Raw genomic sequence first — 288,358 nt, 5'->3', positions numbered from 1 at the left:
CAGCATCAACATCTCTTTGCTTTACATGAAATTATTTTAGCACTTTCTTTCCAGATGTTAGTATCTGGGCGTATTTCATGAGGGTGCATGTATATGTGCTTACTTCTGCCAGGTGTACATGTGTGCATGTATGTGTAGAGGCCAGAGGACAACTTTAGGAGTCATCCTCTAGGATGCCATCCATCTGCTGGAAAACAGAGACTCTCACTGGCCTGGACTGCACCAATTCAATGAGACAGTCTGGCAAGCAAGTCCCTGGGCTTCTGAGCGCTCTTCACGTCACCCAGTAACTTCGTGTGGGTTTTCGGGAATCCAGCTTTGGTCACCATGGTAGTGAAGCATCACAGTCTGAGCCATCATCCCAGCCCTATGTCTTTGTATATGTACAAAGAAACCTGTCTCCTTCTAAATGGAAAGTAACTTTTTCTCCCACCAGTTCACAAGGCTACATTTTGCCCAGGTCAGCATCTCTCTGTGTGGGTTTGCTCGTAAGGTCTGTATCCTACCAGCCCTCTATAACAGTCCTCTTCCCATATGGTTGCTCTATCTCTATGCACCTCCATCTCTAGGTGGGCACGTGTCTCTCCCCTCCTCTTTTTCAAAATCACCTAACTGTTTGGGACTCTGAGTCTTCTAAGACAAATTACCTAGTTCTAAACAGAGTCAAAAATGCCAACAGTGTTAAGGCTTTAATTAAGATTTTAGATTATTCAAGGGATAATTGATCTCTTTAAGAAATACAGTATTCTTGCATGTGAAAGAAATCCATTTCTGTAAGTCTTTACTGTGTCCTTTCAAACAGGCATACCCTAGACTCTATCAGGTCATCTGCTCTTATGTCTATTAGTAGGCATCTCCATACTGCCTCAGAGGCTTTTAAAGATTATATTTTCTTCTGAATCTCGGCTTGTGTTCAGAGACCTAATCCCACGAGATACTGATATATAGGCTTGTATATATAAAATTTCCAGTGAATTATTTGATATTCTAAACCAAATTTCTGGTTATCTGTAACTGTGGCATTATTCTTGTAAGGGGAGATCACATTTCTTTCTCTTGTACATCACACTGTGTAGATCCCAGTCACAGGGATAAGGGATATGACCAGGCTCTTTGCTTTTGGAAAATACTTTTGACCTTGCAACATTAAATATAATCTTCAAGGTGTTTGCAAATACCAAATGAAAGACATTCCTTTTTGTTTCCAAAGAGCTCGATGGACTGCAGGCACCTAAAGTAGGGGTTACACAGACCATTCTAGGCGATGATTCTTCTGGTCCTTAAAATGGGATGTAGGGGTGGCAGAAGGTAGGATTTTCAATAAAAACAGCATCACTGGATTTGGAATGATCTCTCTTGAGCAGTACTGCCAGCCTTTAGCCTTACTTCCCAAGAGTGATGGGATTTCTTCTCTTATTTCACAAAAGAAAAAAAAAATCATTCTTCACAGAAGTTCTTATAAAAAGTATCAAGCTAGAAGACTTAAACTAAATTCAGGTTTTGAATCTCCTATTCTAACAGGATTTCAGAAATCGTGTGCTGGTTAAAATGACCTGTCAGGATGACATCCACATTTCTAGAAAATCTACTGGAAATTACTATATTTTTCAGTGAGTTTGTTGATAGGTACAAGCAGTATTTTCTAGACTTTATTTTGTTTGAGCTTTATTCTGATCCCACTGACTTTCCTAAACAAAGAAATGTAATTTTCAAAAATTAAATGTAACTGCTCTAGAAAAAAAATGTTACATAATAACAGTTAAGGGCTTTTCATAAATGCAATATAAACTAAGTGAAGGAGTTCAGAAGAGAGAGAGGTTGGTTAGAGACTAGATAATTCACCTGCTCAGCTGTCTCTTGGAGAAATGAGGTACTAACAGTTAGGGATGGTGTTCTTCTCTCTGACCCAACACTCCCATGTTTGATGCATCTCTCCTGTTTCTCATATTTGCTTCCCTCTCTTAGCCTTCCCATAGAAATGGAGAATCAGATCCCCTATAATTCAAAAGGCTTTGCAGGTTCATTAAGGCCCTAGAAAGATGCACAGGGCCCAAACAATACTAATGGTGTTAACGAGTTATCACAATGGAAAGGATGAAATCAGCAGAACAATGCTGTGCACAGGTGGTGAGGGGGGCCCAGCTACACATTTCTAATGGAATAATGTGGGTCTAGGGATCTCCAACCACCTAATTACTGTCGTCTATTTCTTCAGGGGCACATGGAAGCTCATGAGCCCTTCTTCCTCCACAATGGGATGCTAAGCAACGCAATCTTGTACCAGAAGTCCTAGTGCCTATGCAATCAAAAAGGTAACAGCGATGCTCAGAGGACAACGTTTTAGCTCACTCCAGCCCTTCCTAGACCTTTACATTCTTTCTGTCTCATCTTCCCTAAGGCTCATCCCCATATCACTGGCCACTCCAGAATCCTCTATTTCTCCGAGCAGTTGTAAGTCACAGCCACTACTGGCTATGCACGACGAAGCTTCTCTGTGCATAGCTGGCAGTGGCATTCATCTGTGGCCATAAACATAGTAATTAAGAAGGCAATTTGAGGAACACATTGTGTCCATTTAGACATCTGTGGACTCTCCATGAAGGACTAGGACCTCCCCAGCTACAGGCTTTTGACCAGGTTTACAGTATCTGACATGGCTTCTCTCCTCTGGAATGAGGCTCAAATCAGATTTTGTACCACATTTCTTCATCCAGTCATCAGGTAATAGATACTTAGGTTATCTCCACTTTTGGCTATTGTCAAAGGTGCTGTAACATACATAGGACAATTTTTTTAATGCATTTCCACTTTGACTGTAACCCAGGCTACGTTTTATTAAGATGCTCAACAGACAAAGTTTATTTGCAAAATTAATTTGGTATTATTACTGACGTAGAATGGGCTAATAGCTTAGGCTCACTTCAAACCTGTAGTCACTTCAGACTCCTAAAGGCCAGAGTTACAAACATGTGGCATCATGACTAGCTCAGGGGCATACTTTAGACCCAACATTGTAAACAGGATATATAAGTAAGAAAGATTCACATAAAAACAGCAACTAAAAGAATTAGTATATCTCCATCTATACCAATACCAAAGGAAGTACATTTCCTAAACTGATACAGGAGTGTGGAGAGCTGGCTCAACGGGTAAAGTGTGTGCTGTGCAAGTGTGGGGACTCAGGTTAAGATCCTAAATGCCAAATACTATGTAGGCAAGGAGGCCTTGTAATTCCAGCACACATGAAACAGACAGGGGATCCCAAAAGCAACCCAGATAGCTAGTCTAGCTAAACTGGCCGACTCTGAGTTCAAAAGTTGATGTCTTCCATACCCACATGCGTTCATAGACTTGCACACCTATGTTCACATATATCCCAAGCATTCACACATGTGTAAACAGCACACACACTTTTAAAAATGTTATATTAGAGATTCTTCAATGAGAGGAGGCAATTTGCTTCATGATCCATATATATATATATGGATTATAAATAAGTACCCAAAGGAGAGATCCAACTTATACGAATGAACTGACATAATCTAAGAAAAAGATGAACAACTCAAATAACAGAGACTTCTATGTCCGGCTTTTAACAATAGACTAATTAGAAGATTAATAAGGATATAGAGACTTGAGCAATATCATATGCCATTCTAGTCTTAACAGACATTGATAAAGCATTCCATCCAGCTAAGGCATGGCACACCTTCTCAAGTTCGCAGCAACACTCTCTAGGTAGGTCATATGCTAAGGCACAAAATGAGTCAGGCTATTTTGAAACTTTTTATTTTATAGCTGAATATTTTTACTTGAGATTTGATGATCAGTAGGGAAAACTGGCACTTCAGTTTAATTGTCATAACTCCAAAACGCTAGGGGACAACAGGAAATTATTAGAAACTGGGTTTGCTAAAAAAAAAAAAAAAAACAAGAAAGATGTCTGATAATTAAAATGTTATTTAATAGTCATTTAAACTACTACTCTATGTTTCCCTTTGAACATATTTATAAGAAATAAATATTAGTGTGAAAAACACTAGATACTGAAAGTTGACTTACACTTAAAGGAAATATGACTTTAAAGCATGTTCTTAAACCCCATGCTCTGTACAAAAAAGTGGTCCTAGGTCTTTAAAGTGATTGTCAAGTGAAACTGTTTTAAAGCTTATTGAAATTTGGTTTGTGGTTTGTTTTGTTTGCTTGCTTGTCTGTCTTTATTTCTGATTTGAAAAAACTGTCACAGATTTAATAGGACCTCATAAGAGACAAATATACACCTAAAGTGGAAATGTCTGATTTCTTTGAAGACTCGGGTTATAATGATGTTTTGCTGGGGCACACAGGTGAAAGGTTGTTTTGCTAAAGCAGACATGTGAAACAATGTTTCCCTGAAGCAGACACTGGTGACAGGATGTTTTGCTATAATGGACAGGGGAAAGGATGTTTAGAAAGAATGTAACTATGACCCCACAAACAATGAGAGCTAGAGCATCAGATCTGCTCTGCCTCACTAGTCTTCATTGAGGACACCCATGGATTGGTTCGCCTTACATTGCGTTGCTGAGCTTCACGTGTGGTGACTTTATAGAGAGAAACTCACCAAAGAACTTTTTGTGACACTCCTGTAGCTTCTTGCCACTTTCTCGGACTCCATCAACTGGCAAACTTTAATTAGGGTTTTTTTTCTGGATTGAACTGCCCTTGCTGATTTGTGTGTGGTGTCTTCCAAGTGGACTAGACTGTTGCTGTCGATTCATGTTTGGTGTTTGCTAGTGGACTGGACTGAGAACAATGAAGATTGGAATTGCCTCAATGAACTTTTTCTAACCAGGTCCACTTCCCCTGTATCTTAATGACCTTTATTTTCTACCTCTGGTGGGTGGTAGGCTAGAGAGGAGGTTGGACCCTTATTAAAGTAGGTTGTGGAAAATACCTGCCTTTATAGCACCTGTGACTTTTTAGCAGAGTTTCATTTGGAAATTGCATGCTACATGAATATTAGTAGATGAAGAACACTTCTATTGTGCTGATGGCCTTGACACTACAAACAAAGTGATCATAGAAGTACATTATTAAGCCTCAAACAGATCTAACTTCTGAACATAAAAGATGCATGTCAAATTACAGTGATGGGTGATTGTAGAGAGATTGAATTCAAGTCTGTCCTAGAGTTGCCTGAGAAGGGATTCTCAGTTTGAGGGGTCGTCCATATCAGATTGCCCTGTGGCCATGTCTGTGTGGCATTGTCTTAACTGTTGACTGATCTAGGAAGCCCCAGATTATTATGAAAACATGCACAATACATGAGGCAGGTAGCACAGTTTGCATAAGCTAGCTATGCAGGAGTGTGTGATCGAACTCATCATGATACTGTGAACCAACCAGCAAACAGCATTGCTGTACAGTTTTTATTTCAAGTTCTGGTTTGAATTCCTGCATTGACTCTTCTCAATGGAGGACTGGGGCTTGAAAGCTGAAATTAACCCTTTCCTCCCTTAAGTTGCTTTTGGTCTGGGGGTTTCATCCCAGGGACAGTAAGGAGCCAGAACAAAGTCTTGTGCTAAAACTTTATCTGTCGTTCAACAGCATGTCAGGTATTCACAAGAAGCTGAAATCAGCTTCCTGAACCATGGCTCCTCTGAGCCACTCCTTGGTTCTGGTTCAGCAGCACTCACCCTCATGAATGCTCAAGTCAAGTGAGCTCCCTGGGCCCCAAGATCTCTGCTTTCCCTAGATTCCCTGCGGTTTCCTGCCCCTAGGCTTCTGGAGACTGGTGCTCTATGAGGAAGATTTACAAGAGGAAAAAAAAAAGAGCATTCTAGTATCTGTGATGGTTAATCTTGGTTGTCAACTTGGCAGAACTGAAAGACAGACTGGGAACTGCCAAAACACTCCCCTGTGTGTATCTGGGAAGGTGTTTCCAGAGTTGACTGGCATGTGGTCAGCAAACTCTGAATGTAACTGGCATCGTCCCACAGGCTGGCTGAGGAGGGGGTGCGGATGCCTACACACAGTGCTCAACTCTTCTTCTTGGTCATGCCTTTTACTGACGTCCTCACCAGGGGATATGGGGCTCCAGGTTCTTAAATTCAACACCAGTGACTCTCTGAGAAGACCTTCAGCCTTAGACTGGAGCTACCTCACAGGTCCCTCTTCTTTAGAGGCTTCCGTCTTCTTCTGTTTTCTGGGAGCTACTGTTTTCCCTGACCCTCTAGCCTATAATCATGGTCTCCATGGGACAACTTAGACTCTTATTTTGTTAGCCGACCTTAGAAATCCCTTTTTTAAATTATGGATGCATTCTATTGATTCTGTCCCTCTGAGGAATCCTGACTAGTAGAGCATCTAATTGTCCCTAATGGTGTTGACAAATCTTACCTTTTTACTCCATCCTTATTCTCCCAGAACTCAGATCTACCCTCTGGGTCTAACTGGCCTGAATGCTGAACCTCACCTCATGTACAGCAGGCTACAGAGAGTGGCCACAGTCAGAAATAAATATGGTATGTGGCCACTGTCAAACTTAGGACTTATTAATAATAAAGACATTTCTGGCAGTACAAAAACTATCCAGTTATTTCTTCATGAAGTTTTATGTTTGTTTTTCTTGGTCCCTTAAATTCAATTGTTCTTATTTATCTTGAAGTAAGACTAAATATTTTAAAATTTAGAATGACAGAGCTAATATGGCCCAAATTCTTTAGCCTCTCCAAGTTCCAGTTTTTACAAAGATATATTTTTGCAAATTTATTTTGGAAAGGCCTGTTGCCTCGGGAAATAATTCTCAAGCAAAGTGAGCTTGTAAAAAAGCTGGTATTATTTTTAGGCTATCTAATTCTTTTTCCAGTTCCCTGACAGTTGCATGTATTTTAAAACCCAGAAAAAAAATGCTTACAGATGCAGCTCGAGAACACAACCTTAGACCCCCTCCCCTTCCACCTGACCTTGCACCTTCAAAGGCTAAAGGTCTTCAGAAGGCAACTGACTGAAAAATGGTGAGAAGGAGCTGCTGTGGTCTTTGTGGGTCTTTGCCTACAGGATATACATTCGAGAACAGGACAACCTTGTTAGCTTACTCCCAACAGTTAGAATAAGGGCTTCACTTTTCCAGACATGAACATGAAACACTGTGTCTCGAGGCCAAAACTGATTCGATGTTAACAAAGTGGACATGGTTCAGCCATAGAATATTGAGCATTCTCTTAAATTGTTCTATGAAGAATTACAGGTTCTGGAATTTTGAAAAAGAGCTGTGAAGCCTATAATGTATGTTCTAGCTGATTAAAGTTTACTATTCTCTGTAGAGGCATTTCATTTCACCCCCGATTTAAATCAGATTATATTTACCAGTGTGTGTGTGTGTGTGTGTGTGTGTGTGTGTGTGTGTGTGCATGCGTGTGCATGTTCATGTGTTTGAAGGTATAGGGAGTACATCAACTTGTTTGCATGTACATACAGAGGCCAGAGGCCAACTTCAATGGTCCAGCTTTCATTTGTCAATGTTTTGTGAAAAGGGGTTTCTCACTGGCCTGTAGCTCACCAAGAAGGTTAGACTTTTGGCCAGCAAGCTCAGGGGATCTTCCCATCCCTTACAAGGCTACACTACCATGCCTAGGTGCTTGTTGTTTTAACATGGGCTCTGGGGGACTGAACTCAGATCTTCCTGTATACAAGACCAACACTTTACTGACTGAGCCATCAGTCCAGGCCGTATATTTCCTGCCTAGGATCAGTCTTTCTCACATACCCACTACATTCAACAGTGGTGCATTTCTGTCCCAGACAAAGAAAGGTGCCATCACTTGGGAGTGCCCTAACTTAAGTATCCATGTCATGAACTTTGCCAGGCTTGTATTCTTCTCGGGCTTTGTGGCGGGAGACATGTTCAGGAGAAATCTCTTCCCTCTGTTCAGTCTTGTAAACAAGTGAGGGAATTATCAGCTTCACCGCTAAACACCAGTTTGCAGTTTAAGCTCCCAGACACCACCTGCTCCCTAAATACACGTTTGTTGAAAGGATGGAAGCCACCAGTGAATATCAAAATCTGTTGTTTCCAAAACATCTTTGGAATGTAGTATGATTTTAGTTCAGTAGTAATCAAGCAGAGTCCTAGACTCAATACCCTGTTTTAAGAAATATTCAAGCCATGATAACAGGTATCCAAGACCGACAGCAGAGTCTCCTGCCCTGATATGTTTGCTTTGATGTACCTATGTGAAGAACCATTTAGTCAGGAAATCAGCTCAATAAAATGGGAGAGGCTGTCCGTAAACTGCCTCCCTGCCTGTCCAGGTTGGCAAAGTCTTGTAGTCTTCTCAATTCAAGATAAAATGAACTTTTTTTTTGCTAAGATCTAAGATTTGTATCAGAAAAAAAAAATCTGCACACTTAGCCAAACATAGTAGTACCCTGCAGTAATGCCAGTGCTTGGGAAGTAGAGGCAAGAGGGTCAGGAGTCCAAAGATAAAGCTAGGTTCAAGAACAGCTTGAGATAACATCAGACCAGGATTTAGTAAAGAAAAATCAAAACCACACCAAAATAGTACCTTTACGATATAGCCAAGGCTACAAGATGGGCATCTACTCCCATCTTCTCCGGGGCCAAGACAAAAAGACACCAAGCTGAGAATTCAGACACGGCCTTCAGTTTCAACAGCTGCTTCTTTACTTGACCAGACATAAGGGTTTTGACAGCAGGCCCCCAGCTATGATGATAGAATTCTTTTTCAAAGTGCTGCCCTTGATGGCCGGAGCCGGCAGAGCTGGGTCCTCACAGCCCTTCGGAACACCCATGAAGAGCTAAGGTCAATTCTCACACTCTAGAAAGTTTAAGAAACTCTGGAGCTTCCTCAACTAAGCCACACAACGAACCTAAGAGAAGCAGCGGTTATTCTACAACAAGAGGGATGCCACACAACGAACCTAAGAGAAGCAGCGGTTATTCTACAACAAGAGGGATCGGAGAGTCTCAGAGGCCAGTAACTTAAGGTGCCTTTGATTTACAAAATAAATCAGGAAGATGCTCAGCTGAAGGAGTGCTCTGAAGAGTCACGGGAGAGCAATGCCCTGTCTGTGTCTGACGAGGCCTCACTGGCAGGTGCTCCTGTGTAGGTGCCAAGGTAACAGTGTCAACAACCATTCAACCTGCAAGTCTGTGTGGCTCGAGCCACTCCCTTCAAAGGAATCTGTGTGCTTGGCTGAAGTCAAGGGCTCCAGGCTCTCCAGCAACAGAAATAAAAAGTAAAAGAAAGGTTGTTGGGGAAGAGACACAGGGAGGGGAAGTAGCTGTATAATATTTTATTCAGGCACATTTGCCTGTCTGTGGCTTTATGACGCCAGTCCTCTCCGAACTTAATAAGACATCAGGACTCTGTTGCAAAGTAAGGATCTTTGGCATGAAGTTGTTGAAAATCAGCTTCGTGCCCTTGTAAAGGTGAATGCACAGCTAAGTGACCACGTGATGTAGATATATAATGGCATATTGTTCAACCACTAAGGAAAACAGAACTGTATCATTTCAGGAAAATGGAGAGAACTGAAGATCATCATGTTAAACAAATTGAAAGACAGATTTAGAAAGAAAGGTGTTTCTTCTTAGGTGGAATTCATTTTTTTTTCCAGACACAAAACTAAAAGACGATTTGAGGGACATTAGTAAAATGGGTAAGATAGACAAGGGAGGGCGAAGGAGCATGAATATGATAGACATACATTGTATTGTATGCATGAAAATGTCACAATTAACCTGTCGTTGTGTACAATAATATTCAGTGATGTAGAAAGAAGAAAAGAGTTGCTCTTTTCCTATTTAGGATATAATCCAACCTATGCCTCCCTCGTCAAACTGGTCCCTAGAGAAGCTTGCAGTCTCCAGATGGGAGATGATCTGAGGCATGGGACCCATGAACTAGGTATTTGTGAATTGCTTTTTAACTATGGTATCGACAAATGTGGCCGCTTAAAACCAGCCAATGTTCTTGGCACAAAAGAGATCTTAGTATTGATTGCCAGCACGACAGACTCAGCAGAGAGACCTGTTCTGTTGCTATGGCATTCCCCTGGGATAGGCATGCCGCCATATTGCCAAGAAACCAGTAGGTGCATCACACTGGCACTTTACTGATAGCTGGTGTGGTATCCCAGAATTCCAGCTGAGAAGTGTAGAGCATACATAGTTTTAAGTCTGAAAAATAAAGCCTGCTTTGACACTTCTCTGCTTATTATTTTTCTAGGATTTTTTCACAAATAGGAAATCTCTCTCTCTCGAGCACACACACACACACATACTTATTACAGGGACTTGAAAAAAATAATGGATACATCAAACTTGAGTGTTTGAATTTAAAATTTCCAAATATTTTCCTTATTGAATAAAATTGCCCATTTTTAGGATTAACTTTTAATTTTTAGTATGTTTGTATATGCCTGTTTTGGGGATAGAGCGGCTTACATGTGCATGGCGCTGGGAGAGGGGACTGGGTTCTCTGGAGCTTGAGTTACGAGTTGTGGTTAACTGCATGATGTGAGTGCCGGTAACCAAACATGCACTTGACTGCTGAGCCATCTCTTCAGAAACCTAGAACCCTCAAAAAAAAATATTCAGAGCACCGGTATAAGACAAAGAGCTGCAAAGGCTTGGTGAGCCATGCTTCGTAGGTGTGTATCCGTCATCTCTCTCACTCCAGGTCCAGGTAAATGTCTGTAAAAGGATCCAGAAGACACCGATCCTTGCCAAAGCAAGACTTTCCTTCCTAGGCTCATTTCTGTTCCTATGCACTGAAGATATAGATGGGGAAGTTTCTCAGGTCTGCATAAACAATTGGTCCTTGAAGCTGGCTTAAGTCTTCCAGAGAAGTAGAGGAGAAAGAGGAAAAACCTGTGACTCCTGTTTCCCAGATCACTGTTGGGTTTGGGTGGATCTCAGTGATAGATTGTGTGTTTAAGTCTCAGTGAGTATTTTAGTGAACTCTTGGGGAGCATAGCTGAAGCCCGGAGAATCATTGTTGAGCTGATACCGTTTGTGTCGTTAGCCTCTCTTAATCTAGGACTTTATAGGGCAATGACACAAAGAGCCTGGTGACCTGTTTGGTAACTAGCCAAACTCTGGGCTCTTCTCCAGATCCTGAGTAAAAAATAGAATTCAGAGAGTGTTCACAGAGCCCAAGGGTTACAACCAGCTTGGGCATATCTTGATATCATAGAAATGTGAATATATAAATTAGTATGTATAATACAGATGCATTTATACACCTCACATTTTTCAGATGCGGTTTTTCATATTTAAAAATTACAAACACTCTATCGATTGAAGACAACATTTCCACATCCAACTCTAGACCAGGCCACGGTCACTCTTCAATGTACAGAAAAATTTGCCTGAGACAGTTATATTCATTACCGTTGTGAGGATTAAACAAAAGTAATTTCAACATATCCCTGGCAGGTGACAAGATGGCACTGAAAATAAAGAACTGCTTACCACTGAGTCTGAGATCCACATGGTGGAAAGGAAGAATCAACTTTAGCAAGTTGCCCTCTGACCTCTACATGTGTACAGTGGCATGAAGTGCCTCATCCCTAAATAAATGTAAATATAAAAATTGTAAATGAAAATGTTTGTATTCCTGACAGTTATAAGTGACAGTCACTAGTATCACTCACTGACTTTAGTGACCAGCATCTTCCTAAAAGACTCTTGAAGTCAGTTAAGTAGTGGTGGCTCACACCTTTAATCCCAGCCTTTAGAAGGCAGAGGCAGGTGGGTCTCTGTGAGTTTGATTCCAGCCCGATCTACAGAGAGAGTTCCTATACAATCAAAGCTATCTTGAAAAAAAAAGAAAAAGAAAAAGGAAGACAGAGAAAGAGGAAAAGGGAAAGAAAGAGAGAAAAAGAAGAAAAAGAAAAGGAGTCTCTTGCCCTGCAGTCCTGCATTCCAAAAGTGGTCTGGGTTTATGGGACAGAATGCTTTTTGAACTTCAGACATGGAATTGAGCTTTAGAAAGGGAAGGGTACGCCCCTGTGAGAGATGAAGGCAAGGACTTTGGCCACTGCCAAATCTTTCACTAGCTCAGCCAGCCTAGGTAGAATGGACTTGCTAAGAAATAAACTCAGGACTTACTACAACAGAGACATGCCAGAAATTGCAATGGACTAGAAAGGCCCAGTACTGTCAATGATGAGACTAAATAATGTTGAAACCAAATTCAACTCAGTAAGCTGCTTCTGCTAATATGTGTGTGTGTGTGTGTGTGTGTGTGTGTGTATCTTATGGGGTTAGGGAAGATGGGTCAGTGGTAAGAGCGTTTGCTACACATGCATTAGGATATAAAAACACTGTGCATTGGGTCGGAGAGATGGCTCATTAAATAAAGGTGACTGCCACTAAGCCTGACATCCTGAGTTCGAGCCCAGGTACCTACATGGTGGAAGGAGAGAACTGACTTTCTAAAGCTACACACACACACACACACACACACACACACACACACGTATTCACATTCACATACCACATACACATATCACACACAAAATCTATAAAGAATGGTGTTCTCATTGCTACGAAGGACACACAGAAAAGCCAAGAGCACAATGGAATGTCACCCAACCTACATGTCTGCAACATAATTTTGGGGTGTAAGCAAGGAGGAGATAAAAAGATAAGTCTGAACATATAGCTATTAAAATTTGTCCACATGTTGCTCTTTTCTAAAATCCCCCACATCAGGCAGTCACTTACAAATTAAATACAGACAGACCAATACTCAGACATTGATATTGTCTATGTATACATAAATATATACAATAGTAAGTATAAAAGTCTTAAAAGCAGTAAAAACATAAAACTAGAAGCCATTTCCTGTGGACCTGCAGTGTTTATTCCTAAGATACTTCAATGGAGTAGTGCTGATTGGAGACCAGATACAAAGTGGATTTTCTTGATATGTATTTTTTTTTCAGTCAGTGGCAAATTTCCTTAAAGAACCTACTGGACAGCTGGAGCGGAAGGAAAGGGAAGGGAGTGGTTATACCTAGCTGCAGGGAAGGAGTGGTGTGGTACTGACAGACACAGTGACAAAGAAGTAGGGAAGAGTTCTCAGGATCCTGTGATGTAAATTCAAACTGAATTCAACTTTGCCTCTCTTCCCCATTTCCCTTGTAGTCGAGGTAGGAAGCCTGCTGATCCATATACTAACCACCATGACCAGGGCTTGCTCTGCTGTCACTTCTCTCCTTGTCCTAAAGCACATGGGCCAGCCGAGGCCTCATATGTGTTCCAGGTGATGAAACCCACCTGTTTTCAGTTAAAGTCAAAGAGCCCAAGGCAAAGACGTCTGCATCAAGGAAACAAGCCACCAGGCCCTGAGCCATCCTCATTCTTCCTGCCTTAAATGAGATGAGAGAGGGGGACAGACACACCCTCAATCAGCCTGCTGGGTTGTTGTTTTCTGCTGACACTCTGAAGGACTTCTCATTGTTCAAAAAGAAGGGTGTTTGTTTGTTTGGTGTTTGCTTGTTTTGTTTTTTGTTTCAGTGAAAAATGCATCTGGGAAAACCAAATTCTAATTCTGAGGAAGCACGACAAAATGTTACTGTTTAAAAGAGATACAGGGACCTTTTTTTTTTTTCCTCTCCAGGTGATTCTAAGATGTGTGAAGTTGATAGGTCCGTCTTACTGGGACATTCTCTATCACCTACATACCTAAGTGTCACACCTAAGACACGAAAGTCTTTCTTTCCTACGTCTTCCATCTCTAAATCTCTGGTCTCTTGTCTCTTATCTCAGCAGCTTCTTCTTCTTGAGTTTTCTTTACACTGGTATAGTCAACATTTCCGTTTCTTTATCTCTAATCCACAGACACTATTACCTCTAATCATTTGATAGCTTTCAAAGGCTAATCAAGAATGTATTCTCAACCAGACATTTCCATGATGGTGTGGGTGATCTGTGATTCTTGCTATCAATGTTAGTAACTCTCATTTGAGTGATTGTGTCTATTAGGTTGATTTGTAGACAGGTTTGTGAGAAATTTCTTGATTGTTTTAACTGATGAAGAGGGGCTCTGCCCACTAAGGGCAGCACCATCCCTAGGCAGAGCTCTATAAGTCAAGTCTTGCTAAGCATAAGAGAGTGAGTCAGAGAAGGAGTTAGCAAGAAGCTTTACCCTGTGGTTTCTGCTTCAAGGTCCTGCCTTAGGTTCCTGCCTTGATTTACCCTAAATGGTGGGTTGTATGGGGAGTTGTAAGATGAAATACACCTTTTCTCCAAGTTGCTTTTGGTCTTGGTACTTGTCACAGCAACCATATGAAAATATAACAAGAAAGACATGAAGATACAGCTTAAGAGCTTGAAGAAAACATGTAAAGAACTGGAAGAAACTTACAATGGTGTACAAGTGTCACTCCTTAATGTTACAAATGCTGTGTCCTTCTTCCTTCTGTCGTCATGGGAGACCTTTGCTCAGCCATCAGGGCAGCATCACTCAACTCAAGCACTGTCTGTATTGGTGATCTTAAGAGTAGGTAAATGAGCTCTCCAGAAAAATCCAAATAGAACTGCTATCATTTTTGATGCTATGTCTTCTTTATGACTGACTATCTTGACTACGTTATGCATATATTTGAGTACAGTTGAATATATGTAACACTATGACTGTATTTCCATTAATGGGACTACATGTGACTATAGGGCTGTTTTGGTTTGGTTGTTTTTCTTTTCTTACTGACAGGATTTGGGGTCTAAGTTTCAGGCATGACTGGCATGTAACTACATGTAACTACATATAATAGCATGTAACTACATATTCCACCCAGTATTTAGGTTATATTCTTATTTGTGGGGATCGATTGAGTTCCTATACCTGGTTGAGAACTCATTCAGGGTGGAGCTCCTGTTCATTCATGCTTTGCCACCAAACCACTGTGGCTTACTGAGTCTGGAAAATAAGTCCAGCAAGGCAGAGAGGGAATGCCAGAACCTCTGTCATCTTGTCTCAAAACAAACAGGAAAGCCATGGTCCTTGAAATGCTACCCTGTTCCAGGAGGCTCTGGATGAAGTCATGTAATGCAAGCCTTTTAAACTGAAGTTAACTATGAGCAAGACCCAAATGAGCTAAAAATTCTTTCTAGCTATGAAGGGTTCATCAAGTGCCATGGTCATCTTGACTGGTGTGTGTGTGTGTGTGTGTGTGTGTGTGTGTGTGTGTGTGTAAGACAGAGAGAGAGAGAGAGCATTGTCAATATGTGTATGTTCTCTTCCATATATAACCTATAAGTGCATGTACCTGTATGTGTGTTATTGTGCATATTATGGATGAAGAGAGATAACCTTCGTTGTACATGTTCATGCACAAAAGTCAAATGACTGAAAATTCTAGACAAGACAATACACACATTTAAAAGTGAACAGGAAAGAACTGTATGATATCACCATAGCTGTCATGAAAGCCATCTATGAAAGTCCTTTGATCCGCCTGCATCTGCACTCCAGGTGTTGATTAGTTACTTACCACAATGCAAATATAAATTAAACAATGGGTTTTATAGTGGCCATTTTACAATTGTAGAAATGGTGTTGGTTTTTTTTTTCACACACACACCCATGATTACTTAATGTTATCTGCATAAAAGTGTTTAATTACATCCTAATAACTATAATTGTTGTCTATGTTAAGCTAATAAAATATATGACCCTAGAAAATAGTCTATCTACTAAAATATGAATTTTTGCCTGCCAACAAATGACTCCAGGGACATTTTTAACAGTTAAAACCTTGGTGGCTTTCAGTTTTGTTTTGTTTGTTTTTTCTGATTAAGGAAACACATGTAAGGAATCTGGACGACTTTGCTTCCTCTCCTTGTTCTGTTTATCTCTGGAAGGCTTTTACCTATTTTACTATTCTTGTCATTTTAAGTATGCTCCTCCTGGATGGAAAAGGCTAATGGCAAGAAGCAGCAGAGTTGGTTCTCTGTGCTGATATCTGTGGGAAAAAAGATTCACATGTGTCTTCCTCATATCGTTGCCAACAACCAAATCACAGCTACTTATGGTTGTGTCTTCTGGCTCGTTAACTAAATGGCAACAAGAAGGCTACTATAGTTCCAGTACGTGCACCCACATCTATAAAATCAAGATGACCAGAGATTGAGTGCTAAGGTATGTGGCAATTTTTGGATGCTGCTCCGAGATGCAGCTTGCACTAAAGTCTCCATAAATACTTCAGCCAAGAAAGGCCTCCTCTTTTTTATGTGACTAAAATTGAGAATTTAGTAGCCTTGGATGAAATGGGTAGCTCACTTAGGTACACTTGAGACTTTATGGCGATGCCAATATCGAAGCTTTATAATTTCATTTTATCTGAAATTGTCAGACAGTGGCACGGACTGTTACACAATTGTTTACCTTCTGCCTGAGCATCAGGAACTAATACAGAGAGCCTGCTGAAATTCACAATAATTCTATACTGCATTTGAAGGTTTGAACTGGGGGTGGAGGCGGTGGAAGAGTTAAGGCTGGTCAATGAGATCAGTGTTTCAAAACTAAAAGAGGAGGGAAGGAGGGAGGGAGAGAGGGAAGGACGAGGGAAAGAGAGAGAGAGAGAGAGAGAGAGAGAGAGAGAGAGAGAGAGAGAGTCCAATTAGAAGTATCCTGGGGTTATTAGTGATAACAGTGCTCATAGCCAATTAAGATGAAAACCATTTACCCGCTTAATGTGCCACCTCTGGCTGTAAGGGTTTATTAGTTTTATCAGACTTGAGGACTGAAAGTTGAAGTGATATGGATGGATGCTGGGTAGCAAAGAGAGAATGGGAAGACTGAGAGATAATTGGTATGAGATGAGATGCCTCGAAAGTTGTTGATTAAGAAGCATTGCGGATTGTGCAACAGCGAAGAAATTGCTCGTTCTAGGCAGTATTTGTTTTTTTTTTTTTTTTTTTTTTTACATTATTAAAACATTTTTTTTTATTAACTTGAGTATTTCTTATATACATTTCAAGTGTTATTCCCTTTCCCGGTTTCCAGGCAAAATCCCCCTCCCCCCTCCCCTTCCTTATGGGTGTTCCACTCCCAACCCTCCCCCCATTGCCGCCCTCCCCCCATAGTCTAGTTCACTGGGGGTTCAGTCTTAGCAGGACCCAGGGCTTCCCCTTCCACTGGTTCTAGGCAGTATTTGTAAAGAAAAGAATCACTGAGTTTTGCAGTGACATTCTGAAGACAAACAGCTTCTGCACCTATCCTTGATATCCAAAATGTGGTTCTATGATGTGTAGGCATAGGACAAGATAACCTGCTAAGGCCCTGATTAAATATCTCTACACAACCCAAGTTGACACAGTTGTTTATGATAAACTTCAGGCTTTCTTTTTTGCTTTCCCTTCCAGACTAAAAATACTGCGAGTAACAACTGGTATTAATAATTAATAGAAAATCTCCTCTGTTATTCCTAAAGTTTACAAAGTAGACTCCATAACCAGTAAACTTATTTTTGTTGTTTTAAAAATATGTTATATAATAATTTGAGCTTTTCAAAAGTAAATGTATTATTAATTTCTAGGGCCCATGAGTAATTAAAAAAAAATGCATATGTAAGTTTCCCGATTGGGCAGCACTTTTCTGTAGATATCTTCTAGAAAGTTCTTGTCATTAACCTCTGAAGTGGCCAAGGAAAGCTTTTACTCTCCAGGAATGGTCTTCTGGAAGTTTGTCCTAGGTTAAATAGTACATGGGGAGGAACATGTCAGGTATTCTGATAAGAGGGATTCTCCCAGGAGTCTTAATGAACTTTTCCTGCTGAAGAATCTGAGCTCCCATATGTAGGCCCTGTCTCTCAGGACTAAGTAATACATCAAGTGGCTTAGAAAAGAGATATTTGTTCTGGGGGTGAGAGCACAGCATGGTCCAGTTTGGCTACATTATAGAATAAATAACTCGGCCTGTGTCTCAGAGGGTAGACACAAAGTGAGACTTGTGTGGGCAGATGCTTTATGGTTCCATTTCTGACTACATCTGCTTCATGTGAGTCTTCACGTCTTGTTACCATGTTGGCAAATAAACTAACAAATCATCTTAAAGACAAAGTCGAACTTGGCATGGGTCACATGAAATTCTTCTGAAAAACAAAGAATAAGGACTGACCAAAAAAGACAAGAAGCTACTCAGGAGAATATGTGTGTTCCATGGACTCCTTTGAACAATGGATTATCAAGTCCAAAGCGACACCTTGCTGACTGGTAGTTTTTAGAGGATACTCAAATGTGGTTTGTCGGATAGTGCGTGCTGCCATGGTAGTCATTCATGCCTGGTTAATTCATTTCAAAGAAAAATGTGCCTTTAGACTTGCCCTAGAAGCATACTTAAAATGTTGTTTCCGGGAAAATCCCGAGTTAGCTACAGGTTCAACTCTAGTTGAATTTTAAAAGAACACATTTATGGTTTTTTCCATGGAAAAAGGAAGGTATCATACAGAAGGCTATGCTTATTGCCTGTATAGGCTTAGTTCGTGACTGGACCATTTAAGCTGGAGTAACTTAAGCCTTCTGCAAATGAAAATAGACTCTGAGGTAATCTGAGACCTTGCACCTAAGGCCTGGGTGAGGGCTGTACTCTGGTCTGCTCCCCTGCTCCACAGTATGAAAGCTGTCAAAATGTAGAAGAGAAGCATTGGCATCCTGAAGAAACAAGTCACTCAATGGCCCTTGAAAGCAGATGAATGGGACCTGAAGATGTATTTCTCTGCACCTTAAGTCTTCTGAGAAACCGTATTCTTTGTCACTAGCTGCGAAGGCAAGGTGAGTATGTTTCAAAAGTCTCGAGAACTCTTTCCATGCAAGTGTGTTTCACATGCTGAATCCCAGGCCTGCCAAATAGTGAGACACTATTTTAACATAACCGCACAAAAACAAAAGCCTTGACAATTTCATCCAGAGATGTAGTCATTGCAGAAGATACGTAAACCAGATCTAATTTTTTTCTCACTTGATTTTTTTCATGGAAAGACGCAAATAGCATTTTAAAGAGTATTCCTATATAAGATATTCTGTATTTAAGAGTAATCATCTATATACATATTACAAATTTGAAATAAGTATAATTTTATTAACTAATTATTTTGACCATATTTCTGAGATTCAATAATATGTAAAATACATTCAGCAATACAAAATGTTGCCTTATTCTCTTGAGTGGCTTTGCTGTGTTCTCACTAGATAGGACTACCAGCACTATTACTCAGTTATTCTTCCCACTGTTAGAGGGATAAGCAACAGTTGTTGAAAAGAAAATTCTCATACGTTAATTAGATTAGTTCCTTAGGATGAACTCTGTCTTGTTAGCTAGATCTTGTGCAGGTAACCATAGCTCCTATAAGTTCATATGTGCAAGAACCTTGTCATGTCCAGGAAGCAGCATTTCAATGTGGTCCTGTAAGTGTTCCAGGTCTTAAAATTTTTCTATACGTCCTTGTGTTTCCCAAGCATTGAGAGAGATATAGATGTTCCATTTAGGGCTGAGCATATGGTGCTCACCTACTCTCTCTGTTACTGGTCACTTTCTGACCAGTAATGATTCTCTACATTAACTGCTGAACACTGCAGAGAGAAGCTTCTCTAAACAAAGTTGAGGGCTGAGCTAAATGATGTGTATAAATAGATATTTGGAAGGCAGCTCGACAAAATATACAATTAGCAAGAAGGCAGTAATACAGCCCCATCCTCACCTAAGGACCTATGGTCTCTAAGCCATGGATCTATGACCAGGTTTACAGTACCAGTCATAAATATCTTCCTGTGGAGTGGGCCTCAAATCCGATCTAAAAATCATTGGTTACCCTCATATAACCTTTGTGCCACTATCACTACACTGACCTATCTTCACTGGCATGTTGACACTGTATTATGCAGGCTTCTGTGCTGAGTAATGAATAATATTGACGGCTTTTCTTCTCCAATGACCTGGATAAGATTTTAAAACCTAGCAAAAAAGTGCCTGCTTGATTTCTCGATGTCTTTAAGCAATGTGTATTATGTCTACAGCACTAAGGGCTTGCCATCTTCTTCTGATGGTTAACCAAGAGTAATGGCAATATCCTTCTTTGATTGGAAGCAGAGGGCTCTAGGACCCACATGACCAATAGCTCATAGCAAAATATTCTATGCCTGACCATGAGAATTTCATTTAAAAACCCAGGTCTCCTGGGAGAAGCATCTTCCACCTTTGCAGGATGCCCTTTTTTTTAAGCTCCTTCTTTTTCTTATTAATTATCTTTTAAACTAGCATACAACCTAGTGGGTTTCCATAAAGATTATCAAAGAACATTTTTTAAAACAGTTATCTGGTTCGTGTACTTCAAAAATTGTTAAAAAGCACTCAACTCTTCTTGATGTTAAAAAATTATTAAGCCATCCTTGCCACTTTTATTATTTAGAGTTGCATGTGTTTAAAAGATCCCAGTCAGTAGACAGGCCTGTATCAACTCTCAAGCCAAATATATGAGTTATATTCACTTTTTATAAAATAAGAATCAGCTTCATAATACAGTGATTGTTGTGTTTCCGTTCTACGTTCGAATAGCAATATAGATGGAGTGATGGTACTTATGGCATATAATTAGTGATTTGGGGGAAATAACCCTAACATCCATTTTGAGGGCATTTAAACTGTATACACCTAATATTCCTGTAAGGAAGAGGACTGATGATGGAAAGAAAGCAAGTGGCAGGGGTATGTGTGCTTACGGATATCAGTAACTGGTTTTCACTATCTACATCGTGTTTCCCTTCTTTGTCCACGATTTCACTTCTCTCCATCCTTATTGGCCTCATTACTGCAAGTTGTCCTTGAATGGGGAGAGTCAGTAGATTGCTGGTCCAACTCAAGATTCTCATGGTGATGAAGATGTAAGATGAATAAATGGCTTCCAGGTCTTACCCAGAAACCAGTCAAGTAAAATGGAACTTGGTAATACAGGAAGGACAGCTTTGCTCCATTTTCTTAAGAGAAAAGTATTTATGCCTAGGAAAGGTTTAAAATAGTGAAGCAGCAGGGAGTATGGACTGGGAGGGGCCAATAATAAATCTGCATATCATTATTGATTAAGCTGTAACCCAAGAAAATCTTGTGACCCATAGTTTTCTTTTCTAATTTTATCCAATGCAAGTAATCTATAACAGTGAAAAAATACTCATCCTTAGTCTTTGACCTGTGTGTCAGAAAACATGGGGTCCTAAACCAAGGCACTCTTGTGCACACACACACACACACACACACACACACACACACACACACACTATGTAGAGATCTGAGGCTTTTTAAAAAAGCCTTAGATGGTCAGTCAACTAGGAAAAGTAGCTCTCAACTCTAACTGCAAAGCCAGTGGGGCAGAACAATAGTTAGGAGCCAAGAGGCTCCATTCATAAAGTGGCCAGAAGAGCCTAGGTAGCCCTGCTCTGGAGCAATTCCTGGAGCCATCTGGTTCTGGAAGAATCCAGGGCAGAAACACCTCATGCTGCCGGACCCCCAGAGAAGGAGCCTGGAGGTTCAAATTCTGGCTTTGCCCATCTCCCCACCAGCTCCATATCCTTGGGCATATTTTTAAATCTCTCTTCATCTATTAGGATAAAAGCTGGTAATAATATTTTACACAAATTTCGGGAGGATTAAGTGAGGCAACAATAAACAGAAAGCAAATTGTATATAAACCCGGCTTTGTGCTCATGATAAATGCCGCTCAGCAAACATAACACTGAATGAATGGAATCCAAAGCAGAGGCAAGTTTTATCCCCGAGTTACCAGAAGGCCTCTCTTTGAAGTTCCTTAAATTTTCCCAGAGTGAAAATAAAGAGTCTGGATTCTTCCTAAACCCGGAGGAATGAGGGAAAGAGTAAACTACCAGACATCTCCCTTCCCTAAAGCCCCGCTGGGGAGTGGATCGGGCCTCCCAAATGCTAGGCAGGTGTTCTCCAGCTGGGCTCCTTTCCAGGCCCTTCTCAGGCGACAGGACTCAAACTTCAAGAACAAGTACTTGTATTAGTTCACAGTGCTTCACTCTTGCCAACCGCATAAAAGTAAAACAGATGAAATAAAGACACTAGGTCCCTGCGAAGTAATCACTTATTATTTCTCTTAAGCAAAATCCACACATGAATTACCGACACAATGAACTGCTCTCCTCGGACAGAAACCAAATCTTTTATAACAATCTCATACCATTGATCTATGGCTTCCCTTTAAAAGAATTAAGCAGGGCTGGAGAGAAGGCTCAGGCATGTGCGAGAGTGAGGAGCAAGGTTCGGGTCCCACAAACTACAAGTCGGTGGGGTGGTTCACTGCAACTGTGGCTTTGGAAAACGAAGCCCCGAAGAAAGCCCAGAGCAAGCTGGCCTGTGAGATTAATCATATTGGCAAACTTTTGGTTTGATCGACTTTGCCTGGGTGAGTCATACAAGTAAACAAACAGAAACCAAGCCACATCCTGGGTAAGGACCAAATATCTGACTTCAAAGTTCTCTCCCCTTCCATGGGTGTTCCGTGGAAATGAGATGTTAATAAACCCATGCTTAAACTTCAGACTTTAAGGCCTCTTCGTATAATCCTAGGCCTTTGACCAGGTTCCAGGGACTTGGGTGTATGGTACTGACTCTTTGACTCTTTCAAATTATTTGTCATACCAATGTCCAGATGGATCTTTCAGTCCCTCCCCACCAAATTACATGAGTCTATGCCTCTTTCTCTTCTAAACAATCCGGCTCGTTTTGACAGTTTGCTATTACCGTAACACGTGACCAAGGAACCCCTACAGTCACCCAAGACTACCCATAGCTACAACTATTTGAAAGCTGAAGTCAAAGATCAGAATTTTGAATTCATAGGAAAGGGATGGAGAGCATGTAAGAGAAATACTGGGTCAGGGAGGCCGAGCTGGTTTCTCTCCAAAGAGAGTCCTCAAAGCAAATGTTTCTGCCTTGATTCAATGCCAATGAAGGTAAAGTTGCTTTAAAACAAAAAAAAAGTGTGCTTCTGTGTAGGGTGTGGGGGCTCGGAGATGCTGGTCATGACAGACATGGAAAGGCCCAAGGATAATCTTATGGAATCATTTCTCTCCTTCCACCTTTCAGTGGGTTCTTGGGATCAAACTCGGGTTGTCAGGCCCACACAGAAAGCTGCTTTATCTGCTGAGCTTGCTTAAGGGCTGAGTCTCTTAAAAATAAACATGGCTTTTCAAAGAAAAATGTATTTACACTTTTTATTTCAAAATGTACTCCTGGCTGGGCGTGATGTCATAGCTTCTGATCCTAGCACTAAAAGGGCAGAAGCCAGCGGAGCTGTGTAAATTAAGAGGATAGCCTGGTCTATGGAGTGAGTCCCAAGCTAGGAGGCTACATTCATAGTGAAACCCTGTCTCAAAAAACAAAACAAAGAAAACAACAACAACAAATAAAAAAATAGTCTCAACATTTGTCATCCAATTTATGTAACATATGGATATATATTGAAGGTGCATATATATGCATATATGTATATATCTTATAAACAAATATATATCACTTATAAACATATTTTGCAAGAGTAAAGTCTTTCAAATGGTGATTTGTCTGATGAATACAATTGTTCTAGAGCAAGATTTCAAAAGACATAATATTTTAAAATCAGATGTTTTAGATTAACTTGATTACCATCAGTGGCCTGGTCACTCATGGGAAGTGGTTAAAAATCTGAGAAATAAAACCTGACCATAAGCATAACATGTCCACCTTCGTACACAGCGCTTGCTAAAAGTTCCTGACGGGTTTCGTTTTCATTGAACTTACGATGGGGAAAGAATAATTCAGTATTCTTTAATCAAAAGTTCCCTTTCCTATGAAATCAAAAAGTGATTCCACACCATCCTGTAACTAGTGAGTGATAGAATCCGTCCTCTTTCTTTTTCTTTTCTTTTAATCGAAAAGATTAGTCAGCTAGAAAAATTACCTAATAAGGAATTTTGTAAATATGGAAGAATTTCTCCCTTCCCTCTGAGTCTGTGGCCTCTTCAGCTGGAGTCATAGCAGTTTCTGTTTCTAACCTGGGAAGAATGTGGTGGGGACTGAAAAGCCCCTGCCTCATTGTCCCACTCCCCGGCACTGATCCTTGCTTTTAACATCATAATGAAGGATGCTCTTTAGTGGATTATCTTGAGAAGGGATTAACTCCTTCAAGTCTTCTTAGGGGGAAAGGTGTTTTGAGCCTTAAATACACACCAATTGCCTGCTTAACTTTTCATCTTATTTTGAAAACTGCCCAGCTGGAATTCAAATTCTTTTCCATAGAGCTGAATTTTATTAGTAGCAAAGTTGGAGTTAGGCGCAGCAGATGCTAAATATAAGCGCTGTTCTTTTAATCTTGTGGGGCCAAATGTTTCAGATATTTCACCGAGACGGGGGCCGTCAGGATAAGACTCAATCTAAACTCTGCAAGTGCTGAAATCTTCACCCATCTCCCAGGCACAGAATTTAAGCCTGCTGGAAGACCACGCTTTTTCACCCCAGCTCCGCCTTTAAACTCCGATTGTCTCCATGGCCCCTGTGCTGGGGCTTTTAACATTATCAGCATTGTTTTAAGTCACACTCAAAGTAGATTCCGATGTCCAATAAACACACACACTCACTTGAAGAGGTGAACAGTTGGTCTATAATTTATAATCAAGTGGTTTCCTCCACCTCTGCTTCTTTATCTTAATAACAATTTATTTCTGTCTGCCTGCCGCACTAATACCGAAATCTTGCCTTTGTTCCAGATTCACTGTACCCTTCCTCCAACCTGATTTCTATTCACTACAATGTTGTATTGTGTAATGCTTACCAGGAAACTAGATAGTTCTCCCCTTGTACAGCTTCCACCTTTTCTTTTAACTTGAACTTCTTCTCTTAGTAGATTATAACTTTTCTTTTGTTCAACAAAAAACTTTTTTTTGCTAGAGAAAACATTCAATTTTTTTTAAAAAAATGCTTGTTTAATGCAGAAAACTTCATCCTCCTTACACACACACACACACACACACACACACTCACACACACACACACACACACACTCACATACTCAGAGAGAGAGAGAGAGAGAGAGAGAGAGAGAGAGAGAGAAAGCGAGCTTTCTTAGACCTCTTTCAGGATCGTGCGTTTTTACCAAAGGACAGCACACATCATCTGCAGTTTTTCAATAATAATAGTAATTAAAGTTATATGCTTATCTTAAAACCTAGATCCAAGGAAACTTCAATTACAAAAAAAAAGTCAAGACAATGAACTGGTGATTCTTTTGCACACTGAAAGTTCGCAGGTGCACTTTTCTTCTGAGCACCATGAACTAAAGGCTGGCTCTTTTGATATCTATACATCCCTGCACACACTAACTATCCTAGAGTCTCCGCTTTAGTGGTAATAACCCTCCCCATTCTTTCAGGGTAAACTCTTTAAGGAGTCATGAATTTTATTTATACTCTCTCTCTCTTTGAGAGTCTTTTGTTTATTTGCTGTTTCTTTCTTTGTGAAATAACACTCCCAGAGGAAAATCCCCCTCTCTGCTTAAGGAATTAGGCCAGAGACAAAAGCAGTGAATTCTTTAAGCCTTGTTTTGTGCTAAGAGAAATGTTTGACATTTCTGTGGAGAGGTGTTTAGTTTGGACTCATTAGGTCTTAGGGACACTCTTTTCTCTTCCTTGGCCTTTCAGTTTCTGCCACTGTTCCCCCCACCCCACCCCACCCTATGTTTGGAAGACTGAAGGGAATGTACCAGAGTGTAGAGTGTAATTAGGTTTCCTACGTGCCAAATGCAAAAATCCAGTTGTTTTAAATGAGGTAGACCATGAATCTCCCTTGCGCAGCCGGGCCAGAGCTGAGTCCCACTTCCTGATACCCATCTGGGCTGGAGAAGCAGAGGCTGAAGCACAGAAGGCAGTGTTCTCTGATGGAGATACATACTGTCCATGAAAGTCTTTTAAACAAAGTTGCTTGCCCAGTGCTCTCAGGAATTCACTGTCTAGCCAACACTTTCAGTTCCCCTATGCTTCCTCTAGGAACCAAATAAAGTCAGGTTTTACATGAATTTTATCACAAAGAAAGAATTTTAATTATTTTTTTGTTTTAGATGTATTGTCTAGTCACAGTTTCTTCTCACAATCGTTGTTTAAAAGATATTTATGGCCTTGCCTGAGTCTCACAACTGGAATGTTTACTTCCACTAGTCATGGAGATGTCGTACAGGTTTGTTAGTTTTCCTGCCTGGATTTGGACAAGCAAATCTTTTGTAACTTCCCATGATCTCATTGGATGGGGTTAAATAAAAAAAAAAATCAGAAGGAGGTGAGGTAGGGAACAGGAGTCCTACGTGGTATACACCACACCTCACAGAGTGAGGAAGTTAATAACATTGGCATGAGAGAGGCATGGACCAGAGCGTTCACGAATGACATCCTTACTGGGATGTAGGCAGGCAACACATCTCTGTCTGGTTTGCAAGCCTTTCACAGATCTGGCTCTGACAGGAGCTAGGGAGTATGAGAAGGAGTAGAAAGGAAAAGGAGAGAAGAAAGAAAACAAATAGGAAGAAGGAAAACAGAAGACGAAACAGAGGGAAAAAAGGAGAGGATGGGGAAGGAGAAGGAAGAGAAGACAGAAATACTGAAGAGAGGCTTAGTGTCTGGGATTAGACAGGGAATGCACAGAAATAGATCCTTCAACTCCTGGGCTGTGCCATGGTAAAGGATGCCTCCCTAGCCTGCCTTCATTGTTCCAAAGTACTCACTGGTCTTTGCAGAGAAGCCACAGCCTTGTCCACTTGGCCCTGTCTCCAAAGATGAGGGTAGAGGTCTAGCTTTCTGGAGCCTGCAGACTTTAGGAGACATTTTTTTGTCGTATATCCACAGGGAGCTTCCTTCAGTCAGTGTCACAGTGCAATCTGCCAAGCAGCCAACTGGATGTTTCCTAAAGTTCCTTCTAAATCCAGCAAACCTCAGCAAAGAAAAGTTAAGCTACCGTTTTTCCATCATTCATTCATTCACTCACTCATTCACTCACTCACTTATTTATTTGATACAGGGTCTTTCTAGGCAGCGCTAGCGTAGTATCTTATCTGGAACTCATTATGAAGACCAGGGTGGCCTTGAACTCATAGAGATCTGACTGCCTCCTGAGTGCTGGGATTAAAGGCATGTGCCACCATTCCGAGCTTCCTCCTCTTTCTAAAACCCTTAAGAGTAAATTATATTTGGGGTTCCATGAGAAGATGGAGGTGCACATCACCAATCCCTCTTTGGCTCCACGTTATTTAGAAGCCTTTGGGAGAAAACATAAGAATAAGGGAAAAGAAAAAAAATCTGCTTGAAACGGCTGGTTTCTTAAGAACAATAAAAGATAAATCCACCTGACTTTTGCATTGTAAATAAGAAAGGAGAGTTCGAAAACCTCTGTGGAAATGAATGAATACTAAAACATGTAAGTAGTTATTTAAGGCACAAGAAGCATCGCTAATCTAATAATAATTTAATTACCCCTAGGGCTGAATTATTAGCTTTTAAAATATTATTGAGAATTCCATACATGAATACTATGTTTACATCTTTTCCTTTTTAATTTCAAAGTTATATTTTACTTAATTATTTACTTATGTGTATAAGTGGTTTCCCTACATATGCCTATGTGTGTTGTGTGTATGCAGTTCTTGCACAAAACGAAAGAGGGCGTCGAACTAGAGTTCCAGTTGCTATTGGCCACCACATGGGTGCAGAGAACCAAACATGTGTCCTGTGGAAGACAACAGGCACTCTTAACTGCTGAGTCATCTCTCCCGCCATACATCCTTCTCTTAAAAGAGAAAAAAAAAAGTCTCTAGTGAACAGAGAGACAGAAGGAAAGGGAGAAATGTCATGAACTAGGTGTCAAGGTCAGCCAAATGAGTCAACTGAACTGAGTTGCGACCAGCTTACCAGTCCTGAGTTCCCGTGCAGGAGACCAAGGCCCTGAAGTAAGGGTGGTGTATCACTACCTTAAATCAGTTACAGAAACTCAGCCAGGAGCCTGTGTTTCTGTCTCTACTCCCTGCACTGTTCCTAAAGGATTCCAAAAGGACTATTAAAGGGTTTTTCACCTTCTCTGCCAGGGAAGGGTTACTGGAAGACAGAACCCCTGTCCCTACAGAAATGCTACTTTGGGCAAGCATACGGTTCTGATGAAGAAACTTGTGAGAAATCAATTTAGGATTTCATTATACAGAATAAGTTTGGGTGAATTACAAAGTTTTTAAAATCTCTCTTTTTAAAATATTTCTCTTTCAAAATAAAACTCAACCATAACACAAAGAAACTCTTCTTAAAGACTCCCTCCCCCCCCCAAAGAACATAGTTTACTTAAAATATGATTTGACATGTTAATCGGGTAGACTGGGCTGTTTGTCACCGGAATGCCGTTAAACAGAAGACCAATGATAAGGACATAGCCATGATGGAGCTGGCTTTGCAACTATGCATCTATTCATACCATATAAAATCAATTACTGTAAGTCCCACAGGGCTGTTTGCTGTCAATCTACCAGGCAGAATGAGTCCTAATGTGTGTAGACTGCCACAGAGAATGCTTTGCCTCTTAAGCTTGCAACCCTTGACCCCACTCCTCAGTGTGAAGATTCGGGTCTTCATAAATTGCAATTATTAGAACCAAGTGTGTTTCTGTATTTTAAATCTTTGTGTAAACACACTTCTCATATTCTAAACAACAACAACAAAAAGCTCCCTCCCCTACATAACATTCCTACGACTTGCTCATTACTATGCAGATTATAAGTTTAAATAAACATGATCCTTAAACTTCTTAATAAAGACAAATTGCCTTCTTTGCTCATTATGGAGACATATTTCGAGATTACACCAAGAGGGCACGCCGCAGTTCTGAGACGTTGCGAGAGTTACTCCTTTCCTTCCATCAGTGGTTTCTGTGCATCACAGCTTCCCTCACCTCCTTGCAGAAGGACTAGAAGCCTTAAGGATGTGATTCGGCCCCGTAGTCTCAGAAGATGCTCCTCTTGTGCTCTTGGGTGAGGTCTCAGAAGCTCGGGTATGTATTAGAAGATAATGTGGTTGATTTCCAAAGGGAATGGTTGAGCAAAAGGAGATCAGTGAATCTGTAGAGCCTTTGCTGGAAATAAGCAAACATCCTCCGAAAATTGCTTGGAGGACATTATTGTTCTTTGTTGACTGAATTTCTTTTAGACCCCTCAGCATCTTGTGCCGTAGTTTAACGGGATTAGCATGAAGCTAACACTGGCTTTCTAACAACTGCAGATGAGAAGGTGCTTTGTCCATAAAATTTCGAAAAGGTTTAAAAACATTTTCTCCCAGATTTCAGCAAAAATATTTTAAAATGAATGCTTCTTTCTAGGCACTAACAGGAGGTTTTGGTGCAATATTAACGAAGCGGAACCTAATTCCAGACAATTTTCCATACATGATGTGGCTATTAAGAATTCCAGAGCAGATATCATTTCAAATGTGATGATCGTGCTTCCCCTTTTTATTTTTGCTTTTTTAAAATTCATTGCTATGAAATAAAGAGTTTTCCAATAGATTGCCTGTCACTTTCGAAACAAGAAGTATGATGAACTTTAGCATGCTTGTCTCAATGTGCTTCCTGAAGCTTGTTACAGATGATGCGGGATTTGAACTTTGTAGAAGGTAAAAGAAAATGCATGGCCCCCTCCTTATCTCCTCTGTGTAACTTTCAATTACTTGTTGCACAGACTGACCACCAGTTAAGGAAGAATTCCTGTGTGCAAAATGTAAGGCTTTTCTCTAGAGCAGCCCTAGACTTCGGTTGTCAGTTCTCAAAGCCTGCCATCTCCACACACTCAGCTCTGAATGCTTCTGCCTTCCACTGCTAAACTATCCAGATAACCTTATGTGTCTATCCTCACAGAGCTATGACAGGAACAGTTAGTTTTAATTTTCCATTGAGATAGAATTATAATAAAAGCTCCCAATGAGAAAAAACCCAGTTTCGTAAAATCGAGTTCTCATTCATACGTTTAAAGACATCTTACATTGTCGTAGAGCTGTGATACCTTGGAGCCTTGCTTTTTAAAGAAAAACCTTAAAGTTTGAAGCTAATTTATGCTAAATAAGTTCTAATTTAGTCTTAAAAAATGTAAAGATGCAGAGCCAAAGGGAGTGTGTGATTGTTATACTCCAAAGGACAGCAAATGAAAAGTGTCACCTAAATTTCATTTTTGTTAATAAATATCTCGTTTCAGGCACTTGCAACTGATGAGGATACACAGCAATAGAATAGGAAAGCACTCATATTTAAAAGACAACCAGATTTCAAAATTAGGGGCAATTTTACCGCATTAACATGATTCCTAAAAGCACTTTCTAGGTGACCAGTGAGTGAATCTGTACTTGTCTCGATGCTTCCTTAAGTGATGCCTGCACTCTTGCCCCTGGGATCTATTCACACACTGGAAAATACTGTGTAGAGAATAGTGTGTGTGTGTGTGTGTGTGTGTGTGTGTGTGTGTGTGTGTGTCTGTGCACACACTCAAATTGATATTGTGCCCATGTATGTGTAGAGTGATGTTTTCCGTATTTTATCACAGATCTGTTCCACTCCTGCTACACGCCATCCAATGCTATTGTAATCCAAGGTAAAATATGTTAGCTTAAGAGGTCGGACACTAGCAGGTATGAGAGAGCACATTTTCAGATGCTCTTGGCTACCTAAGGACTTCATTGATTATCATCATCTTACCATCATCATCATCCCCATGCCCATCATCATCACCATCATCACTGCTTGCGTTTCTCGTTGTTATTCTTTTTGTTCTGTTTGCTTGCTCGTTTTTTTGTATTTGGGTTTTGTTTTGCTTTGCAAACCTTTGTAGGCCTTTGACTCAAAGACCAGAATGGTATAAAAATAACAGTAATGTTCCCCATTGTAAAACAGATTTCAACATCGATTACGGACACAGCATATTGTCCATATAAAATAACTTTTTATGACTTGCCAGATGATTATTACAGGAAGGTTTTCTAAAACCGAAGATGTATTAAACAACCATGCGATTTGGAGGGAAATGTGGCCTACAGCATTCTGTTCGGTTCTGACAAGCAAAGAGATCCCACTCCAGAAGGGAAGGTACCACGTTTTACCCTAGAGCAGACGAGAGGCTCTTTTTGGGGGCTCCGGCCACCATTCACCCACATCCTAGGCAGATGGCCGCTGGGTCTTGGCTCCACTTCCGGATGCTAAGGGCAACATTGAACCTCACATTTGATATTCCTGAAAAGGAAGGGTGAAAACACAGCAGGGACATCTCTCCTTTCTAGTGCGGATTACTGAAAAGAAGGACTGTATATTGACCTCTGTGGGGATTGAGGCACAGCTGGCATTTTCTCTCTTGAATACAGGCATAGCCAACAATGCTGGAGCTAAATCAACCATCCAAAGATACCAGCTGCAGACGGAAGCCACGGTGCCTCCAGTCACATTTGTGGACTAGCTGCCCTGAGTATACAAAAGCTGGATTACCCCGGAAGTGTGCTAGGCCCAGTGTATCTCACAGCACAGGGGGAAAGATGAAAGATGCACCACCTGTGCGAGTCCCCGTGGCTTCTTAGGTTTTAAGACGCAATTGTTGAATAAAAGAACAAAGGGGCCAAGAGAAAGGATGCCAGACAACTATTTAGAATTAGAAGCCAGAGAAGGGGTCACAAACGGGGGAGATCGCTCCAGATCAAAGCCAAGTCCCTGGAAAGCAGGCGCATGCGCCCATCTAGCCTCTCTTGCCACTTCACCTACGCACACACTAAGTCAACCCTTTCACACAGACTTCTTTACCTTGCATCTAGATTACAAAAGTATAACGTAATGCTCGTATGCTCAGCGATGCTTTCAAAATAAAAAGACAAGCATGGAGGAGCCTTTACCCCGACCAATCAGTACTAGAATGTTCCATTACACAAGCCTGTTCCTCTCTTTGGTATGGTTGCCTGAAGGACCCGCACATTTCTCAATGCAGACGAAGTTCATCATTGTGGAGGAGTGCAGGGGAGGCACGCAAGTGGCAAACAAGGGCCACTGAGGGATGCATTCGAATGCTCTGGAATCCAAGTCTCCCAACACAGTAAAGCAGTGGGGTAAAAACTTCCCAAGACACCACATGTCTGAAAAAAAAATTATCACAGAGCAGGATAGCCTTCTCCAATGGATGGAAAGGCGCTTCCAGGTGAGCTTATCATTCTGTCAAACGATATCTGCAAGCCCCTTCCAAATCCTGTGTTCATTGAATCTCCAGTAACTCCCTTCTTTAAGAAATATTGTAATGTGTGCCTAGGAGTAACCAAATTTAAAAAAAAAAAATCTATCTCATGGAATATAATGAAAGAAGTTGGTTATATTTGATAATTTGGAATAATCTGGTAACACCACCTATTTTTGAAGGCATTTTAACTTAATTGAGGAAAATTTGTTTCTGAAATAAATACATTAGATTCCTCTGATTTCACCAAATGCTGGGAAAGAATTAAATTTCATGCCAATAGCATCATATGGTATTATACCCTCCCTGTTTTTTTTTTTTTTTTAACTTTTTTAAGTAATGAATGTTTCCAATTTGGAAGGAGAACCTGTAAGTTTCGTAAAATTGAACATTGGTTGTGCATCCAGATCCTCACTGGGCAACTGGTACGTTTCCTCAGAGTTTGCCTCCCTGGGTATATTGATTCAACTGTTTCTTTAAAACACAGAAGACACGTGCTGCTTAAAAGCTGGTGAAAGGTGATTCTAGGCTTGAAATAAAAAAAAAAAAAGCTGAGCTTCATGTTATACAACAAGCCCCTTCTCAGTCTGACGGAAGCACATTAGGCCGGACAGAGAGACGGTCTCCTGTAATTGTCAGCAGATTGGCAGTCTGACATATCATCCTGGCAAACTTGAACTTAATTGCTAAAATATGACTTCATAGCAAGTACAAGTGTGCTCTGGCAATGTCAAGTTATCCCAAACCACATGACTTGACTTCTGCCTGAGAATTCAAATTGAAGATTTATCCCAGGTCGAAGCCGTGTCTCGTGCATTCTGCAAGAACTCAATAGACAGGGAAACGGGATATCGTTAAAGCATTGCTGTGCCCCAGGGGTCAATGTCAGATACAATCTAATTTAACATCTTTATTAAGGATCTCGAAGAGGGAGTAAGCCACATATTAATGAAATGTGCAAATGATATTAAGCTGGGAGCTGGTGTAACCACCAGTAAGGACAAAGAAATAATAGAAAAGCGCCAAAAGAGGTTAAAACTCCTCGCAGAAAATTATTGCATGAAAATCACCTTCCTGGAGTGGATCATTGGGAAGATGAGCACAGGGAATCTGAAATCTCAAAGTTTGCTGTGTGGAAGCCACCTGGGAACCAAGAGGAAGGAAAAGAGGGCAGCCCAGAGTCAGGATCTAAATTAGACACCAACACAAACATTGCACGTTATGTAAATGCGTTTAGCCTTTAAAAAAAAGAGAGAGAGTGAAAATTTACATATGACCCAGCTCAGTATAGCAGCTTAGCCAGCCAAATCCAGGTGACTATTAAGAAGGACCACTCCATGACAGAAAGACAGACTTCTCACCCCAGAACCCTCTTCTCACATGTACCCTAGTTCACAAAAGCAAGTAGTGTGTTTTGTAAGCAAACACAGTAAAACGATCTCGAAGCCCTAACTGTTTAGCCTTTTCTGGTTTTTAACATCGCTTTCTTCCTCCCACCCGCATCTGTGACATCTACTCTGAAAATTGACTTTGCCAAAGCTGTTAATAAAATAAGGTGTCCAAAGGCAGCTCTTTCGAGCTATAGACACCAGGAGATTTGTGGCTGCTTTTGACTGCCTGAGATCATCCACTCTCCGTCACTTCTATTCCTGCTCCAAGGACAACAACGGTGGTCACCTTTGGATAACCTACAGTTTTAAGGAATTTTAAACTGGCTGTCTTCTTATATTTGAAGGCTTCTGGCTTTGCCCCTTAGGGTTGCTTAGGAACTGCTGACGGGTGAACTTCAGGAAGTGTTTGGTAAAAGCATAGCACTTTGAGACCAACCTAAGGACTTTCTACAATGACTGGTGACTGCCTAATAAAAAGTAACTTGCACAAAGCTGGAGGGCTGATCAACCGTTAAGTACACTTGCTGTTCTTGCAGGGGAAACAGTTCAGTTCCGAGCAACCATGTGGCAGCTTACAACCCTGTAGGACTCCAATTCCAGGGTTTCCAACACCTTTTGGCTTTGTAGACGCCACGCATATACATGGTGCACATACAGACATGTAGGCAAAACACTCATAACACACAAAAGAAAATGAAAAAAGGAAAGTAGCTTCCAGTTGTCTACTAATCCTTCTTGTCATCCTTTGCCTATTTTCAGATTCCAAGAGAGACAGGAAACACAGAACAATTCTCTGGTGCCCAGATGTGCCAAGAGAGAACACACTGACCTCCCACAGAGTCCACACAGCAGGACCTTAGCTGACCAATTCTTGTCCAAATTTTAAAAATGCTTTCCAAAATGACATTTGATATTTTGCTTTTTCTTAATGTACAATTTGGGAAATGTGCTGGAAGTCCAACTCTGGAAAAAATTTTTAAGATTTTTCTAGTGAATTAAAAATGGGATTAGATAATTTATGGTGAAATAAAGGAACATTAATCAACTAATAATCTCATATCATAGGGCATATCATATTAACAACACTAGTATGTCCTCCATCGACACCGCAGATAACAGATTACTTGATTTTCAATGTTAAGAGGCATGTTTTAGAAGTGGTAATAATGTGGGGTTTTCTTTTCAAAGAAAAATATTAACTGTCAATTGAGCATTATACTTTAAAGTCTTTGCTGAGTCCCATCTTGTAGACTTGCACAAAAATTGTAGTTCCCATCTCCTTAAAACTGGGCGTGAACATGTGACCTGCTTTGAACTGTTAACAGGAGGAGTCAGTTTGGGAAAGCTTTCCATTACCACCACTTGAATTTTCTTTTTCAGTTTCAGCAAGATAGCAGTAAGCTGCTAGGAAAGGAAACTCATCTCTGTGCCCTCAACAATGCACTCTGCAAACTCTCTTAGACATGCCGTACGCAATGCGTGAGTTAGAATAAAACCTCTCTTATTAAAGTGCCACTACCTAGAGATGTTTCACACTGCAGCCTTCCCTGACCCAGCTGACACACTTCCCCATAGTGTAAGGACCAGCTTGGTACATAAAGTGTTGCTCAGAAAACATTCACTTGAAATAAGCTAACGGATAAACGGTCAAGCAGCTTTTCTCACGTATCAAAAGGTACAGAAGTATCCTGGGAGACTCTTAACTGCTAACATCCCCTGTTGTCCTCAAGCCCCACAATCTGAGTGTAATCTCTGAGACTGACACAGTAGAGTGAGAGAACTTACTCACACAAGTGAGTTTTGGCTTACACATACACATATAAATAAATAAATAAATAAATAAATAAATAAATAAATAAATAAATAAATAACTTGATTGATTTATTGATTGATTGACTAAAATACAGCCTGGTTTAAATGGTCACATGTCAGGATTTAAATTTCGTAGACTATTTTTGAATTAGTGCCTTTTCTATCTCATTCCCTTTTCTGAATGGCAAAAGTCAGGACCGGTCCAGAACAGCTGTGGTTCCAACTCCAACTGGGCCTTCCTCATTTATTCCACAAGTAGTCTATAGCTCTATATCCATTCACACCTGAAAAACATTTTAGAGCCTCTAACACAGCAAAATGACTTTTCCAATTTTTCCTGACAGGCATTTAGAAGATTTTGACAAGGAAAAAAAATAAAGAAAAAGAAATACAAGTGATCAGGGACCCATTCTTAAAACCGACTTCATGGTTATAAACATGGGCAAAAATAAAAATAAATATGTCTAATCACAGAATGTTTAGTCATGAGAAATAAAAAAATAAAAACCCACACTCATTTTCATTGACGACCATTCTCTTGTATCTAATTTGAAGAGATATGGAACCAACAGCATAACAAAGGCTCACTTTCTATTATAATGAGTCATACTGAAGGAGGCTCGACCACTTTGCCTGATGGATTTCAAAGCAGAAGAGTGACAGTCACTCACGGCACCATCATTGAAAAGCTGTGTTATAGATCATTTGATTTTAACAAGACAGTTCTATGCTTCTTTAAATGAGGAAACATCGTAGCCATGAAAGAGCATTAGTACAGCTCTTTTCTGGTCATTCCCCTGTAGAATTTCAAAACAGCACTGCGGTTCTGAGTCCTAAAACCACTTAGGAGAAGTGGACCTGCTAGCCCAGGCCTGTATTTCCAGTTCCATGGGAGCAGAGGCAGGAGGATTGCAAGTTCAAGACCTCTCTGGGCTACAGAGTGAACCAAGGCCAGTCTGTGAAACTTAGTGACTCTGTTTCAAAATAGAAAGTTGAAAAGAGAGCTGGGGTGAAGCTCACCCGAAGAACACTTGCCTAGCATGTTGAAGACCATGGTCTAATCCACCACCACCACCACCACACACACACACACACACACACACACACACACACACACACACACAGAGAGTAAATCATACAGAGCAGAATATCTCAATGCCAAGGGTAGCCTTCTGGGACTCTGTGGACTGTGTGTGCTGTGGCAACTGTTACTGTCTGAAGCGGGCCTGTAACAGTTAAGATACTACAGTGACGGTATCCACGTCTGTCAACTCATTTCACTTGATTTACCCTTCTAGTAATGACACCTGAAGGAAGCATTGCATGGTTCCGTTTGACATGTGAAAATGGCCAAGGCCTCCACTCTGTGTGTGAGTAGTATATTAAATAAAATAAGGATTACTTGAACATAAATGAGGTAATATCCTGCTAGCTGATCTGATAACCAGCATGGCCTCTAAGTGACTAATGGGCTGGTATCCAGGTCAAAGGTGGGGTGGGGAAGGTAGGAGTCCTCTGTGGGATACAATAGAAAAGGGCGAGATTGCCTCACACTATTCGGAAAGGATAGCTTACCACTTACAAATTGCTTCTGTGTCTTCTACTGGCAGTTTGCAGAATGCATTTGGCTCCAGGGAAGTCACAACAGTGAAACAGTCCAACTTCTGATAGGAGAACTCTCCTTGTTAAGGTGACCTCATTCCTTCTCCTCGAGCAACCTCTGATGCTGCTCAGTTACCTCACGAACAAAGCACCCATTGCTCAGGTTCTCACTGCTCTCACCAGGCCAGATGGAGATTCCTCACGATCCTCCATGCTCCTGTGTGAGACATGTTTCTTCAGCATGTTTTTTTTTTCTACCGGCGAGCCAGTAAACTCATCTTTCAAAACGATGCTCATATGTATGACATCCTTTGTCAATCTGAGTTCATATATGACATCCTTTGTCAACCGGAGTTTCTAACTGGTGGGGGTTTTTGCTTGTTTTTTTTTCCCCTTTTTTGACTACATTGGACTCATGCTGGTTCTTCTTTGTGACAGAATGTTATATTGTTATTTATCTACTAACTCAAGTACATGGACTCCATCTGTACAATGACTGAGAATGCACTGCACGTTCCTCAATTTCCCAAAATATTCTTCCTGCTCAATAGTGCCAGTGTCTGGCTTATAATTGTGGACAAATATTTGGCCAAGGAATGAATCAATGGAGGGATGGATGGAGCCTGAATCCGACTGTTGATTTTACTAGTGACCTGCTGGGTCACTTTAGCCATGATACTTGGCTTCCCGTGTTCCAGATTTCTGATATGAGAACAGAAGATAATAATTGCTGAAGGGATGCTGTGAGGATTAATGAGATAGTTTTTATCAAGCAGTCTGAGCTCCCTGGAAGAAAGGCACTAGGGAAGAACATTGTGTGACTGTGATTGTTGTGGAACACCTCTCATCTGAGGAACTCAAAGCCTTTCACCAAACATTAACTCGGTAATCTTCTCAACATGCCTGCGGAAGCACTCCACTATCATCGTGGAAAAAGGAAAACCACAGACAGCAAAAGGTTAAACAAGCAGCCCAGGATGCCCTCCTTTCTGACCGCCAAATCCAGCACACCCAGCTAGAAGCCCTTTGAACATGGAGACACTTGCAACTTCCCTAACACTGCCTCACAGAGGAAGCCATTGAACCGCTCCAGCTAGCTGGCAAAGAGCCAGTTGGAAGGAGGGCCAATGTTAATACCTTCCACAGAAGAAGGGGTGGGATGGCTCAGCAAGGGGATGACCACAATCCTCCCCCGACTGTAACAGTAAGTCGAAATTGTAAGCAAGCCTTGCCACCCATCACTCACCTTCCTCCCAAGGCTTTGGCTCAAATGGGGCTTAGATCTTTTCAGGGTTTCCTTTGAACTTGACACCTCACAGTGACAAACTCTGTTTCTAGCCAGAAAAAAAATGTCTCATCACCTTTGAATACAAAGGTAGAGGTTTTGCAACCAAAGAAATAATCCTAAAATACCACATTCAGGGAGTTCTCCCTCCCTAATACTAGTTTTCCTGCTGAATCCCCTGAATGTCAGCCAAGACAGGTGGTGCTAATCTGCCCTCTAAGAGGGCAGGAAGAATGTCAGATATTCTGCATAGATTTAGGGGGGCGGGGTAGTGTTTGGATCAAGCCAGGGAAACTAGCAAGGGAGCCATTTCTATTTATACCTAACCAGAAAGGCAACATTTGTGCATTTTCACAAGTGTTAAGGTTATGTTTCCAAGCTGTTGTGTTCAAGAGGGAGGCCCTAATCATGGGGGCCAAATTTGCAACCAACATATGCAACATGAATAGAAATAGGTTCTGTCCAGATCCCACAAGGAAGCAGCAAGGGTCACTCTAGCTCCTTCCTTCCCCAAGGGCCACGTCAGAACAAACGTTCCAGTTCATCTTGGTTTTAAGTCTAGTAGAGCAGCGTGTGTTCACTGAGATCAGTGTCCTGATGCTAAAACCTCGGGCCTTAAGTGGTCTGCTCCACAACTTCCTGCAGCTGTGACCTTTTGCCCACTTTGTCATTCATGAGCCCTTTGCTCGAAGTTAGTCATTCAGGTAAAGCTCTTAAGCAGCTGGCCGACTCTTCCAGACCACAGGCCTCAACACCTTTTTAACTTCCTCATACCACAGAAGCCACCTGGAATTAGGTGAAAGACTAATTTCACACCAAACCTATGTGACAGCTGACCCTAACACCTGCCACCTTTTGTTCTGAGGCTCTAGAAAAGTTCCCAGAGTCCACTAAGCTTCCTTCTGAGGCCTGTAAAGTAAGAATTTACAGGTCTACGTCTATGGTAATAGGTAAAACTGTTTGAAAAGTTGTGCCTCCACACTGTGGTTTCCAGCCAAAGATTGGGGTCCTTGACCCTCTGAGAAGAAGAAGAAGAAGAAGAAGAAGAAGAAGAAGAAGAAGAAGAAGAAGAAGAAGAAGAAGAAGAAGAAGAAGAAGAAGAAGAAGAAGAAGAAGAAGAAGAGGAAGAAGAAGAAGAAGAAGAAGGAGGAGGAGGAGGAGGAGGAGGAGGAGGAGGAGGAAGAGGAGGAGGAGGAGGAGGAGGAGGAGGAAGGCACACTTAATTCTTCTAGTATGAGTAGAGACTTTAACTGTGTGGGAGTGTGTGTGTGTGTGTGTGTGTGTGTGTGTGTTTGTGTGTGAGATTGTGTGTGCTTGTGTGATTGTGTATGTGCGTGTGAATGTGTATGTGTCTGTTTGTATATCTGTACATAAGAAAACCTTACGTGTTGTCTCTGAAGTTCTGACCACCTCCTTAGTTGATATGAGGGTCTCCCGCTGACCTGGAACTTGCCAAGTAGGGCTGGCTGGCCAGGCTACAAGCTCCAAGGATCCTCTTGTGGTTGCTTCCCGGAGATTACAAGTGTAGCACGAGTCCTTGCTGTTTTACATGGGTGCTGGCATTGAACTCAGATCCACAGGCTTGTGAGTCAAGTATTTCCCAAGAAGCCCTCCTTCTAGCCCCAGACCACTGCTGTCTGTACTGCCCACTGGATCTACACATGAAGTAGTCAAATATATGCCTCATTAAGTAGTTAAATATGTGCCCCTTTCATTTTAGGTCTAGCCTCTCTTCCTCTCAGGGATTTATTTGACTTCCGAAGTCTTGATTTCCAGTGAATTTCACCCAGTGATCGGGGCTGGGAACCAGTACTGTGTAAGCACATACCAAATACATTGGTCTTTATGGAGCCACCTCAGTTCTTAACACAGAAATTAGAATAACCCCAGGTGAATCAGGCCAAATCTATCCCTGGTGAGTTTGCCTACAGTAGACTGATGACCGGCACTAATTTTTACATAAGAGGGTGGGGGGGGGCGTGTGTGTGTGTGTGTGTGTGTGTGTGTGTGTGTGTGTGTGTGTACTAATGAGAAGCTTAGCCCTTACTACAAGGTTAATTTACTTGGGATGAACTACAGCTGGTTCGACTTCCTATCACATTCCCCAGAAAACTCTGCAGTCTACCATCTAATACCACAATATAGTATACTCCTGACTCTCCCCCAACCCCCTGGCAGTGAAGAGGTTAATCATATGGTGAGTGAGAAGCAGAGATGGGCTCTCAGGACAAGTCCACCAGTTTCCCACATGGTTACCTCTCTACCCCACACATTACAAACCATCTCCCACAAGGGAACAGTCATAGTTCTTTCTGCCTCTTTTTGGCATATTTCCAAGGAGGAGGAAAGAAGCCACCTCCTTGCCTGGACAGAAGAACCCCGTGAAATAAAAACTACTTTGAATTTTCAAATCAGTATCTTAAACACTAAATTTTACTCACTAGAATGAACGTGTCACAGCAGAGAAGGCTCCACCAGCCCAGATCTGCAGACTCAAAATGTCACTGAAAATTAAGCCGTTGCTCACCGAGGTGACTCTTATGTTAAGCTATGCCTGAACATGACCGCTGGAATTCCATACTCGACTGTAGGGAGATAAAAAATGTAAATGAGTTTTGCCTGGAGGATGGTAGACTGCAGAGTTTTCTGGGGAATGTGATAGGAAGTCGAACCAGCTGTAGTTCATCCCAAGTAAATTAACCTTGTAGTAAGGGCTAAGCTTCTCATTAATACACACACACACACACACACACACACACACACACACACACACACACACACACGAAGAAGGAGAAGAAGAAGAAGAAGAAGAAGAAGAAGAAGAAGAAGAAGAAGAAGAAGAAGAAGAAGAAGAGGAGGAGGAGGAGGAGGAGGAGGAGGAGGAGGAGGAGGAGGAGGAGGAGGGGAGGAAGAGGAGGGGGAGGGGGGAGGAGGAGGAGGAGGAGGGGAGGAAGAGGAGGGGGAGGAGGAGGAGGGGGGAGGAGGAGGAGGAGGAGGAGGAGAAGGCTCGCAGATGTTCCATGACTCAGCTCTTTCCAAAGAGCATGGCTGTGCCTTTACGTAAAGGGGGAAAAAAGCCCTCTGGCCTCTGGAACATTCCCCTTTCACCAAACGTAACTGGATGAATGAGCATGTTTTCAATATCCTTTTTAGAATAACAAATTTCATTGGACAAATTGAGAAAAGGAACAATTATTTGATCATTCAGAGCCTTTAACATTTTGTACTCAACTCCTTATTGACCTTTGAAATTCTCACCAGAAATTAAGATAAGGTTAATCCTCTTCATCCCCTGTCTTCCTTTTCAGAAAAGGAGGTCCAAATCCAAGGGTCTTCTAGAGTTTGGCTGGTAAGAAATGGTAAAGGATCTTAGTTGATAAAGTGCTTAGCATGCACAATGGTTTTGATCCTCACTACCACATAAAAGCAGGCATGTGATACCAGTGATCTAACCCCAGGAATGTAGAACCAGAAGAAACAGAAGTTCAATGTCACCTTCAGTAGGTTTGGAGGTAGCCTGTGTAGACTGCTACCACAGCCTTCCTTCACGGGTGGCCCTGTTCCACAAAACTGGAATTATGCCAAGGGGCAAGGAGACATGACCCTCCCCCTGCTCCCAGATCAAATAAGGCGGGCAGAGGGGAGGGCTAGATTGAGCAAGATGAATTCTCTATTAACAGGAGACATTGAAGAGACAGACAATGACATCATCTGGGTGAGGCCTTCAGCACACATTGATTATGTGCAAGACAGAGCCTAGAGATGCTGACCTTTGGATCTAAGACCGTCAGATGTATGGCTAGCACTCATCTGTATTTCCTGCAGAAGTACAACAAACGCAGAGAATGCATCAGTGAACTCTTCCAGCACATCTGCAATACATAGCACAGTCGGCAGGACAAATTTAGTATTTTTATTATAATTTTTAAAATTTGTTTGTGTGTGTGTGTGTGTGTGTGTGTGTGTGTGTGTGTGTGTGTAGTAAAGATCAGAGGACATATTTTTGAGAGTCCAGTGTAATAATCCAGTGCTTGGTTGGACTATGCAAGGATAAGGCAGAGAATTGTCACATCCTTCTCTTCTCTACACCTTCACGGTGGGGTTTCGGAACCTCTCTAATTCTTCCTAAGATGTGCAGTAGGCTGTTGGGAGCCACAGCCATCTGACTGCAGCAGAGAGCAGGCTCTCAATGTCATTGTCTCACTGTACTTTGGTGTCTTTGATCCAGTGTCCTTGCTTCCTTCCACTCAGCCTACCATCCAGTAACCTCTGTTAGAAGAAAACACATGAGACTTTCAGGTAGAGACAATACATATTTGCATGATGCTTTTTAATGAGACCTGTTTCTTGGGCTAGAAAATAGCCCTAAGAGTAGTCACCAACAAGCTCTCTTGCTTCTTGGGAAGTGGGATTTCTGTGTGTCTGTCAGTTTGCTGAGTTGTACCCAAACAGTACTCATGGTTTCTTTGTCCTAGCCTTGAGAAGATTGTTGCTGTTCCCAAGATATCCTCCTCATTCCTTCTCACACTTCTTTCTGGAATAGAAGTATTTCTGCCTATAAAAGTTTGAGAATATCTACAGGAGAGATCACCTTTAGTGTCCAAGTAGGGTTAAGCCTTAAATATGTAGGAGAATTTGGTGGTTCTACCCTCATACAATATATTCCCATAAAAATCATTATCCACAATTATTGGGTTCTAAGAGTGATTACCCATCTATGCTTCATGAATATCATTGCCTTGTAAATGGCATAGGTGCACAGGGAGTTAGTTGGCTTATGCCTACCCTTGTCTTGTCCTCTTTCTTGTCTGTTTCTAATACACACTGGGAAGAGTAGTATTCTAGTTCTTTGCAGGAATGTTTCCAAATAGTGTATGATAAGGGTTGCTGGTTTGTGCAGGAGGGTGATGGACAGAGAAGAATGGGTTTAAGGGAAGGTGTCAGTATAGGACTCAGAGGCTAGAGAATGCTTTGATGCTCAGAGATTGACTGCAGGGTATAGTTTTATGCTGGACCAAAACCCAGGACATTGGTTACCAACTTCGTCCCTCAGAAGCTGAGTGAATGGAACCTTCAGAATTCCAACCAGGGAGTGCCCTACAACCATCCACTGCCCATCTCGGGTCTCCTAGCATAAACAGCACATGAGTCTATTTTCTTAAGATTACTGCTCATAAAACAAAAATGATGAAGGCAGCAATGAGGCCTACATAAAGCTCTGTAGATGCCGAAGTATTTTACACATGTGAGATCATTTGTCTTAAACACGGAAATGACATAAATCTTGTTTTCCTTGGAGACTTTAGGTATAACACACAATGGGTGTATAAAATATCATCTTACCCAAGTCCTCTGGGTCTGACAGTCCATTCCCACAGAAGCCTGCTTCAGACTTGTTCCGTGGTATTATATGCAAGGACAAAGAGTTTGCATAATAGGCAGGTACAAGGGACACAAAGAAAAAGAGAGAGAGCAATGAAATTGGGTAGTTAGGGAGATGAGTAGTGTCTGGGAGGTCTTGGGTAAGGGGTGACATTATCGAAACATATTGTATGAAAAAATTAATAACAATAAAAAATTAAACAAGATCTCTAAAGGCAAAAAGCATTCAAAACCTGTAGAAAGTATCCTAGACCAACATCTCGAGTTAGAGTCAAAATGATCTGCAAGGCTTGGTAGTCATCCTTGAGTTTCATCTCTAGCTTTTTTGAGTCAGGATCTGCTGGATAGAGAATTTAAGCTCCAAATTCATGATGAACACCCCAAATAAACTTAAAATGCACCAAAAATATCTGAGACACTCTGCCCTCAGCAGAGACACTCCATCCTCTCCTGTGACACCTCATCCTTCGAAGAGATACCGAGGCTTTAGCAAAGAGCACAGGCCTTGTCGGCAGCACCCTGTCCCCAGCCCAAACATCCCATCCTTGAGTTGTTCATCTTGTTCATAGAAGAATGAAGTTTGAATGAAGCATTCCACAAATTATCATTGTTCACAGCTTTTTATCATTTTTTAAACCCTGCATCTTGAAAAGATATGTTCTTCTGAAGTCCATAAAGTAATGTCCTTATTCTTTTTTTTTTTTTTTTTAATTAACTTGAGTATTTCTTATATACATTTCAAGTGTTATTCCCTTTCCTGGTTTCCGGGCAAACATCCCCCTCCCCCCTCCCTTTCCTTATGGGTGTTCCCCTCCCAACCCTCCCCCCATTGCCGCCCTCCCCCCATAGTCTAGTTCACTGGGGGTTCAGTCTTAGCAGGACCCAGGGCTTCCCCTTCCACTGGTGCTCTTACTAGGATATTCATTGCTACCTATGGGGTCAGAGTCCAGGGTCAGTCCATGTATAGTCTTTAGGTAGTGGCTTAGTCCCTGGAAGCTCTGGTTGCTTGACATTGTTGTACTTTTGGGGTCTCGAGCCCCTTCAAGCTCTTCCAGTTCTTTCTCTGATTCCTTCAACGGGGGACCTATTCTCAGTTCAGTGGTTTGCTGCTGGCATTCACCTCTGTATTTGCTGTATTCTGGCTGTGTCTCTCAGGAGCGATCTACATCCGGCTCCTGTCGGTCTGCACTTCTTTGCTTCATCCATCTTGTCTAATTGGGTGGCTGTATATGTATGGGCCACATGTGGGGCAGGCTCTGAATGGGTGTTCGTTCAGTCTCTGTTTTAATCTTTGCCTCTCCCTTCCCTGCCAAGGGTATTCTTTTTCCTCATTTAAAGAAGGAGTGAAGCATTCACATTTTGATCATCCATCTTGAGTTTCGTTTGTTCTAGGGATCTAGGGTAATTCAAGCATTTGGGCTAATAGCCACTTATCAATGAGTGCATACCATGTATGTCTTTCTGTGATTGGGTTAGCTCACTCAGGATGATATTTTCCAGTTCCAACCATTTGCCTACGAATTTCATAAACTCGTTGTTTTTGATAGCTGAGTAATATTCCATTGTGTAGATGTACCACATTTTCTGTATCCATTCCTCTGTTGAAGGGCATCTGGGTTCTTTCCAGTTTCTGGCTATTATAAATAAGGCTGCGATGAACATAGTGGAGCACGTGTCTCTTTTATATGTTGAGGCATCTTTTGGGTATATGCCCAAGAGAGGTATAGCTGGATCCTCAGGCAGTTCAATGTCCAATTTTCTGAGGAACCTCCAGACTGATTTCCAGAATGGTTTTACCAGTCTGCAATCCCACCAACAATGGAGGAGTGTTCCTCTTTCTCCACATCCTCGCCAGCATCTGCTGTCACCTGAGTTTTTGATCTTAGCCATTCTCACTGGTGTGAGGTGAAATCTCAGAGTTGTTTTGATTTGCATTTCCCTTATGACTAAAGATGTTGAACATTTCTTTAGGTGTTTCTCAGCCATTCGGCATTCCTCAGCTGTGAATTCTTTGTTTAGCTCTGAACCCCATTTTTTAATAGGGTTATTTGTTTCCCTGCGGTCTAACTTCTTGAGTTCTTTGTATATTTTGGATATAAGGCCTCTATCTGTTGTAGGACTGGTAAAGATCTTTTCCCAATCTGTTGGTTGCCGTTTTGTCCTAACCACAGTGTCCTTTGCCTTACAGAAGCTTTGCAGTTTTATGAGATCCCATTTGTCGATTCTTGATCTTAGAGCATAAGCCATTGGTGTTTTGTTCAGGAAATTTTTTCCAGTGCCCATGTGTTCCAGATGCTTCCCTAGTTTTTCTTCTATTAGTTTGAGTGTGTCTGGTTTGATGTGGAGGTCCTTGATCCACTTGGACTTAAGCTTTGTACAGGGTGATAAGCATGGATCGATCTGCATTATTCTACATGTTGCCCTCCAGTTGAACCAGCACCATTTGCTGAAAATACTATCTTTTTTCCATTGGATGGTTTTGGCTCCTTTGTCAAAAATCAAGTGACCATAGGTGTGTGGGTTCATTTCTGGGTCTTCAATTCTATTCCATTGGTCTATCTGTCTGTCTCTGTACCAATACCATGCAGTTTTTATCACTATTGCTCTGTAATACTGCTTGAGTTCAGGGATAGTGATTCCCCCTGAAGTCCTTTTATTGTTGAGGATAGCTTTAGCTATCCTGGGTTTTTTGTTATTCCAGATGAATTTGCAAATTGTTCTGTCTAACTCTTTGAAGAATTGGATTGGTATTTTGATGGGGATTGCATTGAATCTGTAGATTGCTTTTGGTAAAATGGCCATTTTTACTAAATTAATCCTGCCAATCCATGAGCATGGGAGATCTTTCCATCTTCTGAGGTCTTCTTCAATTTCTTTCGTCAGTGTCTTGAAGTTCTTATTGTACAGATCTTTTACTTGCTTGGTTAAAGTCACACCGAGGTACTTTATATTATTTGGGTCTATTATGAAGGGTGTCGTTTCCCTAATTTCTTTCTCGGCTTGTTTCTCTTTTGTATAGAGGAAGGCAACTGATTTATTTGAGTTAATTTTATACCCAGCCACTTTGCTGAAGTTGTTTATCAGCTTTAGTAGTTCTCTGGTGGAACTTTTGGGATCACTTAAATATACTATCATGTCATCTGCAAATAGTGATATTTTGACCTCTTCTTTTCCGATCTGTATCCCCTTGATCTCCTTTTGTTGTCTGATTGCTCTGGCTAGAACTTCAAGAACTATATTGAATAAGTAGGGAGAGAGTGGGCAGCCTTGTCTAGTCCCTGATTTTAGTGGGATTGCTTCGAGTTTCTCTCCATTTAGTTTAATGTTAGCAACTGGTTTGCTGTATATGGCTTTTACTATGTTTAGGTATGGGCCTTGAATTCCTATTCTTTCCAGGACTTTTATCATGAAGGGGTGTTGAATTTTGTCAAATGCTTTCTCAGCATCTAATGAAATGATCATGTGGTTTTGTTCTTTCAGTTTGTTTATATGATGGATCACGTTGATGGTTTTCCGTATATTAAACCATCCCTGCATGCCTGGGATGAAGCCTACTTGATCATGGTGGATGATTGTTTTGATGTGCTCTTGAATTCGGTTTGCCAGAATTTTATTGAGTATTTTTGCGTCGATATTCATAAGGGAAATTGGTCTGAAGTTCTCTTTCTTTGTTGTGTCTTTGTGTGATTTAGGTATAAGAGTAATTGTGGCTTCGTAGAAGGAATTCGGTAGTGCTCCATCTGTTTCAATTTTGTGGAATAGTTTGGATAATATTGGTATGAGGTCTTCTATGAAGGTTTGATAGAATTCTGCACTAAACCCGTCTGGACCTGGGCTCTTTTTGGTTGGGAGACCTTTAATGACTGCTTCTATTTCCTTAGGAGTTATGGGGTTGTTTAACTGGTTTAAACTGAATTTCCTCTGAATCTGTAGTTATGTCTCCCTTTTCATTTCTAATTTTGTTAATTTGGACGCACTCTCTGTGTCCTCTCGTTAGTCTGGCTAAGGGTTTATCTATCTTGTTGATTTTCTCAAAGAACCAACTTTTGGTTCTGTTGATTCTTTCTATGGTCCTTTTTGTTTCTACTTGGTTGATTTCAGCTCTGAGTTTGATTATTTCCTGCCTTCTACTCCTCCTGGGTGTATTTGCTTCTTTTTGTTCTAGAGCTTTTAGGTGTGCTGTCAAGCTGCTGACATATGCTCTTTCCTGTTTCTTTCTGTAGGCACTCAGCGCTATGAGTTTTCCTCTTAGCACAGCTTTCATTGTGTCCCATAAGTTTGGGTATGTTGTATCTTCATTTTCATTAAATTCTAAAAAGTTTTTAATTTCTTTCTTTATTTCTTCCTTGCCCAGGTTATCATTGAGTAGAGCATTGTTCAATTTCCACGTATATGTGGGCATTCTTCCCTTATTGTTATTGAAGACCAGTTTTAGGCCGTGGTGGTCCGATAGCACGCATGGGATTATCTCTATCTTTCTGTACCTGTTGAGGCCCGTTTTTTGACCAATTATATGGTCAATTTTGGAGAAAGTACCATGAGGAGCTGAGAAGAAGCTATATCCTTTTGCTTTAGGATAGAATGTTCTATAAATATCCGTTAAGTCCATTTGGCTCATGACTTCTCTTAGTCTGTTGACATCACTGTTTAATTTCTGTTTCCATGATCTGTCCATTGATGAGAGTGGTGTGTTGAAATCTCCCACTATTATTGTGTGAGGTGCAATGTGTGTTTTGAGCTTTAGTAAGGTTTCTTTTACGTATGTAGGTGCCCTTGTATTTGGGGCATAGATATTTAGGATTGAGAGTTCATCTTGGTGGATTTTTCCTTTGATGAATATGAAGTGTCCTTCCTTATCTTTTTTGATGACTTTTAGTTGGAAATTGATTTTATTTGATATTAGAATGGCTACTCCAGCTTGCTTCTTCTGACCATTTGCTTGGAAAGTTGTTTTCCAGCCTTTCACTCTGAGGTAGTGTCTGTCTTTGTCTCTGAGGTGTGTTTCCTGTAGGCAGCAGAATGCAGGGTCCTCGTTGCGTATCCAGTTTGTTAATCTATGTCTTTTTATTGGGGAGTTGAGGCCATTGATATTGAGAGATATTAAGGAATAGTGATTATTGCTTCCCGTTATATTCATATTTGGATGTGAGGTTATGTTTGTGTGCTTTCATTCTCTTTGTTTTGTTGCCAAGACGATTAGTTTCTTGCTTCTTCTAGGGTATAGCTTGCCTCCTTATGTTGGGCTTTACCATTTATTATCCTTTGTAGTGCTGGATTTGTAGAAAGATATTGTGTAAATTTGGTTTTGTCATGGAATATCTTGGTTTCTCCATCAATGTTAATTGAGAGTTTTGCTGGATACAGTAACCTGGGCTGGCATTTGTGTTCTCTTAGGGTCTGTATGACATCAGTCCAGGATCTTCTGGCCTTCATAGTTTCTGGCGAGAAGTCTGGTGTGATTCTGATAGGTCTCCCTTTATATGTTACTTGACCTTTTTCCCTTACTGCTTTTAATATTCTTTCTTTATTTTGTGCGTTTGGTGTTTTGACAATTATGTGACAGGAGGTGTTTCTTTTCTGGTCCAATCTATTTGGAGTTCTGTAGGCTTCTTGTATGTCTATGGGTATCTCTTTTTTTAGGTTAGGGAAGTTTTCTTCTATGATTTTGTTGAAGATATTTACTGGTCCTTTGAGCTGGGAGTCTTCACTCTCTTCTATACCTATTATCCTTAGGTTTGATCTTCTCATTGAGTCCTGGATTTCCTGTATGTTTTGGACCAGTAGCTTTTTCCGCTTTACATTATCTTTGACAGTTGAGTCAATGATTTCTATGGAATCTTCTGCTCCTGAGATTCTCTCTTCCATCTCTTGTATTCTGTTGGTGAAGTTCGTATCTACAGCTCCTTGTCTCTTCTTTTGGTTTTCTATATCCAGGGTTGTTTCCATGTGTTCTTTCTTGATTGCTTCTATTTCCATTTTTAATTCCTTCAACTGTTTGATTGTGTTTTCCTGGAATTCTTTCAGGGATTTTTGCGATTCCTCTCTGTAGGCTTCTACTTGTTCTCTAAGGGAGTTCTTCATGTCTTTCTTGAAGTCCTCCAGCATCATGATCAAATATGATTTTGAAAATAGATCTTGATTTTCTGGTGTGTTTGGATATTCCATGTTTGTTTTGATGGGAGAATTGGGCTCCGATGGTGCCATGTAGTCTTGGTTTCTGTTGCTTGGGTTCCTGCGCTTGCCTCTCGCCATCAGATTATCTCTAGTGTTACTTTGTTCTGCTATTTCTGACAGTGGCTAGACTGTCCTATAAGCCTGTGTGACAGGAGTGCTGTAGACCTGTTTTCCTCTCTTTCAGTCAGTTATGGGGACAGAGTGTTCTGCTTTCTGGTGTGTAGTTTTTCCTCTCTACAGGTCTTCAGCTGTTCCTTTGGGCCTGTGTCTTGAGATCACCAGGCAGCTTTCTTGCAGCAGAAAATTTGGTCTTACCTGTGGTCCCGAGGCTCAGGTTCGCTCGTGGGGTGCTGCCCAGGGGCTCTCTGCAGCGGCAGCAACCAGGAAGACCTGTGCCGCCCCTTCCGGGAGCTTCAGTGCACCAGGGTTCCAGATGGTCTTTGGCTTTTTCCTCTGGCGTCAGAGATGTGTGTGCAGGGAGCAGTCACTTCTGGTTTCCCAGGCTTGTCTGCCTCTCTGAAGGTTTAGCTCTCCCTCCCACGGGATTTGGGTGCAGAGAACTGTTTATCTGGTCTGTTTCCTTCAGGGTCCGGCGGTGTCTCTGGCAGGGGTCCTGCCGCTCCTGGGCCCTCCCCCACGGGAGCCCAGAGGCCTTATACAGTTTCCTCTTGGGCCAGGGATGTGGGCAGGGGTGAGCAGAGCTGGTGGTCTCTTCCGCTCTGCAGCCTCAGGAGTGCCCACCTGACCAGGCGGTTGGGTCTCTTGTCCTTATTCTTTATAGTCTAATTATAACTAAATACTTCTGTGCCAAACCAAGTGATCGATATACATTATTATGTTGTCTCACTAGGTAAAATTGAAATGTAAAATGTTTGTGAATATCGAAGCCCTTAGCGTTATGCAATGGGTACTTAAGAGTTTAAGAGGTGCCAATACAATGTATGCATATCTAAGCACAGTCCTTTAAAATGTATTAAGCGACCACCAGCTTCGACACACGACACACACACACACACACACACACACACACACACACACTCCTAAAAATGCCATGTTTTTATATCTTAAACATATACAACTTGTGAAAATTAATTTTCCTTCGATGTACCTAGACAAAAAAATAGAGATGACTATAAAGAAACATTATACATCTTCCAACTATGAATGAAAAAAGAGAAGATATTTGGACAGGAAGAAAAAGGGAAAAAGATCTATCTTTAGCAATCTCAGGGTTGCTAAACACCTAGTAGAGCCACATCACCCAAACTCTAACTACCCAAAGGTTCCTGTGACACATTCTCCCTTAGGCTTATGGAAACATGGCTTCAGTCCGTCACTTCCAGAAAGTTCCAAACTGGGCACCTGGCATAGTCTGCTGTTTTATCCCATTCTTCCTGAAGATGGAGCTCCCAAAACTTGGCTTTAAAATGTGGCACCAATAATAAGGCAGGATTCAAAGCAGGCTTGGGACCTCTACACTGATCTCTAAGAGCCACGGCCGGGGAATGCCTTTCCTCACTGGCACACTAACGGTCAACTGGGTTTACAGACAGGAAGGGAGGAAGGTGAGCTGTTGCTCTTGCCTGCTCCTTAACAGGAGGTATGACCTTGCCTGATGAAACGTTTTGAATGCGCAGGGCTCCATTCAGGATGCTAGAATGCTAAAGCCAGATTGGAGGTGAAAGAAAACTGCTACTTACCAATATGACCAACGTCTGACTTGCAAAAGAGTATCTCTTGACGTACTTCCCGAATGCTTGTTTCACTCCAGGCCCTGCTGTGTTCTTTATAAACACTATTATTAGAAATTCTTACCATACTCTGGTTAGTCAGACTCTAGCTTGCCAAGATTAGAGACCATGGAACCAGGCCTCTGATCTGGGGGGAGCACACTTGTGTTTACACAGCTAGGAAGGGGAGAATCTGGCACTGAGACCTAACCTCCATTGTGTGCTTGAGTTCTTTGATCGGCGTAACTGCCCATCCACTGTGGTCTTTCTGTGGCACCTTCTTTTTTACTCTACTTTTTTTTCTGTTATATTTTCCTCCTCTTTTTATTAACACCCTTTCACGTGCTACCTCATCCTGCATTTGTCTATCATTCTTAGTCCTTAATCTCTTCAGCCCACCAGGACACATTTTAGAGAACAGTTTCTTCATCTATGAGCTATACTCATAAAAATCCAGATGAGGGGCGTTGGGTTAGGGAGATGGCTCAGTGGGTGAAATACTTTCTGTGAAAGGTATAGGACCTGAGTTTGGATCATTGTTAACATCTAGTCAAGGTGGCATGGGTTGGAACTCCCAGCATTGGTTGATGGGGATGGGGTGGAGGTGAGTTTGATGGGTGGCAGGCAGATCCAGGGAGTTCACCAGACGGTTATTCTAACAGAACCATAAAGCTTCAGGCTTGGTTACAGGACTAGTCCCTCCAAAATAATGTAAGGAAGTGCTGGGAGAAAACAATCAATGATGTGCTCCGAACTGAATGGAGGAGCACACCTGTACACACACACACACACACACACACACACACACACACACACACACACACACAAATACAAAGCAGGTCTAACTAGTAAACCACTGTTTTGCAAACTGTGTACCATGACTCCCCTTTAGCGATACTAGTTTCACGGTTTGCAACTAGCATTTATTTTTTACAGTGAAATATAATGCAATGAAATTAAAAAGCATCAGCCTACAGTTTCAATAGTAAAGTAAGCATTACTTTAGAGACCTTTATCTCAGCTGTACATCGTATGGATTTGCATTAAAATGTGAAGCATATTTCTCATTGTAGGTCCCAGCCAAAACAGTTTGGGAACTACTTCCCTGAAATAACAGCCCTAGAGAGTAGAGGCTATCTGTTCCATTTTTTTTTTCTTGTCTGGCAAAACTTGGGAAGGAGCCCAAGGCCTTGCATGCACTAGGCAAATACTTTATGTTAGAGCTACTTCCCAGCCCTCAATTGAGGACGTTGCTATAGCCCTGTAAAGTGAGTTAGCACGTCTAATTCTGAGAGGAAGTCCATTGCCCATTGCTTGTTGATTCTGAATACCAACTTTGAGTATCGCAAATGATGTTCTGGCATTCTTAATGTGATTGTCTATTCCCCCATTTATCAATGCATTATCGGACAGTAGGCTGACTGGATAGAGTAATTCAGTGACTTTTTGTAAAGGGAAAAAAATCGTTCATTAGTAATGCACTCATTTATTCCCTTCCAAAACACTTTTCATCATGTGGACATAGTCTCGGCACCTTGAATGTTAATTATCCACTTCAATGGTACTGGGTATTCCTGTGGGGAAATACACTTGATGGGTAAGTCTAGGGAAAGAAATTCAGAAACCTACCTTTTCAGTAAGATGTATGCAAGGTCAGTCTTAGAAGGTCATGTGAGATAGAAGGTTCCATTGAAATCTCAGATTTAGGATCCTCAGAGTTATGTCAGCTTACACTTCTCACTGGTTAAATGCTTTATAGAATTGACTCTCTGAGTCATGCCAATTAATATGGTGACCCCAAACCAAGAATGTGATGTAAAATATAGAAGGGCACTCATCTTACGTTCTGTAGATCCAAGGTATTCTATCACTGTGCTCATGCAGATGTCTGGTGGTAAGCAGTGTAGAAGTAAGAATAGTCAGGCTTGAGTTGTGAGGAGTGAGTGATGTGTGTGGTGTGTGTATTATACATCACATGTATGCATAGAAATATGTGCATATGTGCACATAAACATGTGCAGACAATACTTATGTAGATTTATACATATAAAAAGATCTCTACAAGCTAACTCTATCTTTACAATGAATTAGACTTTAAGAAAACATTCTTCCCTTTATTAAGGTCCTACTGACAAGAGGACTTTCTTCCCCAGGGTATAGACAGTGTCAACATTTGAAAGAAAAAAAACCTTTAATTTATTCATACAATATCATATCTTCTGGTTTTTGCTTGATTCTGTGATCACGATGCACATGAGCTCCCCCAAATCAACCTCTAATTCTGACCAGAAGCTTTTCTCACAGAGTTATACCACGCCAGATAAACAGCCCCTGGCCATCCTTATCCACAGGTGCAAATACCCTCTGGCCTCAGGTAAGATGTATAGCAGGACCATACATGTTTGGGTAATTTACTTATAAAAAATTAAGTATTTAACACTGGACCATCTAATTAGAGCAATCAAGTGACTCCTGACCCTAGCTTATCAAATAACAATGTTGTGTTGTTGTGGCCCCATCGCTCACCATGTGAGGAAGGTCACATTTTATAGTCTATTATAACAGTTTAAGGTTCAGAGGCTGCTTTGTGTCTGTGCAAGGAGATGCAGGGCAACCAACCTGGTTGATGGGGTTGGGCATAAGATGAGAAGCAATGGAGGTAAGTCCTTATCTAATTGAAGATCATAGCTCTTATCTTTAAGTTAAGAGGAAGAAACAAAGCATAGAAAAGCATTTCCTTGTACATTTCCCTGCATGGCAATAGAGTTGGACAGTGATTGCTTTAAATGTTTGAAATGCTACTGAGGTGTCAACTACATGACCTGAACTTGATGTGTGCCCTGAGAAGTAGTTTCTACTTGTTCCTAAAAGCACGTTGTGAGGGTCTTTTGCTTGCTTGTTGTTTGTTTTGTGACCCATAGTGTTTTAGGAGGGGAGGTTTTTACTTTGTTCCAGAAACAAAAGAAAAGCTTAAGTATGTTGTCAGACTAGTTTTGTGGAGAAAGGTTTCCTGTGTGTGTGTGTGTGTGTGTGTGTGTGTGTGTGTGTGTGTGCGCGCGCGCTCGCGCATGCCTTAGCCACTAGCTCTCTGCTTGCTTTATCTAAATTGCAGGCAATAGCAACACAAGATCCCCACGTAATTGCTTTCTGTCTGGAGTCAGTGAGTCTGCTCTTAGTGTTGGGGGAAAACAAGTTCCTTTGGTCACAAGAGTTTTCAAATGTTCTGGTTGCTGAAGAAGGATATCTATAGACCATTTAATTCCACGCTTATACCATAATTCTAAAATCTTGATTTAATTTTGATTTTTGTTTCATTTTCACTACCATGAGGTGAACTGAAAAGCAAATTAAGTTTGTGTTCCCTTTCTTTCTGTTCTCCAGTTGAATAACTTCCATTTTCCTTGAGACAATGTAATATTTTGGGCAAACAGGGTAGCAATAGTCTTAGGGAGAAAGGTGGAAAATATGCATGAGTGAAGATGGACTTGAAAATATTTAGGACTAATCTTCAATATTTAGACATGCATCTATGTATATGATCAAACGTGTGCAAAGCATACACCATGCATAAAGCAATTCCTGTTCAGTCAGCCTGTCAGCACAGAGCAACATATTAACTTCACTTTTCCCAAAATCAAAATCCTTGTAGCTGACATGAAATTAGAGGAAAGAGTCCCTACCCTTAAAAGTCCCCAGCCACCCAGCTACACTGTAGCATCCCTCACTGGGTTCCATGTTTGTGAGTTAATATTAAGCAAACCTCCCATCTGGTCTCTTGCCATTAAACAAGCCTGGAGATTGAGAGAGGCAGGTTGGCGTGTCACCACCATGACTCCAACTCCTGCCGTGGTCACCTGTGCCAAGTAATGACAATTGCCCCTAGAGCCTGTTACATGAATCACTCATAGGAAATGTTTCTCTGGTGCAAAATCTTTTTGTTAGGGTTGGTTTTCTACTTTTATGTTAATAACAGCAACCGTAGAAGGGCTGTCCATTGTTGGTTTTTATTTACAGAGAAAGGAAGGTAAATCAGATGTGGTTGTGTGAAACAGGAGGATTACCAGTTCAAGCTTGGTATATGAATCAAATCTAGGAGAGAGAGAGAGAGAGAGAGAGAGAGAGAGAGAGAGAGAGAGAGAGAGAGAGAGAAAGAGAGAGAGACACACACACAGAGAGAAAGACAGAGACAGAGACAGACAGAGAGACACAGAGATACCTTTCTTTCATTTTCTGATAATCTTTGAGGCCAAACAGCTCCAAATTTGAATATACACCAGGTCACATAAATTCTTTGTCTGGAGCTCCGTTCTAATAACATGTCCTTGGGATCTGTCTTCAGGTTACATGACTTACACATCCATAGTACAATAGTCTCACTCTTAGAACAGACTGTTTTCATTACAGAGTGAAAGTCATCCATGTCTTCAAATACTCACACCTACATTTTTAAGTTGATAATATTCTGGCTTTCAGAAACAGGTTTACCAAAGAAAGCATATGTCATTTTATCCAGGGAGATATGAACAAATATCTACACATCCCAAATAAGGAACCAATGATAGGCCAAATAAGGATACCACCAGAGAGCCCAGCTTGATGAACTAGTGAATTTTATTGGTGTTACTTGTGGGAGTATGGGTGAGGGTTTACCTACAGAAGTAGAACAAGCTCAAAGACAGCTAGTTTAACAAAAGTCCACTCTAGTATGAATCACAGCTCAGTTATATGACTTATTGACAGCTTAATTGATTGGAAACTAGCTTTTCAGGGAAGCTCAGCTGGTCTGAGAGTCCAGCAGAACTTACTGTTTATACATTCCTGGGCAATGAAGAACCTCAGGAATCTAGTCAGTTTTAGGAACTTCTGAAGGTTTTTTTATGTTATTTCTTTCCTGAATCTTGATTATCTCCCTTAAGAACATCTTGAGTCTTAAAAAGCTTCCTTCTATAATGGAATGGTTTTTTTCCTAGTTAGAAACATTTTATTTAAATGTGTCAAATAAAAACCCACATTTTCAGATCATAAGATGTTAATACTTTCAAGAAAAATAACATTTGCCGCTGTGAATTTTGCAGAATAATAATCCAGATCCATTTTGATTAGATGGTTGTTGATCCTTCCTAGGTTACACTTACAGACGTAACAAATCCCTTATAATAATTTAAACAAAAAAAAAATAAAAACTTTTTCCTAACGGGTGAACTTGAGAACTTCAGTCCATTCTTTCTGGACTTGCACTCCTATGTGGACTTCCTGATGGGGAATGACTTCTTCTAGGAGATGGAGATCTGGATTTTGATTGGCAGCTTCTTGGTCATGAAATAGACCTAGATCTTGATCTCGACCTTGTGGGATCTCGATCCTATTATAGAAACAGACTTAGATCTTCTGAGTGAAGTTGATCTTGAACTAGGAAGAGACACAGACCTTGATCATAGAGGAGATGTTGATCTTGACCTCCTTCCGCAGCTCCTGCTGCGTGAGTAAGAGTATCGCCTTCCCTTGGATCCGGAATGTGATCTAGATCGTGACCTGCTTCTTCGTCGGCTACAGCGATGATAGTCATAAGCATAATGTCCCTGTTCACCACACTCATAGCATCTATCATTAGGATCAAAGGGATGACAGGCAGGTGGCCTATCAAAACGAGATCTCCGAGGCATGCCTGTTGATAATTCAACCCTCACTCGAGAACCACAAATCACTTTCCCACCCAATCCTCCAACCGCATCCTCTGCATCTCTAGGGTCTTCAAATCCACAAAGGCAAATCCTGGAGGATTTCTGGCAATCCATACAGTTCTTAAGGGTCCATAGTAACTGAATGCTCTTTCTAACTCTCCTTTACCCACACCAGTTCCCAGGTTACCAACATATCCCTTGCTTTCTCCTCCATACTGTAACGTGACATGATGGCCAGCCTGTGTACTCGGCTCTAGCTTGTAATGTTCACAGCAGGAACAGAATGATTGCTGCACAATCTCCTCTGCCAGTGATCCCAGTGGCACTCCCAGTGATCCCGAATGTTTTATCTTAGAAGGAATTGCTGTACAACAGCCCTGGAACAGAACGAGAGGAAGAACATTTCAAAACTGGCATTGATAGTTTAAAGTATGTTACCATGTGCCTCACACTGTTCTAAGTAGTTTACATATATGAAGACCTTTAGCCCTTCCAAAGTCTTGAAAAGTAGGCATTGGGATTATTAAGGTGTAAGTAGTTAAGCTACTTCCCTGGTAGTGTCAGCTGGAGCTAGACTAAAACTCAGTATCCTTGCTCTAAAGTCTACGTTGAGACCACATTATGGCGGTCTAAAAGGAAGTGGGGTCATCCAAAAGAAACACAGAAGAAGAGATCCACTTCATTTGCTGATCATCTTGAACTTACCTCAACTGGTGTTTTGAGATGTACAGAAGACCCTTGGTAATTGGACAATTGCTCAGATGATGAGAACTGGCTACTCTTCCAGAAGATGTAGGTTTGACTTCCAGCACCCGCATGCTGGCTAACAAACATCTCTAACTCCACATCCAGGGCGATCCAACACTGTCCTTCTTGCCTCTGCTGGCACTGTAACGACATCGTGCACAAACATACATGCAGGAAAAAAATACCCATACACGAAAAAGTAAATAAATCTTCAGGATTGGAAAGATGGCTCAGTGGGTAAGAACACTGCTCTTCCGGAGGTTCTAAGTTCAATTCCCAGCAACCATACAAAGGCCTACAACCATCTGTAATGAATCCAATGCACTCTTCCAGCATGTAGGCATACAGAGAGACAGAGCACTCATATATGTAAGATATATAAATAAATAAATCTTTAAGAAAAATTACTGATTCTCATGACCATACCAGAATGAGAGCCTTCCAGGTCAGCTACAAGCCAAAATGAACTTGAGATCCAGAGGGCAAGGTACTTCTGTTCAAACTGATCCCCCAACGATGGTTTTCTCTACCCATTATTTTGTTCTTCGCCACACACCAGCATCTTTGTGGATAAACATTCTGTCAGAAAAGGACAGAATCTATGACTGGCTCTCACTCTATTCCCATCATAGTAAAGATATCAAGGAATTGTAAAATGATCAAAACTTCAGCTCTAACCATTGTGCATGTAAGCAATATTGAGAAGACTCAGCAGGTTATATTTAAATATTTATTAAACAAAAAAACAAATATTTATTAAATACATATTAATTCATATGAGTAAGAAATAAGGAATAAGAGGCCATGTAGTTGAGGAGGAACAGGTGTGGGGACTTGGGAGGACCTGGAGGTAGACTAGAAAGGGGGGAAGTGATGTGACTATATTGTAATTAAAAACTGGAAAAAAATGTTTTAAATGTCAGCAGCAGAGGGAAGTCTGACCTTTGGCCTAGAAACTGACATACTGAAAAGTGCCTTCTCTATTGCCAAGAGTTATTCATTGCCTTTTTTTTAAATGCAAAACAATGGAAGGAAATGTCTCACTGACACTCTGTAAGTTTGGTCTAATGACAAAGAGCAAAACATTTGATGTTGCCATCCCTACACTTCTTGCATGCCAATATAGACATACCACTACAAACACGCGTTTGGGAGGGCTTCCTGTAATTAAGGGGAGCTCTATACTTATGCCTTCTTCAAAAAAAATTACCATTACACAAAGTTTCCCTTCTTGTAACATAAACCCTCTCTGTGTTCTAAGTACTTGAAAACAAATTATTTTCCCATTGTGCAGATATTGTAATGATTAAAATAATTAACATTATTACTAAGTTCATTTATTCATTCAACAGATACTTATATATAATAATTATTAATTATTTTATTTATTTACATCTCAAATGTTACCTCTCCTTCCCCTTTGCCTCAGAGCGGGTGCACCCATTGTAGGGGGTGGGGGGCATCAAGTCTCTATAGGATTAGGAGCATCCTCTCCCACTGAGGCCAGACAAGACAGTTCATATTATGACTTCAATATCTTTTTTCTTTTTCTTTCTTTCTTTGTTTCATACTTGGGATTGAACTGAAGGCTTCATGCATGGTAGGCAAAGACTCTACCCCTAAGTTACACCCTGGACTTTTTGGGTTTTTTTTGTTTTATTTGGGGTTTTTTGTTTGTTTGGTCTGCAGTTTTTGTTTGTGTGTTTTGTTTGCTTTTCTTGTTGTTTTACTTTTTCTTTTGAGATAGTCTCATTAAGCTGCGCCAGTGCGGTTACAATTTGCTCTGTAGCCCAGGATTTGATCTTCTTCTGCTTCAGCCTCCCCAGTTCCCAGGACTACAGGCTTGTGTCACCATGGTGAGACAGTACGAAATCATATAGTACCAGTTTGGAAGATGTCAAAGATCAATGGGTTTCCTAACAACTAACAAGCTTAAGGAGTAGAATGGGGGAAATTGGAGCCCAAGATATCCATAATGTCTAGATTAGAAATGATGAAATTGCTCTCTTTAAAAAATACACTTTATTTTACCTCTGAACAACTACAACATGTTTTATCATCTAACTTTATTGGCAACTTATATGTACAGTCATGTTAGAGAATTAATGAAATCCACAGGACTAAAAGAATCCTAGATTTGACTAAGCACAGAAAGAAGGACAGTCTATAATGTAGCTGTCTGTACTGTCAAATTTTTTGCCTTTAAGACAGGCACATGATTCCTAGCAATAAGTGGAAATTCTTTAACACCTACGAAGACTTATCTCCTTTGGGTCAGAATTCTAATGTTAAAGCATCCAGAACCTTCACAAACTCATCTAACCTTTGGTAGCTTTGTTATCTGAGTCAATGTGAGTGAAGATACTCTTAATATGATGGGTTTATCAAGAGAGCAATAAAGTGGAAACATGTGGTGCTCAGAGCTGGGGAGACAGGTCTGTAAGTAAAGCACGTGCATACAAGCACAAGGGCCTAGTTTCAATCTCACACTTCCATAAAAAGCCAGGGATGGCAGCACACATCACCAGCCCTCAGTCCTAAGGTGTAGGGATAGAGACAATTAGAACTCTGGAAGCTTGCTGACAAGCTAGCCTAACTAAATTCTGGAGCTCCGAGGTTCAGTGAGATAACTTGTGTCAACCCCTCTCCCCCCCCAAAAAAAACATAGGTGGAGAGGAATTTGAGGAGGATGCTTGAGGTCAACCTCTGACCTCTACACGCAGGTATACTCATCGGCATACACAGGTACACACACATACATGCATGTTCGCAGCACACTGCAGGTACAGGTGCACACACACCTTCATGCACACCCCACACTGACACATACATACACACTAAAAGTGATGTGTGGTGCTCACTGCAGGGTTAGAAGCAGGCTATATGGTGACAAGATCTAAAATTACATCATATCTTTAACATGTTACAAAGCCATTCAGATTTACACTTCCAGCCAAGGGCCAGCTAACTGGTTAAATTTTACATTTCCCTTATAAAGCATTACCAAAAAGATTTTAGGTCAATCTTTCCTAAGTAGAGTACTTCCTGGTTTGAGTCCTAGCTCAAATTACTCCTTTCCACAGTAAATGGAGTTTAAAAGTTTTAGGCAAGTTCAAGAAGTTTAATACAATTTCAAAATTGGTGTATGCACCTTCTCAGTTGTAAAGTGCCTTTCTTCAAGATGCAAGTGAGTAGATTATAAAATCAAGCAAATGGAGAACCAGGCAAATGAGAGGAGCCATGTGGGCTCAAGCCAAATAAAACAGTCTTCCACAAGTCCTCCAGCCGGATCAAAGGCAATCATACTAAAACCTGAGAGAGTAAGGAGACTTCTAGAGAAATGTTACCATTTCAGATTTCTTGTTTCCTCTGTGTTAAAATCTGGGAACTTTGTTTGATTTCCTCATTACAACTTGGATGTAAAAAAATCATTTTAGGAAAGGCCATATTTCCCCTACTGGGTAACTATACATATACTTCATGTATGTACGGGAGTATGCAGGAACTCTCTGGATAGTTTTAGAATGCAAACATCTTCTCAATGAATCTTGCTCACATCATAAATTATCTGTGGTTTGTTTTCTGCTACCACCATACCACCACCACCACCACCACCACCACCACCACCACCACCACCACAACCACCACCATCACCACCACCATCACTACCACTGCCACCACCAAGCTAAGTCTTTAAACCACAGTTATTTTTAAAAGCTAGGCTCCAGGGCTAGAGAGATGGCTCAGAGGTTAAGAGCACTGGCTGCTCTTCCAGAGGTCCTGAGTTCAAATCCCAGCAACCACATGGTGGATCACAACCATCTATAATGGAATCTGGTAGCCTCTCTGGCCTGCAGGAGTATATACAGGTAGAATACTATATACATAGTAAATCTTAAAAACAAACAAACAAACAAACAAACAAAAATCCCAAGCTGATCTTTGGGCAGAATAACTAAAAGCTAGGCTCCACAATACAGTGGAAAGAACTGATTTCAAGAGTTCTTGAGGGCTGGAGAGATGGCTCAGCGGTTAAGAGCACCCGACTGCTATTTCAGAGGTCATGAGTTCAATTCCCAGCAACCACATGGTGGCTCACAACCATCTGTAAAGAGATCCGATGCCCTCTTCTGGTGTATCTGAAGACAGCTACAGTGTACTTATATATAATAAATAAATAAATCTTTAAAAAAAAAGAAAAAAAAAAGAGTTCTTGAGTTGAAGCCATTATAGAAATACTATGCTTTTGTCAGGGTTTGGGCAAAGTATATTGCCCCTGTCATGAGCTAAATTCAACTAAGTGATGTTTACATTGCAACAAAACTCTGATTCAATATGGGATAAGGCTACACTTAGAATGACAGAGCACAGACATGGTTAGGCCTGAATGTCTAATGGTGTCATTTTGATTGACTGAAAAACAAAACCAAACAACAATAACAACAACAACAACAATCTATTTCAGAGCTGCCACCTGTCCTCCTGACTGTCATACCGTACAATATCTTGATCATTTAAGAGAAATTAGCCTTCCCAGTGGCTGTCAAACACATCATGATCAAATTCCCTACACAGTTGCCCATGTCTCTGTCACATGTGGTCTTATTGGTTTCTCTTCCTCATTGAATACACAGGGAAAGTTCCCACCAGTGTAGTGTTTGGGACACTGTGCTTATTGAATGAATGCACTTTCTCAGCACTTCTCCTAATTTAGCTTAAGGAAAACTGTATCTTCAGATATGTGTGAAATCGTCTAATATTGAACAAGTACATCAGTCACAAGGATGCCTACATGTAGACCTAAGCAAAATACCGATTATAGCTTAATTCCTTTTGGACTTCAGCAGAAGCACATAAAGTGAGAGGCTTGAGATTCACTTCCTTCTTGATGCCTGATCCAACCACTTTCTGTAACATACTATTAGTTCTGAATACTGTACTGTGGATTTGATGAGGGAAATTATGAATTCTGTTAATTCTGTTAATCCAGAAGAGCAGAACATCTCATAAATCACAGAAGAGTAAGCTGTCAATCTGAAACTTTCCCCACTGGGCTGTACTATCTAGAAGAATGAACAGAATCATCATTTTTATGTGCTTAGAAGGATTATCAAGGATACAACATGAATTCTTAGTAGTTATATTATCAAATCCCCAAGGTGGATTTGTTTTGTTTTGTCTGTTTGTCTCTGTTTCATTTGTCTCTCTTCTGTTGAGCTCCCGTGTCCTAGCAAACATGGCTTCTGATGGATGATAGATTGAATTGGATGTTCTTTGATTATAAAAATATTTAAATTTCCTATCATATTCAAACTCTCCATACTATGTTTGTTAAAGGAGGAAGACAGAAGCCATATATGTTTAAGCTGCTCACCTCCCCTGTGCTACCATTTAGGACACACACACTGTCTACAGTAGCAGTTCTCAACCTATTGGTGGTGACTCCTTTGGGTATAGAACAACCCCTTCATAGATGTCACCTAAGACCATTGGAAAACACAGATTTACATTATTATTATTCATAACAGTGTCAAAGTTACAGTTATGAAATCTCAATGAAAGCAATTCTATGGTTGGGGGTCACCACAACATAAGGAACTGTGTTAAAGAGTCAGTGTCATGGAGGTTGAGAACCAGTGGGCTACAGGATCTCTGAAGCAGTATCACACCACGGGTTCAAGCAATTTGTTCAAGAATCTACCTTTAAACCAATCAAATTTTCCCTGGGGTTGGGGATTAAACCACCCAGATCTCATGGAACAACACATCTGGCTGTGGTTGCGGTAGTGGAAATGCAGGTAAGATTGCTCAAGGACAAAATGACTAAAGCTTACAGAGTCACGCTCACCTTCAGTGCTGGTTGCGTACCCTGCAGAACCTAATAAAATGGAAATGAAGAGACTCTGGTTTCATAATCCTGAGCATCATAGAGTTGAACCATGTATAAGGAAAGGTCCTTCTGAGAAGCTTTAAGAAGCTGGCCCTAATCATCTTCTGTAATTCTTAGTGTTATAAGAACTTGTGAAGGTTGGCTCATCAAGCTTGAAAAACAGCCTCTCTCTCTCCTTCTACCTCCTCTTTTGTTGTTGTTGTTGTTGTTGTTGTTTGTGTGTGTGTGTGTGTGATATGTGCTATGTGTACTCCCTTTCTTACGTGAAAAAAAATACATGTTTAGGCACTAAAGAACCTTTACCCATTTCAACAGGTTTAGCAATTAATTCCAAATGCTCGTTTTGACTTTTGGTAAAGGATTCTACTTGTTATATTTCAGAAGCATCAACTTTAGCACTCACTAAGATATTGATTTTAGACTTTTAACATCTTCAAAGATTGTTTTTTTCAAGTCACTTGTAATTTTGTAAAAGGACAGGAATAAAGTCATTGGTGGAATTCAAGAGTCTATATATAACTTGATTAGAACCTTTGTAATACATGAAAACACTTTTGAATTAGACACCAAGGACAAAAACATCTACAGGCTGCGACACCAGAAACAGGTGTGTTTAATATTGTCCAACTATTACTGATGAAACCGTAATGACAGTTTACTCACTTTGTCTACATTCTGGCTACAGACTTCAGAGATTACATTTCTTCCAGAGGCCCAAATTTTAAAAGCCCCTTCCTCAAAATGGCAGCACTATGAGACAATGGGACCCTTAGAAGCTGGGCTCTGGTAAGAAGTCTAGTCCAACTAATTGAGGCCATTGCGGACTCTCAGTCACTTCCCCTCCCCACCCCTGTTCTTTCTGGACATGAGATAAACAGTTTTCCTCAACTAAATGGTCCCCCCAAAGATCTTTACCATAGGCCCAAAACACTGGAGGCCAATCAACCATATACTAGAGACTTTATAACTGTGACAGAGAATAAAACTTTTCCTTTGATAAGTTAACTATCCCAGATACTTTGTTATATTAATGGAAAGCTGACACACACCCGTTTTAAAATGTTTCTGCAAAGTCCTAATGACTTAGATAATAGTGGTGACTTCTGAATTTCTGTTTCCCCACCCTTCAAATGCTAAACACTCACATCTCATCTGCTGTAGATATTATTATTTCTACCTGTTACTGTAACACACCCAACATTTATTTCCTTGGTGCACACATTGACACACATACCATTTTAACAAAGTAATTTTCCACTGAATTAAGTACAGCCAAACTAGCACGTTAAACACCGTGTGGAAAATGCTCTTTGGCAGGACTAGGATAGTGGCTGGGTCAGTGAAGCATCTGACTTACCAGCATAAGAACTAAGTTCATGGAAGAGCTTGAAGGGGCTCGAGACTCCATATGTACAACAATGCCAAGCAACCAGAGCTTCCAGGGACTAAGCCCCTACCCAAAGACTATACAAGGACTGACCCTGGACTCTGACCTCATAGGTAGCAATGCATATCCTAGTAAGAGCACCAGTGGAAGGGGAAGCCCTGGGTCCTGCTAAGACTGAACCCCCAGTGAACTAGACTGGTGGGGGGAGGGCGGCAATGGGGGGAGGGTTGGGAGGGGAACACCCATAAGGATGGGGAGGGGGGAGGGGGATGTTTGCCCGGATACCGGGAAAGGGAATAACACTTGAAATGTATATAAGAAATACTCAAGTTAATAAAAAAATATATATAGAAATTAAAAAAAAAAAGAACTAAGTTCAATCAGCCAGAGCCTATCTTTCAAAAGTCCAGCCAGGCCTACTGCTATAACCTTGTAAAACTAATGCTGAGAAGGCAGACAGAGAGAGGTGGATTCTTGGGATAGTCTAATCTACCTGGAGTCTGGTAAAGTCCCCCAGAAGCAAAGTGAATAGTATTTCTGAGCAACAGCCTCTGAGTTTATCCTTTGGTCTCCACACACATGCATAGAACCCCAATTACACATGGGCCTGAACATGACCTTCAGTTGAGATGACCTCCCTCCTCAATCCTCCTCAGATGGCACCATGCGTCTTACAAGACTAGGCCTCTTTCTTGGGGATCATCTCTTTCTTCTGCATTGTTACAGAGAACATTGCCTCTTTGATTTATCCTGCTACTGGCCGGTCTTTTGTTTTGTTTTTGTTTGTTCTTGTTGTTGTTTTGTTTTGTTTTTCTTTTTCAAGACAGGGTTTCTTTGTGTAGCCCTTGCTGCTCTGGAGCTCACTCTACATGTGAGGCTGGTCTTGAACAAAGAGATCTACCTGTCTCAGCCTCCCAAGTGCTGGGAGTCATGTACCACCACTATCTGGCTGTTGGTCTATCTTTAGCAACCCAAAGACTCATTATCCCTGATGTCTTGGCTAAACTGTTACCATGACTTTACCACCACAGAGGCTATTGGTCTGTCCTTTTACATTGAAGACTGTTTTCATCACTTCTTATCCAATCATGCACCAAAAATGTTTCTAGGAAGGAAATAACAAAAAACACTGGCTATTCTACTGACTTCCTACCTACTCACCACCACAACAGGATGTCCTACCCCGAGTCCCTACCTCCACTTCCAGAGTCTCCAACCCAACCCCCTACATAAGGCAGAATGGTCCAAAGACAGCTTGCATTTTAAATGTAAAAAATTTTCCCCGCACCACACAGCCCACAAGTAAAATAAGCTCCTTTATCTATTTCATAAAACACATTCCATTTTAGCTTATTTTAATCTCAATTTTCTTTTGTTTCTATAGAAACAAAGAAATCAAATCCCAGCATTTAGTGTTCACACATGTGAGTTTCAATTTATAAGATGGTCTTTCTCTATTGTTTTAATGTCTAGCAAATTCAAAAGTGCTGTTGAAGCTCAGTTATTTATCATAAAATCCATAATAAAAAAAATAACTCCAACCCCCCCAAGAAAAGTAACAATAAAGAAAATTGAACTGTGTTTTGTAATGTTCCTGCAACTCCTAAATGCTCCGGACTGACAAAGCAGTAGGAGATGACATTTTGCCTCAGCAACCTGGTTTTATACATTGTATTTTTTAAAATGCTAGCTCCTTTATAAAATAATTATTTTGATGTCCCTGATTTCTTACTTTTCAAAGCCTCTTCAAATGAAATGGAAATTACTATTGCATTAATCTCAAAGGAAATGTTCTTTAGTCAAAAGTCCAGGGAAATGTTTTGAGATAAACTGTTGTAGCTGGGCACAAAAACCTTTCTCATACAGGAAACGTGTAGAATACATAGGTAAGGATTAGTAGCAAGCACTTCCAGGACATTTTGCAAGCATGATCCCACTTGGCCTTGCAGGACAAACCTTTAACTGACTTAATGATGGCACCAGCTGTCTGACCCGGAAGTGAAAACTCTGAAGGGTTTGCTGCTGGATCAAGGGTTAAATGAGAGACATGGAATCCAAATGTGACTTTCTGCTTCTTAAACAGCATGCCTTAAGCCTTGTCTTCCCCACCACCCTACGACAGAGGCTTCTACATTTGAGGTTCACTTTTCTTCATATTCGGGCGAGTGGTGTTTCTCAAAAGTTTCAACCTCGTATCAGCAGCAACAGCTGCAAAACCCAGAAACTTGTTAGGAAAGCTGGCTCTTGGGCAGTTCTCCAGGAGCCCTGTGGTGCGAACACTTAAAAGCAGTGTTCACAAACTCTCAGGTGGCTGTGACACAGGCTATCACTCTGTAAGGAATGCAAGAGATACCATGGCTTTTGGGGGAGGGGAGTCTAAACTCAGTAGAGACATAAGTAGCCATGCATCAAATGAAAACTTGGTTACTGCAGTAGAAGAAATGAGTAAATTATGTTGGGAAATAAGAATGAGATTAATCCAGGAAAAACATTCTAGAAACTTGAAGCAAAGGTGGGGTAGAGCAAAGAGAAGAATGTCGTAAAGGTGACAGGTGAAGAGTTGCCCAAATGCTGAATTATAAGAGATGAGGAGACACTAGAGGCATAGGTTTGAAAATTTGAGCTGGGAACGGGGGAGGCCTGCCTACTGTGGCCCAACTCACAGATTCTTTCTTGTAGATTCTTTCAAATGTGCTTAGGGGCTATATTGAATAATACATCCTAACCTAGTATTATGATAGTAGCCAGTAAGAATGTTGCACTATTTTACTCTCAAGTATGAATATATTGATCTTCACATCACCTCAAAAGCATCAGGCATTATTTATTGTAATGCATGCTTTTTATAATAATGCATTATGGTTGGGCTAACACACCTTACTGCCTCCTCAACGAAGTCTGAAAGCGCTGTGCGTGACATTTGCAGAATATAAGTAACCCTTCCAAACCAATATGTTCTGTTCTAGTTGCCCGTCTATGAACACCAAGACATGCTGTCAGTGGGTGTCAATAAAGATTCCCAACCTATGAGAAAGTGTTGAGTGATGGGTCTCAGAGACCAAAGGAAAAGCCCATGAGAGCCCGCAGACAACAAATAAATCTGCTTTCTAGATCTACAGCAGATTCATCTCTTAATTCATTCATTTTAGTAATATGCAAGGTGATAAATTTGAAATAACATACATAAAGGGCTCCATTGATTATGAACAGAACATTGGGTGCAGACAAGCTTTTCTTAATGCATGAGAGGTTAAGAATGATCGCTTTTGATGTTAATTGGAAGAATTCTCTGTAGGGTACATGCACTCCTGACAAATGAGTTCTCAGTTAATTTCAGGGCATGGTGATCGTATGGTACACTCTTTAAGGCCAGTTTTTCTCTCATTTATCAGTCCTGTGACCCCAAACGTTATATTTTAACTTGTTTCACTTACCGTGACTTTCTTTTAAAGACTTAGATTCACCAGAGGTTAAGGATATAACTATTCTGTGTTTCACTCAGTTCATTCACTATAGTTGCAAAACAAAAATTTTATCATCTAGATGCTAGCACGGTAGGCTCCTGCTCACACACAGCTCTGCTGACAACATCTCTTCCCCAATGAAGCCTTCTCAGTCATCCCCTTGTGAAATTCCTGGCTTTCTCTCTGATTCCACAATTCTCTTATCCATCTCTATTGTGCAGATTACTATGTTGCACTGAGAGATACTCGTGCCATGTTGGGCTGCTCAACTCAACCAGTAAGTCCCTGAAGACAAAGGTCATGGTTATTTGTTTATGTGCAATAGCTGTACAATGACTATGCATATTTCTAGGGTACAGTATGCTAACTGGATGTGTTTGCTATGTGTAATGATCAGACTTGAGACAAATGTCACAGTCATTCATCCATAGCATGTAGCATGGTGTCCATCATCAGTGCTTTTATCCTGAATAAGTGACTTAATGAACAGGGAAAATAGTAGCAGCAGACGAAGGAACAGTTGTGCCCCTAAGTAAAAGGCTATGTTGTTGTTGCTAATGATGAGGAGGGTGATGATGACAGTGATGATGAAGATGTGACAATGATGGTAATGATGGTGATGGTGATGATGACAACAGTGGTGGGGAATTCCTCAACTCTTACTACCATATTCAGTAGGAATTCATTTTAGTTTTTAATTTACTTACACTCTCTTACTTTGTGTGCCTGCCTGTGTATGAGGGTGCACATGTATGCTGCAGTAACTTGATGAACATCAGAGGCCAACTAGCCAGAGTTGATTCTCCTTCCATCCAGTAGGCTCCAGGGTCACCACCAGACATGGTGGAAGGTAATTTTGCTTGCTGAGAAATATTGCTGGTCTTAGTAGGAGTTTATCCTAAACAAACACAAAAAAGAAAGAAGATGGTCTCTGTGGATACTGTTAATTGTGCACCAGATGTTTCTGTGTATCATGAGTTTTCTCCTGGTCACTAGAACAATTATATTTGGAGCAGCATCATGCTCAAATTCCTTTAACTGTATTTCTTTGTCTCCTTGGTAGGTCAGGACAGTAGTAAAACACTGTTTGGTATTCTCTACATATGCAAAGGTTTCTGGGTAGAGCTTTTTGAAAAGTTTCTCTCTAAAGAGTTGTGGACTCAATTCCATTTGCCAAACTGATGTTCTCCCTTCTTCTTACTTGATGCCAGAAAGCTTCTAGCAACTAACACAGGAGCATAAGAACGAGCATCACAGAGGTACCACAGACCCTCCCATCAGTCTGTCTAGCTGTGAGTGTGGGCAGCATGCCTAGATAAAATTGATTGAGCTTACAATTAAACCCAGAAAGGCGCTAGAGCTCAGACAAGATCACTGGATTAAGATAAGGCCAAAATATAGAGATTGTACCACCAGGAAAAATTTATACCATATACAAACAAAATAGCTTCGACAAAGAGGACAGGGCAGTGGCCTGTAGAGACAGCTCTGAACTTTGACTCTTTGCTGAGCCTGAGGAAATCCAGGTGGAGATAGATAAGAGTTTAGGAGAGAAATTATGGTGACCCAGACCTTTGGGTGGAGTAGATAAGTAAAATAACAAGAATGGATGGGTTTGCTTAAAGATAAAGTATCAAACAAAGAATGGTCCATAGAGAGGAGAATCCTGAGAAAGGAATTTCTGGCCAGAGAAAGGGTTCTTCAAGCTGGGAGGGAAGCAGTTAGGCAAGTGAGGTTTCCAAGGTTAATGTTTAATGGCAAAGGATAAAGATAACTGAAAAGACATCACTGGGTGGGTGTGGGGGAGGGAATGAGTACTCATTGGTATGCAGAGACAATAGCACCAGGAACTCAAAATCGATGAGAAGATTCTTTCAAAAACTCTGAATGTGAAGGGAGGAAGACAGAATCCTCATATAACCATGACCACAGAGAAGTCATGAGCTAATCATTCCTACTGGGCAGAATTGTTCGTTTCATTTTCTTTTTTGTTTGTCTGTTTGTTTAGAAAAACCTTTTTTGAAGAAAGGATATGACATTTTAACATTCTACCAAATCCAATGACTATTAAGCTTTCTCGTATTAAATGTATATAGGAATATAAAGTAAAGTACAAGTCACATTTTGAGCCAGCTGGCCTTTTGCCAGTGGCTGTGTGTCTTTAAGACAACAGCATCCAATCTCTAATATAAGAATCAATATCAGAAGCAATGTGTACTGCTACTTTGGATGTAAGAGGGCATGTGTTTAGTGTATTAATTCCACAGTGATTTTAGTTTGGTCTTTGCAAATATTTACACCTTCCCACCTTCCTCTCTTTACTGGTAAAACTAGATGTGAACACTTGCCAAGGCCAGCAGGACTTCCTACATGGCCTTAACACAGCAAGGGTTTCCTATCTCCCCTCTACATTTACAGCTCAGCCCTCTTGGGAATTTTTTTCTTTGAGCTAAATGCATATTCTGAATCCGGCCAAGTTAGACTGGCATTGCTCCCGTGTTAACCAAAAAGATTCTGAAGGTCACGTATTACTAAGTCTGTAGAACAGTTCTGAGGGCTCTCAGAGATCGCCTCTACTTTGACTATGAAATAGGCATCCTTGTTATTATCATCATTTTATAATTTATTAATAGCCAGTGACTTTTTTTTAAAAAAGCACTGACTATAGGTCAAACATTTTACATGCTCGCCTTCATTTGCTGCTTCTGATAACTCTATCTCATTATCACAGAGAATGAAATGACAGATAGCAGAAGCTTCATGACACATACACATCAGAGCTAGAAAGGGGAGCAGAGAGGGCAGTCCAGATGTGTTTGATGGTAACAATCAAACTCCTACCAACTCTGATTCACTAGTTTTCATAGTATCATGGAAATTAAATTTTTGTATTTGATTTATTTTTATTTCTATATTATGTTTGTGTACTTGCTTAACTACATGTTCACCACATGTAGAGAGTACCCATGGACATCAGAAGAGGGCTTTTGGATCCCTTTGAAATGGTACTGGTAAGCTCCCTGATATGGGTACTAGGGACTAAACGCAGGTCATCTATAAGAACACTAAATGATCTTAACTGCTCAGACCTCTCTCTGAACACAGGAAATATAAATTTTAATTTATTAGGATCTAGCTTGAATATAATTATTTTTTTACTTCCTCTGGCTCACCCATATAGGAGACTGAACCTTAAAAATATGTCCTAGGATATGGAATGTCCTAGTCCAACTAGGAATGGACTGAGCAGGTTAAGATTCTAGAGCAGATACGCAACAGTAAATTTACCCTCAGTCTTTCAAATACTTCACATTGCAACGTAAAGCATCTTCGTAAGGTCTAGCCTTTAGCTATTGTGACTGGATATCTATATTTTCACTATTTTGGTTGATTTTTTTTTCTTCACTTCTATTCGTTGTTTTAAGAAATTGCTCTCCAAATATCTGGATCAAGGAGAACATTTAGAGCCAGGTTCGGGTGTGTCCTTTTTAGAACCAAAGAGAGAGCCAGTCTTGCTTCCCTATTCTCAGGTTCTGAAATGCTCCGTTGAATTGCTTCCCTCTGGTCTGCAGCCAGGAAGGAGGCATAAGGGCTCAAATACCAAATGAAAGGGTGTTCTCACAGGGTTTGTAGCCAGGCCCACAGCAGAAATATCGGAAAGCTCACGAGCAAAGCTGTGCTGAGATTTTCAGACCAAACCTGCAAAAGCTCTCTCTTTCTCCCAGTCCCTCTCCTTTTCTCTGTCTCTCTCTGTCTCCCTCCCTCCCCCCTCCCTCCTTACCCCCCTCCCTCTGTGTTTGAGTATTTGAAGGAAATTCTTGCTTGAACTTCACCTAAATGGACTCCTGACGTCTGCACCCGTTCAGTGTCATCCTGGCTACTCACCTGACTCTATGCATCTATGCTGGCACATCCCCTTCTTGCTCAAGCTAAACTGAATAGATGACTTTCTTACAAACATGCCTCAACCAGAAACGAAGTTTTCCTTCCCCAGGAGGATTCGCTAGAAGGCGATATCCCTTTTATTCTAAAATGACACTGTCCCAAATCTACATAATTATGTTCTGAGTCCTCCCCCCCCAAAGCTCTTAAACTGTTGACTTCAAAGCAATAATAAAATTCTCCAACATCCATTTTTATTTATTTAATTTTTATTGTATTTATGTAAATTTCTGTCTATTTATTTTCACCTAGTGCATTAAATTAGCTCTAAAGATAACTTACTGTTCTAATTTTATCTCACAAGTTTCAGGGAGAGCTATGAACTCTCAAAATGTAATTGCCTTCCCTGTACCAACTATGAACCTATGAATTTCTACAGTTTAGTTATTAATTTCATCTACATTTATAGCTTAATTCCTTCCTAGACTGCTCATGGTCTACTGTCACACGATCAGCCAGTTAAAACAGAAACTACACTCATTAAATAGAATTATCTACAATATGAGTCCATTTAAATTAGCAGTTCAGAAGGGAACACATTTTCAAGTAGATCAGAAAGCCAGGCTCTTGGACCAAAAGAAGTAGTTAAAAACCCCCAGGAAGGTTTTGGAATGAGAGACCATTTAGTTAGGAATAATCAAGAGAAGTGTTTCCTAAAGTGTGTGACAGCGAATAGCAATTGATAATCACACCCCAAAGAAAGATAATGCAGTAACTTTAGGAAGCACTGAGTTCAACAACTCAGCCAGTTTATTTTCTTTTAATCCTGTCAGGGACCTCTGGTTCTAATAATCGCATTAAGATGCAGGAAGGGAACATAATGTGGGTAGCCCATGTGGCTACTGGTCCTTAGAATACCCCTTCAGGGAGCCCTAGCCTAGAACAGCCAACCCTCACTGGAATTAAAAAAACAAATGACCCTCATCTAAGCATTGCGCCATTGCCAAGAGTTTGCCATTGTACTTAATCTTTACAGTAACCCTACATGCTGGGGAGGAAGTGCTACTCTCATTTCACAAGTGAGGACACTGGAGCACAGTGACTTTCCAGTAGTTATTTACCCTGGCTGCCTGCAAACCATAAAGATCGATCTTTGACCCCTTGACCCAGAACCCCAGGAGACCGGGTACAGACAGGTATATGTGCGGATGTGCACGCTTGATAGATGGTTTTGTTGTAAGTTATGTTTGCGATCAAATAGAGTGAGTTACTTATCCCCCATGAGCACGCGTGAGTGCCTGCAAGTGTGTATCCAGGCTGCGTGTGTATCTCGTGCCCTCAGTAGCCAGGACGGGATTCAATCCCCTACACTGGGGTTGCAGACAGGTGCGAGCCATTAGTGTGCAGTCTGCGAACTGAACTCAAGTTCTTTACAAGAGTAGCAAGTGCTCTTGACCACTGGGCTATCTGTCCAGCATGCATGCATGCACGCCTGCAAGAGCCGAGACTGAATCCTATCTCACTACCACGTTCGTGGGCCTTTCTCTCATCACCTTACAGTGATTGCTCTGCTTCTCATTGTTTCCGGTACGAACTGGGGAAGTGTCGGAAGGCACGGCCCATTATTCCGTACCATGATTCAAGGTAGTTCAGTAACCGCTCAGTAGCCAGGTTAATGGCAGAAATCTTCATCAATAAAGTCAGTCTATCAAATTGCATGTTGAGTTCCTGCAAAATCACCTAAGAGATATATATGCCTCATGAACATGGCTTTGAACGCTTTCCTCCCTGCTGTCAACTGGAGGCATTGCTGTTTTCTCCGTAGAACTCTGACCTGCGAATGTTTGGTGACTTTTCCTTCAAAAATCTGAAATGAGATGCTATGTTCTCAGAGATAAAAATAAGCCATTTTCTTTGGCCTTTCTAGAAAGCCATGAAAACTTCCTCTCTCTCCCGACACGGCAGTGAGTTCTCCAGACCTGTCTGCCTGCCCTTTCATTCTGACTGTGAATGTTACGGTTCAGCTCCCATTTCTGCAATAAAACTGATTGTTTAAAAAAAAATAGTAGGTAATTATTAACCCCTTTGCCTCTTCTCTCTCTGGTAACAGGTAGCAATTGAACACGTTCCCAATCTGAACACTGAATCTGTCCAATTAAAGTGTCTCAAGCTTGAATTGAGGATGGCGGGAGTAGGGGGAGGTGTTTTCCCAGGTAATTATTCCATCCTAAAGACGTTTATATTCTCTATGAATCGCTATGGGCTTTCCTCACATGGCTTTATGACCACCATGACTCTTGTAGGTCTTAACCAATAGAATGTCCCTCACTTGAGCTGCTCAACAAGGGACAAAGACATGGCTTACTTCTGCCTTGAACTTTGGAACAGAGCAAATGAATGCTTGAAACTTGAGGAAATGGGTCCTTTTGCTCCAAAGTGGCCCAAGAAAATAACTTGGCAAAAAATAACATGGAATTCAGAGAGAAACTGGCTTATCCCATTGTGCACACGGGTCAAATGCCTATGTGGGCTACACTGTGCATATTTAGTAAAGCTCCTAATGTTCACTGAGTTGAGCCTAATGGCTTTTTGAAAGCCATTAAGGGGCACTAAGTCAATATATTTCAAGGGGTATGTGTGCTAATTTAAAAACACATTGTTTTACTTATAATACATTCTTTTGTCCCAGAACCCTCCAGTTCAGAGGTGTTTAGATTGGACAGTTTACTCAGAAGGGAAGCTCTGTGGATTTGTGTTACACCTAAGGAAACCTCTGTGGAAGAGATGGTATTCTTTCCAAAACATCTCTTAATGTCGGGAGAATAAATGCTTTCATCCTACTCCTGTCCCCTACGTGTGACAAGAAAGAGCTAAAAACTTTTTAAGACTTAAAACAAAACAAAACAAAAAACAAAACAAACAAACAAACAAAAACCCTTTACAGCATCAGTTAGTAAATGCCTCAAAACATAGGAAAAGGAAATCTTGGACAAGGTACAGAGAACTGAAAGAATCGCGTGCATGCTTTTTTGGAGGTAGTGTTGAGCATTGGGACCAGGTTTTTCCGTCTGTGAGGAGAAGGCACTGCTTCTGCTGTATATACTCAATACTCATGACATGGTAGCTAGTAAACAAAGTTATCAAAAATAGATATTACTTGCCAAACTTCCTAAGAAATGGAAAATCTAGAGACTTATGATTGCAAAACTGCGAGCCCAGAACTACCACACTGAATCAACTGTTATTGTGACAAAAATATTGGGGCTCACAACGTCAGACGTTTCAGCCCATAATGACATGTGTTATTGCCTTTCAGCACACCATATCATGGTGGGCTAGGGTGACATTCCGCACCTACCCCAGGGAGGCTGAGAAGACAGTCAAGAAGGATTTGGGATTCCAGTATCTTAGGGCACAAATGCAGTTACCTAAGTTCCTTCCACTAGGCCCGACCTTCTAAAATTCCACCGTCTCACAAAAGTCATGAGCCAGGATACATGCATGGACTGTGGGAAACATTAAATGCTAAAACTTATGGCAGGTAAGATAGTAAGGCACAGAGTAAAGACTGAGCCATGCTATACCATCTCCAAGATCTGCCCATGGCATGCCCTTTCTGAAGTCTTAAGATTCACCATCATAGGGGTTGGGGATTTAGCTCAGTGGTAGAGTGCTTGCCTAGGAAGCGCAAGGCCCTGGGTTCGGTCCCCAGCTCTGAAAAAAAAAAAAAAAAAGATTCACCATCATGCCCCTGTCCTTAAGGACCACACAATTCAGTAATAAACATCTTTTCTGTATCACTCATCTACTGTGGGAAATCAAGGCCTAAACACTATCTGTATCTACGTACTTCCTACCTTGACAGGTAGCTTTGCCTAATGTATCCGTGGTCACAGTTGGGCAACTCTGCCCACTCCCCCTTATCCTTTATTCTTATGCCTTCCAAAAGCTGCCAACTCCTAGAGGTCCTCTACTTTTCTGCATCCCACCCACCTGCCTGGATCTAGCCCTTAAAGCCCAATCCTGAGCTCCCAACATCAGCAGCAGTCTCCTAATGGGCTTTACCACCCAACTGCTATTCTCTGAGCAGATTTATGCAGGGGCTTTTCAGCATCTACCCAGGACCACTCTTGTTCTCATGCCTACGGCTTCAGTAACGTGGCCTGAAGAGGAAAACTTCCATGTTCTGGTCGCAGCTTGCCTTCCACAGTATCACTCTCATCATTATTTGCATGATGATGCTTTGGGTATTCACATGTATACTACATATGTATGCACAAACACAGTCACACACACACACACACACACACACACAAACACACACACTGTTGGGGGTTCATCTACCTATGCCTTGTGGTCTCTCTGCTCTTCTTCCTAAAATGTTACCTTACTCTAAGCTCTCCCATTTAGCCTATATTGGTCATTTCTTCCCACACTTGAAAGCTCAACATGGATACCACCGCTAACCCCTGAGCCCCTCTTTTGGAAATTGTTTCCTTTCATTCTACTCCACCCTAACCAACGAGCTTCCTACTCCAAGTTCCAGTGATCTTGCAGCCTATAACTTTCAGCATGGGATCTCCATCGTGCATTCCTGCTTTTTGTAGTTCAAGAATCACACATAATTTAGATTTGTCTTCTAAATATCTCGTATGGGCCATGCATTTCCTAGGTCTTCATGGTTTACTGATTGGGAAGTACAGCATTTCAGAGTACGGGGACTTCTCTTTCCGAAATGAACCATTGGATGGATTCTCATTTGCACGTAAACTTAAAAATTTCAACTTTCTTTTTCATTTAGTCTCTGTAAGCACGTGATGTGATTTGGACTTGATTGGCACACACATATCAAAAGGCTTTGAGCTTCTTAAGAGGGGACTCTTTGATAATCCTATAATGGCTCCTAGTTTCGAGTAAGTTGTCTGCTCCTAATTTGAAAGGTACCCCCAGGAGGGAGGATGGTGGTGAAGGAAAGACACTGTCACAGTTGAAGTACCTCCTACTCAGAAGGAACTGTGACCTCTGTTTCACACACTGATGAAATTACTTGCCTAAGGTCATGGGGTTACAGGTATGCAGCTGCCATCGGGGCTAGAGCTCAGCCTTCTGCAACAGAGCCTACATCCTTCCCGCAGCACCAAACAGCCTCACACAAGAACGTCAATCACATTACACTAAGAGAGGAAGCATCTAGGCATGCATCCATGAAGAATATTAAAATGTCTCGTAGGTGTGAGCATTTCCCAACTCCACTCATAAAGTACTATAATGAAGTGAATTTCATTTTTACAAATGGCTTGTGCTTGATTCCTTCTAAGGAAAAAAACAAATAATCAAAGTAAAGATATAAAATGCTCAGCTTTGAGTACTGCTTGTCCCTTAAAAGGCTATGGACCATGGCCCATAGCTCAGAGAAATCCCAGATGAATTCTGTTTTCTCATCTCCCTCCTCCAGCAGAGCCCAGCTTTGTAGTCCTCCTTCTATTAACTGCCCATTGTTTCCTTTACCAATGTTATCTCATTTTAATGCTGGTTTTTATGAAGGGTAATGTTACATGCTAGAAACTGTAAAAAAAGATAGCATTGGCATGAAGAAAATGTATTATTTCAATAGTTTTACTTTTTTTCCCATTACACATTTACAGGTTTGCTTAAATGGATATGGTTTATAGAAGGTTCTATGCAAATATTACTTAACACTTCAGTCAATGAGAAATTGAAATCTACAATCTACCTGCTTTTTCCACAGGACAAACTCTAAGAGGCTTACTTGGATTCTTGTTAATATTCTGTTGGTGAAAACTGTACTAGACGTTCTTATCTAGGATAGTGTAGAAAATTATCTTAAAGGTTGAATGAATGTCATTAGCCTATTAATTTAGTTTCTAGAAATTGTACATTGCTCTCTGGTAAAACATTTATTCACCTTAATACCTTCTTCTGTTTATCACTGAATAAGGGCCCAGAATTGGAGGTGGCAATAGGGCATTGTTTTCAAAATACATGTCCACTGTGAATCTGGGTTCTGTTATCTGTTGATATCTCCCTGATGCTTTCTGCCTTTCCTTCCCACCCCCCCCCGTGTGTGTGTGTGTGTGTGTGTGTGTGTGTGTGTGTGTATGTGTGTGTGTGTATGTGTGTGTGTTTGTGTGTGTATGTGTGTGTTTGTGTGTGTGTATGTGTGTGTGTGTGTGTGAAGGAAAGAGAGAGAGAGAGAGAAAGAGAGAGAGAAAGAGAGAGAGAGAGAGAGAGAGATGGTACATATACACAGAGATCAGATTTTGATGTCAAGTGTCTTCTTTGTTCCCTCTACTCCTTATGTTTTTAAGATGGGATCTCTTTCAATGAATCTATAGCTTACAGTTTCAGATGAATGGCTAGGCAGTAAGCGCATGGAATCCTCTGGTTACTACCTCCTTGCCACGGGGATTTCCGGTGCCCAGTGATACACCCAGCTTCATGTGAGTGTTGGGAATTTAATTTCTAGACCTCTTGCATATGAGAAAACTCTTTACCAACTGAACCAATAGATTTGCATTTCTTATCAACTTCTTGGTCCTACTACCTAGATTCTGAGTAGGTGAAGGGGAAGGAAGAGGAAGATCATTGAAGATCCTGGGGAGCAGGTCAAAGAGCCAAGGTGTTGATCACTCTGTGATCACCAGATGACTATGGGAACCAGAGAGCCTCCAGTCTCAGAGTATAGACATTCAAAATGAGCATACCCTAAAGATTGCTCACAGGAACAAACAAAAACAAACAACAAGCAAACAACAACAACAAAAACCAGTTTAAGACAATTTCTAATGATGTCTCTCTCCCCTCAAAACTCAGTTTCCCTGGTATAAGGACCTTAAGGCACAGTTTAGGTACTAGCAGCAACTTAGAGAATTTAGAGAGAAGACTCAACCAAGTACCTACATCATGTGGACTGAGTCCAACAGGGTTGGGTCCCCCAAGGAAAATTAATATTCTCTTCATGAATGCAGACATAGATGGTCACCAAAACCAAAAGATACCAACCAAGCCTCTGGTGGCCGGTGATTCTCAAGTATTACTTTTTAATAAAAAATAATCAGAAAAATTTTAATTAAAAAAATAGAGTAAGACTAGAGGAGGGAGGGCTTAGCAGTTCAAAGCACTTTTGCTTTTGCAAAGTAGCTCGGGTTCAGTTCCTAGCACCCACATCATACCTCATAACCTTATGCCAGTCCAGTTCAGGAGATCAAAGGCCTCCTTTGTTTGCTTCAAGCACTAGGCATATATATATATATATATATATATATATACATATATATATATGTATATATATATGTATATATATATGGTACACATATACACAGAGGTGAAACATTCATACATATAAAATAAAACAGATAAATCTAAAAGTATTTAAACTAGCCAGCAGTTATATACAATATTTCTAACATGCTTCCTTTCTCATTTTTCTGTCATTTTTCCATGACCACTAAGTCAAGAAAGGAAGGAGAGAAGAAAGATATCAATAATAAATTAAATAAAAAAATAGGCCCATAATAAAGGTTCAGAGAAGTTGATTTTGAATAAGCCAAACCTTAAAAATCATTATATAATAACCATAAGATAATTATTAGCCATACTCACAAATGAATAATAGTGTTAATTAGACCCTTGTTAAAAGGCTTAGGACCATAAAGAGAATCCAAATAGCAGGTCAGAGATCATGTACACCTACAAATGGGCAAGTAGATTAAGGAATATATAAGATGGCAATAAAGGCAAGCAGAAAAGGATTATTGTATACAGAATGCAGAAAGCATCTCTTTCACAGTTCAAAACTTTGTGCAATTTCCCCTCAACAAACTCTTCTCACTTCCTTTGGCCAGTTCAAAGGTCACCCACTCTAAGAACTTTCCTTCAAAATATTCTGCTATCTAGTCTACACCTTCTTACCCCACACCACTAAGCTTCAAAAGGGCAAGCATGGCTTGAGCTTACCTTATTGGTTCTATTTTACGTTGTAATAGTAACTGACTATATTTATACAGTGCTTATCCCATAGCAAATGTATGTGTGTTTAAAAATATTAATTAGTAGCTCAATAAGCAAAATATTGTATTTTTATGAATTCTATTTTGATAAATGCTGTAAGCATCTTATAAGTGTGGAATTATTTTACAGATCACAAAAATTGTCATGTCATCCTGACAACTCTTTAGAATTGGACCTTCAGTTTTTTTCAATTTGTCCGTGAGGTATTTATACTTCACTATTTATTCCTGTAACACGTGTGGCTACCATGTTTACATTACATTGTCCTAGCCTCAAGAGTTAGCAGACTCCTTTGTTTAGTGAAAAAAAAGAAAGAGTGGAGTTTGTTAAAGAATGGGTGAGGAGTTGGGTGAGTGGGTCAGTGGGTAGATAGGTGGATTGAGACAGAGCTGTAGTAGGAAATTGTCAGGCTTGAAGTTTCTTCTCAAAGAAAACTTGATTCATCCTGACTGACAGACACCCAGGAGCAAAATGACCAGCACAGTTTTCCTTGAAGACATCAAAGAGATGATATAGAACCATCAAAAATGGTTCACAGCCTACTAATGTACTTTGCTCAGCCAGCCTCCCTTAGGTATAAGTGGGTCACACAAAGGCAGAGCAAGTTTGTTCCTGAGGCAAAGCATACTTGCAGAGATAGGCCTCAGGAGCACATTTCCCTAATGCCCACTATTCTCCCAGCTCCCTGCCCATTGGCTTGAAGTCCTCTGGTTCTTCCTTCCTTGGGCACAAAAAGATAATAATAAAATATTCTTGAACATGTCTCTGAATTTTCAGAAGCTTAGTGACTTTTCAAAACCATAAAATTTTAGGGTAGAGAGATGGTTCTGAGGGGGAAAGTGCTTGCTTCACAAGCTGGAATCCCCAGAACCAGGTGCAGAAAACATCCTTAATCCCAGTCTCTCATGGTGAAGTGAGCTGTGAAGGAGCTAGTCCTGCAGACTCACCATCTACCAGTAAAGACCCTGTTGCAAACAAGGTGGAAGGAGTGGACCCATACCTGAGGCTGTGCTCTGACCTCCATACATACGCCATAGCCAACACCCACCCACACTCATACCCCTAAAGCATACACACAGATTCTTTTGAAAACATAAATTTAGCAGACATAAGAGTCATTCTAGTATCTACCATAGCCACTGCCCTTTGGAGACCAGCACTAGTCAGTCAGTCCCTGCCTTGTCAGTAGAACCCAGGATCCTTGCTGCCCTTGTAGTCATTCTAAGGCCACCACAAGGCCCTGTGACACTTTAAGAACCAATCCAATAAAGTCATCAAGATTTTTTCTTACAGATAGTATACCAATTTCCTGGCTTTTATGAAAATTTCTAAGTCATCTGTGACACCATTGTCATCTATGCCATCCAGATGCCTACCTCTGGCAGACTGGTAACAGCCAGAAATCACACAGTTACCCACTTAGTCTTGGTTTTATTGCATTGGTGGCACGTATAGTGCATAACTTTGTATTCTGTAGAACTTCAAATTATGCCTCATTCTCATTAGGTTTGTAGTTGAGGAATCTACTCCATAGATTTCAAGGATATGACAAATTTACCCTTAAAAGTTCTCTTGAGCTATCATTGGGACATTGCATGGATGCAGTACAGTGAGTAGAGCTACTATGTTTATACATAAAACCACCACCTACCTGGAGACACAGCATCATTGTAGAGCACTTTCCTAGCATGCATGAGGCCCCTGGCTCAATTCTCAGCTCTATAAGATAAAACATATTAAAATAAGCCACCATCCAGGCAGCCAAATATTCAAACAAGGCCATGAAAGGGTGGGAAAATGTTGCAGAGGATAACTGAGGGGTTGTAAATCCACTCTTACACCGCATCTTTTGCTCCTGGAAAAGAAGCAAAGTTAACTACAATGGAGGCAGCTGCTCTGGTTACAGTTTTAGATGTACATATTTTAACTGGAGGTTTAGGTAAGTAAGATAACTGAATTTTCTGAATGAAGGAAACCAGAAACATAACCCTACTATCGCTTAATGTCACTTCTCATGACACTTAAAAGTCTTCAGTTACCTCCATTCATATTTGGAGAAATGCAAATCCCTTTCGTAACAAAACAGTATGAATAACTAATTATCCTATGGAGGCATTGTCTGCTAGGATAGGCTTTATTGTTTGTCTCTGGCCATATCACCCTGAATATGCCCAATCTTGTCTAGTAAGTTTCATTCAATCATTACAATTTTCCAATGCAAGTTTCTTATCCCCATAAAATCTAGTCAACATGGAAAGTTATTAGAAACATAAAGTTGTCCCAAATCAAGTGAAGCATTAAGGTATTAAACGAGAACCAGGAATGCAGTAGCAATTGGTGATGCCCATTGCATACATTAAGGAATTTATTTTATTTTTATTTTTATTTTTTTAGTAGAAATTTTGGGTTGAGGATTTCGCTCAGAGGTAGTGTCTGGTACTCAAGTACAAGGCCTTGAATTTGGTACTCATCCTTAAAAATGTAAATAAAATAGGATAAAATGGAGATTTCAAATTACGACTGGATCAGCCCATCTTTTTTAAGAGATTGTCTCTTACTTAATATATGCTCAATAAATATATGCCAGATAAAGATGTCATGGGTTAGAATGACTTTCCAAGTGTGCCTTCAGCTTCATTGCAACTTGAATGTTGAAATCATCTTAGAATCTAGATCTATTATTAACACCTGCAACGACATTTTTGTTTCCAGAAGTGACCAATATTAATTAGTATCTCATATAAAACTTTATAGTTTAGCCTTCTTCAAGTTGAGCAAGAAATGCTATTGTTACTGCACACACACACACACACACACACACACACACACACACACACAAAACTGAATTATTTGATACTACATACTCTCTCACCACAATGTCCTCTTACCGTTGCTCTGGCAATACTGGTATTGTCACTCTTAGGTGACACCTGCTTTCTTGGGAACCAACAGCTTGGTATGTGCCATGCTGCAGCAGATGGCTTGAGGCATGACGTGTTAATGGCAGTGATTACTTTATGAATAGTGACAGCTGATCAGGGACATAATAAAACAATAGTGGCTGCCATCCTGGAAAAGGTGCTAAATAGGGGTGACATGCTTAGTGGGGGCTATGCTCCTGTCCTGAACCTCATTATCAAATCCAAAGGGACTCACAGTCTAGCCAGGCAGTGGCAGGCTCAAACACAGAAGAAGAAAAAAATCCAGCTCAAAGATATACTTCAATGTTAATTGGGAGGGGGTACAATCTGGGTTTTATTGCAGGAGGCATTTGGACAAATAGCTGTGAATACGTCATACCATTTTAGTCCTCCTATACTATCTTTGAGCTTAGGGGCCAATGCTCACACATCTATGAAATCTGGTTCTTTCCAATGTTCATGAATCACAGCCTTCAGCCAGGGTAGAGATCACCATGAGGAAATCAACTTTCACATGTAATGAATCTGAGGAGTGGCAATTTTCTGAAAAAAAGAAAGAAAGAAAGAAAGAAAGAAAGAAAGAAAGAAAGAAAGAAAGAAAGAAAGTGTATCTAATTTAAATCCCTAAAATGAAATGGCTGCAGAGGGAATTCCTGATCAGTCTCCCTTCAGAGTAATCCATCTGCTTCACTCAATGCATGTGGCATAGTAAAGCAAATAGGATAGTGCTTACCTGCATGATACAAGAGGGAGACATAACAAAACAGCCACTCGTGACCTAGAACAATGAACTATGACTAGCATCTGTGTTGAGCATAAGATTGGATCAGGACTTGAGAGAACAATGCCATCAATTTAATCATTTGAGTATTTAAAATTATAGTAAAACAGTCCATGTTCCAATGAGTTGAGAATATCCTTCTGATTTGCCCTGAGTTATCAACAAACCTACTTAAAATAATGTTTTTAGTAAATCAAAGAAACATGACATCTTCCTTAGCATGTCTGCTACTTTGAGGCCTCTGATGGGTTTTTTTCCCTCTTCTGTGTAGTTTGTTTTCACCCTTCCATGAAACACATAATATGCACAAAAGTATCTGAATGATCTAACATAAAAGTGTTATATACAAAATACTATATTTTCCCCTTTGATGAGGAGGGGTAAGGAGGTATATTCAAATACTCTTCAAGAGTGATAACTATTCTCTGAGGACTGGGTCTGTTGCTCAGTGGTTGAGTGATTGCTAAGCATGTGTAAGGTCCTGGGTTTCAGCCACAGTCATCTCTTTCTGTCTCTGTGTCTTTGTCTCTGTTTCTCTGTCTCTTTGTCTCCTCTCTCTCTCTCTCTCTCTCTCTCTCTCTCTCTCTCTCTCTTTCTCTCTCTCTCTCTCCCTCCTGTGTGTGTGTGTGTGTGTGTGTGTGTGTGTGTGTGTGTGTGCGCACGCATTCACACATGCACACCTTCCCTCTTCCTTCTGGCTCATATAAATATGTGTATGTACGCAAACACATACATAATATCTATATCCAAGTTCCGGGCAGAAGAAATGAGTTTGTTACCACCACCTGGGTTCCTCTGAGCTCATGACTAAAATGTCTGCCAAGGCCAGCTAGTGTCATGCAAAATTAATAGGCATCTCTTCTGTGCTCTGTGATCTGCCACCAATATTCTCTTTATGACTCTCAGGACCAAAATGGAGTGAACAGATTATAACAAGTTCATCCCACCCATTACAGAATCTTCCCAGAGTGACTATTAGGGAATTACTGTACTATATCTGCCCTGGAGACAAGAGAAGGTCCTGATGTATTCCAGTGATTTTACTTAACCTGGTAATTAGTTTATGTGGTTTTATAGAGATTTTACTGCTCTGAAGATGACAGGTTTTCTTTGCAAAATTACTTCTGATAGCTAGTCATTTCATTTCATGGTTTACAAAAGAGCTGATATATTTGGTAAAGGTCTTCATTTAAGAATATAGAAAAACCCTGCCTCTCAGTATGGGAGAGCTCTTTTTGTACACTATAGCTTTTTTATCAAATATGTTTCGAGCCCATGTACAGAAGGGAATTAGTTATAAGAAAAAGACAATTTGGATGTAAGACTGAGTCTTAGTAAGAATAGGAATTTTGCATATAAAATGCATAGAATTGATTCAATTATTCCCAGTGCTTTAAAACAGTTAGAACGTTGGATATAAAAAAAATAACAAAAAAATACCATGGGCTTGTAAATTCCTTGAGCAGAGTATTTGTTGATCTTCTATATTCCTCACATGGTTCTAGGTTTTGAGGGGCAGTAGCAAAAATAAAACTTAATCCCCTTCCTCCTGAAATGCACATCTAGACAAGAGGAGAGGAAAGTGAATGATGGATTAAAAACAAATAACTGCAAAGAGGAACAATAATAGTGATTGGCAGTTGAATAGAGTTGAACAAAGTAAGGGTAGAAAATATGTGAAAACCAAAGGAAGATTGTTCCAGAAGACAGAATCAACATGTATAAGGGCATTAAAGAGACAAAAAGCAAAGAGTTCTTGATGTGTTCCTAGCATGGTAAACAGATAGCCAATTGCCTTAAGAATTAAATTTCACAGATTTAGTCGTGTTTTTAAAAGAAAGCAGTCAGGGGTTTATGGACTGAAAACTAGGAAAGGGGAAAACATTTGAAATGTAAATTAAAAGTCCAATTTAAAAAAAGAAAGAAAGAAAGAAAGCAGTCTCCAATTGAGTCACAGGTATGGAGGAGTTGCTGTGTTATTTCAGCTGGGTATAAAATTTCTGTGATACAGCAAGGAAACATGCATTGTTAGATAATCTTGTCTTACAATTGGAGAGATGATTCATGACTTAAGAAACTTGCTGCTCTTATAGAGGACTGAGGTTCCATCACAAGCACTCATAGACAGCTCACAATCATAACTCTAGTTTCAGGGGATCTGAGGTCTTCTAAGCAAGTATGAGGTCCACCTTTATTCTCACAGGCAAAAGAATCATATATATGATATAAAACAAAAATTTAAAGAAAACTTTTAGGATTTCTCTTACTCAAATAAGACAGTCTATGCACTAATTACCCCAGTAATCATGGTGGGTGTGATATAGTCAGATTGGAATGTAAGATCCAAAAGGGAAAATGTACCTTGTTATTTTACTTCAGGAGATAAATTCATCACCATTCACTGGGTCTACCTTTTCCAACTTGTTTCTAACTTTAGAAATAGAGAATGACTATTCCCTCCAACATCATAGACTACTAGAGATTAAAAATTCTCTTTGACCATCTTCGCTATTTTTTCTCTTCTCAGATTATTAGAGACAAAAGAATTTTAAATCTGTTGTATTTCTTAATGTGTAGGAAATGTTTTCATTTTTTACATATACCCTGGAAAACATAAAACCTTGTATTTTTAAAAATCAAATATTATAATGTTTGTATTCTGAAACATGATTATTTCCCCCTGTACTTTGTGACAGTAAGAGCTTGGCCCCATTGTTACAAGTAGTGGAGATTTTTCAGTTCTCAGTGTTCCTCCAGGGGTCACCAGGTCACAGTATATTTCTCCATTCCCATGTGATAAATATTTATGTTGCTTCCAACTTCCTGTACTGAAAAAAAAAAGCAGTCTCGAGCATCACTGTTGTACACATTTCCCTGTACATAGCAAACTACTTTCCTGGTGGGTACACCTAATTCATCACTTATTTTGCTAGACTGTGCATCATCTTGCCTTAGCATCTCCTCAAGACAAAAAGAAATACAGCTGCAAGAGCACTGTCTTGGCTTGCTAACATCCGATTTTCAACTCTGAGTTCAAGTTCAGTTACTAGTTAAGAACCACTTGTTACCACATGCAAAACAATTCCAGAATGAGAAGGCATTTCTCCTCCACACTTTGATCTCTCATGCTGTAGATGACTTTATAGGAGAACTCAGTCCAAGTAATGTTTCTCAGGGAGCCAAGAGAAAGTTGGCCCTCACGATACCTTGTGAGAGGACTTGGTGAGCCATGAACAGAGCAGAATGGTTTCCAAGGAAGCATGGAATTCAGAGTTGTAATAGAAAACAGTTATTTGGCTATAACTAATCATACTAACATATGTTAGCATGTGTTGCCAATATACTTCCTAATTAAGAACAACATAAAGTCATAGGAAATCCTGTATCCTGTCCTCATAGACTCTTCATGTATCTTTAACTCTCTGGCTTTATTTCTGAAGTATAACTTTAAAAAAAACACTGAAGAAGAAAGAAAAAAGGTTGATTCAAAAGTTCTGTTTTGCCAACCATGAATTGCAATGTCATTAACAAGATTAATGTACATTCCAGAAGACACCACCAAGCATTTTCCTCCTTAAACAAATGCTGCCATTAAAAACTAATTTTAAAAGAAAAAACCTAATAAGCGCCCCCCTCAAAAAATGAAAGGTCAATGCTGTCTCATTGGTGAGGTAGTACCCATAACCAATATAAAACTGAAATAATTAGGGAAGACTCTTCTCCCTGGCAAAGCCTGGAATGTTGGCCACCTTTGCATGTTTGCTCATGTTGCTCACAGATTTCAGGATGATTGATGAATGAGGCTTGATTTTTTTTCTCTTAGGCTCTCTGCTTAAAGCCATGCTAGTTCACCTGAGACTGTTTGGACATGTAGTCCTGACCCATTGTCCCCTCACAGATAGACATTGCGTAATTCTTCCACAGATAATACTTTATCTGTGGTTGTAGTTGAGACAACTAATCAAAACTAGAAGCTGCCTGCTTGCAATGGTTTGGTGATCTCCTTAGTTAGATTTTCATTGCTGTGACAACAGACACAACGACCAAAAGTAACCTGGAGAGCAAAGAGTGTACTTTGACTTTCACATCACAGTCCATGACTGAGGGAAGTCAGCACAAACTCAAACTGAGTAGGACCCAGAGGCAAGAGATGATGCACAGGTCGTGGAGGGGTGCTGCTTACTGGCTTGCTCCTCATGTCTTCCTCACTCTGCCTTCCAATACAACTTAGGACCAGCGGCCCACAGGTACCACTGCACATAATGAGCAGGCCCTCTGATATCAATCATCAACAGAAGAAATGCAACATAGTCTTGCCAACAGGCCAGTCTGGCAGGGGTGTTTTCTTAATTGATGCTTCCTCTTCCAAACTGACTCCAGATTGTGTAAACTTAACATAAAAACTAGCCAGCACAGTGGGTAAAGACCAAGCCTACCTGACTTCCAACCCTAAACCCCACATGGTAAAAAGAGAGAATGCATTTCCTAAACTTCTTTTATGGACCTTCACTTTAAGGCCACATGTGTTATGTGACACCATCATTACCACACATATACGCATGCATGTGCATACACAGGTACATACATACATACATACATACATACATACATACATACATACATATGCATACATGCATGCATGCTGGTACACACACACACACACACACACACACACACACACACACACACAAACTAAAAATTAGACCTGTAGAACCCCTAACGAGACCCTAACTTACTGCTTGGATGCAGTTTTCCAACTACAGAGTCAAACTGATCTCTTCCTTCCGACCACCAGGCTGGATTGCATAGATGTGCTTTATTTTGTTGTAAGAAAGCAGAAAGCAACCACTCAGAAGTTTATTACTCGTCAAGTCTCATGCACTGAAACAGACTGTGTAATGACACAGGCCGGATTTGATGGCATCTTCAGACATATCTGGAGGACCGTCCAATGGTTTGAATGCTCCCGATTTCACTGCTCCCTTTCTGAGTCCTGTTTTGCTTGCCTCTTGGTCTCTGCTGCTTCCAGATCTATTTATTGCCTGTTGTTCTTGGCTCTATCTCACTTTCCATTTTTCACGATTAGTTCTTTATGATGGCGCATTTCCTTTTCTTCTCCCTGTGGTGGCTGCCAGCCCAGTTCTTCACTCTGGGCCCTGCAGTTTCCCTTTGCTAATGAAAAGCCACATCCCTGCCTGGCTGGGGCTATCCAGCTGTTTCCGTTTTAAAAATGTAAACTCATCTTTATTCAGCGAAGTTCCTGGGTAAACCTATCTCATTGTCCCAAGGAGTTGATAAGACCATCAAGGATTAAATTGTTTTCAAGAGAAAAGCATATGTGAAAAGTTCAAAGTCAAGGAAGGATGGTTAAACAGAAAATAAAACATTATGAGAATAAAAAAATCAAAGCCCCTCCCCTCCCGCCTCCAACATATTTCTCCTTTATGTCTTAAGGCTCCTTAGCAGGTCTGAGTGACAAGTTGTTCTGGAATGTTCTATCCAGAAGTCAAGCCAGGAGGTGGTGGCGCCTCCCCCTTTAATCCCAGCACTTGGAATGCAGAGGCAGGCGGATCTCTATGAGTTCTGGTGTTATCTATAAAGTAAGTTCTAGGACAGCCAGGGTTACACAGAGAAACCCAGTCTCAAAAAAAAAAAAAAAAAAAGTATATCCTTCCATCCTTCCTTATGACTTCTTTTGCTTCCTATTTTGCCTGCTGAACATTTGTTGGCTTCCACAAAAATAGAGCAGCTAGCATCGCCAACCTAAATGGTCTGTGACTGGGTGTGAAAAGGGTGCCAAGTCAAGGAGGAGCCTGCCCAGTCAAGTTCCCATGATTCTTTGTGTGAGCCATGGCAATCTCTCTTTAATCTCCAGCTAATGTCAGTAGATGAACCCTTCTTAACTCAGAGGAGGTCCCTCAAACAAAACAACCTGTTTACCCTTAAGCTTGCAAATCCCCCAAATATTTCTGGGGAAAAAGTGAATACACCCCACACTCATCGTTTTATCAAAACAGAATGGCTAATTCTTTTTCAGGTATTATAACTGATAAAGCCGCATGGGACTGAGGGCTTATCCTCTACCCGAGCATTGTTCTAGAGATCTGGTTGTTAGACAGATGTTGACATTCCAGATCTTACAGCTTTGAGTTCAATCTTAGAAGCCCTCCCCTTCCCCAAAAGCATTTTTCCCCACCATGGAAAATTTCCAGCAAGGATTAGGGATCGGACTCACAGCTACAGTGCTTGCCCTGAACGTTTGAGGTTCTAGTTCAAGTCTCATAAATGAGTAAATTAATAAACCAGCAAAAATTATTTCTCACTATGAACAGGGGGTGGTACTCAAATAAAGCAGAAAGAAACCAGAAAAAAAATGTTTTAAGTATAAAGTGACAGGTAAAAGAATATCATTTAGAAGCAATTTTTAGGTAAGACAGAATTGAATGTTTCTATTAGAAAGAAATGGGATGGGATGGGCGTATATCACTAACACACACACACACACACACATACACACACACACACACACATATGGCATGGTACATGGGGAAACAATGCATAATCTTACTTGAAATCCACAGGGGCTCGTAAGGTAGAGATTTAGGAAGTTAAGATTCTTTGAGGACAAGATTCACATGTTCCAAGATATACATATTTTCTTAGAGGGGAGCCCCTGGATTCTCGTGCAGTTGGGCCTCCAGTTTGCAGAGACACTGCAGAAGATTTTCTAGTCTTAAGAAGGCAGAAAGCCTGAGGAAGAAGATGGTTTTATCAATCCCATTTTATTCTCCAATCTTCTATGAAAAATAGTTTCAGGGCCTAGTAAGACGGTTCTGTGAATAACATCACCTACCATCAAGAGTGGCAACTTTAAGTCAGGTCTATGGAACCCACGATGGTTGGATGAAACTCCTGCACATTCTTCTCTGACCTGTATACATGTGCTGTGATATGCTTGTCACCCCCTACACACACACACACACATACCTGCACATGCATGTGTGTACACTTACACACATACATATATATGTGCACACATGTACCAACTCACAAGGGGGGAGGGATAAATAAATAAACATATTAAAAATTTAAACAGCAGTAATTTTAAACTCTTTACAGTAAGGAAAGCCACATCTATGTCTTATCTTTTAAAAGGTTTCTGAGCCAATGTATAGTAGACCAGGGACAATCTTGCAGACTTGAGATCTATCTGAAAAAGAAAATAGAAATGTCTTACATCCCTTGCTTAATGATGACATTTATATCCGCCCTACCCTGCCTACTGCCATCATAGCCCTGAATTCTCTTGAGCCTGGTTTCTGTTGCCTGTCTGATCTGTTCATGTCCCCTCTGCCTGTTGTTTGCCTCACATCTCTAACTTACAACACACCTGATTACAGCCACTGAACTCTGAGACATTGTCCCTAAAACAGATCATGACCTCTGTATTGTTTGTCCCGTTGGTCCCTAAAGAAATATCAATCTGAGGTTTACCTTGGCCCTAGCTGACCATAGATCATTAGGCCAAAGGTAGGCAAGACCCCAAGCCCAGGGTCTGTGTAGATTTTGGTGACTGTGCACAAAAATTAATCTGAGCCTAACCCCTGTCTCTATTCTACATTCTATTACCTGGGTCTTAGGTGCAGCAAAATAAGACAGGAGCTGTACATCTGTGTCACAAGATCTTCAACTAGGAAGTACAGTGGGAAAATATTGAATACAGAGGTATTTCTCAACCATCTCTGTGTTATCAACAAACATAATCAATTTTCTGCGTCTCAGAACTATTCCTAGATGTTCCAGCATATACTTAAAGTTAGATCTTTAGAAAGAGAAATGCTCCCCTTCATGCCCAGTTCAGACTCCTTTGCTGCAAACAACAAGACAACAGAGAGGTAATTGAGCGTGATGGCTGTATAAAGTTCATGAAGCTTGACTTCCTGGACTTCTGTGCACGCATGCCTTCCCATGTCTTCACCAGGATCTACCAACCCTGTTTTCACCATTTTTAATTTTGTTTTATTAAAAATAGCCCTTGGCCTCTGGGGTGATAGTTCAGTATGAAACGTGGTGTTTACTATACAAACATGAGGACCTGCGTTCAATGCCTGAAATCCAGGTAAAAAGCCAGATGCAGTAGCTAATGCTCGAACTCTCAGCATGGGAGAGAGTCTCTGGGGCTCACTGATCAGCCAGTCTCGCTTCATGTTCAGCGAGAGACTCTGCTGCAAAACAGAGTAGACAGTCACCGAGAAAGACTCTGTATAGAACACACATGCATACACACCCATGCACATGTGTGCACATGCCACACACATACACACACTTATACATACATACACACACATACACACATATACATACATATACACACACATACACACATACACATGCATACATACATGAAGTATTCCCAAAATTAGATACTTGTTAAGCCAACAAAGCTGTCTCTGGGATAGAAATTGAATTATATATTCTTACCCAGTGATGATCAGAGAATGTACTAGCAGGCCGCATTCTCCAATGATTTCCAGTGGTGTAAGTAGAAGGTTAGAGTTCTCTAGTGCATTCCAAGAGTAGCTAGGCAAGACTTTAGAAAGCATGATGAGTCCACCAGTTGACATGACCTAAAGTCATGAATGGTGACCAAATCTTAGCAACCTTTCATGTGTCACTTCAAATCAACATGTTCAATTGAATGCTGATTTTGTCATCCTGTTTTAACTGAAGCTCTACATTTATTTCAGATTTGCCATAGGCTTAAGAAATGTTTGTCCACTTTGGAGTTTTCCCATACTTAGGAAACATTAAACTATGAAATCAGTCAAACTTCAGGAAAAAAAATTAAAGGATGGGGGAGGAGGGCTAAGGAAGGGGGCTAAGGTCAGCCAATAGAGCACTGGCTTAACATCTAGGAAGCCCTGGGTTTGATCCCCAGGACTGTGTAAACCAGCATTGTCTGTGAACCCACCATTTGTGAGGCAAAGACAGGAGAATCCAGATCACCCTCAGCTACGTAGTGAGTTGAAGGCAAGACAACCTGAGCTACATGAAACACTGCCTCAAAAAAAAAATTAAATTAAATTAAAGAGGGTTGGAAACATGGACAGAATGAAGGGGAGAAGTGCTATCAAACCCAATGGCAATACCTTCAAAGCCTAACAATCTCAAGTTCCATCACCTTTAGTTCGAATGCTTCAGAGCTAGCCTGTGCTACTACCTCAAAACTACACAATAAGACTGTCCTAAACAATAGCATTCACTTCATTCCTGGCCCCTATATTTGCCAGGCATTGGGTGTGGATGTGAGAAATCTGGTTAAGTGTTTGCTATCTTCTCCAAGAAGGGTGAAAACAAAAGCATAGATACTAAAAGTAAGACTCACATATTCAATAAAAGAAATGAAATCATACACTTTACTTTTCTCATTGCTGAGAATCAATACCTGACAAGGAGTAGCTTCAAAGAGGAAGGTTTATTCCAGTTCTCAGGAGTATGAGGCAGCTGGCCACATTGCAGCCACACTCTGGAAGCAGGAAGCAGCAGACAGAAAGTGACACCAGACTCATAAACCTCAAGGCATGTCCTGTCCACAGTGGCCAACCTCCTCCAGTGAGGTTCTATCTCCTAAATCGTTCCTGACCTCCTAAATCCCCACCAGGAGCTAGAGACCAAGTCCAACCACATGAGTGTCTGAGGGACAGCTCCATTCAAACCAACTTCAATCCTTTCCCACAATGTGAAAGGCTGGTGATGTGTTCACGATTATGCTTTTCTTTAAGATGAAAATAACTCTGGGGATAGCTTTGCTACGCTAATGCCAGAAGATGTTTCATGTTCCATGTTCCAATTGGCATGATCCTCAACCAACTCCCTTCTCAGTTTAACTTCCGAGCTACTCCTGGGAAACCAACTATCAGAACAAACAAAACAGAATTAGGAAGGCAACTTTCTAAGGGAGGAAAATCATGCAGCAAATTCCCAAGCCAGATTATAGGATTTTTTTTTGCCACTTTTCACTGTTGGCATTTTCCATAACCTTCCCCCTGTTTCATGGGTGGCCTATAATTAAATAATACCAGGTACCTGGCAGCCAGATTATCACTTGGGAACTGCTTCCCAGGTTTCTGTAATAAGCCTAGCTCTTTAATTTCACCATGATTTTGGATGCCTCTCCGTGTTCTTCAAACAGCAACAGATCAAAAGACTTTCACTCTCTGAGTGAAGGACTTTGAGAGGAGGATTTTGGTTCATATAGGAAGCCATATCTGGACTCATCAGTCCCTTTTGTACCTTTGGTCACTTACTTTGCTCCCAGAGAAATAGGGCAAAAAATGAAAATTTAAAAGTTATTATTCATAGCATCATCTGCAAACCCTGAGAGATGATCTTGTCCACCCGGGTCCAGTAAGAGTGCCAAGTATTCTTTTTCTCTACTTTTAACAAAATCTTGGTAGGTTCTCTGCACTAGAATGGTTATTTTTAAATCTCCACTTTATTAAACTAGCAATCACATCATTTAAGAAATTTATTTCTTCTATATATACTCAGTTCTCATTGTTTCAAACAAGATGTTTATTAATCTTCCAAAAGTGCCAAGCGTTGGGTCCAACCTGTCCTATAAAGAAGAGAGACAAGACACCAGGCATGATGGTACACCTTTAATCCTAGTAAGAGCAATTAGATCTCTGTGGGTTCGAGGCCAGCAGTGTTTACATAATGAGTTCCAGCCCAAACAGGACTACACAGTAATACACTATCAAAAGAAAAAAGTCGGGCTGGGGATTTAGCTCAGTGGTAGAACGCTTACCTAGGAAGCGCAAGGCCCTGGGTTCGGTCCCCAGCTCCGGAAAAAAGAACCAAAAAAAAAAAAAAAAGAAAGAAAAAAGCCCCCCCCCCCAAAAAACAAACAAACAAAAAATGAAGAAAGTAACAAACAAGAAGAAGATATGTAAGAACAAATAAGATCTCTATCCAGTGAGCTGTCCTGAATGTTTTGAAAGGCACTCTTAGAAGAATAGTTTTATAATTAGATTAGGTCAAATTACTTAACTTCTAGAAATCAGCAATTTCCGTTTGAAATCACTGGTTACTGTGTAACTGATTGACATGGAGGTTAAATTCAAAGATGTCACCCCGAACTTGTCTTAGCATTACCCTGTAGAGCGGGGAACACTTCGTTCTACTCTTTTGTTTCCTTTCCTAACAGGTTTACTGCCATCTCTGTCCCTTTCCCACGATCCCATATCTGAAACGTGCTAAGTGCAAAAATCTATGGGCACCCTAATAAACAGGAGACAAGAAGGGGGAGTTTCCAGGAATGAGAAGAACAAGCTTCAGCTCCAGGAGATCTTCATATAGATTAATATGTAAACAAGAGTCTTACATAGTTTTGCATACAGATGTGAGCATACATGCATGTGTGTGCGTGTCTGCGTGTGTGCGAGCATGCATGCATAGGTGTTCCAAGAGTTCTCACATAGGGATTTAAAATCTTGAGGGAAGCATGAAGCAGGGCAAAGAAGTAACTAAAACCAGAGTTAATGAACTAGATCCCAATCTGTATCTGCCACTTAGCAGCCATGTACTCTGAGCAAAACCCTCCCCTTCCCTTTTTCTCAGAGCACAATTGTCAATACCAAATAACATAATGCACATGAGGCACCATGTTTGGTATACAGTAGCTACTCAATAAAAGGCAAAGAATTTATGGTTGCCATTACTAATGTAGAGGGCCTAGGATGCAGGTAACAGGCTAACTTCGAGTTAGACAATCAGATTCTGTATGTATTGTGTTAGAGTAAATGTGTGTGACTTGTGGTCAGTCCATGGGCTGTTTCATCTATATGACACAGTGTAGCTGTTTTGAAATGTCTTGTCCTGAGCAGATCTTTTCAAAGGCTTACAGTATTATCATCCACCTTGCCTTCGTCCTGTATATCATCATTCACACACACACACACACACACACACACACACACACACACACACACACACCATTTGCTATTTAATTGCCTAGAGAGGGTACTTTCCTGGAGAGACAGCTACAGAGCTAAATATAGTCTCATCCCTCTAACCAGCAACTCTAGAAAGGACCTCAATTGCCTTGATGTATTCCCTACCCAAGCTTGACTTCCAGCCTTGTAAAAATAATGAGAACTGAGAGCACTCTATGATAGAATGTTTAGCAGCAGACACCTTGTCTACTGTTGGGAAGAGTTTTACACTAGCACTCAATCCTTGCTTCCTTTACACCCACTGTAGAGAAACCTGAGCCCTGTTCTTCATTTATTTCTGAGCAAAGATGATTCTAAGATTAGCACTTTGAAAACTAGGAAAGCCAACTTCAGCACAGTTACCAAGCAGACAGTATTAGAAAGAGGACTGGTAGTCTTCATCTTTGGTGGCAGGGTTAGGAGAAGGTATTGTGGCAGATCCATTGGCAAGAACATTCATTACGCTCATTACATAAATTCTAGACTGTGAACTGAGAAGCCATCTTTCACACTTCAACACAGTGGCCTCTCCTTCCAATGCCATATGCCCTTCCATACAGGGGACTCAGCCCAGGAAATGCTTGTCTGAGGTAAATCACAGAGACCTCTTCTGCTATGGAACTTCTAATCCAGAATACAATGCAAAGGACTCATGTCATTCTTGAAAAATCTGCCAGCACACATTCATAAGCTGTGCCTCTCCTAGTTCTTAGGAGACCTTTAGGGTTCAAAAGTATTCCTTTGTGTTAAAGCAAACACAAACTAGTCTGGAAGCATCATTCAAAGAACTGAAAGATTCTATTAATCTCCTGTCTTCATTGTTATCAAGAAGAGGAAACAATGATGTCTTTGTTTTCTGGATGACCACATGCTTCTAACCAGTGGCCCACAGTGCCGGAATTTGCCTTTTGGGTTGCAGGCAACTCTGTGTGCCCCAGGGCTTCAGTGTAGCTTGTTCCCAGATGTGAAAGGCATGGGATAAACTCAGAGTGTGCTGCCTGGAACTGCATCCAAACTGAAGGAGGTTCTTGCCCATGATCTGGAGTTCATCCTGGAGAGTACTTTCATATGAACATTAATGAATGTGGTCTTCCAGATTAAAGGAGTCAAGTGGACAGGACCATGGGAAACCCTCTCCATACACACACTTACCACAATTCTGAACACTAATAAGCAACTGAAAGGGAAAGAAATATGTCTACACCATAAAAGAAGAGGAAGAAAAAGGAGAAGGAGGAGGAGGAGCAGCAAACCAACGAAACTGAGTGAGAGCATTCTGTGTACCTACTATGTGTGGGGCATGAAGAGCCTAGTCATGAAGAAAAAAGATTTAGCTTCTATCTCCCAAGTGTTTATATTCTTTTGGAAAAGAATGAAACCAAGTCCAGAAATAACTAGAGAACATGCTGAATGCACTAAGTCCCCAACAAGGAGCAAGATGGGGGAAACAAAGATAACTCCATGGAACAGGAAACATTCAAGATGGGCCTTTAAAACCCAGGAAAAAGTCAGCCTCAAAAGACAGCTGAGCTAGACAATGTGGTTTCCCTCACTCAAGAGGCAGAGGTAGGTAGACCTCTCTGTGAGTTCAAGGCCAGCCTGTTCTACAGAGCAAGTTCCATGACCAGGACTACACAGAGAAACCTGCCTTAGAGACAGAAAGAAAGAGGGAGGTAGGGAGGGAAAGAGAAAAAGGAGAAGGAGATGATTAAGCATATAAGCATCCAGATTAAAGAACTGAAGATGAGCTAAGACCAGGAAGTAGAGAGGTATAATAAGTTTTGTGGAAAATGAGGGATGCAGATTTAAGATAAAAATGCATTCTGATAAAGCCATGGCAAATGAGAATATAAAAAAATACACTTAGTAGACATACCTTGTTGAACATCTAAGTTTAAAATCATCTGCCTTAAATACATTTAGAATACCTAAAATCCTCCCACCAAGCAAACCAATCCAACACAAAGCTCATTTTCTAATGATGCGCTGACCAGCTCCTGTCTGATTTTATTGAATGCCACCATCCAAAACACACTGGTAGCACAGAACACTGCAGAGTTTAGTGATTTCCAGTCAGTGGCACATGGCTGACAGAGATGTACCTCACTGTGGTGGCCCAGAATCCTAACAGAGACTAGACCACAATCACAAGCCTGGGTGGAGACTAAAGTTCAAAAATGAAGGCTCACCTTGGACTGAATGCTCCTGCTTTCCTACCATCATGACATCAAGAGGGTGTGAGTAACACCAGACCAGATGCTGCACAACTGTAGCCCCTGCCTACTGGAGAGGCTAAAGCAGGGCACCAGAAGTTCAAGACTGGCTGGGGCTGAAGAAAGAGTTCAATGGCAGAAGGGGACTCTTACTCAGATCTTGTTGAGAAGTTACTGACACCCTTAGTGAGCTCATTGTTTTTGTTTTGTTTTGTTTTAATATTCAATAAAGTGGTATGAAGGGAAAAACATGGGTACATTTTAAAAAAAATAATTTCAAATAAAACTTAAAGAAACAAGAAGGGTGGCTGGGGATACAACCAGTTTAGTAGAAAAATGGTACCCTAATGTCAACCCTCAGTATAGCAGATAAATAAATAAGAATTAAAAAAAAACTTATTGTACATTAAACCTTTAAAGATCATCTATTCAAAGCACAGCATATCTGGCTAGTAGAGTCAGTCATCAGTAAAACAAATAAATTAGAATGAGAAAAATTATACATTAATTTTGTAGTCAAGAACCATCTATACAAAGCACAGCACATCTGGCTAATATTAGAGAATGCACGAAAAATAAATTGTAGATGTAATGCAAGAAGAAGAAGAGAAGCCCACTGAATGCAGAACACTGGGTATTGGGTACTGGACATTTTAGAACTCTGAAATAACATGATCACAGAAGAAATCAGGAGAGGCAACACATGAAGCAGAGACACAAATCCCATGTGAGGCTACAGACATCTTCATTTGACAGTGTTTGTGTATCACGGTGTAGAAGCACCATCTGTGGGCTGACATATTCTAGTTCATAGGCACAAGTTCAGAGAAGATGAACTACAAAAAAGAATACAGTAACATGTGAGCATGTACTATGTGTACAAAAGAGGAAGGAGGTAGACCCAAAATTTTAGTTCTTAAAAAAAACCAACCTTCATGCCTCCCTTAAAAAAACCCAAACCAAACCAAACCAACAAATGATGAATGGATAGGGAAGTTGATGATAGAAAAGTAATGTCCTGGAAGAAATAAGCCAGGGTAGGTTCCTAGTGGAGACAGAGTAAGCCCGGTTGATACAGGTGTGACTCTGTCTTCTCCTGAAAGGAATCATAGCTGCCAGGTGGAAGAGCAACAGGGCATCTGACAACCAACAAGGCAGAAGGAAAGGCCACGGTCGGAAAGAGTCAGATCAAAGAAGATGGGCAGTAGCGAGAAGGAAAGCCAGCATAAAGGGAGAGCTGATGTGGTTTGAATGTTCTAAAAAATGTAAATGGATGAACAGTGAGACATTTAAATTCTCAGACAGTCTCTGATGGATGCAGAAACTTCTAGAAAACAGTCCAGGGCTGGCTCATCTGAGAAAGTACTTGCCTTACCATGATGAAGGCCTGAGTTTGATCCTTGAAACTCATGGGAAAAGTGAAATGGGATTATGGGCACTTGGAATTCTAGCACTGGAGGCACAGAATCACAAATGTTTGGAACTTACTGACGACCCAGCTCAGCTTACTAGGCAAGTTCAAGCCAGAAAGAGACCTCACCTTAAAAAAAATCAAAAATCAAAACAAAACATAAAGCCAAAAAGTGGACAGCACAGTCATCTGATTTTAACAGTTACACACAGTCATGCATCTGCAAGGACATGCTTACCCTTTATATATGCACACACACACACACACACACACACACACACACACACACACACATCTGGAAGAGGTCACAGTGTTTCATGTCTATCCAGAAGGACTCACTTCAACTGATCAATCTTAAGGAGAGGCTAGAACTGAGAAAGGATTTTTCTCTTTCCCAGTAGGACCTACCAAATTGCAATCACCTTTACAGAAGGGGCTGCAGAAACAGCATCAGCAACAAAGGAGGTGAGTCCATTGGTCATTATTCACTGCTCAGAGGTTCCAAGACTCTAGGGACTAAGGTTAACATTTGCTCCCTGTTTCAAGATTTGTGACTAACTCAAATTGATGGATTCTGTCTCCCACTCTGTCTTTGTGTGTCTTTCTGTGTGGGTCTGTCTCTCTGTCTCTCAGTCTGTCACTTTCTCAGTCTATCTCTCTCTGTCACACACACACACACACACACACACACACACACACACACATACACACACACACACATCCTCCTGCTGTTCCCCACCCCTACAATCGTTAGACTTTACATCTTCCTGAAGCAGAACATTAACTGGACATATTGAGTGTCTCCACCATGATGCATCACTCTGCAGTGTCCCCTCAGTGAAGGACATGTATGAAACTTTGAGTGGAGTTAACACTGCTAAACTGAGTTTGAAACTACAAGAGTAAGTGCCCTGAGATTTCCCAAAACAGTCTGGAAGTTGAAAAACTTACAGTCCAGGTGCCTGGCTTTTCCAGGTTACTCCCCTCCCTCCACTCCCATGCCCTGCCGCCTGCAAGCTTATTTACAGAGTCAATTAACAAAAGATAACCTCCCATTGTGTAACCATCAATAAATCAATCGTGTTAATACTATCTTGGAATGTCCCCCACTATTGACGTTCATATTGTTTACATTAGACACTTGAGAAAGCCAGAGCCCTTGAGTCGGCTTGTTCCAAGTTAATGGATTCTGGAGTAGCCATTACTACATATTACTTTCTTTACAAAATATTTGAAGTTGCTCTGGGGTTCACCTGCCTTATCCTTGCTGGCAGGGCGCCCTCCTTCCAACCAGCAGAACCCAATCTCTGCACTAGAGAGTCTGGTGACTACTTAGCTGGGCAAACATTTATGAGCAGTCATAGAGCAGTCATTTAGGGTCCACCTACTTCTTTGTGATGGGAATAATGTATTTCCACCCAGCCCAGCCCCCCCACTGTCAGCCACCCTCAACAATCTGGGGAATCAAATTAATCTTCAATTACGCGAAAGAATCTTAGCAGCGAACAAAGCTCAAGTTACCAAGTCACTTACAATTGTGAGCTCTTCATACAGAAAGCACCCTAAACACAGGACTTTTTGTCATTTCTCTCCCTCCCAATAAACTAAGGGAATTCTCCTCAACCCCATCATTTCTACATGGGGGAATCTTAAAATGTTGTTGATTAGGTTTGAAAATGAATGTGAAATAAATCTTTGTGCATAATGCCTATGGTCTGAACTTTGCCACTCCAAGCATAAAGTCGGGTCTAATGTTTTGTTTTCTGTTTAGTACTTCCTCTCTATTGATACCAGAAAAACTTAGAGAACAGGTTTTTCTCTTAGCAGGGACACTCCTATGCTTCGAGGCCAAGGGAGTTTGCAAAGGCAAGAAATGTGCAGGATTAAAAAGGAAGGAGGGGGAGGGAAACCCTGGTGGTGCAGCTTCTGAAGTTTCAGATTTCAGAGCTGGCTGCAGACCTGGGCAAAGTTCACTGCTCCCTCTTCGCGACATGGTACATACTTTTCAAGTTCCCACTTGCTTCTTAGAGAGGGAAAAATGTGGCCTGGGAGCTGAGGTTGCTAAGGCCGAGTGGAGCCAATTTAAAGCAAGCATTCCTTTCAGAAAAGACAGGTTGCCTCGCCGTTGTTCTTTCACTGTAAATACCAGAAAGTCTCGATCCTCCCCACTCTAAGCAAATACTTCAGCTGCAACTTTGAAGCCATCTTTCTTCTACTGTGGGAAAACAGCTAGGCCCCTCCCTGGCTCTTGTCTCCCTATGCCTCGACAAAACAGAATATTATTCTACCGTGTTGCACATCTTCTTATCAAACACTGGCTTCATTTTTCTCTTGCTAAGGATGAGCAGTTATACTACACATGACTACTGGGCAATAAAAGAAAGCTCTCGTTGTTTCTGGTAGTCTTTTCTTTTCTCTTCTTTTCTTTTAACCTTCATGATATATCTGTCTTCTGAAGGGTGTTTTAAGGAGGGTGAAAAAATAGACGGGACTTAGAAAAGAAAAACAGACGTCTAATTACTGTCTCTTCTCGGCTGTGGTATGACCCTAAACTGAAATCTCCAATGGACATGGGTGACCTTAGAACTTGCAAGTCAATATATTCATGCTTTCAGCTTGTTTGTACAAAGAACTGTTGATTCTCCTCCAACATAAAGAGGATTTCAGGGTTTTTTTAAATGAATCAAAAGATATTAGTATTTGTGTCTTACATGGGAAAATGAAATAAGTTTCCAAATTCATAGATATAACATTTTGTATAAAAATTTGCATCATAGATATAACGTTTTGTATAAAAATTTGCATCAATTGACCATTTAAGTCCATACCGGCATATCACTTTATATTATACTCTAAAAAGCATTTTTATATGGAGAGAGTACACTTGTGTTAAGGCAGAACATACTAAATTGGAAATTTAGACAGTTGGTTAGGAGACTATCCCCTTTACACAAAATGTCATTGTTTATCTGGAACCTGGTAACACCCATCTTTGGGTCAAACAAGAAAATGGTGAAGAGTCCACTCATATTCTTTGATCCTTCAAAAATCACATGGGATCTTTGAAGTGTACAAAGTGATGAGTTGTAAGGTGGTGGATACCTCTTCCTGGGGTGCTTTGCATGCTTTCCTTCTCTACCTTAACTTTCTAGAAACTGCTGGTACCCACTTTCCTCCTTGCTAATTCTTACTTTTCCTTGTGTGTTGTCATTTCCCTTTTGTTTCACTTGTATCTTGCTCTATGCCACCACTTCTGTATACCCCATGTGACAAACATTCCATCAGCTCATGTTTCCCCTCCGTGTTGCTTTAGGTCTCTAAAAGCTCTTTCTGGAATCATCTGCTTATGTGACTATCCAGGCCTTGAAACATCTACGTCAATACTAGAGGAGTTCACTTTCTCACTTCTAGGGCTTTTGTATATAGAAAGTCTGAGAGTGACATTCTTTCAGACTCCTATATAAAAACATAAACATTTTCTCTGAGGTAGTGTCAGTCTTTGTCACTGAGGTGTGTTTCCTGTCATTGGAGGAAATACAGAGACAAAGTTTGGAGCAGAGACTGAAGGAATGGCCATCCAGAGGGCCCCACCTGGGGATCCAGCCCATATACATACAGCCACCAAATCCAGTCACTATTGCTGATGTCAAGAAGTGCATGCTGACAGGAACCTGATATAGTTGTCTCCTGAGAGGCTCTGCCAGAGCATGACAAATAGAGAGGCAGACTCTTGCAGCCAATCATTGAACTGAGGACAGGGTCCCCATTAGAGGAGTTAGAAAAAGGATTGAAGGAGCTGAAGGGAGTTGCAACCCCATAAGAGCAACAATTTCAACCAATCAGAGCTCCCAGGAACTAAACCAAAATCCAAAGAGTACACATGGACAGACCCATGGCTCCAGCTGCATATGTAGCAGAGGATGGTCTTTTGGGGTACAAATGGGAGGAGAAGCCCTTGGTCTTGCCAAGGCTTGACCACCCCAGTGTGGGGGAATGTCAGGGCAGGGAGGCAGGAAGGAGTGGGTAGATGGGTGGGGGAACACCCTCATAGAAGAAGGTGGGGGATGGGATAGGGGAGTTATGGACGGGAAACCAGGAAAGAGGATAACATTTGAAATGTAAATTTAAAAAAAATCCACTACAAAAAAAGAAATGTATACTTATAACAATACAATATTAAGCTGGCAAAAAAAACCCCAGCAGAAAATATTAATAAAATCCACTAAACTCTACAAAAAAACATAAACATTATTTTAGAAATAGGCTTGGTTTGACTGCTGATACTTCTTAATGTTGTCTGAGAATCTGCATCACCATAGCAATAGTCCAGCGATTATACAGCTCTGAGTGGCAGCTGTCCAGAAGCACTTCATTTAAGGGACAGAGGATGAACTCATGTCCACCTGGCCTTTCTGACCACCTTCACAACACCCCTCCCTCCCACATCAGATCCTGCTTAGAGACAAGAACTGTGGTAAGAAGAGCATTTAGGCTGGAAGCATGAGTTTTTATGCCATCTTCCCCTTTGCTTCCTCATCTGAAAGATGGAAATGACGCTATGAACAGCCTTACAGGTCTTTTCTGCTGGTTGCTGACTCTTGTTGTGTTTACTGCTCCTGGACATTGGTTTTATCATTCCAGCTAGATAACAGAAAGGAAGGCACATGGTCAAAAATCAAAGTAAAGATAAACAAGCTTGGGTAATGGATGAGACCAAACTGGTACAATAAGACTCATGCCAGAAGGGATCGACGAGAAGTGGAGAGTCCTAGTGTTGATTCCACATTGACTGGTCTCTTCCCTAGGCTTGTCATGAATCGGGTTGGGCTTGCAATGCCCACGACATGGGTCATATGACATCTAAACAGTGCCAAATCATTCTTCAGGCAAATTGTGGCCTAATAAATGGCTATAACCCATAGAGATAATGCTGCCCTTGGTTAGGGCATAACTGAACAGATTTCCCTTTACAAAGCAAAGGTGACTAGAACATGTTCTCATGAAAAAACAAAAGTTGAAGTAGAATTACAATCAAGCAGGCAGTGTCTACATAAAACTCTGTAGTTTATAACGTACTTGAGACAAAGGACAGGAGCCAAGATTGAGTAGAAATTCTTTATCCTTATTACAGGAGCCACACTAACAGTATGGCTAGAAACACAGTGCTGTTTCTTCTCAAGTTTTAATACAGGTGAGTCTCGGGATCGAAGCACTGGACAGTAGCTTAAGGAGATTGATAGTCACTAGTAAATGCAAGCATCTACATACATCTGTTATTCCAGCGCATGATATGGAATCCTTTCCGTAAAATACACACACTGTTTTAATTTTTATGTGAAGTGTCTTCCTCTATAGGTCCATATTCTAAAGGTTCAAACCCCGTCCCATTTGTAGTGCTATTGGGAAGTTCCTCTAATAGGTTTGGCTCAATGAGAGGAACCAGGTCATAAAGAGTGTGCCTTTGAATGGGATCCTGGGATTCTAAGCTCACTGATGTGCTTCACCTCTCCTTTCCCCACTCCCCTGCTCTCTAACTATTGTTTCCTCCCCCTTCCTGGTTATCAATATAAGCAGCTTCCTTCAGCACATAGCCCTATATATACTGCCTCACTACAGAGTATGTGCTGAACCCTCTGAGCCAAGATAAATTTTCCTTATAAGTTGCTAGCCTCAGGTATTTTGTGATAATAAACAATGGAGCAACACACATGTCTATATGGCCTCTCAGGGACAAGACCAAGGCCAACCATAATGATGATGACAGTGATGAAGATGTCATCCCCTGTTCTCAGGATTTTATAGACACTGAATCTTCAGGATACCTCTAGATATCTGGTTCTATTATTCTTATTTTCGGATGAATTCCCACACACATAGAATGGGGCTAACTAACCTGTCCCAGTTCATAGAGTAGACATAGCAGAGCCGGGGAAGTAAGTTACATAGGGCAAGTGTGGATACCACCGCTTATCCTTGTGCTACCAAGACGGGGAAAGGAAGGCAACTAACCATCCCATTTGAATTACTCTAATTGCTAGAGGATTTCAGCTTCAGTATTTTAGTAAAAGCTGCTTCCTTGTCTCTTCGTATGTTGCACACTAACCTGAAAGAGAAGAAAAATTTTTACCTTTGTGTGGGATAATGAAATTACTCAGACATGAAGGCGTTTGGCTCCAAGGCTTATGACCTGAGTTCAATCAGCAGGAGAGAATCCGCTCCAGCATGATGCCCTTTGTCTGTCGCAGGCTTCCTGTAGTAAGAGTGTATTCTCTATCACACATCGATGGGTGGGTAAACAGACAGACAGACAGACAGACAGATATGGATGAATCTTAGATACGTAGGTTTCAATGTAATACAAATAATGATGATCATCCTCTTTTGTTTGATAGCCCATTATATATAAAGTATTAGCAAATGTAGCTTATCTCTTTATGAGTGTGGTTGGATTAGAATGAATTCCAAACTTCCAAATGGGTAGGGAAAAAATCAAAGGCAAAGAATATTATATAATGCTTGAAATTAGGAAACTCAAATATGAGTATCCATGAATAAAGTTTTGTTGAAATGTAGTGAGACTTCATTTACATATTATTTATGGCTTGAGCTCACTTAACTTGCCAGTGGAATTAAGTAATTACAACACAGACTTCTATGGTCAGTGAAACCTAGAATGTTTACTCTCTTGTGAGTTGTACTAAATGTTTGCCGCTTTAAACAGTTGTAGGTAGTTCTCATGCATGCTCTTTCCTAAAATGCTTTACGTGTGTGTGTGTGTGTGCGTGTGTGTGTAAGGGTATGTGGCTGTATGTCTTGTAGTTGTGTGTGCATGTATGTATAAGTGTGGAGGACAGAGTTCACATCTAGTATTGCTCTCCTTTGCTGTCCTTCTTGTTGTCCTGAATCGGGGTCTCTCTCTTGGCCTGAAGCTCACCAGCTTGGCCAGACTGGCTATTAGTAAACTCCAGCATTCTAGATGTTTCTACTTCCCCAGTGCTGAGATTACAAATGTGTACCACCCACCAACGTGCCCAGCTTTTTATAATGGAGGACTCAGGTCCTCTTACCTTCATCATAAGCATCTTACCAACTGATCCATCTCTCTACTGCTCCCCCAAAGTTCTTCTTACGGTAATATTTCTCAAGTCCTTCAGCATTTTTTCATCCTAGGCACTTTGGCCTAGGATCCCCTAGCATTTCTACTGTAACTCGCATACTCTCTGCCTCTTAAAACTGTGCTTGGTGGTGCGCATACACACAATTCATTCCAGAATGTGAATCCGATAGGCTTGCACAGATTGTCTTATGGGCTATTTCTAGGATTATGGAATTTCAACACAGATAAAATGAATCTATCTCAAAAAAATATAGTCTCTTAGGAAAAAAGGAAATCGGAACAAGGATTGTTTGTGATGGACCTTAAGGGAGTCCCTAGGTTAATAGAAACATTTTAGATCTGGTTAGCTGTTTGAGTTCCCTGGTTGTACGCATTTGGCAAAGATCAGTCAAAATGTACATCTCTGACCATCGAGATGGCTCAGTGAATAAAGGTATTTGCTACCAAGTCAGACAATAAACTGAGTTTTATCTTCACTACCTACATGGTTAGAGAAAATCTATCGCTACAAAGTTGTACTTTAACCTTCACGTTTGTCCAATGGGGTATACACAGGTGTGCACATGCACACATATATACAAACACTAAATAAATATAATGAAAACATTAATAACAAAACTCAAAATGTACACTTACAGCTTACACATTGTATTCCTGTAATTCCAAAGGAAAAAAGTCTTGTACATAAATACTCTACCCTAATCAGTAATCTGCATTGTATCACTTCTGGGCTGTCATTTCCTAGAGTCTATTTTGAAATGCATAAGGAAATCCAGACCATCAGCAGGTTGGATATAGAGATCAAGCAGGAAGAGGAGTGTTCGATGAGTTAAGGAGATAGAAGTAGTGAACATGAATATTTAGCCTCTAAATTCAATCCCTGTTCTTAAATTGTGTAATGCTAAAACATGCTTTGAAAAATAAAGCTTTGTGCTTATGCTAATGACATTAGAGTTTGAGGTCTATGTCAAATGTTACAAAATCACAGACATTAAATATACACAATCTATTGCCAATAGTGCTTCAATAAAATCATGTTTTAAGTGGTGAACTCAGTGATGGAGAGATGGCTCAGGAGGGAAGAGCACTGGCTGCTCTTCCAGAGGACCCAGGTTCTCTTCCTGGCACCCACATGGTGGCTCACAACTGTCTATAACTCCAGTCCCAGGGATGCCAACACCCTCTTCCAGCCTTCTTGAATACTGAATGTACATGATACATAGGCATACATATGGGTAAAATAAAATAAATAAAAATCTTAAAAATAAAATAGAAAGGTGAACCCATAGCACATTTATCATTACTTTAGAAATTATGAATAAATAGTTTGGTTCTTCCAAAAACAATCTACAACAAAGTAAGAAAGAGGCATAAAACAAAACTCCCTAAAATGTAGGACAAAATGACCACTGTCCCAATCTTTGGTGATACTCATGCTTGAGTTAGGTATGGTTTTGTTTGAGACAGGGGCCTGGAACTCTCAATTTTTTGTTCGTTTTTTTGGTTGGTTGGTTGGTTGGTTGGTTGGTTGGTTGGTTGGTTTTTGCCTTAACCTCTACAGTACTTGGTTGAGTTAGCTTTTCTTTTCCTTAAATGTAACTAAAGTAGATTCTCCTTGAGATTAGCCCCAAGGTCCATTGGCTGTAATAGGAGTATATTCTCCAGTAGAATCTAAGTCCACAGTAAGAGACCAAATTTCATTTCTCTGTTTAAGCTCTCTGTAAACAGACACATCAAATGGAAGCTGCAGAAGCATCCTCCATAGGATGCCTGCACCAAACACACTTGTGGGACCCAGGGGAAACTGGGTTCTTGTCTTATGAGCCTATTTAAAGAAAGGCAGTCTATTTGGCAGTGGCTGGGTTCCTGGCCTTTCAAACCTCACCCACAGTTGCTCTGGATTCCTAAGACTATCGTTTTCACACAGTACACTTAGCACTGTGGTAAACAGCACAGGACTCTGTATGCGTGACCAAAGTTTGAAAACAGTCCTTGAAGTATACAATATAATCTCCAGATGAGCTGCTTCCTTAGAGGGTCTTTACAGTGCACAATTTGCAGACTGACCCTGGCTTTTACAGAATGCCAACGTTAGCAGTCATAACACAACCGTGCATCAGCCACGTGGAGGTCCAGTATCTGGAAAGCTCTGCTTCAGGCTGGAGGCCCAGAAACAAGAAAGTAGTTAGAAAAATCCTGAGGTTCATCAAAATGGCTGTAAAACCATCAGGGTGTTTCACTTACATATTGCCAAAACCAGCACTTAAGATCCTATGTCATTTAATTAGTTCAAATCCCAGTGAGGCAGGATTTGCAGTGCATCCACTAAGGCTGGGGGCATTCTGCAGACAGAGTGAGCACAGCAAGAGTCAGAGGAATAAAGAGCCATGACTCCAACCTCCCAAAGCTACACAATTTGGGTAGAGGAAATGTGAAAACTAAAATATATTTGCTCAGCTTAAGTCCAAGTGGATCAAGGACCTCCACATCAAACCAGACACACTCAAACTAATAGAAGAAAAACTAGGGAAGCATCTGGAACACATGGGCACTGGAAAAAATTTCCTGAACAAAACACCAATGGCTTATGCTCTAAGATCAAGAATCGACAAATGGGATCTCATAAAACTGCAAAGCTTCTGTAAGGCAAAGGACACTGTGGTTAGGACAAAACGGCAACCAACAGATTGGGAAAAGATCTTTACCAATCCTATAACAGATAGAGGCCTTATATCCAAAATATACAAAGAACTCAAGAAGTTAGACCACAGGGAAACAAATAACCCTATTAAAAAATGGGGTTCAGAGCTAAACAAAGAATTCACAGCTGAGGAATGCCGAATGGCTGAGAAACACCTAAAGAAATGTTCAACATCTTTAGTCATAAGGGAAATGCAAATCAAAACAACCCTGAGATTTCACCTCACACCAGTGAGAATGGCTAAGATCAAAAACTCAGGTGACAGCAGATGCTGGCGAGGATGTGGAGAAAGAGGAACACTCCTCCATTGTTGGTGGGATTGCAGACTGGTAAAACTATTCTGGAAATCAGTCTGGAGGTTCCTCAGAAAATTGGACATTGAACTGCCTGAGGATCCAGCCATACCTCTCTTGGGCATATACCCAAAATATGCCTCAACATATAAAAGAGACACGTGCTCCACTATGTTCATCGCAGCCTTATTTATAATAGCCAGAAACTGGAAAGAACCCAGATGCCCTTCAACAGAGGAATGGATACAGAAAATGTGGTACATCTACACAATGGAATATTACTCAGCTATCAAAAACAACGAGTTTATGAAATTCGTAGGCAAATGGTTGGAACTGGAAAATATCATCCTGAGTGAGCTAACCCACCCACAGAAAGACATACAGGGTATGCACTCATTGATAAGTGGCTATTAGCCCAAATGCTTGAATTACCCTAGATCCCTAGAACAAACGAAACTCAAGACGGATGATCAAAATGTGAATGCTTCACTCCTTCTTTAAATGAGGAAAAAGAATACCCTTGGCAGGGAAGGGAGAGGCAAAGATTAAAACAGAGACTGAAGGAACACCCATTCAGAGCCTGCCCCACATGTGGCCCATACATATACAGCCACCCAATTAGACAAGATGGATGAAGCAAAGAAGTGCAGACCGACAGGAGCCGGATGTAGATCGCTCCTGAGAGACACAGCCAGAATACAGCAAATACAGAGGCGAATGCCAGCAGCAAACCACTGAACTGAGAATAGGTCCCCCGTTGAAGGAATCAGAGAAAGAACTGGAAGAGCTTGAAGGTGCTCGAGACCCCAAAAGTACAACAATGTCAAGCAACCAGAGCTTCCAGGGACTAAGCCACTACCTAAAGACTATACATGGACTGACCCTGGACTCTGTCCCCATAGGTAGCAATGAATATCCTAGTAAGAGCACCAGTGGAAGGGGAAGCCCTGGGTCCTGCTAAGACTGAACCCCCAGTGAACTAGACTATGCGGGGAGGGTGGCAATGGGGGGAGGTTTGGGAGGGGAACACCCATAAGGAAGGGGAGGGGGGAGGGTGATGTTTGTCCGGAAACCGGGAAAGGGAATAACACTTGAAATGTATATAAGAAATACTCAAGTTAATAATAAAAAAAAAATAAAATAAAAAAAAAATAAAAGCAGACTATGAAAAAATAAAAAAAAATATATTTGCTCTACCTATATCTGAATGCCACAGTCATGATTTCAGTCTTATGTCTCCCTCTGCCCCCAAATCAGACATGTTTGGTGGCAAGCCTGGTGTCACAGAAAAGGGACAGAATCTTTAGAAGGTGGTATCCACAGGAGGATAGAGTCTCAAGGGAGATTTGGAGGCTAGACCCTTTCACTCATTTCCTGGCCTCATTTCCGGGCCTCTGTGATTCGAACAGTCTCCCTCAGCTACACACAGTAGGTACACAGGGTGTAGAGACCATAGACTGAAAACTGGAAAGCCACGAAACAAAATAACCATTCTTTCCCTACTCAGAGAATTTTGGCACAAACAGATAGCTGACTTACCCAGCGACTGAGATACCATTTTACAAACCCATGGTGCTAAAACCATAGCTTTATGAGATAGTATATGACGGTTCATAAAGCAGTAGGAGGACATATCATCAGATATATCTAGGAAATAGTCTTCTCAGATCTAATATGTCAACGTTTATTCTGTGATTTTAGCAAGTCCTAAAAAGAATACCGGCTTTCTTTCTTCTTCCTGCTCTAAGTTTTGATTTGTTTTGCTTCGCGCTTTGACCACACATATAAAGAAGATTTCTCTTTCCATCATAAAGCAGGCCATCAATCTGACTGAATCTTCTGGACTGGGGAGTGGCTCTAATTTTTCCCACGCCCTTCTTCTCACAGATGTTTCCTGCCCCAAGCTTTATACTCATTTTGTTTTGTACAAATTCTCAGGACAACTTCCTAACCATCCACACACCCAGTCTTCTTCAGTCCTCGTGTCCTTTCTTTTCCTATGCCTTTCCCGTTGGACAGTTAACTGACTCACTTGCCTGAACCCTACTTTGAAATGCTTCCCAGGTTCGTTCACTTCGGAAGCTACTGACCTGTAACCTTTGTGGCTCTTCTCTCCCTCAGCCTTGTTTCCTTCATGTCCCTAACATCAGAGACCTCTCCTCTGCCAGACCTCACGCTCAGCTGAAGTCACTTCAGTATGCCCATTCTCTCTGTCTGTACAATCTTCGCCACACTGCCTACATTGTACATCAGCCCTGGGAAACCCCACCGGCCTGTGTGAGGAAAGGGGCACCCCTTCTTGACCAACCTCTGTGTGGAGCTGTGGTAGTGTGGGACCACCTCACACTTGACTGCCAAGCCGATGCAGCGGTCTTCAGTCTTGAGTTCATACTTTATCCACTCGGCTTAGGCACACTTTTCTCTGTACTTCAGTTTCCCAAACCTGAAAATGACCCTACTACTCTCAGCCTGACGTATGTCCTAGGGTTGAGTTAACCACTGCTGCCATGTTTGGGTAAGCTCTTCATCGTGTTTAGAATGTGACAGCTTTATTTGTTCACTTTCAAACTTTGAAACTATTGAACTCGTAGGAGCCGAGCCGCAGTTTCTTTTAATTGTCTCAATTTCTTCAGGTTCTAACTGGCTCTTGCTTGAGCTCCATGCGCCTCCAGTAAGATAGCTGCTTCGATCAGAGCCTGGCTGTTCAATAGGGAGACTGCTGTTGAAGTGGTTCAGATAAATGAACTCTAACTGCAGCAACTGCCTCCAAGCCAGACTCTGTCATTTCCTAGGTTAAAAAGTTGGGAAGGTGCCACCATCTGTCTCCTGCTGTCACTGACGTGGCGTTGGGGCCCTGTGCCCCTTGAACCCCTAGCAAAATCACAGGGGAAAAGTTCAGGCTTTGAAGCCTCCCAAGGGCCTGCCCTGCCCCGCTGCTGTCTGGGCGGCTCCTCCCACCTCCTCCAGATTCCTCCCTGGCATGCTCTCCCTGTTTTCACTGTCTTCCTGATTACAGAGTATGTCAGTGTGGCAGGATAATTTACTGATATATTAATTTGGGTTTTTTATCTCAGTGCTTGCTGGCTCTACGCTACAAAGGAAGCCAGGCCTCTCTGCCCTGCCTCAGGGGAGGTTTGTTTTAAGAGGCCAAAGCCAAGACACCTGGCTTTTGTTTCCCCTAAGCTAAAGTCCCATAAGAGTTCACGCCAGCCGCTGGAAAGGAATCGAAGCTAGGAACCTTGAGAGCAGGAAGACAAGGAAGAAAGTAGAGAGAGGCTTCCAGTGAAGAGGGGTGGGGGTTGGGGGATTAGGTTAGCTAGAGGATCAGGCCACCCGCAGGGACAGACTTCTGGAAAAGTGACGATGTCTCAAAGAGGATGGCCTTTCCTGAGTCAAAACCAACCGCCATGCCCCCAGCCTCCACAGCAGTGCCCTTATGGGCAAACAGAGTTACAATATACAGAACATAGAATGTGCACACAGGCAGAGACAGTAGAAAGTCGAGACGACAGACTTGGAGTCACAGTGTGAAGCCTAATAATCTGCTAATCACCAAGCCGGGTTGCATGAGCCACAGGAAAGGAAGAGGCACTTCTCAAGGCAATGCTCAAGCCCCGTGGACTTTGGAAAGGAAACTGAGACACACGGAAGTGATTCACCTGAGATCACGTGTCTCAGACAAGGGAGTCAGACAGGGCTATTGAATAAACCCTTCAGCAGATTGTAAGACGTTCAGAATGGCAGACAATGCCCCCCGCCCCAAGTTAACAGTGCCTACTCTTGATGAGGGTACTTTGAAAACTGCAGCCAGGCCTGGGGTCTCATAGATGTCACCAACCCTGTACCTGCTGCTCCAGTGAATTGAGGGTAGGAATGGCCATCCTTTAATGAAGGAGCACTGTACAGGCGCAGAGCAAACCAACTAGCAGAGATGGCCTGGAACTCAACTAGAGTCTCCTGCAATGCTCTGACTTCCCTTTCCTACCCTGTTGCATTGCCTGTCCCTCCTAGTTCAGTCTTATCTTTTCCATTGTAAAATGTTAATCCATTAAGCACCTAGCATAGCAGTCCAGTCTTTGGATGATGTTAGTAGCTATGGTCATGGCTACTGGGTGTCAGACAGTGTTGAGGAAGAAAGCTAACCTCTACAAGGTACCCACAGTCTTGTTGGTGGGAGGCTGATCAATGGGCTTTCAATGCAATGGAAGAGGTATTATCTATCATCCCACGTTGTGAGACTCCCCAAGCAAATGACCTGAGTCTGCACACAATAGTGACCTCTACCTCACTTTGGGGGTGGAAGCATGAGCCACTGCTGTTCCCTTTCCCCAAATGGCTTCTGGGTCCAAGCATACTCTGATCATGGCCCCGGCAGAGAATCTGTGAGCTCAGAGCCATGGATGACTTGCATAGCTGGGAGCCTCAAACCAACCCCAATGAGAAGCCAGGAGAGCTCCGAGCAGCCTGTGCATTCCATGGGGCCAAATTTCCGGCCCTCCCCGGAGTGAAATGTGCAAAGGGAATTTTCCATGTGTCAGTTAAGTTCTTTGGCCAGGTGGCATAGAAGGGAAATGTAAATGTAGGATTGGCTTGGCCAAACTCAAAAGCCTCCAGTTGTGATTCCACGATACAGATCTGGAAGTTATCAAAACCCACGGACTTGATTTCCAAAGGGCAAATGTGAAGAAATGCTCCCCTGGCGTGTCAAGAGATCAGAACACACAGCCACAGGACGCAATCCTCACTTCCTAATACTGGACCTGTCTGTTCGGTGGAAGAGAGACTTACCTGGCTCCAAGCTCCCCCAAGACATGGTCGCATTTACAAAACAAAGCAAAACAAACCTGTGAGCCATTTGGCTGTTTCCCACCTATGTGTAGGAGCCTCTAAGGAACTGGCAACATCAGCCTTCACTTCGAATCATACCAAACTCCAGGCAGAGACGGCCTGGAACTGCAGAGTCTTCTGCAATGCTCTGACTTCCCTTTCCTACCCTGTTCCCATTGCCTGCCCTTCCTAGTTCAGTCAGTCTTACCTTTTCCATCTGTAAAATGGAAATCTGTTCAGCACCTGGCACAATGGTCCAGTCTTTAGATAATGTTAGGAGCTGCGGTTAGTTTAGTTCACATCACTTTAGTTCATGTCAAATTAACCTAGCATAGATGTCTAACACCTGAGTTTCTTTGACTTGGTACCAGCACAAAGATTGAGTCGACTTGTCTATTCTAAGACACAAGAAGACGGAGGATCAACCTCCATTACAACAAACCATGTGTGTTTATTATATTTCTCTAAGAAAACCTGAGAGACATTTGTGTTCACCAAGCACAGACACCAGGCATGACTGGAGAACATGCTTTATACACGATGCCCAGAAAATCCCCACAGTGCAGTCTCTACCTGAGCTAAATGAAGAGGCCTGACAACAGGAGCTTTCTACAAAGCTCATCTCCCCTCCATCCCCCCTCCCCATGCCAACCCTCAAAGATTACACACACAATCATTTGTGACAGATTGCATCCCAGTCTTCAACCTTAAATTCTATATGATAAATTCAACACAAAGTGACAGTCACAGCGAGTGTCCCAGCTCTATCTAAAGAAACTAATTTTGCCAAAGTTAGGATTCAATGAACGAGAAAATATGAATGTACACCTAGGGCATATCTCTAAACTTTAATCTCCATGAAAGCCATAATGGTTATTTATGTTCGGGATGATATTAATATTTTAAAAGATTTCACTAAGAAGCACTCTGAGACTTTAAAATGATATTGTTATACAAAGATATTAATATTTCAGTGGATCTTTCTCTGCACTGATATGTTAATGGTGCAGAAGAAAAGGAACCACTACTTTGGTTACTCCAGAAGTAGCCAGAGGAAACTATGATAAGAATGAAAGAGAGAGGGGCTGGGGATTTAGCTCAGTGGTAGAGCGCTTACCTAGGAAGCGCAAGGCCCTGGGTTCGGTCCCCAGCTCCGAAAAAAAGAACCAAAAAAAAAAAAGAATGAAAGAGAGAAAGAAAGAAGAAAGAGAGAAAAGAAGGAAGGAAGGAAGGAAGGAAGAAAGAAAGAAAGAAAGAAAGAAAGAAAGAAAGAAAGAAAGAAAGAAAGAAAGAGGGAGGGAGAAAGAGAAAAAGAAAGAGAGAGGAAAAGGAAAGGGATAAAAGATAAAAAAAGGAAAAGGAAGAAATATCATGGGCTACTACTATATGTTTACATTAGGCAAATGCTATTAGGAAATCACATATACACAGGCTCCAGTCAGTGATGGGTAAAGTTAAGGTTGCCAATTGCAGCGTTCCTCCAGCTCTTTGGCTCACTCTGGGTTTAGGGGTTTAGCCACTCCAACTGCAGGGAATGGAAAGGGCTGGCTGGTGCCCTTGTTAATGTAGACTGATTAGATAGCTAGAGAAAAAATGTGCAGGCTTCCACGACTGGGCGAGTGTTTAACAGAGACATTTTGAGAAATGAAAATTGAGGTCTATTGTGAGGATGGGATCGGGGTTCCTTGCTTGGTATTCACTCATGAAGCCATGAATTAAAAGAACATTTTCTTCTTGCCAGTATAGCTGTTATTGCTCTGCACCCCCCCCCCCAACCCGAGTCTCTCAGAACTTTTGAGCAGTGGTTCATGCCTGCAATCCCAGCATTTAGGAGATGGAGTCAGGGTGAGCAGCAATTAGAGGCTAGCCTCAGCTACATTAGACCTTGTCGCAAAAAAAAAAAAAAAAAAGAAGAAAGAAAAGAAAGAAGGAAGTAAGGAAAGGAAAGGAAAGGAAGAAAAGAAAAGAAAAGAAAAGAAAGAAAAGAAAAGAAAAGAAAAGAAAAGAAAAGAAAAGAAAGAAAGCCCATATGTCCATCTCGCTCATTCCCAGCAGGAACACACCATTATGAGTCCTCTGAAAACGAGCGTGGTTATGCCCCACTTCACATACATAAAGGTTATATTTGTGTGCTTTGATACCATTTCACTTTCTTAAGGTGTTGTTCCAGGTACTCAATAGATAGGAAGAAAGCATTTAACATATGACAAAAAGGGGAGGGGGGTGACATTTACAGCCAGGAGCTGGGTAGGCAATTGCAAAGGTCATCAATGAGTAAACAGATATTAATGGTTAGCCGATAACTGGCTCATAAGCAACTCACATTAATAATTAACAGCAGGAAAAGCAGCACTTGTAACTATACTTGGGCAACTGCGAGCCCACAGAAGCAAGCCCAGAAAAGCTCAGATGATGACATGCTTCCTGGTTGCTAGAGGCTGCAAAACTTTTTGCATTTCTCACATTGATCCCAAAACCCATGTTAATAAGAAAAGTTGGTTGGTAGAGAAGATATGTGAACAGGTGTTGAGTCAAGAATGCTTAGTCTAACATTTAAGCCCCCCTGTTTGCCTTTCATTTTGAAGTATAAAAATTGCTGAGATATTTGTCACTAACCTATAAACTCTGACATTCTGGAAATATAAGCTTTCTTATGGTATTATTATACCATGTGTCTCATATGTAAACTTCTAAGTGTAACTTCTAAGACTAGTGTCTCTAGACCCTTGCTTTCATGTAGCCCAAACTGGACTTGAACTCGCTATGTAGGCAAGGATGACCTTCAACTCCTGGCCCTACAGTCTGTGCCTCTCTGATACTGAGATTCACGTATACAACACCAGGCCTGGCTCAACTCCAGGATTTTTGAGGAGAGAAGGTAAGTCCAGAACTATGGATGAAGAGTGGGAGGGTAGGAAAACAGGTGTCTAGGGCATGTCTCCTATGGGTGTAAAGGAACCTGGGAACAGAGGTACCTGAGTCCCCACAGACTCCCTGGGAGCAAAGGCCTGAGACTTGTGGAAGTGTTTAGAGAAACCCAAAGTCTGTGAAATCTCTGAACTTTTAAATGTTCTGACTTCATGGAAACCCTGCTAAAGCTAAGCACTAGACAGCATCTGTAGGACACATTAGGCTACCTAAAATCTGTTCACTTTTTTTTTAAAAAAAATGAATGAATGCACACATAAATAAATGAAGTGAAATCCTCAAAACTTAGCCAAGAAAAAGTGGGGAGGAGCATCTTTAAAAGTGATTATAGAGTTTTCTTTCTTCTTCCCCTCCCCCTCCCTCCTCCTCCTTCTCCTCATCCCATCTTCCCCCCACTTCCCTTTTCTGAGACAGAGTCTCTCTAGGCCAGGCTTACCTGAAACTCATGTCAATCTTTCTGTCTTAATCTAACATGCTGGAGTTACAGACATAAACCACTTAGTCCAGGTTTCTTGTCTTCTTTATTTTTAATGTATGACTATAATAGTCTATAAGACTATAAATATAAAACTACATATTTATAAGTCACTACATATAATAAGGAAACAGAGCATCAGCAAAGACCTGAAAACACTCAGAACCATGTGAGTAAAATGTCCACTGTGATATTTTTAATGTGTGGCTTACAGATGAATGCCCAGCACCGCTCTCAAATAAAATGCGAAGAAACCATTTTTTTCAATAAATGTATAGTTTGACTATCAAGCCCACAGGAGAAATTGTTACGTACCCAACCTGAAAATCAAATTATTTAAGGTTGGTTATACTAATAACAGTCACTAACCATCTGCTAAGGTGGACTATAAAACCAAGCAAGCCAAAGGCAGCACAAAGGAGATGTGTTTGAAAGGAAGGAGTGTGAAATAAGATACAAACTTGCTTCCTGGTAGCAAAAGAAATAAAACTAGGGTAGTTGAGTAAAGGGGGGGAGGGTTTACAGGCAATACTTCTGAGCCTGCCATTAAAGGAACTGCAAGGGTCTAATGGCTTCATAGTCACCTCTACTTCACCTATAGCCTACATTGTGAGTTCTTCTCATCATGAACCGTAGGTCCAGTAAGATGGGTTATCTCATCTGGCCTCGTAGAGTTTTCTCTACACCACCCTTGCTTTTGGCATGGGCATCTATAAGGTTGAGCTGTCTCTGCATGCCTCTTCTTCCAAATGTCCTTGGCTGAGCCTTCTCCACTGGGTTAAGAGAATACTCTTTTGTAATTCCCCAGGTGGGTTGCTTCATTTTGAAGGCAGGAGGTACATCATTGAACCACATACACTAGTCCATTTTCTGTTGCTGTAAACAGAATTCATGTGTCTGAGTAATTTATAAAGAGCATAGGTGTATATAGGAATGGAGTTTTGGAAGCCTGAAAAGCCCAAGGGCAGGAAGCATATGTCTGGTATGGATCCATGGTACTTTACTGAGTGGTTGAAAACAGAAAGTCAAGTGGACATGGAGAGAAGAGAGACAACAGAGCTGAACTCCCATGACAGCCAACATAGTACTGTGAGGAACAACCCAATCCATTCATTGAGATAAATCCCCATGACTTAGTGTCCTCCCACTGGTTCCCACAGCCATAGGACAACATCTCAGATGAGCTTCAGTGGGGCAGTGCCAGATTCTCTCCTGAGCAACACCCTTAACTGTTAACATTGATTGTCAACAGAAAGAAACAGAATGATGCTTGATCTAGACTTGGCCTAAGAGACACACCTCTGAGCATGTCTGTAAGGGTGTTTCTCCAGAGACTCAATGATGGAGAAAACTAATGTTGAAAGTAGATAGAACATGGACTAGGACTCTGCACTGAAAGAAAGAGGAAAAACAGGAGAAAGTTGAGGACTAATATTCATCTCTCTTCACTTCCTGATTGTGGATGCTTTGGCAGTGCCCTAGCATATCTCCTAGTAAACTAAATAGTCTACAAAAAGAGTTCCAAGTGAACCAGAACAACATACTGAGACCTTGTCTCAAACAAACAAAACAACAACAACAACAACAACAACAACAACAACAACAACAAAACAGAACAGGACAGGAAAGGAATTAAAAATGAGCCTACTAACAGGCTATGTTTGCTCTGCCCTTTTTTTTTTCATTTTTTTTTTTACTTTTTAGATACTTGCATTATAGTATCTATTTTTCCTCTTTTTCTTTTATTGAATATTTTCTTTATTTACATTTCAAATTTTATCTCCTTTCCAGATTTTCCCTCCAGAAACCCCCTATCCCATCCCCCTTCCCCCGTTTCTATGAGGGTACTCTCCAACCTAGTCACCCACTTCTACCTCTCTGTCCTGGCATTCCCCTACACTGGGGCATCAAGCCTTCACAGGACCAAGGGCCTCTCTTCCCATTGATGCCTGACAAGACCATCCTCTGCTACATATGCAGCTGAAGGCATGGATAACTCCATGTGTACTCTTTGCTTGGTGGTTTAGTCCCCAGGAGCTCTGGCGGGGAGGGGGGGTCTGGTTGGTTGATATTGTTGTTTTCCTATGGAGTTGCAAACCCCTTCAGTTCCTTCAGACTTTTCTCTAACTCCTCCATTGGGAACCCTGTTCTCAGTCCAATGGATGGCTAAGATCATCCACCTTTGTATTTGTCAGGCTTTGGCAAATCCTCTCAGGAGACAGCTATATCAAGCACTTCTTAGCATCAGCAATAGTGTCTGGGTTTGGTGACTGTATATGGGATGGACTATATACGGGTGGGGCAGTCTCTGGATGGCCTTTCCTTCAGTCTCTGCTCCACACTTCATCTCCGTATTTCCTCCTGTGAGTATTTTGTTCCCCCTCCTAAGAAGGACTGAAGCATCCACACTTTAGCCTTCCTTCTTGAGCTTCATGTGATCTAAATAACTAACTTTATTTATTTTACTAGAAGATTCCTATAAGCCTATGAAGTACGTATATTATTCTTCTTTTCCATGCAAGGAATTCAGTCTCACTGAATTGGTTATCATACAAAGACTACACAGTTCATCCCAGGAAGAGCCAGCATTCTTACCCACACTGCCTACTTAGGCTCCAGGAGCAGAGTGTCACCAACATCTCTGACATCACAGAATCAATGGCTGTGATTTTAGTCTAACCCCTAGATTATAGATGAGAGGACTGAGGTTCAAAGAAAATGACACTATCGAAACCAGAGAAAGAGAATTACAAAATGTATGTGAGAAAATGGCAGGCTGTGGAAATACCTCAATATTCAAGAGAAGTATGATAAGGAGTTAACAAAGGTGCTCATTGGCAGATGGTTGGATCAAGTAATATAAATATATATTAATATATGTTATGCTATATATGATACTTATACACACAAACACACACACACACACACACACACACACACACAACTATTCAAGCACTAAAACCATGAGAATCTGTCATTTGTGGCAGCATGGATGAATTGAGAGAGCATTATGCTCAATGGAGTAAGCAGGCACTGGAAGACAGAAACCATAAAATGTCAGCCGTGTAGAATCTTAGGGAAGTAGAGAGTAGAGGACAGGTCCCACAGACTGGGAAGGAGAGAAAGGGGAGATGTACAGAAGTTGGTCAGTGGGTCCCAGGGTGCACCTGAAGAGGAGAAATGGCTTCTGGCCTTCTATAGCTCAGTAGGATAATGGCTTTAGTCAGCTTTCCATCACTAGAATGAGATGCCCAAGATAACTGACTTCTAAAGAAGGGTGGCATCTTCTGAATGTTTGAATGATATTTTAGGAAGCCCTGTCCCATGAACAGGCAGAATCATTGATTTAAGGTGTCCAGTGGGAAGGCCAGATGGCCATAGTTAGGAGAGCATGGCAGAACAAAGCTTATGGCTAGAAGGCTAAAGGATAAGAAGTGTCGATAGTCCTATAGAGCCTTGAATAGCATGTCCCCAAAGGCCCAAAACCTCCCATTCATCCCTCCTTCCTAACACCACCACTCTGGGGACCAAACCTTTAACACAGGGACTTTTGGGGGGAGACAATAAATACCCAAGCTTGAACACTGTGGTGAACAGTCCATTGTGTAATTGAAAATAGCTTGCAGAAAAGATTTTGAGTGTTCTTACACAAAGAAATGGTAAGTGCCCAGGGTGTTGATGCAGTGATCCAATGATTAGAGAGCGTTTGCTAGGTAGACTGAGACACTACACTGTAGCCCCTGAGTGGACACAATTACTTACCCACTGAAATTATATTTTAAAAAGTTATCTTATCTACCCCACAAGTGAGTTATATGCCACTTACAAGTCATCTTTGTTCTATTCACAAATATCTCCTATGGTTCACAAACATGTACCTGTATGTGTTTGTATATGTATATGCAATGTGTGTGTAGGGGCCAGAAGTTGAAATCATGTGTCTTCCTCAATCACTTTCTAGCTAATTGAGAGTGACAAGTCTTTCGCACAGTCTAGAGCACACCAATTTAGCTAAAGCCAGATGGGCCAGCAAGCCCAAGGGATCTAGTCTCTCTCTTCCCAGTGTTTTGATTACAGCCATGCACCTTAGCACCCATCTTTCATACTTGGGGATTCTAGGGCACTGAACTTGGTACTTCATGCTTGCATGACAAGTGCTCTTCTTGCAGAGACATCTCCAGGTGTAGCGGAATTTGTTTTGGTCAGTTTTCTCTGTTTCATCTGAACCTTTATGAAAGTACGCCTGCATTTTCAGTGCACGTGGGATTATACATTACACAACTAAGCCAAGTTTCTCTTTCTTGACAAAACACCCATGACCTTTCTCTTAGGTAAGAGACCAAGAGTATGGAAAGAAACCCTGGCAGGAAAAGCTGGGGTTAGACAAAGAAAATCCTTATAAACAATAATTAGAATAATAATTAAATACCAGAAAAGGGCAAAGGCATGTGCTCTCTTAAAAACCATTGGAGAGAATAAACGAGGATAAACCCTCTGTGAAAAAAACCTCTTGGGCTATCTTTAAAAGCTTTCCCAAATTTCCAATGGCTGTTATTAGCGATTCTTAATGCATGAGGTCGTTATTTCAGAATAAATCTTTCCGTAATTCAAAACAAGGACTCTTCAGTAAATAGTTGAAATTAAGGGGAGAGTCCAAGTCATCTGGTTTCCATTAGGATGATAAAATAGTTCACTTGAAACCTTTTACAATACACTTTGTTACAGGGAGGTGTCTGCACGGCTCACTCCATCACCGGCCATTTGACACAACATAAAAAGCTTCAAAAGCCATGTTAGGCCTCTTAATCAAAAACTAATTGTAATAGATATTGGGGAGTGTTAGCACGGTGACCGCGAGGTTGTAGCAGTGGTGTGGAAGCGGCAGTGAACATTAAACACAACCCCGGGGTGGATAGGCTTATCTCAATTTCAGAACTCAGCGCTAAGTACCACCAGCCACTATCTCTCCAGCTCTTGCTTTGTGCCACTTTTAGAGTTAATTGCCCTAGAAGGCTCCATCTTCTTAATGAAATTTATAACACTGTCAAAGATCTTGGGAGACGTGGCTAAAGTTTAGGAGATTTTTACAGAAAACAGAGATATAAACACAGGGGAAAAGAAAACACATACTAGGAACCTAATGCATGCCAGGATGGACAAAGCTGGTGCAGGGCTCCCAGGCTGGAGGGGGAAGGGAGGAAAGTATCCTGACTGCATTAACTCTTTCAAGCCTGTGATGGGATCCTCACTGGGGAGTTCTAGTGGAAGGTAGAAGCTGGTATTCTAGGGCCAATGTTAGGGTTCAGTGAAGAGACTTATGAGGTTGGAACTGCCAGCAAGCTGAAGTTGACCAGAGGCTTGTCACACTTTAGTGCTGGACTCTATGTTGACAGTATGGCCGGAGTGTTTTCAGGGCTAAGGATTAAATAAATAATCTTCTTACATAGGGTGCATTTCTTCCTGATTTTCAGGGTTCTTTAAGGTTAGCTCTCTACAATCAGATCCTTGACAAACCTAGGCTTTTATTAGTCACCCACCTGGCCACTGGTGGCCACTCCATAGATCCCATTCCAGCCTTCGTCATGTCTGCCAACCCTGACAAAGAAGTAAATTAAACGTTAAAGACGATAGACAATTGCAGACGGTAGAGTGAATCTTAAAACAGCAAAAGGAAGATGTGAAGAGGAAGGCAGAGAAGAGAAGGCAAAAAAGGAGAAGAAAGAGGAGACTGGAGCTTAATTAATAATACTGCTCTCAATTGTACTTATTTTCTTAGTATCATGAAATCATAAAAGGCTGACTTTGAAGCAAGCTAAAAGGAAATCGAAATTTTCAGTGGCATTTTACATTGTCCTATAATTCTAACATCATTCTAAAATTAAAAAAAAAACTTTCGAAAATAAACAATTTACTACAAGAAAGATAAGGTGCCAGATTGGCATTCATAATTGTAAGTAAATATTACTGGAGGAAAGGCATAACATTCAACAAAGTGGTTATCAACTAGCTAGAAAAAACATTTGCAGCAGGGAAAGATGACGTAACTTCTCATTCTAATTCATACATTCTGATATTCTACTTGTGCTGTTCAGGGCCATGCTGTTTTCTTACAGGTAGAAGAAATGGAAGGTGTCGGCTTCACAGGCATAAGGATCTGAGGTGACTCTTCACTGCCCTTGTGAAAAGCTGGGCACAATGGCTGCAATCTCAGCACTGGGAAGGCAAAGATGGGGAACTCCCGAGTTGCACTGGCGAATCAGTACGGTCTCACTGGTAAGCCACAGTGAGAGGCTGTCTCAAAAAGTAGGGTGGATATCTCCTGAAGAACAAAACCTCAGGCCTGCATATACACACACTTAGACATGCTTCTGCACACATGTATACCTGCACACACACGAACACACATATGCCTGCAAAACACACACACACACACACACACACACACACACATGAAATCATTACCACCATTTTTCTTACTTATAGAAACACTAACATTAAAACTAATTTCTAACTGACTTCAAAAACTAAATGATGATTTGAAAATAGAAAGGGTTGAAGTGCACATGGAGAGTTGGCACACGAAGCTAATTGCGACTATAGAACCGCCCAGTACTTCAGTTGTTATCTCTTCCTTGACTTCGAAGAGCAGGCTTCGAGCTTCGACAGCTGCCCTGGGCTTCAACGCAAACCCTTGCATCCCACTTACGCTACTGGCTACTGTACTACTCTCTCCTGCCTGCCTGGCCCTGGCCCTCCTGTCTACCGTGGTTCTTCCCTGTGAGTTGTATATCCAAGAACTACTACTTCCCTACTCTTTCCTGCCTGTGCTCTCTCTGAGCTTCACATGTAGTTCCACACCCACCATGCAAATCTCTCTTCTTATTCCTTACTGCATTCTGTGCTGTTTATGCACATAACAACATTTCCGCCATCTTTTCAAGTCCCAGGAGGAAAGGACTGTGCTTAGCTGTTCATCTGAAACAATCTGAGAACGGATCCAAAGAAAGAAAGAGGCCGCATGTATTTTTAATGACCACAACACCAAAGACGTCATTCTATAAATTAGATTAGTTGGAATACTTTAAAGTGCCAACGACTAACGGATGGTGGAGAGTTTGTTTTTCCCTGGCATTAGAGAGACTAGGAAGCCTCTGCCCTCAAATTGGCACCGTGGCAGCCTCCTGTTTGTTTTTCTTGACAGCCTTCTCAGAAGTAGATCAATACCCCATGTGGGTGCTTCAGCCAACCTAAAATGGGAAGGAAAGAGGTAAAGAGCCAGCAATTTCCTTTTAAGTTATTATATAGTGAAGACATATAGCTACACATACCTACAAGGGATGCCGGGAAACACATTCCAGTGACAAAGTTTTCACGACATTTAAAAAAGAGGAGGAAATGGTGTATTAGTGGGCAATTTTGAACTGGGCCAATTATCACATCTTGGAGAAATTAACTACTTAGAACAGGGTGCTATGCCTCTAATCCTAGAATGTATGTCAACTAGTAGTCACTGTATTTTCTTCTCCTCCGATTCACAGCAACTAGTAACCTACTTTCTATCTGTGGGATTTTCCCGTTTGTCCCATTTCATATACATAGAGATGTATACTGTGTCGTCTTCAGTGTCTAGCTTCTCTTGCTGAGTGGATAATGTTTTCAAGGTTTATCCATATATCATATAAGTGCCTCGCTTGTCTTTATGACCCAGTATGTTGCAGCGCATGGATGTCTCATGTTTTATGCGATCGCCAGTTGGTCAGTGTTAGAGTCCCTTCCACTTTTGGCACCTTGAGTAATGTGGGTAACAAGATCCTTGGCACTCTTACTGTTTACATAGGTCTTCAGTTCTCCTGGGTACATGCCTAAGTGTGAAATCGCCACATCCTATGAAAACTCTGTGGTTTACATTTTGAGAAACGGACACGCTGGCTCCCAAATGGGCTGCAGTGTTTCCTACTCCCATCCTCAGTGCATGGGGGCTGTCACGTTCTCTCCGCATTAAGTCTTATTATTATCTCCTTCCTTCACCATTTTAGTGGATATAGACAGTGGAATGTCATTGGGGGTTTTACTTGAATCTTCTTAAGAACTATTGACACTGGACATCTTTTTATGTACTTATTGGTAACTTGTACACTTTCTTTAGAGAAAAGGATCCGCTCAAACCCTAGTACACAAAACCCAAGGTGTGGGAGTGTAGGGGGTGCACATATGTGTAAGTGCAGAGACCATATGTCGACCTCAGGTCCTTGCCATATGTTGGCCAGGCACTGTCCACCTTGGTTTTTGTCTTTTTCTTTGCTGTTGTTGTTTGGGTTTTTGCTTTGTTTTGCTTTGTTTTGTTTTATTTGTTGTGTTGATGCAGGGTTTCTTGTGGGTGGAAAACTTCTCACTTAGGCTAGATTGACCTCCCATTGAGCTCCAGAGCTCTGCCGGTCAAAGCACCCCAAACTCTGCATGCCTGCCAGCATGCCTGACTGTTTATATGGGTTCTCGAGATTGGTCCATTTTTCATAAAATATTTATCTTTTGTTGTTCAATTTAGACAGACTTTTTATACTCTGCCTCCAAGTTCTTCATCATATATGTGACTTCAAAAGGCTTTGCTGTCCTGTGATTTTTCTTTTCATTTTCTTGATGGTGGTTTGAAACATAAAACTTTCCTATTAACTTTGATAAAGTCAGATCACAGTATGTTTTCCCATTGCCTTTGGTATCATATTTAGAAAACTCTTGTTTAATTCTATCTTAGCTCATTCATTTAATTCCATGACCCATCTTGGGGTTATTTTTGATTATGACATGGGACACGTGGTCTAATGTTATTCTTTTGTAAATTGATACTCAGTTGCCCAGTATCACATTTTGAGAAGATTGGGTTGGGTTTTTGATTTTTTTTTTTTTTTTTTTTTTTTGCTGCTGCTGCTGCTGTTGTTGTTGGTTGGTTGGTTGGGTTAGGTTGGGTGTTTTTTTAAAGGTTTTTTTTGGTTGGCTGGTTGGTTGGTTGGTTGGTTGGTTGGTTTGGGGATTTTTTGGAGGGGTTTTGTTGTTGTTGCTATGATTGTTGTTGTTGTTGTTGGTGTTGGTGCTGGTGGTGGTGGTGGTACTGGTGGTGGTGGTTGTTGTGGTGGTGGTGGTGGCTGTGGTGGTGGTTTTGCATCAACTTGTTTTGTCACACGTTATGCAAAAACCAATTAACTGGAAAAAGAACTATTTCTGGATGCTCAGTTCAAGTCCACTGATCCAAATATTCTCCTTTCTGCTGAAGCCATCCCTTCTTGCCTGCTCTAGTTCGTTTTAGAATTTTGCTCGTTTTCAGGATTGTTTCCGTCCACCTACACGGAATCCCTTAGATCACCATCACATGTTTAGGATCAGCCTGTTACTGTAAGAAAAAGGAGGAGTTTGAAAAGATTTGCGTTGACTCTGCAGATGATGTCGACTCTTCCAGTTCATGGGCACAGGATGTCTTTGCAGCTATTTAGAGCTTCAAGCTTGGTTGAATGAGTTTAGTAGTGTTCAGTTTCTGAATGGTGCATGCTTTCTTGTTCCAAAGTGTTTTGCTATTTTCATGTCAGTACATTGAATTGTCTTCTTAATCGTATTTCCCAATGGCTTATTGTTAATGTGTCAAAGTAAAAATAATCTTCATATATTGATCTTGTATTCTGCAACCTTGATAACTCATCTATTATCTCCAAAGAAAATTTGAATTGATTCCTCAAGATTTTCTATGAATGAGGTAGTATCATATTAAAATGGAGATATTATTTTCCTTTCCAACCTTGATACATGTATGTTTATAATTACTATGTCTTCCTGGATGATCTTTTTTCAAGCTTCTATCCTCTTCTTCAGTAACGATGTTTGTCTTGATATCTATATTCTCTGAATTGATAGAGTTACTCTTACTGGCTTTCGGTTACTATTTGCCTGGTAAATTTTTCTGTGTTTCTAATTTTGATCTACTGTTTCCTCAAACGTAAAATTGGTCTGTTTTAGAAAAGACAGAGGTAAAGCATTTATTTTTATTTCCTGAAACTGGGGACTGAATCCAGGACCTTATACTTGCTAGACAAGTGTTCTTCCATGAAGCTAGATTGCCAGCCTTGCATCTCTCTCTCTCTCTCTCTCTCTCTCTCTCTCTCTCTCTCTCTCTCTCTCCCTCCCTCCCTCCCTCCCTCCCTCTCTCTCTCTCTCTCTCTCTTTCTCTCTCTCTTTCTCTCTCTGGATTTTCTTTAGTTTATTTTCAAAGTTTCCACATTTTAACTTTTTGAATTTACTTTACATACCAATCACAGCCCCCACCCCACTCCCTTTTTTTGAGCTAACTTTTTTTGTTTTTGTGGGTGAACTTTATTAATGGCATTCAAGAGATTAGGGCTTCCTAGGCCCCTCCTGTAATCCTGGAAGATCAAGATGGAGGCTGTGAAGAGGATATTGAGTATCTGGGGCTTAGTTGGGCCCAGACCCCTCACCAGTTGAGGGCCTCTCTCTTTCCCTCATGTCCTTGCTGCAATGGGTAGTGCTGGGCTTCTTACTCCTAGGAGGCCATGTAGGCCATGAGATCTACCACCCTTTCACTATAGCTGTATTCATTGTAATACCTGGAAATGAGCTTTACAAAGTCATCATTGAGAGCAATGCCAGCCCCAAAGATGGAGGAATGAGTGTCACTATTAAAGTTACAGGAGATAAACTTATTCTCAGTGTAGTCCAGGATGCCTTTTTGGGTCCACTGATGCCTGCTTTGCCATCTTCTTGATGTTATAATACTTGGCAGCTTTCTCCAAGCAGCATGTCAGATCCAGAGCAGACATATTGGGGGTGGAAACATGCAAGGCTGTGCCAGTGAGCTTCCTGTTCAGCTCTGGCATGACTTTGCCCACAGCCTTGATAGCACCAGTGGATTCAGGGATGGTGTTCTAAGCAGCCCCATGGCCATAGCACTATAACTTTCCATAGGGAACAGCCACAGTCTTCTGGGTAAAGTGATAGCATAGACTGTGGTCATGAATCCTTCCACAAAGCCAAAGCTGTCATGAATGATCATGGCCGGGGGGGGGGGGGTAAGCAGTTGAGGATGCAGAAAGCATTGCTGACAATCTTGAGTGAGTTGTCATACTTCACAAGGTTCATTCCCGTCACAAACATTGGGGCATAGGCAAAAGGGGCAAATGATGACCTTGTTGGCCCCACCCTTCAAGTGGGCCACAGCTTTCTCTATAGTGGTAAAGATGCCAGTAGACTCCATAATATACTCAGCACCAGTATTATCCTTATTGCTATTATTGGGATCTTGCTCCTGGAGGATGATGATGGTCATCCCATTGATGGTAAGCTTGTCTTCTATCTATCTATCTATCTATCTATCTATCTATCTATCTATCTATCTATCTAGATATCTATCTATCTTATGCATGTGAGTACACTGTAACTGTCTTCAGACACACCAGAAGAGGGCATCAGATCTCATTACAGATGGTTGTGAGCCAACATGTGGTTGCTGGGAATTGAACTCGGGACCTCTAGAAGAACAGACTGTGTTCTTAACCACTGAGCCATCTCTCCAGCTCGAATGATAAGCTTTTCTTTCTCAGCCTTACCTGTGCTGTTGAAATTGCCATGAGTAGAGTCATATTGGAACATGTAGAGCATGTAGCTGAGGTCAGTGAAGGGGGTCATTGATGGCAACAAGGTCTACATTGCCAGATGAGCAAGCAGCCCTGGTAACCAGGAGCCCAATACAGGCAAAGCTGTTCACTCTAATCTTTACCATTGTGTCTAAAGGATGAGGCTGGCACTGCCTGAGAAGATGTGGCTATCTCTGAAATAGGGAGGAGCAGAAAGACTGAACTATCTTTTTAATGCATGTGATGATCTCTGCATCTGCCTGATCATAAGTTCATGTTTCCTTCTGTCATTTCTGCTATGTGTCTTCTATGTATTTTATATTATTTCATTTTTTCCCTAATTTCTACTCCTTTTGTGAAAGTTACTTTGTAGTATGATATTTTAATAATTCCATCATTAATTTCAGTTATTTTCCTAGTGGTGACCCTGAGTATTGCAAATGATAGCTTACAATGACATAGTTTATGCTAATACCAACTTGATTGTAATCATACAGAACAACATTACTAAGCGTGGCTCCATCTTCTCCACCGTCTTTGTGCAATTATAATCAGAACCCATATATTTATACACATATGCTTGTTGAATAATTCTTGCTTATGATGTTGGATTATAAAAAGTTTTATGAAGAGTCACTCATCCTTGTTATCATACCTAGCTGTGTAGATGCATTTACCCATTATTAAGTTACTTCTTATTGTTACTTTTATCTCTTTAATGAAGGACTCACTTTACTATTTTTTTCAGAGAAAGTCTATTGCCATGATGGTTCTTTTTTCCCCTCCTTCCTTCTCCTTCTTCATTGGCTTTGACTTTATTTCTTGTCTAATTTTGAGGATAATTCTTGCATGGGTTGGAATTCTTTATACATCATCCTTCTATCTTTCTGTCCACTGTGGGAAGAGTTGCCCTTGTGGTCTCTGTGCTTCTGGTAGGAAGGCATCTGTTAATCCTACTGAGGAATGTGTGGTCCCCTTGCTGCTTCCAACATTCCTTCTTTTCCTTTGTCTTTGAGTAGTTTGACTATGATTGAGCGATTCCTCCTTCCAAAAGTTGTTTACACTAACTCCTTCGGGCAGTGTAGGCTTTGAACTCAGGCAGACACATGTCTGATGTGCAAAATGGAAATAATAATGCTCACCACTTAGAGTTATGAAATGAGATAAAAAATTACATTTTCTGTCTGGTAGAAAGCATCTCATATGTTTTTTGTTAAAGCATGGACCCCTTTGGAGGAAGACATTGGAAGAAGACGCTGCTTGCCTTTCTATTTCTGTGGTTGTGTGAAGGCAAAGACTCTGTGTGCTCTCACCTCAAATATGACCTTCCTCAAGAGGCATGCCGGTCAACTAATCATTCTCTTTCCCATTGCACATTGAGTACCACCTGACCACATGCCTGGAATCAGTAATATTTCAGATTTATGGTTTATTTCCAGTTTATAATATTGGCATATTTACAACGGGATAACTTCAGGAGGGACTCAGTTGTAAACAAGGAATTCATTTATGTTTCAGATATACCTTATCCACACAAATTAAAGGCAATTTTGCATAATACTTTTGGTGCAAATGAATTGTGCCTCTACACCACTACATGAGGTCAGAATAGAAGCTTCTGTTGGCAGTGCCATGATGGTGCTCCAAAGGTTTCGGGTTCTGCAGCATTTTGGACATCTATTTAATCCAGTTAAAGATGTACTTAGAGGGCAATGGTTCACACAGGTACAATTTCATCTAGGACTGGGCATTTGTAAGATGTAGTGCTTTCTATCTAAGTCCAGGACAGTTTGGGAAACACAGCAAGTTTTCATTCATTGTCTTGCTGCCCCCCAAAGTCTTTACTATCTGATAACATTCAGTTTGCTTTGTGGTTTTTTTTTTTTTTTTGGTTCTTTTTTTTTCGGAGCTGGGGACCGAACCCAGGGCCTTGCGCTTCCTAGGCAAGCGCTCTACCACTGAGCTAAATCCCCAGCCCCTTGCTTTGTGTTTTTATCGATCAGTTCCTTTGGACTAGAATAAAATCCTTATGAGGGTCCAAAGAAGTCTTTGTTTTATATGATTGTAGTGATAAGTTGTAAGCCCTAAGTAACTGTTCAAAATCAAGTGGTGGTGGAGCATTATGGGTGTGTGTGCGTGTGTGTGTGCGTGTGCGTGTGCGTGTGTGTGTGTGTGTGTGTGTGTGTGTGTGTTTGTAGGCCTACAGTTGAAATAGAGTTGCTAAATTGATTGCTTTCCACGTTATTAATTGACACAGGGTCTCTCACGGAACCCAGAGCTCACTGATTCCAGCTGGTCTAGCAAGCCAGCCTGTTTTGGGGTAATCCCCTGCCTCTGTCTCCCAGGGGCTGAGATTACAGATGGCTGCCACACCTTCCCCGCTTTTATGTACGTGGTAAGGATTCACCATTGAGACATTTCCCCAGGTCTGATGCACTAAGAAAAAAAAAAGTCTAGTTTTCCAGTTTCCAAATTTAACAACATAATAAGAAATACGAAGTTCTGTAGGATACCTCCATTAATGAAAGAGCATTGTGTGAAAATGCCAAGTGAATTTTAAACTATTGGGCCTATGAGATTGTAAAGAATTCAAATAACTATGTTCTTTCTCTTCTGATCCCCAACTCTGTAATGAAAGAAATATAGACATTTCTACCATTTCTCTGGAATGTTGGCTGTAGCCTTTATCACCCAATGTGTTAAATACAAGATTAGAGTCTGCAGAGGCAAAGCTCCCTTTCTGTAAAATGCATTCAAGAGGAAATCGCCACCCTTTCTTCCTCTTATTATAGCAAGAATGTTACTTGTAAGACCCATAATTACTTTAAATATTCCAAAATGAACACAAAAGCTAAAATCTTACAGCACTGTCTGAGAGCCCACCCCCCAACTTTGGACTCTAAAAGGAGCCAGATAAAGATGCTGCCCTTTCCCTCTCTCTATCAGTTTACTGTATAAATGAGAAGACATAAAGTAGTTTTAGATTTAATTAAAGTAATTGACTGAATTGCATTTTGTGTGGCGATCGTCATTAGCACTCCTGACCTTTCTGTCACATACATATGCCAGAGGATTTTTCCGATGGATATTTATTATGAATATTATCATCAATAAGCACCATCAACATATTAAAATTAATTTTAACTTCTTTATGGAAGACTGAAAGCACAACCAGCTGTTGGAAGCCATCCGGTCTAAATCATTTTTTATCGATTCAACATGAATAAACCTCAAGTAGAACTAACAGGGTATTTTATGTATGTGTGTGTGTTAGGCAAGTTTCTATACATATAAAAGATTTCATATCTAACTCTGGTTACATTAACTGCATAACCTTATTTTTCCAAAGCCCACAGATCTGATGGCTCTTTTAAGTACTAACTGTGCAGCCCCCGTGAGGGCTTATTTCTTGCCCATGTGGATATGGGGTTGGAGGGGGGGCGTCGTATGGACATTTGGTCTTATTTTGACTGCTCGCAAAGAGCTTAATAAAAGACAGGCTTTGGTGCATCAAAAGAACTTTGTCCACAGGTGTTCTGAGCAGGGCTAACTTGTGCGTAGAGCAAACAATTAAGCTGTGGAATTTGAGACCCTAAATTGTATCACTTGAGCACCTGTCCTGGAAGAGAAGGAGGAAAACACCTTTCATTACATTACCCAGGGGCATGGCGAGCTTTGGGCTGTGTAGAGTTACAGCAGATCCTATTCATGCTTGCTAGCTGAGCTGTGGTTCCCTCTCCTCACACCGCCAAGGGCTCCAAGTTAAATGCTGTCTTAACGACCGTCTCCAGCTCTATTAGCCCCCATAGTGATGTGTCTCTCCACATCTCTTCCTGCAGTTACCATTTTACCCAGTACCTACTAAAGTCCATGGTACTGTGCTTAAGACTTTGAGCACAGCATTCATGTAATCTCTCCAACAATTCGAAGTGTTTATTTAGAAAGTAGAGCTGAGGAGACAACCTAGCCAATGAAATGCTTGCTTTGTAAAGATGAGGAACTGAGTTTAGTCTTTAGAACCTACGTAAAAAATGCTGGCTATGGTATCCATGAGTTTAGTTCCAGATCTGGGATGGGGGAGTAGGGGATGAGGGAGGACAAGCAGAACCTTGAGGCCCACTGGCTAGCCAACCTTGTTCACTTAACAATAAGACCAGTGAGACCAGTTCCAGAACATGAGAGAGACCCTGCCTAAAAAAATAGACACATAAGTAAATAAATGAATAAAGATACATGGTGAGTAACACCCGATGACACTTAAGAGTTGTCCTCTGACTCTCCAACAGATTCACACACATAGGGCACACACCCCATAATGGTGCTCTGCACACACACACACACACACACACACACACACACACACACACACAAGTAGAAAGGCTAAACTATTTGTATACAGTAGTGGAAGTGTAAGTGAGGGAATCTAGTGCCACAGATTCCAAAGCTACACGTCTTCATCACTAGGTCCTTTGGTGAGTCTTGGGGCCTTCTAGAGGTGGGGCTCCTCCTTGAGGCTTTAGCTCTTTCGATTTGTTATGGATGTATCATCAGCTCTCTTCTCTCTCTTCTTAACCAATCCCACCACCCTTCTCCAGAATGGCCCCAGTGGCCATGCATAGGCCATCAAGTGTCTCTCAAAGCAGCTCTCCTTTCCTGTACTCCTGAATTGGAGATCCAATTCTTGTTCCAATCTATACTTCAGGGAACTCATGAGCTGCCCCCAGGAGCATAAGCTAACCAGGCATCTTTCCCAACAAGCCTATCCTTCCCCCAGCACCTCCCAAAGGTAGTCCTGTTGGAAACCCAGCCTCTCATCTGGCCTCTTCCTTCTTCCTAGGCAGACTGATTACAGAACTTCTCACCAATTCTCCTTCCTTAGTGTTCAGATGTGTCCTCTACCAATAATGCAGCAGTTCAATGATCGTTCTAGAGTTCTCAAAACTCAAGCAGGCACTGGAGGAGAGATCTTGGTATCTAGTTGGTAGACACTGAGGATGCTGATAAATACTTAGAGAAGAGGTTCTCAACCTTCCTAATACTGTGACCCTTTAATACAGTTTCCACATGCTGTGATGACCCCAACCATATATTCATTGCTGCGTCATAATTGTAATTTTACTATTATTATGAATCCTAATGTAAATATCTGATTAGCAGGATATCTGATATATGACCCCTGTGAAAGGATCATTTGACACCTCCCCCAAAAGGGACATGACTCACAGATTGAGAACCTCTGATTTGGATCCTATGAGAAATCCCTGACACTAAGAATTATCCAGCACCAAATATCGAAGTGCTAAGAAATCCTGTTCTGATCCAAGCTACTAGCATCTTACATTTCCTATGACCTAAGCCATGTCCTTCTACCAACACCCCCCTCTCTTGGGATCTTCAACACATTCTCCGTCCCCCATACCCAGAATGATCCTTTGCAAACACTAATGTAGTCCTCTTAGAATTCACTATAGCCTCCTGATTCCCTTACAAATAAAACACTTGGTATATTTCTTTAGCTTGCTTCAAACCACTTTCCTCTCTTGCCTATGAGGTGACTCTTAGCCCGTATAGCTCCCACATTACCTTTACCCTCCTGCTGAAATGTCATCCTAAGAAGGGGAGCCTTCCCTGACCCTCCTGCCCTTTCTTTCCCATGCCCAGCTTTAACTGTCCACTAGCATTTAACTCTTTAGTAAATACTGCTGCTATTATCTGCTAATTTGTTTCCCTGTTTCCTGTCTCCACCACAATACCTGTCTTTCTTTTACTGTTGTACAGCTGTTAGTAACTTTGCAGCAGATAATAGGCATTCAATAAATGTTTAGTGAATTAACACTCATTTTTCTTAATTGAAATGTATATTATATATATATAATATAAGAAGAATCAAAGTTTCTTTTTCTAGACTCTTTTGTTAACCATAGGCAACCATGTGGGTTGAAGACTTAGCTGACCCACTAGACAGCTGAGTCTTCCCAGACTCTTGAGCAATGACCGCATGCTTGAGACATCCAGGCTATGAACACCAGGTGCACACACCAGCCACCGCAGGAACCAGGCACCTCTTCCCATATAACCCAACAGTCGCTCTGAACAGGGAAGTCATGTTGCTTTGGACTAATTCTTTGTTTGTCGGCTGGTTTTATGATTACAGTCTGGACGGGTGGATCATCTAACATACTTCCCACCTTTTTAAAGACAAGGGCAGTCTCTTTGAAAACCAAAAGCACTTGATGGATGGCGCCTTCTCCTGAGTCCTTTCACAATTCTGTGCTGTGGTTTGGATGTGAAATATCCCCAGGAAGCTGGAACACTTGATCCTGGCTGGTGGCCCTGGTGTAGAAGCTTGCAGGCCTTTCAGACATGGAACCTCATAGAAATACATGAGTCACTGAAGGAAAGCTTTGAGATTTTATTGCCTAACCTCACTCCCTCACTGAGGATACAATGTGACCAACACCAAGCACCCTTGTCACCATGTTCTTCTACCATGATTAATGACACCCCTTCCTCTGGTCGAATTCCACTAAGGGCTTCAGGAAGTCCTGAAGAGTTATTTGCTTAACCTAACATTTGCCAGAAAAAATCTGGAAGCTGTAACCGTTAAGCCTGATGAAGCCTACCTATGGTAAGTTGTTTCAGGCCAGCTATTTGATCACAACAGTAAGAAAAGAAATGAATATACTCTGCCTTTTGACATGAAAGTCCCTTCAGAAGATTTAGAAGCTAATACAATCACCCTAAAAGTGGAAAGAGTAATGCTATAAGCACAAATGGCGAAGAGAGCAAAATAGTACAGAGTAATTATTGGGTGATAACTAAATAAACACTGAGTGACTTAGCCAAAGTTTGTCTTCAAAGGCCGGAGAATAGCAACATGAGTCTGATCTGAGGTGGTTGGCATGGCTTCGAGAAGGAGGTGGCATCAGAGTTGGGTAAAAAGTTGGAATGATAGGAAAAGTAACTAGGATGTGTCCGAAAGTGAGGGCTGGCATAAGTAATGATGATAGGTGGAGTTCAAAAGCTGGGTTCTGGTAAAAGAGACCAGTGTGGTGGAGGCTCTGGACTTAGTGCAAAGGGTGTTTCCCAAACTGTTCAACAAGATGACCAGCCTGTTACATGCACAAAGGAGCTAGACCTTGACCCTATTTGGGAAGTGTTAGGTTAAGGAAATAATTTTTCAGGATTTCATGGAGCCTTCTGTCAATTTCAATGCAAGGGGGAAACGTAGTATGCATTGGATTTAACTTGCATCGTATGAGCTGTGGATGCATGACCAGACACAAACAAAATCCATTGTGCCCACCTGGCGGGTTCTTCCAGGGAGACATTGTCCTCTTAATATTAAATAAATAAATTAGATAAATAAACAAATAAATACTCAAGAGCCTGTGCCCCTTTGGTCACGTCCCCAGGTATTTAGCAGCACAAGTGTCACTCCCAGGATACTTCATTTAACTATAATCTTGGTAGGGTCTGGAGTGTGTCTGGCTTTGTAATTCCAGCAAAGGTTGAATAGTAAGAAGAGTCATAAATATTGCCGTGAGGAAGCAGATAGATGACTAATTCCCTACTGAGACAAGAGGATGTATTTAAGGGTGCTTTCTAGTTGCTTCTATGAACAGCCCATCTAATTCTCTGATATTATGAACATTAACACATTACAAAATAAAGCCTTTCTCTTTGACTTTATGCCCTGCACTACCATTCCTATGTCTGTGAGTCAGATCCATGAGCTGTTACCTGTATCAGGGAGTGCCTAATGAGGTCTTCGTCCTGGTTAGACCACCCAAGGGAAGCTCCCTCTATGCCTTCTCCACTCGTTTTGCATCTCAGTTGACCTTCCTGACTCCCAGTGCCTGTGGGATTATGAAACAGAGTTAGTCAATTTCCACTCTGGGGTCCTGGCTTTCCTCAGCCAAGACAGCAGATGGAATTAGACCTGGAAGGTCATATCAAATCTCTTTTCTTGCCTTGTTACCTGAATGAATTGCCATCTTGCTGTGGAATCATCTATGTAAGTAAAAATATGTTGTCACATCTCCTCGTGTCAAAGGAATAAGCAGCACATTCCAAGCTCTCTTCCCTGTCTACCGTTCTCTTCTTAAACCTCACAATACCTCTCAGTAAATGTACAGTTCTAATAGCTTTCTCCATTGAATATCTTTTATTATTTTATACCTATGGTTGTTCCCCACTCCCCAAGCTCTTTTGCTATGCTGTAGGAGGGTTGCTTGGGCACTATTTGCTTCTTTCTCAGGCTCACTAAGGCCATGATGCAAACTGAGTAGACCTTTGGCACCAACATATGTTTTAAGGTGGAGTTGGGTTCATCTTATGTCTTTAAGTCAATGTTTTTAGGACCTGCTTTTCACAACTATACTTTCAGAGAACCCCAGGACACTTTGGGTGTCCTTCAGTAAGGCACCTTTATGCCATTATGCTAGAGAAACCCAAGGACAAAGGTTTTAAGGGCACAAGTGATCCCTGAATTTGGCCTGAGAATATCTCTGCCTCACTTCCAGAGGCAGATGACTCGGCCCCAGGCACACCCTGCAAACGGCAGTTAGAACTCAGGCCAGGTGCAGGAAGAGAACGTCACAAAACACCTCCAGTCATCTGAGCTGTCCTCAAACTTGCCTCATGGGCTTCTCTTGATGACTGTGAAAAAGGGAATGACCTGTCCAGCCACCCTCTGCTTTCCCTCTGTCCCTCAGAAACACATGGAAGGTTCTCTGAGGTTCTGGGAAGTAACTGCAAAGTGTTCTCAGTGTGCCACCCACCAGCACTCAGTCAATATCAGTGCATACCTTCAGACATTGCCCAGATAAGTTCTATTTGATCGGGTGACCTAAAGGTGAATTGTAGGTCAGACTTCATTACATGTTAGCCGAGCTCAAGTCAGTACCAAACTTTCCCACTCCATTCTGAAATATCATGAAGCCCCTTCAGGGAGTCCACTCTTTTATACTGTAGAGGTTTGTGTGAACCAACCAGGGTAAATAATTAGACTGCTCTTTTAATTAAGATTGCAGTGCCTTCTAGCACAGTGATATTTAAGATTGTGACGGGCATGAGGGTAAGTACAGAAACAGTCTTCACTGGTGATAAAAGCAAGAGGAACAAAGAACACTGTGTCCGATATGTGAAAATACCCTGCAATTTTAAAAATCTGCTGTCTGAAGTCTCCAGGGCACTGGGAGGAAATTTTCAATTTAGCACACATTCTGTTTGCCAAGGTAGAGATTGGTCTTCAGTACCAAAAATAAATCTGTGGGGTGGAGGGGTGGAATGAAAGGCAGGTACTGTGCATTTTTGGTTGGCATAATTGCAAACTTTTCTTAATCATCTGAACTTTATGGGGATAATAACAATTAACACAGATTCCGTAATGGGCACTGTTTCAAATCTGTTTCACAGAGCTTTATAAAAAATAAGCTCATGAAGAAAATCAGTTCAATTCAACAATGACTTTTCATTATTTTTAACACATTTTACCTACTTTTAATTGATGGAAGTGTTACGTATTTTCTCTACCCAAGAGTTTTTCACACCTCCTTAATTCAAACCAGCTTGATTTTTGCAATTCAAATAGATAGATTTTATGTGCCATTAACTGGAAACCAAATAAACGAATAATAAAATTTATTAACGGATTACAATGCATACATTATTTCCTAAAGAAATCTATTTCACAAATTCAAAATATGGTAACTTTTATCCTTTCAACACTTTAATGTTGAAGATACTAATATTGCCCAAAGTAGCTGCTCAAGTTAGTTTTAGAAGTGGGAAAGAGGAGCACTCCAAAGTTCTGTCACTTGTCTTGGATCACACAGCAAAGAAAAGGCCAGCATCTGTAGCTACTCTGTCCATGTGGAAGGTCTTCAGGGAGCTTAAGACAAGCAAATTGAGTCAGGTATGGTGAAGCACAACTGTCAACCTAGCACTAGGGCAGTGTAGGAGGATGATGAGTTTGAGGTCTGCCTGGGTTGCACAGTAGATAGAGCTCCAGGCTACTGTGTGGTACATAGAAAAATGCTACATCAAAAACCCTAAAAGAGGGTGTGCAGGATGGCTCGGCAGGTAAAGAGGCTTCCTGCCTTCTCTGGGTCCTATATCATGGAAGAGCAGATCCCCACAAGTTGTCTTCTGGCCTCCGGATGCACCCTGTGGCAAGTACACACACACACACACACACACACACACATATACATATACACACACACACATATATACACACACACACACACACACACACACACACACACACATATACATATACACACACATATATACACACATACACACATATATACACCCACATACACACACACACACACACACACATACACACATATATACACCCACACACACACACACACACACACACACACACACACATATACATATACACACACATATATACACACATACACACATATATACACCCACATACACACACACACACACACACACATACACACATATATACACCCACACACACACACACACACACACACACACACACACATACACACATATATACACCCACACACACACACACACACACACACACACATACACACATATATACACCCACACACACACACACACACACACACACACACACACATATATACACACATACACACATATATACACCCACATACACACACACACACACACACACACACACACATACACACACACACATATACATATACACACACATATATACACACATACACACATATATACACCCACATACACACACACACACACACACACACACACATACATATACACACACATATATACACACATACACACATATATACACCCACATACACACACACACACTCTATTTTTAATTGAAAAGAATTAAACTGTATAACTAGCAGGTTGAGCGAGAGTTGTTTTTCTTTTTGTTCTCTTAGTTGCTTTTTTCAGTGGTTGCTAATGTTTGGTGGCTGTGCTAGGCACATTTTCTCAGTGTACGTGGCCAATAACTGTCTTGTATCCTACTCTCATTTAAACACAGCTCTCTATAATCTACAGTTTTATGCACTTGTGGTCAAGCAACATTTGATATTAATTGAGATGATACCTCTGATATGGCAAGATAATGAGGACCCACTTGACATATCAGATTGAAATAAAATTAAGATCATGTATGTGTGGCTACAGGTATTTTTAGTTGTCGGCTGCTTGTTAACAATCTCTGATGGTTCGTCTTACAGCTTACACATCACTGTACTATGTAAAATATGGAACGACCTAAGTATCTAGCATCAGAGGAAATAGAAGAGAAACTGCCTAAAGGAACAGAGCTGACGGACTGGAGTAAGAAAAGACACACTCAACATAGAATAGACATATGTATGTGTGAAACTCACATAACTAAATTATAACATGCTTCAAGCTTAATTAAATTCCTCACATTCCCAACATTTCACTGCCTAAGCTCCTCATCTAAAATCCCAGGGTCCCCTTTAAATCCTTTCCTTCTCTCGAGCTCCCTTACATCATGGGGTACCACCATAGCTCATAATCCTCCCCACCCATCCTGCTTTCCTCTTCCACTGCCTGAATTGTGACCCTTACCCTCCTTTGCCTAGAATACTGGAAATGCCTAGTTATAGATTACCTCAGGCTTCATCTCTCAACAGTTCTATTCTTCCTTCAAGGCTCATAATTATCTCTCTGAAACAGTACGCATCCGAAGTTCTAAAGCCTGCTGCCATGTGCCTCAACCCTAAAGAAGCATTCATCACGGGATCAGAACCCTTGGAAATTCATGCTGCCCTGGGCCGCATTAAAGGCTGTGAGAAGACCCATAGGGAACAACATATGCACTAAAGCTTCTGTTTCTCACGTCTTACTTGGTCTTAAAACTTCCTTCTCCACTGAGCACATCTTCTTGAATCAGTCATATCATGGTTGTTACTTTTTCCCAAGTAATAACACTCTCTGGTCAAATCAGATTATTTTCTTCCAAAGAGTGTGACTTCCTGACTTTTCAGTGATAACAGCTCCTTTGAAAAGGTTTAAGCCTTGGTTTCAGTGACTCCTGCCCATCTAAAGCTCCCCTTGAGTGATTCCTTTGTGTTTGCCCTGCTGTGGGTTGTTGGATCTCACAGAATTTTGTTCCAGAGTTCTTCTTACCTACAGGACTGTGTGTGCCCTGAGGCACAGCACACTACCCAGCATGCATCAGGGATCCCACATATGTTAATAGGCAATGTGTGCACTACATTCAATTTTTATACAATATAGATTGTAGGTGTCAGAGTAAATTCATATACATTTTCTAGAGAGTTAGAAATATGTAACTTTAAAAATATGAAACCCCTTCCATCACTGTAGCAGAGAGATTTCCAAAGAGAGGTTGAATGAGTCCTGCTTTCATAATAATGAAGTCCTTTATAAGGAAAGTAAGTTTAATTCATCTTACAGGTCTGTATACACAAAGTCTGGGGACTTTATCAGGTGATGACAGCCTTATTGTACACAGAGACCCAAAACATCAAGTATCGCAGAGAGAAGGGCATAGAGTGTACCTGGAGGAGACTGTCTTCCTCTTATAAAGCTGCAGGCATAAAAATCATGGGATATCTACCTGTATCGCTTTATGTGATCCTAATTGCTTTCCCAAGCACCCGCTACTGAACACCATAGACACAAGCTGAAGACACACATATGGACTAGGTTCGATACTGGGTACCATCAAGGGCCAGTCCTTCTTCAGGAACCTGTCACATCCCCAAAAGGAATAGTAACTTCCTGGTTCCAGGCTAGCAAAACAAGGTTCATTTGGGAAGCTGTATGTAGCTCCCAAGAAGTTAGTTTTCAAAGAGTTGCATAGAGCAATTTTTAGCGGAGGCAGATCTGTGAACAACTTTGCCACTTTCCAGCTGGGTGAGAAACCTCACCTCTTCACACCTCCTTTTGCTTGTCTGTAAGATCAGGATAAATGAGGCAGCATTGGAAAACATTTAACACCTTTCTTGGCACATAGCAGGCCATCAATAAAAGGCATTGCTTGGGATTCTGCTTCCTCTCGAGTTTCACAGTTTATAAAAAATAAAAAAGGAACCACTCAAATAAAATTAATAACTGACTCAAAAAATCTGTTACCAAATGTATTTTGGATAAATCTATTTATCTTTGCCACTCTGCGTGCTAAATTAAAATTAAAATGTGGGCTTCAAAGGAGCCCTTCTAGCTCAGCAAAACAGTACTTACAATTACACATTTGAGCCATACATTTTAACACTGACTGACCCCAGTTAGTGACCAAAGCTTAGCAACTTGAAGCCTTGATGTCATGAAGGAATGGTTGGAAAAGAGCCATATATCAGAGAGTTCCACTGCTAAGGTTGGGACCTTTCAAATTCTTCTATTATTCTGTAAGGGAGCAAATATAGGAGACAATTTAAACAGGCTGGGCAGGAAACAATGCCCATTTCCCACAGGGGACTGGATCAAGTCACACACAAAGAGGTCTGGGCCACCATGGGGTAAGGGCACCAACTCTGATGAACATTAGTCCCTTTGCACTCCAGTTAATGAAGCCACTGGTTCACTTCTTTTCTTCCCAGAGATGACCATGATCAATTTGTATGATGATTATGGAAAAAATTAAAACAGCATTTCCAAGGATCAAGTTAAGAAAGGTCTTCGAGACTAGACCTTCCTGGAAGAGAAGGGTATGTGTTCTCAAAAAGAAGGAGGAGGAGGAAAAGAGGAGGAAGAGGAGGAGGAGGAAGAGGAGGAGGAGGAGGAAGAGGAGGAGGAGGAGGAAGAGAAGAAGAAGAAGAAGAAGAAGAAGAAGAAGAAGAAGAAGAAGAAGAAGAAGAAGAAGAAGAAGAAGAAGAAGAAGAAGAAAAAGAAGACATTTAATACTTAAACACTTGAGAGATGGTGTAGTCCCACATGCAGTAGAGAGCTCCTCCCCCTCCCCCACTTTTTATTGTTGGTGTCTTACATCTCAATTAAACCCTGGAGAACCTCTTTCCCTTGGGAGCAGATAATGAATTTAATGCAAATTCAAGGGGGAAATAAAAGAACAAGGGGGCATAATGGAGTCAAAATGAAAGAGAGAGAATAGGAATTCGCACACTGCACCAGGGACTACAGAGCTGCATTCTCCTCTGCATGCTGAGGGACAAGAGCCTACATTTCCTAAATGCAAACAGAAAATCTTTCCTTTTAGTGTACTTCCATCCAGCCTGAGAGAGAAAGGTCTCCAGGGAGCCACCACCTTCTTCGGGATCCTAGGGAAGCAATTGCAGTGCTTCTTTTGAGTCCCAACTTCCTTCTTGTCCCCTTTCCTTCCCACACAAAAGTCAAAGAGCTTTGCAATCCTGTTCCCTGCAGAAAGCATCTGACAGTTGGATACAAGAATGAAACCCGTGGAATCAGCTTCTACCCCCATCATTCCTCTTCATGGGTCATGCTGCACACAGAGCCAGAATCTCCCCTATACAAACTTGGCTTCATAATTCCACAAAGAAGACCCAAAGCAACAGATTGCTCAGCTCTCCCATTTACAGAAGGTTTTATTGTTAACATCTAACATTGTTTCTGTTTTGTTTTAATTAAGCAGAGGAAGCTTCTACAGTAGTAAGTTTCCACACAGACTTTTCAAATATACTTTAGTGCTAGTTGACCATATCCTCCTCCTCTACTCTACCTTTCCATTGACTTACTTCTTCGGTTTCTGCTTCATCTCCCTCAATTTTATAGATCCTCAATAAGTATTAAGCCTTGAGAGATTGGGGAGATGGCTCAGTGGAAAGGCGCTTGGGAACTAAGTGTGAGAATCCAAGTTGGCATCCTGAAAAACCTATCTAAAGACAGAATGTGTTAGGTTAGGTCTGTAATCTCAACACTCCTTTAGTGAGATGGGAGACAGAGATCTCTCAAAGGTCATGGGTCAATTGGGTAGGCTTATGTTGCTGCAGTAACAGAAAGACCCTGCCTCAAAGAAGGTGTAAGGAGAGGAAAAACACTCATGGTTCTCCTCTGATCTACACATACACACACACACACACACACACACACACACACACACACACACACACCAGGCAAAAGAAATAAGTAGGCAGAAAGAAAGGGAGGGAGGAAAGGAAGAGAAATAGAAACAAAGAACTCAATGGTTCATGTCTGGCCCACCCAGAAAGAAACTGTTCTGTTCCCTTCTATGATCATCTATCTCACAAGTAGGAATGTTTTTTAAAAAAATAAAAAGTCCAGTTATATTGACTTTCTTATATTTCATCTATAATGGGTCCCTTATGCCTTTTCCAGGGACTTAAGCAATCTCTTCAAAAATATAATGCCATCATTGATTACAGAGTAGCATTCTACTGAGCATGTGGATCAGGCCAAACACTGTACCACAGAACAAACAGTGCAAACTGTCAACTAGGGCCTCAGTGCTGGCCAGGTACCTGGTTGACGGGATCACTGAGCATCATCATGTCCTATCCCACTGGGTACAGAAAACTGGTGCTAATGACACCTTCCCACAAAAAAGCTCATTTGTCATAATCTCTTGTTTCTTCCCTCCCACTGAGGAATACAGAGAGGTCAGGGTGGAGCGGAAGATTGTTTTGGTGAAAGGTCATATGAATGAGCTGGATCTTAGCATCCTTAGGCAGACAGTGGGTAGTCATTGTTTCCTCTTTTGTCATGTGTCTACCCACTTAACTTGTGGGTGGCCTCTCTCTAAACACAGAAGTTCCTTTCTCCACCATCCCCACTTCTGCCTCCTTGATTGCAATAGACTCGTAAGAACTGGATGTCACTTGACAGTGGACAGATGATGTCAAACTACACTGTCACGTGGCTTTGTGGCTGGTGTATACTCAGACACCCAACACAGTGCAGGTCACTTAAGGCATAGGACAGCATGTGAGATACAGTCAAGGGGGTGACAAATAGATCCTAAAGGGTGCCAGTACCGATGACAGCATCATCTATACTCAATTATTTTCTACCAGATAGGAGGGGGCCTAAGAGGAAATAAGGGCAAGGGAACTGTGGTCAGAATATATTATATGAAAAATGATTTTCGATTAAAAATGAGTAAGTACAAGGAATATACTCTAAAATAATAGAATATGTACTATAAAGCAAGTTTTGTGGTACACGTCTATAGTCCCATCACTGCAGGAGGGAGACTGCAAGTTTGAGGCCAACCTGGGTGTCCTAGTTCACTTTCTAGTCAGCTGATAAGCACTGTAGCCAAAAGGTACTTTGAGAAAAAGAGATTGATTTCAACTTACAGTCCCTCATGAAGGGAACTCAAGGCAGGAACGCATGGCAGGAACTGAAACTGAGGCTATGGAGAACCATCTGACCTGCTCTCCAAGCTCCAAGTCTGCTGTGTTTTTCATTCCTCCCAGGTGCATGTGACCAGGATGACCCAGCCCACATTGGGATGTTCCTTCCACTACTAATCATTAGAATTTCCCCAAAGGCTTCTTGAAAGGCCAACTGATGGAGACATTTTGCCCACTGAGGTTTCCTCTTCCCAAAAGGCTTTAGTTTGTGTCAAGTCAATGAAAACCAACCAACCAACCAACAATCAAACAAACAAAACAACTTATCAGTGCAACAGGATACATAGGGAGACTCCATCTTACATATACATGCATATACATATCACACACACACATATATATCATATACATCCTATGATATATAAGCATAGTTAATATGTACTGTGTGTTATAACTGCATGTGCTATACTTTTATTAGCCTGACAGTACAGTGGCCTAGTTCAGACTAGCATGCGAAGTGATGGTTACTCTCTGATTTTACTCTGACTACAATACTGTCAGGCTAGAGCAATTTTTCCACTCTATCATAAAGTTATATAGATAGCCATTCTCACATATCTGACTCAGTATTGGAATAATGTACTTAACATTGCTTGAGACAGCTTGCTTTCCACTGTTGAGGGCATCAGCACAAAGGAGCCTTGGGAAGTGCTGAGGGAGTGGCACACTGAGTGTGGATGGCTTCCTGTCTCTCCCTTCTCATGCCTACTATGCACCAATCAGAGAAATGCCATCGTGTCCGACCCTTGCAACTGCGTAAGCGTGAGTCCTGAGCCTTGTTTTTTTTTAAGTTAAGAAAAACGAGGAGCAGAAAGCAGACCCTAAAACCTCAAGTGCTTTCCAATGACCCATAATTTGCAGACCCAAGAAATAGAATGCAGGTTGGAGCACCATCATTGACGCTAAGTACACATGCACATGCCCAGTGCCTGGTGGGTACACGATGCATGGTAGGCTCTCAAGAAATATGTGTAGAGCTGAATAACAAAAGGAAGGCTGGAGAAAACAATCCCCGAGCAAGTCTCAGGGACCCCCAGGATGTACACATAAATTTGTACCCTCTGTAGTGGGGGGTACTGGTTTCTCCTGATCACTATAGTTTCTTCTTCAAGTCAGCTCACACACTCCTCCCTTTCACTCTCTCACCAGCCCTCTGGGACATGAAGACATTATTAGTATTCAGGTCCCTTGATAGAGGACTGTCTCCAGGGTGTCCGTTCTGATCTGCGCATTGGTCCTTCTTCAGGGTCACTGTCAAACCTGCACAGACATGAGAAAGCCCCTGAGGGAAGCTTCCCATTTGTCTTCTTGGTGGGCTTTCATTTCTTTGCCAATAAGGTGATCTGCTTCACAACACATGTCGATGTATTTGACATCTGTCATAAAACCCAGGTCAGGCAGTTCTGTCTTCTGTTAAAACAAGGCATTCGACAGAGACTTCCTCTGTTGTTTGAGCTCCAGCAGAAATAATTATTGACATGTCTGCACATCTAGCCAACCCTCTTAATGGGAGCCATAAATTACTAGCCCTGGTCACTCGGACAAGGTGATACATAGAGGGCCAGGAGGAGACGCTATGGTATTAGACCTGAAAAGAAACTGTATCCGATGCATTTCTGTCTTTAACTTCTTTCTAAAGCTAGTGGCTGTGGTGGGCCACAGTTGTTCTCATAATTATGCTAAGGAGAATCTTAGAATCACCACATGGAAGGAAATTGATAGTCATTTCTGCAAGTCAGTAGCCCCTCCCTAGACTTGCAGTAGAATTGGGCCTCTTGGAAGATTCCACATCAGGGAGAGTTGTGGACACAAATTCCTTCAGAATAGGCTACAAATACGAGAAAGAAGCACATATCACTTCTTAATATTGACACCCTGAGACGTACCCATGGGAGACAGAATTCAGTTCCCTGAGGACTTGCCAGTTGGGAGATTTATCACAAGATGAGTTAACCCACCACCACATTCAAAGGTGTACAGCTCCCTTGAGGCTTGGAGGATAAAATATAGATTACAAAGTACACTTGGAAAACTTAGAGAATGCCTCTCCCTTGAGCAGAGAACACGGACATTGTAGCTTTTCCTTCTGGTTGGAAGAAGTCGGGTGACTTTTGTGGGGTTCGTGGTATAAGCATTAAGGATTCCGTTTGTTATTATTAATTGAAAGTACAGCTTCCTACATAAATTCTGATCATGGGTTCCCCATCCCATCTCCTCCTAGGTACTTCTTATCTCCCTCTCCATCTAACACAAGCCTTCTTTCTCTGGTGATAAAAATCAAACAGGCAAATTAAATAAATAAATAAGTAATAAACGGGTAAAAATAAAAGGGAAAGCACAAGTAACATACACACACAGTTACACACACACACACACATAAACACACACATATACACAGAGGTACAGACATACAAATCAAAACCTACAAAAAGACAAAATTGAAAAACATAATGTGTGTGTGTGTGTGTGTGTGTGTGTGTGTGTAAGATTATTTAAAATGTCCAAACAAAGCAATCTATAAAAATATCCTTGAGGTTCTCTACTGATGGGCACAGGACCTGCCTCTACTATACACACAGCAAGACTCCGTTTGAAAAAAAACTAATTTTTCCTATGTAAATGTTTGTGAACTGGAGATAGTTTCTTGGTTCGAGTAGGGAGCTTGTTTCCACATCTCCCTCTCAGCTCCTGGTTGGAACATTCAGGGCCCATGCATGTTGCCAGGAGTTCTGTGAGTTCGTATTTGCGTCATTTCGGTGTGTCTGGAAGGCTGCTTCCTTGGAGTCATCCATCCCCTCTGGCTCTCACAATCTTTCCACCTCCTCTTCCGCATAGCTGCTTGAGCCCTGAGGGGAGGGGTTTAATGAAGACATTTCATTTAGGACTGAGTATTGTAAAGTTTCTTAGTCTCTATACTGTCCTTCTTAGTCTCTATACTGTCCAGCTATGGGTTTATGAGTTAGTTTCCATCTACCGCATGAGGAGGCTTCACTCGTGATGGCTGAAGCCGTGGGTAAGTATTTGCACAGTTAAAATGAACCTAGGACTGGAATTGTAGATCCATGGCACGGCACTTAACCAGGAAGTGTGAGCACCTGGTTTCAAGCTCCAGATTTGCGCACACAGGCGTGCGCATGATCACGCACACGCACTGTTCCATGTACAAACATACATACATTTTCCCATCTATGCACTCACACTGTCTCATGTGTACACATGCACACACACTGTCCCCTAAATATACACACACTGTCCCATGTGTATACACACACATACACTGTCCCCTGAATACACACACACTGTCCCATGTGTATACACACACATACACTGTCCCCTGAATACACACACACTGTCTTATGTGTATGCATGCATATACACTGTCCCCTGAATACACACACACTGTCCCATGTGTATACACACACATACACTGTCCCCTAAATACACACATACACTGTCCCATGTATACATGCACACACACAGACACAGACACAGACACAGACACACACACACACACACACACACACACAGTGTACCCGTAGAGATCAGAGGACGTCTTTCTGGGGTTGGTTCTCTCCTTCTACCATGGAACTCATTTTGTCAGGGTTTCCAGAAAGCATTTCCACACACTTTGCCATTTCACTATCCCTTCTTGAACAAAGCATATTGACTAAAATAAGTATCTCACTGTGGCCAAAAGGAAGTGAGTCAGAATAGTGGTTAGGGATACTTTCTAGGTTTGAAGCCAATTCAACTTCACAATAGCCCTGGAGGCTACTTGGTGGAATGAAGGTTATAATGCACAAGAAGTCACAGTAAACCTTGGGGTGACCAGAGTAGAGCAGGAATATGCAAGGACTATTGTTAGCAAAGCCAATTGTCTTCCTAAAAAGAACGTGAAAGAACAGAGATCTGTACAGACAGGGAATGACCCCCAAATACAGAACAATGCAAAATATAAAATAATATCTCTACTCTAACATCCTTTGCAGGACTCTCGTTTTAACTCAATAATTGAATAGAAATCAGATGTTTTTGTTTGCAAATGTATAACCTGCTGGTTCCGTGTCTTGGTGAGAAATGGACTGTCTTGTTCAAACTGGAATAAATTGTTGCAAGAAACACAAGTGCTTAAGTGTTTGCTTCAGGATGTGGAAGTCATCTATCATTTGGACTTTGAACTGGAACATTCTAAAGAACTTAGCTCTTACTGTCATCCTGCTAACCTGGGAGCTGCTGTTGAAAGAGGAACATAAACACTGTCTAGATGAGAGATTAACTCTACCAGAAGCGGAGAAAAATTGCCGATTTCCCTCTGTCCAACCCACTCAACTCAAACCACCCAAACCTGTCACTGGCCTTGAAAGGAGAAGAAGCAACTAAGTTTATGTCCAATGACACTACTGATGGTTAAAGACGTTGCAATGTAAAAGTGTCACATTTCTAATTATGAGCAGATCAGAGACCAGCAATGGCAGCTGACTCAGAACACCCGATCTTGGTAGTTCGATAACATCCACTTTCAAGCCAAAAGTGGACCTTCCATCTCAAGGGTGCATCTATTTCATATGAAGCTACACTTCTTTTTTAGTGTCTGAACTAGACAGACAGGTCCACGATGCCCAAGTATCAGAGAACTCAGCGTAAGGCCTGTGGTCTATTCAGCAATTGGCTGAGGATGTGATGGTATTCTTTATAAATGACTCCAAACGGAGGCTACCAGCAGGCAATGTGGGGTGTGGAACTCATATTCTCTTTTGTGCGTAGAATTTCAACAGCTTAATTGCTGGGAATTCCAGGAAGGTTGTTCATTCCACTTCAGTGACCTTTGGATGACTGACATGGTGTAGAACTTCTCCACATCCAGCCTTTGCCTTTTTGCTTACTGTAAGAATAGGATGTACATATTCCATTCAATATCCTGGACATATAGAGGATGTATTGAGGAGGAATTACCCCACTTCCTTGGCAGATTCTAACCTGTGTATGGGGAATTGGAGAGTCTTTTGCTGTGACTGAATAGAAGGCCACGTTGTGTTTCTCTTGAAAAAATAAAATAAAATAAGGAAGAAGAAGCTCATTTCTGTTACAAGAGCTCTGTTCTGACCCTAGGGATTGCTCTGGTATTTGCTGCCCACAAGCCGAGAACAAAACAATCTCCACTCACAAGTTTCAGTGGAATTACTTCTCCGTGATTTCTGTGTAAACTGTGGCATGCCTCTTGGGCATATTCGATTTGGCTACTGTCATTTGTCTTCGTATTATTCGACATAAAAGGCCAATGACACATGTTGAGGTCTCACACTAACGAAGCCTTTCCCCTTGACTTGCTGATCCTTAAACACTTAAGACCACACACTTCCTCAGGATTGTCTTCATCTGCTTAAGCCTAAATTCTGTGCCTGTAGGTGGGGAATGACTGGATACTGTTACGCCGATAGCCGGTGATAATATTTCGACAGCCATTGTTAAGCTTCTTAAGTTTCTTCTTCACTTCAGTAGCATTTAGCATCTCGTTTTCTGAAAACCTTACCAGTGTGCCGTAGGGAAAGTCAGATGCGATACTGTGTTGGGGGAGATTATCTAGGACTAAGCTGCTGAGGGAATGTGTTGGCCTCTCTCAGCCAGCCTTTCCATAAATGCACCTCTATAAACCTCTCAGGGGTAAACTGGGTTACTTGATATTGTTTCAGAACATCTGGAAAAGAGTAACTGGGATGGGGAGGGCTGGGAAGTCTCTTTGTCCAGAGACTCCGTGCATAGAAGGAAAACATAGTTGTGACACTAAATGACTCTAAACCATCTTCTTGTTTACAAATACCCACGCTACCGATTAGTGGCTTTGGCTCCTAATGTGAGGGGTCTGGTAAGTTCATTGAGTTCAGAGAAGCAGGGGTGCTAGGTTCACAAAGGCTTTCTTTCAGCTTTTTAACTGTGTTTGGCAATCGGGAAACTACATGTAGGGTGAATGTCTCACCAAGGACAGCTCTAAAAGACTACCATATTAGAAGCAGAGAAACAGATAGCTCATGATGGCTCCTGGAGGATGGGTTGACGGGGACACCAGGAGGTGCTGCTGAAGGGCGGGACACTTCAGCTATTGGTATGTTTTGAAGACCTGAAGCCTCCCATGGCAACTGTAGTTAGTAGCAGGGTGTCTGCCTGGGCATACAATTCAGTGGTAGAGCACTTGCTTAGCATGTGAGGAACCCCAGCGATTCCATCCCCAGCGTCTCACAACCCAAAATAATCAATAGTAATACTGTGTTACATACTTGAAATTTCCTTAAGAAGTCAGATCTTCTTTTAGTGGAAAATACATTATTATTATTTTTTATATCATTATTATTTATTGTGTGCATATGATATGTATTGTGTGCATATATGTACATGTGAGCATGAGAGTACCATTGCATATATGTGGAGTGCAGAAGATCCACTGTGCTTTATAAGTTCAGTTCTCTCCTTCCACCTTTATGGCAGTTCCAGGAATCATACTCAGGTGTGGCAAGTGTTTTACTCACTGAGCTGTCTCACTGAACCAATATCATAAGTCCTAAATGTTCTCTTCTCACAGAGAAGATGAGGCAATTAAACAATAGAGTAGAAAAACTCCACTCTATGCAATATATATATATATATAATGGGCTAGGAGTGGGTTCAAGGGGGTAGAATACTGAGTTCTTGAAAGCCCCCTGCCACTGCACAGGAACAGGAAGCACCCACACATTGTGTGCCATGTTGTCTGTTGGTAGCTACTTCTACAACAACAGGCTGGCACTGCCCTTCAAAGGCAACCAGCAAGATCATTGCCATCCCCGAGCCTCTCACAAATTGGCTCCAAGCCCTTTGGAAGGCTAAGATTCAGACTTTTCAGATAAGAAAAGTTCTTCCTAAAATGGCCTAAGTTCCAGGTAGAGGAACTTCCAAAGGGCTGCAGTAGTGTGTCCCGTGGTTCTCTCTTTCCTTACAATATTGGCTAAGAACTCCATGGAGAGTGTTGCATCTCCACAAAGGGGCCACGCTAGCAAGATGAACTAGCTGGTCCTCTGTTTCATCCATGCTGTGTTCCCTTCGTGGTTAGTAGTTCCTTCAAATTCAGACAACATGCCTCCAGCGGCGAGGTATCTTGGCCATTTATCTTCCTTTCATGGTATGGTTCTCATAAAGCTGAAGTGAAGCCATTTCTTCTGCCTAGGGTAGAGTAAATGCACCCTCTTCTAAAGACTCTAGTGATTCTCCACAGAGCACGTGTCAGCCAGCACCTGCAGGCCCTGGCAGCTTCGCTTCCTTCATAGAATGCAGCATCTGTTTCAGAGAGGTGGTAGCGTCTTATGATCCAGAATGTCTCTCTGGACTGACTGGATATAGCTCACCTGAGAAGGAAGGCTGAGCCACAGAGAATGGATGGTCCCTGAGGATATTTGGTCCTCTTCAGGAGTGGACAAGGCAAAAGTCTGGGCAAAGTTCTATAGCTTTGGGAAAAGATCTCATGGCTCACATTGTACAGTGTTCTTTCTACATACACAGGTTAGGAAATGTAAAAGGGGAATCTTTGAGGGAAGGCATTCCTTTCAATAATTCACTTTATTCTGAGTAGTTGTTTTTTTTTCTTCTCTTTGTTTTTTGTTTGTTTGTTGACAATTTGACACACGGTAGATTCGCCTCAGAAGGGGAACCTTAATTGAGAAAGGCCCTACTATAGGCAAGTTTGTAGTGGCTGATGATTGACGTGGGAGGAGCCAGCCCGCTGTGACCCATGTTATCTCTGGACAGGTGGTAGTGCAAGGTATAAGAAAGCAAGCTGAGCAAGCCATGAAATGCAAGCCAGTAACCAGCACTTGCCCACCGACTCTGCTTCTGTGCTGAGTTCTAGATTCTTGCCTTGAGTTTTGGTCCTGACTTACCTTCATGGTGGACTATATAGCCTAGGAGGGAAATAAACCCTTTCCTCCCTAGGTTGGTTTTGGTCATGGTGTTTATCATGGCAACAGAAAAAATCTAGGAAGTACTTCTTTATTCTGTATTTATTAAGGACAAGCTGATACCCTACACCAGGAACTGAGCATAGCATGTCGCTGTGTGTGTAATGGAGGCAGATGCTCAGGGACGGATGCATGGAGGGTATTAGCAGGCCTGGGAGGAGTCTCTCAAGTGGGAGAGTGAGGAAGACAGAACAGAGGCTAATATTTGGGAATATTCAGAGATAATGCCTTATGGGAAGTGACATTTAAGTTGAGGCCTTGAGAAAGAGAGTAGAAGGATTAAAGAGTTGTTTGGGTTTTGGCTTGGTTTGGTTTGACTTGGTTGGTTTTTAGCAATAGATAGAGGTTTAAGGGCCCTGAGGTAGATGGATGACACTTGGCCCACAGAAGGAATGAGACGAAGTCAGGCAGAGGGAGATCGGCTAATCTGGAACTGGTAACACCTGCACGGAGGCCCAGCCTCTGGGCAATCGTTGTATTGAACAGCTGCAGGAAGGTAGGATGTTGATTTCTAGTTTTAAAAGGAAAGGATTGACAGCTGGTGAAGAGACTTCCTGCCATTAACTTGGGGACAGCCATTCAGTACTCAACATGCACTGAGTGGACAGGTGTGACTTATGGTCTATAGTCTTTCTAATATCACTTCAAGGTAGTAATTTACGTTTGTATATTCATGTTGTGCTGTCTAGTGTAGAGTTATCTGAAAGGAGGGAACCTTAATTGAAATAAAAAAATATATACCACTAATAAGATCTGGCTGTAAGGCATTTTCTTAATTAGTCATTGATTGGGGGTGGGGAGAGGTGGCTCAGCCCACTCTGGGTGATGCCATCCCTGGGCTGGTGGCTTTAGGTTCTATAAGAAAGCAGGCTGATCAAGCCATGGGAGGCAAGCCAGTAAGCAGCACTTCCCCATGGCGTCTGCATCAGCTCCTGCCTCCAGGTTCCTGCCCTGCTTCAGTCTCTGCCCTAACTTCCTCTGATGATCAACAATATGGAAGAAGTATCAATCAAATAAAACCTTCCCTCCGCAACTTGCTCTTTGGTCATCATTTGCTTTTGGTTCCAACAGCAACCCTAAGAGACATGTACAAAGTGTGTGACAGGGAGGAGAGACGGAGAGAGAAACAGAGCAAAGGTGTATGTCAGGCCTGGAGCTTCTGTGGCTTCCCCTGTCTTCACCTCTGACCTCCCATAGAAGCGTTGGTATTAGATACACTCACACCAGGAATGCAGTCTCACACGGGTACGCTGATCCAATGAGGGTCCTCACACTTAAGCTTCTAGGGCTCTGACCCACCGAGCCACCTCTCTAACCCCAAAGGAAATACTTTTACCCCCACTTTTTGCCATTAAAAAAACCTGTGGCTTAGAGGGAGCAAGGATAACACCTACACAGCTGCCTGTGAGGCCACATCTGAACCCAGGCCAGCCTCAAGCTCTTTTCTCATGGGTCATGACATCTGCCCACTCACGGACCCAATTACGCGTATGATGCACATGTAACATTTTGCTCTTTCTAGCTCCTTGTCCTCTGAAGAGACTTTTCAATGTATTGACTGACAATGTTAAGGTGATATCAAGAACATTTAAATCCTTAGAAAATTGAATATAGCCTAACATGTTCACCTTGCCTGTTAGAAATTTTTGGAGGAAAGCTCTAAGTTAATGCTGTCCAGCCACTGATCACATGAGGTCTGAAATTATGCTGACATGGGTTCAAAACTCATCTTATCCAGTTACTGGGTAACATAGACTATGGTTGTGAGTGTGAAGACTTGGTTTTGTCCCCTGTAAAATGAGCATATTAATATGGATTTCTGTGGGTTGTTGGGACAATAGCTACACGAAGGAAGTTCTAAGTTCCAGGGGAAAGTTGCATACAAAAGCCTTGACTAAATCATTATCCCCATGAGAGCAGAACACAGATTTTTATCTATGTAATGCAAGCCCCTCTCCAAAAAAGGTGAATAAAACATATAGGCTGAGGCCGGGGGAGGTAGCTCAGCAGATAAAATGGCTGCCACACAAGCATGAGGACCCGAGCTCAAACCACCAACACCCGTATTAAAGGTGGGCACAGTGGCATGCATCTGTAATCCCGGGCTAGAGATGAAGTAGAGGGAGTGGGGGGACAAGCCGGTGTGTGGAGCTTACTGGCCATTCAGTGTCCCTAAAATGACTTAGAGGTCAGGGAGAGACCATGTCTCAAATATAAGGTAAAGAACCATAGAGAAAGATCCTGGAACATCAATGTCTAACCTTCATATACATGTGCACAGGGAAGTACACTTACCCCTCAACACACATGCGTACACACATATACACACACATAGAGGGGGTGATGTGAAAGTTTTGTCAAGATTCTACCCCAGTGCCAGCCATAGCCATGCTTAAGGCTTTTTGTCTTCAAATTGACAATACAATTTATTAAAGGAAGTGGACAGTCCTCTGCACATTGCTTGGCCACTAATCAAGGTTGTGGTTGCAATAATACAACAACACCTTCATTTAGAATTATAAAAGATTGTTTTTAAATCATCTGGATAAACCCTTGTATTTCATAGGTGATAGTCCCGTGAGATCACGGACTTTCACAATGTTTTAGAACTACTCAAACCTACTTACGAAGGTAGGATGAAGCTCAGGTAATCTGCCACATCCCAAATATCCCAGATGTTTAAGCTACACCTGATCTTTCATCATATCAATGTCTAAATGGCATTCCACCCTGCTTGCCCAGCCCCATCAGAGTGCCTTTCTCATTCCCCACTCAGCTCCCAGACTTAGTACAACCATTAAGCATTTACCATGTGCTCAATAAAATGAGCTTGGAATCTATGAATTGCACGGAAATTAATCAGTTCACACAATGCCAAGAGATAAACATCCCGTGATTACGTGTAGGTCTTGAAATGAATGGTAAGGCTCTCATCACTATGACTCTTAAAGATAAAGGTTTTATATATACATATATATGTATGTGTATGTGTATGTGTGTGTGTGTGTGTGTGTGTATATATATATATATACATATATATATATATATACATATATATATATATTGACCTGACACCCAAAGATATAAGGTAGAACTTTTCCAGGTAGTCAGAGTTCTTGGAGCTGGCCCTGTCTTGAGACAGTGTCCCACTGAACCTGGTCTACAATGAGTCAGATAGGCAGCACTCAGGTAAAATGGTCCGGCAATTCAAGGGGTAATCGAGGATGCGAAGTTGAGACTATCACAACTCGGTGACCACCTTTGATTATAAGATGGATGTCTACCGTGTACAGTTACCACTCCTGCTACTGGTCACTCACCATTGTCCTAGGTGTCATCTGATATACCTCTGATCCCAAAAGGAAGTGCAAGCAGTGATAAACAATACTCTGGTCTCCATGAAGAGGCTTGTGTCAACTGTCGCTGACCTGACCCACACACTTACATGTATCATCTGCTGGAAACCTTATTTTTGCCTGGCTTGTAGGGTATCACCTTTTCTAAGAATGATCCTTCCCACCCCCAACTCTAGTATGAAGGAAATTGATAGGACAAAAGGTGGATGGGCAGAGGGAATGGTAAATGGCTCACATAATCTGAGAATTCAGAATCCATCAAAAAATTACTATAAGAACTTTCCAGTTCACCTCAGCATATGGTTACTAATAACATGTCTACAATATAAATATATGTCATTATGAACATGTGTTTGTTTCTTGAGATCCTGAGCCCCATCTGTCAAAGAAGTTAAAATCTAGTCCACATGTTGAAACACAGTGAACCCAAAACACGTAGATAGATGGTAGATTGATTGCTAGACAGATAAATAATACATACATACATATATACACATACAACATATACATATATATTATATATATACATATAAATACATCACATAAACACACATACATCATAGATACAGTTCCTCTGTAATTAAACATGCCTAGAAGAGAGTTAAGTATGGTTAATATTAAGCTACTTAATACACAATTTGGGGGGTTGATTTTGATTACCCTCAGACCATTTTACCAAAATCGTTATGTAAATTTTTACCTCTTTAAAAGAGAGGACTAAAGTCTTTATATACAGAATTCTTTTATGTAAAGTTCTATCCATACAGGATCACAGGAGAACATGAGTCAGGACAATATTCCAATTTCATATTTTCCTCCCACTGCCTGGGTAGGACCTGAATTCAGTAACCCCAAGATCAAAAGCTGCACTAATACACGGCTTATATCTATAACTCACGGAGAGGATGTGGGTTTGTGAAAAGTTAAGGTTTTCCTCCCTCTCAAAAACCAGGCAAATATTTGGTATTTTGCCAAGACTGCTTAAAGCAGGTTAGATCTACATGTGACTTTGTTGTAAGTATAAAGGGGGGAAAAGAATCTCTGAAATGTATAACCAAAAGTTTCTTTCTTACTGTAGAGTTTGAGGCAAAGAACAAGTTTTTTTTCTGACTCTCAGACATACTACAGCTTGAATGTTACGGGAACATCAAATATGGTTATTGTCACTGGAGCTCAAAATTTCACTCTATTCCACTTGAACACTGATTTGGAGTTCATAAAAATAGCAACAGTAAGATCGCCAAAGACATCCTATAACCTTAACACAAAGTAAATATGAACACAGAACAGAAATGTAACCTTTTCAAAGTTCCCTGCGTGCAAATACCATGCAGAAGCCACTGACTACTGAATGCTCCCAAGCTTCTTCAATATCTGAACCTCCCTCTAGAGAACGGCGTGGAGGCTGGGTTTGATCCTCCACAGATCTCTGAGCCTTCTCCTTCAGGGACGGTTTCTGAATGTCCAGCTATCATTTCTAGGTAGTCAGTTTCCCAAGAATGCCACCAAGTTATAACCACAAAATTTACGAAAGAAACTTCTTAGGAAATGAAGGGATCTGTTCATCTCTTGAGACTCATCAACACTATGGTTAAGCCCATTATCCAAAGCCATCCATTGAAGGGAATCGTACTGGCCAGGGGTTGGCATTCAATCAGAGAGCACTTGCCTTACATTCTTGAGGTCCTATGTTCAATCATCAATCCTTGGTATGACAAAAATTAAAAAATAAAATGTAGTTTCAAGTGTATTTGTGTGACAATGTGCTAAGACAACATCCCCCATCCTTCTATCCTATCCAAGGCATTTATTTGTATGATGAGTTTATGTAATGCTTCTAGAATTTTGCACTGAAAGTTTATGGACAAGTACGTGAGAGCAAGGAGCTAGAAGAGGATTTTGCAGATTTATTGTGGTGCTCCAGAAAGAAAGAAACCTCAGGATGAGTTTTTAAGATGGGTCAGGTATTGCAATGCACTGTGAAAGTAGGCTCTGGATGATGCTGTATATAGGCTCGAATATTGAAAGGTTCACAGAGACCTTCCTGATAGAGTCTGTCACCAAACTCACAGCAATTCAGTCTCACCCACAACAGACGACAGATGACCACACCCAGCGGAGGCCAGGAGGATGATGGGAGAGACAGAAGCATAAGCAGAATGGGCAACTAGAAGGTAGATCTGTGGGATGAAAAGTATTACCCAGGGATACTTAGTGTTTTGAATATGGTAATACTTCTCATTGCGCAACATCTGCTGAATCTAAATTTAAAGTTTGAGCTTCACTCTGGAAAACTGCTCTGAAGTCAAGAATGTTCAGGGAGAGGTTGGGTATGTAGACTAGTCAGTGGAAGGTTTCCCCACCATGCCCAAGGCCCTAGATCAGATCCCTGGCATCACATAAAACAAGATATGGTGATATAGGCCTATAATTCCAACACCTCAAGGGTGGAGGCCAAAAGATCAAAGTCATCTGTGCTTATAATAGTAACTTCGAGACTATCCTACAATACAAGAGACCCTATCTTCAAACAGAAAGAAAACACTAACAAGCGTAGGAGGGTAGCCTGCCCTGAGGCTCCTTTCTCTAGAACTGACCGGTTATCAACACTTCCATGTGTCAACAAATGATGAGTATTCTAATACACCTTCTAGTGGTACCTAAGTCGCACAGGACACTTCCTAGACTCTAGCAAAAGTTAACTCCTTATCCTACGTTTACTTAAAAACTGTGTGACATTTATATCAAGGAGGCAGGGCACATATGTCATGTTGTACATGGGCAGGCCAGGGAACAACTTGCAGGACCTGATTTTCTCATTCCACCACATAGATGCCGGGGAATCTCATGTCGATCAGGTGGTCAGGCTTGGTAGCAAGCGCCTTTATCCAATAAGCCATCCAACCAGCAACACCCATCCCCATCTTTAAAAATGTATTTGATGGCAGAGAGCCCTTGGGCAGCACCCCACGAGCGAACTTGAGCCTCGGGACCACAGGTAAGACCAACTTGTCTGCTGCAAGAGAGCTGCCTGGTGAGATCGGGACACACAGAGGCAGAGTTCATCTAGGACCAGGCACGTCCTGTGTTTGCCGGAGGTCCCACGCCCGTGGATCCCGGCCCGCAGCAGCTCTCTGCTCCCAAACCCCGTGGGAAAGAGACCTCACCGCCTGATCAGGTGGGCACTCCTGAGGCTGCAGAGCAGAAGAGACCACCAACACTGCCCACCCCTGCCCACATCCCTGGCCCAAGAGGAAACTGTATAAGGCCTATGGGCTCCCGTGGGGGAGGGCCCAGGAGCGGCAGGACCCCTGCCTGAGACACCACTGGAACCTGAGGGAAACAGACCGGATAAACAGTTCTCTGCACCCAAATCCCGTGGGAGGGAGAGCTGAACCTTCAGAGAGGCAGACAAGCCTGGGAAACCAGAAGAGACTGCTATCTGTACATACATCTCAGACGCCAGAGGAAAACACCAAAGGCCATCTGGAACCCTGGTGCACTGAAGCTCCCGGAAGGGGCGGCACAGGTCTTCCTGGTTGCTGCCGCCTCAGAGAGCCCTTGGGCAGCACCCCGCGAGCAAACTTGAGTCTCGGGACCACAGGTAAGACCAACCTTTCTACTGCAAGAAAGCTGCCTGGTGAACTCAAGACACAGGCCCACAGGAACAGCTGAAGACCTGTAGAGAGGAAAAACTACACGCCCGAAAGCAGAACACTCTGTCCCCATAACTGACTGAAAGAGAGGAAAACAGGTCTACAGCACTCCTGACACACAGGCTTATAGGACAGTCTAGCCACTGTCAGAAATAGCAGAACAAAGTAACACTAGAGATAATCTGATGGCGAGAGGCAAGCGCAGGAACCCAAGCAACAGAAACCAAGACTACATGCCATCATCGGAGCCCAATTCTCCCACCAAAACAAACATGGAATATCCAAACACACCAGAAAAGCAAGATCTAGTTTCAAAATCATATTTGATCATGATGCTGGAGGACTTCAAGAAAGACATGAACTCACTTAGGGAAACACAGGAAAACATTAATAAACAAGTAGAAGCCTACAGAGAGGATTCGCAAAAATCCCTGAAAGAATTCCAGGAAAACACAATCAAACAGTTGAAGGAATTAAAAATGGAAATAGAAGCAATCAAGAAAGAACACATGGAAACAACCCTGGATATAGAAAACCAAAAGAAGAGACAAGGAGCGGTAGATACAAGCCTCACCAACAGAATTCAAGAGATGGAAGAGAGAATCTCAGGAGCAGAAGATTCCATAGAAATCATTGACTCAACTGTCAAAGATAATGTAAAGCGGAAAAAGCTACTGGTCAAAAACATACAGGAAATCCAGGACTCAATGAGAAGATCAAACCTAAGGATAATAGGTATAGAAGAGAGTGAAGACTCCCAGCTCAAAGGACCAGTAAATATCTTCAACAAAATCATAGAAGAAAACTTCCCTAACCTAAAAAAAGAGATACCCATAGGCATACAAGATGCCTACAGAACTCCAAATAGATTGGACCAGAAAAGAAACACCTCCCATCACATAATAGTCAAAACACCAAATGCACAAAATAAAGAAAGAATATTAAAAGCAGTAAGGGAAAAAGGTCAAGTAACATATAAAGGCAGACCTATCAGAATCACACCAGACTTCTCGCCAGAAACTATGAAGGCCAGAAGATCCTGGACTGATGTCATACAGACCCTAAGAGAACACAAATGCCAGCCCAGGTTACTGTATCCTGCAAAACTCTCAATTAACATAGATGGAGAAACCAAGGTATTCCATGACAAAACCAAATTTACACAATATCTTTCTAAAAATCCAGCACTACAAAGGATAATAAATGGTAAAGCCCAACATAGGGAGGCAAGCTATACCCTAGAAGAAGCAAGAAACTAATCGTCTTGGCAACAAAACAAAGAGAATGAAAGCACACAAACATAACCTCACATCCAAATATGAATATAACGGGAACCAATAATCACTATTCCTTAATATCTCTCAACATCAATGGCCTCAACTCCCCAATAAAAAGAAATAGATTAACAAACTGGATACGCAACGAGGACCCTGCATTCTGCTGCCTACAGGAAACACACCTCAGAGACAAAGACAGACACTACCTCAGAGTGAAAGGCTGGAAAACAACTTTCCAAGCAAATGGTCAGAAGAAGCAAGCTGGAGTAGCCATTCTAATATCAAATAAAATCAATTTTCAACTAAAAGTCATCAAAAAAGATAAGGAAGGACACTTCATATTCATCAAAGGAAAAATCCACCAAGATGAACTCTCAATCCTAAATATCTATGCCCCAAATACAAGGGCACCTACATATGTAAAAGAAACCTTACTAAAGCTCAAAACACACATTGCACCTCACACAATAATAGTGGGAGATTTCAACACCCCACTCTCATCAATGGACAGATCATGGAAACAGAAATTAAACAGAGATGTAGACAGACTAAGAGAAGTCATGAGCCAAATGGACCTAACGGATATTTATAGAACATTCTATCCTAAAGCAAAAGGATATACCTTCTTCTCAGCTCCTCATGGTACTTTCTCCAAAATTGACCATATAATTGGTCAAAAAACGGGCCTCAACAGGTACAGAAAGATAGAAATAATCCCATGCGTGCTATCGGACCACCACGGCCTAAAACTGGTCTTCAATAACAATCAAGGAAGAATGTCCACATATACTTGGAAATTGAACAATGCTCTACTCAATGATAATCTGGTCAAGGAAGAAATAAAGAAAGAAATTAAAAACTTTTTAGAATTTAATGAAAATGAAGGTACAACATACCCAAACTTATGGGACACAATGAAAGCTGTGCTAAGAGGAAAACTCATAGCGCTGAGTGCCTGCAGAAAGAAACAGGAAAGAGCATATGTCAGCAGCTTGACAGCACACCTAAAAGCTCTAGAACAAAAAGAAGCAAATACACCCAGGAGGAGTAGAAGGCAGGAAATAATCAAACTCAGAGCTGAAATCAACCAAGTAGAAACAAAAAGGACCATAGAAAGAATCAACAGAACCAAAAGTTGGTTCTTTGAGAAAATCAACAAGATAGATAAACCCTTAGCCAGACTAACGAGAGGACACAGAGAGTGCGTCCAAATTAACAAAATCAGAAATGAAAAGGGAGACATAACAACAGATTCAGAGGAAATTCAAAAAATCATCAGATCTTACTATAAAAACCTATATTCAACAAAACTTGAAAATCTTCAGGAAATGGACAATTTCCTAGACAGATACCAGGTACCGAAGTTAAATCAGGAACAGATAAACCAGTTAAACAACCCCATAACTCCTAAGGAAATAGAAGCAGTCATTAAAGGTCTCCCAACCAAAAAGAGCCCAGGTCCAGACGGGTTTAGTGCAGAATTCTATCAAACCTTCATAGAAGACCTCATACCAATATTATCCAAACTATTCCACAAAATTGAAACAGATGGATCACTCCCGAATACCTTCTACGAAGCCACAATTACTCTTATACCTAAACCACACAAAGACACAACAAAGAAAGAGAACTTCAGACCAATTTCCCTTATGAATATCGACGCAAAAATACTCAACAAAATTCTGGCAAACCGAATCCAAGAGCACATCAAAACAATCATCCACCATGACCAAGTAGGCTTCATCCCAGGCATGCAGGGATGGTTTAATATACGGAAAACCATCAACGTGATCCATTATATAAACAAACTGAAAGAACAAAACCACATGATCATTTCATTAGACGCTGAGAAAGCATTTGACAAAATTCAAGACCCCTTCATGATAAAAGTCCTGGAAAGAATAGGAATTCAAGGCCCATACCTGAACATGGTAAAAGCCATATACAGCAAACCAGTTGCTAACATTAAACTACATGGAGAGAAACTTGAAGCAATCCCACTAAAATCAGGGACTAGACAAGGCTGCCCACTCTCTCCCTACTTATTCAATATAGTTCTTGAAGTTCTAGCCAGAGCAATCAGACAACAAAAGGATGTCAAGGGGATACAGATCGGAAAAGAAGAAGTCAAAATATCACTATTTGCAGATGATATGATAGTATATTTAAGTGATCCCAAAAGTTCCACCAGAGAACTACTAAAGCTGATAAACAACTTCAGCAAAGTGGCTGGGTATAAAATTAACTCAAATAAATCAGTTGCCTTCCTCTATACAAAAGAGAAACAAGCCGAGAAAGGAATTAGGGAAACGACACCCTTCATAATAGACCCAAATAATATAAAGTACCTCGGAGTGACTTTAACAAAGCAAGTAAAAGATCTGTACAATAAGAACTTCAAGACACTGAAGAAGGAAATTGAAGAAGACCTCAGAAGATGGAAAGATCTCCCATGCTCATGGATTGGCAGGATTAATATAGTAAAAATGGCCATTTTACCAAAAGCAATCTACAGATTCAATGCAATCCCCATCAAAATACCAATCCAATTCTTCAAAGAGTTAGACAGAACAATTTGCAAATTCATCTGGAATAACAAAAAACCCAGGATAGCTAAAGCTATCCTCCACAATGAAAGGACTTCAGGGGGAATCACTATCCCTGAACTCAAGCAGTATTACAGAGCAATAGTGATAAAAACTGCATGGTATTGGTACAGAGACAGACAGATAGACCAATGGAATAGAATTGAAGACCCAGAAATGAACCCACACACCTATGGTCACTTGATTTTTGACAAAGGAGCCAAAACCATCCAATGGAAAAAAGATAGCATTTTCAGCAAATGGTGCTGGTTCAACTGGAGGTCAACCTGTAGAAGAATGCAGATCGATCCATGCTTATCACCCTGTACAAAGCTTAAGTCCAAGTGGATCAAGGACCTCCACATCAAAGCAGACACACTCAAACTAATAGAAGAAAAACTAGGGAAGCATCTGGAACACATGGGCACTGGAAAAAATTTCCTGAACAAAACACCAATGGCTTATGCTCTAAGATCAAGAATTGACAAATGGGATCTCATAAAACTGCAAAGCTTCTGTAAGGCAAAGGACACTGTGGTTAGGACAAAACGGCAACCAACAGATTGGGAAAAGATCTTTACCAATCCTACAACAGATAGAGGCCTTATATCCAAAATATACAAAGAACTCAAGAAGTTAGACCACAGGGAAACAAATAACCCTATTAAAAAATGGGGCTCAGAGCTAAACAAAGAATTCACAGCTGAGGAATGCCGAATGGCTGAGAAACACCTAAAGAAATGTTCAACATCTTTAGTCATAAGGGAAATGCAAATCAAAACAACCCTGAGATTTCACCTCACACCAGTGAGAATGGCTAAGATCAAAAACTCAGGGGACAACAGATGCTGGCGAGGATGTGGAGAAAGAGGAACACTCCTCCATTGTTGGTGGGATTGCAGACTGGTACAACCATTCTGGAAATCAGTCTGGAGGATCCTCAGAAAATTGGACATTGAACTGCCTGAGGATCCAGCTATACCTCTCTTGGGCATATACCCAAAAGATGCCCCAACATATAAAAAAGACACGTGCTCCACTATGTTCATTGCAGCCTTATTTATAATTGCCAGAAGCTGGAAAGAACCCAGATGCCCTTCAACAGAGGAATGGATACAGAAAATGTGGTACATCTACACAATGGAATATTACTCAGCTATCAAAAACAACGAGTTTATGAAATTCGTAGGCAAATGGCTGGAACTGGAAAATATCATCCTGAGTGAGCTAACCCAAACACAGAAAGACATACATGGTATGCACTCACTGATAAGTGGCTATTAGCCCAAATGCTTGAATTACCCTAGATGCCTAGAACAAATGAAACTCAAGACAGATGATCAAAATGTGAATGGTTCACTCCTTCTTTAAAAGGGGAACAAGAATACCCTTGGCAGGGAAGAGAGAGGCAAAGATTAAAACAGAGACTGAAGGAACACCCATTCAGAGCCTGCCCCACATGTGGCCCATACATGTACAGCCACCCAATTAGACAAGATTGATGAAGCAAAGAAGTGCAGACCGACAGGAGCCGGATGTAGATCGCTCCTGAGAGACACAGCCAGAATACAGCAAATACAGAGGCAAATACCAGCAGCAAACCACTGAACTGAGAATAGGATCCCCGTTGAAGGAATCAGAGAAAGAACTGGAAGAGCTTGAAGGGGCTCGAGACCCCATATGTACAACAATGCCAAGCAACCAGAGCTTCCAGGGACTAAGCCACTACCTAAAGACTATACATGGACTGACCCTGGACTCTGACCCCATAGGTAGCAATGAATATCCTAGTAAGAGCACCAGTGGAAGGGGAAGCCCTGGGTCCTGCTAAGACTGAACCCCCAGTGAACTAGTCTATGGGGGGAGGGTGGCAATGGGGGGAGGGTTGGGAGGGGAACACCCATAAGGAAGGGGAAGGGGGAGGGGGATGTTTGCCCGGAAACCGGGAAAGGGAATAACACTCGAAATGTATATAAGAAATACTCAAGTTAATAAAAAAAATAAATAAATAAAATGTATTTGATATTTACAAACCTAAAACATGTGGTTCATTTTTCTATAATGCCTGGGATCCATAATTATGGTTGTTAAACTATCAACTGAAGCTTTGGCAATTGTTTTAAGGTCCAGTGAACAACAGAGAAATAAATATTCTCCATACATTAATGGTTAGGAATAGATCTGTCAATCAATGATGCAAAATGAAGAACTTCGTTTATTGTGAAAACATCTGAGGTCAGTGATGGAATCTTGAAGAGAAGAGAAAAGGACAGACTGAGAAGCTTCCAGATTCTGGGTGACAAACTCTGACTATTAAGGGAAGAAGCTTGGATTCTTAAACTTTGCCTTTATTTTTGTTTTGCTATGAAAAACAAATGTTTAAAAGTCTCACCTGTAAAAGTAAAGAAATCTGTCCTCCAGTGTCATCCCCATCCCTGAGTACTGACTGGATAAAGACCCATTTTCCCAGAATTGGATAAAGCAACACGCAGATCTAACGTTTAAAGAAACACTAACAGCAAACACTGAGAAATTAGCAAGTCCAGTTCTTTTCTGGTTCTGCACAAGTCACGTGTTACCATTAAGGACTGCATAATTGTTAATCCAAAAGAAGGGAAGATCTTCCTGTAGATATTTTTAGCATTTGAAAAGCATGGTTTCATGAAAAAAAAATGATAAACAAAGAAATTTTTAGATGTTTCAGAGTCAACGTTCTGTGTATGTCAGCAACATGGATCACACGATCTTTCGTAAAAATATATTTTTAAATGACCAGCAACATAGGAAACTGGTTTGCTTCAGACTTTTCTCTTAATTTTTGAGTTTGAGGGATATGAATTAAAGAGAGAGAAACTTGTCAAAAAAAAACCAAAAAACCATTCCATCTCCTGTAATTAGGTCTGCTCACAAGGATAACAGCTGTAACCAGAGTTTTAAATTGTGAGGCTTCCCATCTTCATTAAAGGCATTCAAGAAGACCAGACCACATTTAGGTTTTTAAAAAAATGTTTTTTAACTCTTCGGCAGAAACAAATGTGTTTCCCAGGCACTCATATGTGCTACTGGATTCGGAGGTTGTTGTTGAAAAGACATCTTTGAAGGGGGGGGGGGGGGAACATTCTCCATCCTCATTGGCCTGTAAGTAGGGAGAATGTGACTAGAATGTGACTGCGTGCACTGTTAGTTTGGTTTTCCACATGTGCAGAGGGAGCATTGTTGGCGTGCAAGGGTACCACACTCCATAAGAAGAGTACTAGCAATGACAAAGTTGATCACAACCACCACCGTTGCTCCCACCTATTCTAAGTACCTGATATGCATTTCCTTATTGATTACTTAATAACAAGTGGTTGGAGTATTTACTATTATTATCTCCACTTTGCCTATAAAAATAAAAAACATGGAGAGGTTAAGCAAGTTGTCTAAGGTCAGAGATATCAGCCTATGGCTGTGAAAATAGTTCCTCCAGCCATGGGGCAAATGTAGTCACAAATAAAAATATTGGCAGAGTATTCATGAGTTCCTTCTGTCTGGTGATAGTATGGGATACATATGACCTAACACAAGGCCACATTGGTTTTTGTCATTGAAACAAAAGCATATCCCGTATATCAGTGAATGTAACTTATTACAATCATATGCATACACACATAAATATGCATATACACATACAAACTCAGCTACCCAATGTGGCAAATATTCTTAAATTTTTGCAGAGATTGATTTCCTTTATCTGAAATAATTTAAAGGTATCTGTCGTGTGCTTTTGCATCAGAGGCTATCCCTTCTATAAAGCAAGCATGTTCTAAACGTTTAATGGCTATATGCATATGTTTGTGTCCCTAGCATAGAATATTACTCATAAATCTTTCATTAGAAAGTGATAAAAAAAGTCAACTAAAACAAACTAAAACCAAAAGTAGAAAAAACTAGTTTCTCTAAGAGTGGAGTCTGGAGTAATCTAGCACTAGGCATGACTGAATGATTCCAAGCATTCAGTAGTGTAATACAGACAGCTCACCATTGTTCTGCTCTATGCCCTTCTGTTTGCTCTATTCATGAACATTCTTCTGGGCCATGATCTTGTTGCCATCAGTTAAGGACTCTGTGTGGCTATTCTAGAATTGAGAATTCTTCTTTCCTCATAACATTAACCAGCATGCCAAGGAAGCACCGGGGTGGCCAGCCTCTTCCCTCGTCCCAGAACACCAATCACTCAGATGAGGCATCTTGTAGGTCAGTCAAGAAGGAGAAAAATGAAGAAGAAAGGGGGAAAAACTCTGAGAGAGAGAGAGAGAGAGAGAGAGAGAGAGAGAGAGAGAGAGAGATCCATGTAAACAGAAGAGTAACTACATTTAGCTTCTTAGCCCACACTTTTCCAACAGATTCTCATCTTCAATGTTATCCCAAGATTTAGTTTCTAAAGTGGAAAGTGAGTAGATCATTCTTTCCTCCAGAGATGCTCTTTGTTTTTGTCTGCTTATTTTATTGTTTTTTTTCCCAACAAGACAAAGCCTTTGTGGATGACATCATTTGGTGGAAACTCTCTTCTTCATTGTATTTGGTGCAACGCCATGGTGACAAAAGCCATCATTCCAATAAACCTACACTCATAGCTAAAACCATAAATCAGCAAATGGATACTACAAAGTGTGTCCCACTGCATACTGATAATTTCTCAGAGACTCGGAACTGTTGGGAGTCCTCTGTGGTCCTTTCTTACACTGCAATATGTCCCTACCCTCCTACATACATAGTTCCCATTGGTTATAAGCATGGTTAAACTTTATTGCAGGGCCAAACATCTAGGAACCCAGATACTTCTCAACTGATTGTAAGTGAAAGGGCGTCACACTTTCTGAGGGCTCCATGGGACTCCAGTACCAAATAAATAAAGACATAAATTTTTTTTAAGCTGTGCGCTATGAGAAATGAGGAAAAAAATGGGGAAATATCTTCAGACAACCAGAGTCTGAAAGTCTGAAAGATTAAGTGTTCAGGCATCAATTCCCAGCACCCACATGGCAACTCATACCTCTCTGTAACTCCAGTCCCAGGGAACATAGCACTCTCACACAGACACACATGCAAGAAAAACACCAATGCACATAATATAAATGTAAATAAAACCTTTTAAAAAAAAACGAGGTGTAGTGGTGCACACCTTTAATCTCAGTGCTCGGGAGGCAGAGACAGGTGGATCTCTAAGTTCTAGACCAACCTGGTCTACAGATTGAGTTCCAGGATAGCCAGGGTTACTACATAGAGAAATGCTGTCTTGAAAAAATGAGGAGAGAGAGAGAGAGAGAGAGAGAGAGAGAGAGAGAGAGAGAGAGAGAGATGAACTGAGGCTCTCTCAGACTCTGTGCTTCATTCCAGTCTCGTGTTGCTCCTAAGACTTCTTCCTACCCAAAGGAGAGAGAGAAACAAGACTTGGAGTCAAACTGCACACAACAGGTGCTAGTTGTGGTGCCCTGAGATTGAAGCCAATCCTCCCGCCCCCACAACTGCACTACTGTAAATTAAAGTCTTCTCTTTGGATTCCTCCTCACCAGAATTTCTGTTTTCCTTTTGACCCAGGGACAGCCCAGTACAGACTGTGCACTCAATGATTCTTTGCCATAGCACAAAATCATCAGACAGCCTTTGATTTGTCCACCCCCTCCCATACCCTCTCTCTCTCTCTCTCTCTCTCTCTCTCTCTCTCTCTCTCTCTCTCTCTCTCTCTCTCAGCCTATAAGCACTAAAGAATGATAAACTGTCACTCTGTATGCTTCCTCTGAAGACAGGATTTCCTCATCCTGGATGTGCATGTAGCACTAACTTTCTTCTGTTTTCTTTTATGTTCCTCTTCCCTAACACACGTACCAAGGTTTCTTTTCCTGTTGCTGTGATAACATACTCTGACGAAAGCAACTAAAGGGAGGAAAATGTTTACTTCTTCTCGGAGATGACTGATCCAGTCAGTCATTGTCAGAAGTCACAGTGGCAAGAGCCTGAGGCAGTTAGTCACATAATAAAGAACAAAGAAGCACAGAGCCACAGATGAAGGCATGCTAGGCTTGCTTGGTTTCCTTTCTCCATGTTTAACAATCTGGGATCCCAGCCCGGGGATAGTACCACCCATTTAGATGCGCCTTGCCCTCTCAATTCATCCAATCAAGATAATAAACCACGGGTACACTAAGAAGCTCTCTACCATGGAACTGTAGATTTTGTCAGGTTGACAATTGGCACTAGCCATCAGCATAAGTTTTGAGCTTTACGCACATTCCTTCAAACTAATGCATGAAATTGAATGATCATCCCTATGACATCTCAAAATCCATCTTCCCAATCATGAGTCTCTATCCTTAGAACCACATACAATCATAAGATACATGTTCTCAGCATCTGAGAAGACCTGACAAAGAGCTTCTTTTGTCTCTCCTGGTGGCACAGCTAAACTAGTGGCCCATGGAGTGGCTACCTTCCTGACCAGTCTGTGGCATACCAGTTATGATGATTGATATAATCAAAGTAATATCATGATGCCAATGGGGGATATGAAGCTCAAAGAGAGGAAGGCACAGCACCCATTCACATAGTCACTGTTGACTATTGTAAATATGCTAATATGTGCTGTGAGCCTGTCTTCAATGGGGTGCTGCTGGGCTGTGGTGGGCTTATAAGAAATGGAATCGATGTCATTGATTCTTAGGCCTGCTTACAAGACCCTATTCCTTTTACTGTGTTGCCTCATTCCTCTGTGATGTGATGTGTGTCTGGTCTTATTGTGGCTTGCTATGTCATATTCGGTTGATATCTCTAGGAGGTCTGCTCTTGTCTGAGGGGAGGTGGGGAAGGAATGGATCTGGGGGAGAGGAAAGATGGGGAGTGACTAGAGGGAGGAGAGGGGGGAAACTGCAGTGAGGATGTAATATATGAGAGAAACAAGAAATCTAAAAGAAAAGAATTTGAGACTAGAAAGAGACCCAGGATGGTCTCCTCTTCTTATTCTGGCCTCTTGTCTGTCACACGATCTCTCCTTCTCAGAAGCACTTCACTGTTCTGATGACCCATGAGTGATACAGCCAGGAGCTCTCAATAGAGCTGGTGTTAAGCTGTCTGGATTCCTCTAGGACTGAGCTTAATTTAAAAAAAAACTTTCCTACTTCGTTATAGGAAGAGAAATTAACACAGTAGTTAATTGGTGGAGTTTGAGTTCAAGGCCATGTTTTCCCCGACTCCCAGGCTTACATCCTTGCCCTGTATCATGCTAGCATGAGATCAGGTTAGGGATCTTATTCTCCAGTCGCCTTGAGCTGAGGCAGCAAGGAGACTCTTAAGGATCCCTTTCATAGAGAGACCAGAAAGCAATTGCTTCCTTTCGGTAGGCATCCATTACCCCCAGAACCCTTAAGCAGGCAGCAGAGAACAGATACCAGCCCCAAGATTGTTGTATAATCGGAGGGGAGAGCGAGCCCCATTGGCTGGGGGCCAGGCAAACTTACCCCCTCCCATCCCTGCAGCAAGCAGATTAGCACCTGCCATCTGGCAACCAGAGGCTCCCCATGCAAGTTGCAGCCCCGACCTCAGGAATCACTCACTGGTCTGTCCTGCACTTTGATGGCTCTATTAATGAAGATAAAAACTCAAGATATGCCAAACAGAGATTAAATGGCATCCTGGTAACATGATTATCTCTGAATTACTAGCTGTATAGTGAACAAGCCAACTACCTAATCCTGGGGAAGCCTGGGTACTTCAGAGAGCAAGGGATGCTGCTCTATCAGAGTCGGAGTTTACTAAACTGAACACCCTGGAGCGACTTCCTCTGTCCTAGAAATCACTCTTCCTCACAGATTTAATTTCTAAATCTGGGCTTAAATGTGCTAGAGACTTCCCTAAGGTCAAATATCTGGTAGAGGCCAAGCTAAGGACAAACCTATGTCTGCTGTTTTCCAGGATTGGTGAGGACTGGAGGAAATGTCATCTTTTGAATTAGGTTGAAAGCAGCTGCGGAGAACTTTGAGAAAGTTCTGAGAATTAATTCCTAAGTGGAACACCAGCCCCCAAAAGGAAAATTATGACAATTTCCCCTTTTTGAGATTAAAAATGCAGGGTTTACTTAATGATGCCAGAGTTGGGGATGTTAGCGACTATCTGTAAACTATTAATAATCTGATGGATAAAATGCTGATAGTGTAGCTGGAGCTTTGTGAGAAAGACTTTGCTTGGCAACCGTGGGATGGAATGTAGACGGGGACCACAGTTGGCTGCCTTACCTAATTTGCATAAGTTAATCACATGACGCCAAGGACTTGGTAGCATGGCACACTTGGTAAAGTTGTATACTACATAATATAAAAAATATTATCCAAGTCGATGTTTCTCAACCTTTAAGTCATGACCCCATGGTGGTCGAATGACTGTTCAGAGGGGTCCCGTACCAGATATCCTGCATTTCTGATATTTACATTATGATTCATTACAGTAGCAAAACTACAGCTACAAAGGAGCTACGGAATCACAAGTAGTAACAAAAATAATTTTATGGTTGCATTGCAGGGAGGTCTCTCCAGCATGAGGAAATGTATTAATAGGTGACAATAGGAAGGTTGAGAACCCCTGATATAAGTAAGTACTTGGTGAGGGCTCCCACGCACTCTCCTTTCTCTTGAAGTTCATTTCCATGAGTATAGGTTAAGTGAGCAAATTGTTGGTGTTGAGACTTCTGAGTTATCCACCTGCTCCAGTTAGAGGCATCGCTGGGATAGGACTACTTACATTTGACACCAGAGGCAGCTTTCATCATCAGTAAGGTTCTTGAAATGTCCTCTCTGGAGAAGCAAAGGAGATCAGCCTTCCCCTCTCCTAGTTAGCAAGTCTTGCAAACAACCGGCTAAACTCTACTGTCACTCGGAATCCCTTCAGTCCCTTTGTGAATCTCTCACGAAAGCCTCACTCTTCTGCCTTCTCAACAAAGAAACTTGACAAAAATGCCTGTAAACAGCATGAAATTGTAAGTAGCTTTTAAAAAGGCCATATAGAAAGATGAATAACTTTCCATTTTGTTTTCCTCTTTTCAGAATATTCTTGTACCGTGTGTTTCTCAATACCTTTTGCACCTGGCTGTGATACAAATTATTGTTGGCCATTTGCCAGCTTGAAATGCCCTACAAATGAATTGCTTCTTTTGTAAACAAAAAATGAGGAAGGAAGGAAAGAAGGAAGGAAGAAGGAAGGAAGGAAGAAAGGAAAAAAGGAAGGAAGGAAGGAACCTTACTAAGCATGCAAACTTAGTGTTTCAGAACCCAACTCTGGGTTACATCTGTCTTGGAGAACTCCACACAGGGCGGGGAAGGGCTAATTTACTGTCTGAGCAGTTTGTTTAAATCATCCTCTAAGCCCTATTTTGTGCCTCCTCTTCACATTATCTTGCAGCCATGGTTTGGAGAATCACAAACATTCTTTTAGGAAAGAATCACATATTCTCTGGGTCAGAAAGGCCTTTTATTTGGGGCTAAAATTTCAAACTCTACCAGTCAGGCAGAAATTGAGACAAATGTTTAGTTACCGAGTTTATGACTGGGGGTTAAAGAAGACATCATATTATCTAAAAGAATGAGTCCATCCATTTTGCATACTTACTTTTATCTTAATCTTGTCATCTATTTCTCTTAAAATTTAAACGTCGGCCTCTCCTAATCAAGCAACAAGAACAAAACTATTCTGGCAAGGCACCTCCTGATCAACCATGCTGCATCCACACTTTCTGTTCTCTGTACTTCTCAGAAGGACCTTGTCTAGATGGAACAGAAGAAAAGTACTGAGTTCCTATGCTCAATTTCCAGCCAAAGTGATTGGTGGATCCTCAGTAATTTCTTACAATTTAATTGGCTTATAAGACATAATTATTGCACATACATGTGTGTGTGTGTGTGTGTGTGTGTGTGTGTGTTGCAATGTCAACATACTGTGGTTAGATTTCTAAACCTCCCATCTTAAAAGAGAAATTGTTTTCCGGTTTTGTCCAATGAAACCAATTATAACTCTTCCCACACAATAAGCCACTATATATGCATTATTTTTCTGTAACATGTTCCTTTCTAATAAATAGTTCTTCTTAAATCACTTATCTTAATATAATATCAAAACTAGGAGAATAAAATGCAAAACGTGGAGCTTGTTGAATGATAAAATGCTTAAAAAAGTCTTTGGGTAGCTTTTGCACACTTCTACTCATGATACAGATTCAGTTTTGTTTTAATTTTTTAAATTTTACCTTTAAAATGAGCTGGCACAAGATGTATGCCAAGATCGTAAAGCAAGAGATTACTAGCAGATACAAAAATGAGGCATCCAAAATGGGAAATTCTACTGAATATGCAATCATATCTATACTTCATAGGAAAGAAGACTCAGATATTGAAAATTACCATTTAAGACCAACTCTGCCTAAAATGATGGGAACCAAACTAATCAATGAAAGAGATAAAAAGCGCCAAAACCTTTTTATGTTGAGTCTCTGTCCCACAGACTCTTGAATATCATCTTAATGTCATCAGCTTAAATGTCCATCTACATTCTGAAGAAAAAGGTCTTAGCTCTCGTCAAATGTGTTGAAAACTATAAGAGCCACTCAGAGTTGCTAAGGGAAATAATGAAATTGCTCTGCATCGTATTTGTTCAAATCACAGTCAAGGACTAAACCCAATGTGGAGAGGAGCTGGATGGACAAGAGGCATGGAGACACTTCAGGATCCCAAGTCACATTTTTATAATGTTTGCCTGAAAGTCAGGTTGCATCTTGGGAAAACATTCATCCTCTAGGACCATTACACATTGCGGAGTCTCAGATTCATAAAGAAGTTGAAAATAATTTGAGGTTGTGGTTTTTAATAATTTTGTTTTGTTTTGTGATGGTAGTTGTTTTACTTTGATTTAGAGAGTGTCTCCTCTATCCCAGGCTTTGATTCAATGATTAATTGAGGATGACTTTGAACTTATAGTCTCTGGCTCCCACCTTATGAGTATTGCAATTGTCGGCATGTACAAGTACACTGGCTTTATGTGTACTGGGGATTGAACTAGGGATCCATGCATGTTTGGCAAGCACAGGACCAACTGAGCCCAAGAGCCCAGTTTCAGTAGAAATGTTAATTAAACCAACATTTGTTGATGATGGCATTTTAAACATAGTACCTCAAATTAACATTACACTTAGCTCTTATCACTGCCTCTGTGTGTATGTTTGTACACATATTTCCAGACATGTGTGGTAGTACAATTTTTGTCTATAAGTAATACAGTGCACAGAATTCTTCCTTTAGAAGCTACTGTGATTTGTTTTCGCATGAGGTACTATACACATTTCTATAGTTGTGAACAACTACATTTGATTAAATCTGTCAGATTTATCTTTTCAGCATGAGGGAAGAAATATGTGTTTCTCTAGAAAGGAAATCAATATGTCTATGTGATAGATGTAGACTAGAAGTCTGGATACTGTCTCTTTAAATGATAAAACAGAAATGGCAGGGCAGCTCCTACCATTGGCTGCTGACATCATTGTTGTGTGAGGCAAAGCCCCTGTTTAAATCTTATAATCTGTGTTTATAGGATAGACTTACAGTCACTGACCTAATAGCCATCATCCCAACCTAAGTAACAGGGTCCTGCAGCTGAGGTGTCCATGATTTGCTTTGTTTAAATTTCCTTAGCAGAATCTTTTAGACAGAGCTCTACACTGTTGCTCTCCTGTAGTCAAAGATGATTCTCCTCATTAGAGGAAAGGTGTCAGGTTTTCAAGGCTCCAGAAGTGGACTAGAGAGTCCACTTTCTCAAGGTAAACCAAAGGGAAATCCTTTAAATTAACTCTCGGACTATGCCAGACACAGATGAAGCAGAAAGAATCTTCAGAATAGGGTTAAAGGCTGCCTGTGACAAAAACCTAGCCGGAAAGCTCCTCCCTGCTCTGACATCATTAGAGTCCCATAGGAGTCCCAGGGACTCAAATAGAGCTATACTGAGTAGGAAAGAAAATATCTCCTCTTGGTGAGGATAGAAGATTTTTCACTCAGAGATGGTGCACCCTGCAGATAAGTGTCCAGCGAGGACAGCTGAGAAAATCAGGGGTCACAGATATCTTCCCAGCATTTGTATGTGTGCCTCTGGAATTACCAGCAGCAAAAGCATTCTAACGACCTACAAAAAACAATGACTGCAGTTATAGGCTCAGGAGGGGGCCTAACATTGCCAGGAGGTCTTGTGCCATGGGTGAAATCCGTCAGCATTTGAAGTGACTATTTGTAACCAACTTAAACAATCATATTCTCTAAGGAAGCTTACAAAGTTCCCTTTAAATATATTGTTTTCTGCTCTTTGACCAAGCATAGAGTAAACTGCATGCTAATGATGAATGTACAAATGTGTGGCCCTATATTAACACCAGGTCCATTGAAACTCTAAGTTGCCCTGTCCTCATGACACCTAGTGAAATTCCTGTCAGTGCTTCTTATTTACCACTCCTCTCTCGAGTGTATCCTACAAAGTGAAAAAGTATCATGGCGAACAACTTAAAGGAATGCTTCTCAACCATTAGTTAGCATGCACATGGCCTTTGAAATCTCAAGCCAGGAAACAAAATCTCAGCATGAAGAGGGGAGTTGGGCACACTGTGTTTCATCCCTAGTTGAGGAGCTGTTGGGAACTGATAGCTCCTGGAAGAGGGAAAGTAGTTTTTATTTAAAGATACAGTCCTGGTAGATGGATGATGTTCCAATGGATGGACATCCATGAAAAAATATATGGACAACAGATATTGAACTCTGTGTGTGTGTATGTGTGTGTGTGTGTGTGTGTGTGTGTGTGTGTGTGTGTGTTCATTGTGGATAGGGAGGCAAGAGTAGGTGTTAGAAGAAGTAGAGGATAAATATTTTAAAAATACATTATATGAATTCCTCAAAGTATTTTCAAAATGGAAACATTCTTTAAAAACCAGGAAATAAATCAATAAGCACAAAGATCCACAGTCTTGTTCTAAGGTTAGATTACTCCATCCCCACCCCCATGTCTACCCTTGATTCCTTCCAACCACTGAAATATACAAGCTGCCAGAATCCTGAGTTTTGACACCCACTAGCCACCATCACCTAAATTACAACCAATCAAATCTGCCCATTATTTATGCATGTTATGATTAGCTAATTTGTATATATACAGCTGTAATGGTTAGGATATACTAACCGTTGTATCCTAGTAATGGTTAGAATTTACTCTTGTATACTAGTGATAAATCGTATCTAGTGGTCCTATAACATGCTTGCATTTTACATATATGAATGGGTTCAGTTTGCTAATAGGCCATTTATTGCTTAATAACAAGTATTACCTTAAAAGTGTGTTGTTATCAGAGAAGTTGAGTGGGTACCTAACTAGAAGCTTCATCCCTACTGACTAGCATTCATAGTAGTGAAAGATACTCTGCATTCTCCCAGAAGAGAAAGATAAATTGTCAATATCTCCCAGGTGAAACAACCTGCAGCCTACGACACTGACCTGGCTCTAGACAAGCTAGTGCATTAGTGGCACAAACATTGCAGAAGTATCCAATGAATTTATGATTGGATTTAAGGCCCTCTCCATCATATGGAACCCATATCTTATACTGATTGGGAGGTCAAGAACTTGAGGTTAAATAGGTCCTGGGTCTAGAGAAAAGCCTAATCCCTATAATGCTGCTAAAGAATATAATAATTAAATGGCTGTTAATGACATTTTGTTATACCTGTAGACCAATACCTCACTCAGCCCACATCAGAGAAGGTGGTTCTTGCAGAAGCTTCTTGAGAACAAATCCAGAGACCCAGAAGAAGAAAAAGTGCAGAGAGTGAGAAACTTCAGAGCACTGAGTTTTAAATGGTATGCCTCCATTAAAGCCTTCCCTTTAAGGATCAGGGATCTGTGAGGAAGAGGGAGTGAATAGATTCTAAGAGCTAAAGTGGTAGATGACCCCAAAGAAACGGTGTTCTTTCTGGATACAACAGGATTGAAGAACATATAAACTCAGAGACTGTGACAGTACACACAAGGCACACAAGGTCTGCTTAGGTTCAAGGTGGATGGGGTCCTAGCACTGAGAGGGAAAATGGGCAGGAGCTCCAACCTTTAACCAAGGATCTATCTGCAACTGATACTCACTCCTAAAGGAAAAGATCACTTTTCTCCAATAGGGTCTTACTAGGTATATTAACTACACCTTAGGAGAGGCACCTAGTCTAAGAGTAGTTGTACTACACAAAATGAACCCTGTGTTATCTTGATGTTGTTATAATTTGTGGAGGCAGTTGTTGTCTCATTTTCATTTGTTTGGGCATTTTTTTGGTCTTATCTCTCTTTTGCTTATTTTTTCTCCATCTTTATTAAATTGGGTATTTCTTATTTACATTTCAAATGTTATTCCCTTTTCTGGTTTCCACGCCAACATCCCCTAACCCCTCCCCTTCTCCTTCGATGTGGGTGTTCCCCTCCCGATCCTCCCCCAATACCGCCCTCCCCCAAACAATCACATTCACTGGGGGTTCAGTCTTGGCAGGACCAAGGGCTTCCCCTTCCATTGGTGATCTTACTAGGCTATTCATTGCTACCTATGGATTTGGAGCCCAGGGTCAGTCCATGGGTAGTAGCTTAGTCTCTGGAAGCTCTGGTTGGTTGGCATTGTTGTTCATATGGGGTCTCGAGCCCCTTCAGCTCTTTCAGTCCTTTCTCTGATTCCTTCAGTGGGGTCCTGTTCTCAGTTCAGTGGTTTGTTGCTGGCATTCACCTATGTATTTGCCATATTCTGGCTGTGTCTTTCAGGAGAGATAAATATCCAGTTCCTGTCAGCCTGCACCTGTTTGCTTCATCCATTTTATCTAGTTTGGTGGCTGTTTATGTATGGGCCACATGTAGGGCAGGCTCTGAATGGGCATTCCTTCAGTCTCTGTTCTGAACTTTCCCTCCCTATCCCCTCCTAAGGGTATTCATGTTCCCCTTTTAAAGAAAGAGTGAAGCATCCACATTTTCGTCATCCTTCTTGAGTTTCATGTGTTCTGTGCATCTAGGGTAATTCAAGCATTTGGTCTAATATCCACTTATCAATGAATGCATACCATGTGTGTTTATCTGTGATTGGGTTACCTCACTGAGGATGATATTTTCCAGTTCCATCCATTTGCCTACGAATTTCATAAAGTTATTGTTTTTGATAACTGAGTAGTATTCCATTGTGTAGATGTACCACATTTTCTGTATCCATTCCTCTGTTGAAGGGCATCTGGGTTCTATCCAGCTTCTAGCTATTATAAATAAGGCTGCTATGAACGTAGTGGAGGACGTGTCTTTGTTGTATGTTGGAGCATCTTTTAGGTATATGCTCAAGAGAGGTATAGCTGGGTCCTCAGGTAGTGCAATGTCCAATTTTCTGACTGATTTCCAGAATGGTTGTACCAGTCTGCAATCCCATCAACAATGGAGGAGTGTTCCTCTTTCTCCACATCCTTGCCAGCATCTGCTATCGCCAGAGTCTTTGATCTTAGCCATTCTGACTGGTGTGAGGTGGAATCTCAGGGTTGTTTTGATTTGCATTTCCCTTATGACTAAAGATGTTGAACATTTCTTTAGGTGTTTCTCAGCCATTCGGCATTCCTCAGCTGTGAATTCTTTGTTTAACTCTGAGCCCCATTTTTAATAGGGTTATTTGTCTCCCTGAGGTCTAGCTTTGTGAGTTCTTTGTATATTTTGGATATGAGCCCTCTATCAGTTGTAGGATTGGTAAAGATCTTTTCCCAATCTGTTGGTTGCCATTTTGTCCTAAGGCCAGTGTCCTTTGCCTTACAGAAGCTTTTTAGCTTTATGAGATCTCGTGTTTTGATACTTGATCTTAGAGCATAAACCATTGGTGTTTTGTTCAGGAAATTTTCCCCAGTGTCCATGTGTTTGAGATGCTTCCCCACCTTTTCCATTAGTTTGAGTGTATCTGGTTTGATGTGGAGGTCCTTAATCCACTTGGACTTAAGCTTTGTACAGGGTGATAAGTATGGATCGATCTGCATTCTTCTACATGCTGACCTCCAGTTGAACCAGCACTATTTGCTGAAAATGCTATCTTTTTTCCATTGAATGGTTTTGGCTCCTTTGTCAAAAATCAAGTGCCCATAGGTGTGTGGGTTCATTTCTGGGTCTTCAATACTATTCCACTGGTCTATCTGTCTGTCTCTGTACCAATACCATACAGTTTTTTATCACTATTGCTCTGTAATATCGCTTGAGTTCAGGGATGGTGATTCCCCCTGAAGTTCTTTTATTCTTGAGGATAGTTTTAGCTATCTTGGGTATTTGTTATTCCAGATGAATTTGCAAATTGTTCTGTCTAACTCTAAGAAGAATTGGGTTGGAATTTTGATGGGGATTGCATTGAATCTGTAGATCGCTTTTGGTAAAATGGCCATTTTTACTATATTAATCCTGCCAATCCATGAGCATGGGAGATCTTTTGCTTATTTTTAATTTCACTTTTGTGTTTTTCTTGGGGCAGCATGTGTTTCTTGAATGTTGTTGTTTTGTTGTTTTGTTGTTGTTGTCTTGTTTTAAGAGAAAGAGAAAAGAGCAAAGGTGGATGGGTAAGGGAGGATGGGAGGATTTAGAAAGAATTAGGGGAATGGAAAAATACAGCCAAATATACTATATAAAAACATTTCAGGGGTTGGGGATTTGGCTCAGTGGTAGAGCGCTTGCCTAGCAAGCGCAAGGCCCTGGGTTCGGTCCCCAGCTCCGGAAAAAAAATTTCAATTAAAGACTAAATGAAGACTAATGAATTATTAGGCAATGATGGCTTTACAGTAGCTTCCTTTGGTAACAACAAGATATATAATCTAGTAGAAACATAAACTAGTAGCGTAGTTGTTTAGTGTCCATATCCAAACATTGTGCCGGGTTCACAACTGCACTGTTACACTTCACACAACTGGCAGCACAGATTCATTTACAGCATCTCAGCCAACATGGAAGTTATGCTTGGCCTTATAGCGTGAGGACAGCTGTGATGTCATTAAATCATGGGGAATTTTCAGCTCCCTTTGAATCTTATGGGACCATGGTCATCCTCCTGGTCTGACATTCTTATGGGATGTATGGCTGTCTTCTGCTTATAGCTCCTTTCTAAAATTAGTCACCAAGTTTTGCACTTAGAAGCTACATTGACAGGTCCATTATAACCTTTCATTTTCTGGTGAAACAGAGTTTACATACACTGAAACTGAATTCTTAAAAGACTACAGCATCATCTGTGAAGTATCTTGATCTGATGCCTTTTTGTTGACAGACCTTTTAACTTCCAATTGTTCTGCAATAGTGAATCTGTTCGTGCTTCCCCTCTTTTTTTTAAATAATTTTAAGAATTTCTGTTTCTACTCAAAATTCATCCATTGCCTCTTTATATTTATAATTATGTCTAGAACAGTTGCATATAATATCACCATAAATTTTATTTTCTCTTTACTTGGTATTACATTTTCCATATTAAAGTCGTATTTATTTTAGTTTCTTTCTCTTTCTCCTTAATCAAGCTCACCATGATTATATATAGCTCATTAACACTTTTAGGGAGTACAATTTTAATTTTGCTTCCTTTCATGTTTGCTTTCTAGTTTTAACTTTTGTCTTCATTAATTTCATCCTCCACATTCCTGCTTTATTTAGTTACCTTTTAATTTGCTTTGGACATTTAAAGTGTTATTTTATTCTTAAATCAGTTGTGTGTATACGTTTGTGTTCATGTGGGGTGTGTACATTTTCCCAGGCCCCGTAGAGCCCAAATCATCAGATTTCCTAGAACTGGTTGGCTGCTATGAAGGTGCTGGACATCAAACCCAAGTCATCTGCAGCCAGTGCTTTACACCTCCAAGCTAGTTCCCCAGACACTAATTTATAACTTTCTTATTGGATCCAAGAATTGTTTAAAACCATACTTGTTAACTTTATGAAATATTTGTCAGATTTTTATATCCATTTCTAGCTTTCCTGGACTATGATCAGAGAAGCAGCCTGTAACAATGCTAATCAAATTATTATTTAGGTTTTTAGGTATGTCAAAATAACTATTAACTTCTACAAATGCTTCACGAGCACAAGGTGTGGTGATGCATACATACATGTTTGCATGTATTTTTGTCTTGTGCGCAGTCCAGACAATGGACCATTGTGCTCAACTTCAGTATGCCCATATGCTTTGCTTGGTCTATCCAGTTCATAAAATGTTTGATAAAATGGTCCCAACAATATGTTATTCTGGTTCTTGACATGAAACTTTTCATATCAGGTTGCCATATTATTCACTGTTTTGTGACTACCAAGCATCCTCAGTGAGTTATTCCTTAAATCGTAACACTACCTTTTGTGGACATTTTGAAAGGATTAGATCTGTGTTCAGATCCTTTTGAACTTGAATGTTTCTCGCTTCGCTTTTGTTAGCAGGCACAATCATGGAGGAAACCTTTGTCCAACGTTTCTTCATATTTCATCTTGTCACAGCTATGAATCTAGTGCATATAGCTAAATTCTGCTTTCAACCCAATCTGACATTTCTTAGAGAATTATATTCATTTACATTACATATGACTATTTCATTTCTCCAACTTGTATTCTCAGTCCTACTTGTTTTATTTTTTGTTGTTGTTGTTGTTGTTTTGATTGGTTGGTCGTTCATTTTGCTGGTCTTTTATTCTTTCTGGCAATTTTATAGAACAATCATTTTGGATTGTTCTCTGACCATTAACTGTTAAAGTTAATGTCCACTCTCCTTATCAAAACAATAACTAACAAATGACGTTACTTTCACAGCACTTTCTTCTCCTACATATCACATAGCCTTTAATTTCAACAAAGCATTCTTGTGTCCAGTAATCTACCCTTGCTCTAGAACTCTGAATTCTCCTTGTAGTTCATGGTTTCCATTCCTGTTGATCTTTATTTATTTAGATCTCATGAAGATGTCTTGTGGCGTTTCTGTCAGAATGATGGTACAAGTAGCATACACTATTATGTCTCACCTACTCCAAACCTTTTTCCTTTGAACTGAGTAAAAATTTTAACATTTACGTTTCTTTTTAGTCAAAACTCTTCTCATGTGTTTTGTTATTTTACTACCATTAGCTTTCATTGCATGCAGTTTTAATGCCTTTCAGATTACAAAGTTATACCCAAGTATAAAACCTATCTAACATCCCTTCCTTACTCACTAATTCCATGTCTCCATCAGAAAACAGCACTGGTTTAGGGGATGGGGGTTTAGGGGGCAGTTTTGGGCTTTGGTTTGGTTTGGGGATTTCAGAAACTTTGTACTTAGAACCATAGGCCAGGTTTCCTTGGCTTCCTGAAATGAGAATTTGCCTGCAGAAGTTTCACCGAATGGTGTTCTTGGGATTGGTGCTGGTAAGGAATGAGCAAGCAAGACTATGGAGAGGGAAGTGCATTGCTGAGGCACAGTGTTCTCAGATGCCACAGTTAGCCTTGTGGTAACGGGGTTTGAAATTCTGTGACATGAAGTCTAGTCCTTAGCACCCCCACATCAGTATCGTTGAATATGAATGACGGTAGTTAGGGAAGATGGTGTAGCAATTGAAAGAGGAGACCCTGCAGCAAATCCAGTGTCATCTTTGCTGAATGTTCAGGAGCTTCCTGAGCATGTCTGGTTGTATGTTTTTATTTGATTTTGTTAGATTTGTAACCTTAATCCTGTCTCCGACTCAACTCTTCTTACCAGAAAACTACCATCCCCACAGTTCAGAAATCTCAACTTTCACTTACGTTTTGGTGATTGCTTCTGCTGTTTCTCATTCTCCTCTGAGCCCATGTGGGCATGTTAGACTTCCAGAATCTGTGCTCCCAATCACTTACCTTACCCTCCTTGGTTTTGGTGGCTGTGGTACATTGTCCTTCCATCTATGTCTTCTGTCAGATATCTAAATCATTTGCCAGTATGAGTTATAGCTTTTCTTCTGATTCACCTGATGGGTATAGTAATTCAAAAATTAGTATTTTGGAACTCAAAGATTTCTGTGGTGTTTTAGTGTTACCACATTGAGAACGCCTATTAGTGTCTCATTCAGTTCTCTCTCTCTCTCTCTCTCTCTCTCTCTCTCTCTCTCTCTCTCTCTCTCTCTCTCTCTCTCTCTCCCCTGTGGGTACCACCTCAGTGTCATAGTCTTTGGTACCTAAGTCACATTAAAGTAGTTGTAGTATCTCCTGAAGCCTCCATTGAGAGTCACCTGTTTGATTTGAGGCATGGGGAGACTTCAAAGTGTTAGAAGGCACAGAAGGGTATGTCCCATGTGATACATGCTAAAGCACTGGAATAGACAGGATACCTCACCTATCAGAGGCAGAAGCTTATCTGGTTTCTAGCTGCCTCTTCCTACAACTGTGGGAAGGGCAACTATAGTTAAGAGAAACAGATGGTCCTTACAGGACCACATTATGGTAAAACCATGTAAAAGCTCTTCTTACAGAGTCACAAAATTTACTGACATTTCCAAGGCCTTGAGGTGAGACTCCTTTTCTCTGTCCTTGGTCCATCAGGTCTTCTTTAACATCTAGGACCTACCTCACTATCAGATTCACTCTTCCCCCGGGCAATTATGATGATTCGGGTTTGAATGGTCTCAGAGATGAGAATTCAGTCACCTGGATTTACATAAGCTCCACTTATAATGAAGTAGTCCTATCTTGAGTCTCAAAAGGTGAGTTTCTTGCAGTCAGCAATCATGTCTTCTATGATGCTACTTTTTTCTTTGTGGCTATCCCATATGGCCCAGTGCATCGTGGCTATTCATTTCCCAGGTGTGAGCCTTGGCAACAACCAATCCCCTGATCTTAATTTACACATCATCATCTCTGCAGCTGAAAACTCACATTTCAAATTGTTAGAATTCTTTCTGCAACTTTCCTTCAAATATCTAATTCAGGAAATTCATGTACAACCCACTTAGCTTTCAAGAATTAGAGGAGTTGAGTTCAGTGAATGCCAAGTAGAGACGGAGATAAGAACCCAAAATGTGACACTGAATTTAATCAAGGTGGATCTGAAACATAACATCAGCTTTCCCACTCACTAATAAGGTGATTTTTTTCTTCAACTCTCCATTTCTTCATTGATAAGTTAGGTTTTAAAACTTTTTATCTTCATATAATAGCCAACAGTCTTTTTTTTTTTATTAACTTGAGTATTTCTTATATACATTTCGAGTATTATTCCCTTTCCCGGTTTCCGGGCAAACATCCCCCTAATTCCTCCCCCTCCCCTTCTTTATGGGTGTTCCCCTCCCCCTCCTCCCCCCATTGCTGCCCTCCCCCCAACAATCTAGTTCACTGGGGGTTCAGTCTTAGCAGGACCAAGGGCTTCCCTTTCCACTGGTGCTCTTACTAGGATATTCATTGCTACCTATGAGGTCAGAGCCCAGGGTCAGTCCATGTATAGTCTTTGGGTAGTGGCTTAGTCCCTGGAAGCTCCGGTTGCTTGGCATTGTTGTACATATGGGGTCTCAAGCCCCTTCAAGCTCTTCCAGTTCTTTCTCTGATTCCTTCAATGGGGGTCCTATTCTCAGTTCAGTGGTTTGCTGCTGGCATTCGCCTCTGTATTTGCTGTATTCTGGCTGTGTCTCTCAGAAGCGATCTACATCCGGCTCCTGTCGGCCTGCACTTCTTTGCTTCATCCATCTTGTCTAATTGGGTGGCTGTATATGTATGGGCCACGTGTGGGGCAGGCTCTGAATGGGTGTTCCTTCTGTGTCTGTTTTAATTTTTGCCTCTCTATTCCCTGCCAAGGGTATTCTTGTTCCCCTTTTAAAGAAGGAGTGAAGCATTCACATTTTGATCATCCATTTGAGCTTCATGTGTTCTAGGCATCTAGGGTAATTCAAGCATTTGGGCTAATAGCCACTTATCAATGAGTGCATACCGTGTGTGTTTTTCTGTGATTGGGTTACCTCACTCAGGATGATATTTTCCAGTTCCAACCATTTGCCTACGAATTTCATAAAGTCATTGTTTTTGATAGCTGAGTAGTATTCCATTGTGTAGATGTACCACATTTTCTGTATCCATTCCTCTGTTGAAGGGCATCTGGGTTCTTTCCAGCTTCTGTCTATTATAAATAAGGCTTCGATGAACATAGTGGAGCACGTGTCTTTTTTATATGTTGGGGCATCTTTTGGGTATATGCTCAAGAGAGGTATAGCTGGATCCTCAGGCAGTTCAATGTCCAATTTTCTGAGGAACCTCCAGACTGATTTCCAGAATGGTTGTACCAGTCTGCAATCCCACCAACAATGGAGGAGTGTTCCTCTTTCTCTGCATCCTCGCCAGCATCTGCTGTCACCTGAGTTTTTGATCTTAGCCATTCTCACTGGTGTGAGGTGAAATCTCAGGGTTGTTTTGATTTGCATTTCCCTTATGACTAAAGATGTTGAACATTTCTTTAGGTGGTTCTCAGCCATTCGGCATTCCTCAGAATAGCCAACAGTCTTAAATGAGATAATACATCGATGTACCTGACACAAAGTAAGAACTCATAACTATGAGCTAACAACATTATTTTTAAGTACTTTTTTTATTTGCCAAATTATTTGTACTTATTTTTAGGGTATAGTGTTATATACAATTCATCAAATGAAAAATGTGTAATGATCAAATCAAGGTTTCCTATCTCTTCAAAGATTTTCATTTTATATGTTGGGCACCTTTAATTATTTTCTTCTAGTCACAAGCATTATTGATATTATAAACATCTAATGCATATGCAGAGCATAAGAAATGAAAGGGAAACAAACCAGGAGAAGGACAAGGAAGTAGAACCTCAATCCTGAATCTTAATCCAGTGACCTCGAAAACTCTGGGCATCAGAGATGTTTTAAGTCCTTCCACAATAATTCCATTTCTACAGGTTGGATTTTTAGTTGATCTTCTTTTGCTAAATACTATTACACCAAATGTCTTTGAAAATTAAGTTTCCCATCCTGTCACAGTGGAGAGAGCTAAAGAGGTGACATGTATGTGTAGGAGCAATGTAGATCAGGCAGTGACACAGCCCCTAGCTGGTGTTCTAGTGTCCTTTGTTGAAACTCTTCTGCCATGTGATCAAGTGCTTACCTTTACTCTTAAAAATGCCAGCCTTCCTCTCTCAAATTACTAGGGAAAAGGTTATGACCATAGGGATGGAGACTGGAAAGCAGAGGTGGGCAGGGGTAAGCAGTTAGCACTGCAGAACTTGTGAGTGGCTGGGAAGAAGAGGAAAGATGAAAAGAATCAGCATGGTTAACTTTAGGTCCTTGCCTTGATGACCACATAACTTTATTTTGCTAATATGGAAAATAGAGGCAATAGAGGTAGAGGAGGAGGTTGTGGGATCCCTATGTAACCATAACAGATTTGTACTTGCAAGGTTCGTGCCATGTATACGATGCCTTATGCATATACGTATACCATATAGCATATACATATGCATATACCATATACATATGACATGTACATATACACATCTTACTTATTCAACACAAGAACCAGGCAGAGAGAGGCTTTGTTGGTTTTTTGGTATCCAAGCCAATGATAAATGGACAGTGCAATCTGGATGAAGGTTGTGTTTGGATGAGTTTATGGGTCTGCACTGAGGACTATGTTCTAGACAATTATGCAATGCCCTTTAGGGTTTATTGCCCAGAAAGTCTTGTACATCCTTTAGTATTCCCCATGTTATATCCAGGAATATGAATGTTGTATTTCCTACCAAATGGGTGCAATTACAACAACCTCATTAAGACCGGAATGCAATAGTCTTATAAACAAATGTAAGCAAAGTAGATGGATTCACAAAGGAGCAAGAATGCTTTACATGTTTATGTTATATTAAATGTTTAAAGTGGTGGGACTGAGTGAAATGAATAAATTCATTGCACTGGAAGGAACTTCTAACATACTGACATGAGATAGGTAGCTTTCAAGGTATCATTTAAGTGCTTAGGATGTCAAAACTCATCATATAGGGAGACTAAAAACAGTGTGTATATGTATATACATACGTATGTACATATTCTCATATATGTATATATGAGTGTGTATATGTATATGTATATGTATATGTGTATATGTGTATGTTTATATGTGTATATGTGTCTGTGTATATATGCATATATGTATTTATATGTGTATATATATGTATACATATGTATTAGTTAGAAGATAGAATCACAAAACTTATGGAATGTCTCTATCTACTAAGGAAATTTATTGTGATGACTTACAGTCTGTAGTCCAACTAATCCAACAACGGGCAGCTGGGAATGGGAAGTCCAAGAGTCTAGTAGTTGCTCAGTCCATGAAGCAAGTTGTTTCAGCTGCTCTTCTGGATAAGCTGGAATCCTGAGGCAGTAGGTTCCAACAGATGTGCTGGCAAGTAAGTGCAAGCAGGTGAAGCATGAAACCTCCTTCTTCCAGTGTCCTTATGTAGGCCTCCAATAGAAGATGCGGCTCAGATTACAGGTATGTACCACCATGCCTGAATCTGGGACTTGTTTTGTTCCAGGATGACCTTGAATCTTGAGAGCTGCTTGCCTCAGGCTTCTGGTATTAAAAGCTTGCACTGCCTTGCCTGGGCCTAAGCTTTTCATGGCCATTATATTTCAATATCTCCATGTCAAGATCTGGATCAGAAGCCTGTGTCTTCCAGCCTCAAGATTTGGATCACAAGGGTGCCCTCCATTTCTGGATTGTAGTTCATTTCAGATGTAGTCAATTTGACATCCAGGAATAGCCATCACAACATAAATACATGTATATATACAAGTATATACGAATATACATATACATACATATACACAAGTATACATACATATATACATGTATATATACACTTATATATGCTTTTGGAGTTTGATATATGTATACATAATATATATGAATATGTAAAAATAAATTAAAATATAAAATGAGCATATATATACACTCAGTATTCAGTAAACAGTATTATACATATATACATGAACAATATGTATAATACATGTACACATGTATATAAACATATACTTACATGTATATGTATATTACATATATGTGTATATGTATGTATATTACACTGTTTATGTATATATGTGTATACATACACTGTTTACTATATACTAAGTATATATTTTTAGTTTATATTTTTATATTTTTAGCTTATTTTATGTATACATATATTTATATATGTAAGATCCCTAAAGGTGATTATGGCATAAGAATGACAAGCAGTGAGAAGAGTGGAGACTGTATAAAAATATGGATAGGCCTTCCAAAAATATCTATAAATGGCTCTGCTAGTTGAAGAAGTTAGAAGAGATTTTGCTTGCCTAAAAGTGCAAGAGTTACCTGCCTGTCTCTTTAAGGATTCTCATGTACAAATCAAATACAGATGGCCCATTACATTTATGACCTCACTGTCAATTACTCTAGATGAAGCATGCATTAATTATTGAAATGCTTTCATAGTATACAAGGTTTTAGTGGTTACATTGCCATAGATAATTTCAACTTTCTGATTAGAAGCTGGCCTAAGCAATTTTATTTATGAGAATTCGTTTCTTGAATGTAATAAAAACTACAAATCCAGTAGTATGTTTTTCTTTTCTAGTTAACAAAGCCAAACTATGCATATCCTGGCCTATGTCCTTGGCAGTCAGTGCATTACTTCCTACTAACTTCATTAGCATGACACAAAACACATAAACTCTGTCAAAACCTAATATAGGATGAGCAAGGCAACTCAGGTGGTAAACATATCTGGCGGCAAAGCCTGACGACCTGAGTTCAATCCCCAGGACTCACATGGTGGAAGGAGTAAAACCAATTTCTGCAAAGTTGTCCTTTGACCTCAATAACTTCACTGTGATGCACACACACACACACACACACACACACACACACACGAAAATAATCACAGTAAATATTTAGGTTATTGGCATTATCTGCTATTTATGGGAGGAAAGTAGAGATAATCTTTAGAATTCTTCCCTTCAATGGATAAAGTATATTCATAAGCTATCTTGGTTTGCAAACAATTTGAGGAAAGTCTAAACTTGGCTGAAGCTTCAAATGGTTGCCTCTGCTTCAATTCAAGCTAGTAAGCACTTTACATATAACAATCCACAGACTCAAGCTGTTGAAACTGGGTTTCTGTTGTTGTTAATGGTTCGGTTGTTTTCCTGGCAGGTTCCATTAACTATTAACGCTAAAGAACAATGGGAACATCCTAATGAAACCATACCTTCCAAGAAACATACAGAGAAACGGTGCAAAGGCATCAGAGAAAGACTTGGGCATTTCAGTCATTCTACAAGGGAGCTATTTACTCAACAAATACGAAACAAATACCTACTAAGTACCAGGAACTATTTTAGGCATCTGTTGTACTTTGGGCATAAAACCAAAGCTATCTTGCTCCTGCCAAGTATAGATTCTAGCAAGCTGACCCCATGAATCCCCTTAACAGTGGGAAAGAGAACAGCTCTCAGGTGAGATAACAAGCTGAGGATTTCCCAGAGAAGGCAAGGAAGTCCAATACAACCTCAGCCCCCTTTCATGGGCTTAAGTCAGTGTATTCCAATTGGCTTCACCATTTCTTTTTTTTTTCATTTTTAATGGTTATTTTATTTATTTATATTTCAAATGTTATCCCCCTTCCCAGTTTTCCCTCTACAAACCCCCATCCCTTCCCCCCCTCATTATTTCTAACTCACCTTCCTTAAGCATCCTTAAGAGTTTATATTTAAATGGCTGAACAGTTCAGTGGTTAGGAGCACTTAGTGCTCTCTATTTTGGGGCACCTAGCTCGGCTAGAACCCACATGGTAGTTCATAGTCATCTATATCTCCCGTTCCAGGGCACTTAGTGGTGCATATACGTACATGCAGGCAAAATACTCATATACATAAAATAAATATAAATATGAAAAGTTTATATGTAGACACAGGACACTGACCTTTTCCTTTGCTATTTGTTTGTTTAGAGACAGGGTTCCTTGATTCAGTACCTACTAAGTGCTAGGAACTGCTGTGGTACTCCTCCAGAGCACTAGCAATAGAAGAGTGTGCCACCGTGTCCAAGCATCTGGGACACTTTTCTGTAGAAGTCCTCATCTTTTTAAAAGGCCAACTTTTTAAAAGATAAATAAACAAAAGATCAGTTGTATTTCCTCCTCCAAGAAATTCATTATAGAAAACAAAGCAAAACAAACAAAATACTCTAGCAAAGAAAGGCTCAGATGAGACAAGCTTCATAGAGTGTTGCATTCCCAGGCCAAATGGATGAAGTGGCCTGCAAACAGGAGTCAATGTCCATGTGTAGTCTAAATTTGTTTCTCTGGACAATCCAAAACATGGATAGGAAATTATTGCCATAGCGAGGCACAAACAGAAAGTGGTGCACTTCACAATGGGATTGTGCAACCCAGAGAGGAAAAATTCCCACAGACGTCAGAGGCAACTAGAGATGGAGAAATGTGCTCAGTCTGGAGACTGAGTCAGCTAAGAGGAGGGCCTTAAAACCCACCCCCTCAGTGATACCCTTCCTCCAACAAGGCCACAGCTACTCCAACAAGGCCACACCTCCCAATAGTGTCACTCCTCCCTGGGCCAAGCACATTCAAACCACCACATTTACTGATTCAGAAACTAATTATAATGCTAGTTTTTAACCCATAGGCTGAAGTCAATGTGTGATGCAAGGAACAAGAACAGCATCAAAGAACCTCTTAGAAATGCAGGGCCCAGCCCAGAAATACTGAATCAGAAGTCTAACAAGAGCCCTTGAGTCCATGAGCACCTACAGCTTTAAAAGCCTGGCATACATCATCTCTCCCTAGCTACTCACTCACCCTAGAAAGCAAGAAGTGAGTAGACAAGACACCCTTATGAACCATGAACAAACTAAATGTTTCTATTCCTACCCTACCCACTGTTTCCTTCTCAACCCATGTCCTATAGCTCAATCCTCTTCCACTACACAATGTCAAAAAGATCCCATTGTAAACAGCTCTTAAATTCTGCCTCAATAAGTTCCCAATCTAATTAAGTGGGCTATCAGGTGTCTCATCTGTTTCCAACATTTACCTTTGAAACATGTGTAAGTAAAGCAGTATTTGCATACCTTTGGTTTCCAGTCATTTCCTGAAGTCACAGTTCTCTGGGGATGAGTGGGATACTTTGGTCATTTCATCTGCTAGTTCTCCTCACTCTCTCACGACAAGATCAGTCTGTCTAGGTCAGATAACATAGATATGTTTCCGGCAGCAGAAACTCCTATGGTGAGTTCTGCTATAGTGCTGATGCTTTGAGCATTCTCATGTCTGCTTTTTAGGTAGAACAGGGATAATTTCTAAGTTTTTCATCCTGGACTTCTTGCTAGTGAGAGCTGTGAATTCTTCCTTAGTGCAAGCCCTTCCAGCTTCTCTCCATTGCCAATAGAATTCTTCTTCTATTCAGCCCTTAGTGTGCAACCAGGAGCATCAGGTACAGTGTAATGCTTGGAGTTCACTATTCATTCAATAGTAGAGGATTAAAAGGAACCTCAAAAAATTCAAGTAACTCACAAAATCATGGTCTGTGTACATAGAAGCAGTGCTCAAATACAAGTTTGTGTCTTAGCTTTCCTTAAGACCACATTGAATTTTTTCTTTAGTCTCCACTCCTTTAAGTTAATTAGAATCTGGAAAAGAGGAACTGAAAAGGAATAAAGTTGAGCCATGATGAGTGAATGATATATACACATGTGGAAATATCATTCCGAAACACATTAATCTGTACAGTTAATACGTGTTAATAGGCATAATAATTTAAAGAAAATGTTTCTTGATATGATCATAAGCTTCATGTCATGTTAACATCCATATAATGTTTCAATACAACCTGGTTAAATGTGCACAATCAATCTACTGCTCTTGGACATACAGTTGGCTCCGGATTTCCATCACTAGAAATAGACTCTAAAAGCTGAGTTTGAGAGAGTATAGAGATTTGTTTCCAATCCTTGACAGTTATCTTCAACAAAGCAATCCTGGTCATAGCAGAATTACATTGTTAACTTTCCCTAAGGTGCTTGTAAAAGTATCCTATGATTAACAAGGAAGAACAGACAAAAAGAAAAGAAAGAAAAAGAAAAACATGCAAAGGAAATTGGGTCAAACCAATTGTTCTTATCTGAAACACCAACTGACAGTGACAGGGCATGCCCTGGTGATGTGCTGGGAGTATCACTGTCAGCTCTGAATTCAGACACAACATATGCTAAAGCTATTATGGATGTGACCATGGTTAACTTTGCTGGTCTTACAGGTAATGAGTTATAATGCCAGAATAACATTTTGGACCAAGTGACCACACAGAACAAAACAGAATGGAGTTGCCACCTAACACATTAGTTAATACAGCAACAGGTGGGTGACACCCGCACATTCTGCTTATCCTGTACTTGTGAAAACATACCCAGCAATTAGAATCTGTTTAACCTTTACCTAGATTGTACATAGGCCAACCATTTTTTATTATAATTAGGGTAGCAGCTAACATCTGTCTCTTCCACCCTGTTCTAACGTATGCCATTACCAGCCTAGTAAAGGTCTCACTGATTTTGCAAAGCATGAGAAAGACAGTGGAAGCCTATGGCATAGCCAGACTTGCAAGGTAAGGGCTGTTCTGTATTAGCAAAGAGCACTGCAGAGAAACATAAATGTCAAAGCGATGGCACCATTTAATTTTCCTAAAGTAAAATAAAAGCAAAGGAAAGGGGAGGATATAAATTGCAAAAGATGAATTTGGGAAGAAATCTTAGAGGATGTTGAATGGCAAGAGCCAGGTCAAGTTATGAAGTAGTTATTCTAAACAACAGCAGATAGAAATGAGTGTTGGGCCCCATGAAGGCTTGGCAGGGTGGGATGACGAAAGAGTGCGCCTGCAGGAGCAAGGTAAATACAGAGCTTCCAGAGTGGTAGCTATGATGGGTCTGAAAGAAGAGTGAGGAGAGAGGCAAAAGAGGGACAGAACTTGTGCACTATGTGACTGCTACAAAGAAAGTTGTGTTTTTTACAGTATTAACCAAGACACTCCTCTTCCTGGGTCCCAAACCCTCACCAAATCATACGTTATCATCAGACTCTTTATCATCAAGATAGTAAAGAAATTAATGCATAGCTCAAGGGTAGTATGCATGAGACCCTGGGTTCAACCAGAAAGAAAGACAGACAGAAAGGATAGGAGAGGGGAAGAGAGAGGGCAGGAGAGTCAAAAAGAGGGGTAAGGGAGGGGGAAGAGGGGAGAAGAGAGGAGAGGATAAAAGAGGGGTAAATGCATTTGTAGCATTTGTCAGATTAAGGCAGGAGGATCAACATGAGTTTGAGGCCGGTATGACCTATAAAATGAGTCCTGTCTAAAAATAGAGAGACGGGGGTAAATGTGAATATATACCTCTAGGTGTAAGCTAGACATATCATCAGTCTTTTAAGTCTGGCATCATTATCATGAGTGAATGAGAATGAGTCAGTGCGGTCAACAGTACACACTACAAAGATGAACCTATTCTGTTTGCTTCTTTTTGACTAAATGTTACCCCCAATCTCAGAATGTGATCCAGGACAAACTAGTTTTTCAGCATCTGACTGCATCCCTGTGATTCGTTGGGTTTCTGATCCCAGCTTGCTCTAGGAAACCCAATGAGGAAGGTTCTGGCTATGGTCTCCACCTTCGTAGAGAGGCTATTGAGAAAAGATGAGAGGCTAAACTGACTTGTGGGCTAAACGGAGCTAAAAATGTTTGTGAGACTATGCACCTAAAAAGACAACGTTTGAGTCATTAGGAATGGGTAGTAAGTTCTCTGCACCCAAATCCCGTGGGAGGGAGAGCTAAACCTTCAGAGAGGCAGACAAGCCTGGGAAAACAGAAGAGACTGCTCTCTGCACACACATCTCAGACACCAGAGGAAAACACCAAAGGCCATCTGGAACCCTGATGCACTGAGGCTCCCGGAGGAGGCGGTGCAGATCTTCCTGGTTGCTGCCGCCACAGGGAGCCCGAGGGCAGCACCCCTCGAGTGAACTTGAGCCTCAGGACCACAGGTAAGACCAACTTTTCTGCTGCAAGAAAGCTGCCTGGTGAACTCAAGACACAGGCCCACAGGAACAGCTGAAGACCTGTAGAGAGGAAAAACTACACGCCCGAAAGCAGAACACTCTATCCCCATAACTGACTGAAAGAGAGGAAAACAGGTCTACAGCACTCCTGACACACAGGCTTATAGGACAATCTAGCCACTGTCAGAAATAGCAGAACAAAGTAACACTAGAGATAATCTGATGGCGAGAGGCAAGCGCAGGAACCCAAGCAACAGAAACCAAGACTACATGGCATCATCGGAGCCCAATTCTCCCACCAAAAACAAACATGGAATATCCAAATACACCAGAAAAGCAAGATCTAGTTTCAAAATCATATTTGATCATGATGCTGGAGGACTTCAAAAAAGACGTGAAGAACTCCCTTAGGGAAACACAGGAAAACATTAATAAACAAGTAGAAGCCTACAGAGAGGAATCGCAAAAATCCCTGAAAGAATTCCAGGAAAACACAATCAAACAGTTGAAGGAATTAAAAATGGAAATAGAAGCAATCAAGAAAGAACACATGGAAACAACCCTGGATATAGAAAACCAAAAGAAGAGACAAGAAGCTGTAGATACAAGCTTCACCAACAGAATACAAGAGATGGAAGAGAGAATCTCAGGAGCAGAAGATTCCATAGAAATCATTGACTCAACTGTCAAAGATAATGTAAAGCGGAAAAAGCTACTGGTCAAAAACATACAGGAAATCCAGGACTCAATGAGAAGATCAAACCTAAGGATAATAGGTATAGAAGAGAGTGAAGACTCCCAGCTCAAAGGACCAGTAAATATCTTCAACAAAATCATAGAAGAAAACTTCCCTAATCTAAAAAAAGAGATACCCATAGGCATACAAGAAGCCTACAGAACTCCAAATAGATTGGACCAGAAAAGAAACACCTCCTGTCACATAATAGTCAAAACACCAAATTCACAAAATAAAGAAAGAATATTAAAAGCAGTAAGGGAAAAAAGTCAAGTAACATATAAAGGCAGACCTATCAGAATCACACCAGACTTCTCTCGAGAAACTATGAAGGCCAGAAGATCCTGGACTGATGTCATACAGACCCTAAGAGAACACAAATGCCAGCCCAGGTTACTGTATCCTGCAAAACTCTCAATTAACATAGATGGAGAAACCAAGATATTCCATGACAAAACCAAATTTACACAATATCTTTCTACAAATCCAGCACTACAAAGGATAATAAATGGTAAAGCCCAACATAAGGAGGCAAGCTATACCCTAGAAGAAGCAAGAAACTAATCGTCTTGGCAACAAAACAAGGAGAATGAAAGCACACAAACATAACCTCACATCCAAATATGAATATAACGGGAAGCAATAATCACTATTCCTTAATATCTCTCAACATCAATGGCCTCAACTCCCCAATAAAAAGACATAGATTAACAAACTGGATACACAACGAGGACCCTGCATTCTGCTGCCTACAGGAAACACACCTCAGAGACAAAGACAGATATTACCTCAGAGTAAAAGGCTGGAAAACAATTTTCCAAGCAAATGGTCAGAAGAAGCAAGCTGGAGTAGCCATTCTAATATCAAATAAAATCAATTTTCAATTAAAAGTCATCAAAAAAGATAAGGAAGGACACTTCATATTCATCAAAGGAAAAAACCACCAAGATGAACTCTCAATCCTAAATATCTATGCCCCAAATACAAGGGCACCTACATATGTAAAAGAAACCTTACTAAAGCTCAAAACACACATTGCACCTCACACAATAATAGTGGGAGATTTCAACACCCCACTCTCATCAATGGACAGATCATGGAAACAGAAATTAAACAGAGATGTAGACAGACTAAGAGAAGTCATGAGCCAAATGGACTTAAGGGATATTTATAGAACATTCTATCCTAAAGCAAAAGGATATACCTTCTTCTCAGCTCCTCATGGTACTTTCTCCAAAATTGACCATATAATTGGTCAAAAAACGGGCCTCAACAGGTACAGAAAGATAGAAATAATCCCATGCGTGCTATCGGACCACCACGGCCTAAAACTGGTCTTCAAAACAATCAAGGAAGAATGCCCACATATACTTGGAAATTGAACAATGCTCTACTCAATGATAACCTGGTCAAGGAAGAAATAAAGAAAGAAATTAAAAACTTTTTAGAATTTAATGAAAATGAAGGTACAACATACCCAAACTTATGGGACACAATGAAAGCTGTGCTAAGAGGAAAACTCATAGTGCTGAGTGCCTGCAGAAAGAAACAGGAAAGAGCATATGTCAGCAGCTTGACATATGCTAAAAGCTCTAGAACAAAAAGAAGCAAATACACCCAGGAGGAGTAGAAGGCAGGAAATAATCAAACTCAGAGCTGAAATCAACCAAGTAGAAACAAAAAGGACCATAGAAAGAATCAACAGAACCAAAAGTTGGTTCTTTGAGAAAATCAACAAGATAGATAAACCCTTAGCCAGACTAACGAGAGGACACAGAGAGTGCGTCCAAATTAACAAAATCAGAAATGAAAAGGGAGACATAACTACAGATTCAGAGGAAATTCAAAAAAATCATCAGATCTTACTATAAAAACCTATATTCAACAAAACTTGAAAATCTTCAGGAAATGGACAATTTCCTAGACAGATACCAGGTATCGAAGTTAAATCAGGAACAGATAAACCAGTTAAACAACCCCATAACTCCTAAGGAAATAGAAGCAGTCATTAAAGGTCTCCCAACCAAAAAGAGCCCAGGTCCAGACAGGTTTAGTGCAGAATTCTATCAAACCTTCATAGAAGACCTCATACCAATATTATCCAAACTATTCCACAAAATTGAAACAGATGGATCACTACCGAATACCTTCTACGAAGCCACAATTACTCTTATACCTAAACCACACAAAGACACAACAAAGAAAGAGAACTTCAGACCAATTTCCCTTATGAATATCGACGCAAAAATACTCAATAAAATTCTGGCAAACCAAATCCAAGAGCACATCAAAACAATCATCCACCATGACCAAGTAGGCTTCATCCCAGGCATGCAGGGATGGTTTAATATACGGAAAACCATCAACGTGATCCATTATATAAACAAACTGAAAGAACAAAACCACATGATCATTTCATTAGACGCTGAGAAAGCATTTGACAAAATTCAACACCCCTTCATGATAAAAGTCCTGGAAAGAATAGGAATTCAAGGCCCATACCTGAACATAGTAAAAGCCATATACAGCAAACCAGTTGCTAACATTAAACTAAATGGAGAGAAACTTGAAGCAATCCCACTAAAATCAGGGACTAGACAAGGCTGCCCACTCTCTCCCTACTTATTCAATATAGTTCTTGAAGTTCTAGCCAGAGCAATCAGACAACAAAAGGAGGTCAAGGGGATACAGATTGGAAAAGAAGAAGTCAAAATATCACTGTTTGCAGATGATATGATAGTGTATTTAAGTGATCACAAAAGTTCCACCAGAGAACTACTAAAGCTGATAAACAACTTCAGCAAAGTGGCTGGGTATAAAATTAACTCAAATAAATCAGTAGCCTTCCTCTACACAAAAGAGAAACAAGCCGAGAAAGAAATTAGGGAAACGACACCCTTCATAATAGAGCCAAATAATATAAAGTACCTCAGTGTGACTTTAACCAAGCAAGTAAAATATCTGTACAATAAGAACTTCAAGACACTGAAGAAGGAAATTGAAGAAGACCTCAGAAGATGGAAAGATCTCCCATGCTCATGGATTGGCAGGATTAATATAGTAAAAATGGCCATTTTACCAAAAGCAATCTACAGATTCAATGCAATCCCCATCAAAATACCAATCCAATTCTTCAAAGAGTTAGACAGAACAATTTGCAAATTCATCTGGAATAACAAAAAACCCAGGATAGCTAAAGCTATCCTCAACAATAAAAGGACTTCAGGGGGAATCACTATCCCTGAACTCAAGCAGTATTACAGAGCAATAGTGATAAAAACTGCATGGTATTGGTACAGAGACAGACAGATAGACCAATGGAATAGAATTGAAGACCCAGAAATGAACCCACACACCTATGGTCACTTGATTTTTGACAAAGGAGCCAAAACCATCCAATGGAAAAAAGATAGCATTTTCAGCAAATGGTGCTGGTTCAACTGGAGGTCAACATGTAGAAGAATGCAGATCGATCCATGCTTATCACCCTGTACAAAGCTTAAGTCCAAGTGGATCAAGGACCTCCACATCAAAGCAGACACACTCAAACTAATAGAAGAAAAACTAGGGAAGCATCTGGAACACATGGGCACTGGAAAAAATTTCCTAAACAAAACACCAATGGCTTACGCTCTAAGATCAAGAATCGACAAATGGGATCTCATAAAACTGCAAAGCTTCTGTAAGGCAAAGGACACTGTGGTTAGGACAAAACGGCAACCAACAGATTGGGAAAAGATCTTTACCAATCCTACAACAGATAGAGGCCTTATATCCAAAATATACAAAGAACTCAAGAAGTTAGACCGCAGGGAAACAAATAACCCTATTAAAAAATGGGGTTCAGAGCTAAACAAAGAATTCACAGCTGAGGAATGCCGAATGGCTGAGAAACACCTAAAGAAATGTTCAACATCTTTAGTCATAAGGGAAATGCAAATCAAAACAACTCTGAGATTTCACCTCACACCAGTGAGAATGGCTAAGATCAAAAACTCAGGGGACAACAGATGCTGTCGAGGATGTGGAGGAAGAGGAACACTCCTCCATTGTTGGTGGGATTGCAAACTGGTAAAACCATTCTGGAAATCAGTCTGGAGGATCCTCAGAAAATTGGACATTGAACTGCCTGAGGATCCAGCTATACCTCTCTTGGGCATATACCCAAAAGATGCCCCAACATATAAAAAAGACACGTGCTCCACTATGTTCATTGCAGCCTTATTTATTTTTTTTTATTATCTTGAGTATTTCTTATATACATTTCAAGTGTTATTCCCTTTCCCGGTTTCCGGACAGACATCACCCTCCCCCCTCCCCTTCCTTGTGGGTGTTCCCCTCACAAACCTCCCCCCATTGCCACCCTCCCTGCATAGTCTAGTTCACTGGGGGTTCAGTCTTAGCAGGACCCAGGGCTTCCCCTTCCACTGGTGCTCTTACTAGGATATTCATTGCTACCTATGGGGACAGAGTCCAGGGTCAGTCCATGTATAGTCTTTAGGTAGTGGCTTAGTCCCTGGAAGCTCTGGTTGCTTGACATTGTTGTACTTTTGGGGTCTCGAGCACCTTCAAGCTCTTCCAGTTCTTTCTCTGATTCCTTCAACGGGGGACCTATTCTCAGTTCAGTGGTTTGCTGCTGGCATTCGCCTCTGTATTTGCTGTATTCTGGCTGTGTCTCTCAGGAGCGATCTACATCCGGCTCCTGTCGGTCTGCACTTCTTTGCTTCATCCATCTTGTCTAATTGGGTGGCTGTATATGTATGGGCCACATGTGGGGCAGGCTCTGAATGGGTGTTCCTTCAGTCTCTGTTTTAATCTTTGCCTCTCCCTTCCCTGCCAAGGGTATTCTTTTTCCTCATTTAAAGAAGGAGTGAAGCATTCACATTTTGATCATCCGTCTTGAGTTTCCTTTGTTCTAGGGATCTAGGGTAATTCAAGCATTTGGGCTAATAACCACTTATCAATGAGTGCATACCATGTATGTCTTTCTGTGAGTGGGTTAGCTCACTCAGGATGATATTTTCCAGTTCCAACCATTTGCCTACGAATTTCATAAACTCGTTGTTTTTGATAGCTGAGTAATATTCCATTGTGTAGATGTACCACATTTTCTGTATCCATTCCTCTGTTGAAGGGCATCTGGGTTCTTTCCAGTTTCTGGCTATTATAAATAAGGCTGCGATGAACATAGTGGAGCACGTGTCTCTTTTATATGTTGAGGCATCTTTTGGGTATATGCCCAAGAGAGGTATGGCTGGATCCTCAGGCAGTTCAATGTCCAATTTTCTGAGGAACCTCCAGACTGATTTCCAGAATGGTTTTACCAGTCTGCAATCCCACCAACAATGGAGGAGTGTTCCTCTTTCTCCACATCCTCGACAGCATCTGCTGTCACCTGAGTTTTTGATCTTAGCCATTCTCACTGGTGTGAGGTGAAATCTCAGGGTTGTTTTGATTTGCATTTCCCTTATGACTAAAGATGTTGAACATTTCTTTAGGTGTTTCTCAGCCATTCGGCATTCCTCAGCTGTGAATTCTTTGTTCAGCTCTGAACCCCATTTTTTAATAGCAGCCTTATTTATAATAGCCAGAAGCTGGAAAGAACCCAGATGCCCTTCAACAGAGGAATGGATACAGAAAATGTGGTACATCTACACAATGGAATATTACTCAGCTATCAAAAACAACGACTTTATGAAATTCGTAGGCAAATGGTTGGAACTGCAAAACATCATCCTGAGTGAGCTAACCCAATCACAGAAAGACATACATGGTATGAACTCATTGATAAGTGGCTATTAGCCCAAATGCTTGAATTACCCTAGATGCCTAGAACAAATGAAACTCAAGACAGATGATCAAAATGTGAACGCTTCACTCCTTCTTTAAAAGGGGAACAAGAATACCCTTGGCAGGGAAGGGAGAGGCAAAGATTAAAACAGAGACTGAAGGAACACCCATTCAGAGCCTGCCCCACATGTGGCCCATGCATATACAGCCATCCAATTAGACAAGATGGATGAAGCAAAGAAGTGCAGACTGACAGGAGCCGGATGTAGATCGCTCCTGAGAGACACAGCCAGAATACAGCAAATACAGAGGCGAATGCCAGCAGCAAACCACTGAACTGAGAATAGGACCCCCATTGAAGGAATCAGAGAAAGAACTGGAAGAGCTTGAAGGTGCTCGAGACCCCATATGTACAACAATGTCAAGCAACCAGAGCTTCCAGGGACTAAGCCACTACCCAAAGAGTATACATGGACTGACCCTGGACTCTGACCTCATAGGTAGCAATGAATATCCTAGTTAGAGCACCAGTGGAAGGGGAAGCCCTGGGTCCTGCTAAGACTGAACCCCCAGTGAACTAGACTGGTGGGGGGAGGGTGGCAATGGGGGGAGGGTTGGGAGGGGAACACCCATAAGGAAGGGGAGGGGGGAGGGGTATGTTTGCCCGGATACCGGGAAAGGGAATAACACTCGAAATGTATATAAGAAATACTCAAGTTAATAAAAAAATAAAAATAAATAAAAAAATTTAAAAAAAGGAATGGGTAGTAAAACAGAAAGTGTATTACTTAGGACTCACAACTTCACTTAAAGCACTCATAATGAGTGGGCACTGTGTGTGGTGCACACTGATGTATGAGAAAACTCAAAGAATGTACCTATGTACAGAATCTTAGTTGAGGTTTTACTGCTATGAACAGACACCATGACCAAGGCAACTCTTAAAAAGAACATTTAATTGGGGCTGGCTTACAGGTTCAAAGGTTGTTCCATTATCATCAAGGCAAGAGCATCGTCCAAGCAGGCCTGGTGCAGGAGGAGCTGAGAGTTCTACGTCTTCATCTGAAGGCTGCTAGCAGAAGACTGGCTTCCAGGCAGGTAGGATGAGGGTCTTAAAGTCCACACCTATGGTGACACACCTACTCCAACAAGGCCATACCTACTCTAACAGGGTCACACCTTCTAATACTGCCACTCTCTGGGCCTAGCATGTACAAACAATCACAGAGGTTCATGAAAATACTGTTGTAATAACTCAAAGGTGGGGTAAACCTGGGGTCATACAGGAGGAGAACAATTGTCCCAGCCAACCATAAAGCCTGTAGAGAGTACATCTATTTCTACTAACAAGAATGGTTGCCAAGACTTCAATGAAGGAAGTTTCAGCTGAGCAGTGATCTAATATGATGCCTGTCCTCTAAATTCCTCTGGAGGGGTGGGGACTGTCAAGATGACATCATTGACGGTTTACATCCCTGAGGTGGAAAGGCAACTGGAATTGAAAGCAATGCCAAAGACCCCAGCTCTATCTTCTACCACCTTCATGCTAATGAGGTAAATGAAAATAAGACAAATGGCTTGTCCTCCAGATTATATTTGAGAATATTAAGTCCCTTGGTTCTAAAACGTTGATTATTATCTCTTTGCTTCTATGATCTTCTACCACATAAAACTTTCCTCGAAAATGATTGATTAAAAAAAAAAAAAGAACCCAGGTTTGGGGATTTAGCTCAGTGGTAGAGCGCTTGCCTAGCAAGTGCAAGGCCCTGCGTTCGATCCCCAGCTCTGAAAAAACGAAAAAGAAAAAAAAGAAAAAGAAAAAAAACCCAATAAGGTGCTAGTTTAAACCAAAGTTAAACGTTGAATGTTATCTACTATTTAAAATAGACTGTAGATAATTACAGATAAGTGTTTAAAGATGACAGATGACAAACAGATTGATAGTTAATAGATAACAGATACATGGATAGATGCAATTTTCAATTGGTAGGGAAAAGTGATAGATGATAGATAGATAGATAGATAGATAGATAGATAGATAGATAGACAGACAGACAGACAGACAGACAGATAGAGATAGACAGACTGACAGACTAACAGCAGATTGACCAAAGATAACTCCAATCTCCTGACCAGGAACTTCCAGCCTCCATGAAAGGCACAATCTTTACACTGGATTGCCAAGGCAACTTGGTTTATTATCGTCATGGGACATTTGCAGCTTAAATGGTGAGGAGATACATATGCTTGTGTATGTGCACATTTATGTGTGTAAGCGTGTATGCCTGTGTCTGTGTGTGTGTGCATGTGCATGCACACTCCTGCCAATGAATTGACAAGGTGGGAAGGCATATGACAGTTTCCAGGAGTATGAGACATTAGTAGGGTACAGGAGACACAAGAATGGAGCTCTCTTTAAACCAGAGTAAACTCATCTCAATTGGAATTATTCACAGAACTATTTTTTGAGGCTCCAGAATGAATAGCAGAAAATCATTTTCTAAGTTATAAATAATAGTCAAACATGGGGGTGCATACCTTTAATCCCAGCACTTAGGAGACAGAGTTTAAAACCATCCTGGTTTGCACAGAAAGTTACAGGACAGTCAGGGTTAGACTCTGTCTCAAGAAGGAAAGAAGGAAGGAAGAAAGGAAGGAAGGAAGGAAGGAAGGAAGGAACGAAGGAAGGAAGGAAGGAAGGAAGGAACGAAGGAACGAAGGAACGAAGGAAAGAAGGAAAGAAGGAAGGAAAAAAGGAAGGAAGGGGGAGGGAGGGAAGGAAGGAGAGAGGGATATGGTGTACCTTTGTACTAATTACAATTTTAGAGGACAAGATGGACCTACTGCAATTTTAATAGCGTTTAGAAGATAATGATTATCGGCAAATCACCTTCTGCTCCCTCAAGACATCGTCACTGAAGAACACGATGATTTGGAGTAAAGCATCATAAGGGAGATGCTAACACAGCAGCAAGAAAAGTACTAACCCATTATGTTGCCCTAGAACAGAATTCATTCTGTAACCAAGTCGGGGCCCCTCCAGAACACAAACCATATAAGATAGAAAATTCTGCAAAGTACTAAGGAAACCCTAGCACTCGGGTGGGTTTCAGTCACTCTGAAACAATTGTTCTGACTCCATGATTTAGAAGTTACCTTGTAATGTAAATAGTTTTTTTTTCTTTTCCATGCATTTGAAAGCAATGGATTTGTTAAAAATATTTCTTGGAGCCCAAAGCTGAGTCCAATCTGTATGGCTGAGCACGTGAGAGTCACTCTGGTAAAGGGTGTTTAATGAATAACTTTGCAGTAAAAGGCCTTGAAAACTTCCTCCGAACATTAGATCCCAGCTCCCTGTCTAAAATACGTTAACAGCCTCCAGAAGGTTTTGAGACGCTGCTAAGTGCGTCAGGCCGGCTTCAGAAGCCCTGACATTTCCATTCTGCCACAGGAAAAGGTTCCTCCTCGGTCTCCACCCATCCCCCATCAGCCTGTGTTTGTAGACTGAGTGGGTTAGTGGTTCTGCTGGAGAGAAAGATTGATAAAGCCAAGGCATCAGAGTTGTTTCCTATGCATGAAATTGATTAAATGCTTCGCTAAATGGCTTATAAATTTGCTTCTCATATTTCTATCACCCACTGGAAAGATTACAGAAACTCCGCATATGACCATGTTGTATACAATACCAAATTACAAAAGGTTGTAAAAACTAATGTTTTGTTTAAAGTTTTGAGCAGGACCATATGCCTTCAGTGACCTTGAGTAAGCTATTTTAATTCAAAACATTTCAAAGACTATAAAGGGGAGAAATATTCAACAGCATAGCAAACCAGCCTAGCTGGGTAGACTTCAGCTCAGGCTGTTCAACATCTTGTTGTCTGCTCGGGGCACAGGGATACTCCCCATACAAATGCCTGGGCTTCGAAAGCTGGGAAGCACATGTGGTGTCAACAGGGATATATTTACAAAGGACATGAAACAAAGCCATTGAGACCTCCCAAAAGCTGAGTCTGCTCTCTTATTTTTAGTTCAGAAGGGCGCATCCTAGAGCGTAGGAGTCCTGAACACGCTGGTAGGACCATGTAGAGAGGTCGACAAGTATTACGAGGGATGGGTGGGACTGTTTTATTTGGGAGGCTTTGTTTTGGTTTAAATCTTTATGCATCTTTCAGATGTTGATGATGTTCTATTCTCTCTTGCACGTGAGAATTCCTTCTAAGGATTCTATAACGTTGGGGGCAGGGAGTTAGCCTAGAAGCAATTTGCAGGCAAGCAGGTGAGCTGCAGATGTTACTTGGGAAACTAACCTTCTGTAACATGGCCTGCAAAATACCTTCACTTCTACAGGAAAAATGATATTCCTTCATAACGTTTATAGGACATCATGTCCTAAGCAAGAATTAACATTTGGCATTAATGCACGGATCTGGCAGGAATTTCCAGAGAAGAAGGTTTACAACCAGGGATAGGGGTAAAACCCCTACTGCTCTCGTGGCTGTGGAATAAGCCCAACGTCCGCCATATTCAGAAACAATAAGGGCAAGGACAGAGATGGCCACTGTAGCTAGGGCAGGCCAAAGCCCACTGAGGTGGGAATTGTCAGGAGAAGTTTTCCAACACCAGGCCCAGCCTGAGACAAGTGTGCTTCCTTTGCACTTCCTAGGCACACTTAGTGATCGACCATCTTGTAGTCTTACTAGTAAAACCTGTTGATTTGTTTCTTTCTTCTAGTTGGCATATGTTCATTACACATGGTACGAGATATAAGGGTATTTTCAAGAGTATAGCATACTTTTTTAGTATATTCTTCTCCATCCTCCTACTCTCTCTCTCCCCTTCCTATTAATCCTCTTTATACCTTAGACAATTTCAATTCTCTTTTGTATAATGTGCGCATGTGCGTGAGCAGACACGTGTGCATCTGCGCATGTTCCTATGATGGAGTACAACATGTATGTATGCATATGGAAAGGTGTCATAGAACAACCTTAGGTGCCATTGCTCAGAAAGGCACCTTACTAAGGAAATTTTTTTTGTTTTTTCTTTGTTTGCTTGTTTGTTTGCTTCTGAGACAGACCCTCACTTGCCTGCAATTTTTCAAGTAGAGTAGGCTGGTCAGTCAACAAGTCTAAGGAGCTTTCTGTCTCTACCTCCTCGGGGCTGGAATAAAGCATGTACCACCATACCTTTCTTGATGTGGCTTCTGGGGATTGAACTCATGTCTTCTTACAGTCAAAGCAAGTATGTTATCAACTGAGCTGCTCTCTCAGGTCCCTCACTTGGCTCTTGTGTCATATATGCATACATGATCTTCTGCAACTATATACAATCTAGGATCCACAAACATGATGAGACATACCACGCTTTCCTCTTTCTTCTTCTTTTTTCATTTTCCTTTTTTCAAACAAGTACCTATTCTGGGAAAGATGCCAACAATTCAGGGATGATTTAAGCAGACCATCAACAGCTAGACAACTTATTTAACTCTTTGGTGATGGTTACATGACCCTTCTTGTTGGCATGAAGCCACCACTTAAGTAATCCTGATGTCATATGAAGAAGGTTTGATGATTTATCATACTAATGTTCTTCTCTGTACAACACATAGGTTGAGCTTCTGCCCATGAGGATTTGACATCTTAAGGATCTAAACCCATGACACCTGAAAGTTGATCCTGGCATATTTACATTTGAACAGCTCTCTCTCTCTCTCTCTCTCTCTCTCTCTCTCTCTCTCTCTCTCTCTCTCTCTCTCTGTCTTTGTCACTCTCTCTTCCCTCCCCCCAACCCCCAAGACAGAGCTTCTATGTATAGCCCTAGCTATCCTGAAACTCACTCTATAGATCTTGCTGACCTCAAACTCCAAGATGTGCCTGACTCTGCCTCCTGAGTGCTGGGAATAAAGGTGTGTGCCACCACCTTTAAAAAAGGAGTTTTGATAATCAAATCCAGCGGCAGCCAACTCCCTAACAGAGAACACATAGTAATGTGTTCGAGCCTTGGGAAAGCCTGCTGCATGCAAACAGCTCTGCTTAATTCAATTTGACCCAAATACTTTTTAAATTTTTGTATTAAAAAATTTGCTTGGGACTATGCAACCATGCTTCAAAATGTCCTCTGTGAGACATTAACACCTAGGGCACATATGGTACACTAGTCCACCTTTCATGAAAGTTCAGCACACTCTCAGCTGCCTTTTTAGGAAGATTCTCGATCAAAATATAAGAAGTCAGAAACTCCTCCGTACATAGGTGATTGTTAGGCCTCCCCTCAGTAAGGCAGGTTGGGTGTTCGGCAGCTACTATGATGAAAGCAGTAGGCCGACCTCCGTTACTCAAAGGCCTATGTCCTTCAAACACAGCACTGGGTGCCAAATAAACACTAGATAAACATCCAATGATTACTCCATATCTGTTGGGGTTTTTTTTCTGATTTCCCTTCATTAAGGATGTTAATGAGGCCAGAAAGATGGTCCAACAGGTGAAGGTACTTGCCACCAAGATCCTGGGGCCCACATTGTAGAAATAGAGAACTGACTTCCTCAATGTTCCTCTGACCTCCTCAAGCACACCACAGCACACAGCATGCAAACCTCCCCTACACACACACACACACACACACACACACACACACACACACACGCACACACACTTACAACCCTAGCACTGTGAGGCAGGGAAAGAAAGTAGAAAGAGGTGGACCCTCAGAGAGTGCTAGCCAGCCAGTGTACCTATAAAGGTAAGCTCCAGATATCATGAGAGCTTTGTCTCAAAAAATGAGGGGGAAGGCTGGGGGTTCGGGGTGAGTAGGGGTTCTCAACGTTCCTAATGCTGTCACCCTCTAATATAGTTCTTTATATTGTGGTGACCTCCCCAGCCATAAAATTATTTTACTACTACTCCATAACTGTAATTTTGATACTACTATGAATAGTAATGCAAATATCTGTGTTTTCCATTGAAAGGGATGCTCATACCCCTAAAGGCAGTTGAAACCCTCAGGTTGAGAGCCAAGCTGTATAATATCAACCACTGGCTGCCACATACAAGCACAAGTGCATGCACAAACATGTACACTGCATTACACACAGGCACAAACACACACACACACACAAACACACACACAAACACACACACACACACACACACACACACACACACGCACGCACCAAGATAAACACCTAGCCCAAGTCCCACCTCCCACACACACCCAGATGGGATTTCTAAGGACATGCAATCTTGTGGCTTTTCACTCAGCTCCTGGACTGACTCTTCATCCAGGTCTGAACTCCAAGACCTAGACCCCGCCTGCCTCTGAGAACAGGGCCTCTCCCTCCTAGGGGCCCCATCAAAGCAGCAGGAGGCTGAAGACACGTGAGTGCCTCCTCCAATAACTTGTCTGGTAATTGGCATATTGACTGCTAGTGTCATCATGCTTTAGTATACATAAACCCCTCGCTCTATTACACAGTCCTCAACAATCCAAAAAGGCATTGTTTATACGTCAGGACTTTCAAACCGGCCCTTGTCAGCTCCTCCTAGAGAGCCTGCTGATAAAAATCAGCAGATGATTGGAGGCACACATTCTCAACATGACTGACCCATGACATCTGGAAGGGCAGCCCCGAAAGCCTGACCCTGAACAATGCTTTCTTTACTCCCCCTTATCCAGCCCAGATGATTTTGAGATTTTTTATTAACTCATTAATGACTGAACATGTCATTGGAATGGATGGGATGTTTGGTTTTTGGTTTTGAGTTTTGTTTTATTGTGTTGTTCTTTTCTAAGTGAGAATGAATGTACAAATGTACCATGTGCCAAAAGGGTAAGAATTGGCTCAATCATGAAATAGTTAAGACAAACCAAGCAAGGAGACTTATTTTCTTAAAAATCTGAGATATCGCTAAAGATTGCTGGGATTGAAAATCTACACACAGAGATAGCAACTGACTTCAAAAGTAAGCTGGGGAAGAATGGAATGATTTGATCACAGAAATAACTGCCCCTAAAATCCTGCATACGATGCTCTCCCGTGGTCGACCCAATCATTCCAAACTAACAGCTAAATAAAGAGAATTTGGCCCAAGGCTCCCAAAACCTTTAAATGCTTTTGAACCTACACTGTCATTAAACTGGATCTTGTTTCCACGCACTTTTAATTTTCCCATCTTCAAGATCACGTTTAAAAATCAAATTAGATCTTTTGAAGGCCCTTAAATCGCAACAACCATACTTTTTTTTTAATCTCATATATTCTCAGGCTTCAGCCTTTCCAGTCTGGATTGTGTGGCCAATTAATGGAGTATCTCAAGGAAGCACTAATCATTTGGAGAAGTCGAGAGTCTAAAAAGCAAGCAGTCTATTTTCATTACAACTGATTGGATGGAGAATAAGCTCGAGAGGTAATGTCCTATAATCATGCTAACTTCCTCAGGTGGGCTTGTTCCAGTGCATGCTCACACATAGAAAACTATCCACCGTCTATATAAGGTACTGTTCATTGTCTTGGCCTCTTTGAAGTTCAGGCTGAGTTGACTCCTCTTCCGGGTTCAGCCTCGGGCATGAAGAAGGCAGCTAAGAGAGCAGGTTTACACTGATGTTTATCAGCTCAGATAATTCATTTGGCAAAGGAGACATCTATTACTAGATGTATTTCATATGTTACTAAGTGTTTACTAAATTTTACTTTTGTCAAAACACATTGTGAATTAACAGAGCCTAGTAAAACACAGAGAAGCATTCCCTGGATGAAAAAAAAAAATACAGAGTTGAGCACTTTAAAGATGTTTGCCCACAGAAATTGAAGTCAGCAAACTATGATCAAAATTTAAATATGTTTCAAGCCAAATTTTAGTTGTTGTTGTTGTTGTTGTTGTTGTTGTTGTTGTTGTTGTTGTTGTTATTTCGAGACAGGGTCCCACTGTGTAGCTCCGGCTGTCCTAGAATTCGCTCTGTAGACCAACCTTCACAGAGGTCTACCTGCCTCTCCTTCCCAAGTGCTGGGATCAAAGGTGTGCACCACCTCACCTGGCCAAATTTTCCTCTTAAATTGAGTGACTCTATCTTTCTGTAGTTATTTACCTGAGAGAGGGTTTTATTCAGAGATTAATTGAGCTTGATAGTTTCATCAATAAATGTACTGATATTGATAGTAAGCCTGCTCTTTCATTTTTCCGTTCACAATCCTCCAGTGAAGCCCAGTGGGGCGTGGGGAGGGGAAGAGTTGAAATCCAGATGTTTGTCAGATCCAGATCTATGATGTCAAGTAAACAAATCACCAAACTCTTTCCAAACTATGCTTTCTTTTTTATTCAGATGTTCGGTGTCATGGCCCATTATGTCTCAACGGATTTTAAAGAAAATCTCCCCCCAAAATTTTACTGACTTCACTGATGGAGAAAAACCCAGGCTATCTTTCGTTTTTCAACCTTTGTCCTCTGTGTGCATATGTGTGTGCATGTCTGTGTGTGTAAATGTGGGCACGTGTGTGCTGGGGCATGTGTATAGACGCCAGAGAACCACCTCACTGCAAAAAGACTCTCCCTGTGTGCCAGGCTGGCGAGCCTTTGAGCCTCTTCCAATCGCCTAACTCAGACTCCTGTCTTACAATAGAAGCACTGGAATTACAAACATACAATACCATACCTAGCTTTACATGGGTTCTGGGAACCCAAATTCATGTCCTCAAACTTGCATGGTGTGCACTTTACCCACTAAACCATCACTTAAAGGAAAGGGTTAGGGCTAACTTCTTTGGAAACAAAAACACAATATCCAGTAGACTTACAACATAAAGGGACCAACCAGGAGGCACCAGTGTATATATTGAAAACATTGCAAACCTGTACTATTACATTTTTATTGAATTTTATGTGTATTGGTAATTTTGCCTGCCTTTATTCTCTACATGCATGCCTAATGCCCAAGGATGTCAGAAGAGGATATCACATTCCGTGGAAATAAAGTTACAGATAGTCGTAAGCCATCGTGTGGTGCTGAGAACCAAACACAGGTCTTCTGCAAGAACAATAAACTCTCTTAACTGCCGAGCCAGATCCCCAGCCCCTATATCTGTCTTTTTTAGAAGGTGAAAGACAATTCAACTTACATGATTGGAGTGATAACTTGATATTAGTTGGGATGCCTGGGCTTGTTTGTACTCTAATAAGTAGCTTTGGAGAACCAAAAAGCTCTTAAACGTCAATGACAGTCATCATTTCAATGGACTACTTTCCCAGTGTACTAATTATTAAATCTCAACATACATTCCCTGGGCCCTTCATATCTGTGGGTTCTATATCTACAGATTCTACAAACTATGGATAGAAAAATATCTTTAAAAAGTGTGTCGTTATTGAATGTGTAATAAATGTTTTCCCTTGTCATTTTTCCCTAATCGATACAGTGTAACAACTATTTGCCTAGTATTCACAGGTAAGAGGTGTAATAAGCCAGCTAGCTATCATAGAATGTATACAGGAGGTTGTGTATAGGTTATATGCAAATATTAGACTTTTATACAGAGACTTGGGAATTCACAGATCTTTTTATCAGGGATGGGAGATAAAGTGACTGGAAGCAATCCCCTGTAGATTATGAAGGACAGCTGTCCTTGACACATAAAGAATGATTTCTGCTCTGTGACTTTGGGTACAATAAAGTAGCCACTTAAGAATCTACAGAGTTGGTGATGGACCCAGTGTTTACATTTTCTGTGTGACCTTGACTGATTCCTTTTACTTCTGAGTCTAGATGCTTCTCATCTTTGAAATGGGATAGAGCTGTCTGAGGTTAGTGAGGAAGCATTGGTCTATAACACACGTGAAACTCTAGGTTTGATCCCTAGCCCTCCAGCCCGGAGGAGAAGGGAATCATAAGACTGCTTCAGGCTGACTCAAGAACCGTATACAAGAACTCAGAATGGCCAAGATCCTTCATCGATACAAAATCATCATGGGTATAATGGTTCATTGTCTATCTTATTACATAAACACGATCATGGCATAAAAAAGTAATTTCTGTGAACTCAAACTAAGGCAGCACAGGAGAGAAAGTCGCACTAAAAAAAAAAACCCATACAACTATTCTCTATACATAAATTCTATAGGACAATGACTACAATTATGGGCTGAACCTGAGCCCACCTGAGTTTCTCTGTGCTCTGCTTAGCTGACCGTAAGACAAGTCTTGCACCTCTCTCTTCTATGGTGACTAAATTGACTAATCACAACAGCCATGGTGTCTCTGGTTACAGCAGGGCTTTCTGTCAACCTAGGACAGTGTTCTTGGCCAACTGGTAGATTTAAGTTTGGTGACTTTATACATCTACCTCTCAGCCTTCCTCCTAAGGCAAAAGCTCAAGACTTTGTAGCAGTTTTGTGGCTACAGGGCAACCCAACCAAACTCTTGGTGTTTGCCATGGGAGACTGTTTCCATGTTTTTATTTTGCTATTAATAAGTTGTCATCAATGACCAAGCTTTTGAACATCCTTTCTTTCTACTCTGCACTGTTCCTTGGAAAGAAATAAGCTTAGACACTTGTAAAACTCTAAGAGCTACAGACTCTATCAAAAACTTTAACATTAAATTTTGTTTTGATAGTTCCAAAATTTTTGGAAAAAAAATTCTTCAAGAAGGTCTGAGAGCTACAGAAAAAGAAACAAAAAGAATGCAACTCAGTTCATTTTAAATTTGAAAAGTCTGTTGTGTGAAACTGTGGCATTAAAAAAGGATTGGGTTTCGGGGGGATGTTGTTGCTGTTGTTATTGTTGTTGTTTTCAAAAAGCCTCACACATTGGGAAATTTCTTCCAATGTGTAGCCTAACTTTCTTCTCTACCCCACAACTACACCAAAGATGTGAGAATAATCAAGTTTTAGTTCTCCAACTTTGAAGTCACAAATCTCTCATTAGTATGTTACTATATTTGAACACTTGCTTCAAAGTGCCAGAAATCAATACAAAAGGAAACAATAATAATAAGGAAAGATTTTCTAGTGCTATAATAGGGAAAGGTGTGTGAGCTGGAGAAAGAACTGTAGAGAAGCCCATGACAAGTCATGATAAATGAGTCCTTATAAAATTCATGTTTAGGCAGCACCAGGCCGGGGATAATGCCATTCGTCATGGCAACACTAGGCTGCTAATGAGCCCTCATTGTATATTCATGGACATGGCAGTTCTCCCCCTCCCTCTCTGAACTAGTGCCTGGAAATATCTCTACCTCGAGCAGAAGCTGAGCTCCAGCCTTCTTCTTCTTCTTTTCTTTCTTTGGCTTTTTTTTATATTATTATTATTTGTTATGTTGCAGCAATTACACAGTGAAAGTGCTGCCCAAGATTGATTGCTCTGATCTGTAGTTCAATTGTAAATTAGAATACACATCCCCCCAGGGACACACGGCCCCTATTTGTGATTAAGAAAAAAGCCCCATAATAGACTAATAGCCAAAGTTCTCTCTCTTTTACTTTCAGGCAATTAGCTTGATGAAATGGCCTCTTTTTGTATACCCTGGAAGTGTAAACCGATATCATAATGAAGTATATGATGTTTATTCTATTATTTTCACCTTGCCGGGTATGCAAGAATGCATAAGTAATGGCTGCTTTGTCTAGTACGTTTACTGATTCACAAGTAAACTATTTCTTAAAGATACAGTGTGTGCTTTCTGAGCCTGAGTTAAGCAACCTCTGTGGGTGAACCTCCATGTAAAGGACTTTTTCTAATTTCATTTCTGCTGCAGTGACAAATGCATTGACAAAAAGTAGCTTAGGGGTGGAGAGGGTTTCTGGGGCTTACAGTTACATGTTGGAGTCCATCCCTGAGAGGAAGGCAAGGCAAAGCTATTAGTCCCACAACAGCTACATTCAAAAGCAAAGGACAGGTGCCCGTGTTGCCTGCTTGCTTGTTTGCTTTCATCAAAAATGTTCCTGTCCTATATGGTTCAGGATCTGTTCACCTAGGGAATGGTGCCACCCACAGTGGATTAAGTCTTCGTGTATTAATTTATAGTCAAGATAGTTCCTCACAGAAATGCACGGAGCCTAACTTAATTAAGATAATTCCTCAACTGAACTCTCCCTTCAGATGGTTCCAAATTGTGGCAAGTTGACCTTCCAAAGTAACCATCTTACCATTCAAGATAAGGAAACTCCCCAGTTGCTGTGGAAAGCATTATTCTGACATAGAAGTGGCACCTGGTCATGGGGGCTGCTATGAATAAATGCAAACCAGAACAGACATGCCAATACTCAGCATAGTGAAGGCATGAAGCATGGAGAGGTGACTGTGGCAAGCAGGATACAGGTGGACTGTGTTGTGACCTTCATCTTCCCAGTTGGCTGTGGGAGGGTCTCTAATATTGGATGGGAACTTGTAATTTTTTTAGTGAATTATACACCCCCATTTCAAAAGAAGTCTTGTCTCTTTCAAAATCCAAAAGTGTTTTCCAAGCCTCTGATAGCAAGAAAACATTGTTCGGCTTCCTACAAGCATCAGGAGGCAGAAGCTTCAAGTAGATACCCAACTAGTTCCTTGCAGTAGAGCATGCCCAACACTATTTGGAGCCTTCTTTGTATTCAATCCTTTCTTGTTTCTTTTTATTTTTGAGGAGATTATAAAGATTTTGAAAGGAAAAGAACATTCCCTACATTCCTTTGCTGGGTGTGATAGCATATACCTTTGGTCCCAACACTGTGTCAGAAGAAATAAATAGATCTCTGTGACCAGTCTGGTCTATACAGTCACTTTCATGCCAGAGATAACTTCTAAAAACATGATAATAAACTAAAATAGATATGACCCAAGGAAAAAATAGCAAGGAAATTAATAAATGAAGGAGAAAAGGAAAAAAATGTCTTGGTCTCAGTAATTTAGATTTATGGTGACTGTATTTCAAACGCACATTTTAGTTCCCTGTCAGTCAGCACTGACCCAGTTTGGATTACTTACTGGACTGATATTATATGGAAAAAAATCTCATCCTTGTCTTCACAAAATGAATCCTATTTGAACTTCTAGGAAGTTATTTTCACAATTGAGAAAATGACCTCAACCATTTTAATAGTATTAGATGTGCTATTTTCTGAGAGCAGTTGTTTGGGTCTTTTTTTTAAAAAAAAACTACTTTCCATATGCATTTTTAGACAGGGCCTGACTATCTATAGAGCCTAACTATTCAGGTACTTCTTACTTAGCTCAGAATAGTCTCAGGTTTGTGGTAACCCTTCTGGTTCGCCCTTGTTTAATTTGCTGTTCATTCGTTCAGTTGGTTGGTTGGTTGGTTGGTTGGTTGGTTGGTTGGTTGGTTGGTTGTTGGACAGATCAAGCATTACTCTGCAACTTCAGATCTTTCTGCCTCAGTATCCTGGGTAGCTGGAATTATAAGTCTGCATTAGCAAGCCTCTAACAATTTTGTTATTATCTAAAAGTAAGAGCAGCAAACTGAAAATCAGAAAGGTGGTGTGACTTGCCCAAAGCGACACACTAGTCAGTGGAAAGGCAAGCCTTATCCTCAGATTGGCAACTCCGAGATCCTGGCCCTCTCTGGAGTGCTCTGCTGTCTCTTTCCTAGGTGGATGCTCTCTGGGCAGAATGGCACAGTTCTCAGTATGAGTAAATCTCATGATCCTAATGTACATGTGGCCAATGTTAATGAGTGAAATTAAGATGTGCATATGTACATGCAAATACATGTACACTTGAACACATACATGCGTACATGGGCATACATGTACATATACGTGTTGCACACATGAATGCGCACATACAGAGATACTTCAAAAAAAACTAGAAAGTCGCAAATCCCGCTGTACTGCTAGCTATCCACTTATATTTCAGATAGGAAACTTATGGTGTGTTCTAAACACACACTTAGAACGGGTGCACCTCAGATGCAGAACTGAAAGCCAAAAGCCATTATATAGCCAATTCGTATTTGAGGGTCACGAGGATGATAATTCCTTCCACAATTAAGAAATTAGATGTTCCAAGTAATGTGAATCTGTATGGCCAGAAGCCTGACGGAGTCTTTTCATCAAACATTGCTGCCAGCCTCACTGTGCCCTGTGTCCCATATTCCCCTGTAAGTGACTCAGTCCTCATCACCAATGAAGTCAGCTCAGAGATCACTTGTTTTCAGAGATGTCTCCTTATCCTTGTCCTAAACACCATCTTTTATCATCTCTATCTACAAGTCTCCTTCATTCCATCAGTGTTCTTTCCCTTCCTGAAGTCATGATGACTTCACATATATTTTTCAAGGATATGCTGGACCTGTCTGCTTCAATGACCCTCCCATGTTTAGGGCTGCCAGTGTGCCAGTAGCCATCCTTAGAGCTCTTAGCAAAGCAGCTATGCAGTGATCCTGGCAAAGGAATGGCAACAGCTTCAACCAGAGTCAGGCACTCAATAAATGGTTGGCTCCATTTTGGAAGGGTCTTGAGATAATACATCCAAAGTAGAAATGACTGGGATAAGAAAATCAATAAGCCACAATTCCCTATGAGAATCATGATACCTGAACAAGTTGAGAACAATACCCCAGAGATAAATTTGTAACAAATGAGGTCAGAATAGTATATAAGTATTGCCTGAGATCAGAGGAAACCTTACAATACTTAGAATACTGTACCTTACAGTAATAACGAGGCATGTTTCTTTAGATTTCTCAATCATACATTCAACAGTGTATTGTAGATTATCTACTGTGCTGGTTATTCTTGGTTGTCAATTCTACTACATGGGAAATAAACTAAAACTCAAGTGACTGGGTACATCTCTGAGAGACTTTTCCTTGAGCTGAGAGGACTCACCCTTACTTGGAATATTTAGAAGTGGAAAGATCCACCTTACATCTGAGCCACACCTTCTAATGGCAGCCTACATAAAGGATATGGAAAAAGGAGACTTTCTGTTTGCCTTCACTCTCTCTGGCAAGTTTCTTCCTTCATGGGCCTACTTTTTCAGGAATTTGACAAATGCTAAAGAATAGCATAGACATCCAAGTCCTGTGGACTGTACAATTACTGGATTTCTAGATTTTCTATTAGTAAAAACCATTGTTGGACTAGCTAGACCACAGCCCATGTCAGTTATGCTTCTCTAGAAAACCCTTACAAAAGATGGACATCATGCCACACTCCTTGGGACTTTCAGTTTAGAGACAAGCATTCTATGTTCACAACAGTGAGTGTGAAACAGTGTGCTATAGTTTGTACACAAAATGTAGCAACAGTATAGTAGGACTCAAGGTGGAATGTTAATTTAAACAAGTGCTTCTGTATAGAATATTTATACAAGACAAGTCAGAAGAGTGAAAGTAGAGATGGAGGCATGCTGAAGGGAAAGGCATTTATGAGACCGTAATGTGCACAGGTCCAGGTAAGTAGGTAGCAGCCTGGAAGAATAAAGGAGCACTATTAGGAGGACAGCAGGACTAGACCTCCAGGACCTGGTAGTAGAGAGGAATAAGGTGAGATCGAGATGAAGAGTGCTGTAAAGCAGGCCTGTTGCTTGCCAGGGCTTGGGTGAACCTAGCACCAGGCCTGTCAGCCCAGAATAGAAGATGTGATATCAGGCATAAAGTCGAAGAGCTGTTGAGTCTGATCTGGGAAAGAACAGATGCCCTTGTGACTGAAAGCCATCGGAGACAATGCAGAAGTTCACTTCTGCTAGAGAGGAGCTTCGGAAATGGACTAGGTCAATGGTCCCCAACCTTCCCAATACTGTGGCCCTTTAATACAGTCTCTCACATTGTGGTGACCCCCCCCAACCATAAAACTATTTTCATTACTGCAACTTTGCTCCTGTTACGGACTGTGATGTAAACATTTGTGTTTTTGATGGTTTTAGATGACCCCTGTGAACGGGTCTGTGACACACCCCCCAAAGGAGTCGTGACCCCCAGGTTGAGAACCATGGGACTAGATGGAGCCTAAGATCTCATTATTTTCTATATCCTTACACACTCACTTTGAGCACATGCCATGCCCCTTAGTCACTTTCTCACAGCCTTTTATCTGACTACTAGGTACCCACTCAGAATCCAAGCTTCCTATGACCGTGTGTGGTTGACGTTGCCTCTTCACAGTCTTGACCCCTCCTGCACTCCACTTGGCCATGAATCCGTGGGGAAAAGGGAAATGAAGAAGAAAGGAAAGTAGCCCTCATCTCATTTTCCAATTCTACCCTTAATGACTGAACATAGCACCCAGCACTTGGAGAAGTGCATGTGTGTGATTTGTTGGGTGTGTGCTATGATACGTGACCTTCTGTTTCAGTTGTGGCTTCTTCCTACCCTTCCCTGTGAGTTTCTGGAAGGAATCATCCCCATTTTCATCCCTGTATCACATGTTTGTCAAAGGGGCTTTTCCATGGTTGGTTGTTAATGCAAGTCTTTTAAGTTTATTGAAATAACAAAACATAAAAGATCTGCTTTAATGGGACCAGCACTGCCTCATTAGCCCACCACAAGATGCATAAAACCACAACATTGAAAAATCCTGCACACTGCCAATATTCACTGATGAGAGATGCTCTTCCTGTTGGTGCATCGGGTCTAAGGAGCACCATGCACAAGGCCCTGCTTCTCATTCACACCACCACTATCAATAAATCAGTCTTATGTATAAATCAATAAAATAGTCTTATGTATGTGGGATATATATATTCATGTATATGGGATATGTGTGTGTGTGTGTGTGTGTGTGTGTGTGTGTGTGTGTGTGCGTGCATGTGCATGTGAAGTACTCCAAGGTACATATGGGGAGGTCAGACAATAATCTTGGATGTTGGTCCTTGCCTCCTACCTCATGTGAAACAAGGTCTGTTTTCATTCACCTCTGAGTATACCAGGATAGCTCACCCATGAGCTTCCAAAAATTCCCCAGCTCCCATTTCATTGTCAGAGTCATGGGATTACAGATGGGATACCGTGACCAGATTTATGTGGGTTCCAGGGATTCAGACTGGGATCTCACATTTGTTCATCATACATTTCCCCCAGCAAGCCATTTTGCCCCCTTCAAACAAGCAATTTTTAGACTTATTTATTCATATTAGACTCTATGTGAGAAAAGCAGTGGCCAGATGCTGGCCACCATTCTTCACATTGCATTCTTCACATTGTTGGCATTTAAGAGGAAGAAGCATTATTTTTGCCCAATTCGAGGATATCCTTAAAATGGTGTTTCTGTTAACAAAGTGCCAATGGTTCTGATCCTCTTCTCATTGCCTGCTCTCCTAATCCAGGTCAATGACATGCATGTCCACTCCATTCTGCAGATTCAAGGTTTGGGAACCCAAAAAACACTTAGAAGCTACAAGGATCAATTAACAAAACCTTTACATGAAAACAAAACCAAAAACCACTTGGCAGTAAGTCTGACTGCCTTTAAATGTCTTTCTACCAGGTGCTGCCCTTTGCAAAATAATGTTAATTTTTAAAAAGTAGACCTTTTCAATACACAAGGTTGCTGATTGGAACTGTAGCTGGACGGTTGAACACTTGCCGAGCATGCCTAAGGCCCTGGGTTTACTGCTCAGGACAATGCATTTAACATAAAGTTGAAATCCACAGCCTAACAGTTTCACTGGGGTTTTTAATCAATTATTCAAAAGCTTGCTGTTGGCTACTTGGATAACTATGTGGGTCATCACTTTAAATTTGGGAAGTATAGTCTGGCGATTTTTTTCATTAGCTGGGAGATCTGAAAACCACCAACCGGAAATCCCTATGCATGCCGATCAAGGAACTATTCCAGCAAAGCTTAACCTACTTAAACGTGGGCATTCAACAAGGATGCCTTCAGTACCACATCTACGGTTTCCAATGGTGTATAGTTAATAGAACGTCTGTCTTTGATGGGACGAAAGCAAAAACAAACTAACTAAAAACCCTAAGTAGCATAAACAAATTACAATTCCACCCAAGGCTGAATGGCATTCCTCTCTTTTCCTACTTTTTCTGAAACCTGTAAACTCCTTATTAGGTATACCTAGAGTCTGTGTGTGTGTGTGTGTGTGTGTGTGTGTGTGTGTGTGTGTGTGTGTGTGTACCCAGGATCCCCACTGTTGTGATAACCTATGCATTTTAGGCTCAGTTCAAGATGTTACAGAATAGTTTCATCTCACAGACCCACCATCATGGCTCAAAGATGGTTTTACGGAAACAGACTTATAAGAGAATCTTTCTACTCCCTGGTAAAGCTCATCAGGGGTGGGCATCAAGCCCTGCATCCTCTGCATGACATTCGTGAGCTCTGAATGCAAAGGAGGATGCGTGCAAAGACGCTGCTGTTCCTCGGTTTATTGATTGACTGAATCAAAGAAGAAACGATAATTACCCCTGATTCCATCTGAGCTGAGAGATTCCATCCACACAACCTTTGTGCAGCAGGAATGAAGCTTTATTCCGAAGAAAACCCACTTAAAAATATCTCCAAAGAGATGAAATGCCTTCACACCCTTGCAGCTCTTTAACGCTTGCTGTGGGCCAAGTCTTGCAATTAGAATCAGTCACGTTAAGTGCTCCAGTCACATAATGCTAATAGATCACTTTATAATGTGAGCAGTTTTTAAAAGTCGTATTTAATTCTCCATTATTACTGTACTGAAGGCTGCTTGTATCTGTCTCTCCCACTATGGATACCGAAGCCTAGCAAAGGGGCAGACGCCCGTTGGCTGATGCATCGCTCGGCGCTAGCTCTAGTTCTCACAGGCTTGAGTTGGGACCCGAATATAGTCTTCACCGATGTGATTATTTTGATTTCCAGACCATAGGTGGAAACTGAGGCAAAAAAAGAAATCACAGGAGCATGTATGTTTCCCTTGTTGCATGTGTATAAAAGCACATGAGTATGTGGTTTTCTTTAAGAAAATGAAATGAACCAGAAAATAAGCCCTTAACAGTAACCCAAGAAATAAAACAAAATCATTTACAACACATGGGATTGTTTGAGGATATGTCGAGATTACATGGTTTAAGGGAACTATCCTGAATGTGGAAGCAATTATAAGAAAATTCATGACTCATTAGCAAACATTCCATATTGTGTTTCTCATTTCTGGGTCAGCGTTACTAGTGAAGATAGACTTTAAGATCTAGCTGTTTCCTTGACTTCGGCACCAGATTATAGAGAGTTGGCCCATACAAGACAGAAAGCAAAAGGCACCATGAATTTGACACTCTTTATCTTTCAAATATACAGAACTTGGTCCTTCAGATAAGTGAGGAAAAAAAGAACTTCAAAAAATGTTAACGGTAAGCACTGAGTCGGTGAGAGGGGAGTCGCCTGTGAATGTAAAGTAAGAATCACACGGAGCAAATGTGTACTGGTGATGTCTGTGGGGATTTTGTGTGCACCCTGCTTAGTATGCAAAATGGCTGCTGAACTCAAGTACCCAATACTGTACGTAATGGGATCCAGATGTCTAACAGAGAGAGAAAAATATTTTATAGCAATAAATGTGACATTGACTCTTAAAGGCTTTGCCGTTTCGAAACAACTTCCCAGGCTTCCTTTTCTTTATAGTTCAAGATAGTTTCGAGTAGATTGTTTAAGGAAATTATTTTCACATTTTGAAAGAAAGAGTATTTAACTTGCCACTAACTTCCACATTATATGCTGAAGGAGGAATGATCTAGAAAAAATAATTTTGAAATTTATTCATTTACCGAAGGACTGGACTCAACAAAGCAATTTATCACACACACACACACACACACACACACACACACACACACACACACACACAGGCACACATACAAATGTGTATATTTAAAACATATATATACATATATAGCATATATATAGCAGATATGTATGTATATATACACATATATAAATAAAACATAATTCCTCCTGTCCCTAAGGAACTTAAAATACACTGTTTGCAATACCTTGCATGTAGCTGTTTGGAGTTATGGCACCAACATGCACAGAGCGTCTGAGAATTAAAAGAAGGAAGGGAAAACCTATGGCTAGAGGTTCCATGAAAAAGGCCTGGTCTATGAGGCTGGGAATTCCCACTTCAAGACCTTTCTCTAAAAGAGCAGAGGTTACCTTGGGGAAGAACCACCAGCTCCATTGCATGGCCAGAGCAGTTGCCTCTAACCACTCTGCTCTCCCATGGCCAGGGCACTTGTCTCTAACCACTCTGCTCTCCCATGGCCAGGGCACTTGTCTCTAACCACTCTGCTCTCCCAGCATCCCTACAGTGAGTCCCAATGATGCTTCAAATGTGCCTTGGGAACTGTTCTGAAGCCCTTGTAAGCACAGCATCCTAACAGTAGGGTTGTCAGTTTTGTAGTTAACAAAGCCTGGGACTCTCTTCCAGCTTTATCCTGTGATGGTTACGGACAATCTCTTCAGCCATTCCTCCCACCTGCATCTTCTCCCTTATATTGCTGTAGGTCCGGCTTTCGCCAGTTCCTGCCCACAGATGTGTAGAACACAAGTCTCAAGAAAGATCCATAGCTGTCATTCTCTGAGTCATACAGTACACATCTATGCAGTCTTAGTCTCTTTCCCGTTGTTCGAAGGCCCTTCTGTATTTAACCCCATCATTTTCAAATTCCTTCTCATCCTACCTGCCCTCTCTCTGGCAGAATCTGCTAAGCCTTCCCTGACACCTTGTAAGAGAACAAGGTCTTCTCCCCTAAGCTCTGGCTGCATCTCACATATAGCTAGCAGAAATGAATAAGGCCTCAGACAACAGGCCTTATTCAAGGTATGTCAATGGTTTAAGACAACAACAATGAAAAACTCCTTTATGAACTAAAACACTAACCTCTCTTTGCTACTGAAACTCCCTCTGCCTACTACCTATTAGACTGCATCTCAATATTGCCAATTCCTTCATGTTTCCAAAGACAAAAATCTTTGCCTAAATATTTCCTGGTGATCCTTGTTGGACGTTAACAAAGCAATCAAGCAAGCAGACAAAAAGACCAACCGGAATTCTATCACTTTGAGCCAAATAAAAAATTTAAAGGACTGGATGACTAAATTTATAGACCTTGACTCTTGAAATACTTGATTCTGGACTTTCTCAAAGATGCACGGCCCCATCCTGATAGGATTCCTTTCCCTTATAGTTGACCATATATCCATTTCCCCAATACATTCTGGTCCTTAAGGACGAGGGTCACGTGGGTAGTCTTTTCCTTCCCCTGAGTGCACAGCATAATGTGGACCTCGAAAAGCAGGCCACAAGCCAGGAGTGGTGGTGCACACCCTTAGTCCCAGCACTGATTGGCAGAGGCAGGCAGATCTCCAAGAGTTCAAGACCAGCCTGAAATGTGCGACAAATTCCAGGCTGCACAATGAGATGTTGTCTTTTTAAAAACTAAACCTAAGAAAATAAATAAAAGTAGCTCACTAAGTCCCACACCCACGTTCTCCCAAGCTGTGAGGTCTGCAGGTGACTCCAGACACAGCATAGAATAAAAGTGTTCACATTCTGAACGATCCTATTTCTCAGAACACGTAATAAAATCTAAACAGCTTATCGGTATGGTTAAAAGTCAACCAATATCTGACTTCGTTAGAGCCATCTGGAACTTTCCACACTAGAGTTGCAAAGCGCCCAATGTGGTTGGCAACCTGGAAATCAAACCCATAGGCCCTGTCTTATCGCTGAGCCTAACTGACAGGAAAGTGGCATAGCTGAGTGGTTTTAAATCTCACCTGAAAGAGCTCCGGAGGTCAGATGTGACAGTCTTTGTTTCGTTGGAAGTTGAGTATAGATCACACCGCAGACATGGAAGGAAATGCACTTTCTCCAAAGCCACAGAAAGGGCAGGGATAAGGATGGCAGAGACTTGGGTAGCAGACACTCCACAGGCAGCAGTGATGCGGGAACCACACTTAGGCATTTTTCATGCTCATGATCTCTGGTCCAGTGTTTCAGGGTGGGGGTCACTCAGCCCAAGGAGTACCAATGCCTAAAGGCTCAGCTCTGAAAGAATTCTTACTGTCGTGTTTTAAAACTAGGAAGACTGTTGACAGAGAACCGTTTGTGATTGTTAACAACAGCACCAGGTCAGATCACCCAGCACGTCGTGGACATGAGGGCAAGAGAGTCAGGAATGTAAGGTCACCCTCTGCTATACTGCAAGTTTAAGTCTAGGAACTCTAAGATTTCTTGAGATTTTCCATTTTACAGATGAAAATACTGAGATAAATAGTGTTCATCGGCTGACTGAATCACACAGCAAAGGAGATGAGGAAGGGCCTGTGAACTCAGTGTTATTCCAAACCAGAGCTCAAGCTGCTCACATTAGCTGCAGTGCCCCTCCCCCCACAGCACTTGACCTACCATATTGAAAATTATAATCTGGATGATCAGATGATACACAGAGAAAGTCTATTATTCATTGCAAAGGGAGTTTACAAAAAGCAATCCTCTTGGGCAGGCATGGTTAGATGCAGGTACCGGCATCTCAGAGACACTGCTCAAGGACAGAGTCAAGATCCGGAGGCAAGGCCACCTGAGAAAAGTCACGGAGAACACTGGGACCAGGTGTGTGGTGTTCTGCTTCCTTTAACTCTGACTTTCCCTCAGTGTCTCACAGTCTCCCCTATTCTCTCCTACAAACCACCTTCCCCAGCAAAGCGCTAAGTTTCCAGGCACAGTGACTAATCCTACCTCAGTGAGATATTATAGGTCCAGTCTCAGACACTATCTGATTGAATCTGAAAGAAAGAGCAGATACATGCCCAACCAGGGCGATAGCCAGCCCTATGCCAATCAGCTGGGGCCTGGCACTGACATTCCATGGAACTGGTTCTACCAGCCAGCAAGCAGCTCAGAAGAAAGTATTTCCCATCTAAGTGTGGCTGGGTTTTGTCTATAAAAATCATCATATCGAGCAGGGCCCACATCAAAGGGTAGTCATGGTGCACACAAATATAATTTTGCTTTTCTGTGTGTTCTAAATTCTCCACAGTGGATATATGTGGCTTTGTACTAAGAGGAAAGAAACTCAACCTCTGTGAGGATTAAAGGTGACTTCCACCCTGGTTGGTATTCAGAGACTAAAGGTCCAGATGAAAAGTGCTTTTAGTGGTGACTAGACGGAGAAAATGCTTACCAAAGATAGCACCTCACCTGCGGTCCTGAGATCGGAGTAGGCCCTCCAAAGGAAGATGTAAAAGCTGAACCTGGAGAAGATGCTGGGCTCTGCGCATGCTGATGTCCTGTGATTGGCAGGCCACTAGCTGCTAGGTTAAGACAGATCAGAGCAGAGAGGAAAAGTGTGAGACATGCAGAAAACAAGACAGGATTCTAGAGAACAAGAGACAGGGGTCACCAAGCGGGGGAGCAAAGTAAAAATAGATATTGCAAGCGATGAGCTTGAGGAATGAGATATGAAAGGACCGGGAGATGCCCACTGTTCTTCAGTAAGCAGAGAGAGAGAAGGCTGGTCTTCATACAATAAAGGACGACCTCCACTTCAGAACACTCAGGGAGCGGGAAGAGTTTTACAACCAGAGCAGAACAATGTGCTCGAAACACAGAACAGCTGGCGGGAGCCAGGTGAGGCAGGACAGCAGAAGGCCGGGAACATACAGCAAAGTTACTGCCAGCAAGAGTGCAGGCCTGAGCATGGCTGGCAAAAACACCCACTCTTCCTTTTAAAGATGCTAGACACTATGTCTCAGTGTCCTTCAGTTGGCCTTTTCAAGTCTCTCCAACGGTAGGAAGTAGCCATAGGCCTTTCCTAATGGCTTTGGGCCTATGATCTCTACATATGCAAAGGTTGGGAGGTTTTGTTTGTTGCATTTGTTTCTTTGTTTGTTTGTTTGTTTCAACTCAGAGTTTTCCTCTATAAGGCCCCGTCTGGCCACACACACACACACACACACACACACACACACACACCATGCTGTGATTATAGGTGTGCACCACAGCACACAGTTCTTCGAGCGTATTCCTTAAATACACTCATCCACTGCCGCATAGCCCTGGCCTGTAGATATTTTATTCCTTCCCACAGAACATACCCTTGGTTACTTTCTTTGCAGAGGTAGTGCTCCTTGTACGTAGGGCAAGTGCTGTACTACTGGACTACATTCCCGGTCCTTTACTGATTTTTTTATAGCTTCAGCTAGACACATGATCTTAGAAAATTGGCATCAGGTCAGCTGACATCCTGGTTTGGTTAAATGTCTTGGAAGGTTTAAGATGTTTACAGGTGCCGCAACATTTTGAAACTCCAGAGATGCATCTCTGAGATCTCTGTGTCCACCTCTTGAACCTGAGCTGGCCTCGTGAGTGGTGAAGCCAACTCAGCTACACCATGATTACGTTTCTACCTTGTCCTGGGACATTCACTTTTTAACCACTGAGCAGCTGCAAGAAGGATAACAACGAGATGGCAAGGCAACTCAGACTGCAGGGAATGACCCTGTTCGGGCATTCCCCCATCTGAGGGAGCGACAATCGCTGACCAGCATCAAGCACCAGAAGTGCAAAAGGGAGCCATAGAAAAGTCAGCCTTAGCTACCTGCCAGCCTCAATGTCAGGAAAGCCTCTGAGACCACCCAGCTCCTCCCAGGTGACCCTCAGAACCACGACTGGTTGTGATACAGTGAAGGTCGTGTTTTTATATTAGTAAGTTTTAGGGTGGTATGTTGTACCGAAAGGTAATAGAACCACACATACTTGATTCTCAATGAGGATTTATTAAGTTTGTTTCAATAGCAAACGAAGGAAGGCAGTCTTGTCTCTACCTTTTTCTCCTTTTGCTCTTCTAGTGTGCATAGTTTTGTCTATCTATCATCTATTCTATCTATCTACTTTCCTATCTATCGATCATCTATCACCTATCTACTTATCTATCATCTATCTATCTATATAGCTAGGTCTCTCTTCAAACATGTATTAAAAGGCCGTGTTTTCTTTTGCGTTCATGCGCAACAAAATTCAATTAAAAAAAAATATGATAGCTAATCGCCTTTCCCTGTTCCCTGCAGACTTTGTTCCTTCTCTCTGTAGTATCTTTGCATCTTCTGTGTACTTTTTAGGTCATAAAACTAAGAACAAGATACTCTACCCCATGATGCTCTTGGCTCTGAGGTCACCTCATCTGGAAGGCACTGTTATTTTTGGCCACTTTTAACCCTTCTTGCCGATGTTCCGCCCATCTGTGGCAGGAGCTCCCACTCCCTTCCCAGGGCAGTCCAGGAGGTCTGCAGATAGCAGCTGCATCAGGAAGGAGCCTGCGGAAGACAGCAAGCAGGGTGGTCAGAAGAGACATCATGAACACACACAGCCTCCAGCCAGGCAGTGTAGGTGGTGAGGCAGAGACACTGTGGTCTGGAGACCTGCCTGGATCCAAGTTGAGGTGACTCATACCATGGTGGCCAAGCAGCTGATAAACCATGGAGACTGGGGAACACACAGAAACTGGACCATCAGTTTTCCTCCATCTTCTGCATGGAGGGGTCTGCTCCATCTATAGTGACTCCAAAGACTGTGCTGGAGTGTTACACTGCAACGAGCCTAACATCAGCACCTGTCAACAGACGCTTGTCCCTGCACGAGGCGAGGACACAAAATTCTGGATGAGCGCGGACCTCAGTAGAGGGCATGAAGAAGCTACCCCAGGAACTGCAAGCATGCGGCTAAAAGGACACTCTGCAGGGTTGGCTGGCTACTCTAGCAACAGGCAAAACCGTGTCGCCTCGGGTCAAGGAGAAAGCCCTACAGCTCAAAATAGCTGCCCTCTCCAGCTGCCAGAGCATCTAAAATTATACCATTGAAGATTTATTTCTTTGCGCACCTCACCTTGGTTAGGGGTGGATCTGGGAAGAGACCCACAAAATGTCTTCACATGAAGGTGCAAAAGGCCTGTCAGCCCCTCCGAGTTATTCAGGGCAGGGAAAGGAGGGAAGTGTTGAAAGGCCAGGAACCAGGCAGAGGAAGTGCTGGTGAGCGACACTAAAGGGCAACCTCTCCTATTTCAGACTTTCACCCAGAAGGAGCCTGGCCTGCAGCTACATCCTCAAACCAAGGCCCGAGCAATTTGCCAGTAAATTCGAACCATGCATGTAAACAATCCTAATAATTTATTGAGATGCCTTTTAAATACATGATTATGCAGGGTGGTGCATGACTCTACTTCAAATTCCCTCTGTAAGGGGGGGACGGGGGTTACATTAAGGAACAAGTAGAAAGAATCGTGAGAGGCTACACAAGGAAGTGGTATATACATACCACATTGGAATGTAGTCCTGGGAAAGCTAAAGACAGGTAATTGGGTCAAAGTGTGGTTTCTAGGGAGGGATTGACTCAGAAATTCAGGCAAGGACTCTGCCTTTATGTGTAGACAGCAGGATAATCTGACCCCAGATGAAGAAGCATTAACTAAAGTAAAAGCAAGCAATCACCTTCAGTGCCAACGAGTAAGAACTCCGTGTGACTCCATCTTTGAAATCCTTAAGAAACAGATCACAAGCTCAGGAAGATGCCCAAAGCTAGCGCTGAGGGCGGACACTTTCAAGGAGCCATTGATGGGCAGTCAGTAGAAGCAGGGATAAGTTAAGGAACTGAGAAAGCACAGAGAAAACAAGGAAGAATCAAAGACCAGATAGTTGGTGCAGCTGTGGGCGTGGCTTTTGGCACACGGCTGAAGTAAATCCTGTGTAAGAACGATTGCAAGGATAACCAGATCTCTTAGTCGCAGGATGTACCTTGGTCTGGAAAGTGTTTGACTAGAATGCAGGAAGTCCTGGCATTGACTCCCAGCACTATATAAAGGGACATGGAGGCACACACCTGTCATCCCAGCACTTGAGAGGCAAATGTGAAGAATCAGGCGTTCAAGGTCATCCCCAGCTTTTTAATGAATGTGAGGTCAGCCTGGACTGCTCAAGACCTTATCTAGAAACAATTTTTTAAATAAAATGAAGTCCAAAGTTCTACAGCATTTACATCATTTGGCAGTTTTTAAAGAACTTCCAAGGCCCCAGGGAGTGGGGAGGCCTGGGGGGGGGTGGGAACATCCCTCTTGGAGACAGAGGAGGAGGAATGGGATGAGGAACTGTCAGAAGGTGGACATGGAGGCAAATAATGACTAGACTGTAGAAAGAATGTAAGAGAGAGAGAGAGAGAGAGAGAGAGAGAGAGAGAGAGAGAGAGAACTTCAGATAACGGTACCTAAATACTTAAAGTCCCAAGAAAGAAGAAAACTTTCTTCCTATTTTTATGAAGAAGAATGATTTGGGTGCAAGCAATAAGGTGACCTGCCCAAGGTCACCTAGCTGCTTAGATAGAGCACCTTAGGTCTTGCAACTGGAATCTTTCTGGCTAAATTCCTTCCTTCATCTACTCCAACACGCTTGGGAGTTATGAGAAGCATTAGAGAACTGTTCCTTCCAGACCTAGTGTGACAAGGTTACTAAAATGACCTTTCATAGTCTTGGTTCATTCACATACTTAACAAAAACCACAGAGCCACAGAGACATCTTCTGGGATGTCATATAGACGTCTGAGAGGTGGCCTGACCCAACTACCCCCTGTTCACCCAAGGACCCTGAACTCACACAGTGTTCAAGTCCCTTCAATTGCATGATATGGAACTTGATATAATGTATGCGCATGCTTGCGTGCACGTTAATGATTTGCAGATAGTTATACTCAATGCAATGTAGATGCTATGTAAATAATTGTAGTGCTACAGATTTTAGAAGGGGGGGAAAAAACCAGCAAGAAACCAGGCCAAGTCGGGTAGACTTTGAGGATGTGGAGGATGGATAGATCTTTTTTGACCCTGAAATGGCACCTTATAATTTATACACTATGTTACTGCCCATTTCCTCTCAAGAAAAGTCAGGTCCTTCTGAACAATGGCCTAGTCTTATTCAAAGCTGTCTCTCCAAAACTGAAACAGTTCCTACACAAATAGGTACTGGGTAAATATTTATTTAATAAATCACACTGAGTATCAAGAACAGCTTTTGGACCAATGCCTGCTCTGTGTCCCAGGTAGCATAAAACCACTTAGTCAAATCACCTCGCTTAATCACTATTATAAGTGACAAGACAGAAAATAGTGAGAGAAGATGGGGTTTAGTAATAGGTAAGAAAGTGCCAGGAGACGTGAAGCCCTGTCTTTATCCTGTTCCACTTAAGTCAGGAGCACTGGCCACGTTGCGATGTTAAAAGGCAACAAATTTAAAACGAATAAAGGAAATATTTTTAAAGCAGCGTATAATGCACCTTTGGAATTCACTGCTGCAGGATATTATTGAGGGAAATAGTCTAGCAAGATTCAAGAAAGGATTAGACATTTATATGAACGGGAATAATATTGGCAGTTACACTAACTAGGTTAAAAAGTTACAAGGCATGCCCGTCCTGGGCTCCGGGGCATAACTGTGCACCACCTGAAGTGGGGAAGGAATTTCCCTTGCTGGTGGAGCATTGTGTAATTGACCAGATGCATGAGTGCACATAATTTTTGCCATCTTTCGTAGCAGAGGCAGAGAGCACGGCTAGGGGAGACGTTTCTGGGGTAGACGATGATGGTTTCTGGGGTAGACGATGACCTCTAAGCATGATAGGGAGAGAGCACTTGGTGTCTTCAGGGATTTCACCTGAGAGTTTTTTTTTTTTATTTTTTCAATTTCAGAAAATGGAAATAGCAAAAATAATTTCCGTCTTCCAGATGATAAAAATATTGTGAGACGGAGTAGTCATGGGGTGGGCATAATCTCATCAGAGGCACGGGAACGAGAGTTGGCAGGCTACTTCCAGAGCCCTGCGCCTCAGAATCCTCATGGAGACTCACACACAGGCATCATCTGCCCCATTGTGTCATCTAGGACTGTTATGTCTTACACATGTGCACTTATGACGTATGCATGGAACAACACTACCTTTCTCCGTGTACCAACAAGAGCAGCTCTTAATCTCACCCTAGGAAGCGTTTGTCCATCAGAGCCAGCTTTGCTGGTAGGTTCAACCTCTGACTGTTGGTTCAGTGTGCCGGGCGTTCTTTCACTGTCCTGCTGAACACCCGATGGCGGGTTTTAACTGGAAATCGAAATCTACAAGAACAAAGTGTCATATTAAACAGAATGCTGAAGGGCAGACGGATAGCTAGCCCACCAGCTACACGGCTCACCATAAAGCCTCACAGACTGAGTTTTACCCCTGTAACCCACACGAGACAACTGACTCCTTTGATTTACACATGAACAGTGGTGTGTGTGTGTGTGTGTGTGTGTGTGTGTGTGTGTGTGTGTGTGACACATAAATAAACAAATGGGAATTAAAGTTTAAAAACATGATATAATTGAAAGTACTGAAACGTGCTGAGCAATCGTGGTGCTCGCCTTTAATCCCAGCATGTGGGAGCTAGAGGCAGGCAGTCATCTGTGAGTTGTAGGCTAGCCTGGTCTACAGAATGAGTTCCCGAACACTCAGGGATACACTGAAAAATCCTGTGTCAGAGACAGGGGGAGGGGAAGCCTAAATTATTCAGAATCATTACTTTATAGTCTCAGCCACCCATCCAAGGGTGAAATGCGTTCTGAAGAAACTGTGTCTATGTTTGGAGCACTAGGAAAAGGACTCTCTCTCTCTCTCTCTCTCTCTCTCTCTCTCTCTCTCTCTCTCTCTCTCTCTCTGTGTGTGTGTGTGTGTGTTACATTCCATACAAATAGATAGATGATAGATATATTGGTGGGTAAGATTAATGATTGATAGATAGATAGATAGATAGATAGATAGATAGATAGATAGATAGATAGATGCATGTATGTATGTAGAGATAAAAGAAAACTTACAGGGCAAATCTTAAAGTAAACAGATACACCAAAGATGTTATTGATGGATGTGTTTTTCTGGAGAAAGTGTCCACAAATTCCACTAATATTTCCAGATATGTTCTCACATAAAACAAGTTTTTAAAAACACTGTTCTGGGCCCCAGTCCAAGACAAAAGTCTCAAATGGATCTAGATGCTTTCCTTTCTGTGACCTTTGGACCTCGCTATGTAAGAGTTGTTTCTTCGGGCCTCCCTTAAACTGGCAGAATATCAATTAGATCCTCTCGGCTGAAGATTATTCACACAGCGCCTACATCTCATGCACAGGAAAGCTTTAAGCCTAGCTCCTGATACCACTGGACATTTTGTTAATTAGTTGCAGATAAGCACTTACAAATTTGCCTATTTTCCCTGGATATAAGCTCTTCTGTTTACTTTTTCCACATGATTATTATACAATCTTATTATCATCAGATCATAGGTAGCTCAAAACCATGTTTTTATAAAGATTTAAGGGCTGGAGACGCAGCTCAAGTTTACGAACTGCTTGTCTTGCATGCATGAAGTCCTGGGTTCGTTCCACATCCTTGCATAAATTGGACATAAGAGTACAGTCACGCACTCTTTGTACCAGTACATTTAGGATGTTCTTGGCTACAGACAGTTTAAGGTCAGCCTAAGACAGAAGAGACCCAGGGGTTGGGGAGGGAAGGGATAGGGGAGGCAGCCATTAGTGTAGTCCTTGGGTTTGACAACAGTCCCTACGACAGCAATATGGCACGACCTTGTCACTCTTCTTCATTAGACAATAAGAATTAGTATTGATGAGCAAAAAGGAAACAGAAAAGAAGAGAAAAGGAGTAAGAAAGGAAAAACAACAACTTTTTAAAAAGGTGACCTTTGGCTTCTGTGTGTCTCCTATCCATGGGGACGAACGTGTAAATCATGTAGATTTCCATTCTCGGGTCCCAAACCAGGTTCCTCCCTGGAGCCTTCTCCCAGCCTTGTACCAACCCATCTCAGAAACAGCTCAGGGGTGGGGAGGCGGCTCAATGGGTCAGAATGCCTGCTGAGCGAGCATGAGAACCTCAGTTCAGATCCCTCAGGAAAAGCCCAGGTGTGGCCTTTCCAGGCTGTAATCCTAGCCCAGGGATGGGGGCGGGAGGTTCAGAAGGATGACTGGAGCTTGAGATGGAGAATAAACAAAAGGACACCTAAATAATGACTTTCTCCAGCGTCTTTCTGTGTGTGTGTGTGTGTGTGTGTGTGTGTCTGTCTGTCTGTCTGTCTCTCTCTCTCTCTCTCTCTCTCTCTCTCTCTCTCTTCCTCCTCCTTCTCCCCTTCTCCCTCTCCACATGCTCTGATTCTACAGTTGCTAACCTTATCAATTCTGACAGAACAAAGTTAAAGCAGGAAAGGGCAGCCTCCCGGACTCCTGGTCTTCTGTCACATGTCCAGTCATCCTCATGAGAGTCAGAGGGTCCACTGTTAACCAACAGTGTGTAGATGGAGCAAGCAGGACCAGTCCTAAGAGAAAAGGAACCTGATGAGACCAACACACAAATATTTTCCTTTGAGGTGGAGGAAGCCCAGCCCATATGTGACCACAAGCCACAGAAGGTGAAACCTGATGAGGCCTGTCACCCGAGCTCTGGAGGGATAATGTGGAGAAGCAGTTGGTTTGAGCAGCTTTTCAAGAGCCTCTGCTAATAACCAGCTTTGGGAAGGGATGACAGAAAAAGAAAAGAAAGCGCAAGCACTTTGCTCTATGGTGCTAAATTTATTGCCTGGAAAAGGAGGAAAGCAAACAGCACAGACATGGAAATCTTTTGACTTGTGGAAATCAAATAAATGGTTTCTTTCCTCCTTTGGACACCAAGGCCAGCACATTCACACAAAGTCTACACAGGCATTGTTCTAGAAGAAGCCCAACCTTCATGCTCATCTCTGCAAAGACTCTGATTAGATTCTCTTCCAAGTCAACATGACTGATACAGTTCATTCGGCAGCTCTTTTAGGTCCATCACCATGAAGCACTCTCAGGAAAGGCACAAGTCTTGCCTTTGTGTGTGTGTGTGTGTGTGTGTGTGTGTGTGTGTGTGCATGCGCACACGCGAGTGCACACACACAGATAATATGGTGAATGTCTCAGAATCACGTGCTGGCTAGTAGCTTGTGAGAATTAGCTACACCAACATGGCAGTCTGTCCTGGCTCCACTGATCCCCTTACACCTACCAAAAGATATGTCTAGAAACACGCAACTTGTTCATGGTGGATGGAATAAGGATGCCCTTGATTTACTACCTAGGTAACCCTGTGCACACATATACACTTTCTAGACCTCTCCTCAGCACCTGGACCATTCACTGGAGATAATCTCACCTCCATGTCAGAGTCGTGCAGAGAGAACTACCAGACCCTCTCACGGAGAAGTCCTACACACACTCAAAATGTCTGCCTACACATATGTCTGTACTGAGTATTTCTTAAAGTCAATTTTTCCTACCATCTTCACAGCCCACAAGGTGAGTTTTGGAAAAGTCAATCAAGAAAGGAAGGAAAGAAACATATTTTCTTCTCCAACAAGTAAAAGCAATTAAACGTCAAATATTAACTGTTCCTAGGAGTAAATTTTTTAAATGGGTTAAAGGCTCAGCCATTATAGACCTCCAATATGTAATTTCTAAGAAAGGACCAGGTAATATATTTTTTTTAATTAAGTGGAAGATAAAATGCTAGAGCGACGTGTCCCTTCAGAAAGCACTTTTTTATCCATTTCCAGTGGCTTCCAATTGCATCATGCCTTTTAAGAGGAGCAATTTGTTTAACATCCCTTTATTTTTCAACCTTCACATGTGAGAAGCATTGATTTATGATTCTGCTGATTAAAGCACTGGTGTCTGAAGCAATAATGATTTCAATTATGGAACTTCCACCAGCGTGCGTTATTCTGATTTTCTCTCCATTCTCACCACATTTCCATTCGCTAAAGAAGGGGGTCTGAGTAGATGATGTAATTTTTAAAAGCCCCTGGACTAATTTAATATCAGGAAAGAATGTATGGACAGATGGACTGATGTTCCATTTTGGATTATGGGGATGTATTGTATTTTAATATGCCCTGACAAACTCTCAAACAGCTCCCTGGTGAGCCCCTACCTGATATCATTAGGGTTATTTAGTGCTTGGAGCCTGCCCGATCCCCACTGGAGCCGCAGTGAACTCGTCGGAACCTGCACACTCCATTCACTCCACGTCTAGGGTCATGCTTTCTTTTTATGCTGGGCTGGAAGAAACAATTAAGCTCATGGTTAGATTTTTAGCTTGTTGAAGTCGATGCAATGCACCCAACGCTGTCTTCCAATCCTGATGGGCCCTGCCGCTCAGCTCTTCACTATTGTAAAAAAGAAAAAAAAAAATAATTACTCAATGTTCACTACTCTAAAAAAATTTAATTACTTAATTCTTTAAAATATTGAGAAAATTAGCTGTTAAGAAAGAAACTTTTAGTTTAGCTTACAGTTACAGTGGTTATCTGTCCACCATGAGGTGATCTCATTGCTCTGGGCTTTTAATGACAGATAACATCATCGTTGGAAGATGTGGCAGAGGAAAAACCACATATGGCACCTGTCTTGTTAGGGTTTTACCACTGTGAACAGACACCATGACCAAGGCAAGTCTTATAAGGACAACATTTAATTGGGGCTGGTTTACAGGTTTAGAGGTTCAGTTCGTTATCATCAAGGGAGGAACATGGCAGCATCCAGGCAGGCATGGGGCAGGCATTGCTGAGAGTTCTACATCTTCATCTGAAGGCTGCTGGTGGAAGACTGACTTCTAGGAAGTTAGGACATGGGTCTTAAGCCCATGGTCACGGTGACACACCCACTCCAATAAGGTCACACCTCCAAATAGTGCCACTTCTTCGGACAAGCATATTCAAATCATGACAGCACCTAAAAGGAAGATGAAGGGTCTGAATATCCCCCTCCAAGGCAAGCCTCCAAATGGCCTAACTTCCTTCCAGTAGATCCAACCTCTTAAGAGCACCACCACTTCTCAAAAACCACATCAGCTGAAGGACAAGCCCTCTACAACATGGGCCTTAGGAGGATACTCCAGATTCAAACTACAGCAGAGCTGGGCATCGTCCATTAGGCCAGGCTAGGAAGCAAGACACTGAAGTCAGGCTGAGGTCATGAACAAGGGAATGCCCCCATGCATGAATGCAGCTTGTGACCTCAAGGAGGGGGTACAATGAAGACAATCTAAGAACACTTGTTACTCCTTGGCTATCAAGCTCTTGAGGCAAACTGAAATTTCTCCAGGAATCTTATTTAGGGAGAAGAAAAAGATTTATAGCCTGGTGTCAACCAGACAAGCAGCGTGTCTCCCCAGAAGAGATTTCACCTTTGCAGACCACCTTATTAGAAGGAACTGAAGCAAAAATGGTGATCATGGGCAGGGCCGCATCCTGACCAGGACTGATTAGTCAGACACAGCTTCTGCCTTCCATTTAGACCTAAATCTTGGGGCTGGAGAGATGGCTCAGCGGTTAAGAGCACTGACTGCTCTTCCAGAGGTCCTGAGTTCAGTTCCCAGCAACCACATGGTGGCTCACAACCATCTGTAATGAGGTCTGGTGTGCAGGCATACATGCAGTCAGAACATTGGAAATATAATAAATCTTAAAAAAAAAAACCTAAATCTCATGGCAGAACCTCAGAGATGGACGAGGAAGTGTCACCTCTTTGTTCTTCTCCTCATGAGACATCAATCAAATCTCCTTCTATTACATTTCTCTACTAAATTGTCTCTTGAGTTGGCCAATTGAGGCGAGGTTGTTGATCGTACTTTGTTAGGGATTCTAGGATCTGGGAATGACCCTAACAGCGGCAATGCAGCCAGTCCTATTTTTAAAGACAGAGTCTTACTTTATAGCCCAAACTAGTTACAAACTATGTAACCTAGACTGGCCTTAATCTCCTAATCCTCCTGCCTCAGTCGCCCTAGTGTTTGGATTACAGGCACACACCGTTACTCCTGGTCCCCCATTCACACTTATTAAAGGTATCATCCGGTGAAGAAGTGTTGTGTAATAAGATCAGCTATTCCTGTGTCCCAGGAATTGTCATCACAGGAGTCTGTGAACCATGGAACCACGCCTTTGAATATTTCAAAGAGAACTAGAAATTTATAATGTACCATTAACGTTTCTCTGGTTTTCAGGATTAGAGCCACACTCCCCAAATGCAGCCTGGCTTTGACTGCTTGCTTGTTGGTGTACAAGTGGCAGACTTACCTCGTTATCGGAAGGGTGTGCACAGCAAGACATCACATTCTGCGACTCTGTCAAAAATTAACAACTTGGATTTGGATTAGGAGTTCAGTGTGTATCAGCACGAGAGAGAGAGAGAGAGAGAGAGAGAGAGAGAGAGAGAGAGAGAGAGAGAGAGAGAGAGAGAGAGAATGAATGGGGCTTGATGACTGTCAGCCTAGCCCCACATTCAATGAGAAGTCCTGTCTCAAAAGATAGAACATGACACCCAATGTCCTCCTGTGGCCTCTGCATCTGCCCACATATGTACACATATACCACACATGCATACACCACACACACACACACACACACACACACACACACACACACACACACATTGACAAAATATTTTTAGTCTGCTCTTTCAAAAACAGTTAAATAGATTGTTTACATACCAAGAAACAGGTGCTAGACATTGAGAATGTAAAATAAAATACAGTACCATTTTTCACCTTCAAGTGGCTAGCATTTCTATCTGTGTGAATTATGAAAGATTTCAGGTTTACAAAAATTATAAAGAAGTGCCACCTAACATTGAAGCCAAATCTATCACATTTATTTTTAGGCAAGAACCTCCTTTGTTACCCTTCAAGTAAATTATTTTGTCCCTATGCTCGGATTTGAAACTTCATTTTAATTTGAGAACTGGCCTTCTGACTGCCAAAGCCTATGTAGGACATCCCTCCATTAACGTGTCCAATAACAACTGGAAGGGAAAGTTGCAGTCATACCATGACGTTTTTCTTCATCAAATCAATGCTACGGAATTTTTAATTGAGCACTGGTATTACTAAGCCGTCCCAGGATTTAAACCTAGTTCTTAATCTAGGTGATTCTATGCTACTATAGTTTTATGGAAACTGGTCAGCCAATGCTATACCCATTAATCTTTCTGGAAAAAAAATCATCTTAATAATTTTCTTTTTCAATTGAAGGAACAGAAACCCCAAGACACAAATAAAAGCATTCAAGGTCTAGTCACTGAGTTTGTAACTTAGAGCTTGAAATATTATATCCAAAATTGCTTCTTGGAAGAAAATCATATCAGTTAATATTCCTTCCCGTTAAACTTTATTATCATTTCTCAGAGTCTTCCTTGAAATGCTTCAAAGTACTTCCCCTGAATTGCATGTGGGGTCCCTGTTGTTATTATTGTTGTTGTTGTTGTTGTTGTTGTTGTTGTTGTTGTTTTTCCTTGCAAATCTATTCATTGCCTCCTCTGAGGGCCTCTGAGGGGATAAGCTTAATGTAAACCTCTCAAACTATACTACCCCGTGAGGGACTGGGAAGAAGTCAATCATTGTCTGTGGTACACTCAACTGGACTCATTTGAACACAACACTTCGTTCATCTTCTTTTTACAACAGTCAACAAGAGATCTTATCTTCTTTTGCACACAACATTGCCAGCAACACCTTGGCACACACCTCCCTATCCTTACATTCCCTTCTGCCCACCTCCCCCCCCATAGTGATCTTGTGAATCTCTCCCCAGGGCCATTCAGTCAGTCATCAGTTACATACTCTACCTGTTCTAGGTGCTGGAGATGGAGTAGTGGAGAGAGCATCTAAGTCTTTTGACTTGATTTGCACTGTTGGTCATTCTTAAAGGATCACAGGCTTCCGTAAAAGTAAGTCTCTTTGGGAGTTCTTCCCCAGGGTCCTCATGTGGAAAAAGGAAGGAAAAAGATTGAGAAAGAAGTGACTTGCCCAGGCATACAGCTCTTCCCTGTCATTTATAGTCCCATGTTCTGTTCCTCTTCTCTCACAGGCATTACTTGCAACAGTTCTGGTCAGGTTTCTATTGCTGTGATAAAACACCATGACCAGAACAACTTAGGGAGGAAAAGGTTTATTTGGTTTACGTGCCCAAGTCACACACTGAGACAATTCTGAGCAGGAGCCTGGAGGCAGGAACTGAAGCAGAGGCTATGGAGGAATGCTGCTTACTGGCTAGCTGCTTTACCTACATGTATGTATATGCACCACGCATGTGCCTGGTGTCTGAAGAGATCAGTAGAGGGCGCTAGATGCCCTGAAGCTGTGAGCCACCATGTGAGTGATAGAAGTTAAACCTGGGTCCTCTGCAAAAGCAACAAATTCACTAAACTGCCGAGCTACCTCTCCAGCCCCTGAGGTTGCGTTTTGTACAGCCTAGGACCACTTGCCTAGAGGTGACACCACCCACAGTGGACTGGGCCCTCCTACATCAATCATTGATCAAGAGAATGCCCTACAGACTTGCTGACAAGTGAATAAGATGGAGACGTTTCCCCCAAGTGAAGCTCTGTCTTCCACGATGAGTACAGCTTGTGTCAAACTAACAAGTAACTAGTCAGCACAGTTCTTAACCTAGAATCTTACTTTGTATTTAACTTCAGCCCAGATTTACTTCAGGCTGGACCTGTATAATTCAAAATCCAAAGTCTGGATTGCTCCACACCCCAAAACGTTTTGAGCGCTGATGTGATGCCACAGGTGAAAAGTCCTACACTTAATTTCATGTGGCAAGTCACAAAGGAAAGGCAGCTGTGGTAAATATGTGGTCCAAGGTGTACAAAAAACAAACCAAACTCCCTTTAGACTCGAGTCCCATCCGGAACACAGATCATTATGTGCGTACAAATGTTCCAAAATAGGAATAAAACATGGGTCAGTTTTCATAGCCAGCACGTCACATAAAGACTTCTTTAAAGCCTTAATGAAAACTTGTTTTGTGTGGACCCCTGATCATTGCCAGAGACTGAACAGCAAACCATAAGCGTGTGATGTAGACCCATCATCTGCAAAGGATTCTTTCCCAAGGGCCACTACAAAGAGCAAACAGAACCAGAGGCAGTGAAGGTACTCAGCTGAGATCCTTGCCATCCAGAGAGCTGGTCCAGCCTGCTCCTAATGCGTGGTGTTAACTCTGAAGATGATTTCTATCTAATTCAGGATGTAAGCCATGGGAGGGTATAATCTATTGCACACAGGGAAGTTTGTCAATGTAGCCTGCTATGAAGCTCATTTATATTCAAGGACTAGTCCTGTAAACATCAAAACTCACATGGGGTACATTCCCATGAAAACCTCTAAGTGGCAGTGGACACTCTTGTCCCAGGCCCCAGCTGTGAAAAGGATTTGCATGTAACTGAGTGAGTTCAAGGAGCTGATAGATTGTACTGATGTCTCTGCAGACATTAGGGTTGACATAGGCTACACATTCATACATTTATACACAGATATACATTTAAAATACTAGCCACAGTTTAGATGTATTTTCAGTACCTTGGTGGACCAAGCTGAGGCTGTAAGTGGTAACCAAAGCCATTAAAGAAGAAGCTAGGGGGATTTTGGGGTTGTTTTGTTTTGTTTTGTTTTTTTTAATGTGGTCTTCCAGGAAACTGCCTCTGGACATAACTAGAGAAAATTAACACAATAAGTAAAGCGTTATAGAACAGCTATTAACTGATTACACTAATAAAAACCAAATGGGGGCCTCGAGTCTGCCCCTCCGGGAAAGCTGGACAGATAAAATAAACAAGGTAAAATATGGAGCAAAGGATAATTAATTTTAAACAATAATAATACAGTTACCTCCCACCATATTTTTTTAAAGTAGATTTCAGTCTTTGTGTAGGGAAAGACAGAAAAAAGTTCATATCCTTTCTCAGGGTCTAAGTTTCATACTAATAGGGGTGTTTCCCTGGGCAAACAAATTGGAGAAATTAAGACATGCTGACAAGTTTCTTAAACTCTGAGCACATGAGCACAGTGATTTAATAGACCGCCAGTATCAAAATGTCTTCCTTGGAGAAAAGCTGGGTCTTCATGAGCAAAAAACGGCTTGTCCTGGTAGTGTGAAACAACAAGTTAGGTCCAAGGGAACCTGACAGGCAGTAGAGAAAGGATAAAACTACCTGTTCCTTCTACGTTGGGTAGAAGTTTAACCTGAACTGCCACTACTTCTCTTTCTATTGCCTAAATCGTAAAACTCTTGAATATCTGAGGAATTGGCTCTATGAAGGGAGGAGTCATGGTGGAGAAGGAGCTTCACTTTCTATTTGTTGACTAAAATACCATCCACGTTTCTGCCTTCAAATTCAATAGTCCTAACAGTCACTGTAGTAAGTGTGTGCTGGGTGACATGTGTCAAACTAAACGCTTAATTGGAGTTCCTGCATTATCTCACAATTTGTAGGTGAAGATATGCAGGCAGAGAGTGACACCGTGACATGCTCAAGGAACCCCCATCATTAGGCCCCCACCCACTCAGGAGGCATCCACCAGCCTGCCCTGAGATAGGTACCCCAGCTTTGTCAGACGCTGATGGTGTAGGAGGCTTTTCCCTCCCTCAGCCTCTTCTCGGTTATTGTTTTAACCAACCTAAACCCATGTAACCAATTCTTTTTGCTTGGCATATGCAAAACTGGGTTATTTTTACTTCCCACTGGCAAAAAGTCAGCAAATTCAAATGAAATGATAATTTCTATGTGAGAAAAATAGTTTAGCATTTCCTTAAAATGTGAAAATATAAAAAATCTCATGCAAAGACACTAACTTTTCAGTTGGCAGAAAATAGCCTGGTGTTGTCACATGAAAGAAAACAAGAGCAGCTCAGAACTTTGCTGTCTGAGAATTAAAGGAGACCGCTACTGCCAGGGGACAATGGGTATTCATGCATGAGAAGAGGAAGGGATGATACTTGCAGGAGATGTCTGTATATCCAGGGAACACTCAAGTAGAAAAGGGGTCACACTTATTCAATATTTGGAAAAATGTCCCAGGAGGCTTCCAGTGTGAGGGCTGACAAGCAGAAGGCTCAGGAAGGGAGATTTAAAGTTAAATGGGGGCGGGATATCCAACACCAGAACTGACCAAAAGCACAATGTGTTTGGGATTGCGTTCTCACTAGCAAAATGTTAGAGGCACTTCCAATAAGGAATACTTTAAATAGCATGGTGTTTCTTGCCTTGAAGTAAGACAGGGAAAAAAATCAAGAAGTTACATTTTTTTAGGCAGTAGGAGGAACAGAAAATTCATTGTCTATGGGTAATATTATCTGTCTAGACAACTCAAAAAGAACCAAAATTAGCTAATTATTGAAGTAAGGAACCAGTCAAATGGCAAATGAATAAACAAATAAATTTTCCCAGAAAACAGTAGTAAAATATAATAGAAAAATTACATGTGGGAAAGCACGGCATGTGAGATCATCTTATGAAGAAAAGGTGGAAGAGAAGGAGGAGAGGAAAGAAGAGGAAGAGGAAAAGAAGGAGGAGGAGAAGAGAAGGAGGGGGGAGGAGGAGTAGGAGGAGGAGGAAGAAGAGGAGGGGGAGGAGGAGGGGGAGAAGAAGAAGAAGAAGAAGAAGAAGAAGAAGAAGAAGAAGAAGAAGAAGAAGAAGAAGAAGAAGAAGAAGAAGAAGAAGAAGAAGAAGTAGTTCCAAATGTATAGGTCATATAAAAAGATAAATGAGAATATGAGAATATGTGGTTTATTTCTGCATGAAATACCTCAAAACTGGAAACCTTAGACTGCTAACATAAATGGACAAATGCATTCTCTCACATTTTGAGTATAGCAGAGTCTTAAAGAGTAGCACACAAGGTCACAACTCCCAGGGAACTACTCAGCCAGAAAGAGCTTACCAAAAGGGGAAGGGTACTTAACAAAAAGAGAAGCACTGGGGGACCATGAAGATGGAAAGATGAGGAGATAAGATATAAAGACACAGAAAGAGGGCCACTAGCATACAGCTCTTAGAGAAATCATTTTATTAAATGAATTCTTACCACAGGACCAAAAACGAACTGTCTTCAGAGAACTGAGATTCTTAAATGGTTCCCAAATGGAAAAAGTCCCATTGTAAATATGCTAGAAGAAAGAGCAGGTTCACATGACCCCACCTTGAGACCCACAGAGCCTAGTCAGCCCCAAAACCAGAGAGAAGAGCAGAAGGCAGTTATCGTCTGCATTCGTGAACTCACAGAAGTGTGTCAACAGCTAACTTCTCAGAACAGTGTTCCCGATATCAGATAGTGAAGGGTTAATAGACTTAAGATTGATAGATGGATCTGATCAATTGGTTGACTTTTTGAGACCTGGAACCGACTTACTGTCAGGCTGGCCTTGAATTGTGAGCAATCTTCCTACCTCAGCCTCCTGAGCACTGGAATTACATATTAATGTTAGATACTAATAATGAACCCAAAATTACATTTTTTTAAAACATAGGCAATTTTAAACCAACAAATCACTCCATAGAACTGCCAGGCAAAAGTTAAATATATAAAAATCTTTCAGTGCACAGAAATGACTTTATATACAAAGCAAGGTAAATAACCAAGAAATGCAAGGAAAACTGGGCACACGGGCATGCTACTGCAACTTTAGGAATGTGAGTCTTGTGTAAGAGTGTTGCTGAAAGTTCCAGGCCAGCCTGGGCTACGTACTGACTCCAGTAGAGTGCTGGAGGGGAAGGAAGGGGATCATGGAGCACCACAAGGATATTTTGATGCTTCTGACTCCGTGCCTCTTCTTATTCTGATTTCTTTTACTTTTTCCTGTGGTCTCAGAACACTCTTGCAGTCTCCAGCACCATTTTATTGGCTCCTCCTGTGAGTGACAGGCCAGAGTGTCCCAAGAATCCTTAATGTATTTTGTGTCAGGGGCCTGTGGGTCACTAAGGTTATTAATAAACAGCGCCTCTTGTTCTAATTTTGGTCCCTCCTCTCCTCCATGCCTCTCCTGCTGCCCTGCTTTCTCTTTCAGCCCTCCTCTCTGACCCTTTTCCCCTCCTCCCTGACACAAAGCGGTCAGCCTGAATTTTAGCTTAACCTCTGGCACTTTTCCCATAATCCTGTTTCAATGTTGCTGGTCCTGTTACGTTTTCATGGGAAATTTAATTTTTAAGAAAACGCTTAGTGTCCTAAATCGATTTGATGCAGCCAGTACAGTCCTGTGATATTCCACACAGGCAAGGGAGAATGAAGGGATACCCAAAAGTGGGGCAAAACATGAACAAAAAAGCAGGAAGGTGCCTTGTCTTTCTCATGACTTTGTCTTAGACTAGCGACACCCACCTGAAACTCAGCCAGAACTTGAGAGGCAAAATAAAACGAATAGATATGAGGGGAGAGATAGAATACAGGTTTCTACTTTAGTATTTTAACACTTGGTTACAAACTAAACTTAGCATCACCTGTGAAGCCTGTAAACTTGATGATGGTTAGATGACAGGGATGAGCTTAGGTTTCGCTATCTGTGCATCCACTTTATGTTCCATTTAGAGATCGATTGATCTCCTGGATTTATGTTCGCAGCAAATCTTTTACTTTAAAAAAAAAAGCACATTTTATTTATCCATTTTGTGAGTGTAGGGTATAAGGGGCACTCGTGCCTCACATTCATGGGAAGGAAAGAGGACAATTTGCAGGAGTCAGTTCTCTCCTTCCGCCATGTGGATTCTAGAGCCCCCATCATGAGGTTTGGTGTTTTTCCTGCTGAGCCGTCATGCAGACGCAAATTGTCCCATTTCTTCTGACTTTATTATACAAATATAAATTGTTATATTGCAACCACTTCTCTCTTTCTCTCCCTCCCCCCTCTCTCTGTCTCTCTCTGTCTCTGTCTCTCTGTCTCTGTCTCTCTCTGTCTCTCTGTCTCTCTCTCTGTCTCTCTCTGTCTCTCTGTCTCTCTCTGTCTCTCTGTCTCTCTCTCTCTCTCTCTCTCACACACACACACACACACACACACACACACACACACAAATGTACCACTACCCCCCCCCCCGCAAGTGCTCTCCACAAACATACCAATTTTGGCTGTTACTTTCTTCTTTAAAAGAAATGCATGACTATGTGGCTGCAACTATGGAGAGAGGTCTCGGGTTGAGTTTTCCTTAACAGTGATAAAGCAGTGCTTTCACATAAGAAACTATGCAAGAAGCCCATGATTCTATGTTGAATTATTCATATCTTTCGAATTAACCCATTGTACTTTTACTCAGTCAAGAACACATCTTTTTCTTTCTTTTTAATGTGTTTAGAGTACCTTTTGGACATTGTCATGCAGAGCGATGAATTTTTTTTTTTTATTTTGCCATGTGATTCCAAACTGAGGTACGCATATTGTCAACTCTCTTTTCGTTTGCTTGGGTTTGCTTTTAATGAAGAAAGAAACAAGTCTAAAAAGGGGTAATTTTTCGTTACTAAACGAAGAATAGTGAAACCTATTAGTTTTGTAACATTGAAAGAATTCTTTCTGGCTTTGATCTCACCAAAATGAAGAGGTAAAAAAAAAAGTTGCATGTGAACTTCAAATTAATAATTGTTCTTTGGCTCTATGTGTAGGTGTTGGCTTGGTTTGCTGTTGTTGTTCAAGAGCCTTGGAGGTCCTAAAACTCACTTTGTAGACCAGGCTAGCCTCAAACTCAAAAACCGGTTGTTTTTGTTTGTTTGTTTTTTTGAGTTTTTTATTTCTTTGTAACAAGGTCTCACTGTTACTCAAGGTGATGCTCCTGCCTCGGCCTCCCCAGAACTCAGATTGCAGGTTTGTGCCACTGTGTCTAGATGCTAATTAGAATATTTCTTCAAAGGGGTCGTCTCCTTATTATCCACCGATCTGGAGGAGTACCAACTCAAAATGTAGAAGGAAGGTTTTGCTGAATGTCTACTAAGAATCCCAACACATGTTCAACAGTGGCCTGCAGCCATTCACCAGAGCATGTCCCTTCCTCTGAGGGCTTCCACACAGTGCCACCATGAATAAGTTATTGTCAGCCTCTGAATACAGATGAGAAAAAAAAAATAGGGCTTCCAGATGTCAAGCAACATCTCCAAGATATATAATTATCAGAGTACAAAGCAGGGATTCAAACCCAGGCTCTGCTTGTCAAAGTACCACTTTCAAATGGTCAGGAATAAATGGGACTTGAATGTTCACAGCCTGGAGGGTTGCAATGCCAAGGGCTTAGGATTACATCCTGGTATTATTGCAACCAAGGCTTGAGGTCAGGAATGTCTGATCACTTTGACAATATGATTTGAGACCCTAAAAAGCTTCCCAGGAATCACATTGGAAAGCCCTATGACTCTTTTCAGGGTGAAAGTATGTATACTCTATAGCACTCGAAGCAATGTGGCGTTTGTGCTTTTGTTCTATGATTCAAACAAACTAACAAACAAAACGGTGGCTGCTTCCAAGGTGTTCCTTTATATTTGATAGGTAAATAAAGGTTCCATATAAATGCTGTTTCCCCCCTCACATAATAAGCTAGGCTGCTACGTATGGTCTCATTGCATGGTATACACTTTCTTTTAATGTCCATTCTGTTTCTGCTTCTGATACCAGCCTGGGGCCCGCTGATGGTGGGAGAAGGAGAAGGAGGGTGTTGGGTATCCGACTACAGTTCTCAATGCTCCAGGGATAAAATTTCTTATGAAACCCAGCAGCCTTTTTGAAAGCCTTCAGCCCTTTTAAACACGGGGCCAGGTCTCTCTGACTAGCCAGGCCTGCTGCGGTCACGACTGAACTGGGTTAAATTTATGCGGCTGAAAACTCCCATTGAAGTATCTCCACGGCCCAGTTGGTGGGAGTTGTGTGTACACAGGCACAGACGATCTTGGCCTGCCGAGTGTCACAGCATCTCCGCCCTCGGAGATTATGGGTATGATATGGGCGAGCGTAATGGATAGGGCCGTCTGTGTACAAATTTCAAATGACTCGCCACACCCCTTTCAGATGGTTGCTGTCAAAAGCATTAGCATGTCACACACACACACAACAACTATGGATCACATTACCTGTGTGTGGCCTCGGCTCCCACAGAAAAGCTCCTCCCACGTCGTGCAGCAGGTGTGTGCATTGGGGGCTACCTATTGAACACACACAAAGGAACAAAGGCTGCTGACTTTCATTCTTTGAGCTCCCCTGTATTAACACAGAAACAGGGAAATGCCCAACCTATCTAAATGAGCATGGAGGGGAGTTCCAAGGGGATCACCTGTGAACAATGTCTCTGAAAGACTGAAATTTCTAGCACCATGAGAACTTGGTTTAACATAGGGCCCTGAAGCGAGGGCAGGAATCATGGGGCCACGTACTTACTCGGGGACTCCCCGCGTTGGGGCTTCATTGTTGGTGATTGTGGAAAGGGAGGACTGGGCAGAGACATCCACGTGATAGATGATGATGCCTAAAACAGTTTTCTTCTAAGCATGCGTTCTTGGACGAGCCTTCCTAGGACCAAGACAGGTACAGACGTTTAAGGAAAATGAAGATCTATGAAACACAATCATTTTCATTCAGCCCTTTTTTTGTATTAAAAATAACTAAATTGTTTGTTTGTTCTCAGCTTGCTGTGGGCACAACCTCAGCAGAATGGGTTCCTCTCATAATACAGACTGGACTTACGTGCAGGATGTTTCTGCTTTCCTCAGCAGAATAGAAACACAGTAGAATCACCTTGGACTGGGGTTGGGGTTGGGGCTCTAGCTCAGTGGTGGACTATTTGCCTAGTGTGTCTAAAGCCCTAGCGGTGTTCTCTCCCAGAATAACTGATCACCACTGAGGCAGTCTTAATGCTCAACACACACTCTTTTCTTTTCATGGCCAAGATTACATCTTTATTGTTAGTTATTTTTTTCTTTCTTTTGTGTGTGCGTGTGTGTGTGTGTGTATGTGTGTGTGTGTGTGTACATGCATGTGTACATGTGCCTCAATCCATGTGTAGAGATCCTAAAGCCATGGGAATCTATTCTCCCCTTTTATTGGTTTATTGGGAGCAAACTCAGCTCTTCAGGCTGACAGAAAACAAAAACAAAAACAAAAACAAAAACAAAAACCTTTACTCTACTGAGCTGCCTCTCTGGCCTCTCTGGCCAAAGACTTCGTGGTTTAGAACATTGAATGTCGGTTATGGTTAAAAATACAGAGTTGATTATATTACCTTCTGCTAGCACTGTGGGAATGTATGAATTCAAAAACTCAGCATAATGACAGCAAATGCATTATTGTTATATCTTTCAGGAGGTAGAATTATAAGCAAGGCGTTGCCTTCATTCGTCAGAACTTTATCTTTATAATAAACAAGGCCTGTGCAGTCTCAGGCGCTCATGCAAGTGCTTTGCATGTGTTAATTCATTTAATCATGATAACAATGTTATAAAGGTAGCATGAGGTAGTTCTACTATGTTTCCATTTTACAGGTAAGAAGCTGAGGCACAACTAAATTAAGATGCCTACATGCATGACCTGCCAGCAAGCTCAAGACTTGTAGAAGTAAATCTCACTCTGGAGACCATTCTATTAACCACACTTATGAGCTGACAGAATAAGTATACACTTATTTTTGCCACAATGACCTCAGAAACTCCAGAATCCCTGATACGGTAAAAATTTAGTTCAGTAATTAAGTGAAACTATGGGGGGAAAAATTGGTGCTAGTCGGTCTACAAAGCAACAAAAGTTGAGAGTTATAGATACTAAAAGCTCCCCAAAATCCAGAGAAAACTGAAATTTAATGGGGATAAACATGAAACATTCTTAAAAGCATTAAATCCCCTGTACATACCCAGGATGATTGACATCTAACTCCAGGATACAGGGCTTCTTCTGCATGAGGGGCTCTGTTTAAAGCCAGTAACAGGACACTGTCCATGACAGTCACAGAAGTTCTGAGTGTTTGGTTTGTTTCAAGAGACCTTTTAGGATACTCAGGGAGGCAATAGTCCTTGTCCTGTGGGGGAATCTAGAAAATGGATCCAGTAAAACAAAAAGAGTGTGTTAACAAGTGTGTCTGGTATCTAAGTACAGAAAATTTTTCTCTTAGGGTAAAAAAAAAAAATGGTGCCTCTGAGGACAAAATCCAACCCAGTATGATCTCTGCTGCCGTTCACAATCAAAGCCATTAATAAACAAACCATTCTAAGAATGGTGCCTGTAGGAGAGTAAGCCTTCTCTGCCTAGTGGACCTGGTCCAGGCTTCACGCATGTGTGTTACCTGCATAGAATCTGCAATTTACAAAACCCACCTTCATTCCCTTGAACAGCTGTCCATCTCCAGAATGCTGGCGTCAGCAGGAACCAGACACAATGTCCCTGAAAGCCTCCTCCCACAGGTAGGTGTCCACACATTCTTGATTGTTACAGAACCTTAAATGCAAACAAAGACACTACTTAAGGATTATCTGGTTTACAGTTAATCGGAGGTCAGCGTGCCAAATAAGCGTGTGGAACTGTAGATGGGGTCTCTGGTACCACGAGGAATCCCTGCTCACTTCAGAATAAGCACTTTGATGTGATCCACCTTGGCATCGCCACACAACAGCTTAGTCCTAACCTTATTCTAGGAAATTGGTCTGGTCCCTAGTGGCCACCCTATCATTTAGCTGAGAGCTTACTATCATTTCTAAGTTAATTTGGAAGCTAATTGTGAATGTCAGGGGCTCTGACCTTGTAAAAAAAATAAGAAGGTAAATTGTTGAGATAAGCCAGGATCAAAAAACCCTACATGGAACAAGGTGGGGTTCTGTGAGCAGCTTTACACTGGACTAGAGTGGCACTCTCATAGTTGCCTTCAATGTTGCTGGACGATGGGGTCAGAATGCCTCAGGGTCCACGTCACAACTTCTGTCTAAGTTCCTTAGGTTAGAATTTATTTTTATGGTTTTTAATCTTTAATTGTGTATATGTATCTGTGTGTGTGTGTGTGTGTGTGTGTGTGTGTGTGTGCGCACGCACACACTTAAATGCAAAAGCCTGCAGAGGCTAAAGGCATTGGGGACGACTCCTGGAGCTGCAGTTACAGGCAGTTGTGAGAGCATGGGTGCTGGGAGCTAAACTTGGGTCAAAAATTTAAGAAGCAGAGCAAAAAGCTCTCTTATTTACTAAACTATCTCTTCAGTTTCTTATTTAAGTCATCTTTAGAGGATTTTAGAGGACTGGGGAGATGACTCACCAGATAAAATTTCTAGCTGTGCAAGCTTCACTACATAATTTCAATCCCAGAGTAAAAGGCTGTGTGCACACGTCTGTAACCCAAACGCTCTTCCTGGGAGATGGAAAGCAGGCAGGAGGATCACCCAGAAACCACATAGCCAGTAGTGCATAATGAAATAACAGAAACAAGAGAGATGCTGGCTCAGTGAGGTGGAAAACAAGAACTTATCCTAAAAGTTCCCTCTCCTCTGATTTACACGCTCTGTCTTTCTCTCTCTCTCTCTCTCTCTCTCTCTCTCTCTCTCTCTCTCTCTCTCTCTCTCACACACACACACACACACACACACACACACCACCACCACCACCACCACCACCACCACCACCACCACCACCACCACCACACATACATACATACATACAATTTGAGACAGGGTCACAGGTCACACTCTGTAGCCAAGGCTAGCCTGGAACTTGTGTAGACTAGAGAGGTTTTGAAATCACAGCATCTACCTGTCTCTGTCTCCCAAATGCCGGGATTGAAGGTATACACCACCATGCCTGGAACACAGAATAAATGTTTTAAATATCAGCAGAAAAGATACCAACTCTTAGAACGATGGGGGGCAGGGGGAGAGAGGGGTGCACTGTAGAAGGAAGAATCCAGCTTCTGGCTATTTACAGTGTCTCCGGCAACCAGTGGTATTTAGTGCGGTCTGGTTTAAAATTCCTGCACGCAGGCATTGTGAACGCAGGGGAAGCTTCCTGTTTCTTCCGCCCTGCTACAATTGTCAGGCCTGCTGGTCTAGGATGAATATCTCCCATTCTTCATGCTTCTTCAGCTCTGTGCGCATGTCAACAGGCAAGAGCAAGCCGCTAGCCTCGGGATCACATTAAGAAGATACCTTCTTAATTGTACCTTCGAACAATTTTGAAATTACCAAAGTTCTGAAAAATGAGTACAGTTTGTCCTCTGAATTCGGGGAGGAGTCTGAGCCTCAATCTCATACAGTTTAACCATGGTCACCTTCGGAGTTTAGACCAAGTAAGTGTTCTAGATGGTTCTATTTCGGTCAAGATGTCTGTATTTGCCAGGCACTGTAGTGTGCACCCTCAGTCTGAGCACTTGGGAGATAGAAGCAGGACTAGCTCTGTGAGTTCATGTCTTCTTGGACTACAGAGCAGTTCTAGGCAAGCAAGTGCCACATAGTGAGACGAGACCTTGTCTTGAAAAAAAAAATTTTAAATGAAAAATTAAACCTTCCTATTACCACCTAATTTTTTTAAAACATTCACAATTGTGACAGTTCAAATGGTGATAACCTCTCTATTCCCCCCCCCCCTTGGTCACTGATTAACCTGTAAGGTATTCAGAAGCAAAGTTAAATCGAAGCATTGTAGTAATTAAGCAGAAGTTGTCAGGAAACTGTTCCTTCCTAATTTCTTTTGAAAAAAAAAAAACCCTTTGGAGGAGCGTCCACCTGAATAACTGTATCCTGACACAGCGCTCACAGTCAGACTGTATCCTGAGTGATAAAAACCCAGTGTCTTCACTACAGGAGGAACCTCTGTGTCAACTCCTTTACCTGGAACACGGTGTTCTGTGTCCTACTTGCTTGGATGTCTGGGGCAAGTGACAACAGGGCTTTCTATTCTGTTTTCCTCTAGTTCAGACACACAGGTCAAGAGGGAAGTCAACGTTAGGCTGAAATTCCTTGCCGTTTACAATATCCTGCTTGTGGACCAGAGCCAAAGGGCCCTGGGCTACAAAGTGTAAACAGATCACTGTGGCCTCCTAATCTGGGTAATTGCTCCCAAATGCAGTTGCCCCTTCCCAGATAGAAGCTTTACACGCTTTTTAAGGAATCTGGAATTTGGCCTCAATTGGCAGGGAACAGTTGGGAGTGTTAATTCAACCTTTTCACCAGCACCACGATCTCTGGAAACGGCCCCGGGTCGCCGGGCCAAGACACAGGTGGCTATGAGAGCCTCCTTGCAGACTCCACTTCCTTTCTCTACAGTCATCCACCTTTCTCGCATTGTCCCCCAATCCTAGCAGGTAAAAGTGTGTGTTCAATCTATGCAAACAGCTTTTGCCTAAGTTGTGTAGTCTGAACGACACCGGCAAGACAACAAGGAAGGTTTCAGAGCAAGCCCGAACCCCAGCCCAGCATAATAGATGGTTACCAGCGTGGACCATCATGACTCAGGCTTTAGCCCGTTGTTCTGTGACGTCATTTTCAGGTTACAATTGTGTCACTCGCTCTGTGTGAGGAAGACACTGAGATGTTCTGGAAAAAGACTGGGAAGGACTCTTAAGTGATTTAAGCTGTTTGGTGGAGGGCTGACTCCATAACCTCTGACCCTGTTTCCATATCTGCCCAGATAATTACATACACCTTGCAGATTCAAGGGGACATTAAATGAGATAAAAGACACGGGCCAGAAAAGATATAAGGGTGCTTCATATATTACTACATGAGAGAAAGCATTTTGTAAAGCACGTTTGCTAGGCCATATTTATGCTGCAACTTGCACAGCACAAGGGATGAAATTTCTTTATATTGGGAAATCTTTTGCTTAAATTTTAGTAGGAAGAAGGGAAAAAAAAGTACAGCTTTGTGACAAAAGGCAGTCATAAAATCTCAGAGTGCCTTTAGTTTGTTCGTTTCTTCCTTTTTTCTTCCCCCCTCTTAAGCCTTGGTTCCTGCTTCTTCAAAACTTCCTTGGTCACATTTTCTTCTGAATATCACCAGAGTGTGTGGCCAAACTCTGTTAAATATTGTTTAGAGTCTGCCCTTTCTCCTTCTGAACTTTCCTTCTAAGTCAATCTCTTGCTGTGACCTTTTTAAACCTTTTTCTTTAAACACCATTCCATTTTTCAGTCCTCTCTCTTTCTTTCTTTCTCTTCCTCTCTTCCTCCCTCCCTTTCCTTTCTCCCTCCAATACTCAACTCTTGCAAATCATGTATCTAACTAATCCGGCTTGCCAGGCAGAAGATCAGAGGTTCATGGGAGGATTGGGAAGCCAAGCCCTTCTGGTCTGAGGGATCAGACAATGAGATGAGACACCATCTCCTTACTATGGTTCCCCCCACCCAAATTTTCCTCAGTGCTTCCTACTGCCTTCCGTTGTCCAGAAATGGGAAGTTCATTCTCTCATGCATAGCTTGTAGCAATTTGTTTTGCAAGCAACACAATTACACTTGTATTCTCACAAGCAGCCTAGCATTGGACAGAAGCACTGAGAGACAAAACGGGACATGCTGCATTAGGTCATTTTTGTGAACAGGGTGATCTTGAGCAAGTCGTATAGTGTCCCTGTGCTCTGGCACCTTCGGCTGAGGAGTGCAAACAGTCATGCTTGCCTGGCACTGTGGTGAACAACCGAGTCATCTTAATGTACAGCATAACAGAGGGCCTTGCTTGCTAAGTACCCTGGAGGCGGTAGCCGATAATTCGTCATCCAAGTTTCCCTTACTAAAAACTGCTCTCCAGACTGAGTTTTCACTCCATGGCAGAAGGATTACCCAAGCATGTGCAAAATCCTGGGTTCAGACACAAAATGACAGGCATATTTAGCAACCCAAAGACATCTCTCTGGGTGCTCCTAGTTGGCTATTGCCACATCTGTCACCGAAAGTCTCGTCGTATACACCGCTCTCTCCATCTCTCAGTGAATTTCAAGGAACACAAAATAAGACAAAGATGTTCCCCAAACGCCTTCCAGTTCTGTCTGGTCTAACCTATCTTCTAGTCATCATGAGCTAAAACAGCCTCAAAGTTTCATCATGAACCCAGTCGACAACCGCAGCTTACCCCCATGTTACCCAGTGGAGGTGTGGATAGGAAAAGCCCACTTGACTTTTAATGGCCGTCTTTCCTACTTTCGAATGCCCGAACAGTGACCGTTTGCAGTTTCATGTGGGTATTCAGTTAGTCTGAAGCCTACTGTGAGGCTTTCATTTGAATGAAGTCACATTTCGTGTAGCCAACCCTTACGTTCAGAGCATGGCTGCTATCTTTACCTCTGTTGACTAAAATCATATAATATCTTAAGTGAAATAGGAGAGGTACTTGATGTACACAAGCTACAGTGTACAGAATGTTCGCATCTCCTTGTCTCGAGAGTAAATGTAACACGAGCGTTAGTATTAGGAAAACGTAGTATAGAGCATGTTTCTATGAGTCACTGCTGCTGGAGATCATCTTCCTGTATTTACAACCGCCTTTACTTGCCGTGACATTCCAAGTTGACTAGAGGATAATTTGCAATTTGTCTACTTCTCTCACCCTTTGAAGTTCCACAGCACAGCACTGCTCATCCCAGGTTCTGTTAAACTGCGACTTCAAAATCAAATGGGTATGAATTATTCCTTCTCTGTTTTTCACATCTTATCCCCCTAGACTTTAAGTTGGCAAATTTCCTCCCATTATATACTAGATAATTGGGCATATCCATATTGGGTAAATCCTTTACATCCGAATGATGGGCTCACAGTTCCTGGTTGGTGAGCTTCTACACGCTGACCATTACAGAAAGAGGACTGCTTGCAAGAAGCGAGCTGGGTGAAATCTCCTCCTCTTCTGTCTGTAAACAGAGGAGAAGCTTACTTTCAACTTTTGCTGTATCGCAAGATAAACTAATCTTAAATGACGTATATAAAGATTTAGGACATCAAAGAGGCCTGAAAGATGATTTCTCTAAAACTACAAGTTTGATTCTTAAAGTTAAATGGAAGCTTTGCTGCTAAATTACACTGAAGATCTATTTCTTTCTTTCACCAAACAAAGTTATTCTGGGATAATTCTTTTCTCAAGAAATGTGCACGATGTAAAGATCCTATCCCCTGAAATACTACTGGTACCTTTTCAGACACTGCCTATGTTTCATACTATTTAAAAATTAAAAACTGGAAACACAAAAGTCATGGGCTCTTTCTTCTTCTGATCTATGGTCCCAAACTACTGTTCATAAAAATAAACTTTACAATGTCTTTGAGGATCCCAAAGAACTCTAGTCAAGATTTTTTTTGGCTCAAAAAGAAAGCGGTTTTGATATTCAAAAATTTGGCCTCTCTAAGTCAATCCCCAGAAGGGGAAAAAAATCAGCTAATCTTAGTAAGATGGTAAATTGAAGGGATTTGGTCTTCTAGCATGATCCTCGGTCATATTTTAAAATATGATCCAAACAGTAAAGACTGGGAAAAGACATCGAAAGCTCAAAAATAACTCATAAAAGTTGAGTGTCTCTTTAAGGAGCTTTTCTGTGTCCAAATTAGAGACCAACTAGAGTCATAGTAGAAAATAGCTACAGCCTTTCTTCTGGAATTTTCTTCTGACTAGCAATCAAAAATGTGCTCGTAGCATACCGGGCTAACAGGTCATTTAACAGAGGATTGAATGTCAAGTTTTTCTGCTAGTCAAGTACTCCAGGTGTGATTCTGGAGAGCAAACCAGCTGAGAATGGACATAGCTATAAGAACAGGGTAAAGACCCAAGCAACACACACACACACACACACACACACACACACACACACACACACACACACACTACTCCGCAGGCACACGGTGGTATGCACAAAGCCAACTGGGCTCTCTTCTAGGTCCTTGATAACTCAGGCATATTGTGCGCTCTGGAAAGAATTTTAATCTACACGGTTTGAAAATAGAGGCCTTTTAAATATGCTGCATACAATGTGTGATGGTCATCGCTAAGACGCTGCTCCATTATCCCTTTCCATTTGGAATGAATGAGGCTAATTAATTTCAGGCCATACTTGATGAGGTCAGCACCATACGAGGGGTGCGTGCTAGACATTGCTAATCTCTTTCAGCTGAGAGTGATGAATTAAAGATGAAGCCTGCCTTTGCAGGCCTAATTTAGAATGTATATCAAAAAAAAAAAAAAAAAACCTACAGCAAATAATACTATCCCCCACTACAAAGGAAAACTTGTTCTCTCAGGCTCCCGGACTTGTGTTGGTTTTAAAGACATTTTTGGTCCTCTTTGGACTTCCAGCTGTGGATGGGTGAAGCAACTCAAGGAAATCAAGCCATCTCTCACACACAGTCATGGGGACAAAAGGTGGGATTAAAGGGAAGAAAGAAAGAAAATAAAAACAAAATACAACGATCAGGTTTTGATCCCCTGTGTGTTAAAATTCCATGTACATATCAGGCATCAGCCCTCCCCACCCCCACTTTTTTTTTTTAACTACCAAAGTAGGAATACCTGTGTCAAATCCCGGCCACCCAGCTCTGTTGAGTAATGCGCTAAATGAGGCTGCCTTCTTTTTTAAAAGCAGATATCCTAATGAGGCTTGTTAGGATTTTCCATGTCTCAATTTTGAAAGCCAATAGAGATTGACCAGGTAGATAATGTGATACCTTTTATTAAGCCAAGAAAGAAATTGTAATAAGACGCCTCCAGGCCAATATGTTCTTATGAAAGTTAATGCTAAGCCAACTTCCGAGTTGTGAAAAGGGAGGTAACTCCCTTCTAAACGCCAAAGAGAAGAATTAGTCATGATTTCTCAAAGGTGACTATTACAAGTCCCTAAGGGGACTATGGAAGGAATTTTAACCCAGAGATTGGCAAGGAAAAAAAAAAAGGTGTCTGGATATATCGTGAGTGAGAATCACTGACAGATTACTCAAATGCTTTGAGGTTTCTAACTGGTGGCCGGGCCCAGCTCCTGACTTTAGATCCCAGTAGCTCTCATTAGAACAAGACGCTTCAAATTACGTCTAATCTACAGGCTGAATCGATCTTTCATCCCTTTAATTGCTTCTGAAAATATTTATATTTCTTAATAATGCACATTTTGTCTTGTAACTTCTGATTAAACCCAGACGGGCTTTCCCAAAGCAAGCAATGACCAAGAAAAGACAAAGTGTGGGACCAGAGGAAAGGGAAGATTTAAAAGGTAAGCTTTCCTTGCTGAGGAACTATAAGAAGAGAGTTGCAACAAATACAGATTGGATGGAGTATTGCTGAGATCTAATAGAAATTAGAGATTGTTTTTATTTGCTTATTTCCTTTTGTACACAGGCTCTCAGGTAGGAGAGGACTTAGGTTGCAGGAATGTATCATCACATCTGTTGACAAAGCATTCTCACTGTAGGATTCTTTACCAGCACTCCAGCCATCTAGCTGTCAGCTTTGTAAGTTTTACAAGAAATGATTGTGACAGAGACTTAGAAATGTTTTTCTTATTACAATCAGTAACAACTTAGACAAAGTATCACATCACACACACCACACACACACACACACACACACAGAGAGAGAGAGAGAGAGAGAGAGAGAGTGAGGTGCATATGTGTATGCATACACACACAAGTTATAATGCATAAATAACTAGGGGTACTGGTTGAACAGAAAACATAGTATTTTCAGAGGAGTATTGATTCATGGTTTGGGGATCAAGAGAAAAGGGGTTCATGTCAGTGTTGTAACCAATTAGTTGAGTAAATTCCCCCATGCCTCTCCAGACCTTGAGTCTTCTTAATCCTGTCTGGAAAATAAAGGGGCCAAAGGTTTTTCCTCACCATTTTAAATTATATGGTGTTCTAAGCAACCTTGCCTGCTTAGACATTAGTTAGGTCAAACAACCAAAGTTCAAAATGTAATTTTAACATATTAAACCTGGTGCATTCAGGAAGTCCAGGGCAGAGGATCTTGACTAAGAGGCCAGTGTGAACCTGAGACTTTGTCTGAAAATCAAGACAAACAGATAGGAAAAGGGGATGAAAAGAGGAAGAGAGGGAGGGAGGGGAGGAAGGACATTGTCTCTTTACCAAATACATACAACCTCTTTTTGTTTACTCCCTAAACTGTATAGTATAACTCTTTACTGAGGTTTTTATTGTATTAAGGATCATGACGAATTCCAAGCTGATTCAAAATAAGCAGAGACTATTTATAAAAATATAAAAATTGCTGACAAATACCATGCTGGTTAGGGGAAGACACCTGAGCATGCATGGCATTCCATGATCTTTAGAGGCAACATAGACAGACAGACAAATGACAGTCAGACAGACTGACAGTCAGACAGACAGACAGATGACAGACAAATAGATAAATAGAAAGACAGTGCCCGGGATGGTGAGGCTGCCCCTCTTGCCCAGCCCTGAGTATGTCTTGTAGCCACACATCTCAGTCATGATTCCTGCTTCTCGGTTCCTCTCCTCACTCTCAGGAATGAGAAAAGTTCACCAAAACATCATAGTCCGGTACATTGGATCCAATCATCCCAATTTGGAGAGGAGGACAGTAAAGGTCAGTGTAATGGAGGCCGTATACTGAGTAACTGGCAAAACCCAGACTTTACAGCCAGGACTCAAGGCTGGGCAGTGAAGCTCAGGGGTAAATTCCTTTCTCTGCACATGTGAGGTTCTAGGGTTGGATGCGAGCACTGCAAAATACATAAATAAACAGTAAGTAGAGACAAAGGAACCAACGCATGAACTACTCTGAGCTGCCTCCGAATCGGAGACACTTGCATGGTTGGATAATAATGGAGGTGTCTAGGTCCCATGCAGTGTAATTCAAGGCTCCTTGCAATTAAAAACTGGAACCTAGGGTAGGCTACCATAAGGACCTTTGCACTCAAACTTCCCGAGGGCCCCGTTTCCCAGCAATGTGAGTTTTAGACAAGTCCTAAAATCCAGGTCTCATTTTGTCCTCTCGGGTTATTGAAATAATTCAGTATCTATCGAAGAGGAAAGTTGTGCCAGGATTGAACAGCATGTTAGTGTTCCTGTTATAGTATGTATTAGATGTAAGCTGCAGTTAGCATTGTCACTATCTTTTAATCTCTATTTACATGATGACTGGGCGGGGGGGGGGGTGCCGAAGAAAGCTTTTAAAAGACACAGTGACATAGTTTCCAATTCTATGTTCCCATCGACCCCCTGACTTTAAACAACCTGGCCTCAGTTTACTCATCAGCAAAATAGAAACTTAAAAAAATCTGCCCGAATGGAATTTCAGTAGAAACAAAATGAACCCTGCACGTGAAGGCGCTCTGAAAATAGAATATATAAAGTATAAATAGAATCTATAAAATACAGCAGTTGGTGGTTTTATTAAAACATAATGAGCCTAAGGTTGGAAAGACTCTAGATGCTCAGAATTAATAAACAATAAAAGGAGATACTGACTTTGTGCTACTTCTCCAGTCACCCTAAAAACGAGACCTGGAGGCTGAGCGTGGGGTTCAGGCCTTTAGTCATACCAGTGCAGAGGCAGAGGCAGGAGAGTCTCTGAGTTTCAGGCCAGCCAGGGCTACATAGTGACATAGCGAGATGCTGTTTAAAAAGACAGGTGACAGGGATGCACAGGTGGGGACTGAGTTTAGCTCAATCATAGACTACATGTGTAGTCTAATAGAGGTTTCAACATATCCCCCAAATAAGCCACATGCATCATCATTTAAGCATTAAAAACCTGCGCACGGCTATCCCTCTCCATTGTCCATTTAATCTTGTTCTTCTGTTATCTACCCAAACTCAAAATTCCCTTAATTCCATTCTACGAGATCATTAGACAACTATGCAGTCACAGGGTTTACAACGTCAAATCCACTCACACTTTTTCTCTTCCATTAAGGGGGCGAAGTGGGGTATCTAAAAAGTAAAAGAGAGCACATTTGCCGAAATTTTAAACAAGGATTTCCAAGAAGCCTTCATACTCATTAAAATGCTGTCAAACTTCGCAGTCTGACCAGATGTCCATTTGTGTGTGAACTTTAAAAATATATTCATTATTGAGCTATAATTCAGCATAAGCCAAGGAATAAGAAGCACCTAGGGCTGGGGGGGGTTGTTTTGTGAGTAGGGTTATTAAGGAGTTGGGGCTTAAAGGTATACGTCTATTTTAAAAAGAAATTTTCTGATTGCAGATAACTTCTCAATTTGATTTAGTGTCGAACGCTAGTGATGAGGTTGATAAGTGAGCGTTCATCGGTAATTCATCTTGGGCTTGTGGAAAGTTACAGCCAAGCAGTGCTTTCCTAACAGTGACAAGCCCTATTAATCTTCCTCAGACACATTTCAATAGGTGTTCCCATCTGTGGCCGACATCTAAACGTTCTGGCATCATGGGCGACTCGAAGACACCTTCATTTCAAGTTACACTAGTGAAAATGTGATACTAGATTGTACTCTATTTTTTAACCTAATTCCTCTCTCTCCTCTCTCTCTCTATTCAATTAGACTTTCTTGCCTGAATTTTCTGCTCATGTGTAACATCGTTTCTCAGGGAGAACTCTCCAAGATTTTGTTGTTTTTCTCAGGGATGCACAGTCTCCCCACAAGGTTAGCAACCAACAACTTTTTTTTTTACAAATTAAAATTGCATAGATTCAGTTCTGACAGCCATTGATTGGACTCTGATTGTGTCTGTCCTTAGAAAGTGGAAGCTACACAAATAAAGAGCGGCCGTGCATTGAGAGGGCGAGAGAAAGGGGGAAGGCTATACAATCTATTTGTATTCAGATTTCAAATGCAATTTATTATTCTGAACTATGATGCTAAATTTCATGTTGTGTGTGTGTGTGGCGGGGGGTGGGGTTGGGGTGGGGAGTCTGGAATAAGGAGAGACCATTAGGGAAATGGAATGGGAACAGTCATGTTTGCCCAAGATGGTCAGTCCGTAGACTGGAATCCTTCTCCTATCTTTCTGAGCCTGCTGGAAAAACATCCTTGAAACTGGGAAATAAACTCCAAATTGCCTTTACTCTTCCAGGAGCATCCTGTAGCCACCTGCAAGTTTAGGGTGTGTGTGAAGTGTGGAGGTGGGGCGCTTGATTTTTGGATGGTTCCTAAGTGTTTTCTAGAACCACTTTCTACTTCCCTATAGATATGGCCTCACAGAGAAAGTGAATTTGGGTGGCACTTTTTTTTTCCTTGTGTACTTTAGAAATCCTTCTGAGATGAAACGTCTGTATACTCTCAGTTTGGAAAGCTAAGATACATCTGCATAGCGGAAGAGATTTCTTTTTTAGCAACACAGGAGAATGTGGCCACACGAAGTAGGGAGCTCTGTGTGTACACGCATGGCTGCCTGTGTTGCTTGTGTGTACGTGTGCGTGTGCAAAATATGAATTCTCAAAAAGCGTCCCCCGCTCCCTTGAACAAACTCGGCTTTTTGCAACAAGCATTTAAGGTTGTTAGGGATCTCAATAACCTCATCGTAGGTGGTGAGTTTAAAAGTTTCGTGCTAATAACTTGTCCAAGAGAAATTAAATCCTTATATGACAAAAGCCCTCTGTAGTGGATTATCTACAAGACAAGTGCTTATTGAATAAATGTTGGAACCAATTTCATTTTAATGTGAGTGACTGTATGTTTCAGAGATAAAAGGACTCAAACCTCTAACTGTTGCAACAGTACACACAACTTGTCTATTTTCATTACTGTCTCTCAACTTAAAATATGGAAAATCTCTCTCTCTCTCTCTCTCTCTCTCTCTCTCTCTCTCTCTCTCTCTCTCTCTCTCTCGTTGTGGTTCTGAAGAGCAAGGGGAGAGATAGAAAACGGCTGGCATTCAGCCTAAAGAGAAATCATTGAAACAAATTAATCCTATGCCGTTTAAATTGACATGGTAATCCATCATCAGAGAAGGCAAACCCTGAAAGCAATCTTGAATCTGCCCTGCTCTTTCACTGGCCCTGGAGGCACAAAGACAGATAGTGGAGGGTGGGGGGGGGGATAGTCATAAAAGTTAGAAATGCCTGGAAAAGAATAAAATTGGTTCTATCAGCTCTTACTGTCCTGCCTCTTCAAACCTCCTTTGGAAACTCTCAACAGTTACTTTCTCAGTTTGCATCCAAGTGAGGGGTCCCTGTTTCCTCCTCCAGGCTGACCACTGCCTGGTGCCTTTGAAAAGTTCAGGGGCTGAGAGGACTGGAAGTTATCCAGCTGGTTACACAGAAACTCTTCCCAAACTGCTAGGGGCCACTTTTGGAGGTAGGTGGGGAATAGGTTTTGCTTTGTTTGTTGTTGTTGGGATCTCGAGTGGTAAAGAATGGAAGAGAATCTTTCCTTTTGTGGATCTCACATTATCACTTCAGTTTGCATTGGGTGAGCAAGATGATAAAGTCATTTTTTAAAGGAAAATCTTTCTGGCATCGTTAAAAAAAAAAAAAAAAAAAGGTGAGGTGTGATAACCTGTCCTGCCAATTGTCACTTTTTGTTTTTTTAATTTTGGAGATAGAGTTTTCAAAACTTCCTTCACATCAGAAAAGCCTACGATGGCATGTTGTTACAATTTGGTTTTCAAGGTAGGAATTGCATAATACAGAACTGTACCATATTGGTAAGTAGATGAGATGAGACAAAACCTTATTAAGAATTCAATTGTGGGGAAGGATTCTGGGAGTGGGTAACCCAGAGGGGGGCATCGAGTGGTTTGTAAAGTGAATAAGTAAAATTAAATTAATTAATTAAATTTAAAAACTAATTTGATTTGTAAAAACAATGTGCCTGTATTTCCAAGACATTGAATTCTAAGGCTTCCTGTTTGTTTGTTTGTTTGTCTGTTTGTCTGTCTGTTTGTTTGTGTTGGAAGGGTTTCTCTTTAGCCACCATATGTAGTATTATTTTGTTTGAAGGAAAGAGGCTAAAAACTGCTCATTACTGACTGGACAGACAAATATGAATAAAAATATTTGCTTAATATTTTAATTTAGATATTTAATATAATTTATACGAACAATATAATTTATGTGAGTATATACATAAATAAGATATGTTATTAATTTAATTATTAATACATTATTAATTAAATTAAATTCTGTAATTTATATAATTATTTAATATAAATTATACTTAATAATGTTTTTACTTCTAGGAGGAAGACCATTGGAACCATTCTTAATTCCAAACATTTACTTTGTTAACAAATAAGACAGTAACTGAAGAGAAAAGGCCATCTACTTATTATCAGAAGCAATAGGGCAGAAGTACATAAACCCAAACCATGTCTGAGATGTGCCCCATTTTGCTGCATGTAGGATAGAGTTCCTTCAGTTTCATTAGGAAAACTTTTTTGTGTCACTGAAACTTCAAAGCAAACATTATACCTCTGGTCCATAATTAGAAATTTGATTTGCTGCTCTTTAAAGGGGCTAGATAATTCTGACCTTTACAGTACATAAGAATCAAAGACATTTGCAGAGTAAATAGGAATGGTCCACGGCTTTCCTATCGTACATTCATGTGTGCCATATCAGTATCAATTTTAAGACTTGTTTATAATGAAGTAGGGGCTGGAGAGATGGGTCCGTTGTTAAGAACACTTGCTGTTTTTGCAGGGGATCAGAGTTTGGTTCCCAGCACCCATGTTGGGTTGTTCACAGCTTCCTGTAACTCTGGTTCTAGGGTACTGGATCCCCTCTTATAGCCTCAACAGGCACTTATATACATGTGCACATAAATAAACACACAGAGAGAGAGAGAGAGAGAGAGAGAGAGAGAGATTAGGGTGTCTTTTCCTTTCTATCAAACCCTGGGGGGATGAAACAGTAGTTCTTCAGTAACTGAAGAACACTGAACTGTACGTTCTTTATAAGACCACACGTCTTTTATTAGACTTCAACTTATATAGGAAATATAGATTTTTGCAAGATAACACATGATTCTGTAGGCCATTAAATTAACTGAAATCACTTGGGGAAAAAAATAATCAGATAAGCTAAGTCTTTATCACCCAGAGAAGGCTATCAAAACCAAAAAACAAACAGAACAAAATAATAATAATAATAATAATAATAATAATAATAATAATAATAATAAAACTTTAAAAGCTCCCAGTGCTGAAATTTTATGGCATTACATTTTTTTGGGTGATTGGAAATGTAGCCAGCACCAAGAAACTATGGAACAGAGAACTGCAGCATCACTGAGACTAAATAAGTTAATACATAATAGGCAAAGACATAGGCTGCCTTAATGTTTTTAACTTCTTGTCTTTGACATTTGATGTATGAGGTGCTATGGTCCTGTCAAGAGATACTCCATGTGACATCTGTCACTGAAATCAATATTTCTTTCCTTTAATGGTTTCAGTTTTACTTTGAATGTTTAAAGGGTAGCATCTCAATCAATTCACCATAGTCGTGTATTTAAGAGTCCCTTAAATAAAATTAACCAATGTATAATAAATTCTAACAGATAGGGAGGGAAGTTACTGTTCTCTATTTTGTACTCCAAAAAAACAAGGCTAATGCAATTTGTTTTCAAACAATACAGTTTGCAAAGCCACAAGATAATTCTTTGTATAACGAAGAAACTAAATGTGATTTTTTTTTAATCCCTTTTACACTTTGTACAGGATTCATCTTTAACATGCACCTATTCATCTTGAAGAAAGCAGCCTTTGAAGAAAAAAATTAAACTGATGATGTAAGTACCTGAATTTCTCTAGATTGATACATAATATTGCTCTTTTATGACAGCTCATCAACCTCTGGATATCAACTTATTCTTGAATTCCATCTTTATACTGAAAGTGAGGTGGGTGAATGTTCTAAAAAACCAACCAACCAAACAAACAAACCCATGCATTCTATTTCTCCTTCTAAAGTTGACTTTGAGTGTGTAAAGGAATGTAAATCAAATAAATTCTCATTTGTTGTGCTGCTGGTATTTGCCTGAAGTTCACTCATGCAGCTAATTAACAATATTAATTTTTCTGGATATTTTCCTATCTAACACCTTCATGTAGCACTTGATACCATCGATTAGTATTTTTTAACATAATAAAAATTAACTCTTGTTTTAAAGATTTCATTACAGGCTCTGGAGAAAGAAAACAGAGTGTCCAAACATCATTCTTGACTTTGTCCAGGTTTAAATAAGAACTGGTGCTCACATGATCTCAGACGACTTTGGAACTTTCTCGGTGATAGGCGCCTCGAAATGTAATGTTGATATTAAAATCATACATAGCTCATACCAGGCTTGGTGAAATGGGCAGTGCCATCATCTATAGTCCAGTATTTAAAATTTAAGTTATCAATAAACTGAAAAGTGCATACACACACACACACACACACACACACACACACACACACTGTGAGTTCCTGCACGCACATTACAGAGCCTTGAATTTTAAAATAAATATACCAAGCAAAAGACATTCACTGTTTGCTTAAACACCCTGCCAAAGCTACGAACTGGAAATCTGAAGCTTGCACCTTGAAGTGTCTTTCTGTGATTTTTGCAAACCATAATAGCATTACCCTAGCTAAGCTGCTTCGGCTTGTCTTCCAGCACTGGTGATTCCAGAGAGCTCATTCAGAAGTCTTTCTGCACTGCCTTCTGCCAGCCTCCAGGACCGTACACATGAGTGACAACCTCTATCTAGTGTTTGAGTATATGAACCCTTAATCCATCAAGGAGCTTCCAGAACTGAGAGAGTACCTCCACCATATGCTTATACCTCTCTGCACAAACCCATCATCTTGGGACCCACAGAAATGCCACCACATTGGAAGCCAGCTGAATGTATTTTCCTAATCTCATCCAGACTCTATGGCTATAATTTGGCTGCTGACATCATTTTAAATTAGGTTTTGCTTCAATGAAAGAAGGTAAACCGTATCTTGGGATTCATTTTTTTTTTTACACAACAATCATATATACCGTATGTGTGTGTTATCATAATGATATATATATATATATATATAGTTAAATATTGTTAAAGCGATTTGGGTGATCAGTTAAACAGGGGAGGGGGAATTCACTCCGTCCTACTTTCTTATTCTTCTAAGTCCATCTTCCTTGTGTATGCCTTGATAGATGAGACTGTTGTCTTTGAATAGAAATCCCTGCTTGCAGGGGTTTGGAGAGAAGATGGGGTGGGGCATAAGTGAAGTGCTCTAAAACCCTTACAGCTAAAGTGCATTTACTCCCACATCCTTCCCCCCCCCCGAACCGCTTCCATTCCTCCCCCCCTCCTCCTCCTTTGTATCCCTCCTTTCATCCTTTCTTAAATCAATCTTTCGGCAGTTTGGTGCAGTTAGCCTTCATTCTGTAGTCAAGACCAAGAAGGGTTAAAGGAGACTAAGCTGACACTCCTCCAGGTCAGCGGTTCTGCCAGCCTCCAACACAGGAATGAGAGGATTACTAAGGAGGGAGCAGGAGGCTGATCCCTTCACACCTGAACACACCATTCTAACCCACTGGGATTCATTTAAAAAAAATTCCCCTCTGGAAAACGGCTAATTGGGTCTGCATCTATGTTTCCTGTTGCGCCGAAGCACAAGCAGGGTAGCCTGGATTTAGTAGCCCAAGCTGCTAAAAAAATTGAGCAATGGGAATCTACACCTTTGACACACAGATGCACATAAGAAACATGTACACGCATGCACACAGTAGGCAGCTATCCGTTTGTTTTGAAAGAGCCCCCCCCCTTTTTGACAAAAAGGTCAGAAGCAGGAAAAGGCAAAGACTTGTTCTCTTTCCTCACCTTGTGCCCTAACCCTCCACCTCCAAGAAATTAGAGCCTACTAGGTTGTTTACAGCTGTTTCTCGAAGCTCTGGGTTTGTTCACAGCAGCAAGACTGTTCGCTTCAGAGTGAGAAGCCATTCTCGAGCCAGAACATTGCTGCTTGGCTTTGCGGAGGTTTTCTACTCCCAGTAAATTTTATTCAATGCCCCGTGAAGTGCACTTTAGTTCCCAGCATCTTATCTTTTGGGTCCTAGACCGGTCCCCACTGGCTGTGTTGGGGCCTGATCTTTCAGATGCTGATTCACTCTCGCCTAGAAGAAAAAAAAAAAAAAAAAAAAAAAACAAAACCGCAGCCCTGCGGCTTCCATGGGTGCCCCTGCCTTAATCCTTGGCCTTAGACTTCGTTCCACCTGCCTGGGAGCTGAGCCACGAACCTGGAATCCACTGTTCTGCAGATTCCATAGGGGGGTGGGTTGTCTCGCCACCCGGTGGCTGCCCTGGACACTGGGCGGATAGCAGGGAAAGCCGTTGATGGAGCTGGGCTACTGGGTCCTCTTTAGAGAAGCTAAAGAGGACGAGAGGTGGAGATTGATCAAGAAGAAAGTTGGAAAAGCCTGGAGTGGCACCTAAAAGGAGTCTCCAAAATGGCAAGGGAAGAAAGCAATCCACTGGGGCCACACCTTGTCTACCTAGGCTGACCAGACTGTACGCCCTTGTCCTCGCTTCGCGCGAGCAAAGCCATCAACTCCGGTGGCCACCTGACCATTCCACTCTGATGTACAGCGGATGGCTCCCAAGCCTTCGGCCCGCGGCGGCCGGCTCAGCTCTATCTGCGAAGCCAGGCGGCAGACTCCTATCTCTAGCCGCGCTGCCACCTTTTCCGTCGAAGACAGAGGGACGGAGGCCTGCGCTTAAGCTCCCTGGCGGTGGTCGGGCGGTCCCCCCTCGGAGTTGGCTTCCTCCTTCTCGGCCCGGCCAAATCCCCGCAAGTCAGGTCCCCCTTCGTCACCCCGGGGGCTTCTAATCACTCGGTATCGATTTCCCTAACTCTTTTCATCCCGTTGAAGACACATCTTAAAACACTCCAGCCCGGAGTGTGCTCTGGGCTTTATCCACACTAATAAAATGATTTACCCTGCTCTCTGCGCTCTCCTCACAGAGGAAAATCGTTCGAGCTCTGGCTATTTGTGTGTGATCAGTAAATATTTAGTGCGGTGACATCCTCAGCTAGGCTTCGGATCGATGCAGGGCCCACCGGGAGGTGTGCGCTCTGCGGGCGGGGCCGCTTCGGGTCCGCCGAGGGGACTTCTAGTGTCCTGGCCACCGGCCGGCCGCAGATTTACAGCCCGGGCGGGAGGCCCAAGGAGGAGAGAAGTCAGGGGGGCAAAGCGCGTCGGGAAAATTGCCTTTTCAACCTTTTTACTTTTGACATTCGGTGACTTCCCCCACGTTGGCACTGTCTCCTCCACACCTCCCCCACTCCTTCCCTAGGGAGCGCGGTGCACCCCGAGAGCCCTTTCCGGAGCTCCTGAGACGCGCTAGCAACCCTATGACCCAGGACCACCTATCAGAGTCCTGCGTAGCCACGCAGGGAGGCCCCAGCCCCTGCTTTGAGGGTTGTCCCCTTCGGGGCACGAAGCCCCTCGCCCGCCCACTCCTCCTAAGGCCGAAAAGAGGTGGAGGAGCTCAAAGCTGCTGCTGCAGTTAGAGATCTGCTTCCCCAGTATCCTTTCTGCAGCCCCTACTCTTTCTGCTCCTCCAGCATCTTGTTCCTGCTGCCAGTCGGGCCGCGCAGGTCGTCGGGTGGGAACTTTACTTTCTTCTCTACCAGACGCCCCTTTCCTTAGAAGCAAAAAGGCTCTTAGTTGTGAAGTGTTGAGAGGGGGCCTACTCTTGGCAGCTAGGGGGCTGGAGTCCAGGTGGCTAGGATGCCAGCGCTTGCCCAGGGTGTGCTCACACAACCTCATGATTACATTACCACACTTTGACCGGGGGACCCCAGGAAGTGGGCTCGATGCGGAGTAGGACACTGCACGGCCTCACCTTGTCCTACGATTCTTGCCACCTGGGGCTGCTAAATTACCAGAGTTGGTTGTAGTCAGCGAGGACTATCCAGCCATTCCTCAGTGGCTCCTCTGCTCTTAAACTTGGGGTTTCAGGTCTACAAGTCTTCAATTGATGCTACCCACCTGTTGTTAGCTGACCTGTTTTCCCCTCACCTGAGACTTGGGCCTTTGCATTCTCCTGGGGCCCAGAGAAGAAGATGCTACCGGGCTGTGTCTATGCACCCCTCCCCATATCCTTATACCCTCGTTGTTGTCACAACCGTGGCTTTCTAAAACGCCATATCTGCAGTCTATCTTTATACTAATACATACTCAATTGCCTCTGTCTTCACTGTCCATATAAAACAATTTAATTAGGGTGGGTTTTTTTGGGGGGGTTGTATGATTTTTTTTTTTTTTTTGGCTTTGGAGAGCAAAGAGAAGAAAATCTGCCCGATGCTTATTGTATTTAGCACCAATACAGGCAGAAAATGTAGCACAAGGTTTTGGTTGAAAGAGCACCTCTGTGTCCATTGAAGGGCGTTGATCCGAAAAGGCAGAAAGGACAAGTAAAATCGATTGGAAGCGACCCTCTCTGTCCTTTTCACACCATTCAGAAACTCCATTCCTTCTAAGACAAAGACCAGAGCCTTGGGAATTCACAGGGAAAAGGAGAACTCCAGTCCCACAAGCCTTGAACAGTTCTTTAAAATTTTCAATATTTCACTTTAAACCTGCCCTTGATGATGGGCATGAGGGTTTCAGCCCCCATCCTGGCCCCAACCCGGAGGAGCCATGCAATTTTGCTATCCCTCACCCCAACCCCATGCCACTGCCCGCCTTTCGGGTCAGGGCGGGCCTTCCTTTTAGGGTTAGTGCATCTCTCACCTTTGACCCTCAAGATTGGAATGGCTACCAGTGTTCTAAATTTGGCCAAAGTTGAAAGAAAATGACCACAAAATAATTACTCTAAAGCTCAGTTCTGGTTCAGCGCCTGAGCCACCTTACCCAACAGTCACCTCCATCCCTATACTCCCCCACCCTCTTCTACTCTGGCAATGCCTGCCCCACTAGCCACCTCTGAAGGAAGGAGCTAAAATGATCAGGACTACGTCTCTGGGTGGCGATGAGTTGCCAGGTCTAATTGGTCTTTCATTAGGTTATCCCAGGCGCCCAGGCTGGGGAAGGTGGTCATCGATCAGACCTGGCATGAAAAGAAAAGGAGGCGGGAGAGGAGAGGAGAGGGCCAGAGAAAGGGGAGGAGAGAGGCCCAGACTGAGATCACCTTCACCTGCCCAGAGCCCGGCCTCCCTGTTGGAGATCCCTCGACCTTCAACTGGGATGAAGGGGGCGGGGCAGAAGGGAGGGGGCATTACTGAATCACACACGTGGCCTCCTTCTAAGAGACAGAGTTCACCTCCTCTCGGGAGGAGTCCCACCAGCCATCCACTCATTGTAACTGATGAGACAAGCCGCAAGGAAAAACTTCTGTAGCCCATATTTATGGTATTAATGAATAGTTAAAAAAAGATTTACACTTCTTATGATCAATATTCTGAGTTATTTCCCTCAAAGTATATAATTACAGTGTCTTCAGAGTTTCATCATTGTTTGAGGTGGCAAAATCATTTGTAATTTTCATTAGCCAGTAAACATGTAATTAACATTCAGCACTGTGTTTAACTTAATTCCTGTTTAAGACAAGGACAAGAAGCAGTGAAGAGCGTTCGTTCCATTTGTCAAGTCTGACATACATCTTACCATCACGGTTTCCTAAAATAAAAGATCCATGTTTCCCCATTATTCTCCTCTTAAAACAAAACAAAACAAAACAACAAAAATTCATCAGTTAAAACTGTACTAAACTGCAGGAGACAGCTCAGTCTCTTCTCAATTTTTGCCAGTTATTGTATTCTGTTTCTTTTATCCGTTTGGGGGGATTGATAAAGGGAGGAAATGAGTTAAGTATTCATTATTTGAAGGCATGAAATGGGGAACCCCTCCCCCCCCAAGAAATAGATTTCCTCTTCAGGAAAGTTCTAGAATGGATAGTAGAAAGGGGAGGGAGGCACTAATCCACAGGGGAGAGGGAGAAAAATCATGGGGGGGGGGGGCTTAAGTTAAAAGTAGAAGATGAGGATTCCAACTGATTTCTAGGAAAAAATGTTGGCCTCCTATTTCAAGTTCTATCTTTGATCCAGGGTGAGAGGACCCTATCTGCCAGTCTTAGGCTGCAGCTTCCCCTCCTCCTCTCCCACCTCTGTGTTTTTTTTTCTTCCCAACTTGCTTTAGGATTAGCCTCCATCCCTCTCGACCCCAAACAGTGGAATTTGGCTGTGTCTCCGGCTGTCCTGCTTTACAATATTGTCTATAGTTGTTTTCGGTTTTCTGCTAAGGCTGAGCAAGGTTGCTCCAGCCTCCGACTAAACTCATTAAGTTGGGAGGGTTTTTTTTTTTTTTCAATTGGAAGGGTGTTTTTAAAGTCTCCTCTTTCCAGCCCCAAACAAGGTGTAACAACGCACTCTTCCTTCTAAGGCATCAGATGAGAGACAAGGATCACTCCAGACATCTCCTACCTACGGTTTGGGGTTTTTTTTCTTAAAGGCGAGGCTTGCATTCCTCAGCAGCTATGTACAAAGCTCCCTGAAGCCGTCTCTCTCTCTAAAGTTAGTGTGCAGGCTTTTCCAACGGCTGAGAGCGCCTGGTACACAGGGAAGCACTTCCTTGAGGTGGAGGATCTCTCCTTTCACCTTTCTTTTTCCCTGCAGACTAATGCCTACTTTTTTATCAGTTTGCACAATCGCTTAGATAAACACCGAGGAGGAGAGTCTCTTTAATTATCAAAGACACATCTTTTCAGGGGGCCAACAAAGCGTTTATTTCACCCGCCAAACTAAAGGAGAGTTATTCCAGTTTAGAAGGAAGATGCAAGCGGTTTGGGACCTTGAACAAGGCAAATATGGTTTTGGTATGTTTGCTTACTGTATTTTTTTCTCTTTCTCTTCTTTCTCACTTTTCTCCTTGTGCTGTGTGGGGTTGGGGATGACTTGGGGCTTTTCAGAAAATCGCTTTGCTAACGTGTATGCAATGCCTCGGACTGTGGTTGAAGGGGTCTGGGGGGGTTGGGGGCAGTCATTTCAGTGCGTTGCCATATTTTATTACATGTGTGCGGTAGCAGAGGTGGAAGGGGGGGGATACAATTGCAAAGCTGCCAAAATATGATTAAACCGAAGCATAAAGACTGCGGTTGCCTCCCATCTCCTCATCCTGTCTTCTCAATTCATTTCCTTCCATAGAACTGACTTAAAACCAATCCTATATGCCTGGTTTTCCAAGCAGCAGATTGACTGGGTTTGCTAGCGAAGAGGCTGCTAGGCTGGCTTTGGGTATCAGAATTTCCTGTTCGATTTGCCTCTGCGCTTCATTTTGCAACCTTGTGCTGCTGACAGGCAGGCAAGCAGGCAGGCGGGCAGGGACCAAAGCCTTGCCTGGCGCCCTCGGCCGCGGTTCCGGAAGGAGAGCGCTCTGTTAAGCTAGGAGAATCGCAAGGAGAAGGGTACTCACCATCGGGCGGGGTGGTGGAGCTGGCGTGCGGATTTCAGGCAAACGTTTACCTTTTTGCTGTCTATTGCAACCGCGCCGGACTGACTTTAGAAGCAATTCTGTGCTCTGTGCAAAATGTTCATGGAACGGTTCTTCATTAAAAAAAAAAAAAAAAAAGCCAGCGAGAGAGACGACAGAGGCAGAAAGAAAAAAGAGAGGAGGGGTGAGGAGGACGCACATAAACCCAGTTCAAAAAAAAAAAAATCACCTCTTCACTAGAGACTCCGGAAACGTAGAGGCAGCGAGATCTCAGCGCGGTCCAACCAAGCCACAGCCAAATAATTTTCAATCCTGAGGAATTATTCAGATTAAAATGTACAGAAGTTTCATTCTCCTATGCCTACATGAGCCCCAAGTCGTTTCCCTTTAAGGGCTCCTTTTCTTTTAAAGTTGGATTTTAGGCAGCGAGGACTCTTACACTAGGGGGCAGACAGATACTGTACTTACTCCAATCTTAAGCAATTTTTTCCCTCCCAGCATATGCTCTGATTTAGCACTGTAAATTTTTCAGAGGACCCAACTCTGACAGCCCCTGGTGATTTTCAAAGTACCACAAGCCAGTGGTTAAAAATTGCATTGACTTGGAAGTTCAGAGGGACACAATGGAAGCCCCTTCCCTATTCACGGAGCTCCAGTGTGGTGGAAGAGAAAAACACACACGACTAGATTGAGGGAAAGGAGAAATTCAATGGATCCTGGATTCTACTGAGCCTAGAGTTAAACTCGGCATTGCTGGGGTCTGTATTCATATTGTGATTTAATCTGTAAAGAATTACAGACCAGCCAACCACTTTCTGCAAGGAAACCATATTCCTGGGAGTTGAGGATTTTTTTTTCAAATTAAGACAAATGTTTTTCCCTAACTTTGACCAGTCAAATAAAGACTGCCACCATTCTCATTAAAATAAATTTACATTTGCTATAAAGGGCTTGACTGAGTTTTTAAAAATAATAATACATAGATGTGTATCTGTTAGCCTTAGGACTTTTAAATCTTAGAGTGAAGACAGCTGAGCATCTTTAAGAAGGGCATTTAAAAATATTTTTGCTCCTCCCCACCCCCAATTCGGCTGTCTTGTCTCTTCAACCTCTCAGTAAAATTAACTACAATTCATATGGTGATTTTTTTCTTCCCTTTCTAAATAGCATTTCTATAGCTAAATGAGTCCTAAAATACCAAGTGAAGCACCTCTGACTTCGTGGTAGTTATGTGACTATGTGCCTAGCTAGCTGTAATTCTACAATTCATATATATATATATATATATATATATATATATATACACACATACATACATACATACATATATATGATATTTGAAGGCTGTAATCTCTTTAGCTAGAAAAATGAAGAACATACACACATGAAACTTCTCCCCAAAAATTATCTCTTCGTGTTTGTGTGTGTGTGTGTGTGTGTGTGTTGTGTATAAAAAGTAATCTTGCCATAAAAATGGCTGCACTAGAGAGGCAACATTAACATTTCTCCATAATCAATTATGCTCATATATTAAGTTGAGATGGGGATACCTATTAGATTTCCTGTGTCAACCTCAGTCTCACTATATGCTGAGCTTGCCTCTCATCTGACATTTGTAGCATCAAATAATCCCTTAAATCAGAGATGTTTAAAAAAAAGACTTATCCGAAATGATTTATTTTTTATCTTTCTTGTCCTTTGTAGGAGAAAGTTATATGGTGTCTCTAATCAGCCAGAAATGCTCAGTCTGGCTTCACTCTGGTCACCTTTATCACCCACCAGGTCTATGATAGGCTAGTACCTGCTGTAGATTGTTATTTCCTAAAACATTCAAATAGTCACAGCACCTGCCACCTTAGTGCGATATGTGATTTCAGTAGAGAAGGAAAAGGCTAAGGAAGATTTCAGGTTGGAGCTTCAATAGGATGATTTTTTTTCTTTGCCGAAAAGTCAGCCTCTGCCTGCCCATGTCTTCATGTTCTCCTTGTCTCGAACTCTGCCTGTATGTATAAAAGGAACTGCCCCAACGCGTAGCTTTCTCATGTCAATTACACGTTCAGTTCATTTTACTAAAGTAACGTTGTACTGCAAAAATTTCTGTTACCAAGGATGCTTTCTAAAGTTGTTGATTTGCTCTTTGTAGTGTCCTCTTTTCCCTCCTGTAGCTCAGCGTCTTTTATAGATACATATATAAAAACATAATTGAAACAGGTAAGCCTGTTTGACTTATAATTTAATTTTGACTTGGTTCAAAGTATTCCCTATTAAAAACAAATTTCTCATACAAATATGGAATTCTCACAATCAACTAACTGGTCCTAATCAAACAGCAAGTTTAGTCAGTGGAATATAATGTGTCCTGGAGGTTGATTCTGTATACTTTATGGTTAAAACTAAGGCACAAAGTCAAAGACACAGCAATATTAATGGTTTGAGCGTCTTGAGAAGAATGACATGGGCAGTTGGGGATGTTTTTTTCTGCAATGGCTCTCTTGAGGTAGACTATGGCGTGTTTGTGGCTCTTGTGAGTTATGCTGGTATTATTTCCAATTTGGAGCAGGCTCTCTGAGTGTGTTTTAATGACTATATGGGTATTTAAAGGGAATTTACAATGAAGTCCATATTCAACTGTTCCATGACCTAGAAGCGTCGTCTCGGACGTCTTTGTCTGTGTACATTGACTAATGTGCATCTGATACATGTGCGTTTACATGTGTGTACAGAGGGTGTGCACAGGCGAGGCTGAGCGGCTGCCTCCGCCTGTCCATCAGCGGACAGAAAGGTCTTTCTCCCTCTTTTCATGACCGAGTGTGTGACAGGTCACTGGCTGGCCAGCTAGCTAAAACCAATAAGAGAGGATAAAGTTGAGAGGAATTTATTTTAATTGCGTCATAACAATGAGGTGAAGTCTACTGGTGTTTCTCAGCATCCGAGATGCTTCATTTGAGCAATTAAAATGTCAGGCCACAAATCTATAAAATATTAACCCTCTAAAGAAAAAGGCAGATATGGAACGGTTTCTCTTCCTATAAACAAACAAACAAACAAACAAACAAAAAGGAGCTACCAAACCGAGCAAGTGATGAGAGTTCATTAAGCAAAGGATTTGCCACCACTCGATCCAGCCAAATCTTTCGTTTGCAAGCCCAGATCCCGGCACCTTGCCACCTCCACTGCGTACCCCTCTACAAAGAAGGGAAGCGCATTATTCAGTCTTTGGCATCGTGGGCTCTACATAATGCGCCGGGAGTCCCGGGTGGACGGCGAGCTGCGCATTTAGAGGCATCGCCAAGTTGAGAGAGACTAAGTCTTTGGCTCCATCCTCAACCCCTCGCGGAGCCTTTAAGAGGCGTACTGTGTGCGCCGCGCGCTAGTCTTGCCGCCCGGGCGGAAACCTCGGGTGCCGGGTGCGGAGCGACTGGGGTCCGCGTTCCGGGGCCCGCACGGGCCCATCCCCCTCTCTGTGGCCCGGGCAGCGCGGCCACCCGTCCCCGCCCCCCTCCGTCCCCGCGCGCCCCGCGCGGCTGTCGCGACGCCGCTCGCGCTAGGACCGGGCTGTTCCCTCTGCCGCCGTGGCGGGGCCGCTGCGCTCCGGCCAATGACGACGAGGGGGCGGCGCGCGCGCGCCGGGCCAGGCCAACCCCGGCGGCTGCCTTATAAGGCGCGCCGTCGCCATGGCAACGTGCGCTAAGTTGCAGCAGTCGTGTCAAAGTTCACTATATAGAGAGCTCAGTGAGCTGATCGCGGAGAAGCCACTTCTGCCAGCCCCGGCGCCTATAAATCGCATTCCCTCCCGCGCCCCCCTTTTTAGCATATTTGATCACTTTGATTCTGCTCTTTTCTCTCCGCGGTGTGTGCGTGCGTGCGCGCGTGTGTGTTTTCTTCTCCTCCTCCTCCTCTGCCGGAGTTGCCTCCTTTCTCCGGGTGCCGCGCTGCTCTTCCCTCTTTCATTCTTTCTCTCCGTTTCTCCCCCCTCTGCGCACGAAGGATGCGCTTCTAGGTGCTGATCTGCCCTCCTTTCTCTCTTATCATCTCTCCCCCGCCGCCGGCGAGTTGACTCTTTCCCTATGTGTGTGAGGCGGCGGCGGCAGCAGCAGCAGCAGCAGCAGCGGCTCCACCGGCGGCGGCAGCAGCGGCAGCAGCAGCGACTCCACCGGCGGCGGCGGCGCTAGACGCGGCGGCTCCGGGCCCGACCCGGAGGTTTCGGCGGCGGCGGCGGCCCGGGCGGCCCGCGGGGAGCAGCGAGCGGCCTCCGAGAGCGGCGGCGGCGGCGTCCGGAGCGAGCGCGGCGCGCGCCAGGCGCCCGGGGCAAGAGGCGGCGGCGGCCCAGCGCCAGGACGACGCCGCGCAGCGCCGGACGCGGACCACTTTCATGCTGATTCCCCCGGACCCGGGCAGAGCTCCGGCCACTCCGCGGGCCGCCGGCCTCCGCCCCGGCCTGCCTGGCTCCCAGGGCGCGCCCGCGCCCGGCGCCTTCGCTCTCCCAGTCCTCCTGATTTCGATGGCTTTCCTGAATGGCTGACTGTGGGCTGCCCTGGACTTGGCCCCCGGACAGTCGCCTTCCCTTCTCCTCTTCCTCCTTCTCCTCCTCTTCCTCCTCCTCCTTCTCCTCCTCCAACTCCTCCGCTGCACACTAGATCTGAGAGCGAGAGAGTGAACGAGAGGGAGAGAGGGAGGGAGAGTGAGAGCGAGCGAGATCTTTAGAGAGATTTTTTTTTTTTTTGCCTCCTACTTCTGTCTTGAAGCCAGACAATCGACTTGCAGCTCTCCCTCCCCTCCCTCTCTCCACGTTCTGCTCCCATTCGCTTTCCCCTGTCCCCTTGCCCTCCCCTCTTGACGGAAAGCCCCCCGAAACCAACAAAGCTGAGCCGAGGGAAACAAACAAAACACACCGGGCCAGACAAGCAATCGACAAAACTTTGCAAAAGCAAAAACAAAAACAAAAAAGGAAAAACTAACTAACCTCAATCAACTAGCCCTGAGCCACCCGGGGCGCCCTCCCGCGCCCTCTCGCACCCTCGCACACACAAAAGGCGGCGCGCCGGAGCCCGAGACCCGGGAGCCGCCGCCACCCCGCCGCCGCCCGCAGCCAGGGGAGCAGAAGTCCGGACGCGGCCCCCATAGATATGGCAATGGTAGTCAGCACGTGGCGCGACCCCCAGGACGAGGTGCCCGGCTCTCAGGGCAGCCAGGCCTCGCAGGCGCCGCCCGTGCCGGGCCCGCCGCCTGGCGCCCCGCACACGCCACAGACGCCGGGCCAAGGGGGCCCGGCCAGCACGCCGGCCCAGACAGCGGCTGGCAGCCAGGGCGGCCCTGGCGGCCCAGGCAGCGACAAACAGCAGCAGCAGCAGCACATCGAGTGCGTGGTGTGCGGGGACAAGTCGAGCGGCAAGCACTACGGCCAGTTCACGTGCGAGGGCTGCAAGAGCTTCTTCAAGCGCAGCGTGCGGAGGAACCTGAGCTACACGTGCCGCGCCAACCGGAACTGTCCCATCGACCAGCACCACCGCAACCAGTGCCAGTACTGCCGCCTCAAAAAGTGCCTCAAAGTGGGCATGAGACGGGAAGGTATCGGCTTCTCATTTCTTCCCCCTTCGCCCGTGGTCCCGGGGCCCTGGGTGCGTTTGGCTAGCCTGCTCTGGGTAAGGACACAGAAGCCCCGAGCTCTCCGTGTTGCAGTCGGAGGGGATTTGGTACTAGGAGCGGGGTCTGCACTGCAACCCAGATCAGCCCCCACCCCCCACTACAGTCCGCATGCTTTAGCAGACTTTCCTTCTCCACTCTTTCTCCCTCTCTCTCCCTCTCTCCCTCTCTCTTCGGGCTGCTTTCCCTTCCTTTGCATTGATTGAGAGTTCATTCGAGTTCACCTTTCTGCAAGGAATGGGGTTGTTGTTTGTTGTTGTTTTAAAGTCCCCTCTCACTCTCTTCTCTTTCTCCCTTTCCTTGTTTTTCCTGCATGTTCAACATATGTCCCTCCTCCTTACCACTCTCCCAACCCCCACCTTCTCAAAAAAAAAAAAAAAAAACCAACCTGAGATTGTACTTTTGTACAGGAGGTTCAAATTACAAATGGCAATTTTATGCACTTCGCCGTATTAACGCTGCCGCCTGGGCAGAGCTCATGTGACCCCTCTATGGATTAACATTCTGCTTAAAAAAATACCTCTTGTTTTCTTTTTTTCCTTTCACTTTTGAAACGTTGAGAGCACTGTAGGGAGTAGGAAAGTGTGGGCAAGGGGCCTTGGGCCGCTGCTTTCCCTCTGCGCCAGTTGGGTCTTTGTGATATAAAATTATCCCAGAGCCGGGAACAGTGCTCTACCAATGGCGCGCTCCGCGCCGGGCGCGGGCTGCGGGTTGGAGCGAGCCACTGCCGGGATTTCTTTGTGTTTCTGCGAGAGCGACTCTCCGGGTCCTCAGTCAGATAACAGCGGGTGACTGAGCCTCGCTGGCTTTCTCCGGTCGTCACGGGCCTTGCCTGGGCTCCGCCAGCGCCCCACTCCTGCTCCCAGCCTCTCTCCGGCTTCCTCTCCTCTCTGACGGCCTCTCTCTCTCTCTCCGCCCTCTTCTCCCTGGTCTCTACTCCTCCGAGCTGAGCTCACGGATCCGACAAAGACGCCAGACCTAGGATCTGTCTCTCGCCAGGGTTTCCCTCCTGGGCTGGGATTGAGGTTACAAGGTTTGGGGACAGTCGTTCGGAGGTGGCCACAGGCCATCTGGGGTAAACCTTAACGTCTTGTGCAAAAGCGTCTCACCCTCCCCCTACACTCTCATCTCGTTCCTTTTCCAATCAATAAGAAATATAAGCTGTTTAGCAGTTTAAAAAAAAAAGAAAGGAAGAAATGAAATGAAATGAAAGGTGCCCTCAGAATATACTACATACTGCTTGCAGCTCCAGGGACCCCCCATTCAAAGTGACCAATTCTGGGCCCTCGGCGGACCAACGGTAGATGGGCCTCACAGGCAAGTGTTGATCTCTGGCGATCAGAGCTGGCCGGGGAAGTGATTTGTGAGGAGTGGTTGCGGGCCAACCGGCCAACAGACTCTTGGTCTTTCTGTAGCTGGCCTGCCTGTTTCTTGGCTGTTCTAGGGCCTGGGACAGGTTGGTGTCTTGTAGAAGGATGCGGGACTAAGGCTGATCATTAACTGTGGAGTGTCTCCTTTCCTCCTGCAGCTGTACAGAGGGGCAGGATGCCGCCCACCCAGCCTACTCACGGGCAGTTTGCACTGACCAACGGGGACCCCCTCAACTGCCACTCGTACCTGTCCGGATATATTTCCCTGCTGCTGCGCGCGGAGCCCTACCCCACGTCGCGCTTCGGCAGTCAGTGCATGCAGCCTAACAACATCATGGGCATCGAGAACATTTGCGAACTGGCCGCACGGATGCTCTTCAGCGCCGTTGAGTGGGCCCGGAACATCCCCTTCTTCCCTGACCTGCAGATCACGGACCAGGTGGCCCTCCTTCGCCTCACCTGGAGCGAGCTGTTCGTGTTGAATGCAGCACAGTGCTCCATGCCCCTCCATGTTGCCCCGCTCCTTGCCGCTGCTGGCCTGCACGCTTCACCCATGTCAGCCGACCGGGTGGTCGCCTTTATGGACCACATACGGATCTTCCAAGAGCAAGTGGAGAAGCTCAAGGCACTGCACGTCGACTCCGCCGAGTACAGCTGCCTCAAGGCCATAGTCCTGTTCACCTCAGGTAGGAAGGAGACCTGTTCTCAGGTACCCAAGAACTGCCAGGGCAGAGTTAAGGCCTTGGAAAAATGGCCAGCCCAACTTCCCCCTTAAAAGATCAAAGTGTAGAGTGCATTTTGAGGTGAGGACATGATATAACTGCTGGCTTGTCCTGGGATGCAGAAGGTTGCTCCATACGTCCTTATGTATGGAGACGTACATACATACATACATACATACATACATACATACATACATACATACATACATACGAGGCCTTAGGACTCCTCAGGCCCCTTCCTCTCATGCAGTAGCCAACCTAGAATGTACTCTGTCGCTTCCTCCCTAAGCCCAGGCCTTCTGGGCCTAGTTGGCCCCCAGGCAATCTCCTCATGCTCTGGGCTTCTTTTTTTCTTCTTCTTCTTCTTCTTCACCCTGAATGGGACCTCGAAAAGATGGCCCTGGGCACATTGCTGCCCTGGCATGATCTCTGTAGGAGAAACTTTGTCCCTGCAAGGAGAAAGTTTGCCTGTGAACTCAGTAGGAGTTGGGGGCTCCAGGCAACTGCAACCTGAGAGCAGTCATTTTCAAAATCACATTCTCATTAAAAATAATGCAGACCGTCAGGAGAAACGGGGGTGGGGGTGCTGTCAGAATGGGACAGGAGGGGCTAAAGGACTATGATAATCCCAGAGTGTCTGCAGGGGGCTGAAGGCTGGCCTCTTGCATTCCCTGCTCAGGCAAATACTTCAGGCAATTTTGAAGCAACCCAAAGTGTGTGCCAACTTGGGCTGGATCTGAATATGTTGCTGGAGATATAAACCATCATTGACTGCATTAGGAAATCTAATGAGTTTGCATGCAGTTTAACCTGTGTGAGTAACAGATCTGATATCCATTAACTCTTGAGGCCAAATGATGTCTGAAAAGTGTCTGGCTTTCCATTTCGGGCCACACCTGAGACTTTTGGCTGCCTCCAGTCTCAGTTCAGCCATAGCCCAGGTGGGTGGGAATGTCTCCCCACCCTTCACATTCTTGTACTAACTTCCAGCTGATTTCTTTGTCATGGACGAGAATCAAAAGGAATCCCTGGCTACAAACATTTGGACATTGTCAAGGCCTGAAACCTAGTTACTCACTCCAGATCTTTAACCTTAAAATCAGAAAACTAGAAAAGACTGTGAATTTATGGGACCAACTGATAGGAGGACCACGGTCTCTTCTTTATTGTTTAAAGAACTCTGTAACCAAATCCTTAGCTGAATGTCCTACAGACTCATTCTGAACCTGCTGTCTTGTATGAGTTACTTTTTCACACACACACACACACACACACACACACACACACACACACACCAGGTCACCCCAAACCCTGCCATCCAAAGTCCTCAGATAATCAATCAGAGGGCACCACTCTGGCCAGGCCAGAGCTATATGCAGAGAGTTGAGTCTGGCTTATTCTTCTCATGAACCTGTCCTATCCAGAGACTGTCTGCTTGACACAAATGTAGTGGCAGGCTCGTCCTGTCCCCTAGCCACCTTCTCATAACTTGATACGGGTCCATGTTCTCAGATGATGGAGGTGGTTGCTAATTTCTTGATATCATTGTTAATTCTTCCCCTTTCCCCTTGGTCTTTCAAGGGAAGAATTGCCTGGCACTGACGAAACAGTTTAATTTATTACTGTTTGCAAGATGTGGAGGCCTGTGTGGAGAATGCAGATGGCCTCACAAAGAGATAAAGGTCCCTGTTATCTGATTCAGAGGGAGACACACAGTTCCAAGCAGGAGGGAAGGCGCTCTAGACAAACAGATCTTTCATTCCTGACCACAGACACCTAGGCATTCTGTAGACACATGAAGTCCTGGACACAGTGGAGGAGGTTACATGTGTGTTCTGGTGCTGGTGACTGTTTTTGAATATCTGTTCTAATGATTCACAATATGCATGTCTTAACCCCAGTCTTGTCTGGGGAGCCCTGAAAGGTCAGGTCACAACCTGAGCTGCCTTCACCAAGAAGCCTCTCATTTCAAAGGCACTTATTGTAATTTCACGTATGGGGGGGGGTGTTTTCCTGAAGATAACAGGGAGGGGGGATGCTTCTTGGAGAGACCTGAGCTTTAAAAAAATATATAAAGGGGGGTGGGAGAAAAGGGAGAGAGAAGAAAAGGAGGGGAAAGAAACAGCTCAAATGAACAGAGAGATCACAGTTTGCATGGCTGCCCTTCAATAGGCTAAACTGACAAGATCAGTTTTAAAGGGCCACTTAAATCAGTTTCAAAGACTGGAGAAAAATGAGTCGCCCTCTTTGGGGAGAATCTGAGGCAGGGTCTTGGACGCCATTACTGAAAGCTGGGCCAGGTTGTCACACACACACACACACACACACACACACACACACACACACACACACACACACCCCTATGCACACTATATAATAAGCCAAATTCAGAGGATGGGGAAAGAAGTATTAATAGTTGGGTTCTGTCTGTCTGTCTGGGTACTTTGCATCGGTGAACTCTTTCCTGGGCCCCCCAATGACCCAGCCTGAGGACTGGGGCAATGAAACACTGCCACCACCCAAGCGTGTTTTATTTTAAAGTAAACACTCCAGGACCATCTCAAGCTTTGTCACCTCCCTCCTCCTCCTTGAAGTTCTCAGTGTACAAGCATTTCCTCCAACTCTGGATGGGGCAGTTTGACAGGGCACTGTAGGCACACCTCAGGTGACCCATTTCAAACCTCTTAATCTGATGAATTCTCTCCCTCCCCCCTTTTCCCACTTTTTTTAAAAACTTTCTTCCAGATGCCTGTGGTCTGTCTGATGTAGCCCACGTGGAAAGTTTGCAGGAAAAGTCCCAGTGTGCTTTGGAAGAGTACGTTAGGAGCCAGTACCCCAACCAGCCAACACGGTTCGGAAAGCTTTTGCTTCGTCTCCCTTCCCTCCGCACGGTCTCCTCCTCAGTCATAGAGCAATTGTTTTTCGTCCGTTTGGTAGGTAAAACCCCCATCGAAACCCTCATCCGGGATATGTTACTGTCCGGCAGCAGTTTTAACTGGCCATACATGGCAATTCAATAAATAAATAAATCAAAATAAGGGGGAGTGAAACAGAGAAAGAAAAGGCAAAAGACTGGTTTTTGTTTGCTTAATTTCCTTCTGTTAAGAAAGGATGTTACAAGTTTGCTAAAAGAAGAGAGGGGAAGAACTTAATGGACTTTGATTTCAAAAAAAGGACAGAGAGAAAGAAAGAGAAAGAGACTGCCAAATGAACTTTTACAGAATGCATTAAAAAAAAGAAAACAACTCCTGTGTTGGGCAGAACAACTTGCTACTTATCATTTTTGTATAAAAAGAAAATTAGTCTTTTTTTTCTTTTTGGTAAATTTTTGAAAAATATTGCTAAAAGTGCATTTAAGAGATTGGGAGAAAATTAGCAGAATGGACAAAGTAAGTCATTTTTTTTCCAAATTATTAATTGTCCTGTGTCTATGTACCTCTAGCTGTTTTTTTTTTTTTTTTAACTTTTCTGGTTCCAAACCAGTTTATTCTGTGGTTCTATAATAAGTTTTGATATAATCTTGGCTTCTTAAAAACTGTGTATCATTAAAATATATGTTCTGCAAGAATTAAAACTGAGTCCATGAAAATAGCATAGGAAGACCTAAAACTTTAAAAGGCAACTCAGAGATTGTGGAAATGCACTTACAAGTGGTGGCCAAATTTTTTTTTTTTAGGAGAAGTTGAGCACTCTAATTAGCAAGCTGGAGGGATCACATCAACACTTAGCTTCCCCACCCCCACCCCATACCATGACAAACCTAGCTTTTTAAAAAAAATATTTTAAGAGAAGGAACTGTGGCATTTATTGGCAGCCAAGGAACGTGTCCAAGACACAAGCTGAGGTTTTGAATAAAAAGTGAACTTTTGTAATTTGAATTGGGTCCCCCCCCCTTAGTTCTTGAATTGTTATGAATCCTATATCTGTTTGTATATTTGCAAGCCCTTTGTATTATAATTGTTGATATTTCCCCCTTTTTAAAAAGTACCATTGAAATCAGCATGACAAAATAACACTGTTGGCACTTATAGGTGACGTGATTGATTCAGTATCTTAGAGTTTACACTTTGTGTTTTTAAAAAAACTGAAGGTTTTTTTTTTTTAAGTGCAACCTTTCTGTATACTGTAAAAGTTATAATAACTGAACTGTTTGGTCGAGTCTTTGTGTGTTATATTCCAAGGAAAATTGAAAGTATTCAGAAATTAAAATATTATTTGATATCTGAAACCTGCTTGGCTGTCCCCACTCACTGTCTGTGCATCGAGCTGAGCCCCTGTGAGTTCTCACTGGGCCAGCGGGGGCCCCGTTTGTTTACTCCTTCAATCAGTTTGTTCAAAGGTAGACTAGTGTATTTGCCTGTTTAATTTGGGTGTGTGGGGGGGAGCTGAAGTTAATGGTTTATCTATGGTTTAGGAAGTGCCACACTGATATAGTAAGCCACCCCCATTCACCTAATCCTCCTTTTAATTAAAAATGGATTTTCCAGGAAAAAAAAAAGGGCCCTTATATTAGTCACACTTAAGTGCCTGCTTAGGGAAGGTATTGTGAAAAGTATTAGAAATCTTGAGATCAGTATCTATTTTATGATCAGAAAAAATGCTCTTTTGTACATTTCTGACAGTTATGCAGAGGACTGTTCAAGAAAGCTAATCACAGAACTCTAAATAGAAGGCAGTTGTTTGCAATGAGTTTTTCCTTAAGTAAGTGTGATTTAAAAAAAAAATATCCTGTGGTTCTCATCTAGCGTGACTGTTGAGACGATTTTGAATACAGTAATGTAGCTGCTAGCGATGAAGGGTCTGTTACTTCATATATATATATATATATATATATATATATATATATATATGATAACTTGAGTTGCCCTTCCTTTCCCCTCCCCCTCCCTCTTCAGTCTGTGAGAGCATGGCCACAGGTCAAGGGACTCTTTATCATTGGAGTTATGTACAAAAACAAAAACAAAAACCATAAACCATGAAAATTTGGACATTTCAGCTTGTATAAAAATCTGCACTGCTCTAGGATCCTTAGGTCTTAGAAACCAATTTTTCTTTGAGAGGGAGGGAGAGAGAGAGAGAGAGAGAGAGAGAGAGAGAGAGAGAGAGAGAGAGAGAGAGAATAAAGAAAACTTTTACAGGGTGTGCTGATTTGGGAAGTCAACTATTCAGTTCAGTCCCTTATTCTCTTTTCCTGGTTTGGAGAAAGCTTAGTGCTGGGAACTTGTAATTTGTTTTTATTTAGATTTTCCAAGCTGCCCTCCCTGACAATACTTTTACCTTGTTGTGGTTTAATCCTAAAACGAGGGAGGGGGCTGATGACAGAGGTGAAAGAAAAGAGATCGGTCTGCCAAGTACATTAAAGTTTGATGCTCAGTTCTGGTGCATAAAGTGCAGACCTGAAAACTCCCCTGATTTAGGCAGATATCTCTGTCTGACCCCCAACTTCCCTCTGTAGATATATAGATATATATATAAATATGAATACGAAGATAAGTATGTTTTACAGCACAGCATCTGACCTGTAGATGGAGGGTTTGTTGGTTGCTTATTTTCCCCTCTTGCAAGTGCTACCCATGTGAGTGTGTGAAGTTTCTCCACTAAGCAAAACACGGGCCCTTTTCCTTGTTTGTTTTGTGTTAGCTTATTGTAAACAGCCATTTGTTGTAAATTATTATTGGCATTAAATTATAATTTATGATTTTCAAAGCAAAAGACAGTCCCTGTTTCATTATGCCTTTAAGTATGTGTTCTAGGCGTTGAAAAAAAAATCTCTGACTCTTAAGTTTCAGCGATGAGCTTGGGGGTATTCGAGGCAGAAAAAACAGGACTCAAAATTTTTCAACGGGTTAAAATAAAACCCCTTGTATACGTTTAGAGTGGCCGGAGGAGGATCTGTTTAGAGTCTTGAGTTCGGTTTAAGTTTATTGCATTTAAAGAAAGTTTTTCTTTTCACGCTGAGTTAGAACAAAAGATCTTTGCTGCGACTGAATTAGACAAAAGACGAGGGCTGGGACCCAGCGAGTGCGTTCTGTGTGAAATTGACGAGATCTTTTTAAAAAGCTGCTAAACATGGCGACTCTTTCCCTTTAAGTGTCTCTTTTTCCTTGCTGGGGTTTTTTTTTTTTTTTCCTCCTCCATCTGATCTGAGCTCGCTTTATTTCTTTTCCCAACCCCACTCCCCCTCCTCCTGGCGCTCGGTGGTGTGAGAGAACCCAGTTAGACGCGAAATGCAACAATGGTCCGAGGAGAGAGAGAGGGGCGATCGCTCCTTCTTGCCACTTTCAAACAAACCTGGGAGAAGATTGAGCTTCGGGGGAGAAGGAGGGGGGTTCTACCCAGTTCGCTTGGCTCACGGTTGCCCTACCTCGGCCTTTCACGTAGTGCTTGGCCTGGCCCGGGGAGGGGGGCGGGGGGCGAGCGGCTGGGGCTCAAAGTTAGCGGGCGATGTCCGGAGCTGGGTCAGTGGCGATGGCCTGGTGTAGCATCGGGCGGGCGGCGGGGACGGGGTCGGGAGTTGGCAGCGGCTGCGGGAAAGTGCCTGGCCCCCCGCCCCCGCCCCCAACGCCTGCGCTGCAGTGT

At 41.8% G+C, this 288,358-nt stretch overlaps 2 protein-coding genes and 2 long non-coding RNA genes across 12 annotated transcripts; 2 read left to right on the top strand and 2 right to left on the bottom strand.

Annotated features, from left to right (window-relative positions):
- Positions 1-56,246: 56,246 nt before the first annotated feature.
- Srsf7-ps1 (serine and arginine rich splicing factor 7, pseudogene 1) lies at positions 56,247-227,030 on the bottom strand. Of its 8 annotated transcripts, XR_015647090.1 has the most exons (9): positions 225,618-226,443; positions 193,431-194,002; positions 185,157-185,266; positions 137,775-137,890; positions 82,387-82,454; positions 69,530-69,720; positions 58,508-58,660; positions 58,040-58,222; positions 56,247-57,711 (listed from the first exon to the last, which is right to left on the bottom strand). XR_015647090.1 is itself a non-coding variant. In XM_087601228.1 (3 exons), exons 1-3 carry the CDS (start codon positions 82,579-82,581, stop codon positions 57,355-57,357), a joined length of 735 nt encoding a protein of 244 aa, XP_087457354.1. In that variant the 5' UTR covers positions 82,582-82,652; the 3' UTR covers positions 56,247-57,354. The 8 variants fall into 8 exon arrangements, 1 of the variants encoding a protein (XP_087457354.1); XR_015647091.1 differs by lacking the exons at positions 58,508-58,660; positions 193,431-194,002 and having other exon boundaries at positions 225,618-226,563; XR_015647096.1 differs by lacking the exons at positions 56,247-57,711; positions 58,040-58,222; positions 58,508-58,660; ... (1 more) ...; positions 82,387-82,454; positions 225,618-226,443 and adding an exon at positions 135,879-136,401.
- A 1,575-nt stretch (positions 227,031-228,605) lies between these two features.
- Positions 228,606-236,098, bottom strand: LOC148007720 (uncharacterized). Its single transcript, XR_015648748.1, has 3 exons — positions 236,093-236,098; positions 229,292-229,437; positions 228,606-229,153 (listed from the first exon to the last, which is right to left on the bottom strand). It is a non-coding gene; the product is annotated as an uncharacterized LOC148007720 (long non-coding RNA).
- Positions 236,099-263,842: 27,744 nt separating this feature from the next.
- LOC134485134 (uncharacterized) lies at positions 263,843-267,567 on the top strand. The gene is made up of 3 exons (XR_015647099.1): positions 263,843-263,931; positions 266,297-266,367; positions 267,238-267,567. It is a non-coding gene; the product is annotated as an uncharacterized LOC134485134 (long non-coding RNA).
- Positions 267,568-272,967: 5,400 nt separating this feature from the next.
- On the top strand, positions 272,968-286,007 carry Nr2f2 (nuclear receptor subfamily 2, group F, member 2). 2 transcript variants are annotated; one of them, XM_087567611.1, is made up of 3 exons: positions 272,968-273,430; positions 281,216-281,743; positions 284,525-286,007. In XM_087567611.1, the coding sequence occupies exons 1-3, from the start codon at positions 273,388-273,390 to the stop codon at positions 284,797-284,799; spliced, it is 846 nt and encodes a 281-aa protein (XP_087423737.1). In that variant the 5' UTR covers positions 272,968-273,387; the 3' UTR covers positions 284,800-286,007. The 2 variants fall into 2 exon arrangements, with proteins under 2 accessions (XP_087423737.1, NP_542956.1); NM_080778.2 differs by lacking the exon at positions 272,968-273,430 and adding an exon at positions 278,987-279,612 and having other exon boundaries at positions 284,525-284,941.
- Positions 286,008-288,358: the final 2,351 nt, after the last annotated feature.

Source organism: Rattus norvegicus, chromosome 1 (assembly GCF_021556685.1).
Source record: "Rattus norvegicus strain SHRSP/BbbUtx chromosome 1, alternate assembly SHRSP_T2T, whole genome shotgun sequence".
NCBI classification, from domain to species: domain Eukaryota; kingdom Metazoa; phylum Chordata; class Mammalia; order Rodentia; family Muridae; genus Rattus; species Rattus norvegicus.
Note: the sequence above shows the minus strand (reverse complement) of the source record. Positions and strands in the feature narration are given on the sequence as shown.

Coding starts and splice junctions, on each gene's coding strand:
- Srsf7-ps1 (XM_087601228.1), bottom strand. CDS start 82,581: ATGCGGTGTAAGAGTGGATTTACAACCCCTCAGTTATCCTCTGCAACA. Junction 58,223..82,386: donor CAATGATGCTGTGTCTCCAG/GTAGGTGGTGGT, acceptor ATGTCGTTACAG/TGCCAGCAGAGGCAAGAAGG. Junction 57,712..58,039: donor ATCTCAAAACACCAGTTGAG/GTAAGTTCAAGA, acceptor GTTCTGTTCCAG/GGCTGTTGTACAGCAATTCC.
- Nr2f2 (NM_080778.2), top strand. CDS start 279,171: ATGGCAATGGTAGTCAGCACGTGGCGCGACCCCCAGGACGAGGTGCCC. Junction 279,613..281,215: donor AGTGGGCATGAGACGGGAAG/GTATCGGCTTCT, acceptor TTCCTCCTGCAG/CTGTACAGAGGGGCAGGATG. Junction 281,744..284,524: donor CATAGTCCTGTTCACCTCAG/GTAGGAAGGAGA, acceptor ACTTTCTTCCAG/ATGCCTGTGGTCTGTCTGAT.